General features: G+C 46.7%; 1 protein-coding gene across 1 annotated transcript; it reads right to left on the reverse strand.

Moving 5' to 3' along the window:
- Positions 1–50,241: 50,241 nt before the first annotated feature.
- Positions 50,242–191,591, reverse strand: COG6 (component of oligomeric golgi complex 6). The gene is made up of 19 exons (XM_075334594.1): positions 191,385–191,591; positions 185,704–185,847; positions 184,102–184,173; positions 165,733–165,791; positions 126,313–126,424; positions 123,820–123,902; positions 119,565–119,635; positions 115,261–115,354; positions 99,524–99,652; positions 99,259–99,350; positions 97,884–97,948; positions 93,074–93,165; positions 88,569–88,686; positions 78,882–79,013; positions 76,272–76,439; positions 73,732–73,839; positions 71,472–71,525; positions 63,033–63,112; positions 50,242–50,452 (listed from the first exon to the last, which is right to left on the reverse strand). Exons 1-19 carry the CDS (start codon positions 191,499–191,501, stop codon positions 50,305–50,307), a joined length of 1,938 nt encoding a protein of 645 aa, XP_075190709.1. The 5' UTR covers positions 191,502–191,591; the 3' UTR covers positions 50,242–50,304.
- Positions 191,592–288,358: the final 96,767 nt, after the last annotated feature.

Here is a 288,358-nt window from a genome sequence, read left to right on the forward strand (position 1 = left end):
ACCAATGTGATGGAGCACTGTATGGGTGATGTGTTGGCCCTACTGCAGCAGCTGGCCGCCACGGCGGCGGGGAGCCGACAGAGGGCTGTGCAGCGTGAGATCCGAGCCTTGATGTACCGCCAGCATGTAAACTCAACAGGAGGAGAGATTGGTGGAGTGAGAGTGATGGATGTGGCCCCGTTGCTTGTGCCCCCTAGGAGTGAGATGATGATTTGGTGTAGAGCGGCAGTAGGGCCTCAGGGGCCTGACTACCCTGCCATGATGGAGCCCATACCCTCTGAGCACTGGCCCACGGTAATGGCCGCCCGAGGGGTGGTAGACGTGAAGAAGGGGAGGGTGCCCGTGAGGGTGCTGAACTGTGGGGAGGAAGAGGTTAGGCTTCCCCGGTATGCCACCATTGCCAAGCTACTCACCCTGGATCCCCACACCATCCACGAAGCCAGTCCCTCAGTCTCCCCACCTACTATCAGCACTTCCCCGCCTCAAGGGGAGGTGAATGAGTGGCACCAACAGCTACACGTGGGCACTGATGATACTCCTACACATCACAAGGCAGGGGTATACAGGGTGGTGCGGGAGTATGAACAGGTTTTCAGCAAACATCCACTAGACTTTGGGCAGATCAAGGGGGTCCAACACCATATCCCCACCGGGGAACACCCCCCTATCAAAGAGAGGTACAGGCCTATTCCCCCTGCACATTACCAGTGTGCCAAAGATATGTTGAGGAATATGAAGGAGGCAGGGGTTATTCGGGACAGCTGTAGTCCCTGGGCCGCTCCGTTGGTACTGGTCAAGAAGAAGGATGGTACCATGCGGATGTGTGTGGACTACCGGAAGATTAATCAAATAACCCATAAAGATGCCTACCCACTGCCCCGTATTGAGGAGTCTTTGGCCGCACTGAGAACTGCAAATTACTTCTCTACCCTTGACCTCACCAGTGGGTACTGGCAAGTGGCCGTGGCCCCGGAAGACCGAGAGAAAACCGCCTTCACCACCCTGATGGGGCTCTGTGAATTCAATAGTATGCCGTTCGGGCTGTGCAATGCCCCAGGGACCTTTCAACGGCTGATGGAGTGCTGTCTGGGACACCTAAACTTCGAGACCGTCCTATTGTACTTGGATGATGTGATTGTTTACTCCCAGACGTATGAAGCCCATCTAGAGCACCTGGCCGAGGTGTTCGCGTCCCTTGCCAAATATGGGATGAAGCTGAAGCCCTCTAAGTGTCACCTGCTGAAACCCAGAGTGCAGTACCTGGGGCACGTGGTGAGTGCAGAAGGTGTTGCCCCCGACCCCGAGAAGATCACTGCCATCCAGGGCTGGCCGAGACCAACCACCGTGAGGGAAGTAAGGCAGTTTTTGGGTCTGGTGGGGTACTACCGGCGCTTTATCAAAGGGTACACGAAGATGGCTGCCCCCATGCAAGATCTCCTCGTGGGACAGACCAAAGGTGGTAGACCCATCGGAGCCCCACTGGTGTGGGAAGAAGAGCATGAGGAATCCTTCTGCCAGCTGAAAGCGGCCTTGACCGGGGAAGAGGTCTTAGCGTATCCTGACTATGGCTGTCCATTCATCCTCTACACCGACGCCAGCAATGTGGGGCTAGGGGCAGTCCTGTCCCAGGTCCAGGATGGGAAGGAGAAAGTGATTGCTTATGCTAGCCGGAAGCTTCGGCCAACTGAAAGGAATCCTGAGAACTATAGCTCCTTCAAGCTCGAGCTCCTGGCATTGGTATGGGCTATCACAGAGAGGTTCCGCCACTACTTGGCTGCAGCAAAATTCACCGCTTTCACGGACAACAATCCGTTGACCCACCTTGACACGGCCAAGTTGGGCGCGTTGGAGCAGCGATGGGTGGCCCGGCTAGCCAACTACGACTTCACTATCAAGTACCGTGCTGGTCGTGTCAACATCAATGCTGATGCACTCTCCCGAATGCCCCATTTGTCGGAGGAAGGGTGCGAGGATGACGACCTTGAGGAGATTGAGTTGCCTGCATTTCACCAGCCATCAACTGAGAGGGTTCAGGTACACCAACAACGGGTGGACTTAGACCCACGGCCCAGTCAAGAGTGGCCGGAAGCTCAAAACCAGGCGCCAGCTGTCCGCCTCGTCAAGACCCTGGTGGAACAAGGTGCTGTTGGGATGGACCCTGCCGCCCCAGCTGAAGCCCAGCGTTTGTGGAAAGAACGGAAACGGCTGTACCTACATCAAGGGAAGCTGTACCGTGAGCTGATCAACCCGAAGACTCATGAGAAAATATGCCAGTTGATTATTCCCCAGGCTGATGTAGCCACTGTTTTGCGGGCATACCATGATGGTGCCGGGCACTTCGGGTGAAAAAAGCTGGAGATGCTGTTGAGAGAGCGGTTCTACTGGAGTGGGATGCGGGAATCGGTAGAAGCCTGGTGCCGGGAGTGTGGTCCTTGCACGCTGAGGAGGAAGGACGAGACCAGCCAGAGGGCGCCCCTACACCCGATCATCACACATCAGCCGCTGGAACTGGTTGCCTTAGACCATGTCAAGCTCACCCCCAGCCGAAGTGGGTACGCCTAAGCGTTGACCATCGTAGACCACTACTCAAGATTCATGGTGGTTGTCCCCGTCAAGGACTTGACTGGTCGAACAGCTGCTCGGGCGTTCCAGGCCTATTTCTGCCGACCGCATGGATATCCCGAAAAGGTGCTTACTGACCAAGGCCCGGCTTTTGAAGCAGAGGTGTTCCACGAGTTCTGCCAGTTGTACGGCTGTAAGAAGATCCGGACCACCCCTTACCATGCCCAGACCAACGGCATGTGTGAGAAGATGAATCACTTGGTCCTGGGACTCCTCAAGACGCTACCGTTGGAAGAGCAGAACCTGTGGCCGGAAAAGCTACCCGACTTGGTTGATATGTACAACAATATCCCGTCCAGTTCCACAAAGTGCACCCTGGCATATCTGATGAGGGCTCGCCCCGGCCGCCTGCAGGTGGACCTGGAGATGGGGTTGGAGGCCCCAGAAGCCCTCCCTTCCACAGCTGAATGGGAAACTCGGCAGAGAGCACAATACCGGCAGATTCAAGAATATGTCGAGAAGAACTTGAGTCAGAGTCGGGAGCTGCAGGAGCAGCGCTTTAATCAAAAGGCGTCTGCTGGCCCTTTCCAGCCCGGGGATGTCGTCCTGAAGCGGAAGAGGAAACCCACAAGCTGGATGACCAATGGGAACAGAACCCGTATGTCATACAGCCCACCGGATGGGAAGGTGGGAAGGCCTACCAAATTAGTCGTGACCAAGGAGGCACTCTGGCCACAGTTTCTCGGGACCATTTGAAAAGGTGCCCACCAGCATTGAGGGCGATGGCTGAAGTACCAGTTCCTCCACCAGTGGAGAAGGCAGAAGAGGTGATCCACACTGTGATGGGTGACTTCCCAGCAAACTGGCCTACACAGAACGGCGCGGTGATTCTTCCAGTGATACTGTTCCCACAACCCGTGGATGAAGAAGTGGTGGAAGCGGTCAACCGTGAGCCAGAACCAGTGTCAGTGCCCAGGGATGAACCTGTGCCCAGCTCCCCTATGCCTCCGCCTACCCCACATAATAGCAGGGAGGAGGAACCGGTTGTTCCCTCTACCCCACTGGCCAGTCCTACTGACACCGGACCCCGGAGGTCCACCCGTTCCAACCTAGGTAGACCCCCACTTAGGTACAGGGAGACCGTCCTTTAAAGAGGGGATCAGTAAGTCAGTTATGTGTGTGTTTGTTGAAAAGTTGGAAAAAGTTTGGAAAATGATAAGTAATGAAACCGTGTACCTTACCTGATTCTCTGTGATTGAACTGGCCGGAGCCGGCACCGTTGTCCCCGTGGGGACCCGTTTAAAAATTTAGCATGGGAACTATCCATGGACAAGCCCGTGAACTTGCAGGGCAACCACAAACATTAAGTGGCTTGTAAATAAGTTGGTTTACCGTACCGTTTTCCGCATTGCCGCCTCCGGAGAGGCAGGTTGGAGGGAGGGCCCCCAGCAGAGCAGGCTGGGGCCCAGCCACCACAGGAACCGGTGGCTACCCTCTGGAGGGGAAGGACAGATCCCGCTCGGGTGACTTGTGCTGGACTTGGGTAAAGGGGTGCTGCCTGGGCTTTAGGGGCAGCATCAGGGCCAGGTTGCTTGGGTGGGAGAGAGCGGAAACCGTACCCGTAAAACCGTTTAGTAACGTTTAAGAAATGAACCTCCCGCTGTGGGATGATGCCATAATTTATATATATGTTACCGTTTTCTTTTTATATATTTACAGAAAATAAAACCGGTGTTGGACGGGCAGCCCGCAGACGGTCTGCATTTTGCTAAGGGGGAATGTGACGCCCTGGGCAAGCCAGGGTCACAGGTCATCACACCACCACACCCTACATCCCAGTTAGGAACACCAAGGCTACCAAAATCCTTGTTGCCTTCCTCCAGGGGCTGATGTTCACACCAGGGGGTGGGCCAGGCGGTTGGCTCCGCACACCGAGGAGTACACAGCCCTGGAGGCGGGAGAAACCAGGCAGAACAGTTAGGGAAGTGGAGGAGTAAACAACAAGGGAAGCTAAGTGAAGTGGAAGTGAAGTAGTAGTGGAGCAAAGAAGAAAAGAGTAAAAGTGAGAGTAGAAAGGCCTGAAGTTGGTCCGGCTAAGTGCAGGACAGTGTCAGCAAGGTCAGCAACAGCGGTGATTGTCTGGAGGGGGACTGCTCGGAGGTTGCTGGAAGGACCGCGGACGGGTAGTGGCCCGGCGGTCTGGAGCAGTATACGAAGGACAGTCAGCACCAAGGCAGGGGCCTCTCGGACCCCGGCAAGGCTAGGAGTCGCCATAATTTGCCGAATCCGTCAGTGAAGGGGACGTCTGTCTCCAAACAACTAAGTCCCGATTGAAGACAACCGTCCAACCATTAGGAGGAACACCGCCACCGCCAGGGCACCAGTTCCTCGGGGCCAGCGTCTGCGGGCAAAGCAGGGCTCCTCCGGCCCATATCCAAGCCGGGGAGCGGGTTACCGGTGGGAACCCATCGATACCAAAATAAGAACATTAGGTGCAGGACAAAGGGACATCACCGTTACCTACTGGGAGAGCAAGTGCAGCCGTCCGTGGGAACCGTCTTTCCAGCCGTGTGTTTACCGAGAACTGTGTCACCGTCTCAGGCTGAGTGAGTACCACAGTGCCGGAAGGCACCGCGCTGCCCCCGCGTCCCTGCGCCCACCAGGCCCTGCATCTCCCACCTTCTCCCTGGGCCCCGGGATCACCAACCCCTACCCACGGAGGGGCAACACAACAATTGGCTGCTCCACATCACCACTCCCGGGATCCCCATATCGAGCAGCGGTGGTGCTAACAAGTCACCACAACCGTGGGTGGCGTCACGGACAATAGACTTTATCCCCAAAACACAATCCCCTTTCACTCACAGGCGAGGAGCGCCGCTCGAGACCCCCCGGGATCCGGCCCACCGCTCGAGCCACCACTGAGCAGCAGCAGCCGGACCCGAGCAGTGGGGGTGAGCGCAGTGCCGACACCCTCCTCCCCGCCCGCGACATAACTACGTGACGGAGCCGCTTGTAAGTGAGTGAACACCATAAACACAAAATTCAAACAGATGAATTTTATTTTTAGTTCATTCCACCCCACAAATACTTTTTTCTGCATTTTTAAGTACATACAGTCTATAATAAAATAAATGATTGCATTCAAAACTACAACCAGTCCTGTGGATCTGCTGTTATATATCTGATTTTATTGTACTTTTCATGTAAGTCTTGTGACAAATTCTTTGTACCTTGCACCCCAATAGACTCAGATGTTGCCCAAAATAAATACAGAAGCTCTCACCGTATGCCAGCGATGCCTCCTCGTCTCATCTAAAGTTTTCTGTCCATTTTAATTATATTAAGTAATTACATTTAAATACATTATTTGTCATATTTCACCTACGTCTCTATTATAATGGTTTCCATGACATCAGTTGTTCTGTAGACCCTGCTCTTACATTCCCAATTGCTGTTCATTTCCTTTTAGCGTTTACTAATTTAAAAGTTACTGGAAATACAGTGGGGAATTCTTTCTTGCTGCATTTGTTTCAAAATGCACTTATAAACTTATATACAAATATAGGACCCAAGAACAATAATATACAGTATGTAAAACACACTTTATAAAAATAATGTTGTTATGCACAATGGTCAATGGTGTGGACCCAGCCGACCCTGGAGGGGCATAGAGCTTCCGATGGTGAGGTTCGGCTTGTCTGCCTGTAGACACCAGGTACTATTCCAGGACAGTCCTTGGTACTGCAGCAGATGACCCAGGGATCAGAAATGCAGAGGTGGAGGGCAAGCAAGGCAGAGAAAGAGCTAAGTAACAGGCAAGACAGATACAGGTTCACAGACAGGATGGGTTCAGGATCCCGGACAGGACAGGTACTGGAACACAGACTGGATAACTACTGAAACACAGGTGGGACGGGTACTGTAACACAGGCGGGACGAGTACTGGAACAGAGGCTGGTTGGATACAGGAACACAGGCTGAAGCAACAGACTAACAAGAGGACCTTATTGCTCAGGCAGTTCCCTGAAGGGGAAGGTGCCTTAAATACACTGAGGTGCCCAGCAATAGGCTGGGCAAGAGTTTTGGAGTGATTGCCATCCCTTTAAGAAACAGGGAGCACGTGCACCCTAAGTGTCATACCAGGAAACCTGTGCAGTGTGAGCAGGCCCTTGCACACAGAGCTAAAGCAGCAGGGCGGTCACAGCGGTGAGTATGTCAGCGGGGGAGGCAGGGCAGTACAGTGATGCCAGCGCTGGCGTTACAAATGTAAACTATAACAAGTCTAAGAATATAATGTCCTTCATGCTGCTGCTAAATATTTCTTATAGATAAAAAGGAGAGGAGAAGCTTCTTACATATCTGAGTGCTGTACATAGAAGACATGACAGCAGCCAGTCTCCACCTACTACCTCAGAGACAACTGGGGTAAAAATGAAAATTGCAGGATTCCAGTCATATAATGACTAGAAGTAGCGGTATTCCTCATGTACTCACATATGAAAGCTTATTTTAAAGAGTCATCTGAAACTACAGGTACACTTTAGGTAAAGCCATCAGGCTGTCCTATGATAACCATTTACAGAAGAAAGAGAAATAAAGTATACGTCCAGCTCACCCCATGTACAGCTTCATACAATATATAGAGGTAGAAGTGACATAAGGACAAAAATCCCAGGCTGAAATGAGATAAGAACAAAGTCAACATCAAAGATTATTATCCAGTACTAGATGTCCACAAAAATACTTGTTTAAACTGTGGTATTTTCTTCAGCCACATAAAATAAGATAAATTCCCCATTTTTTTAAACTAGGTCCTCCCGAGAAAAGTAGCAATAGTCAACGCGTTTCGAACTTGCAAAATGTGAAGAGTTCTGAATCATAAGTGGCTTCAGCTATTACAAAGTTTCACAACTGCTCCACAAAAGTAGTCGGCTTTCATTGTGCATGTCACCAGAAAACACTCCAGGTCTCAGAACACCTAGTCCTACTTAATCTGATCAATCTTTGGACTTCTATTTCTCAGCCGGGTTCAGTCCTACAATCTATGATGAGATAACAGAAGTAAAGTAAAGGTCCAGTCACACATAACGAGATCGTGAACGAGATCGCTACTACGTCACAGTTCCCGGATCATTGCTGAGTCGTTGTTGAAATCGTATGTGAGGTGTCACACACACCGACTTTAGGAACGAGCATGCGACCCATATAACGATCTTGTAAATCGTCGGGACCCTGTCACACAACAGCTGTGGTAATGATTCCGATCTCAATTAGGGGCATAGTGAAACGCAGTGAGCCACGTAGGCGTGCATTTGCGTTGCCTTTACCATACCCCTTCCGCTCTGATTGGTGGCCAATACTGTGTTCTGATTGGGCGGCCGGCCGGGCGTCACCTTTTCCACACCCCTCCGCTCCGATTGGTGGCCAATACTGCGTTCTGATTTGGCGGGTGGGCAGGCCTAAAAGGTAACTTTTGTATCGCGTCATCCTTTGTCACTTCTTTTGAGCTTTGCTTTGAGAATAGAACCTGCGACTCCACCCTGATTCATTAGTACTTTGTACCCGGTTGCTTGCTCGCTTGCTTTTCGGATCGAAGCTGCATCTGCACCCGGATTCATCCCTCCTTCGAACGGAACGGAATCACGCCATGACGCATATGGTGCGGCAAGGGTCGTTTTAGCACCAACTGCATGCGCACAAACAATTTGTGTAGTCACAGGCTGTAGTCACAGGTTCTATCCCAAGACTCAAAAGGGAACAAAGCATGAAGCGATACCCAATCAGAACGTAGCACTGTTATCAGCGCTAAATTATCGGTAGAGAGGGGGGCGTGGAAACGGTGACGCAACTACATGCTATTGTTCTCAGTGCCAACCAATCGGTGCAGAGGGGGCGCGTGAAACGGGGACGCAACTATATGACTACGTGCCACACTAAAGTTCTAATCTAGGTCGTTAACGAAATCGTAGGTAGGTGTCAAACATACAGATCCATCCTGCCCAGCAGGACTCCAACGAGCCAAAAAATGGCCCAGGCTGTTCAGCATCGACCAACGATTTCACAGCAGGGGGTGGATCGTTGGTACGTGTCAAACATGACGAGATCGCTAGTAAAGTCGTTGTTGCGTCACAGAAACTGTGACGTAGCAAGTCGATCTCGTTCTCGATCTCGTTATGTGTGAAGTGGCCTTTAGACTAACGTGCTCAGGCAGTGTTCACACAAGCTCCATTAGTTGGTGGTCACAAAGCAGAAACCCTAAGGCGACCTGATAGATTCAATTTTTAGTCAATAAGAGCTGAAGAATTGAATGATATGTTAAAGATTTCATGGCTCCATTGAGAATGGAAACCAACATACCAAACGTGACCACAGACCTTTAGATGAATAATGTAAAAATATATTTCTATATTGAGAGCTGTGAAGCAAACATGTCCAGTTACAATATGATTAAGTTTATCTATATATCGGACAGTTTAACTGTATCCAATGTGACGACCTGGGCCCTGAACGTCTTGGGGCACACGTCTGGCAGCGGGATCAAGACACACACAAGCACTTTGTCACTTAAAGAATCTCGGTGATTTATTCACATCCTCATAAACCACGCAGTGTAATGGGCCACAGCCACTTTCCCGCAGGACAATGTCTCACTGTCTGTTTAAACTGCTGATTGTTCATACAGTTCATTCTCTGGCATCAGCCAGTATAGTCCCCTTTCTGGGGTGTTACCTGCCAGTAGGTTTGCAGGCTGTCAGTCTGCCTCCATCCAGTCCAGGGAGACTCTCACACTGGGATCAACATCCCGGCCCTTGTACACGTTCCAATTCCTCACAGCCTCAGTGGATTCTGCAGCTCCCTGACATTTCAGAGCCCTCACTAGCTCTGTATGCACAGGATCTCCTGCACATGTGCTCCAACCAAGATGGCTCCCACCAGCACACAGAGATCATGTGACAAACGACAGCTCCATTAAATCCCATGAGACACACCTACGTGTGGGAGGTATGTGGATGGTCAGTCCCGCCCATCACTTCTGACCATCCCATGAACCCAGCCCTGAATGTGTACAACAATCCTCATGGAACTACAAGTCCCAGAGAAACATTCCAGGTTCAGATCACAGAGGATTTCCCCCTCTGTGACACATACCGGCCATCTACCACATTGCATCCTTACACCAAGTACAAGGTATTCGTCATAATGGAATCAGGAGAGGAATTCTGTAAACGTTCTTCATTTGTTTCCGTGAAGGTATAATACCCATAATGGATTTGTCATCCTGTCCTGATTCCCAGATATGACAGGAATAGGACTTTGATTAACAAGCCGTACAATGGAAAAAAATGCAATTATGCAAAACAAAGAGGTAACTGTAAAAAGAAGTAAGGAATAATGAAAGCCAGTGCTAGACTTCAGCCATCTATAAGTGGGGCAACCCTTACTTGGTTGGTATTTGTGCTTGATGGCATAGTTATGAGTAGAGATGAATGAACCTTTGGAAGTTTGGTTTGCCAGGTACATTCGAACCTTAAAGAAATTCAATTTTTGACCCCTGACTTGATCCAAGCCGCTATGGAATTCATTAATTGGGCAGTTTATGGCTCCACCCACAGGCAGCCAGCCATAACCAGATCACTACCGGGGGCAGAGTTTTTCAATTTTTTTTGTTTGTGTGTGCACTACATCTGATCACACTGATTTTACCCCGAGTGTGAGCCTTTCAAACACTACAAGTGGCTCGCACAGGTCTGGGCATCACTCGTACCCAAGCACAGCGCTGCTCGCTTCAGTGGTCTGCACTCATAACTCACTCAAACTTTGAATCCAAACTTTGCTTTTCTGGAAGTCGGTTTCCGAACCTGTAATCCGAAAAGCGAACCTCAAGTTAGCTCATCTCTATTTATGAGTAAAAAAGGCAAAGGGTAAGAAGAAGGAAGTTATACTTATTAAATCCTATTTATTTTCTGAAACTATTTGGATACATAATAAGGCATGATTGTATTATCGGGGACCGAAAGGGTCACCACCTGGAGTTAGTGGGTGGGAGTGCAGCCAGTGGGCGTGATCTCCCAAAGTTATTGGGCGGGAGTGAAGCAATGAAGCGTGAGTGATCGTCCACAGTTAGTGGAAGAAATATACAGTCAGGGCCAGAAATATTTGGACAGTGACACAAGTTTTGTTATTTTAGCTGTTTACAAAAACATGTTCAGAAATACAATTATATATATAATATGGGCTGAAAGTGCACACTCCCAGCTGCAATATGAGAGTTTTCACATCCAAATCGGAGAAAGGGTTTAGGAATCATAGCTCTGTAATGCATAGCCTCCTCTTTTTCAAGGGACCAAAAGTAATTGGACAAGGGACTCTAAGGGCTGCAATTAACTCTGAAGGCGTCTCCCTCATTAACCTGTAATCAATGAAGTAGTTAAAAGGTCTGGGGTTGATTACAGGTGTGTGGTTTTGCATTTGGAAGCTCTTGCTGTGACTAGACAACATGCGGTCTAAGGAACTCTCAATTGAGGTGAAGCAGAACATCCTGAGGCTGAAAAAAAAGAAAAAATCCATCAGAGAGATAGCAGACATGCTTGGAGTAGCAAAATCAACAGTCGGGTACATTCTGAGAAAAAAGGAATTGACTGGTGAGCTTGGGAACTCAAAAAGGCCTGGGCGTCCACGGATGACAACAGTGGTGGATGATCGCCGCATACTTTCTTTGGTGAAGAAGAACCCGTTCACAACATCAACTGAAGTCCAGAACACTCTCAGTGAAGTAGGTGTATCTGTCTATAAGTCAACTGTAAAGAGAAGACTCCATGAAAGTAAATACAAAGGGTTCACATCTAGATGCAAACCATTCATCAGTTCCAAAAATAGACAGGCCAGAGTTAAATTTGCTGAAAAACACCTCATGAAGCCAGCTCAGTTCTGGAAAAGTATTCTATGGACAGATGAGACAAAGATCAACCTGTACCAGAATGATGGGAAGAAAAAAGTTTGGAGAAGAAAGGGAACGGCACATGATCCAAGGCACACCACATCCTCTGTAAAACATGGTGGAGGCAACGTGATGGCATGGGCATGCATGGCTTTCAATGGCACTGGGTCACTTGTGTTTATTGATGACATACCAGCAGACAAGAGTAGCCGGATGAATTCTGAAGTGTACCGGGATATACTTTCAGCCCAGATTTAGCCAAATGCCGCAAAGTTGATCGGACGGCGCTTCATAGTACAGATGGACAATGACCCCAAGCATACAGCCAAAGCTACCCAGGAGTTCATGAGTGCAAAAAAGTGGAACATTCTGCAATGGCCAAGTCAATCACCAGATATTAACCCAATTGAGCATGCATTTCACTTGCTCAAATCCAGACTTAAGACGGAAAGACCCACAAACAAGCAAGACCTGAAGGCTGCGGCTGTAAAGGCCTGGCAAAGCATTAAGAAGGAGGAAACCCAGCGTTTGGTGATGTCCATGGGTTCCAGACTTAAGGCAGTGATTGCCTCCAAAGGATTCGCAACAAAATATTGAAAATAAAAATATTTTGTTTGGGTTTGGTTTATTTGTCCAATTACTTTTGACCTCCTAAAATGTGGAGTGTTTGTAAAGAAATGTGTACAATTCCTACAATTTCTATCAGATATTTTTGTTCAAACCTTCAAATTAAACGTTACAATCTGCACTTGAATTCTGTTGTAGAGGTTTCATTTCAAATCCAATGTGGTGGCATGCAGAGCCCAACTCGCGAAAATTGTGTCACTGTCCAAATATTTCTGGACCTAACTGTATATGTTTAAGTCCATGTAGCCTTGGAGTTGTTTATATAAGAGGCAGGAGTCTGGGGGTAAGACCCTCAGGTGGGGAATGTAAGGGGGGGTGAAGCCCCCCTTGCCTAATTAAAGCAGCATACGTGTGGCTTAGTTGGTGGGCGTGGCTTAGTATTTTTCTGTACAGTATATGGAACGGCACAATGTTGTGTCAAAATGATATTCAGTTATGCAGCCCATAACAAGCTTTAATTTTGCAAGGGGGGGGGGTCTTACCCCAAGACGCTTGCTTCTAATATAAAGGGTACAACCCACTGGCTGCACTCCCGCCCACTATCTCCAGGCAGTTATGCCCACTGACTGCTCACCTGCCCACTAACTCTGGGCGGTCATGCCCATTCACTTCTTGCCCCTGATATAACAAGTATGCCCATAATATAGGTTACTAGTTAAAAAGTTCTAAAGCTATTTCAGAATTTAAACTACAAATATTTTTAAAAGCGGATCTTTTGGCCTTTTAAAAATGGCAGCAACCTGCATTTGAGAATTCTTAGCTGGATGTCTGAGAATACATGGTACATTTTATTCTTTGATACCTTATAAAAGCTTATGTCTATCACAACATGCGCAAAAATAGCTCAAGTCTGATGCAATCTACCGTATTTCTGGTATGCCATTATTACAAAGTGTATTTATAGCCATTCCCATTAGTGCGGAATTTCTATCATGCTTTAGAAAGAAATGGGAAGATGGGTAGAGGGAATAATGACCCTCTCCATAAAAGAGCTCACCCACTATATGTGCAAGTAATATGGAGGATTGGAGGCAAGTGAAGCCAAGGAACATAATGCTGAGGGGTGTCAAGTATTCTACAAGAGAGGTGTACTGCAGTGCAAGATCCTCTAAGAGGGGGATTGATCCAATGAAGTAATTCATTACTTTAGCTTTCATCCTGCTTTTATGACGTAGAATTATTACAATGCAATACACCTTTATTATGAATAACAGTTCAAGAATAAGTCCCATCATTCTTATACAGCCATATGCATTTAACCAGCAAGCCATAGGTTAGGCCAGAAGCCAGGCTTTATATGATTACTTGTACAATTCTGCAACGTAAGATGCTTTTAAAAATAGAAGTGTTAATACAAGGAGATTCACCTGAAAGACCGCCCGGATATTCTGTAATAACTCTCACTAGGGCGGCTAACGCAACCCCGAAAAGAATACCGTGCAATGTGCTCCTCAATAAATGGAGGTAGAAGCCCAACAGACATCACAACTTTAGCCTCCATCTGTGGCTTCAGAGAGCATACCCAACATCTCTTCATTCAGTAATTCAAGTCTTCATCTAGATGGTGGTGTACAGTATTGAGAAGTGCATCTTTATGGTGCGGAGATAGTAGGTCACAAGCTTGTTAATTTAGGAAAAAAATATGGTGGTCAAGATGTACCCTTAAAGAGTGTTATTCAGAAGGCGGAATGGGAACTTGAAATGATGGAATAATTGATGTCTTCTCATGGTGGAGACCGTCCAAAAATGTCATAGGATAGAATTGATAACGTGTTATATCATCTGGAGCAGTCGCAGACGAAATCTCTGGCACAGGAGACTGGGAGATCTTAATTAATATGTCAAAGAGCTACAAAAGAAAGGACAAAGTAGGAATATTGGAATCACATGGTTTTTGGATGAGTTATGGTTCCACTGGTTGAGTTATGTTAACACTCAAAACACTGATATAAGAGGCACTGAAAATTCCCTTGCCTTTCAGCCAAAACCACTCCATGATTAAAAAGCTGGGGTGTGGTGCTTGATGTCTTGGTTACATATCCTAGCCCCATTTTCTTTCACACCATTAACACTGATTTGTATCTGGACATTTTTTAACAGTTCACGAATTAACTGTACGATTATGAGATAACAGAAGGCTACTTTTAGCAAGAGGTAGCAACATGTCACAAATTGGCAAGGAGCAGAGCAGAAATGGAGTTGCAGAGTAATTGCAAAGAGGCTTTGGCCACCATGGTTGTTGTATCTCACACCAGCAGACGTCTTCCTTTGGGGTAGGTTCAAGGAAAAGTGTATCAGAGCAAGCCTCGCAACCGAGGAAAAATTGAAGGTAAATATCCAACTTGAAAGTTGCTATCCCCCCTTAAGATATGCTTGTTGATACATTTAGTAACATGGAACACCACAACAAAATGTGTCCAGCAGAAAGCAGTGATCACTTCCAACATTGCATTTAATACATACTGTATGTCAAAGTATGTAGTGTATTTTTTTTTGTTGAATCTCCCTGTAGTTTATCCTTTTCAATTAACAAAATGCAACGTGAATGAACAAAAGAGAAAACTAAAACCAATGACCTCCTTCTACCTTCAAAACAGCATGAATTCTGCTAGGTATTGTTATACACATTTTTTGAAGGAACTCTGTGGAAGGTTATTTCAAACATATTGTAGATAAAACAAAAAATCTTCCATGGATGTCGCTTACACAAATTCTTCTGTCTCTTTATGTGATCCCACACAGAATCATTGATGTTGAAATCAGGGCTTTGTGGGACCATATTATCACTTCCAGGACTCCTTGTTCTTCTTTCATGTCACAGGTCATATACCATGGCAAGACTGAGCACAGTAAAGACTCACAAAGTAGTTGTATGGCATCAGCAAGAATGCACAGAGAAAAAGACAAGTCCTGCACCACTCGTACGTTCCTGTTACCACGTGGGCTCACTCACATGTGGGGAAGTGCAGCTCCAGCTGACCACACAAAGTCAGGTGCAGCGTGCAGGTCAGAACAAAGATAGAAGTTCCAGTAATCCGCAAGTAAGAAGAAAAAAAAGAAAAACTGACCGCAAATCTGCTGCTATGCCGATATTTTTTTATTTAGTCATCAAGGTGCAGAATAAAAGCCGGGCGGGAGGAAACGTGGATGCAGCTCCTCTTTGCGGACGATGGCCGTTTCGCCTGTAATTAGGCTTCTACGGGTCCACTCCACAAGTGGACCCGTAGAAGCCTAATTACAGGCGAATCGGCCATCGTCTGCAATGAGGGGCCATATGGCATCAGCAAGGCCTCTTCCAGTAAAGGATTGAAATGGATAGATAGGAGGAAGAAGTCCGGTTTGGATGCCGCGCTATTTACCACTCCACAAATGTATGATTAATGCTTTTTATTTTCATCACAGGTCTACGCGTTTCAGGAGTATTCAGCTCCCTTCATCAGGACATCAGGCAAAAAGAATATCAAATCTGCTGTAACATGAACATATGGGTACTATCTACCCCTGCATTGACGTTAAAAGAAGACGCCCACAAAGAAAAAAACTTGGCGGGACCATTCAAACTTGAAAATAAACAGTTGACGTCAAACAACTGGTCAACAGAATTATTAGTCAAGCGTTATGAATTAAGTATTTGACAATCAAAATATGTCATAATAAAATTATCTATTGTTGTTAAGAAATTTTCAGAAAAAAAATAAAACAAAAAATGAAATAAAAAATATATATACCGTATTTTTTGAACTATAAGACGCACTTTTCCCCCCCCCCAAATGTAGGGGGAAAGTGGGGGGTGCATCTTATAGTCTGAATGTGGCTGGGGGGAATAAGGGTGCTGCAGTGGAGTGGGTCATCGGGGGCACGAGCAGGCTGTAGCAGCGCCTTCCGTGACCACGTGGGCCCGCTCATTACATATGCACGCCCGTCCTCTCGCCCATCATCCCTCAGCACTGAAGCCAGCGCTGACAGGTGGGCGGTGGATGCGCATATAATTAACAGCCGGCCCGCATGATCACCTCTGGCAACTGCAGCCTGGAGTGATCATGTGCGGCTGTATTCACTGCCCCCTGCGCATCATCATCAGCGCGGGGTGCAGTGAATATTACGGTATACTCACTGGTCACTTCCCTGCAGCATCGCGATCTCCTCCTGTCTGCCGGCCAGCTGATCTGTGTAGACAGCGGTGAGCACAGCGATGACGTCATCGCTGTGCGCGCCGCTAGTCTCCACGCAGGTCAGCTGACAGGAGGAGATTGTGATGCTGCAGGGGGGCGGCTCCACACAGATCAGCGGCGCTGCTGCCGCCACAGATAGGGGGAGGAGCAATGCTGCATGGAGCGAGGAAAGGGGAGTATAAACGCTTGGTTTTTTTGTGTGACACAGGATACATGCCATATAGTAGGATGAGGGTATATAGCAGGATGGGGCTATATAGCAGGATGGATGGGGGTATATAGCTGGAAGGATGGGGGTATATAGCAGGATGGATGGGGGTATATAGCAAGATGGGGGTGTATAGCAGGATGAGGGCATATTCCAGGATGGCAGTATATAGCAGGATGGGGGTATATAGCAGGATGCCAGGATATAGCAGGATAAGGGCATATACCAGGATGGGGTACATATATACAATGATAGGGATCATATACAAGGCAGGAGGATCATTACCAGTCTGGGGTACCTTAGTAGAGAATTTGAGGACATTAACCCCATGACAGTATCAGCAGCAGATCCTTGCCCTATAATAGTGTGTCATGACCACATTTTTTGCTTAAAATTTTATTTTCCTCCTCTAAAACCAGGGTGCGTCTTATGGTCAGGTGCGTCTCATAATCTGAAAAATATGGTATATATACACGTGTGTTTCTGGTAATCTCGAACCCAAAAGGAATTTTTTTTTCGCAAAAGATATACTGACTGAGTGTGAGTAAAACCACTTGATTTGTGCTATATAAAAAAATACAGAAAACCATGATGAAATTGAATTAGTTCTAAAGGATAAATTCAAATTAACCCTTCTGATTATCAACCTGTAGGCTGAGGAGTTTTAAATAGTGGACAACAGTACTTAAAAATTATAGAAAAAAGTCCCAAATATACTGCAAATTGCAGCATTATATCCGCATTACGTGAAGGCAGGAAAAAGATACATAGAGATTGTCGATAAAAAAAAAAGCAGGTGATCACGTTATGCAGGACCGTGAGAGGTGAACAGGAGTTCAGTGAGGTAAACCAAGTTCAAAACGTGGGAAAAACTCGACAGCGCATGCTCCAAGAAACTTCACGGAGCCTGCACTGGGAAAAAATTATGCTGGTTGTTGAAGGATCCAATGGAGGCATGATTAACAAAGTCACACAGTGAAGCAGCACACATGCAGCCCGAGACCGACGGCATACAGGAGATCCACGCTTGTATCTGAGACACACACCAACCTTGACAGCATGGATTATTGACACATTAAATTTACATAACAACTGCAGGAAAAATTAGGAATCCTGATGAATAAAAAGTGTGCCACCCCAGCAGCGGATCACACTGCTCGGATCCGTGGGCAATGTCCGTTCGTGGCTCGAGGGTCTTCAGACCCGGGGGCTTGGGGCCACACTCTAAAGTAAAAGGGGATATTTACAGGGAGATGATAGTTCGTGACGCCACCCGTGGTGTGCGGTAATTGGGAGTACCGCCGCTGCCGTTGTTGGGAGTACCTGGGGTGATGGAATGTGGCAGCAAGGTGTTGTTACCCTCCACGAGTAGGGGTAGGCCCCGGGGCTCTGGGAGATGATACTGGATGCTGTAACAGGAAGATCACTCATATACTCACTCAGCCAATAAGCAGACGCTGACAACCGGGTAAACCAACTTTCTTGGTGCCGCTGTCTCTCAAGGGAAGCTCGTCCGGGTCCCGTCCCCTGCAGTGCTGCCTGGTGATCCGTGACCTGCCTCCTGGCACAAAGTTTAGATTCACTGAAGTGGCCCGGTAGTCTCGAACTTGCCGGGCCCCGCTTCCCACTGTAGCTAAGTGTGGGAGCCTGCTCTCAGGGCTCACGCTTGGGATTTTAGTGGGCTGCGTATGTTGAAGGCCCTATCCCCCTCGTTGCGCTAGTGCCCCGATTCTGGAGCTAGCCTTCGCTCTCTGCAGGTTAATTGCCGGGTTGCTTGAAGCTTCTCCCCGACCTAGGGTCCGTGTACCCCGCTGTGCCTTCAGTCCCGGACCAGTGATAGGACCAGGCTGCCGACCGTTCACTCAATAGGTCAAGGCACCTTGCCTCAATCCCCTACCATCGTTGGTTCAACTCCTCTAGGTCCGGACAATCGCCTGCAACCTAGACAGCTCCTCTCGGGAGCCACCGCTCCCTGCTTCCTCCACCTCACTTCTCTGACACTCCCCTCTCTCCCTTCCTGACTTCTAGGTGAGCGACTCTATTCCGCTCAAGCTGCCCACTGGTGTGTCTGGTGGGTGTGGTGCAGGGATTTGATTTGCTGTTGGAGGCAGCACTGTAAGATGGGGACCCAGAACCATGAGGGATTTGAATATTGCACTAAGGGAAAAAAGCATGCAGTACTCTGTGACAACCTGATAGTCCAGGGGCTTCACAAAAGCATGACATGACATATATAAAAAAAATCAATCTTTAAAACAATTAAATACATTAATGAATATAATCAAAACAAAATATCAATTATCAAAATATCAAATGGACCATCTGATGATAAAAACTGTCTAAAAATTAGGAATTTCTAATTGTAATAAATAATAATAAAATATGTGGATATATAATATAACTCGCTGTAGTACCCAGGCATTGCCCGGGATAGTAACTGTCTCTCTGTCTCTCTCCCAGTCTCTGTCTGTGTGTCGCTGTCTGTCTGTCTCTCTGTCTGTCATTCTTTGTCTGTCTGTGTCTATGTCTCTGTCTGTCTGTTTCTATCTCTATGTCTGTATTTGTATCAGTCTGTCTCCATCTCTGTGTCTGTTTGTCTCTCTCTATCTCTGTGTCTGTCTCTATATGTGTGTGTGTGTGTGTGTCTGTCTCGTTCCCGGGCTGTCTCGTTCCCGGGCTGTCTCTTTCCCGGGCTGTCTCTTTCCAGGGCTGTCTCTTTCCAGGGCTGTCTCTTTCCAGGGCTGTCTCTGTCTCTTTCCACGTCTGTCTCTGTCTGTCTTTTTCTGTCTCTCTTTATCCGTCTCCCCACCAACATCATATTACCTCACATTTCAACATTTCAACTTTTTCATACAGGTCAGAAGATATCACTTTTCAAAGTGTAGCATAGTAAATCAACATTAACTTTAACTTTTTCTTATGCAAGAAAACATTTACTATCACTTTCTTTTCTGCTGCTTCTGGAGATGGCTGTACCAGGGTTACCGATCCCAGCCCCCTAGTTCTGGACACTTATGGGACAGCCCCTTGCAAAATGTCCTGCTTTACCACAAAGGCGACAGATGGGCTGCCCATCGGCAGTATACCGATCAGGAACTTAGAACAATGGGTCCTTGCCGCGTCGTCACCAGGGAAGGTCATCAGCACTGGAAGCCAGTTCCATGGTCACCGGTTGCTGGCTCCCTGGTTCGGTCTGCATTACCTTGATCAGAATAGCCATGACTTTACTCAGTTCCAAAATCTAAAGTTGCAGTTCAAATTAGCTGTACAGTCTATCCTGGAAAACACTTCCCGTTCTTGGCTGGAGACACAGGGTTTCCTGGTAATTTTCCTGGCAGTGGACTCTCTTTCGCGCTTGTTTGGGCTCCACCCACAAAGACACGCCTCCTCTTTTCCCACGCTTTGCATGTAATGGCGACTGTCCTTTTTGCAAATAAACGGTTCAATGCCAAATTAACCAGTTTAACACAGTTCTGTAGGCGCACAGTACCTGGTAGTGGCGGGCACAAATATCCTGTTCGTGACGCTAAATGTAGCACCCCACGGGGCAGTTGTTTTAACCTACTCGTTGCCGGGCCGGGGGTGCAGATCCTCTACATTGTAACAGGGTGGCCTGGCCCGGTTCAGTTACCCCGAGGCGTACAGGAAGGAGGGTTGAACGGTGGGAGGATGGAGGTGGTAGTTGGAGGTTAGGAAAGTCTTTTAGGATCATGACGCCATCTGTGGTACGTGGCCAGGGATGGGGGCCGCCGCTGCAGGATCTCTCACCGGGGCAGATGTTGGGTGCAGCCAAGATGGTGTCGCTCCCCACAGGCGGAGATAGATTACCCCAGGGGAGGATAGTGGAGGATAGTTGAAAACATGACCTTAGATTGTTCCAGGTTGGCATTCAGGTCTTTGTTTGTTTGCCGAGATGTTTTTACACCATTCGCACCAACCTTTAAAGACATCTCTTGCCAATTTTCCTCATTCCCCCCCACGTCCACTGAGGTTCTTGATGAATCCATGCTTGACAAACTTCTTAATAACATTGTGCACTGTTCAAACTGGGATAGCAACGTTTTTGGAGATGGCCTTATATCCTTTGGAAGTCTTAGGTTTGCTGATAATAGCAGTTCTGGCGTCCTCAAACAGCTCCTTTGTATTCAATATCGTGATAAATGAACAGGGCCCTAACTGTGGCTTTTTAAAACTCTGAAGTCATCATTCATTGGCTAATTCATGTCGCGAGTTAAAATGTGTTTCTATACTTATTTAATCTATAGGATGCCAATACCAGTGCCACAGCAAGGTTTAGGTTTTTCTATTTTTCTCCCCTATTGTTTTTTTGTTTAAAATTGTTGTTTATCATTTGCTCTTTTGCATTCAACAGGAGTGACGAGTGATCTATACATATAGATGATTCACTTGATTCATTTTTTTCAGGAGATTTTCCACATTATGTACGGAAACTTCATCGGTGCCAATAATGATGAGCTGGACTGTACATGCGGTCTTTTCTTTAACAACATTATAATTGTAGGATGGTTAAGACAGTAGAGATTAGTGATGGGCGAGTGTGTTTGGCACTGCTCGGTACTTGACCGAGGTGCTCGATCGAGTATCCTCATGCTCATGTCCCATACTCAAGTCACTGCCCCACATGTTGTGTGGCTTTTCTTCAGCCACTAAACATGCGGGGATTTCCTGCCAATCACAGTAATGACAGCTATGCTTGCTACTCGAATTACTGTGACTGGCCGGCCGCATCACATCATTGGGTCTATATAAGACCCGCTGACGCCATGCTTGGCACACTGTACCTGGAAATAGTGTTCTGCTGGAGAAGGGACAGTGTGTTATAGCATCACAATATCTGCTGGTGCAACATTAAACCAACAGTCCTTTTCAAGGCCAATTTTATAATAACACTGCTACTATCTGCATTTAATGTAGGGCAAGCTGATTGAGAAGGGATAGTGAATTAGAGGCATATAGGCAGAGATTGTAGCTTTACAGACTTTGTTGCTGCTATGAAAAAATCTATTCTCTAAGGCCCATGAGAGAAAGTAAAGAGGGCTTTACACGCTACGATATCGTTAATGTTTGGTCGTCGGGGTTACATTGTTAGTGACGCACATCCGGCGTCATTAACGATATCGCAGCATGTGCCACTGACCAGCGACCTTAAGCGACCTCAAAAATGGTGAAAATCGTTCACCATGGAGAGGTCGTCCCAAACTCAAAATTCGGTAAGGGTTGTTTATCCAGGTGGTTCATCGCTCATGCGGCAGCACACATCGCTGTGTGTGACACCGCAGGAGCGAGGAACGTCTCCTTACCTGCCGCCGGCCACAATGAGGAAGGAAGGAGGTGGGCGGGATGTTACGTCCTGCTCATTTCCGCCCTTCCGCTTTGATTGGCCGGCCGCTTAGTGACGTTGCAGTGACGTCGCTGTGATACCGAACGTCCCTCCCCCTTGAAGGAGGGATTGTTCGGCAGTCACAGCGACGTCGCCGACCAGGTAAGTGTGTGTGACGCTGCCTTAGCGATAATGTTCACTATGGCAGCGATCATAAACAATCACATGCGCGACGGGGGCGGGTACTTACACGCTCGCTATCGCTACAAATTGCTAGCGATATCGCTACCGTGTAAAGCCCCCTTAAGTGCGGATTTTGCTGCTGAAAACCCGCAGATTTTCTAGATTTTCCAGATAAATCCGTGGGTTTACGCAAGTACAGACATTCCCCTTGTTATCCCATGGGATTTAGGGAGTGCTGTATCAATGCTGCGGTATTTGGGGCTGCGGAAAATGCTGCGGATTTACCGCAGCTGCACGTAACTGCATGTCCATTTTTCATGCGGAATTATCTGCGGAATTACTGCCTTTCCACTATGGAGATAAAGGGCGGGAAATCCGCAGGAATTTCCCACGAAATCAGCACTGTTTCCGCAGAAATACCGCAGCAATGGATAGCTGCGGATTCCGGGGAGTTGCTGCGTGAACCTGCGGAAATACCTGCAGAAAAGTCCGCAGGTGCGTTCTCCCGTGGGCACATGGCCTAATAATACCACTCTTAGCTGCATTTAGTGTGGGGCAAGCTGCTGGAGAAGGGATAGTGTTACTAGACGCAGGGATTCTAGCCTTACACACCTTGTTGCTGCAACCTAAGGCTATGTCCACACGTTGGTTTTTACCTGCTTTTTTGCTGCTTTTTCAACTGCAGTGTTTAATGCCAAAATGGTTGTGTTCTGCTTTTCAAGCAAAGTCTATGGGAATTTGGGTTTCTTGTCCGCACTATGCAGTTCAAACTGCTGCCTTTTTGTTGCAGAACTTTGGTCAAAAACTCAGCTTTGCAGTGCAAAACCCAAATGGCAAAAACAATTGACATGTCAATTGTTTTTGCCATTTGGGTTTTGCACTGCAAAGCTACGTTTTTGACCAAAGTTCTGCAACAAAAAGGCTGCAGTTTGAACTGCATAGTGCGGACAAGAAACCCAAATTCCCATAGACTTTGCTTGAAAAGCAGAACACAACCATTTTGGCATTAAAGGCTGCAGTTGAAAAAGCAGCAAAAAAGCAGGTAAAAAGCAGGTAAAAAGCAACGTGCGGACATAGCCTAAAACCACAAGTCCTTTTCAGGCCTACATCTACTCTTTTTCCTATTAATACCGCTCTTAGCTGCATTCAGTCTAGGGCCTACTGATAGTGCACCATTTTACTAGTATTCTCCACCTAAGAAAGAACAGATGGAAAGTTCTCCTTGTAATATTGGTCAAGAAGCGTGAACAATCAGGGTTGGCCAAAACGGGTATAACATGAGGGTAATGGGAAAGGCTGTGCTGCATACATGGGGTGCACTTGCGCCGTACCTTTAGTACAGTAGCTCGGTCAAACCTGGGTGGGTTTTCAGAAAGCGCTGGACCACTAGGTTCCTGGTACATGGGCAAGCTTGCCAAAATTTATAGGTGCCAACAGGTTACAGCCAACATCACACACGACCATGCCTGGTTGTAGATTAAAAGGTGAGAGTCACAGTTCTGCCTGGTCAGTTATACCTTTCAATATCTCTGTAGCAGTGTGCTGTTTGTCACCTAAAGAAATTAGTTTCACCATAGCCTGTTACCGCTTCACAGAGATGACAGTTCAGAGATGGAGGGAGGAGAGGGGGTGCAGCAACTGGTGTAGGAGGTGGGAGAAACCCTGATGGAACTAAAGCCTACGATCCTCGTTGTCGGTAGCACGTGTGCCTTCCCAGTGCCCAACTCTGTCCCGACCTCCACAAGGTTCATCCAGTGTGTAGCGTGTTTTGCCACAAGCACTTGTCTATGTGTCAGTAGTTAAGTGGACTTTCCCAGTAACTGCGTCAGTAAGGGCATGGGTGATGTTATTGGACACGTGCTAGTGTAAGGTAGGCATGGCAAACCATGAAAAATAGTGGTGGCAGTGAACAAGTACTGAGGGCCTGCTGCTGGACCTCTAAAAAATTATAAGTGAGGGTCCGGTGCTAGCCCTCTAATGATGAGTGAGGGCCGGCTGCTGGAACTCTTAAATTTCAGTGGAGGCCAGCTGCTGGCCCTCCAAAATTTATGAGTGAGGGTTGGCTGCTGGCCCTCTAATAATTCAGTGAGGACCGGCTTCTGGCCCTCTAAATATTGAGTGAAGGCCAGCTTCTGGACCTCTAAAAATTATGACTGAGGTCCAGCTGCTGAGGCTCTAAAAATTGTGAATGCCGGCTGCTGGCCCTCTAAAAATGTGTGAGTGTTGTTTACTGGGCCTCTAAAAATTAATTGAGGCACGCCTGCTGACCCTCTAAAAATTATGAGCGAGCATCACATGATGACTCTGTGGATATGGTGGAGGTGAAGGAGGAGGAAGTGGACAAGAAAAATAAAATAACATGAGCTGTATACAGTGACAGGTAAAAGGGTAACAATGTTTGAACTGTTGACTTTCGGGCTCCCTATCTCACTACAGCTTTGAGCATTAGACGACCTTCATTTTTTAGACAATCATTATGGCTATCTCATAGATAAATTTGACTTGCAACTATTTAGCAGATGATTAGTTATGCAGATACTTGTCATGTCACTGCATTATTTGCAGGTGGCTACTACCCCTATTACAATTGTTAAAATACAATAAAATTACAAAATAAGTCAGATTTAAAATCAATATTTTTTTGAAACCTCATAAGCCATGATATATAATTCAAACCAGTGCAAATAGATTAATTCAAGAGTCCCATAGAAGAAAGCCGCTGGCTATGAAAAAGTGCACACAGTTTGTATAGTTTGATATAGTTTTTGTAAAGTGCCTGTATGGCTTCTTTTTTTATATAAATTACAGTGAGCTGAAGTATGCAGTCAATGAATTTAATCCTCCCTATGTGATTCCAATCACCCCACACCCGTCGGTGTTTCAGCCGATCGAGGCCTCACCGGGGTGTACCTGGGGTTAAAAGATGGAAATGTTTATAGAGGTACCCACTAGTATCTGTACCTGTATTTCCTATGGTCCGGAGGAGATGAATATAATCTTGGAATGAGATGCTGTGGCTGTTTGCAGAGGCACATAGCAGTACCTGTAGCTCCTTTTGTCAAGAGGAGATAAGCTGCTGTGGTCCACGTGCGTGCTTGTCCGGCATACAGAGATAGATGTCAGCAGTCTGTGTCTCCAGACGCTGCTGCTGGATAGTAGATCCTGGTGTGAAACATCTTCCTCGAATCCTTGAGGAAGGGAGCTGCATCAGCTCCCGAAACAGGCGCCGGATCTAACAGGGCTGTGGAGTCGGAGTCATGGAGTCGGAGTCTGAGCTCATTTTGGTGGAGTCGGAGTCGGTATAAAATGCGTCGACTCCGACTCCTAAAATATATAATAAATTGGGGACAGTAGTGCAATGCAGAATGTGCTGAATATTTTTTCATAGGAATTTGGAAAGTTATGAAATGTCCTATTTTTTTTTTTAAATTCTTTATTTTAAAGACCGACTCGAGAACACACAAAATAACAACTGCGCAACAGAGAGCAGAATAACAGATTTCAAATATTTAACATTGACATGTAGCCCACTCTTCCTCTCCCCTGTACATATCCAGTTACTGCAACTGCTCGAGTCAGGCCCAGTTTAATCCTTTTATGAACCAACCCAACAAGGGTAGAATACAGAACATACATAGGAAGAGAAAGCAAAGCCCAAAAGAATTTAGAACAGGATAAGAGAAAGAGGAAGAAAGGGGAATGCAGGGGAGGGGAGAATAGGAGAAGATAGGGGACAAAGAAGTGAGAGGAAGGGAAAGCGAGAGAAGAGAGGAGAAAGAGAAGAGAAGAATAAAAAAAAAAAAAAAAAAAAAAAAGGGGGGAGGAGGGGGGGGAGAGTGCTCCTCCAGAGCCTCACAGCAGCCGTGGAGCAGCGAGTAATCTGGCGTAATCCGCCGAGTAAGTGAACTCCAACCATGGGAACCAGGTCCTACGAAAACCTTCCTGACTGTCATTGAGAGAGGATGTCAGGTCCTCCATGTGCCTTAGGTCATCAACCCTTGAAACCCACTGTGCCAATGTGGGGGGGGTAGAGGACTTCCAGCCCAGCGGGATGCACGACCTGGCGGCCATTACCAGAAATCTAAGCAAAGAACGCTTGTATCTATGAGCCGGGAGTTCCGAAAGCTGTAAAATAAACAGTTCCGGACCCAGTGTCTCAGCCGTGCCGGTCACCAGTCTAATTACCTCCCTCACTCCTGACCAAAACCGTTGCAAGGAAGGGCAAGACCAAAAGATGTGCACGTAATCACCCTCCCCCGAGCCACACCTCCAGCAAACGGGATCGACTGAGGGGAATATCCTATGAAGTCTGGTCGGGACTCTATACCACCTAGTCAACAGTTTGAAGTTGGCCTCCAACATTCTGGAACTGATCGAAGTTTTATGTGCCATCATTAGGACGTTGTTTCGTTGCGTGTCTGATAGGGTCGTCCCAAGGTCCCTTTCCCACTGCCGCAAATAAACCGGGGTGGGCAAATCTCCCGGGTCTGATAGCAAATTGTATGCCAGGGAAAGTGAGTGCCGCAGGGCCCCCTCTCCCAAGCACAATTTTTCGAATCTTGTGAGAGGCCCAGCATACCGGGCGAAGCAGGGAAGGGAGCTCAAGAAATGCCTCAACTGCATGGCCCTCCATCTCCCCAGGGGGTCCGGAGGCAGGAGACCACATATATCCGAAAGAGATAGCCAGTCACCCTCCTCTCCCATCTGGTAAGCTCTGAATCTGCCCCCCTGTACCCAACTCCGAAAAACTGGGTCCGAGAGGCCAGGACGGAAATCCGGATCTCCTATAATTGGTGACATGGGGGAAGGCAACGGCAGGAGGAGGCGCCGAACCTCTCCCCTCGAACAACATTCCAGAGTAGCGCCAATGGTGGGGTGAGATCTCAGAGAGGCCGGGGAAAAACTCCCGACCCAAGGCATGGCCGGTAGATGCACCTCCGAGAAACTCTGTTCCAGGGCGACCCATGGTTTCATCCTAGAGTGACGACACCAGTCCAGAACCCTAACCATATGTGTGGCCCAGTAATATTTTTTCATATCAGGTATTCCCAGCCCTCCCCTATGCTTAGGTCTGCACAATAGGGAACGGGAAAGTCTCGCCGGCTTATTCGCCCAGATAAATTTAGTATATAGTGAGGCCAATTCCTTGAAAAAAGAGCTCGGGATCTTAATTGGCAGGGCCTGGAAGAGGTAAAGTAGTCGTGGTAATATGTTCATCTTCAATATTGCACACCTCCCAAACCATGTGAAAAGACCCCTCGCCCAGTTTGCGCAGTCTGTTCTAATGGACTGCAGGAGAGGAAGATAGTTCAGCTTATATAATTGGCTGTTGTCCGCTGCCAGCTGGACCCCCAGGTACCTCAGAGAGTGATTAGCCCACTTAAACCCGAACGCCGATTGAAGCGAAATAACATGATCTTGGGGGAGAGATACATTCATAGCCTCCGATTTTGACATGTTAATTCTAAAATTAGAAAGAGAGGAGTATGTTTCCAGCTCTCTCAGTAAATTGGGCAGGGAGACCCGAGGATTGGTGATAAAGAAAAGTAAATCGTCCGCGTACGCCGCGATTTTGTAGGTGGAGCCCGCAACTGTAGGGCCAGAAATGTCAATGTTACCTCTAATTCGGCTAAGCAGGGGTTCCAGGGTCAGGATAAAGATCAGGGGTGAAAGGGGGCATCCCTGCCTTGTGCCGTTAAGAATGGAAAATCTATCTGAAAGGAGACCGTTCACCCTGACCGCGGCAGAGGGGTTGCTATACAGAGAGCATATCCACCTGAGCATCATCCTCCCCAACCCCACCTCCCGCAGAACCTCCTCCATGAATATCCAATTGACTCTGTCGAACGCTTTTTCTGCGTCGGTCGACAAGAGCATCAGGGGCAACCCTTCCGAATTAGCCCTGTGGATTAGATTCAGCGCCTTAGTGGTGTTGTCCCTCGCTTCCCTTCCCTTCATGAACCCAGCCTGGTCAGGGTGGACAATCCCCCCCAGCAATGGAGAGAGTCTCTCTGATAATATTCTGGTGAAGAGCTTCAAGTCTGTGTTGAGGAGGGAGATGGGTCGGTAACTAGAACAAGAGGTAGGGTCTTTACCCTCTTTAGGAATGACTACTATATTAGCGGCCAGGGAGTCTCTCGGCAAGTGGACTTTTTCGGAGAGTGAGATATTGTTAAAGGCCGAGAGAAATGGGGGGAGCAGCATCGAGCCCATCTTTTTGTAGTAAAGCAGGGGGAAGCCATCTGGGCCAGGGGCCTTACCAGTGGGGGAATTTTTAATTGCAGCCCAGTACTCCTCCTCTGAAATGGGCCTTTCCATGGCGTCCGCATCCTCCGGTTTAAGGTGTTTCAAACCGGAGTTTGAAATGTACTTCCGGATACGCTGCCGTAGTTCCGTCCTGGCCCTCTCCGACCGCCCCCCATCTATTGAGTAGAGAGAGGAGTAAAAGTCTTTAAAGGCGGAGGCTATGTCTTTTGGAAGAGTGGCCCACCTGTCGCCAGAAATGTGCACTCTAGGAACATAGCCCCTCGCCCTCTGGATCCGGAGGGCCCTAGCCAGGGTCCTGCCACTTTTATTGCCATGTTCATAGAAATGCCGCCTGCACTTAGCTAGCGCTCCCTTGGCCTTTTGATATAACAGGGACCTGAGTTCCTCCCTCTTCCTAGCCAGATTGACGCCCACGTTCCCTCCCAGAGACCCCTTGTGCACTGCTTCCAACTCCCTTATGGCTGCTAGGAGAGATGTAACCTCAGCCTCCCGTTCCCTTTTCAGACGGGCCCCATGTTTAATGAATAATCCCCTCACAACACATTTGTGAGCTTCCCACACAATGTTGGGGGACATCCCCTCCCCCCCACTACAGTCAAAATATTCCGTCAGGGCCTCCCTTATTTCTTGCATTGTCACCGGCTCATTGAGTAGCGAGGTGTTCAATATCCACTGACCCTGCCTCCCGATGGGACATTCAAGGGACAGAGTGACCGTGATCAGCGCGTGATCAGAGAAAGATATGCACTCAATTGAAGCATCCACCAGAGAGTGTAGGTCCCCATGTTTAATAAAAAAGAGGTCCAACCTAGAATAGCAGTCGTGCGCTGCAGAATAAAATGAAAAGTTTTTGTCTGATGGGTGCAGCAATCGCCAAGTGTCTATCAGTTGGTGGTCATGTAGTCCCCGTCTCATCCGCCGCAGCGTCATGTGTGGCATACCGGACACCCCTTTTGAACTGTCTCTCAATGGTTCCAACACTACATTAAAGTCACCCCCGAGAACCAGAGTGCCCTCCGAGAATTCCTCTATCTTCTCAAGGTACCGCAACAAGGTGGGACATTGGCCCGCATTTGGCAAGTATATTGCCACGAATGTGAATAACTGAGTAGCTATGCGTCCCTTGAGCATCATAAGCCTACCCAGGTCGTCTGTCTGAGAGTCTAACAATTCCCAAGGGAGCGTACTGGACATGAGGATGCTCGTTCCCCTAGATCTAGGATCAGGGGAGGGTGAGTGGTGCACAATGGGGTACCTTCTGTCCGAGAGTCTGTAAGGTTTAGCTTCACAGTAATGTGTCTCTTGTAGGAAGGCCACCTGGATTCGGTTTTTCCAAAGAAGGTTCAGCAGGATAGACCGTTTCTCCGGGCTATGAAGGCCCTTGACATTCAGTGAGCCCACCCGCAGATCGGCCTGCCTCTGTTTCGCCATTCTCTGTCGCGAGACCCTAGAGGAGCAAACCAAAAAAAAGAAGAGGGGAAGGGGGAAGGAGAGAAGAAAAAAAAAAAAAAAAAAGGAGGGAAAGCTGGTAAAAAGAGAGGAGGGGTAGAAAAAGTAGGAAGTAGCTGAGACCCTTTAGCAGGGGGAAGAGAGAAAGGCAAAAAGTTCAGAGAAGAGAACAAGAAAGTGGAAAAGCAGCAGGACTGCCGCTCGCAGAACCAGGGACCAGCCCAGGGACTACTAAGGAAAAGATAGGGACAAGAACTGACATGCGACCAGAGCGCATACCCGCGCCCCTCTTATTAGCACTAAATGACCCCTCTCCCCGACGGAGAGGAAGGGTCAGCCGGTTAACCACCCACACCCCCCACCACCCAGGATGAACTCGGTAAAGAAAAACATCCCCCCCCCACCCCCGAACCTAAACTAGACATTGCCATAGAAATAGAATTTTCAAAAACTTTAGACAATAAACTATGTCCAGAGAAAACTAGCCCAAGGCCAGGACTCCTGCTTAGGAGTCGTAGAGACGAAAGAGAGCCTCCCAGCTCCCCGTTCTTTGACTCCGTCTCCCGTTGAAAGCACCTCCGTCTCACATCTTGGACCACTCCTTCCTCCCAGCAGCATCCGGTACATGCCAAGTCCCTCAAGGGACACCACTTTGAGCAGAGCGGTTGCCTCCCTTCCTCCTCCGCAACCCCGGGGGTGCCTGGGGTTCCCACTCCAACCAGTCCGGAATTGAGCAGTCTGGTATTCCCAGGAAGGCAAAAAGATTAGGAAGCTCTGAGTGCCTCCTCAGCAAAAACACAGAGTCCCCCTTGCGTACTATCAAATGGAAGGGATGGCCCCATCTGTATGAGGCGTTTGCTTCTTTGATGCCAAGCAGGAGAGGATGAAGCAGGCGTCTCATATATAGTGTGCGGCTGGAGACATCAGGAAATAACTTCACCATGGCCCCATCCATCTCCACCGGTCCATATGACCAAGCTCCCTGTAGGATCCTCTCTCTGTCGCCATAATAGTACAAACGACATAGTACATCTCTAGAGGAGGGGACTGATCTAGGGCCCGACCTTGCGACTCTGTGAATTCTGTCAAAGAGGTAGGTAGCCTCCAAGGGGCGATCAGTGACCCGGTTGAAGATGTTTAAAACTTTAGTACGCAGGAGTTCCTGGGGCCAGTCCTCCGGTATACCCTTTAGCCTGATATTATTTCTTCTGCCCCTGTTCTCTTGATCATCCAAGAGCAGGGCAAGGTCTCTGATGCGGGCATTGGATGACTCACAGTCTCTCTCAATCCTCTCCATTCTGCTCTCCAGGGACTCCTGAGCCTGCTCTGTGGCCTCAATTCTGTCCTCCAGTACCACCATTTCCTCCCTCAAGGCAGACAGCGCCATCTGCTGGGAGGATTCAATTCTAGCTACAACGTCCTCCAAATCTTTCTTGCTGGGGAGGGCCAAAATAAGCTCTCTCAGGGCTTGTAAGTCCCCCTGTGGGGGGCCAGCATGCATGTTGTTTAGTGTAGCGTGAGGTTCCGTGTGCCCCGTGAGCGGGGGGGTCCCCTGTGTGCAGAGCATGGCTGGTATCCCCGGGTCTGGTGATCCCCCCAGGGCCCCCTCACTATCCACAGCAGCGTGCTGCGAGGCAGGCTGAGCAGCCTCCCCCCTCCTCCAGTCCTCTGTACCTGGGCCCGCTCCGTCCAGTGCCACCGCCGCCTCTGTCCTCCGATTCTCTGCTCCGCTGATCCCCTGCACTGCTGCACAGGCTGTGGGAGAACGCCGAGCGGCTCCTGGGGAATCTCCAGCTGGAGGACGCCACGCGCCCGCCGGCGCCATCTTGCTCCGGACCGCCTGCGGAGGTTCAGAGCCCGGCGCCGTCAGGAACCTTGTGAGGCTCCCCTGGGGTCTCTGACTCGTCACCGGGGAGGCAGAAGCGGGCGCTACCCCCGGTTTCTTCTTGGGGGCCATCCTGGGTAAGTGGGGGCTGCAGAATATAATAGTATTAGGCTGTGGGCGCAGGAGCTCTGGGATCCAGCGTCCTCACGCTTCCATGTCAGGACACGCCCCCCATGAAATGTCCTATAAATGTCTGTTCTATTCCTGATCTAAGGCTACATTCACACACAGCGTTTTTGCTGCGTTTTTTGAGGATACGTTTGTCAGCTGCAAAAGCAGATCAGCTCTGAATGTCCTATCTTGAAACCCATTGCCTTTGCTGGGATGCCCAGAGTCACTGCATTCCACTGAATTATTTTGCCATCAACGTTCGATATGTTTGTGACAAGAAAGAAATTGTTAGCAAGACACTGGCAGTAAAAGATACTACAGCTCATCACACCAGCCAGTTTTTCCAGGCCTTGGTGGAAAAAGTTCTGCAAGACTACGAACTCAAAAAAGAACAGGTTCTTGCCATTGTAACGGACAATGCTTCAAACAAAAGTACAATTAAACTGATGAATGAGAGTAATGAACAGAGGCTAGAAGAAAATTTCGAATTTAGTATGTGTGAGATGGAGCCACAGCGCTGTTCATGTAACTGAGGAACAAACAGATATTACAACAGAAGAACAGCAAAATGATACTTTAGGATTAGATGATCTTGTTGAAGCTGCTTCAAAACACTTTCATATTCATCACATACGCTACGTTGTGCACACGCTGCAGCTGGAAATAAGAGAGAGTCTGCAAGAGGGACCCCTGTTTCACACATCCGGCTTTTTGCCGGTTTGGCAGATGCGGCGCACCCCAGTACAGTGTATACAGTACAGTGGCAGTGCGACAAATGCCGGTCACATGCTGTCATGTGACCGGAGCATGTGACCCGGAAGTTGCAGCGCTGCCACTGTACTGTATCGTACTGTACTGGCGTGCGCCGCATCCGCCAAACCGGCGAGAAACCGGATGTGCGAAACTGGGCGGACATGCTGGAAATCTAATTGGAAAAGTGAGGAAGTTGGGTATTGCCCCAGAACCCCTAAAAATGATTCCATCTTGAAGAGACGTGCTGGGAAAGGGGCAATTGTTGATCAAGCCACTCGGTGAGGCAGCACTTATTTAATGACTGAGCTTGAACTAAAATTGTTTCTTATAGATATGGTGAACCCTCAAGTAACATTAAATGAAGGTCAATGGACAAAGGTGGCTGAATTGAAGGACTTGCTTAATCACCCATTTACTGTGACTAAAAAATTGCAAGCTGAGGATTTAACTCCTGGCATTTTCATAAGGGAGTGGAAGAACTTGCTATTTTGCCTGTCACAAAGAAGAGGTTTAATCACAGATGGCATTTCTGCTTCAATGCAACGGAGAGAGACACATCTATTGGAAAATAAAATTCTTCTGGCAGCTATTTATGTGGACCCAAGTCATCGTATACTGCTTGATGATCAACAGCTTGTGACGCCCTGGGCAAGCCAGGGGTCACAGGTCATCACACCACCACACCCTACATCCCAGTTAGGAACACCAAAGCTACTAAAATCCTTGTTGCCTTCCTCCAGGGGCTGATGTTCACACCAGGGGGTGGGCCAGGCGGTTGGCTCCGCCCACCGAGGAGTTCACAGCTCTGGAGGCGGGAAAACCAGGCAGTCAGCTCAGGGAAGAGCTAGAGTGAGGAGTAAACAGCTAAGATGAGTTAAGGAAGTGAAAGTAGTGAAGTGAAGGAAGTAAAGTGGAAAAGGAGGAAAATAAGAGTGGTGACAGTAAGAAAGCCTGAAGTGGGTCCAGCTGTGTGCAGGACAGAGTCAGCAAGGTCAGCAACGGCGGTGATTGTCCGGAGGGGTGACCGTTTGGAAGTTCCTGGAAGGACCGCGGACGGGTGGTGGCCCGGCGGTCTGGAGCAGTGTACAAAGGACAGTCAGCACCAGGGCAGGGGCCTCTCGGACCCCGGCAAGGCTAGGAGTCGCCATAATTTGCCAAATCCGTCAGTGAAGGGGACGTCGATCCCCCAACAACCAAGTCCCGATTGAAGGCAACAGCCCAACCATTACAGTAGAGACACCGCCACCGCCAGGGCACCAGTTTCTAAGGGCCAGCGCCTGCGGGCAAAGAGTAGAGCTCCTCCGGTCCAGCTTATAGCCGGGGAGCGGGTTACCGGTGGGAACCCATCGAGACCATCAACAATATCAGGTGCAGGAAAAGGGACATCACCGTCACCTACTGGGGAAAGCAAGTGCAGCCGTCCGTGGGAACAGTCTTTCCAGCCGTGTGTTTTACCGAGAACTGTGTCAACGTCTCAGGCTGAGTGAGTACCACAGTGCCGCAAGGCACAGCGCTGCCCCCGCGTCCCTGCGCCCACCAAGCCCTGCATCTCCCACCTCATCACTGGGCCCCAGGATCACCAACCCCTACCCACGGAGGGGCAACACAACAACTTGCTGCTTCACACGATCACTCCCGGGATCCCTACACCGAGCAGTGGTGGTGCTAACAAATCACCACAACCGTGGGTGGCGTCACGGACAATAGACTTTATCCCAACACACAATCCCCTTTCACTCACGGGCGAGGAGTGCCGCTCGAGAACCCCCGGGATCCGGCCCACCGCTCGAGCCACCACTGAGCAGCAGCAGCCGGACCCGAGCAGAGGGGTGAGCGCAGTGCTGACACCCTCCTCCCCGCCCGCGACAAGCTTACTAAAGGAAAAGAAGCTTTGAGTGAGATAGCAGTTAGGATGAGCGGCTATAGGACTGCCAGGCGCAAGAGGACTTGGGGCTTGACAGTGCTACTGCTGCCATATCTTCATCCTCATCAGATGAGGAGTTTAACTTTGACAAGTATTTGGATGACATGGAGCAGGCAAAGCGTTGCCGCAAGGAAAAAGATTTCACTCCGTCTCCTATAGCAGCAAATTGACCAGACTTCAGCAAAATATTTCACTTGCTCTCAAAGAAATAGAAAAATTCAACTGTTCATCAAAACTGACTGTGCATGAGGCAATTTCCTTTATACCCGGAAATTGTTAGAGATGTTGCCCACGTGGTTACGGCTTTGCCTCCAACCCAAGTTACTGTAGAGAGGTTGTTCTCTAGCCTTAAAAATATTAGGTCAGATTTGAGGTCATCTGTGAAGGAGGATCTGATGGAAGCAATTCTATTTCTTACAACAAATTCATAGACTGCACAAATGTTATTTAGTATGTTTTTGTTGAAAACTGTTTTTTGCCACTTACATAGTGTATTACATAGTGTTATATATAACACTATATAATAAACTATGTAAGTGGCAAAAAACAGTTTTCATCAAAAACATACTAAATAATAACATTTAGTATATTGCTTATATTTAAGTGAAAAATGTATTGTAGTACAATGTGAACATCAGACATTTAATAATTTTTATGATACAATAATCAAGATATTTAGATAGAACATAAAATATATTTATTGGAATACAACTTTAGAACACAAAAAACTGTAATAACCTGACTGACAGGTTTCCAGGCACCGCACCCTCATTCAACAGTCTGGTGAGCTGTTCACATCTTCACGTTCATAATTCACCACCTCAACTTCCACTTCCACTCTATGGCCCTCCTCCTGACTTGTTGACATGAAAACATGACTTGTTGGCAACTGTGTCTCATCATCATCCACCTCTTGAGACTGTAATTGCCATTCCCAACTATTGAATTATTCTGTTCATGGCTGCTCAAATATTTGGGCATCACTTCCTATGATCTCCTTGTGTCCCTCTTGAAAAGTGCAGGGTGAGAGGACAGAATCAATAAATGTGAATATACAGAGCTTCTAACAGTGTGGGATCACTGTCTCCTGGACTCGCCATGGTGGGAGGAAGAAGGATCAGGGTGAGGATTATTTGGTCTAGACCGTTTGCTAGTAAGACTGGACCATATGGAAGACAGGGTGGTGACTAGAATCATCCGCCATCCAACCCACCACCTACCCACACTGTTCTGGCTCCAACAATGGTGTCCCATACCCCCTGCAAAGTGGGACAGGAAGTTAAATCTAGATGATGAATATGTTTGTTGTGCTACTGAGGCAAGCAGTTTTCCCTGGCCCACAGCCACAGCCTCTGCATGCCCCACCATCAGCAAGACTTACGCATTTAAATTGGATATGCAACTAAGAGCAGTATTCATAGGGACTACAATAGAATACATGTTGGCCTGAAAAGTACTATTGGTTTAACGCAGCAGCAAAGACCGTAAGGCTGTAATCCCTGTATTAATATAATACACTATCCCATTTCCAGCAGCTAGCCCCACAATAAATGCAGCTATGAGCAGTATTATTAGAGAATAGAACAGATTTTTTTATTTTCAGCAGCAAGGATTGTAATGCTATAATCCCTGCCTACATGCCTCTAATACACTATGCCTTCTCCAGCAACATTCCCTACAGTAAATGCAGCAAACAGTGGTATTAGTAGAAAATAGAATACATTTTTTTTTTTACGTTGAGCAGCAAGAACTGTAAGGCTAGAATCACTCCGACCCAAATGTTCCTCCTTCCTAATTAGGGCACTATTTTGAGATACTTCCAGTAAAGGTAATTTTGGAGAACTCAAATCTATCCAGACTGGTATGAAATTCATCTGGAATGATAGTCATAGAATTTCTAAACAAATTCTCCCTACTCATAAATTGCAAAGAGGTTTGTCAGTATCTGATATAATTAAGTATTATTGGGCCACGTAAGAGGATTCCATCCTGAGCCTCATTGTGGGCTTATAACAAATGGACAGAGATAGAAAAGTTATGTCTAGTACACACAATTCCCTCTTGTGGTTAACTAAACCCATTAAACTATCAGCGCCCCTTCTTGGCCCTATTCAACACACTAGAGACGTCTGGCATTCCTGCATAAGACGGTTTTGTCCGGCATCCACTATTTCACCAATTATTTCCTTCATTTTCTAACCCTTCATCCCTAATAGTATGGATCCCACAACGGTAAACCCATGGATCTCAGCAGGTTGGTTCAGATATGTTGACTTGGTTAATAGACTCCATGGAGATCCTCTGGTTTGACTCTATTGAATCTAATTTTGCTATCTCCAATCTGAATTTATTTTGGGTTCCAAGAGTGTCTCTCAACCAATGGAGTTTGAAAGATTATGTAGGAGAATCTACTAAAGGATCGATATCTGAGAGATTAAAGGAGAGGGCAGTATTTTTTTTAAATCAGTGAGTACACTGGTGGCTATAATACTTTATGATACTAGAACATTAATATCTTATATCGCTTCTCTTTTTCAATGTACATATGGAGGTTTTTGACGCCCTATTCCAGATAGTCCCTCAGGTCTGGCTACGCAAGAGGGATTACTCGGAGGGTCAACCTGTGGAGAGTTATTTATTTATTATATATATATATATATATATATATATATATATATATATATATATATATTTATATATATTTATATTACAGTATATATTATATATATAGAATAAATAATTCTCCACAGGGTGACCCTCCAAGTAATCCCTCTTGCGTAGCCAGACCTGAGGGACTATCTGGAATAGGGCGTCAAAAACCTCCATATGTACATTGAAAAAGAGAAGCGATATAAGATATTAATGTTCAAGTATCATAAAGTATTATAGCCACCAGTGTACTCACTGATTTAAAAAAAATACTGCCCTCTCCTCGGTTCCCTGCTACTCCGGTCTACGTGGGAGCATTCTGCAGCTCTGCACACCTTGGCGCTGCAGTGAGGTCATCGCGCCCACTGCACTGAGACGTCACAGCTCAGATGCAGAGTGAGAATGCTGAAGGAGGGAACGGACATTGGTCTCTTTCATCACTGGCTTCAACTGTATCGTCAACTTGGATGGCGCTCCTGACTCTCAGGCTCCATAGTAGCCGCGTGGTTTGCCGCCATTGGCGGTACACCACTATGCCTGTTTATGTGCCTTGGTAGAACATATGGCTATCATAGAGGGTAAAAACAGCTGATTGCTAAAGGTTCAGGCTTCCAGACTCACGACCAGTTGATCTCTAGCAGGTTTTATAGGGAACTTGTCACCAGGTTTTTCCCTATAAACTGTGGCCACCACCAGTGAGCCCTTGTATACAGCATTCTAGAATACTGTATATAAGTCCCCAAGCCAATCTGTATACCATAAAAAAGACCTTTTATTACACTCACCTGTGGGGCGGTCCGTTCCGATGGGCATTGCTGATCTGGATCCGGCGCATCATCTCTACTTATGATCGCCGTCCTCTTTCCCTGCTTCATGTGGATGATGCCTCCTACGTTATCCACACAGTGTCCTTTAATGCGCTCCTGCGTAATGTAGTGCACATGCTGGTGTCCTTTGATCTTTCCGTGTGTCTGTGCATTATAATACTTTGCTTTGCTATCAGCAGGGCCGAGAGAAGTGTGCATGTGCAGGAGTGCAATAAAGGACACTGTTTGAATGACATAGTATACTATATGGCAGGCTTGAAATCTCAAGCAGTTTATATATTAAAAGTTATAATTTTAATACTCTGCTTTTAGGCATTATTGACGATCCCTCCTTTTTTTTCCCCCGGAGGAGACAGGTTCCTTTTAAAGGGAATCTGTCACCGGGGTTTTGCTATGTAATCTGAGAGCAGCATTATGTAGGAGCAGGACCCATGATTACAGCACTTACCGGTATGTATTTTGCCATTTCAATGCAACCACCATTGTATCGTAAGATTTTCATTACAAGGCAACTTGGGCACGTGCTGATTAGTCCAGTTACTCACCCAGCACTGATTAGCAGCGCTTTGTCACTGTACAATGTACACAGAAAGCTGTGATGTAGGAGGCGCTGTACACAGCTCAACAATTGAGCTCTGCTACATTTGCAGTAGAGAAAGCCGTGACTCTATTATAACTGCTGTACCCAATATAGTAAGTGATACATTGATGGAATTGAAATCTCTGTTGATACCTCATGGTGCTTTCCAATTACATAGCAAAAACCTGTTGACGCATTTTCTTTTGAGATAGGATGGATAAAGAGTAGATTAACTTTTTTTTACATTTAAATAATTTCGTCCAGGATGGAAAGCTATTAAATGTTACGAATCACAATATCATAGAATATGTCATCACTCATGTAATAAATTGCATGTAAGTAAATGCCAAACCCTCTCCCTGCGCCACCTGGTTTTCCACTGTTAATTTGCCAGCCCTTAAAAGGAATCTGTCACCAGGTTTTTAACATGTAATCTGAGAGTAGCATAATGTAGAGACAGAGATCCTGATTCCAGTAGTGTTTCACTTGCTACGCTGCTTCATGAGTTTTGATAAAAATCACTGTTTTATCACCAAGAGATTATCATTAGAGGACTACCTGGCGTGCTGCAGGTAGTCCAGCATATTCATGAGCTCTATATAACTGCTAGATCTGCAGAAGAAAAAACATTGACTTTATCAAAATGACAGCAAACAGCTCAGTAGGTGACACATCGCTAAAATCAGGATCTCGGTCTCTACATTATGCTGCTCTCAGATGGGGGAGCAACAACTTGATGACAGATTCCCTTTAACTGAATCAATGTTAAAATGTATTTATTTAGAGTACAGATGATGGCAGTGAAATGGGTCAGCTCAGTGCCTGTATTTCACTAACTCTAGGCATAAGCTGCTGCAGTGTTTTTATAACCACAACACTGAGAGGAGATGACAGGGGCTGACGCATGACTGCCATCATCAGTACTCCAAATTAGTTATGATGTCAATGCAGCTAACAGCAGGTAAACAGACTGTGGCAGAGTAGAGATTTAGAAGCCATTTACAGTGCTTTGCGAAAGTATTCGGCCCTCTTGAATTTTTCAACCTTTTCCCACATTTCAGGCTTCAAACATAAAGAGAAAAATTTTAATGTTATGGTGAAGAATCAACAAGTGGAACACAATTGTGAAGTTGAACGAAATTTATTGCTTATTTTAAACTTTTGTTATAAAGAATAAACTGAAAATTGGGGCGTGCAATAATTTTCATCTCCTTTACTTTCAGTGCAGCAAACTCACTCCAGAAGTTCATTGAGGACCTCTGAATGATCCAATGTTGTCCTAAATGACTAATGATGATAAATATAATTCACCTGTGTCTAATCTAGTCTCCGTATAAATGCACCTGCTCTGTGATAGTCTCAGTGTTCTGTTTAAAGCGCAGATAGCATCATGAAGACCAAGGAACACAACAGGCAGGTCCGTGATACTGTTGTAGAGAAGTTTAAAGCCTGATTGGTTACAAAAAGATTTCCACAACTTTAAACATCCTAAGGAGCACTGTGCAAGTGATCATATTGAAATGGAAGGAGTATCATACCACTGCAAATCTACCAAGACCCGGCCGTCCCTCAAACATTTCATCTCAAACAAGGAGAAGACAACAATCAGACATACACTGCACAAATCTGGCCCTTATGGAAAAGTGGCAAGGAGAAAGCCATTTCTCACAGATATCCATAAAAAGTGTCATTCAAAGTTTGCCACAAGCTACCTGTGAGACACACCAAACATGTGGAAGAAGGTGCTCTGGTCAGATGAAACCAAAATCAAACTATTTGGGCACAATAGCAAACAATATGTTTCATGTAAAAGCAACACAGCTCATCACCCTGAACACACCTTCCACACTGTCAAACATGGTGGTGGCAGCATCATGGTTTGGACCTGCTTTTCTTCAGCAGCGACAAGGAAGATGGTAAAATAATGGGAAGATGGATGGAGCCAAATACAGGACCAATCTTGAAGAAAACCTGTTGGAGTCTGCAAAAGACAAGAGACTGGGACGGAGATTTGACTTCCAACAAGACAATGATCCCAAACATAAAGCAAAATCTACAATGGAATGGTTCACATATAAACGTATCCAGGTGTTAGAATGGCCAAGTCACAGTCCAGACCTGAATCCAATGGAGAATCTGTGGAAAGAGCTGAAAACTGCTGTTCACAAACGCTCTCCATCCAACCTCACTCAGCTCCAGCTGTTTACAAAGGAAGAATGGGCAAGAATTTCAGTCTCTCGATGTGCAAAACTGATAGAGACATACCCCAAGAGACTTGCAGCTGTAATTGCAGCAAAGGGGGGCGCTACAAAGTATTAACTTAAAGGGGATGAATAATATTGCACGACCCAATTTTCAGTTTTTTATTTTTTACAAAAGTTTAAAATAAGCAATAAATTTTGTTCAACTTCACAATTGTGTCCCACTTGTTGTTGATTCTTCACCATAAAACTTAATTTTTTAATCTTTATGTTTAAATCCTGAAATGTGGGAAAAGGTTGACAAATTCAAAGGGGCCGAATACTTTCGCAAGGCACTGTACATGCTATTTTATTTACAGGAATAGAGACAAGTCCCCTAATAAAGTGATTTGCAAAGTTTCATAACTTTCCATGTTGCACAAAATTATAAAATTAAAAAATGAAAAGTTCAGTTACTCTATAAATAATGTGTTGCAAACGTTAAGAAGGCCATTCACATGAGATCATCAGCTGATTCTGCCAAAACTAACGTGTTTAGATGACTTTTATAAAATGAGCGCGGCCGCTTTACTCTTGAGAAGTCATTTAGTCATGAATGATAATGAGTTAATCAAATGATGTTCTCTGTTAAGTCACTACTCGTGATGAGAATGAGTAGGCTGAGGAAACAGACACTGCAGATTAATACCCTTTCATGTAGGACGTCTTTATACTCTTAGAAAGGTTTCTGCCATGTGTAATGTCAGTAGTATTCATGATGTACAATGATGACTGTATCACTGCGGAAACAAAATAGACCATTGTGATAAATCACGCTCAACTCTGTTTGGCACACAGGCCCTCCAAGATTAATTTTACCGGTATGCGGATTCTATTATTAGCGTCCTATAAATTCACTATTAATAAACGCCATGGAAATAACACACGACCACATCCATGAATACAGCTAAAAAGAAGCTTCATTCAGCAAATGATCAGAGTTCATTGCCTTCTGTTTTATAACCTTGGAGAAGTAGATTTATTTATAATAGACTTAAGGCTGCTTTACACGCAGCGACATCGCTAGCGAGCGTACCTGCCCCCGTCGGTTGTTCACCACGGGCAAAATCGCTGCCCGTGGCGCACAACATCGCTAGCACCCGTTACACATACTTACCTGCCTAGCGACGTCGCTGTGGCCGGCGAACAGCCTCTTTTCTAAGGGGGCGGTTCGTGCGGCGTCACAGCCACATCACACAGCAGCCATCCAATAGAAGCGGAGGGGCGGAGAGCAGCCGAAAGAAAGTGACGCCCACCTCGTTGCCGGAGGACGCAGGTACAGTGTTGTTCCTCGTTCTTGGGGTGTCACACGTAGCGATGTGTGCTGCCTCAGGAACGACGAACAACCTGCGTCCTGCAACAGCAACGATATTTGGGATTAGAACGACGTGTCAACGATCAACGATTAGGTGAGTAATTTGATCGTTAGCGGTCGTTCATACGTTTCACACACAACGACGTCGCTAACGAGGCCAGATGTGCGGCACGAATTCCGTGACCCCAACGACATCTCGTTAAAGCCCCCTTTAGTGTGAATCAATTTTCAGGACTCAATCCAGTGCCCATGCCGGTAATCGTTTGACTGCTGAACGGGAGCCCTGAGAACAGCTTTCTATGTACTGGCATCAATGTGTCTTCTTGTGATTAGCCGGCCTGGTGTGGCATCGCGTCAGGCTAGCTAATCAATAGGAGAGCAGCGGATACAGTAAAATAGGAGGTGGTTCTAAGGACTGCAGTCTAGTAGCCAGAGAATATAGGCGAGGCAGATAGACCAGATCCTGCGAATAACTTTGAACTCTAATAGTATAGTCAATATAAATCAACAAAAAAGCCCATTGCATGATTATAATTAAGTGTAGTTACAGGCATATGTGCTGACAAAAAAAAAAACAAACAATAACATGCAATCAATTAGGACCTAGGGACAATCGCTAAATCAGAAGATAAGAGGAAAATATGCGATCCGACACCCTCTTCCCTCCATGATGCCACCCCCTAACCAATGCTTTGAGCCGAAATGTGCGTTGGGGCGGACACCATTCCTGCAGGCACCATCCATCTCCTGGACCTTACATAGGTGAGCCCACTGGTCTCTTTGTTGATATCTGCCCCTAATTACAGGGAATTGTAACATTCTTTTCTGATTATTCCTATGGTGGTCCACTCAATGTGGTTTTATACTCTGGTTGGTTGCTGCTTATTGTGGGTATACTACACTATTCTATCATTGTAAACTAGTTGCTCCTTTAGTCCTCATGGTGAAATGTGCACCCCCTATATATTTGTCTGTGCAACACACTTTCACCTGTATCATTTATAATAAAGATTCTCACTGTTTTGCTATATGTGTGTCAGATTACATTTTTTCCTCTTCTCTTTTCTTTAATTAATAGTACAAGGTTCAATTTAAAGTTGTCAAATATGTTACAAATTGGGCCAAATTTTTCAAGCATGACAAATGTCAGACATATTTCTCTTTCTTAAACCACCTCATGGCTGTAGTACATAAAATTATTTTAACTGCACCCCTTAAAAAAGAAAGAAAAAGAAAAAAACGGTCAGTAAACATCCCCCAAAAACATTCCTCCCTTACCTGTTTTTTTCTTTAGAGATTCTGGTTCTCCTTACAGAGACTCAGGTCAGGTGGGACGTTTCAGATTTCATTGTTTGACCTCGTTGTTCATACCAGTCTTGATGACTGAGTAGTCTGAAGTTAAAGGCACTCGATTCATTAAAGAGACGGTTCACTACAAATTTTTCCAAGCCACATCGATATAATGTTGAGAAACAAGGCTTCTCTCCAATACCTTTTTTTTTTTTTCAATAGTGCCCGTGAGTGGCGCTATTGCGGTCCACTCTCCTGAAATGCCAGCCACAGCCCAGTCAGTCAGGAAGACTGGGCCAGCCGCACTGATGTCAGGTCAACTGGAAGTTGACCTGACATCACCAGATCTCAGAGATCACGGAGCCTGGGGGTCATCCCTGGGCTCCGTGACCTCTCAGATCTGGTGAGGTCAGGTCAACTTCCAGTTGACCTGACATCACTGCGGCTGGCCCCAGTCTTCCTGACTGACTGGGCTGTGGGTGGCATTTCACCACTCATCACAGCCCAGCATCTCCCTGCAATCACCTTCACTGCAGAATGCCACAAGCAGAAGCGATGCTGGGCTGTGATGAGTGATGAAATACCCTCCACAGCCCAGTCACTCAAGAAGACTGGGGCCGGCTGCGGTGATGTCATGTCAACTGGAAGTTGACACTATTGGCAACACAAGGTATTTGAGAAAAGGCTCGTCTCTCAACCTTATATTGGATGTGGCTTGGAAAAATAAGTAGTGAATCACCCCTTTAAAGGAGGAATTCACCAAAAATCTTACTCCGGTTAGGTGTAAGGTATGGCACACCTAGAAACAAGAGGAGTAATCCAGCTGAGTATGGCATATGGCATGGAGTATATGAGGATCCACAACAGATTATTCCAGCCTAAGGCAAATAATCCACAAAGGTGCTCAAAGCTCTCCTCTTCCCGACGCGTTTCCTCTTTATCGATTCATCAGGGGAAAATATTTGGAGGCTTATCAAGGGAGCATGGAACTTATTTATCCCTGTGCATGAGCTTCCATGTCACGTTGTATCCGGGGCCGCGCTTCCTATGGAGTCCACAGGAAGCGCGGCCCCTGATACAACGTGACATGGAAGCTCACGCACAGGATTTTTTGCCTTAGGCTGGAATAATCTGTGGTGGATCCTCATATACTCCATGCCATATTTAAGGTAACATCCATATATGCTTCTGCCAGAGAGGATGGGTCAAGATATGATACCCTACTTCTGTCAGATGCTGCACAGCAATTTGACGTAATAATAGTCAGATCTATTGTTCGTAAATCATACGACTCTTTGGGCAAGAGAACCATTAGCCAGGCTCCATAAGAGTAAATAATATCTGACTTTACTAATTCCTGTGAGATTTTGACATACACAAAATACCTCCTAGATACGAAACCCAAACTGCTTTTTATTGTCTATTTTTTTGTGGTTTCGTGATGCACGGGTGAATAACCAGAACTTGAGTCATTTTAATATATATAATTAAAAGTTAATTTTTATTATTACCACTTGCAGCATATCATCATTAAAGAAATACATGAGCAGAGCCTGGAGTTACTTATCTCATGTCTGCAGCACACGTCCCTCCCATTGATCGGCCTATACAAAACCTTAGATGAACCAGTAATTGAGGAATACTGAGGTGCTACACTTTCACTGACAGTTCTCTCTCCAGAGTTCCCCATACAAAGGAACATTCGATTCACATAGTGCTTCTGTTTTATCTTTAAGAGAGACACTGTCAGGCTCAATGGCAGACACAGACAGAAAAGGGTCCCTGTGAAAGAACAATATATGGGCCCTTTGCAGCCCAAGAAATCCTAAAAATGCAAAATTGCACCTGCTTTGGGGGTAGAAATAGGCCCCTTTAGGCCATGGGCCCATTTGTGGCCGCACAGTTTGCACCAATGACATGTCCACCCCTGGTCTGACTCCTCTGGCAAAGTCAAAGTCGCAGTCCAAAATCTGATATGCCGATCCCTACTCTCCTCCAACATCAACTGTCGGTTAGAGAGCCAAGAAGACCCATAAGCTTCAGACTGTCATCTGATCCAAACAATCAGCAGCATTGCACAACATTAATCGAACGAATATGGGAGCCTTAGAGGGGTTGACCATGAACAAAATCCATTTTAATCAATATATCTTGGAATAATAATAAGTTTCACAATTGGATGTGTTAAAAAACAAAAAAAAGTTTCCTGTGCTGAGATAATCTTATAAATGTATCCCTACTATTACAGTTGTGCTCAAAAGTTTACATACCACGGAGGATTTTTGCTTTCTTGGCCTTTTCTTCAGAGAATATGAATGATAACACAAAATCTTTTTTTCCACTTATGGTTAGGGGTTGGGTGAAGCCATTTATTGTCAAACTAGCATGTTTTCTCTTTCTTAATCATAATGACAACCAAAAACATCCAAATGACCCTGACCACAAGTTCACATACCCCAGCTCTTAAGGGTATGTGCGCACGTTGCTTTTTACCTGCTTTTTACCTGCTTTTTTGCTGCTTTTTCTTCTGCGCTGTTTAATGCCAAAATGGATGTGTTCTTCTATTCAAGCAAAGTCTATGGGAATTTGGGTTTCTTGTTCACACTATGTTGTTCAAAATGCTGCCTTTTTGTGGCAGAACTTTGGTCAAAAACTCAGCTTTGCAGTGCAAAACACAAATGGCAAAAACAATTGACATGTTGCTTCTTTGAAAAGCTGAGTTTTTGACCAAAGTTCTGCCACAAAAAGGCAGCATTTTGAACAACATAGTGTGAACAAGAAACCCAAATTCCCATAGACTTTGCTTGAATAGAAGAACACATCCATTTTGGCATTAAACAGCGCAGAAGAAAAAGCAGCAAAAAAGCAGGTAAAAAGCAGGTAAAAAGCAACGTGCTCACATACCCTAATACCGTGTATTGCCCCCTCTAACATCAATGACAGCTTGACAGCTTGAAGTCTTTTGTGGTAGTTGTGGATGAGGCTCCTTATTTTCTCAGATGGTAAAGCTGCCCATTCTTCTCGGCAAAAATCCTCCAGTTCCTGTAAATTCCTGGGCTTTCTTGCATGAACTGTGTCCTTGAGTTCTCCCCAGAGTGGCTCAATGATATTGAGGTCAGGAGACTGAGAGGGCCACTCCAGAACCTGTAGCCAATGACCTTGTGCTTTGGATCGTTATCATGTTGGAACCTCCAAGTACATCCCATGCGCAGCTTCCGTGCTGATGAGTGCCAATTTGCCTCCAGTATTTGCTGATAACGTGCTGCATTCATCTTTCCTTCAACTTCGACCAAGTTTCCTGTGACTTTGTAGCTCACAGATCCCCACATCATTAGCGATCCACCTCCGAGCTTTACAGTAAGAATGTCGCTCCTTTCATCATAAGCCTTGTTGACACCTCTCCAAATAGAACATTTATGGCTGTGGCCAAAAAGTTTGATTTTTGTCTCCTCACCCCAAATTACCTTGTTCCAGAGGTTTGGAGGCTTGACTCTGTGCTGTTTGGTATATCGTAGACAATTCTTTTGCTTTCCCCATGACTCACAATCCAGAAACGTTAGTGCCTGGATGAAAGATGCAAGAGTCTGTCTGGATCCCAGAAACTCACTCAGCTTTTATGCACACGCACTGATTACAATCAAACAGGTCCCATGTGAGGTTGTTACCTTTATTACCATTCAAACCCATTTGTGTCAACGTCTGTGCATGTTATCAGGCCAAAATCACCAGGGTATGTGAACTTTTGATCGGCGTCATTTGGATTTTTTTGGTGGTCATTATGATTTAAAAAGAGAAAACACAGTAGTTTGACATTAAATGGCTTCACCCAACAACTATCCATGAGTGTAAAAAAAAATTGTGTTATCATTCATATTCTCGGAAAAAATGGCAAGAAAGAAAAAAATCTGCCGGGGTATGTAAACGTGTGAGCACAACTGTATGTGTTCCTTCTATGCACTGTGCAATGGCCGTTTCTGACTGTGCACGGAACACCACATCTCCTGGGCCAGGAAGGACTTAATGTATACAGACATTACAGCATCGGATTGGGTAAAACAATTTTGTAAAACAGGTAGGGAAATGCTTTACCTCACAAAAAGAATTCGCTATGATCCCGTGCTGTAATGTCTTTATACTCTTTTGCATCATCTCCTGCCCAGGAGCTGTGGTATGATTAGACCATGTCCCTGTATATAGCAGGGGCAAATATATAAGATTATCACAGCACAGGAACATCTTTTTTAAATACATTCAATTGTAGAAATTATTCTAAGATCTATTGATTAAAATCAACTTTGAAATTAACTTTGTTTATGGCAAAACCCCTTTGACACTCATAAGGATCTACGAGTCCATTTAGTGTATCCTCTGATAATAGTGTGTGAAGACTTGGAATCTTGTTACTTTTATTCTCAATAAAAATGAATAAGTAAACAATGAAGTTATAAGCAATTCCCACTGAATGTTCATTATCCATGAAGGGTCATGTGGGCAGTTCTGGCAGCTTTAACATCCAACAGCCTGGAATAATTCATGGCAGACCACGTCCTGCAGAGTCTAACGCATGCGCAGTGAAGCAAGGTGTACTGGCCCTGGCTTCATTTGCAGACACTTAAGGCCCCGTCACACGCTACGAAATATCTAACGATATATTGCCAGGGTCACAGAATTTGTGACGCACATCCGGCATCGTTTGACATATCGTACCGTGTTACACCTCCGAACGACTGTTAACGAGCAAAAATACTCCCCTTATCGTTGCTCGTTGACACGTCGTTCATTTTCATGTCGGTCCTCCTTCTGTGCGCCGGTTGTTCATCGTTCCCGAGGCAGCACACATCGCTATGTGTGACGCCCTGGGAACGAATAATACAGCTTACCTGCGGCCGCCGGCAATGCGGAAGGAAGGAGGTGGGCGAGGTGTTACGTCCCGCTCATCTCCACCCCTCCGCTTCTATTGGGCGGCCGCTGTGTGATGCCAAACGTCCCTCCCCTTTTCAGGAAGAGGATGTTCGCCGCCCAAAGCAACATCGTTGGGGAGGTAAGTACGTGTGATGGGGGTTAACGACATTGTGCACCACGGGCAACGAATTGCCCATGACGCACAAACGACGGGGGCGGGTGCGATTGCTCGTGCGATCGCACGATAGATCGTACCGTGTGACTCCGCCTTTATGTCTTAGAAGCCACTGGTTCTGGCTCATATCTTGGTAGCACAAACACACATCACATTACCTCCCATGACCCAACCGCTACCGCCATATCCTTGTATTTTCATAGGATATTTTTCTTTAGTATCACATGCTGCCTCATCGATACCATCCTCGCAAATTACAGGCGCTAAGTTAGAAAATTGTGGCTCAGGGAGCAAAAAAAATCCCTAACCAAACATTGATTGTAATAAGGGTTTTGTGCATGAGGCTGCAATACCTTCACGTGGGATCTGGTGCTGTCTCCACACAAGGCCTTATTGTCAAATGGCTGAATATGCATTTTTTTTTATAGTTACTTTTTTTTTTTATAATTTGAGCAGAAAATCTGAATCCAGTCATGTGTCACTTACTGAGCTGATTGCTGTAGTTTTGATAATCTCCTGCTGATAAAACCGTGATTTTATCAATAGAGGAAAAGTAAACCTGCTGCCATACAGTCTTCCATATTCATGAGCTATGTATAATCCTGCCACTACCACCAATTAGACAAAACAATCACTGATCTCGGGTAGACAAGCCAGAGCAAACACTGCCAGCAGCCAGCAAAGGCGCTCAAAACAGTGAAATCCTAGGTGCATTGCCTCCTGGGGGGTATGCAAATCAAAAAAGGTCCGTGGAGCCTCTGTTAGGAGTCTCGACACAGAAAAGGGCCACTTAATATGGTGGTTATGGTGGTCTCCTAAAAAGAGCCACTCCTTGGCTGGGTCCATCCCAGGGGGATATCTGGCTTTTTACTGTGTCGAGACTCCTAAGAGAGGCTCCACAGACCTTTTTTTGATTTGCTACCACCAATTGGCAGCTTTCTGCCTATGCACAGTGTACATAGAAAGATGCCAATCAGTAGTGTGGGTGGGGTTATACAGAGCTCAGCATGCAGAGATTTAGTAGATATACAGCATATAAAACAGAGATTTTAGCAAAACCACAGCAAGCAGCCCAGTATGTGATACCTCACTGGAATCAGGGTCTCTGCCTCTACATTATGCTCCTCTAAGGGGTACTTTGCACGCTGCGACATCGCTAGCCGACTGTAGTGATGTTGAGCGCGATAGTCCCCGCCCCCGTCGCAGATGCGATATCTTGTGATAGCTGCCGTAGTGAACATTATTGCTGCGGAAGCTTCACACGCACTCACCAGCCCTGCAACGTCGCTCTGGCCGGCGACCCACTTCCTTCCTAAGGTGGCAGGTCGTGCGGCGTCACAGCGACGTTACATGGCAGGCGGCCAATAGAAGCGGAGGGGCGGAGATGAGCGGGACGTAAACATCCCGCCCACCTCCTTCCTTCCTCATTACAGGCAGGACGCAGGTAGGAGATGTTCCTTGCTCCTGCGGCTTCATACACAGCGATGTGCACTGCCGCAGGAACGAGGAACAACATCGTACCTGTCGCTGCAGCGAAATTATGGAAATGACCGACACTACACAGATCACCAATTTTCGACGCTTTTGAGATCGTTTATCGGTGCTTCTAGGCTTTACACATTGCGACGTCGTTACCGGGGCCGGATGTGCGTCACTTTCGATTTGACCCCGACGAGATCGCAGTAGCGATGTCGCAACGTGCAAAGTACCCCTAAGATTGGGTACGTGGTGTCAGATACTGATAAGATTGGGTACGTGGTGTCAGATTCTCTTTCTGTGTTAGAGCTGGGTGTCAATTTTACCTGTGTATAGTAACAGTATGACGACAAATAAGACCCAGTACACATACAAGTTTATTAAGAACGTACACTATACAATGAGGTGAGGGAGGGGGTGGTAATATTCAGGAAAGAAGGGTCTGCACTTGCTGTGGAGATCTATGGAGAATGCTTGTGGGCTCCCTGTAAGTGTTGGCAGGATCCATCACAGCGTCGTATACTTCCATGTAGGCTCGGCACACCAGCTCAGTGGACTGTTTAATTATCTGTTCCCTGAGGAAAAGAAAAAAAAAAAAAGAAAAAGTTAAAATGTGCTTTTATATGAAGCCTCAAAGTTGTATTTCTAATCTGTATTTCTAATAATGCACAAAAACATTTGTATCACAAAGAGAAAAGGTGAATCACTGATTATCTGCAATTATTTATGACGCTCCGACATTGCTATGTAGATTATGAATGGCTATTCTCCTATATACATAACCAGCTATGACAATAGTGCCATCTGCAGGTTATAACAGGTACAGCTGAATATATACGAGAGGAGTTGAGCTTTTTCTCTTGATATAATGGTAAAATGCTATGTTTAGACCTCCATTAAATAATTGCACATTAAAGCCAGTTATGTAATAGTGCTGGTAGATGTGATCAATTACACGAAATTGTAAATATATAACCTTCAGCTACAATGGAACATGGCAGGATGGAGACCCTTGGTTTAACATGCGAGACAACATTTATATATTGTAGATGAACCGACTCCTGAAATAAATGTAACGCACACATCACCCAAACAATATAATCAGTGCATAAGTGAACAGAGACCAGGCTACCAACAGATTCCCATAGTCTCAGGTCTATTATTCAATGTAAAACAAGGGGTTAAGTTCTCAACTCAAATACACTGAATAGGCAACTGGGGCCAAACTCCAAGAAAATATCAACAGAAAAAAACACAAAATAGTGGGGGAGCCCAAATAGTAAAGCATAAGTCATGAACGTGTTTTCATGTGTTTTTGCTGGCATCACTGTATTCCCAACGCACGTTTCGCCCTTTATTCATCAAGGGGCGTGTTGGGAAAAGGGGAGATTAAGGTGTGAGGGGACCAATGATATAAATAATTGAACATTATAAAAGGTCTGATGACCAAATTGGCTTATTTTGATTGCCATTGATGCTCTGTGAATTTGGCACATTGGTCATCCTCATCATCTAATAAATAGCAGTGGTCTTCCAGGGCCTAGACAATGGAAAGCAAATGCCACACAAGTATACAGCATAAATAGAGAGTATAAATTAATTCTGTATTTCATACTGTTCTTTAAAGATAATGTAATTAAATTATTGTAGTCAGTTTATTTTTCATTCTATTTAAGCTCACTATTGATTACCTTCAGACTTCATTCCCTATAGTTTAGTATGCTGTGTTGTGCGCATCCATCCCTCCCGCTCCCCCTGGCCTTGCACTCATATGGCACTGCACGGTGCTTGTGCACACACCATCATTTATCCACCTTATTAGGTCACACCATTTCTTCCCGACAAAAAAAAGGGTAAAACGTTCGTTGGGGTAATGACACACGCATAAAAGTGAAAACACATATAAGCACTTCCCTGACTTATACATCCTTTACTTTTTGAATAAAAAATGAAATCATATTGAACTATGGATTCAGTACTCTAATGACCTGCATGTGCCCTGTAGAACATATTGTTATGCCATAGACCGAAATGGGCCCTGTGCAAGAACAATATATGGGTCCTTTGCAGTCCAATAGCTCCTCATAATGCACAATTTCAACTGCTTTGGAAGAGGAAATGGGCTCCTTTACCTCTTGGGCCCCTGTTTCACCAATGATATGTCCGCCCTTGCAGTGGGAAATAGTGGAGTGTTGTACTTCGCTTTCTAAGGCAGTCCCATAGGCAATGGATGGCGTAAAGTAGTGTAAATTACAACAGAAATGTACTCCAAACATTGACCAGAGAAAATTTCTGGCAGTATAACCACTTAAAAGTGTTGTCTGTAACTTAGTAAATTTCATACCATATGTATAAATATTTAATTTAATACCGCATAGTAAACATTTGTCTAATGTACTTAAATTCAAAATTCCCTACCTTTTCCTCAACTTTGTAGTGTTTTGTCTTACTTCTGAAAATTATTCATTAAAGTCTTCCTGCATGAATTGGGAATATCAAATGGATAGTCATCAGGAGGCTGGGGCTGCTGTCACTCCCATTGTTTGCTTTACCACGATGAAACAAAGTGTCATCAAGGGGCAGCGCTGCAGTCACTTACTACAGCTTCTGCCACCACCGTTCCCTGATGACTGAGTTTCAGTAGCAGTGAAGGAGACGTGACCGCAGCTTCTATCACATCCCCATGCTTCTGTCCTTGCAGTCTCATTCACTGAAATGAGACATCATCGGGGTCGGTGATAGAAGCAGTATAAGTGACAGCAGCGAGGCGATATGAACAGGTGAAGTGTGTACAGAGGATGTGGTGCAGCGTGGGGATTGGAGAAGTGTGTACAGAGGATGTGGGGCAGTGTGGGGCCAGGAGAAGTGTGTACAGAGGATGTGTGGCAGTGTGGGGCCAGGAGAAGTGTGTACAGAGGATGTGGGGCAGTGTGGGACCAGGAGAAGCGTGTACAGAGGATGTGGGGCAGTCTGGGGCCAGGAGAAGTGTGTACAGAGGATGTGGGTCAGAGTGGGGACAGGAGAAGTGTGTGCAGAGGATGTGGGGAAGTGTGTGCAGAGGATGTGGGGAAGTGTGGGGACAGGAGAAGTGTGTGCAGAGGATGTGGGGCAGTGTGGGGACAGGAGAAGTGTGTGCAGAGGATGTGGGGCAGTGTGGGCACAGGTAAATTCACTCGAGTCTTTTAGCATGCACTGGAGATTCTCGAATACATCATCCTTAGGTGGCTGGGGTTGCTGTAAGTCTACTGCTTTCATTTCTAATGATGAAATGAAGCGTTTGGGTTCAGTAGCCGTGAATGATAGGTAACCGCAGGTTTGATCAGTCACCAAACTTCTGTCCCCACACTGCCCCACATCCTCTTTACACACGTCTCCTGTCCCCACTCTGCCCCACATCCTCTGTGCACACTTCTCCTGTCCCCACTCTGCTCCACATCCGCTGTACACACTTCTCCTGTCCCCACACTGCCCCACATCCTCTGTACACACTTCTCCTGTCCCCACTCTGCTCCACATCCTCTGTACATACTTCTCCTGTCCCCACTCTGCCCCACATCCTCTGTGCACACTTCTCCTGTCCCCACTCTGCTCCACATCCTCTGTACACACTTCTCCTGTCCCCACACTGCCCCACATCCTCTGTGCACACTTCTCCTGTCCCCACTCTGCTCCACATCCTCTGTACATACTTCTCCTGTCCCCACTCTGCCCCACATCCTCTGTGCACACTTCTCCTGTCCCCACTCTGCTCTACATCCTCTGTACATACTTCTCCTGTCCCCACACTGCCCCACATCCTCTGTGCACACTTCTCCTGTCCCCACTCTGCTCCACATCCTCTGTACATACTTCTCCTGTCCCCACTCTGCTCCACATCCTCTGTACATACTTCTCCTGTCCCCACACTGCCCCACATCCTCTGTGCACACTTCTCCTGTCCCCACTCTGCTCCACATCCTCTGTACATACTTCTCCTGTCCCCACTCTGCTCCACATCCTCTGTACATACTTCTCCTGTCCCCATTCTGCTCCACATCCTCTGAACACACGTCTCCTGTCCCCACTCTGCCCCACATCCTCTGAACACACTTCTCCTGTCCCCACTCTGCCCCACATCCTCTGAACACACTTCTCCTGTCCCCACTCTGCCCCACTTCTCCTGTTTTCCCCTAAGACAGACAAAAAAAAAAGAAAGAAAGTGAAGAGAGTGGGACGGATCAGGAATTTAGGACTGAAGTTGATTAATTATTAAATTAAAAAGACAGAGAATGAAATTCCCTTGGCTTTGGACAAACCATTCAATGAATTAGAAGCATCTTCCTCCAGTGCACACGTCATCCAGACTGGTGTACAGAACATGAGCTTTGATGAATTTGGCCCAAACCCTTCATCTTTCCTGCTAATAAATCCTCACAGCCCTCAGTGACAGGTGACGGCTAAACACCTTATCATTTCAATATACTTATCCTATTAAAGGCCATCACTTGCCTTTTTCTTGCCTGTATGAACAGCTAATGTGATCCAACACGACCGTGCTTTCACTGTTGTATATATCAATATATCATTTTAGGAAGCCCCCGCTGCACTGTACATGTATAATGCTGTCAAATTGCCCCTATTTTGCAGCACTTACAAAGCGGGAGCATTAGTAACTCACAGGTAACTATTTGTATGAAACCCAGAAGCCCATTTTCTTATAAACGTATGACATAAATGCTGGATTTTCCCACTAAGCCCTTGTACTTCCACTGTAAAAATATGTGAGAATAGAGTGGAGGGAGTATCGTACGTAATTTGTATTGAAATACAGAAATACACTCGTCTGGAGCGTTAGGCTTCCTCTAATTTGTCAATGAGAAATGCAATTAGTAGTGATGTGACAAGATGGTGTCCAGATTAAGATGAAATAATGGGGTGGCCAAACCCACAACCTCGTTTTTGAATCTATTAGGCCCTGAACACGTCAATTTATAGTCCTTTACTTAGCACATATGTGGGGAATATCTCGCAATGTATATGGCAAGTGTTACTACAAGGACCCACTGATGCATCGGGAAACAAAAGAGAAGGGAATTCTTCAGGTCTGTGTGAGCAGGAATCATCGGTGACCTTCTTCAGCACCGTGGAATAGCATAGTACACTTCAATACATCATACAAAAGGTATATAAAGCGAGAAAACCATGAAAATTGTCTCGTGCCGTATTGGCTCACACCAGTTTTATATGCCAACAAGTACAGATGGGTGGATAGATTCACAAGACTCCAGTCCAGCTTTATGGGCCTTCACCATTTTCAGAGTGCTAGGCAGCTACTTAAAAGAACACATGGCTGCTGCTTTTTAGCACAAAGTTAGAGGAGCCTGGGTTTTTATACAGCTGTGAATTTTGCATCACCCGACCTTTCCTGATGATGATAGTGAACAAACCTTCCTGATGATGATAGTGAACAAACCACAACCCTAACGGGTTAATTAAGGTCTCTGATACCTTGGTCAAAGTTATCTGAGCGCACAAATCTCCAAGGGCACCCAAACTTTTGCAGCACATCGGCCCATTTTCCTTTTTGAACTTTTTCAAATATAAAAGGTGAATATATATACATATTTTTTTTTCCTAATATACAATGGAAATGTGTCACTTTTAACTTTATGCCTTTTCATTTCATCTTCAACTTGCTTAACTGTTCACAATAACAGTCATTTTGACAGGGGTGCCAAAACCTTTACATGCCACTGTATCTTTTTCCATTCTTTTTTCCCACTATCTCCATCTCTTTTTTATTATATATACTATACATATACACCGTGTGCAGAATTATTAGGCAAATGAGTATTTTGATCACATGATACTTTTTATACATGTCCTACTCCAAGCTGAATAGGCTTGAGAGCCAACTACCAATTAAGTAAATCAGGTGATGTGCATCTCTAATGAGGAGGGGTGTGGTGTAATGACATCAACACACGATATATGGTATGCTTAATTATTAGACAACTTCCTTTCCTTTGGCAAAATGGGTCAGAAGAGATACTTGACGGGCTCTGAAAAGTCCAAAATTGTGAGATGTCTTGCAGGGGGATGCAGTAGTCTTAAAATTGCCAAACTTTTGAAGCGTGATCACCGAACAATCAAGTGTTTCATGGCAAATAACCAACAGGGTCGCAAGAAGCGTGTTGGGCAAAAAAAGGCGCAAAATATCTTCCCATGAATTGAGGAAAATCAAGCGTGGAGCTGCCAAGATGCCATTTGCCACCGGTTTGGCCATATTTCAGAGCTTCAACGTTACTGGAGTATCAAAAAGCACAAGGTGTGCCATACTCAGGGACATGGCTATGGTAAGGAAGGCTGAAAAATGACCACCTTTGAACAAGAAAAATAAGAAAACGTCAAGACTGGGCCAAGAAATATCTTAAGACTGATTTTACAAAGGGTTTATGGACTGATAAAATGAGAGTGACTCTTGATGGGCCAGATGGAAGGGCCAGAGGCTGGATCAGTAAAGGGAAAAGAGCTCCACTCCGACTCAGACACCAGCAAGGTGGAGGTGGGGTACTGCTATGGGCTGGTATCATCAAAGATGAACTTGTGGGACCTTTTCGGGTTGAGGATGGAGTGAAGCGCAACTCCCAGACCTACTGCCAGTTTCTGGAAGACAACTTCTTCAAGCAGTGGTACAGGAAATAGTTGGTATCGTTCAAGAAAAACATGATTTTCATGCAGGACAATGCTCCATCACATGCATCAAACTACTCCACATGGCTGGCCAGTAAAGGTCTAAAAGACGAAAAAATAATGGCATGGCCACTTTGTTCACCTGATCTGAATCTCAGAGAACCTGTGGTCCCTCCTAAAATGTGAGATCTACAGGGAGGGAAAACAGTACACCTCTCAGAACAGTGTCTGGAGGCTGTGGTGGCTGCTGCATGCAATGTTGATTGTAAACAGATCAAGGAACTGACAGAATCTATGGATGGTCGGCTGTTGAGTGTCATCATAAAGAAAGGTGGCTATATTGGTCACTAATTTTTTTTGGGTTTTTCTTTTGCATGTCAGAAATGTTTATTTCTAAATTTTGTGCAGTTATATTGGTTTACCTGGTGAAAATAAACAAGTGAGATGGAAATATATTTGGTTTTTATTAAGTTGCCTAATAATTCTGCACAGTAATAGTTACCTGCACAAACCGATATCCTCCTAAGATAGCCAAATCTAAAAAAAAAAAACAAAAAACACTCCAGCTTCTAAAAATATTAAGCTTTGTTATTTAAGAGTCTTTTGGGTTGATTGAGAAGATACTTGTTGATCAATAATAAAAAAAATCCTCTAAAATACAACTTGCCTAATAATTCTGAACACTGTGTATATACTGCCCTTGAGTATTAAGCATGTCCTGTGCCCCTCAAAAAAACGACAGCTCATTTTCACATTAAATGCTTCTGTACCGTCCGCATTGTTCTGATGAACGATGATGGCAATACAATGGCAACATTGCACCACCAGCATCATGATAGACAAGATGCTTTATTCAATCGTGTCCATGTTTTAAATAGGATGAATAAATTATGACCTGCATTGTGCGTCCATTGGGGAGTCTCCAAGTCACCTGGTAGGGAAATATTAATTTAATGCTCCATTTTCTTTATGGGAAATTCCACTTTTTATTCATATTTTTATCTTCATATATACTGCTTTCAACTGCAAATATTCAGAAGGGTATAGATGCGTAAAAAAAAACACCCTAATGTCAAGCAAAGGATATATGGAATTAGTGTGATATAATCTCAACTTATTGGAAAAGTCGGAACTTTGTCATCTCATTATCTGACTTGGGTGTAGATGGGCATTCATCACAAAAAACCTAATGGAGTAAGGGGGGGGGGGCAGTTTATTACTAACACATGCAGATGACATGTAATCGATGTGTCATGTGCACAATGACTTCGGCTGGATCTCTATTAGTCTCGTGCTTACAGTAAATTAACTATATTTCTGTTCACAGCCTTCAAGTCAAAGTAACCTTTCAGCCTCTTCTGGAAGACTCAACAATGACGCTACAAGAGTGCTAATATTTCATACTACACAACAATAGAAAAAAAAGGGCTGATGTTTCTAAGAATTGCCCAAAAGTGTTTATAGCTAAACCACTTTTACCACCGACACTAATGTTTCAATACAAAACACCAGACGGCAAATATAGACAATGAGTTGGAGGAGGTGATTACATTAGGCGGTATTATGGGGAACGTTCCAAGAACTAAAACTGCATCAAACAACATAACAGCTCAATTACGGAACAATAATGTACAGTACTTCACCTGAGCTACGTTGGGTAAAAAGACAGAATTTTAGCGTTGGCTCAAATGTCTCTTTAGTCGGTTTATGGGTTTAAATGTCTGACGTACAGTAGTTCAGTAAATCATCCCAAACTTTGCAGATGTTAGAGCTTGCTTGTAAGGGAAGCACAGAGAAGTCTGAGAGCGGGGGCGCCTGTTCTGTCATAGTGTGCTCACTGAAAACTGATCTGGTAAATTATCTCAAAGCGCATAGAAGAGCAAAAGGAATCCTATGATCCTGGTCTAACGGCTACTCAAGTAGGCTGTGATCACCTGCCGAGAGACCTGCGTACTTCCTACTACCTGCAGAATTGCCCTGTTTTTTCTGATTAGTAGACTCTGCAACATCTAGCAAGTCACGCTGCAAATTTAATGATGGCTCAGCTTCTAAAAATTAGATTATGTGCTGGAGAAGGTGAAGGCAACAGTTGCAGTGTCTCCTATTTAATGCATATTCAGCTGCCTATATCTCCTAATTAGTGTATATACTTCAGACTCATGGTCTCCTATGATATAGATATATATATATATATACATACATATATATACACATACACACTTCAACCCCAGTGTCTCCTATGTGATGTATATACACCAACCATATGTCTCCTGTGTGATGTATATGCTCCAGCCAGTGTCTCCTATGTGATGTATATGCACCAGCCCCAGTGTCTCCTATGTGATATACTGTATATACACCCTGCTTGAGTTCTATAAATATTACATGAGCAGTAATACATTTTCCATCTTGAGGAGACATACAGTGTATTATGCATCTCTGTTTAAAACAATTTACAACAGTGAACGGTTTTGTTAGGGTTTTTTTTTTTTTTTTTACAAAACCTATCACAAAGATACTGTAGATCCGTAGATCCAACTGCGCTCAAGACCTACGCAAACCTGAAAACACAGTTGCTCGTTTTAATATCTTCCGTACCACCTAACATAACATATCTCACCAAAGAGAAGTAATTTCATCCATCACTTTAATGGTGAGTTAATTAAATGTTTAAAAAAATACAGCAAGTTATTTTTTTTAAATTACTTTTTGCCTGGTATTTACAGTGAAATATTGCGGTGGCAGTGTGCTCCTAGTGTCAGGGACATACATTCCATTAATGGCATAATGAATTCACAGATGTACTGTTCTATATTGAAAGAGAAGATGCTGCGATCTCTCCATGCCCTTGGTAGACGTGCCTTTTTCCAACATGACAATGATCCAAAACACACATCTAAGGCCACTGTTGCATTTCCGAAGAACAAGGTGAAAGTGATTCAGTGGCAAGTATGTCTCCTGAACTGAACCCAAATTTATTAACATGAGCAGACACACTGTCCAGCCAGGTTTTATCTACACACTACAATTGTTCAAATGAATTTCCATTGGTGGCAGATATCAAGGTGGTCGTACCGCACTCCCAAAACACGTGTTAGCAAGGCCTCAGTTATAGACTCTGTTGCTTCATTGATGAGTTGTCACAAGCTGTTCAGATCCTGTGGACATGAGTGCTAAGTATACCAAGTCCTTAATGTTACCCCACAGAAAGAAGTCACAGGGTATAAGATCTGGTGATCGTGGAGGCCAGCCCAACATTAGTGAATCGACCTGAGACAACAATCATTGAAGCAGCGGCATCCATACCAAGGAAATGCTGGCACATGTCTGGACAGAACAGGACTATCCCCTGGACATCTGCCGTGTCACCAAGGGAAGTCACTTTGATCATTTGCAGTGTGCCGATAAAACAAGGTTACATAGTAAGTCTTTTCAAGTTAATAAATCTGTGTTATATTATTGCGGATGAATAGTGAGCCTACAATTTTGTTCCATCCTTTTTGACTCACCCAATATATACATAAATTACAGAGTAATTTATATGTAGCGCCCAAAATACACCAATCTACCATGAGAGCAACTGCACAGAAGCACAGAAGTCGTTTTTGAAACTATATGCGGTGCTATAAGTATTTTTTATATGGAAACATAGTAAAGAAAAAAATGACTGAATGCAAAAATAAAGTGACAAGTGTATTCTAAAATCCATTTAATATATTTATGTTGTCATCATAGCAGTTCTTTAAAGCAGCACTTTTACCCCGCTGCACAAAATTCAAGAGAGAAATTTCCTTTATTCAGACGTGAACCAGCGGCGCACATACAAGCCTGAAAGTCCTATACGATGAGGAATGAAATTACCCAGCTCTAATGCGGAGCACTCTTCCCTCCAGCTCCGCTGTTAAATATGAGCGATTATCCTTTGAACAATGCTTTTAAACCTTATATGTCTTTATTTCCCAGTAGATCGACTGGCAATGCCCATTAAGCCATGCTGAGCCATTCAATCCATTAAGCAGCATGTAACTCTGCTGAGTACATGAGATCCAAAGGTTGTAGCCACAGAGTGGGCTGGATGTTTTACTCGCAGATGAGTCTGGTTTTTAAGAGGCAAGAAGACGAAAAAAAAATGATAATAGTAATAATAATAATTGAGTTAAGGGAAATGTAACCCCTCATTAATGGTCAGAAGTCAACATGTATCTTTAGAGGCATTCTGTCACGTGGTATCTGGCTCAAAATTCAAGTGTCTTCTGATACTGTTCACACAGCAGAGCCAGACACTCCACACGATGCTGCTTTTGAGTTGCACAGACAAGCTCGAGCATCAACCAGCTGAGCTCTTGTTAGTAATCAGCCTTGCATGAGTTAATTTCTGCTAGCCTGTGGATTACTGCTTGAGTCACATGTTAGAGGAGACCTATCACAGTTTCCTCCACTTTTTAAGATGGTGGAGCCTGGTCTCCCATGCAGATGATAGCTTTATGTGACCTCGGTCCTTGTGCTTTCATATCCAGTTGTTGGTGAACTTCTGTGTGTTGTGGAAATACTCTTTCCTGATTATTTCCTCCCTTTCTTTAGTTTCCTCCTGATCACATATTGTCTATACCTCTGTGAGTGATTGCTATGAGTTTGAGTTTTGGTTTTCCCCTGTCGGCTTATTTGGGATTGACCATTCCTGTCCCAGCCCTCTCCTAGATGGAGGGAGGGGGCCACTAGACCATGGTTGTTCAGGGGCTAGGGCAAGCAAGGCGGCCCAAACATTTTTACCTTCGGGATCAGGGTCAGTCAAGGTTCCCCTAGTCTGAGGGCCAGTTCAGGCTCCACTGTTCCTACTGATCCCATCACACAACGTGACACATCCACCTGCACAAATTCCCAGGCAGAGAAAAGTGATCCTGTGTGTCTCGCCACGTAAAGTTAATATTAATTAACCACTTTAAATATCCCCCGATTCTTGTAGCCCTACTAGATAACAATCAGAAGACTTCCTATAGACATAATTAATTATTCCTTATAGAGCTTAACAGAAATCAATTTATACGAGGTCCCACATATTCTCATATTAATAGTGAGAAGCCGTACTGAACCTCAGTTCTCTTGGGCAAATCTAGTGTTCTCACTCGGTGACATGTAAAGCGGTTGTCACACAATTAAATGTCAATTTACAAAATGTATTTTTCCATATTACATTGCCCCCTGGCGCTCTTTCATTTTACTTGTCGACCATCCCCTTGATGCCTCCATTGCCGATAGTCACACATGCCCAGTCCCACCGCCCTTTCGGCAATTGTACGGTATTGTATTGTTTCGGCGATTTCCGGCAATTGTGCGGCCGGCTATTTAGAATCAGTACACTAGAAGTGGCTTCTTCTTATCATTACTGACCACAACATCAAAAGAACCCCTGGGGGCTTCAAAACCTGTCTGTAACAACTCAACGGAGATCTTGGGGAAACTTTTTTACCTGCCTTTTTAGAAAGTTTTAACTTACATGAGACTTAGCGACTCACAGTCACAACTTTTCATATTGGATCTTATACTTTGTGTGTACAATATAAGGCAAAAACAAGAGCAGTCGTATACATCACAGTGAAATAATCATTGTCATAGTGGCTCTATGGGCCCTATTACACTGTAAAGTTGTCCGACCCACTGACTTTCATGGGTCCAGCCGACCGTCCCGAGCATGGGAGCCTTCCAGCTATTCCCCGACTGCATATTTCTGGTGGAGAAATAGGTTATGCAGTTCGGGTTCTAACAACAGATCCTTTTTTATTTTCATGCAAGAAAAGCCCAATAGAGAACACATGAACATTCGCCTAATGATTGGTCACCTTATCTAAGCCAATGTTGGGTATATATATACTTTTGCGAACTCTTCATCCAGGACACCTCAGGGCCAACTTAGAAGAACTGCTAATCGCCAACATCAGACTGAAGATTGGCCATATACAAGCTAATCGGTGGTCATTTTATGGCCAGTTTAAACACAATATAGCAATTGAGAAGGGCGCGTCAGTGGAGAACCCCTTTACATAGACCCTAGCACAGACCCTTCGCTTAGAGTATGCAACACATGTATTCATTACTTTGTCACTCTGTTCATGTTGGCTATACAATTTATCCATCGGGCTTCATCGTCGCCACTTACATGAAAATTATTTGTCTCTTTGGTATTTCACCCTATCCTATAGTCACCAACGATGGACAGCGGTGAAGCTTGCATATCAATGGACAGGCATAAATGTCATCCACCACTTTCTCTTTACCTGTCGGTCTTCTCCATTCTTTATTCAATATTTATACATTTTATAGTATAGATTTATTCAATTTTGGTTTTAAGGTTTTTGGTATTTTTGTTATACGTGTTGTAGATGATTTGTTCCTCAATCCAAACTGGTTGGTAATATTTTTCTTTGAATCTTTTAAATAATAATAATAATAATAATATAGTATAATATAAAGTGAAATGTCACTTACTTTACGGTGGCACTTAGGAAGAAATTCAGCTGTGGCATTTGGAGATTGTCAGGACCCGCCAGATACCGATCAAACTGAACCTAAGGGCAAGAAATACTATAAATGGCAAATCACTTACACTGCAGCATTAACGCAGAATTCTTTGGAAAAATTTATGAAACTTTTCTTGGGCCTCCTTCACACAACCGTGTTTTCAGTATGTGCAACGTCCGCATACCTCAGTGTGTTTACGCGCTCCACACGGCGACATGTTCGTTTTTCTTGGCAGCACTGATGTCACGCAGACCACACACTGATGTGATCCATGTGATATCAGTGTGACGTAGCAGAGAAAAACGTGTCTTTAAAATAAAATGATTTTTTCTACTCACCTGTCTCCAGCGCTGCAGTCACTTGCTTCCGGGTACTCTCATTATGCGCATGCATATTTATTGCACCATGGACCCGGAAGCAGCAGCGCCGGAGACAGCAGCGCCAGGGACAGGTGAGTATATAAGTACATGCTGTCCATGTGCAATCCGGATGTCACATAGATAGCAAACTGACTGCACACGCGCCCCCACACATACACACACACACACACACACACACACACAAGCACTGTGCAAAACGTGTGTTTTGCACTGATATGTGAAAGAGGCTTTAAAGTGTATGATCACTTTCACAAGTAAAGCGATAATGGATCAACATGCTGAAGTTTAAGAATTTTACCAAATCATTCTCACCGCTTTCTGACGATAACCAGCAGTGCGAACCACCCAAAGTCAGCGCTGTGAGCTACAGTGTCCAGCGGCCTTCTCCTGCGGCTGTCTTCAGTATAGGGCACAATCCTCTCAGGATCTTACAGCGCTCGCTCCCACACTGAAAACGACATCTAAGAGTGACAAGCAGGACGCTGCATACTGTAATGTGGCCGGTATCACAGACATCGGGGCGGTCCTACTGCGAGTCATCATCAAAAATCGCTAATAGAGTGATTTAGAAAAACGATTATATTGAGGGCTTCTGCACTGGTCATTTCCTTGTCAAGGCATTTTATTATTTATAAAAAAAAAAAGGAAAAAAAAAAAAAAAAAAAAACACAAATCAAAAAATATATTTGCCAATGGCTGTGGCCTGGGATAAGACTATGTGAAAGGTGCCTACCAGGCTGTGGAGAGATGAGAGACCTGTCTGGTTGCCCCGTCGAAGAACAACACTTAACATAACAATATCATAATGTTTGATGATGAAGGTGTCACTCCATTTCTTGCCATCACATGGAAAGTCCAAAGATTAAGCATGAATACATCTTGCTATGAACTTTGCATAACTTGATATGTAAAAAAGAACTAAGGGGGAGTAGAAGGCTAGTAAATTGTTAGCCATTTCAACCAGATTTTGAGCTATATGACAGTGAACCTGACTCCATCACCAAGAGCAATAGGGTCTTAACCAATAAACAATGGTGAATAGGTGAGGGATATGCTAGCTGCTCACCTTTTCGGGTTCTATAACCTACAACTGAGGAATCAAAAGAATGACAGCTGCTGCAGCACTTCCAAATTCGGGGAAGCTGATGTGTGGAACAAGTGTTTGGAGGATTAGACTTCTGATTTACGCTGCTAGGAATGTATTCACAAACAGAATCCAGAAAACATTATGTAGGAAAGACCATATGATTTAATTTCAATGCTTTTCGAAGTTGGCCTAACTTTTTCAATGGTTTTTGGTTCTCCTGATGAAGAACTTAGTTCAACTTCGAAACGTGTTGAGACAAAATCGCCTTGTCTGTGCTGCATAACATTTTCTGGATAATACATTTGCATTGTCTGTGGTGCATAACATCTTCTGGATGATAAAATCACTTTGCCTGTGCTGCATAACATCTTCTGGATGATAAAATCACCTTGTCTGTGATGCATAATGTCTTTTGGATGATAAAATCACCTTGCCTGTGCTGCATAACATCTTCTGGATGATAAAATCACCTTGTCTGTGATGCATAACATTTTCTGGATGATAAAATCACCTTGTCTGTGATGCATAATGTCTTTTGGATGATAAAAGCGCCATATCTATGCTTCATAACATCTTCTGGATGATAAAATCACCTTGTCTGTGCTGCATAATCTCTTCTAGAAGATAAAATCACCTTGTTTGTGCTGCATAATATTTTCTAGATAATAAAATAGCCTTGTCTGTGCTGCATCACGTCTGGATTTTTTTCCCGTGAATACATTACTAGCAGCGGAGATCACCAAGATGATTCAATCATTAGTTACTTTTCCACCTACTGTACTTTCATGAAATCGCTGTTCACTAGCTGTAGTGGGAGCTGAATGTGGAGCCCTATGGATGAGCGGTGGGCTAGCCCTTCCTTCCTAAATACCATTGACAGTTTTTGCTCTATAATGTGCAGACAATTATCGGCAGAACGGTGTTGGACCAGTAGGAATCAGACTACTGTATGCACAATAGCTGAATGGACTCGAGTGCCCAGGCAGCAAAGCATCAGATTTTATTAAAATAAAAAAGGACCACAAGGATTAAAAGTAAGTCAGCGACTGAATCGAAGGCTTTGTCACTACATTATGCAGATTCCTTTAAGACAAGATTGAATAACCCCAAGAAAATCTAATTCTAGGAAGCGATGACTCATGTAATTCAACGAAACTAGATAAAACTCATGCAACACCTTTCGCCTGCTCCAGGGAGAACCTTTTCCTAGTTTTTCCATTAGAAAACAATGAGTAAGGCTAGGTTCACATTTCCGTTGTTTTGCATCAGTCACATGCGTTGCTTGACGCATGTGACTGATGCGTTGTACAACGGATGACAAAGAACAGACTTCATTGTTGGACTCCGTTGTGTGAAGGGGGCGGAGCGTGTGTGTGGTGTGTGTGTGGTGTGTGTGTGTGTGTGTGTGTGTGTGTGTGTGTGTGTGTGTGTGTGTATATACACATGCGGAGTGCGGGAGGAGGCGAAGCCGAGCGGGGAAGTGTCGGCCTCCCTGCACATAACCAGTCTAAATATCGGGTAACTAATCAAAGCGCATTGCTTAGTAACCCGATGTGTATCCGGGTTACGTGTGCAGGGAACCAGAGAGCATGCGCAGCGAAATCCTACGGATTGCGCTGCTCAAAAAACGTTACAGGCTGCGTTCCTTCCGCCCCGCGGTCAGTCGTTCCACGACTGATCAGTCGGGCGGAGGGTGCAACGCAGCATCATCTGTTACAATCCGCCGCTGATACAAGTCTATGGGAACAACGGAATCCGCTAAACGGATTCCGTTGTTTACCAGAGCAGCGGATTGTAGCTGATACAATTTAACGGAAGTGTGAACCTAGCCTAAGGTGCAGAATGAAGCAATAGCTGATGACAGTTCAGAGTCCCTGCTCAGAAGGACTTTTTTCTCACCTCCCTGTGTTTCTCGCTACAGACGAGGAGGGAGAAATAATTATACAGAAACACACAGCAGACCAGAGGGTTCGTGGTTACCACTACAGAAGCTACACATGGGGCTGGCACCAGCAGCGGCTCCCGCGTCTAGACAGTATTTATGGGCTTCTATGCCAGGGAAAGACAGTCCGCTCCAACCATATCAGCCACGCTGTAGACCAACGGAGCCTAAAAAGTCACAGTATCACATCTGTACACCCCTCACACATTTCCAACCTTTTATTGCTGAGGAGTGAGGGTCAGGGGTGATGCAGTGCATTAATAGCTGGCAGGCACATTACCAGTAGGTGTCTGGTCATACAATGCCACCATTTATATTCTGGAATACTTATATTTAGGCAGGGGACATATTCTATTTTGTAACCACAGCATAATTATAACAGGCCTCCAAATTTACACACACTCCGATCGTAAAGTTACTCAGGAAAGTGCAAAGTTGAAGTAAAGTTCATTAGAACGTCACAAAAACGAGCACAATTAACACATAAAGCCTCCAGTGAATGCCAAACAGGGCCCTATTTTATTAATTATTCTATATTTTGTGTTATTAAATGGTAACTAAACTTTTATATACTTTTTGTATATAGTACCAATGATCAGTGGGGAATGGGACCTAAGAGCTCCATGATGGCTCTAACCAAGGGGCAGAAGGGCTTACCGAGAATCTGTCACCAGGTGTTTGCTGCCTTCTGTAAGAACAGCATGAAGCAGGGGCTGAGACCCTGATGACAGTGCTGGGTCACTTACTGGGCTGCTTACTGTAGTTGTGCTAAACCATTAGTTCATCTGATGCAGCTCTTTTAGTCTTCTCAATGACAAAAAAAAAAGCCAGTTGCACTCTGCAACGCTAAAGCATGAAAACCATGAATGTAAGAATATAGACATGCATTACTGCTGAAGGAAATAAAAAAATGAGATATTTAGCATAGAAAAATGGCCATTCATGGTTTGCATGCTTCAGCTGCAGACTGCAATTGTCTTTTTTTTTTACCATTTTATGTCATGTTCAGTTATGCACCTGTTCACACTACATAGTTAGAAGTGCCGTCAGTCTTTTTATCCAGATTATGGGGTCTTGCCCTCTGTGCACCCCTCTCCCATTAGCCGCAAGTGATTTTGTTCCCTATAGCAGTTTCCTATTTGCCCATACACAAGAGGTGTTTAACCAGGAGAGGTACCCAGTATTATGAGATATGCCTTGACGTGGCTACTGGGCAAATATAGAAATGGCCATTTTTGTATGCTAAATATCTCAATTTTTTTCTTAAATTTCCTTTAGCAGTAATGAATATCTATATTCTTACATTCATGGTTGGCAAGCTTTAGCATTGCAGAGAGCAATTGGTTTTTTTTTTGCCATTTTATGTCATGTTCAGTTATGCACCTGTTCACACTACATGCTTGGAAGTGCCGTCGGTCTTTTTGTCTAGATTATGGGATCATGGCTTCTGACCGTGCACCCCTCCCCCTTTAGTCTCAGGTGATTTTATCTTATTTAGCAGGTTCTAACATGCCCATACAAAGGAGGTTTTTAACTGCAGCGAGAGGCTTCAGTTCAGAGTAGGTAACCAGTATTATGAGATCAGCCTTGACATGGCTACTGGGTAGATATAGAAATGGCCATTTTTTTATGCAAAATATTTCACTTTTTTCTTAGATTTCCTTTAGCCGTAATGCATGTCTATATTCTTACATTCATAGTTTGCATGCTTTAGCACTACTGTTTTTTTTTTTGTCATTTTATGTCATGTTCAGTTATGCACCTATTCACACTGCATGATATGCCGGTTTCCCACATCCTGCTTTTTGCCGGATTTGGCGCACGCCAGTACAGTGTATACAGTAAAATGGCAGTGCCGCAACTTCCGGGTCACATGCTCCGGTCACATGACAGCATGTGACCGGCGCTTGTCGCGCTGCCACTGTACTCTATACACTGTACTGACGTGCGCCGAATCCAGCAAACTGGCGAAAAGCAGGATGTAGGAAACTAGCCTTAGGGAGTGTCATCAGTCTTTTTGTTTAGTCCTCTCAATCATGTAGCACTTATATTAAATTATCTCTATTCATCCCATTAGCCAGTGATTTTATCAAGTCAACAGAAAGTAGCCCAATAAGTGACAAGGTTGTAATCAGGGTTTTCTATTCCCATTTTATTCACTTGGTGTTAGTGCTATTTGGCAGCCATTGATGCTGTGCTGGTGTCCCTTTGAGGTGGTGTGACCTGGAGCTTTGCCTTGCAGCATGGGTGAAATGGAGCATCAGGTTGTTCCCCTTAAACGTACGCGGTTACTTCGGTGGCGATGGCGCATGGTTCCACACCGTTCTGGCTAGGAACCCACAGAGGATCGCTGTGCCGTGGCAGTGGGCTTCATACAGACTGATCAGAATGTTACACTAAGAAAATCATATTCAGTTTTGTACATGTTTGCCTATCGGCATTAGATCAATGTATGATTTTTGGATATGCGGTCCATGTCTTTCTTTACAGCTATTGTGTTTACACTTTGAAAGGCATTGAGAAAAAACAACCTAAATTATACTTCTCCTGGACGTGTGCCGTATCTCCAGCAGCGCAGTAACATTTCCACATTTACAGTGTTCCTGAGTGATCTTTGACATATTCAAAGGACAGGTCATTAATATCAGATTAGTCCTGGTCTGGCTCTTTCATGCTCCGGCCACAGCTGTATGTGCATACATTGAACAATGCTGTAAAGCGCAGAACTAATCAATGGGTAGTTGCCAATGCCAAGTGCTGAAGAACAGCTCCTATTTTTAGAAACATACCCTTTTCTAAGGCTACTTTCACACTTGCGTTCAGCAAAGTCCGTCACTATGGAGAATAGCGCAGTGCGTTAACGCACTGCGCTATTCTCCATAGACTTGTATGGACAACGCACTGTAACGCAAGTGTCTGCGTTGCATCCGCTGGACGACGCAGCGTCGTTATTTTGACGCTGCGTCGGGCGGAAGAAACGCAGCATGTAACGTTTTTTGAGCAGCGCAATCCGTAGGAATTCACTGCGCATGCTCTTTTTTTTTTTTTTTTAATCAAACTTTATTTTGTGTCGCGGTGGCCGAACGTTCAGCTGAGCGCCGGCCGCCGGCAAGTGACAGCGCTCAGCTGAGCGACCGGCAGCCGGCTATTGAGAGCGATCAGCTGATCGTTCACAATAGTCTGCTGCCGGTAAAACTGTAAAGAATAAAATTAAAAAAAAAAAAAAGCTTTCCGCTGTTTTGTACGATCCGTAGCATCCGTTGTGCCACTATATGCAACGCATCCGTTGCATCTGTCACACAACACAATGCTACGGATCCCGTCCAACGCAAGTGTGAAACTAGCCTAAGCGGTCCTGCAGCTTCAGGGAGAGGACAGAAGACATTGATAGGAGCTGCAATTTATAACTTCGTTCCATATATTTACATTTGTCTGCGGACGGAGTTTGTAACAGGTGATCTGTGAGAATATCGGGTGTTGGGCCCCTACCAATCTGATACTGATGACGTTCTATGGATTATCAATATATTATGACCATACAGCCCCTTTAAGGTTTATTTCAGAGGTTAGGAAGTTATACAATCTGCTATAAGGCCCGGGGATTAAAGAAAATTGTACGCCACAAGTCTAGATATACAAATATTCTTTTTAGAGAGGAAGAAGGCTTGAATTCTAGTGCCACTTATTGGTGGTTGCAAGTCAATATCTATCCTTTAACGAGCTTTGCAACATGACTTAGGTTAAAAAAAACACCAAACAGGACACATGTTGTGGAGTGTTTGCCCCTAATCAGTACAAAGCGGGAGGTCTGATTTGGTTGCATGAGACCTCAGACAGGGGTTTTAAGGGGCAACAATTCTCCTTGCAGAGAGTGCCACAGACAAATCAGATCTCCTGCTTTGCAATGATGAGGGGGAAACAACCTGAAACATGTGTCTGCAAAGGGAGTAACTGGTTTAGCTTTTAAGGCTCAAAGGGTCGATATTGCTTTTTAGGATTGCCACCCCAAATAGTTGGCACTAGAGTTCCGGCCCTCTTCCTCTTTGAGAAGGATAGTTGTATAATCCATTTCCTAGAGGAGCATTGTGTGGCCTACAAGTCTCCTAACACTGACATGGCACGCTACACAACGGAAAATGTTACCATGGCTCAACAGGAAAGCAGTAAACAGGGTGGTGAGGAGAGGCAGGCAGCTGAAGGTTTTAACCCAGAGTTTGTAAAACTACATGCTCTGAAAAAGGAGAGACATGGAAACATTGCATTGCCTTAGAAAATCATGGGAACCTTAAGGGCATAGTCAGACGGCCGCATAACACGGACGACGATCACAGCACAATGTCCCAACTGGCTGGCGGCTCTCCTTACTCAAGTGCGAGTGCTGCATAGAAATACATGAAACGTTCATGCTCTGGTCAGGAGAGATGCCGGCCAGTGAGTGCACTGCGATACAATCCTTGGCCGAGTTATACAGTTGTCTGACCCCAGCCTTAAAGGGAATCTAGCACCAGGTTTTTGCTACCTCATCTGAGAGCAGCATAACATAGGGACAGAGACTTTGATTCCAGTGATGTGTCACTTGAGCTGTTTGCCTTCATTTTGATAAAATCATTGTTTTCTCTGCTGCAGATTTAGCAGTTATACAGAGCTCATGAATATGCTGGACTACCTGTCAGAACGCCAAGGAGTCCTCCAATGATAATCTACTGCTGATTAAACAGTGATTTTTTAAAAACTACAAGAAGCAGCTCAGTAAGTGACATCGCTGGAATCAGGGTCTCTGTCTCTACATTATGCCGGTCTCAGATTAGGTGGCAAAATCCTGGTGACAGATTCCCTTTAAAAGCAAAGGTAGGTCCCCTGTGAATATTACTCTTATGGTTATACACTTTGTGGGTGCAGATGCTACATGACAAGCAACATAACATTAAATTGGTCACATTTGCAGCATTAAAAATTCATACTGGGGTAACAAAACATTAACTTGTGCCGTGCCTTACCATTGCCGCCTTCAGTGAGACTGAGTCCATACTGGGCAAGTTTGATAGTGGTCCCTGCAAGAGAATAAAATTTGTTTTAGATGTTAATATAATCGGTTCATGGACATCAATAGTAATCATCAATGAAAAGAGCTAATTTCAATACTGTACAGATCATTAGGAGAAGATGTCGGTCGTCATTAAGGTGTCACCTCACTTTATTGAACTTTCTTTGGCAAGTAGAAGGGATACAAGACTTGCAGTTCAGCACGCTATGAGAGATGATTGAGAACAAAAATTTTGATTTTGTCTTGTTTTTACAAATTCCAACATTTGTCACTGCAGGATTTCTGCAAGACAGATTGTTGCAGGATCGTGGAGATGAAGAGGGCTAACATACAGGGACGGCTAATACAGTCCCTGACAGAAGTTCTGTCGCTTATCCATGTTATGTAAATAAAAGCTTATAACCTGACTTTAAATTCATCCATTGGTTTTATAAATTACTCTTTTGAAAGCTGAGACCCTCCCAAATTTGGTTTATGTTATGAAAATAAAGTTGCTGCAAAGCTGAAATATTGATCATTTAATGAACACAGAAAGGTCAGATTTTGGCAAGACAAAAGTTTTGTCGTCCACAGAAAGTAATGTGAAATTCAAACAAATAATTAACTTCTAATACAAAGATATGTTGGATAACATTGGTGAATGAAGTTGTGGTGCTATTAGAGCCATATATAATATTGTATGTGACTTCCATGAGCTTGAAGGACTGCATCCATGCGGTTCAACAATGATTCATACAATTTATTGATGAAGTCATCAGGAATAGCAAAGAATGCAGTCTTACATGCCTCCCAGAGTTCATCTAAATTCTTTGGTTTTGTCTTCGAAGCTTCCTCTTTCATACTACCCCAAAAATGCTCAATGATGTTCATGTCTGGTGACTGGGCTGGCCAGTCCTTGAGCACCTTGATCTTCTTTACCAGGAGGAACTTTGTTGTAGAGATGGATGGATGAAATGGAGCACCATCCTGCTGCAGAATTTGATCCTTTTTATGATTGGGAATGTAAGAGGTAGCTAATACTTCTTGATATTTTAGGCTATTGATATTGCCTTCCACCTTGCAAATGTTTTGCACACCCCCATACTGAATGTAACTCCAGACCATGATCTTCCCACCACCAAACTTAACTGTTTTCTGGATCCATACGGGCTCCAGTCGGTCTCATGCAGTATTTGCGGCGGCTGTGGTGTAATTCAACTGAAGATTCATCAGAGAAATCCACCTTCTGCCACTTTTCCAGTGTCCATCTGTTTAGCAGGGTGTGTGACTTGGTAAATGCCACACGGTTTATTAATTGCCTTTTGTTTAGTGCTGGCTTCTGGGCACTGATTCGACCATGGAGGCCATTTCGAGACAGAATCCTACAAACTGTTCTAGTTGACACAGGGACTTGAGGTGACCAGGCCTGTTGGAGCTCTGCTGCAGTGGAAGAGGGGCTGGCTTTGGATTTTCTAACCAACATACGTTCCTCCTGAGCAGTTGTCTTGTGTGGTCTGCCGGACCTGGGTTTGTCAAAAACATCTCCAGTCTCTTCAAATCTTTTTTTAATTCTTTGTACTTGACGCTGAGACACATTAAGGGTGCCACCCACCTCTGCAGTGGATCTTGTCTTCAGCCTCTTGATAATCAAGGCTTTGGTCGCAGGGTGGATTTTTGGCATGTTGTCAGAGGTCAAGTTGCAGTTCAAGTGAATGTCTGGGGTGCTGGGTTTCTTTTTATACACACCCACTAATTAACCGATTATTTAGTGAGCACAGGTGAGGAAGTAAACTACGATTGAGTACATTATATGACAAGGCGACAAAACTTTTGTCTTGCCAAAATCTGACCTTTCTGTGCTCATTAAATGATCAATATTTCAGCTTTGCAGCAACTTTATTTTCATAACCTAAACCAAATTTGGGAGGGTTTCAGCTTTTAAAGAGTAATTTATGAAACCAATGGATGAATTTAAAGTCATGTTATAAGCTTTTATTTACATAAAATGGATAAGCGAAAGAACGTCTGTCAGGGACTGTATATTGTTTAGTCTTCCTTTGCACAAAAGTAGGGAAAAAAAAATTAAGAAAAAGTTCATAAAAACAATAACAAATGATAGCTATGTAGGCTAGCTAGGATAGCGCATGGTGATGGTAGAAGTACGTTGTCTTGAAATGAAGCATGATCCAAACAGGAGCACAGGATTTTTAGATGTGTTGGGATCTATTTCTAACCTGCTCTGGTCGGTGCTGCTGCAGACAACTGTATATTTGGCTCAATCCAGCTCTGGTCAATACATAAGAGGCTTGCTCGTTAATTAGAGTGTCCAAATGAGCATCGATCTGTGAAAAGGAAACAAACATCATACATTACAGATAATGAACAAAAAGCAAACAATCCTCAAATTGAAAAGTAGATAAAATCCTGATTTTAAAGTTAACTTCATTGAGATCCTTTTTTGCACATTGGAACCTTTTTCCATTTTGTTTGGGGGGGTAACATAAAATGTAATTATCGTTTTGTAAAACGTTTTTATATATTATAGGCTCTGCTAGTGTTGTTGATCGATGGTCTCCCAGGATCGGCAAAAGCAAAGCTCTGAAGTTCACAGCACTTTAATTTGCTGATCGCACATAGTGGTATACGGGCTCAACAGTAAGTCTATCATAGATATATACATTCACTATCACATAGCAGTGTATGGACGTATAGACTTACTACTGAGGGAAATCCACATCTCATCACTTACTCACATCGGATTATAAACAGTGTGGGGAGCAGGAGGTGACAATACTGTGCATGGACTATTTTGTATTTTCTTTTACAGTTTCTTTAAAGGGGTATTCGCATCTGAATATGGCAACACTTGACGATCACTGGGCTCCTCCAGATATCTAGTTGTGCAGAGATCTGCAGCCAATCTCCCTAAGGCACCGCTCACATCAGCGGTATTTTCCCGGAAAGCTGGATCCGGCTCAAATGCGTTTTAGTTCCATTCATTTACAATGGAAGTGCCGCAAGATGCGGTCATCTTGCCGTGCTTCTATTGTAAATGAATAGAATTGAAACGCATTTGTGCCGGATCTGGCTTTCTGGGAAAATACCGCTGATGTGAGCGGCGCCTTACTTGAGAAGCGCTGTGCTGTTACACAGCGGGTGGTTTGGGCAACACTGAGCAGCAACGGACTGTATGAGGGCCGCAGCATTAAATTAATGAGTATAGGTGGGGGTCCACAGGTCAGATTCCCACCAGTCATGAAGAGATTGCATAGTTTAGCAATATTGCATCAATAATTGGGAATACAGCTTTGAATGGTCAGGTTCATATTATTCCCTATAGGACATTATATACATTTAATAAAAGTAAAACCTGCAGATTTTGGGGCATTGGCCGAAAATCAAATAATGTATGCAGCTCTCACGACTGCTGACCAATGTCAGTGACTAGAACTATTGAGCAAGTTGGATTTTAAAGGGATAATCCATCTGCATTCTAATGCAGAAGTGAAAAAGGGTCAGTGACGTCACATCTACGGATACCTGCTGGCTCGCGTGTGTGGATAGCAGGTGTATTACCCCCGTTTTATTAAGACAGGTGCAAGATATGCACTGCTCTTCAAAGTCAGAACAGTTGTGGGAAGATTGGTTTCTTTAGCTTTAAAGTAAACATGTCTATGGGGAAAGGAGAAGGGACCAGTCCCACTAGGCTAAATTTGGGGGCTGTACATTGAAATAGAGGGTACTGTCTGTCTTCACGGAAAAGGGAATGGCTTAGCTATTGAAATGATCAGCCAGCCCCTTCATCCACACACACATTTTTAATAATGACCCAGGAATTAATCTACTTTCCCAAGCTTTGATGAAACAAGAAAATCTATAATCAATGGAGCGTTACTACTACAAGCGTACTAGTACGTTATGTAGAATTACAACAGGAACACATTTAAAAGGGAATCTGTCAGCAGGTTTTAGCTACCCCATCTGAGAGCAGCATGATGTAGGCAAAGTGATTCTGAATCCAATGATGTATGACTTAGATTACTCGGTGCACCCGTTCTGATACAATCAAATTTTTAGCTGTAGACATCTAGCTGAGCTGAGTGAGCTCTACTCGCCACACCAGGCTCTCAATAGAGATTGTACATTGACAGTGAAGTGTTAATCACAGCAAGGAGTGTACCAGACTGCCATGCCAGTGACTTTGTGGCAAATAAACAACAGATTGGACCTTGCCAAGAGAGGCAGCCCTGAATTTCCACCCATGCAGCATGCTGGCTTCAGCTTACATAGCAAAAATCTGCTGATCCATTCCCTTTAAAAGGGATCTGCCACCAGAATTTAACATACAAACTGCATCCATTATAAAATTATTAAATAGATCTTACATCTGAAGAGACAGTTATGCTTAATTTGAAAAACCATGTCAGAGTGTCTGTATAACCTAGAAACGAAAATGCTAAAGCTAAAGAGTTCATGAGTCGACATGTATTCAGTCTTCGCTCACCTACCTGACTGACAGCTGCAGCTTGTACTGACCAGTTTGAGATCTAAGCAGGAAGGAGGTACACTGAGGAGCCGTCAATCAGGCTAATTGGCAGAGAAGGAGTTAAAATTTCATAAAGGATTACACAGCCATTCTGACAGATGAGGATATGTCTTCCATAAAGATGACTGTATGTGTATGTTTTCACTTTCATAAAGATCTATGTTTCAGTGAAGAAGAGAAGAGAATACAGCTGGAGCTAAAGAAGTGATATCCTGGAGAACAACTTGCCTGGAATTGTAGCATCTCAAGGCGCTTGTCAGTGAACTCAAATAAAGCCAATGTGGTCTTCATCACATACAGACAATTGACCATGTATGTGGCCATGTCAGCTGTGCCTAAATTACTGGCCGACACCGTACACATCTGCAGCAAGGGATCCAGGACACAGGACAAAACCTAACAGAGACCAGAACACAGAGTACAGGACATCAGGTTACGATACTTGGGGAAAAAAATATTATTTAAAACTACATTAGAGCATTTGGTTAATGGTACACAGGAACAGAATGTATAAATCAATACAGGACTTAGTAATATTGGATACATATGTACGGAAACCCATGAAGGATCTTGTATAGATGTATTGCAGAAAATGCTAAGCAAGTGCGTTAGAAGAAATCTACATGAAGCCTTTACATTGTCCATCCAGCAGCAGTAGCGGCCCCATATCTTATAGGATCATATTGAGGAAAGGTGGTTCCCTGCAAATAAAAACACATATCCCCCATCTACAGAACTGAGGGATAATATCTCGCTTGGAGCACTGGTATGGACTCTCCAGCTTATACTTACCAGCACCCTGAGCCAATCTGTACAACCATTACAGATTACTATAAAAAGCTATATCTCTCCTTCCCAGCAAGATGTACTGAAGAAAGAAAATAGGGGACTCAGACACCAGTACTTGGCATCTGTGACATACCCACGAGGATACTCCCCTTACATTTACCACCTATTCTTAACTATCGAAAATTCTTAACTACATTTTCTATATGCAAATGCCTCTTCGGAGACTATTTTTAATGTGTTTACATGTTAGATTGCCCTCAGATATTGGAGTGTGATTCTACACACTTCTTAAAAGGGAATCTGTCACCAGATTTGGGGACTAGAAGCGGTGGCCAAAACCACTGAGCTCTTATATACAGCATTCCAGAATACTGTATATAAGAGCCCAGGTCGCTGTGTATAACATAAAAAACCCCACCTTTATTATACTCAGTCAGGGGCAGTCCAGTCTGATGGATGTCGCTGCTCCCCGGTCCAGCGCCTCCTCTCTGCTGCGATCTCCATCCTCCTTCTACCCAGCCCCTAGTGTGGATGACACGTCTACATCATCCAGAAAGGCCGGCATTGTGCTCCTGTTCAGGCACACTTTGATCTGTTCTGCTCAGGGCAGGTCAAAGTACTGTAAGGTGCAGGCGCGAGAAAAGTTTAAAGATCAGCCGCGCATGCGCACTACAATACTTTGATCTGCCCTGAGCAGGCCAAATCAAAGTGCGCCTGTGCAGGACCTCAATGCCGGCTAGTGTGCATGACCTAGTAGGAAGCGTCATGCACATGGACCTCAGAAGAAAAAAAGACAACGCCGGAGACAGGAGGCACCGAACTGGAAAGCAGCGACACCCATCAGACTAGACCAGACCATCCCTTAAGTAAGTATTATAAAAGTGTTTTTAACGTTCTACACAGTGGCCTTGGCTGTTATATACAGTGTTCTAGAATGCTGTATACAAGAGCTCAGGGGTGCTAGCCGCAGCTTATAGTCGCCAAATCTGGTGACATGGTTCCCTTTAAATGCATCTCTTGTAATTATTGCTTAGCTTTCATTGACATTCATTCTAATATGCATTGTGAGTAATTCAGTAGTTTTCATTTATCAACATTTATCAACTATTTGCGACAAATGCTAAAAATGTATGATTGCTAGAGAACTGATCATTGGTATCTTACAGTCCTCAATACTGGAAATACCAAATCCTCCATGCCAATGGAGCGGTAGTATGCCAGTATACTCTATTCACTGTCTATTGAAGCGAGGTCATACATCTAGACTGTTGCTGTATTCACAGGAGGGACATTTGGACTCCTTTTAAGCATATATTATATTACCCATCCTGTGGATTGATGATAAATATTGCTCATGAGATGACCCCTTTAATGACAGGGCACAGCTACCGTGACCTTGGCGATCCAAGTACAATTACACTCCTCATGATCCCACATACTGCCAAGCATGGGTGCATATTAGAAAGACCCTTTTTTAGGTTTGACCCACTCCCGTTGTATCACATGATGAAGCATACAGTCCATGTGTCTCTGAGCGGTCGCACATGATTCTTTTCAGAGCTGCTAACTATTTTTCCTTTTTCAGTCAAGCAGCGTCCGGCACATTGGTATCCCAATAGTGACAGATGTAGGTCTGGCACATTGGTATCCCGATAGTGACAGATGTAGGTCTGGCACATTGGTATCCTGATAGTGACAGATGTAGGTCTGGCACATTGGTATCCTGATAGTGACAGATGTAGGTCTGGCACATTGGTATCCTGATAGTGACAGATGTAGGTCTGGCACATTGGTATCCTGATAGTGACAGATGTAGGTCTGGCACATTGGTATCCCGATAGTGACAGATGTAGGTCTGGCACATTGGTATCCTGATAGTGACAGATATAGGTCTGGCACATTGGTATCCTGATAGTGACAGATGTAGGTCTGGCACATTGGTATCCTGATAGTGACAGATGTAGGTCTGGCACATTGGTATCATGATAGTGACAGATGTAGGTCTGGCACATTGGTATCCTGATAGTGACAGATGTAAGGCTCACATACCTGCACAAAGTCAGCTTGCCTGGTATCGAGGGGGACAACGGAGGAGTCATGAGAGACGAGAACTTCACGCAGGAGAGTAAGGGTCTGATTTAACGCAGAACTTGGACCAAGATCCACAGGAGGCAGCTCCACCTAAATGACAGGCTCCTGGTTACAAATAAATTCACAAGGACATGACCTTACCAAAGCAATAACCAATTATCACAGTTCCAGTGTCTACATTCCTAGACTTGTAAAATATATGGCATTAAAATCAAAACACAAAGGCACTTACTGTACGAATGGAAATAAATCAATATAAGGGGTGGCCTTTAGAAGAAAACAGTAAGTCCGGCTACTGGTACCTTTGACAAACAGATTTTGCCAAAGTGAAAGCTTAGTCCGCCCAATATCGCAGTATTGCAGTGACAGCCATTCAGATGAAGGTCAGGATCCACCAAAGTGGATATTGCTCTCATCATATAGCTTTCTACTGTGACTCATAAAAAAAAAATCATAAAGATAAACAGGTTTCACAATATGGAAAATGTGTGGCATTACAATAGGAAATGGCATTAAATGTTCAAAATGGAGAGGTGGTCACTCATGCACAGCAATCTCTCCATTCACTTCTGTAGCCGTTACGTGTAAATATTTTTATGGCCCAAAATTTAAGGTTTTTGCAATGAATAGGGAGATGGTAGGAATGTGACTTAACCCCTTCAGCCCCCGGGCATTTTGCGTCTTTCCGAGGAGGGGTGGGGGGGGGGGGGGGGGTTTTCCTCTCTTTCGTCCGAGAGCCGTAACTTTTTTATTTTTCCGTCAATCTTGCCATATGAGGGCTTGCTTTTTGCGAAACGAGTTGTACTTTTAAATGAAACCATAAGTTTTACCATATGGTGTACTGGAAAACAGCAAAAAAATTCCAAGTGCAGAAAAATTGCAAAAAAAAGTGTGATTGCACAATAGTTTTTGGGATATTTCATTCACAGTGTTCACTATATGGTAAAACTGATGTGTTGTTGTGATGCCTTAGGTTGGTGCGAGTTTGTAGACACCAAACATGTATAGGTTTACTTGTATCTAAGGGGTTAAAACAAATTCAGAAGTTTGTCCAATAAAAGTGGCGTACGTTTTGCGCCATTTTCCGAAACCTGTAGCGTTTTGATTTTTGGGATCTATGGCTCAGTGGTGACTTATTTTTTGTGTCTTGAGCTGACGTTTCTAATGGTACCATTTTTGCGCAGATGCTACGTTTTGATCGCCTGTTATTGTGTTTTGCGCAAAACTTGTGGCGACCAAAAAACGTAGTTTTGGCTTTTGGAATTTTTTTGCCGCTACGCCATTTACTGATCAGATTAACTGATTTTATATTTTGATAGATCAGGCGTTTCTGAACGCGGCAATACCAAATGTGTATATTTTTTATTTTTTTTAACCCTTTAATTTTCAATGGGATGAAAGGGGGGTGATTTGAACTTTTAGGTTTTTTTAATTTTTTTAAAACTTTTTTTTTTTATTTTACTAGTCCTCCTAGGGGGCTATAGCGATTAGCAATCTGGTTGCTCTGCCATATCTCCAGATAACAGCTACACAGCGAAGATCTGCAGATATGCTGCTTTACTTTCAATGCCGGTAGTATTCCGGCATTGAGAGTAAATGACTCATGATAGCTACAGACGTGATTACATGACCCTGTGCTACCATGGCAACCAGCGGAAGTCACGTGACTTCCGATGGGGTTCGGGGTAAGTCAGAATAATGGCGACACGCATATACATCTCGCTGCCAGATTTTGGCAGCGAGATGTAAGGGGTTAATAGTCATGGGTGGAAGCAATTCCACCCGCGACTAGCGGACACACATGTCAGCTGTTGAAAACAGCTGATATGTGCGTGGATCGCCGCGGCCTTCCCACGGCAGGGGGCGGGGATTAACCGCACACGATCCATGACGTACCCAGTACGTCATGGGTCGTTAAGGGGTTAAAGTGGACATACACATTAGATGGCCAATCATTCTGCTGACAGCCATCTCATCAGACTCTGCCATACGCACGAGAGTTTGTTTGGCCAAAAAATTCCGATTTCTGACTGCCATTCTCATTGTTCTCGCTAAGACAAACCATGACCAACATGCCAATCGGTGGCTTTCTAATAGAGCATAAAACGCTTTTAGAAAGCCACCGATTGACACGTTGCTGCACCAGTTTTCTAGAATGTACTACTCCACAAATTATAAAGCATGCTTTAAAAATACATCTCATTAGACAGGCTTATGATTTCACTTCACTAATTTAACTCTTACCTGTTACCCCTTCCAATTTTCCTCAGCATCTAGTTCCTCTTAGTCATCTCTCCCTAGATCCTCCATGTACCCAATAGCACAAGCTAACTGTACTCAGACAGATAAAGAAGCTCATGCAGCTTTACAAGACAGCCCCTATTCATTATAATCATGTCGGGCCATACCTGACAAGCATGTTCTACCTATTGTGACCCTCAATTTCCTTACAGATTGCAAGTAGGGTCTTCACTCCTCCTATAGCTGTTGAGCTGTGTGTTATTTTGCAATGTCTTTAAATGTCCTCACTCAATTCTAAAGAGCTGCAAAATGAGTTGGCGATATAAAAATAAAATTATTAAAATTACAGATGGAGCCTACAAAGGAGAAACTGATGAATAATGCAAGAAAAATCAAAATAAGGGCCAAAAATCGTATTATCCACTATGCACCTGAAATACAGGTATGGTTTAAATGTTCTGATCCTTTAATATCTACTTTTGGCCACTCACATCATATACAGTACGGCCAGAAAAATACATTTCAGATCTTTATTTTCCTAACTGGAATATTTCCATGGTATCGGATTTACAACTAGTGGTGAGAGCCCAGCATAAGGTAGTAAGTAAGGTATATACATACTCTAAATACAATTTATAGTGGATCATATTCCAAGATTTTTTTTTTAAGATAATAACATATTATGAACAATCCGTCAAAGGTGCAGAATGAGGAATAATCTGTGAAGCCACATGGGATGTGCGTGTGACGTGCGTGCATCTGCCATAGCAAATTATACACATTTGCTGCATTATTCAACCTTCCAAGTATTATATCTAATCACCAGCTAAACACTGTGGATAACAAGTATGGCGGATACATCGCACTTTATATATTAGGCACTGAATATGAAAATGAATGGAACCAAAACAATAAGAATGCAGTAAAGTGCTATATATTGATGGCCTATTTAGACGGGCAGACAACAATCGCTTGTTGCGTATAGAATTCTTAATACGATCATTTTGTGTACATAGTATATACCGTATTTTTCACTTTATAAGACGCACCCCCAAATTTGGTGCAGGAAAAGAGATTTTTTTTTTTTAATGTTAAATGGGGTCCATCCTATAATGCCAGTGTCCGTCTAACAAATCATATAGGGTATATGTCCCTCATAGCCCCCATCCTAAAATTAGCCCCCCTTAATCTGGATATGGCCCACTTATATTGAATATAGCCCCCTTGTGCTGGGACACTTGTTTACACAAGTAAAGCTTTTTTTATTTTACTATGGGCAGCAGCACGGGGGCCATATCTAACACAGGGGGATCATGTGCGATCAAAGGAGGGCGCAGGCAGATATAATATGCCCCGCTGCCCAAGCCCCTCAGCGTGATGCAGTTTCAGCACCACGCTGCTGGACAGCGGCTGTGCATATTATATGAGCGGGAACAGGAGATCTAACTCTGCCGCCGCAGCTTCACCAGCTCCCAGCATCGCTCCAGAGCGGACCCTGCAGTATATGTGTGTATGTACACCCCCCCTCCCCCGTATATTCGGTTTATAAAACGCACACCCTACTTTCCCCCAAAATTTGGGGGAACAAAAGTACGTCTTATAAAGCGAAAAATTCGATAATCGTTACCGGCAGCACATCACCTGTTTACACAGGGCAGTGTGCTGCCGAGAACAATGAGATTTTTAACGTCAGCATGAATGATCTAATCATCCAACAAACGGGAGTTTTTATTTTTCACCAGGTGATTGCCGGCATTTTGTCACAAACTCATAATTGGAGAACAGTGTTCTAATAAAATATCAATCACAATTATTAAGCCTTATTAAAGGGAACCTGTCAGATGCTGCACCCAGAACCACGAGCAGTTCTGGGACCATATTTCTAATCCCTGCCTAACTGTCCCAAGCTATAGCAGCATACATAGAGATCTTTACAAAAAATACTTCTAAAGATCCTTTGTGATATGCTAATGAGGCCAGGGACTAGTCGCAAGGGCGTTAGTTCCTGCTCTCATTCCGCCCTCTTATCATGTTAGCACGCCAATAGAGGCGTGCTATCGCGTGCTATCATGCTATTCAGTGCCCATTGCCCAGCGTCAATATTGGTGACACGTGTACCTGCGTCCGTTGTCACCACTTCAGAAAGTCGGCGTAGGGTCAGTACACATGATCAGAATGCCCCGCACTTCCGGTCAATCTCTGAGGCTGGGTCGCGTACACCTGGCTTCATAGTGTTCATGACCGGAAGTCATCCAAAGCGGTGACAACGGTCGCAGGTATGCGCATCACCGCTGATAACACTGAAGAATGAGCATTGAATAGTATGATAGCATGCCTCTATTGGCGTGTTAACATGCTAAGAGGACGGAATGAGAGCAGGAACTAACGCCCTTGTGACTAGTCCCTGCGCTCATTAGCATCTCCTAAAAGATCTTTAGAAATATTTTTTCTAAAGATCTCTTTATCCATGCTACTAGATACAGGGACGGTTAGGCAGGGATTAGAAATATGCACCCAGAACTGCTCGTGGTTCTGGGTGCATATTGCACCTGACAGGTTCCCTTTAAAAGGTAAACTTCCGGGTTCAGATTACTTCTGCAGTCTGATGGTATATTTAATCTTTTTCCAACAGAGCTTTAAAACTTTACATTTGCCATTTTATAGTGGGAATTCATATTTCCGCTTCTCGATGCAGACAACAGCGGCAATGCACCGTGTGCTGTAACTGGCTCAATAACCACTAAATAACTGTAATAAATGATTAATTCCTGATCACTTACCGCAGTCTTTATATAGCCAAGCAGAAAGGCAGAGAGGAAAACTAGAGGCTTAACCAAGCACGGGCATCGTGCAGTGCCAAGGTGAAAACATCATCATACTTAAGCTTTAAATTAAGGTAAAAATACCCCTGGACACGGCAAATCCGAGACCGGGAACAGCTTGTTCAAAGCACAATCAATATCAATAATACTCTGGCGACAAGCTCACTTTATACCATGTACGATCTCGACTAAATATACCTCAGTAAGCTGGACCAGACGAAAAGGAAAAATAGGCAATTTATTTGTCTCTCTCTGCAAAGTAGGGTATTAACACTTAACAATCTGCCTCAATTTCTACACATTTTTTTATTATTATTATTTTTAATCATTGCTATCAATGAACCAATTTTTTCTCATTGACACAACTTTATGAGGGCTTGTTATATGAGGAATGAGTCATCATTTGGCAGTGCCACCATATTGGGGTATATACAGTGCTGGCCAAAAGTATTGGCACCCCTGCAATTCTGTCAGCTAATACTCAGTTTTTTCTTGAAAATGATTGCAATCACAAATTATTTGGTATTATTATCTTCATTTATTTTGCTTGCAATGAAAAAACACAAAAGAGAATGAAATAAAAATCAAATCATTGTTCATTTCACAAAAAAAATTCCAAAATTGGGCCAGACAAAAGTATTGGCACCCTTAGCCTAATACTTGGTTGCACAACCTTTAGCCAAAATAACTGCGAACAACCGCTTCCGGTAACCATCAATGAGTTTCTTACAATGCTCTGCTGGAATTTTAGACCATTCTTCTTTGGCAAACTGCTCCAGGTCCCTGAGATTTGAAGGATGCCTTCTCCAAACTGCCATTTTGAGATCTCCAAATCAAAAAGGTCCGTGGAGCCTCTGTTAGGAGTCTCAACACAGAAACCAGCCAGATATCCGTCCGGGAAGGGCCCAGCCAAGGGGTGACTCTTTTTAGGAGACCACCATAACCACCATATTAAGTGGCCCTTTAAGTGGTTATGGTGGTCTCCTAAAAAGAGTCACCCCTTGGCTGGGCCCTTCCCAGAGGGATATCTGGCTGGTTTCTGTGTTGAGACTCCTAACAGAGGCTCCACGGACCTTTTTGATTTGCATATTTCCCAGGGGGCAATGTACCTAGGATTTCACTGTCTTGAGCGCCCTCGCTGGCTGCCGGCAGTGTTTCCTCTGGCTGGTCTCCCCGAGATCAGTGATTGTTTTGTTTTATTTTGAAATCTCTCCACCTGTGTTCTATGGGATTCAGGTCTGGACTCATTGCTGGCCACTTTAGTAGTCTCCACTGCTTTCTATCAAACCATTTTCTAATGCTTTTTGAAGTGTGTTTTGGGTCATTGTCCTGCTGAAAGACCCATGACCTCTGAGGAAGTCCCTTTTCATTGAGACGTCGACGGATAGTACGGGTTGACACTGTTGTACCCTCGGACTGCAGGGCAGCTTGAACTTGTTTGGATATTAGTCAAAGTTCTTTATCCACCACCCGCACAATCTTGCGTTGAAATCTCTCGTCAATTTTTCTTTTCCTTCCACATCTAGGGAGGTTAGCCACAGTGCCATGGGCTTTAAACTTCTTGATGACACTGCGCACCGTAGACACAGGAACTTTCAGGTCTTTGGAGATGGACTTGTAGCCTTGAGATTGCTTATGCTTCCTCACAATTTGGATTCTCAAGTCCTCACACAGTTGTTTGGTCTTCTTTCTTTTCTCCATGCTCAATGTGGTACACACAAGGACACAGGACAGAGGTGGAGTGAACTTTAATTCATGTCAACTGGCTGCAAGTGTGATTTAGTTATTGCTAACACCTGTTAGGTGCCACAGGTAAGTTACAGGTGCTGTTAATTACACAAATTAGAGAAGCATCACATGATTTTTCAAACAGTGCCAATACTTTTGTCCACCCCCATTTTTATGTTTGGTGTGGAATTATATCCAATTTGGCTTTATGACAATTGTTTTTTTTTTCATTGAAGACAAATTAAATGAAGATAATAATACCAAAAAGACCACTCTCTTTCACCCCTTCATTAACCCCTAAATCATCCAGGTCCGACGTAAGCCATATAAGGACCCACGACGAGTCCAGCTCTCCTACATCTGAAGTCACAGCGAGCGACCATAGGAAAATGTGAGTTTCAGACAGATAATGTCTGAGCCGCAGCACTCAGAGGGCTTAGTGTGTGTGTGTGTGTACATTATATATATATATATATATATATATATATATATTTTGTGTGCGTGCGTGTGTTTACAAACATATATAACATTTCATAATACATATTTATGTACCTTATTAAAGAAATTGTAAGTAAATACAGGGTGTCCAAGTGCTTAGGATCTTCATCTGCTATACAAACATATTATACTGTATTATTATTATTATTTATCATTATACATATTCCTTGTTTCCCCAAAAATAAGACCTACCCTGAAAATAAGCCCTAGTGTAATTTTTCAGTATTTTTACAGATGCTCAAAACCTAAGCCCTACTCCAAAAATAAGCTACAGTTCATGAAAAAGTTAATTGAAATAGTGTCCGGGCAGCTATATAAGTAAAAATCAATTGGCAATAGAATGCAGCCGGACAGATAGACCCTTCAATAAAGGAAAGCAGACACCCCCAAAAGAATAGCACTCCATGAGACTCAAAGCAATAAGGGTTCACCAGTGCCAGGTTCTCACAAACCAACTCCTATTGTTTTGAGTGCAATTTTTTGGGGGTGTCTGCTTTTCTTGGTGAAGGGTCTGTCCACCATATAGTACAGAAGAGTATTGTATGTAAGCAGATGAGCAAGAAATATAGCAAACTAGTATATTGACCCCCAGACAACATGAGCACAAAAAGAAAGAGCTATTCCACCGAGTACAGGAAAGGAATCGTGGAGGACACTCAGGGTAAAAATCTTTCTTCAAAGAGAACATGGATAGCCGACTAGTCTGAAAATGGCAAACAGCTTATGATAAGCTGAGTCTACAGGTTACAAGGAAATGCTAAGAAGCCCAAGTGTGGATCAGGTCAGCAACACTTGGTTCCGGAGCTGGAAGACATGATCCGAGAATGGGCTGCTGACAGGAGAGTAAAGGCTTTGCTCATGACTACATCTGAATAAATGTTTATTTTTTATTTTTTTTTGTTTTTTTTTGTTCAAGAATAAATATAGAATTTTTATTCATGGAAAAATCGGACATCTCCTGAAAATAAGCCCTAATGCAGCTTTTGGAAAGAAAAATAATAAGGCCCCGTCTTTTTTTCGGAGAAACACAGCAGATGTGAACTTAGCAGAAAAAAATCTGTCAAATCTGAGTCAAAATCTCAGTTACATTTTGTTTTGTTGTGGATAAAAGGACATTTCGACCCGTGCTTTGGAAATGATGAAGTCTGGGATATTTTGTCATGCTGACAATTAAAATATTTCTCACGCAGTTAGGGGATAATGTTTGGTAAACTGACAACCGCTTTACTGATTAGACAATATGCTGCAGATTTCCCATCCAGACGTTCTTCACTGCTTTGTGTGATCGTATAGTTGCCTAAAGTGTAAAGCAGCTATAGAGAGGGTCACTTAGGGGTACTTCTTACATAGCGAGATCACGGTTTTTGTGACGCAGCAGTGACCTCATTAGCGATCTCGCTGTGTGTGACACTGAGCAGTGATCTGGCCCCTGCTGTGAGATCACTGCTCGATGCACACAGTGCTGGTTCATTTTTTTATTGTTGCTCTCCCGCTGATAAGCACACATCGCTGTGTGTGACAGCAAGAGAGCAACAATCTGAATGTGCAGGGAGCTGGCATCCGGCAGCCTGCGGTAAGATGTAATCAAGGTGGTTAACCGATATTTACCTTAGTTACTAGCGTCCGCCGCTCTCACACTGCCAGTGCCGGCTCCCTGCACACGTAGCCTGATTACACATCAGGTAAATAAGCAAAGGTATGCTTATTAACCCGATGTGTACTGTGGCTACAAGTGCAGGGAGCCAGCACTAAGCGGTGTGCGCTGGTAACCAAGGTAAATATCGGGTAACCAAGCCCGATGTTTACCGTGGTTACCAGTGTCCGCAGCTTCCAGACGCCGGCTCCCTGCAAGTGCAGCATCGCTTGCACGTCGCTGCTGGCTGGGGGCTGGTCACTGGTGAGATCTGCCTGTTTGACAGCTCACCAGCGACCATGTAGCGACGCACCAGCGATCCTGACCAGGTCAGATCGCTGGTGGGATTGCTGGTGCGTCGCTAAAGTGTGACGGTACCCTTACACCAAAACTGGACATGGCCTCCACAGACGAGACGACTCCATAGGATACAACAAGTAATGAGCCCAAATATTGATAGTTGCTGTGCCAGTGAAACAATGATCTGATAGGATTATCGCTGTTGATTGTATTGATACGATCTCCAGTGAAAGGGGGCAGACATTCCCCAAGACTGAAGCACAGGCCATTTGGGGAGATCCTGGGGTAGCCAGGCTGTGTGCAGCCACAAGATACCTCTCTTTTCAATATTAACTTGTATAACTATTATCATAATTGGGAATAGCTGGATAACACACGCTAATGGCTGAGTTACTGATCATCCTTATGGTCTGAGCTACGCACCTTGTCCAGCAGTTTACTCGCATGTAAGGTCAGACTGTTGAAGAAGATCTTTTTACTTAATAAGTGCATTTCTTCTATTGTAGTCAGTAATGCGGATCCACTCGTGCCGATGATCGCACTAAAAGGGAATGACAGAAGGTTAAGCATTTGTCTTATACAATAGTGAATGAAATATCCAGCAGCTCTAATGTTTGCAGCAAATCTGACGAGACTCTAGTCTATCTCATGCAGAAAGTGAATGAATGAATGAATGAGTGTTAGCTTTGAGATAGAACAAATAAGGCTGCTTTCACACTCGCTTTCAGCGCAATTCACTGAATCCGTTCTCATTTAAAGGGAACCTGTCACCATATTTCGTGACTAAGTTGCGGCCCCCACCAGTGGGCTCTTATGTATAGCATTCTAACATGCTGTATATAAGAGCCCAGGCCGCTGTGTAGAACGTAAAAACAACTTTATAATACTCACCTAAGGGGAGTTGGGGTGCAGATGGGTCAAATGGATGTCTCCGTTCTCCGGGTGCGGTGCCTCCTCTTTCGGCCATCTTTGTCCTCCTTCTTCTAAAGCCTGAGTGCATGACGCATCCTACATGATCCACAATAGCCTGCATTGAGGTCTCGCTCATGTGCACTACAATACTTTGATCTTCCCTGCTCAAAGCAGATCAAAGTGCACCTGCGCGGGACCTCAAAGCCGGCCTGTGTGCATGACACAGGACACGTCATGCACCCCGACTTCAGAAGAAGGAAAACAAAGATGGACGAAAGAGTAGGCGCCGGCATGGTCTGTCTCCTACAGCTTATGCTGCCCACACCTTATCCAGCGCTGTACGCATGGCCCTTATGCTATTTATGAGGTTTTATTTTCTGCATTAGAGGACCTGGTCCTTTCCTCGCACACGAATCCTAGAAGCAGTGTGCCAGCTATTCTTTTCTTTGATTTTCTAAGCAAGGAGCAAACGCTTGCAAGCTGTTTGCTATGCAGTTTGCAAAACACTGCTTTGAAGCTGGCCGCATCGCTGGATCTAGCAAATCTCGATGTCCCTGCACTATCCCAAAGTGACAGAGCTGCCTCAGTCTGAAGCATTGGAAAGTGAATCGTCCATACCAGCAGCTGTCAATAATCAGGAGCGCATCACCCCTGGACAAGCAGGAAGTCGGAAGGCAGAGGAGCTGTGCGCTCCAGAAGGTAGATTGGATAAACCTATTAAAGGGGGTCTTCCACTTATGGGATATACAAACTGGGCTATCATTTTAAAGAGAATATGTCAGGAGATTTTTGCTATGTAATCCAAAAACAGCATGCTGTAAGGGTTTAAACCTATAATTCAGGGATGACTGTCTTGTGAAGATCCTGATGTTGTTTAATTCAACTATTTGTTTAAACAGCAGGACGTAGCAGGTATCAGGAGCCCACTGATCATATGTAACTTACAGCCAATCATGCTATGTTTATGAAAGGCTGTTTAATGAGGATGAACTTGATAGAACGCGGTCCTAAACGGGGAATCTTCTCAACCTACTAGCCAGAATATCACCTGCTCTAGCAGACAAAGTGGCCAAATGTTACAAGGTTGCCATTTATTTGGCTACATGACACGTAACATGTCCCCTAGAACTGACATCTGAACCTTCCTAGATTGCTTGTGGGTCTGCATTTAACCCCTTCATGACATCTGCTGTAAATGTACGGTGCTGCAAGTTCTGAGATGGCTGTTGTCTCTTGTCAGCAGACCATTCCTGCATGTCACCCTGCGGGCTGTATCGGCCACTACGTCGACGATTTGCTGTAATTGACTGGTCAATTCTGACCAGGGAATCAGAGTTTTACAATGAAGTTGAGAGATAAAAACAACAATGTGACATTGCTGTGACACACCTCAAGGGTCCCAAATTTCACACCATTTCTGGTGCCATGGCTGCTACGGATGCCCGGTTTGAGGCACAACCGAAATTTTTTTTTTGCGAGGCTTACAGAACTTGGAATACTGATGTAAGAAGTGTGTTGACATCAGTGGAGAGTATGTGCAATAAATGTAAAGTTTCATCATCCTCTCTCATTTCTTTCAGGGTAAAGCAAAAGACTTATCAGCAGCCTCTCGTACACACACTGGTTATAAGAATAAAAATGTCCCATTCGTTAAGAAGACATTAGTCAGCAGAGGAGGCATATGCTTTCCTTGCCTCTGACACAGATCCCACATTCCTCTATTTTTTATCCTCCTCCTCATCGAGTGAAGAAGGACCCCCAGCAAGTCGCCTGAGGACTGAGGCAACCAATTCAGCAATTGATCCCATATGGACGCCCCCCTCCCTCACCCGAAAACTATCAGCTTGTTGTTCCAAATTTCTTGGGCAGCTCAGGAATCCAATCTGACGTTACAGCCTCGCTGAAACTGAGCTTTTTAAATTCTTTTTCAGTGAGGATATAATAAATCTTATGGTGGCCTAGACAAATTTCTATGCCTATAAATTTTCACCCAAAATCCCTCGTCATCAGATGCCAGATAGGCTCCTGTAAATGCAGACGAAATGATGACATTTTGGGGCACTGTGCTGCATACAGGGCAGAGTGAAAAAAACAGAGCTTTGGCCATACTGGAGAACTGATATACCACACAGCGCTCTGGTATTCCGCATGGCCATGACAAGGACACGATTTGAAGCAATGCAAAATGTTTTGCTTAATAATGATAACGCACAGTGTCCTCCCCAAGACTATCCCAACTTTGATCATCTATATAAAATTTGACCAGAGAATTTACTGAAGTGTATAACCCCCCCAAAGGGACACCAGTATAGATCGATCTCTGGGTCATTTCAAACAGCGGCAAAAAATTCCGACAATACGAGGCCAAGACACGGAATTATACTGTAGAAGCTGTCTGAGTATACACCCACAGATTTCGGGTTCATGGGAAGGACACCCGCAGCTTGACCCCCCTGAATGCCCCCCTATCCTGGGAGGGAGTTAGAAAATTGTGTGGAAATCGGTGCACCCACTGCTGGATAAGGGTGGTCACTAGTATAGTGATGGGCGTACCTGGATTGTAAAAGTCCGGATCGTGTGGTTTCAAAGGTGTCCGGGTGCCAGACCCGGGCCGGGTATTCTGGGTGTTTAATCCAGATTCGGCACTCGAGAAATTAAAAAAACAATGAAATAAGAATGAAGCGAGCGCTTTATACTTACCAAGGCTCCGACGCAGCTGTAAACTGCTCCTGCAGCCTCCGTTGGCTGCTCATCATTGCTCATGCATATGCACTGCTTTCCTTGCCCACCAGCCGTCCTGTGTCTGTGATTGGTTGCAATATGGAGATAAGGTATGCACACCAGTGACTATGCAAGGGGAATTTTCATGTCAGTATTCACACAGCAGTTTCTGCTATTACATGTATTCCCCTTGCATAGTCACTGGTGTGCATACCTTATCTCCATATAGTGATGTTTTTTTAGGTTTTTGCACCCAGTTTAGACATAGAATGGAGTTCCAAACGTTATTCCTTATTTGTGATTGGTTGCAGTCAGACGTGCCCCCAGCCTGTGTAACAGCATCTGCTGCATCCAATGATAGGCATTGTCTGTGGGTCAGAATAATGATTCATGTAGCAGGTGGCTCAGGATGAGTAGAGGAGGACAAATCATCGCGGGCGCAGAGATCTGCTCATCCCTCCCCTTCCCCATCTAGGGGTTTTACCCCCAGACACCCGCTTCTATTATAAACAACTCCATGCCCACATGGACTTAGAAAAAGAATGTTTACGCTAAACCGGGCTGCATTTTGAACATGCCCCCATCACATGACAAATTACGTCATACCTGGAAGCAGTCCGTACATTATTGTATCCACTTATTTTTAGTGCATGATCTATAAGCACGCAGCCCCAGAAGTGAATGCGCGACACGGAGCTTCGGTGACTACACTGCGTTCACTCCTATCTCCCTATCCCTTACACCTACATTTTAATAGCAAGATTCTGGTTCCCATAGACATATATGGGTATCGGATTCTGGACCGGAAGCAGATTTTTTTTTTAAAAAAAAAAAAATAAGCAGGGACCCGCCAGTCCCGGTTGTCTGTGAGTCCGACCAGCTCTAGCTATCACCTCTAATTAGATAACTTTTACACCAGCATCCCACTCGTCAAGTCCCTCTCTGCTAGAGATACAATTGCATGCAGCACTGTGCAAAAAAAAAATAAAATAGACAGGTCTCCCTAAGCTGCGAATAGGGCAACTGCTGAGAAAGGGTGTCAACACAGCCGAATGCAGCGACACCATCGAGTATACACGGTATATCTCAAGAAAACAAAAACCCCACAACTCATCCAAAGTGTGAGAAATTAATCTGTACAAATGGTAAAGAAAAATGCAATGAACTTTAGTATATGAACAAAGCCTTAGATATGGACGACCAGGAAAGATAACCAAAATACAGAATATAACACTGCATTGCTGGATTACACGTAATGCAATCTTGTACGTGCGTTTTATCTGTGAGGTACTCGCCTTATCGTGTGATGGTAAAATTTCAGCAGATTAGAGATTTTATACAGCAGGACTGCACCCGGCTCCGCAATGATCACTTGCTCTATACGGACCTAAAATAAACACCAAACAAGCAGAGTGACTTTTACATCTATACATCCAGGAAGCATATAGCAGAACAACCAGCCGCATGTGGAGTCACGTGAGGACCAGTATATGAAAGGCAGCACCATGACACTAAAATGATTATACACGTTACTTGTTACTACCTTCCCAATCTTTAAGGGGAAACGGTCATCAGAAACTGACCCATTAATTAAATCAAGTTTTTATGTAAAATGTATTGTTTTTTGGCAATGTGATTTTTTTTTTTTTTTTTTTTTTTTTTACATATACCAATCTATATTAATTCAAAATAAAAAAAATTGTGCTCTTGAAATTTACACACTGGTCACTGAGAGACTTATAAGCGGGCTTTACACGCTGCGACATCACTAGCATCGGCTAGCGATGTCGAGCGTTAGCACTCGCCCCCGTCGTACGTGCGATAGTGTGTGATCGCTGCCGCAGCGAACAGTATCGCTACGGCAGCGTTACACGCACATACCTGCCCTGCGACGTTGCTCTGGCCGCCGATCCGCCTCCTTTCACAGTGACATCACACGGCAGCCGTCCAATAGTAGAGGAGGGGCGGAGATGAGCGGCCGTAACATGCCGCCCACCTCCTTCCTTCCTCATTGCCGTTAGACGGAGGTAAGGAGATGTTCGTCGCTCCTCCAGTGTCACACACAGCGATGTGTGTTGCCGCAGGAACGAGGAACAACATCGCTAATAAACAGGCAACGATATTTGGTTTTAGGACGACCTCTCCAAAACCAACAATTTTTGCCTGTTTTGCGATCGTTTTAGATCGCTGGTACGTGTCACAGGCTGCGATGTCGCTAAGGACGCAGGATGTGCGTCACTAATGATGTGACCCCGACGATAAATCATTAGCGATATTGCAGAGTGTAAAGCCCCATTTAGACTCTTAATGTTTCAGGAAACAACACATGAACATAACCACAAAGAACAGGCTGTGATCCTATCTTTTGCATCAAATGAGCCTTTGCAGAGTTTATGGCGCAGGGAGGGTGAGGAGGTCAGCTGTGACATCGCCTAATGTGATTGGTGGATCTTGTGTTGTTATCAGCTGTGTGTACAGGTGTTACATGTCATTAGAATCCTGTCTTTTTTGATAATGAGCCTGCTTAAAAGTCTAAGGCTACTTTCACACTTGCGTTGAACGGTATCCGTTGCATTGCGTTGTGTAACGGATGCAACGGATGTGTTGCATATAGTGACACAACGGATGCAACGGATGCTGCAAAACAACGCAATTCGTTTAGATTTTTTTTTTTTTTTTCCCGGTTTTACCAGCGGCAGACTATAGTGAACGATCAGCTGATCGTTCCCTGCAGCCGGCCGCTGGGTGATCAGCTGATTGCTCCCAGTAGCCGGCCGCTGGGTGATCAGCTGATTGCTCCCAGTAGCCGGCCGCTGGGTGATCAGCTGATCGCTCCCGCCCGCCGGGTGATCAGCTGATCGCTCCCGGCTGCCGGGTGATCAGCTGATCGCTCCCTGCAGCCGGCCGCCGGGTGATCAGCTGATCGCTCCCTGCAGCCGGCCGCCGGGTGATCAGCTGATCGCTCCCTGCAGCCGGCCGCCGGGTGATCAGCTGATCGCTCCCTGCAGCCGGCCGCCGGGTGATCAGCTGATCGCTCCCTGCAGCCGGCCGCCGGGTGATCAGCTGATCGCTCCCTGCAGCCGGCCGCCGGGTGATCAGCTGATCGCTCCCTGCAGCCGGCCGCCGGGTGATCAGCTGATCGCTCCCTGCAGCCGGCCGCCGGGTGATCAGCTGATCGCTGTCACTTGCCGGCGCCCGGGCATGCCGGCGGGCGGGCGCTCAGCTGAGCGCTGTGACTTGCCGGCGGCCGGGCATGCTGGTGGCCGGTCATTCAGCTGAGCGCTGTCGCTTGCCGACGGCCGGGCGCTCAGCTGAACGTTCGGCCACCGCGAGCCAAAATAAAGTTTGATTTAAAAAAAAAAAAAAAAAAAAAAAAAAAAAAAAAAAAAAAGAGCATGCGCAGTGAAATCCAGAGGATTCCGCTGCTCAAAATAACGTTACATGCTGCGTTCCTCCCGCTGGGCGGAAGCAACGGAGCGTCGCCCAGCGGAAGCAACGCAGCTCCTTTTGGTACAATCCGTCAACCATACAAGTCTATGGGAAACAGCGGAATCCGTTAACGGATTCCGCTGTTTCCCAAAAGGGCGGATTGTAACGGAAGGAAAATAACGCAAGTGTGAAAGTAGCCTTAGGAAAAAAACACTGGCCAGTGTAAACATTTCAAGATTGCATAAAAACAAAAACAAACCACACTGCCAAAATAAAATACATACAACACAAAAAAAATAATTTAAACAAAAGGCCACTTTTGGATGATCGCTTCTTTTTTTAACCACACCAATCACCAAGATTTTCCTATATAACCTAAAGCCAGTGCTATACTAGCACTATCATGCAGATTCTATACATACCTGTAGTTGTCAGCTAGGATCTATAGGTTTTCAAATGCAAGTAAAGTTTGGAAAATGAGCAGCTTTTTGAGTGCCAGCAGCTGCTGATCAGCTGATAGCTGGGGTGGGTATTCATAGTGATTCCCGCCCCCCCCCCTTGCCTCTTGTTGTTTATGCTAACAGAAAAATAATGTTGCTTTCTGGTATCAGCTATGTTAGCTAAGGCCTCGCCCCTTCTGGTCACATGGGTATGACATCAGCACAGGTCCTTCTAGCCACTTTGATTTAGCCACAACCTTAGTAAAACGCTTCTATAATGGAATTAGCATAAATAACGGGGAGGACGGACAGGCAAATGTTCAAAAGCTACAGACTCCACTGCTGGAATCAACATCACATGAACATTTCCAGCTTATACCACTTCCACACCATAAATGCTCCAGATGGGACAACCCCTTTATTAGTACTTTTGGTCACCGCCGGTCATTTTCATTCCCCGGTAACAGAACGGCCTCTCTTTCGTGCTAAGGAGGCAATCTGGTTTTATATACCCTCTGCAGAACTGTTATGTATTAAGATACGGATACACATTCGAGAAATGCTGCAAATATTGACAAATTTGTCCAAAAGTGTGATGTGTATGGGGGTCCCAGGCAGATGATATTGGGGCAAATCAGGATACAGCATGTCTGACTTTGGACTGCCCACTCTTTTATTCTCTCAGAGATAAGCCGTCTCCAGACAAATATACCGACCGCCCCTGTGTATGGGAGAGTCGGGTGAGATATCTATCGATGGAAGTCTCATACATAAAATCATAGAATGATAGAGTTGGAAGGGACCTCAAGGGCCATCGGATACAACCCCCTGCGAGTGCAGGTTTTCCTTAATCATCGCAGCTATATGTTTATCCAGTTTTCGCTTGAAGATTTCCATTGATGGAGAGATCACCACCTCCTGTGGTTGCCTGTTCCCCTCTCTTACTGCCCTCACTACCTCCCGTGGTAGCCTGTTCCACTCTCTGACTGCCCTCACTACCTCCTGTGGTCACCTGTTCCACGCTCTGACTGCCCTGTCAGAAAGTTTTTCCTAAGGTCTAATCTGAATCTCCTTCCTTTAAGTTTCATCTCATTGCTTCTTGTACTTCCTTGTGCTAATAAGAATAGGGTGGTCCCCTCTGCACTGTGACTACCTTTCAGATATTTGTAGACCGCTATTAAGTCTCCTCTCAGCCTTCTCTTTTTCAAACTAAACTATACGACAGCTAAGTTGTTAAAAAAAAAACAAAAAACGCTCATTTCAAGATTATCTTCCAGTGTAAACAGGCTGCCGATTACCCGACGAATGGGCAAAACGCTCATTCATCGGGTGAATTTATGTTTTGTGTAGTATAACAGTTCATCTTTCTTGGCGGTGCATAATCCTGCGTAAACAAGACCTGTAATGCTGAACACTATGGCAGCCTACGCACACTGAGCAATCCAGTATTGATCACTAAGCGCGCACCGTTTGCTTTGGTCTGCCTGTGTAAACAGGTCATTCAACTGATTGGTAAAAGTTTTCCGGTTGCATCGTGCCGCCAGTAGAACCATGTAAATTGACCTTTACCCTCAAAGTAAATCACTGATGTCCACCAACTTTCCAGTCTGATGACCTTATCGAACAGCTTCCCATATCAGTTTCCTACAGCTATGTGGGTGCTGTAAGCCACACTTTAAAAAGAAGATCCCCACTACTAATATAAATATAGTTGTACATAGAAAATGTCACATGAAGACACAACCTTGAGTACATGATTGTGTTATCATCCTACTCTCTAGGCTGGACAATAGCAATTATGGGAAAAAGGCGATAACAGCAGAATGTGACCTTCCGTCGTCTTCAAGGAACTAGTACAAAAACATTTCACATTGAACCCACATTATTTTAACTCTGCAAAAATGTGCCACAAAAGATACGGGAATGGTTATTTCTTTATAAGGAATTTTGGAATAAACACTTTATGTTCACAGGCCCCCTGTCTTCAGACGTGTCGTGTAAAACCAATGTCTGAGTATAAGGTCTTGTAGTTTTTAAAGGGGTTTCTCCATTTTATAAAGTGATGGCATAACTAAGATTAGGATGAAATCACTTTATGATGTTCCCATTCTTATTTTTCATATGGTGTACACACAGGGAAAGCTTCAGAGACTTATACTGGAAAAATGCTGTGCCGCTATACAAGGGCATGACAATTTAGTTATAGAAGTAAAGTGGATGAATGAGATACACTGACCTTCAGTGGTCTGCAGACTCCTTCCGTGATGTGTCCTACCACCTCCTGGATATTGTCTTCAACTCCTGAAAATGAATACACCAATTTGGTTAAAAGTGGAAAATCCCTTTAAGTAACAGCAAATACCTTGTTTGATTTGAGTACTTCCAGCCATATTTTGACTAGATATGTCAAGCCTTGCTCAATTCACTTGTATTCAGTGAAGACAGGCACGTCTAGTCGGCATATCATTGCATGTATGCATATTGCGTACTTGTGTACCTATGCATGCCTGCTGCCCTTACTGGCAGCAGAGAATTCTGACAGTGGGCACACTGCGAGAATTCACAAGTTTCCAGCCTGGAAACCACCTTTATATCAATCACATAGTTCCATAGTTACTTAGGTTGAAAAAAGACCTAGGTCCATCTAGTTCAACCTTCCTCCACCAGTTCTACATTTGGTCACTAAGGCTGCTTTCACACATCCGGTTTGAGCCGTGCGGCTCAATCCGGCTGTGAAACCTATGCAACGGATGGGGTGAAAACACTGCATCCTTTGCATAAGTCTTTTACATGCGACCCGTCCGGTTTTTGCCGCTTGCGGCATGCTACTGAGCATGTGCAGTGGCAAAAACCGCATGCAGCGGCCGGATGCGTTTTTTGCCGCATCGCGCCGCATCCGGCATCCATAGGGATGCATTGAGAAAAGCGCCGCATCGGCTGGATGCGGCGCGATACGTTTTTTTTTTGCCGCACAAAAAAACGTGCCAGGCAACGTTCCATCCGGCCGCCGCATCGGCTAAATCTGCCGCATGCGGCAAAAACCGGACCGAACGCAAGGCCATGTGGCACAATGCGGCACTAATTAAAGTCTATTCAGGAAAAACGCAACCAGCAGCAAAAAAAAACAGTTGCGTTTTTCCTGCAAAGTGCCGGATTGTGCCGCATAGCAAAAACCGGAGGTGTGAAAGCAGCCTAAGTCATTTATAACCAACAATGTTGTGTGTACTGAGGATATCATCCAGCCCTTTTTTAAAAGCTGTTATAGTATCAGCCATTACTACCTCTTGTGGTAGGGCATTCCACAGTCTGACTGCTCTAACTGTAAAGAACCCTTACCTATTTAGCTGCCGGAATCTCTTTTCTTCCACTCGCAGTGAGTGCCCCTGGTCCTTAGTATTGTCTGCATTTACTGCTGCATAGAACTGACCAGTCAGCTGCCATCATGTAGAAGCACATGGTGTTTTTTTTATAATGTACACCCAGCTCTAACCTGCTTCACCAAGGTTGGAAACACAAAACAAGAAGCACTTCCCCATTCAGACATCCATAGCCTCCGATACACAAGTGTGAAACCTCACAATGACTAATGCATGCGCCACTTCAGGTCTTACCTTGGATATTTACCAGCTTTAACAGAGCCTCCAGATGCTCTTTTTCAGAAGCAGTTGCTTGATGTAGCCAGGCCAGCATATCCCCAACATATCTTATTAATAAACACAATACAGCGATGATTAAAACTGGTAAGTTGGTATCGATCACTATAGATATGTATCCATGATATCACATGGTCTGTTCTGTATATGTGCACCATGTGACAGTAGGAGCTATGTAATAAATCTAATCGCGTGTTAAAACTAGCATATATGTAGACCTCACCTCAGTGGATCATGAGAGTGCATCTCAATGGGACGTGGGGTACCACCTGGCCCTCCTCTAGTAAGTGCATCAATGAAGCCGCGCACTACCGCACTCCTCCTGGCTGTGCCAAATTCATCCAAGGTGTATCTATCAGCAAAAAATATAAATAAAAAATCAATTTTTAATCTAGTAATAAGACTCCACCATCCTTCGAAGACTAACTTATTGCAATGACAGACAACATCTAGCAGAAGCTGAAATAATATGGAAATGGGAAAAAAAGTTGATCCCGCCATCAGTTAGAGCATGGGCTCAGAGTACAAGGTTTGGAGAGCTAGTACATATGCCTGAACACCACCAAATTCATCCATACGGATGGTCTCTGAACTTCTGATTTCATCAAGGATATGCTAGGTAATAAGAAAATAATCACCAATACCAGAGGTGCACAACCCAGGGGCGGACATATCACTGGAGCAGCCACACAAGGGCCCAAGAGGTTAGCGGGCCCAATTCTACCCCAGAGCAGGTGGAATTGAGCATTTTGATGAGCTCTTGGGCTGCAAAGGGCCCTTATATTGTTCTTGCACAGGGGCCCTTTTCTGTCTGTGTCTGCCAGTGGCACAACCTGTGGGCTGGGAGCCACATGCGGCCCACCCATGCCATTTTGTGAGGTTCCCAACCTTCTGTATGCGGTAGTTACAATGCCAGAGGGAAGAAGAGTAGCACTCCTAAGCATACAGTCTTCGCCATACTAATTTATGGGAATTGGCAAATGCAGCCCACACCCTACAAGAACAACACCCATAATATTCACTGGAGAGATACAGGTGTGCAGGGTCTCTCCTCTGTGGAGTACTGATTGGGGCAGAAGAGCCCCCCACTCTCTAGATATGTGGGAGTGCTATGAGTGTAATCGGCATCTCGTAGATAATTATGGCATACACTATTGATATGCCAAAAATTTCTTAAAATATATTACCCCATATGTTTTATTGCAGCCATTGGAAGTGGTTCAATATGACATTGTGGCCCTAGGGCAAGAAAAGTTTGTGAACCCCTGACCTAAACAAGGTCCCCATACACAGACTAATGTTGGCCAAACCTGTTGATATTGACGGGTTCATCCAACAGTCTAATGTGTACACTCCCTGACAAACGTTCTGTCGCTTATCCATGTTATGTACATAAAAGCTTATAACCTGACTTTAAATTCATCCATTGGTTTTATAAATTACTCTTTTGAAAGCTGAAACCCTCCCAAAATTGGTTTAGGTTATGAATATAAAGTTGCTGCAAAGCTGAAATATTGATCATTTAATGAACACAGAAAGGTTAGATTTTGGCAAGACAAAAGTTGTGTCGCCTTGTCATAATGCACCCAATCCTAGTTTACATCCTCACCTGTGCTCAATGAATGATCGGTTAATTAGTGGGTGTGTATAAAAAGAAACCCATCACCCCAGACCTTCACTTGAACTGTAACTTGACCTCTGACAACATGCCAAAAATCCACCCTGCGACCAAAGCCTTAATTATCAAAAGGCTGAAGACCAGATCCACTGCAAAAGGTGGATTTCTCTGATTAATCTTCAGTTGAATTACACCACAGCCACCACAAATACTGCAGGAGAACAGTTACGTTTGGTGGTGAAAAGATCATGGTCTGGAGTTACATTCAGTATGAGAGTGTGCGAAACATTTGCAAGGTGGAAGGCAATATCAATAGCCTAAAATATCAAGAAGTATTAGCTACCTGTTACATTCCCAATCAAAAAAGGGGTCAAATTCTGCAGCAGCATGGTGTTACATCTCATACATTCATTTCTACAACAAAGTTCCTCCTGGTAAGGAAGATCAAGGTGCTCAAGGACTGGCCAGCCCAGTCACCAGACATGAACATCATTGAGCATGTTTGGGGTAGGATGAAAGAGGAAGCTTGGAAGACAAAACCAAAGAATCTAGATGAACTCTGGGAGGCATGTAAGACTGCATTCTTTGCTATTCCTGATGACTTCATCAATAAATTGTATGAATCATTGTTGAACCGCATGGATGCAGTCCTTCAAGCTCATGGAAATCACACAGAATATTAAATATGGCTTTAATAGCACCACAACTTCATTCACCAATGTTATGCAACATATCTTTGTATTAGAAGTTAATTATTTGTTTGAATTTCACATTACTTTCTGTGGGCGACAAAACTTTTGTCTTGCCAAAATCTGGCCTTTCTGTGTTCATGAAATGATCAATATTTCAGCTTTGCAGCAACTTTATTTTCATAACCTACACCAAATTTGGGAGGGTTTCAGCTTTCAAAAGAGTAATTTATGAAACCAATGGATGAATTTAATGTCAGGTTATAAGCTTTTATTTACATAACATGGATAAGCGACAGAACTTCTGTCAGGGAGTGTATGTGCGGGCCCCAGATGAATGATTGACAGGAGGAGATAAGGATCCAGCATTTCCGATTACGGACTGCCAGTCCTTTTGTTCTCGGTGAAATAAGCCGCCAAGAGTCAGATAGCGGTTCTCTCATCATGGGAGAGTTGTGAGTGATAGCTCCAGGATGAATGATCGGCCGAACAGACAGCCGCCTGGCATTTATGGGGCTTAATATGTTCTGAACTTGGGACAACACCTTTAAATAAAAATACATGAGATGAAATAGCAGACGAGTAGATATGTATTTTTACTAGACCATTTTTATGATCGTGACGGCACAAAAGCAGTTTATTGGTCTTTACTTGTCCATTAAAAATGGCCTTGGTAGAGGTAAAAAAAAAAGCTTTTAACAAAATGTCTGCAATTTGTATGAACATAGGAGGTCAGCAGGTATGAAGTTACACCAATTTTAAAAATCCCAGCGTTTATGTACAGTGTTAAATGACAATAAACACAGATATTTTTCAATCGACGAAGGAGGAGTGAGCAGCGGCGACAGTAAATCCATTTGTGCCTTTATCACATAACGAGGACAGGCTGAATGAGTCACGCCATCTCCCTAGTAATTCCACCACTTAGCCGTCCATTGTGCCCAAACCCCACTTTGTGCTTGTTCTCTTGGTATCAGCCTCACAGGTGGCTATTGTCGTGGGGGGGAGTTTTCAGTAAAACTAAACTGATGGCAGCTGGAAATAACTAAGTGCGCTGGAACAAATCACAGATTTCATAATCCATGAATAATTTCAAGATTGATAAAATACATCGAAGCCAATGAAGGGAATTTACCGATCGAAAAAAAGTAGCTTGTAGTGGACACAAAACTGACAATTTTATGATAGCGATTGAATTGGAAAAGAAAATCTCTTAAGTTTTACTATGAAATTATTGCTAAAATGTTTCATTCAGATTCTACTCTGCAATTTAGTAAGTGTCCCTTATTGATCAGGTGAAGCACTTACACGCAGGGGGACTGTCACAGGAAAATCAGGGATCTTTAATATTGAATTGGTCTCAAGATGCAGAGTTTGTATAAAACACTCAGCAGACTAAGTGTATACATCTTAAAGGAGATATATATATATATATGCCTGGAGGTGTGTTTGGGGTCATTGTCTTGTTGAAAAATAAATGATGGTCCAACTAAACGCAAACCGGATGGAATAGCACGCCGCTGCAAGATGCTGTGGTAGGCATGCTGGTTCAGTATGCCTTCAATTTTGAATAAATCCCCAACAGTGTCACCAGCAAAGCACCCCCACACCATCACACCTCCTCCTCCATGCTTCACGGTGGGAACCAGCCATGTAGAGTCCATCCGTTCACCTTTTCTACAAAGACACGGTGGTTGGATCCAAAGATCTCAAATATGGATTCATCAGACCAAAGCACAGATTTCCACGGGTCTAATGTCCATTCCTTGTGTTCTTTAGCCCAAACAAGTCTCTTCTGCTTGTTGCCTGTCCTTAGCAGTGGTTTCCTGCAGCTATTTTACCATGAAGGCCTGCTGCACAAAGTCTCCTCTTAACAGTTGTTCTAGAGATGAGAAGGTGTGTCCAAAAGTATTGGCACCCCTGCAATTCTGTCAGATAATACTCATTTATGTTGATGGCTTTTCCCCAAAAAGCTCTACTTTTGTCTCATCTGACCAGAGAACATTCTTCCAATACGTTTTAGGCTTTCTCAGGTAAGTTTTGGCAAACTCCAGCCTGGCTTTTTTTATGTCTCGGGGGAAGAAGCGGGGTCTTCCTGGGTATCCTACCATACAGTCTCTTTTCATTCAGACGCCGACGGATAGTATGGGTTGACACTGTTGTAGCCTCGGACTGCAGGGCAGGTTGAACTTCTTTGGATGTTAGTCGAGGTTCTTTATCCACCATCCGCACAATCTTGCGTTGAAATCTCTCGTCAATTTTTCTTTTCCCTCCACATCTAGGGAGGTTAGCCACAGTGCCATGGGCTTGAAACTTCTTGATGACACTGCGCACCGTAGACACAGGAACTTTCAGGTCTTTGGAGATGGACTTGTAGCCTTGAGATTGCTCATGCTTCCTCACAATTTGGATTCTCAAGTCCTCAGACAGTTCTTTGGTCTTCTTTCTTTTCTCCATGCTCAATGTGGTACACACAAGGACACGGGACAGAGGTTGAGTCAACTTTAATCCATGTCAACTGGCTGCAAGTGTGATTTAGTTATTGCCAAAACCTGTTAGGTGCCACAGGTAAGTTACAGGTGCTGTTAATTACACAAATTAGAGAAGCATCACATGATTTTTCAAACAGTGCCAATACTTTTGTCCACCCCCTTTTTTATGTTTGGTGTGGAATTATATCCAATTTGGCTTTATGACAATTTTTTTTTTATTATTTTTCATTGAAGACAAATTAAATGAAGATAATAATACCAAAGAATTTGTGATTGTAACAATTTCCAAGAATAAACGGAGTATTATCTGACAGAATTGCAGGGGTGCCAATACTTTTGGCCAGCACTGTGTGAATATATATATATATATATATATATATATATATATATATATATATATATATATATATATATATATATATATATATATATATATATATATATATATATATATATATATATATATATATATATATATATATATATATATATAAAAGAGGCAATTCAGGACTTCTCACTTCCGCATGAAGAGGTGAGTAACACTGCTGAGGAGGAAAAGAGGCAAGCACTTGCCAGGTATCTGCAGGTCTCCAGCTAGTCACCTGTCATAATACCTATCGGCCATGCACAGGTAAGGCCCCTTTCACACATCAGTTTTTTGCCGTCAATCCGTCGAATTTTGAAAAAAGCGGATCCAGCGACTGATGCCACTGGATCAGTTTTTTTTTTTCTCATTGACTTGTATTAGCGACGGATTGCGTCGGACGGCCTCACGTTTCATCCGTCGTTCGACAGATCAGTTGAAAAATCTTTGTCCGTCGGACGAAGACGATGGCCAAAGTAACGTTTTTTGTGTACGTCGAAAATCCGCCGCCATCCGTCGTTTGGTAGAATGGAAGCCTATGGGCGCAGGATCCGTCGTCATCTGTCAATTGACGGAATCCGTTTTTTTTTAACTGAGCATGCTCCAATTATTATTTAGCCCCCAGCTAGTTGGATCCGTCGAAAAACGGATCCATGGTATCAGTTGAGAAAACGGATTGTGACTGATGGCAAAACGCTGATGTGTGAAAGTGGCCTAAACATCAACCCAACTTCGAAAGCCTCTCACCTGCAGTTGTGGAAGTGACAAACACCAAAAAACATATTTTGGCCTTTTTTTCTTTTATTCTTGTTACTATATCTACTATAATCCTAATTCTTGCTCATTTCCCGCTCTGAGTATTCAGCCTATTATTAGATTAACAGATATTCTCTAGATATCAAGTAATAAAAGAACAGAGGATGCACCGTGCACAGCTCATCTCTTCCTCCTCCCTGCATAATCACCTCTGCACAGATAACTGAGTATGCCTAGAAAATGGTCTCATAGAAATCAATAGAAATCAATGAAGACCTCCAGTCTATTGCTTCCTACTACATTTGTGGCAAATTCATTCACATGTCCCATCCCATAGGCCACAACATTGGTCGGAGGCCGCTGGATGGGAGAGAGTCTCTCTCCTGTCGGTGTCAGCAGCTCTTCATTTGATTAGATAGCCTGGCACAAATTCATCATTGTAGTATGATGCAAATGTCGGATAACAGTATTGACCTGCAGATAGATATAGGGTTAATCTGCAGGTTAATATCTCCAAGCAAAAAATACCTTTATTCCTCCCGGCAGCTGCAGACTTTCAGTCACAGAGGCGTGCCAGCACGTTTATAGTTAACCCTCAAAACAATGTTAGCGGCAGCTGTAACCACGCCCCGTCACTCTGAATGACAGCCGCCTCTGCAATACATCAGAGAGAGCCGGCTCTCAGCCAGAGTGCCAGGGCACAGAGTCGCCTCTCAGCCAGAGTGCCAGGGCACAGAGCCGCCTCTCAGCCAGAGTGCCAGGGCACAGAGAGAGCCTCTCAGCCAGAGTGCCAGGTCACAGAGCCGGCTCTCAGCCAGAGTGCCAGGTCACAGAGCCGGCTCTCAGCCAGAGTGCCAGGGCACAGAGCCGGCTCTCAGCCAGAGTGCCAGGGCACAGAGAGAGCCTCTCAGCCAGAGTGCCAGGGCACAGAGTCGCCTCTCAGCCAGAGTGCCAGGGCACAGAGCCGCCTCTCAGCCAGAGTGCCAGGGCACAGAGCCGCCTCTCAGCCAGAGTGCCAGGGCACAGAGAGAGCCTCTCAGCCAGAGTGCCAGGTCACAGAGCCGGCTCTCAGCCAGAGTGCCAGGTCACAGAGCCGGCTCTCAGCCAGAGTGCCAGGTCACAGAGCCGGCTCTCAGCCAGAGTGCCAGGGCACAGAGCCGGCTCTCAGCCAGAGTGCCAGGGCACAGAGCCGCCTCTCAGCCAGAGCGCCAGGGCACAGAGCCGCCTCTCAGCCAGAGCGCCAGGGCACAGAGAGAGCCTCTCAGCCAGAGTGCCAGGGCACAGAGAGAGCCTCTCAGCCAGAGTGCCAGGGCACAGAGAGAGCCTCTCAGCCAGAGTGCCAGGGCACAGAGAGCCTCTCAGCCAGAGTGCCAGGGCACAGAGAGAGCCTCTCAGCCAGAGTGCCAGGGCACAGAGAGAGCCTCTCAGCCAGAGTGCCAGGGCACAGAGAGCCTCTCAGCCAGAGTGCCAGGGCACAGAGAGAGCCTCTCAGCCAGAGTGCCAGGGCACAGAGAGAGCCTCTCAGCCAGAGTGCCAGGGCACAGAGAGAGCCTCTCAGCCAGAGTGCCAGGGCACAGAGCCGGCTCTCAGCCAAAGTGCCAGGGCACAGAGAGAGCCTCTCAGCCAGAGTGCCAGGGCACAGAGAGCCTCTCAGCCAGAGTGGCAGGGCACAGAGAGCCTCTCAGCCAGAGTGCCAGGGCACAGAGCGGGCTCTCAGACAAAGTGCCAGGGCACAGAGCCGCCTCTCAGCCAGAGTGCCAGGGCACAGAGCCGCCTCTCAGCCAGAGTGCCAGGGCACAGAGCCGCCTCTCAGCCAGAGTGCCAGGGCACAGAGCCGCCTCTCAGCCAGAGTGCCAGGGCACAGAGCCGCCTCTCAGCCAGAGTGCCAGGGCACAGAGCCGCCTCTCAGCCAGAGTGCCAGGGCACAGAGCCGCCTCTCAGCCAGAGTGCCAGGGCACAGAGCCGCCTCTCAGCCAGAGTGCCAGGGCACAGAGCCGCCTCTCAGCCAGAGTGCCAGGGCACAGAGCCAGCACTCAGCCAGAGTGCCAGGTAACAGAGCCAGCACTCAGCCAGAGTGCCAGGTAACAGAGCCAGCACTCAGCCAGAATGCCAGGACACAGAGCCGGCACTCAGCCAGAATGCCAGGACACAGAGTCGCCTCTCAGCCAGAGTTCCAGGGCACAGAGAGAGCCTCTCAGCCAGAGTGCCAGGGCACAGAGCCGGCTCTCAGCCAAAGTGCCAGGGCACAGAGCCGCCTCTCAGCCAGAGTGCCAGGGCAGAGAGCCGCCTCTCAGCCAGAGTGCCAGGTAACAGAGCCGGCACTCAGCCAGAATGCCAGGACACAGAGCCGGCACTCAGCCAGAGTGCCAGGACGTGGATTTATGACTACAGACCACATCAAAGTTGAGCTGAACTTTGATGTGGTGATAAATCAGCTTAAGAGAAGCGTTACATATTCTCTAAACCTGTCTTTTTCTGTCAGAATGAACTCACGGCTCGTGCAGCCGCTTACTCAGAGTAACATGTGGACACCCTGGACGTATTTGGTCTATAGGAAGTCCCATAACTAGTTAAAGAGTAAACTGTAGCTTTAATCTTTTTTTCATAAATCAATAGTATACATAAAAATAAGAATCTCTGTAATATATCTGATGAGAGACATCTGATACTTTCTCCACCAGGGCTGATCATTCATAATGAATATGCTCAATTCATGCGTAAAAACTGTTTTCAGTGTATACAGATTTTCCCATTACTAAGATGGGAGATGGCAGTTGGTGCTCAGAGTTCTATGGAGAACTGTAACTGTCATTTCAGGTAAACTTACAGCAGAATGTCTGTAACTGCTTCCAGCTCCTCCCTCTATAGAAATTTAAAAGCATCAACTGCCATCTCCTATCTCAGTAACGGGGAAGTCTGTCTTCACTGAATACAGATTTTACCCATGAATTGAAAGTGAAAGATCAATCAATCCAGGAGGAGAATGAAGTAGATTTCTCTGACATGCGGGTTTTGGTTCCACAGTCGCAGGGTGCCACTATGGTGTTAGACTCTGCTCATTGTGTAGCGTCTTAGAGGCAACCTGAGGTTTCCTAGTTGTTCAGCCTGAGCCGAGCGTTGGCATATTCATTTCTATTGCTCCTCAGCCCTGAAGGCATTAATTCTTGTGGATTTGTGTTTAGCTCCTAGGAGCAGGTTGCTAATTCCTACACACAGTTCAGAGTCAATAGCTTCAGCATAGCTCCAGCGATTCCGGTCTTACCAGTGATCCAGATCATGGTGATCTGTAGTTGCTATTTTGAGTGGTGTTGAGCGTTTACTTGCTACCTTTTTTCTTTATTCCCTTATACATGTATAGTCTCTGCTTCGTGTTTGAGTGCAGTGTGTATGTTTATTCATTCTCCATTGTCCGTTATTTCTGTTGGGTTGTGTTAGTGTTTTGGGCCCGCCCCAAGGGTGAGGAGAGGGGGAGTAAGATCAGGGCTCAGACAGGAGTCAGGGTGACACTGGGGGCCCAGACCTGACTACCATTGAGCCTACCTCTGAGATAAGAGACAGCACAGGGACTCAAGTCTGAGAGGCAGGTTAGTTGCCCTTGTTCAGTCATTTCTTACCCCATGATAATATATTAATAATTTGCTTAGTTTCAGTATTAATATTGTAGTATTAGACTATTACATAAAAAGTGAAATGACTCATTCAGAGTTTCAATGATAAAGTAGCATAAATTCATAATAGAAGTATGGTCATGGGGACATTGATGTAAAGTAGCTGCCGTTTTCCAACTAGTGACCCTCAACTACCAAGAATAAGTTATTAAATGAATGTTTTCTTCACATTTTCATGTGTAGCATAGTATCTTCTCCATTCCTTGTCGTTCCCCTTTAATACGTTGGTGGTGGTGCCAGGTCGAAGCTCAGGGTTATTTACAACAGTGGCTATTCCCATGCCTATTTTTATAAATCAGGTGGTGGTGTATGTGGGGAGGAAATATTTACAACATGTACTGAAAATTAACAAACGTAAGATACTCAAGGCCAGTAAAACATTTCTGTGGCTGCGTAATACCCGGCATGTGACGGTATCAGTGCATTCATTTTAATTACAATCTTCTCAAATATTACCCTTGGGCTGATTTTCCAAGACATAATTATGAATATATGCAGCTGTCGGCTTCGCAATGGATGAGATTTCCAGGAAATGTTGTGAAAGACGGGTAACGACCCCACCACTGGCTCCAGCCATCTAATGCCACCAAAATGCTGGGATAATAAATGAACTCAAAAATGCATGTGAGATATTTTTGCAAATATGAGAAAACGGTTAATTACTCTAAGTCTGAAAAGAAAACAAGCAGAACCGCACGAATTCCCACTTCTGCAGATGTGCTCTAATCTTAGGCTGCAAGGACAGGCGGTTATGTAATACACAAAGGTAGAGTGCTACCGCCATCTAGTGGAGAGGAGCAATACCGCGACCTACTGCAAACCACGAATATGCAGTGCAACTTTATTTTTATATTATTCCCCTTTAAACTTTTAAGGGAACCTGTCAGCAGATTTGGGGCCTATAAGCTGCAGTCACCACCAGTGGGCTCTTATATACAGCATTCTAACATGCTGTATATAACAGCCCAGGCCGCTCTGTAGAATGTAAAAATCACTTTATAATACTTACCTAAACCGGTCGCTGCGTTTGGGCCATATGGGAGTCTCCGTTCTCCGGTGCCGGCGCCTCCTCTTCGGACATCTTCGTCGTCCCTCTGAAGCCTGTTGCATGACGCGTCCTACGTCATACACACTCGCCGGTCCCGCGCAGGCGCACTACAATACTTTGATCTGCTCTGCTCAGGACCTCAATGCCGGCGAGTGTGGATGACGTAGGACGCGTCATGCACCCGGCTTTAGAAGGACAACAAAGATGGCCGAAAAAGGAGGCACCGGAGAACGGAGACACCCATCTGACCCAACTCCAACGCAGTGACCGTTTAGGTGAGTATTATAAAGTGATTTTTACATTCTACAGAGGTCTGTGCTCTTATATACAGTATGTTAGAATGCTATATAGAAGAGCCCACTGGTGGTGGCCGCAGCTTATAGGCCCCAAAACTGGTGACAAATTCCCTTTAAGGGGGTTGTCCAGTCATTTGTTAAAAGTCTGCAGTCACTCTATGCCACTGTAGCCTTCTTAATCATCACAGTGTGCACACTACACACGGTCTGGATACATCCGTACATGCAGTTCGAGAATTCACTTATATAGAGTGAGGCCGCACACGTCTAGTCGGAGTCTGCATATCACATATTGGCGGCCACGTGACCCCCATTTCCAGCTCTGAAACTGATGGATCCTCAGTGCGTGAGATGTGAGGATTCACAAGTGTGCAGTCACACAAAGTGACTGCAGACTTGTCGTTTTAGACCAGACAACTCTTTTAAAGGACCATTTTGTTTTTACGTCTCCTTTATCCAAGAGACATAACCTTTCTCATGTCCCTTTCAATATCGTTGTATTAGGGCTTGCTCTTTCAAGACAAGTTGAAGTTTTCAATGACACCATTCATTAGGCAGTAAAAGTGACCTAGTAACACGACTCTCCCGCTCAGTATGATCAGGTCCATACCAAACTTGTATAGTTTTCGTTTATAATTCTAGATTAAAAACACCTGAACTTTGTTAAGAAACTAAATAAATATTCACCCACATCGCTATTTGCTAAGATTCAACTTTTTTAAATTCGCCATCAGATGCACGATGTGTGAGCTTGTTTGGTGTGAGACGCTTATGTAGCGCCCCTGAAGCCCTCAGGGTGCTACATGGTTCTGCATCCCCACCAGGATGCAGGGCCTACCCCCTTAGGGACCCAGAACCCCAGTGCCGGTAACACTAAAAACCCAGGTCATCCCAGTTTTCCCCAACATTCCCCCATACAATTGTACTTAGCTAGGGAGGGACCAATGAATGGCCGCCTAAAGGTGGAGCCACTCCACTAGTTGACCAGGTGGGAGGGGCAGACGGTGGAGAGTAGTTGGGAAAACAGTAGTGAGAATGAGTGTGACTGCTGAAAGTGTCAGACTGCAGGAGTGTGAAGGTGGAAGCAAAGTGACACCCCGACTCGAGGTAACGGTGACCTGGTACCCAGGAGAAGTGGTCACCGGTGGAGTACTCCAGGAACTACCCACCGACTGGGTACAGGACCCTTGGACAGGAAAGAGCTTCAAGCCGACCTGTTAACACCTGCACAGCAAGGGGACCAACAAGGACCTTGCTGACCCTAAATAATCCGAAGACTCAGTAGCAAAGGGAGAACCGGGGACAGGACCAGAGACTCCAACCCCAAAGGGTTCAAGCTACCGTCAGGTGGACAGAAGTGGACAAACCACAGAACGGGGATCCCCGGTGTTCTACACCACGTGGAATCACTTACCAGAGACAGGTGGAGGGGAAGAAGGTACCAGAAAACCAAACTGGCACTGGGACGAAGGGGACCTGGAGGCGAAACCAGCCAGCATAGGGTCACCAGCTACCATCTCAAGAAAGTGAGTAAACAAGTTGCACTAAATACCTGTGTGGACTACCTTTTTCTGACGCCCACCACACCATACACCTGAAGGGGCAAAACCCTACTTGCGGAGGGTCTACCATACTAGGTGCAATACCATCAGCCCCAGTAGAGACATTCTGCAGCGGCGGCTCCCTACATATAGCCGCAAAACCGCAAGTGGCGTCATGTATAAACTTCATTCACCAATCCCTTGTAAATATCCCCATTACAAAAAGGGCCCAGAGCACGGAACCGGGTAACGGCCACCACCATGATATTCCCGATAGAGACTGCACGGAACAGAGTACCCCATATCCCTGGGTGCTACACTTACATTTTTGTTGATATTATTTTGGGGTACCATAAAGTGTTTTGACTGCTTTATATTGGACTTTTTGGGATGGGTGAAGAGAACAGAACAAAAACATTGGGAGTTTTCTTCTTTTACTGGTTAAATAGTTCAAGATTTTGATAGACTGAACATTTAACAGATGTGCTGCTGTATTATTTTATTATTAATGGAGAAAATAATTTAATTTATATTTGTTTTATTTTGGGGGTTTTTTTTTTACACTTTATTTTTTAGTTCCCTCAAAGGACCTGAGCTTGTACTATATGCTACAATATTCCATTATGACAGTATATTGTGAAATACACAGACACTGTGCGGTGGCACTCTGCAATTAATGATTATGTTAATTCTTCTTAACACAAGATACTAAGTTAACATTTTTGAGCAAAAGTGTATAAACCATTCACCAGCAACAAAGTGACCTCAATGGTTGTATCCTAAAGGGTTTTAGTTACCTCTCTATGTGCCCATCAGTAAATAGCAATAATTCACTGTCTCCTAAAAGCACCAAAATAGCACAAGAGGGGCATTCAGCATGACATCCCATCACCCTGCGTGCATGTTGCGAGAGGGTCATGGAAGCGAAGGAAAGATGCCACACAGACTGTTACTAGATATTGGCAGTAGCATTTCATGATTACTCCCATTACTGCTGTTGGAGGTGGGTGCTGGCTGTATAACACAGCCAGCACATGTCGGGTGTGGAGCAATTATTAAAAGAAATAACATAGGTCCACATTACAAGGATATAACATAAGCAGCCTACGTAATAGTTGGTCACAATAGTTCGGACATACATAGCAATTTTAGTATGGGTAAGCTATGGGTTCCTGACATAGCAGAATTTTTTCTATGCTAAAACAACAAATCTGAATAGAGTTGAGCGGATTTGTAATAATCTGGGTCTGGCGGATCCTAGGCGGGTTGAGAAGGAAGTCCGAGATCCGATCCGGAATCCAGACCAATATATGTCAATGAGGAGCGGATTCCGGAACGAGAGAGGGAGAGAAAGAAAGAAAGAAAGAACGAGAGAGAGGGAGAGAAAGAAAGAAAGAAAGAAAGAGAGAGAGAGAGAGAAAGAAAGAAAGAGAGAGAAAGAGAGAGAGAAAGAAAGAAAGAAAGAGAGAGAGAGAGAGAAAGAGAGAGAGAAAAAGAGAGAGAAAGAGAGGGAAAGAGAGGGAAAGAGAGAGAGAAAAAGAGAGAGAAAGAGAGGGAAAGAGAGAGAAAGAGAGAGAGAAAAAGAGAGAGAAAGAGAGGGAAAGAGAGAGAAAGAGAGAGAGAGAAAGAGAGAGAAACACACGGATCCGGATCGTGCACCTGGAATCCCGCGTCCGGGTCGGACCCGGATCTACCGCCGAAACCACGCGGATCCGGATTTTTCCAGTCCGGGTCCGCTCAACACTGAATCTGAATTCCTAAATGTATATTCCAAATCTTATCAATGGGACTTGCCAACACTTTATGATCATCAGAGCTCCAACCTCTTGGACAATCATAAGGCATGGCAATGCCTGGCAATATGCAATCTCATTATCAGATGGGAATTGAATGGAGTTTTCTCAAACCAGGTATTTATGACATATGAACAAGATATACCATAAATGTCCGACAGATGCAAGTCTCACCCCTTAGATCCTCCCCGATTAGAACTGCAGAGGTCATTAGCACCTAAGGAAATAATCTGAGAATAGTCCAGTTTAGAGCAGGCTCTCTCTTTTAGGCTACTTTCACACATCCGGTTTGAGCCCTGCGGCTCAATCCGGCTGTGAAAACTATGCAACGGATGCGGTGAAAACACCGCATCCTTTGCATAAGTTTTTACATGCGGCCGGTCCGTTTTTTTTCCGGTTGCGGCATGCTACTGAGCATGCGCAGTGGAAAATACCGCATGCGGCGACCGGATGCGGTTTTTTCCGCATCGCGCCGCATCCGGCCTCCATAGGGATGCATTGAAAAATGCGCCGCAGCGGCCGGATGCGGCGCGATGCGGTGTTTTTTGCCGGAGCAAAAAACGTTGCAGGGAACGTTCGATCCGGCCGCCGCATCGGCTACATCTGCCGCATGCGGCAAAAACCGGACCGAACGCAAGCCCCTGCGGCACAATGCGGCACCAATGTAAGTCAATGCAAAAAAAACCGCAATCGGCGTTACAAAAGCCGGTTGCGGTTTTTCTGCAGAACGCCGTATTGTGCCGCAGAGCAAAAATCCGGATGTGTGAAAGTACCCTAAGGGATCATTCATGCGTCCGAGTTTCTCATACAAGTGCTATCTGTGGTTTTCACGGATAACACTCATGTCTGTTGTTAAAGTAAGGAAGGAGTTAAACTTTTCAGGACTGTCAAAACATAGCTTATAAAAAGGTATAAAGGGGTGAGATTCCACTTCTGAAAAAGAATTGTTGAGGGGGTTTGGTTATGCTTGGTGGATGCTGGGAGTGTCTGTAATTACCATGCCGTTATGTATTCTGATATTTGTTACTATTCTAGAAACACCTACATGTAGCCATGATCCATATGTAGTATCTAAAAAAACAGTTGCACTCAAGTAAAGGGAAAAGAAAAAAAAGTGAAGGATGCAAATTGTAAACATTGAAATGTGAATAAGCATTACTGCCCCTTCGGGGATTGGAGATTTTCAGAGAGCTTGAATTTACAAAACTTTCTGGAGTTTTCACCAGTACTGATAGAATCTCTGAAACTTCTGAAGTAGCAAAAACTATTTCAAAACTGTAACAGTCCATGGGGCTATTCACATGCAAGGGATTTTTCAAGGACTGATCAGCGGAAATATGTCTGATTTTCGTCCAAGCATTGGATCAAAACCAGCAATGCAAGTCAATGGCTCCATGACAAAAAAAAAAAAAAAAAAATCAGACAGTGTGAGGAAAAACTCCACATGCCAGAAAATCAGAGGACGCTTGTATCACTCTCTGATAAAAATCTTATCAGAATATGTCTTTTTTTTCTGGAAAAATCGGAAGTGTGAATGAGCCCTTAGTGTTAAAGGGAAAACTGCCTCCCAATAGTGTCCCAGAGAATAGAACACAAACAGCATCTGGTATTTTATGTCTTGCACTATGCTGGAGTTTGTGTGATTCAGCATTTACAGGCTTCTGATACACAAGGGGATAGATCCGATTCACTCACTTGTACAGGACGGGTCTATCTTGCAAAGCATCCATGGCCTGAGATAGAATAGGAGAAATGTCGCATGATTCCTGGGTCAACGTTCTGCATTCATCTGTCCAAAGCAAAGATATAAATGTTAGGAGAGCAGACATTCACCATAAATGTACAAACCAAGAGAAGATCATAATTAATGGGTCTGTGCAGTCTTGCATCAAATTCACTGAGGAAAAAAAACTGCTACAGAAGGAGTCACTATAAAGGATACATAGCACTTACATCCTCAGCCATAGCAGTGATCTGCATCCAGTCTAGTCACCTGACGTGCAGCCAATCAGTGGCATCAGCAGTCGTGTGACTAATGGATGGGACATCATCACTTCTGGACCTTCGAAACATTAGTACCACAGAAGAAGTTTTGAGTGGCAACTAACACATTGCTCGGCTGATTGTAGTGTACAGAGCGGGGACAGCGCTTTTCCACACACTGTGTAGTGGCCGCTCCTGGGTAATGCAGTTCTGATCCCAATGAAATTAATGTATATCATTTATCTATTCATTTAAAAACCTTACTTAAATGTGATATCACATTCCCGTAGCATGAAGAGTCAGCTCAGGAGCTGCGCTCACATCACACCCAAGAGAAGCTGGCTGCAATACCCAGCCGGCATCTTTTTGTAGCGGTAGTGACCAGAGCGTGCTCCGATCACTCCTGTTTAACCATTTAAATAGAGCTGTCAATCACACACATTGGCATTTAAATAGTACATTTGTAGATGGGATGTCATGCTAGCTTAAAGACTGCTGAAAGCAACCATGGCTGCCATCTTTGTCCTCCTGTGAAGCCAATATTGTAGCTCGCCTTCATAGAACAACATTATACAGTTAGGTCCAGAAATATTTGGACAGTGACACAAGTTTTGTTATTTTAGCTGTTTACAAAAACATGTTCAGAAATACAATTATATATATAATATGGGCTGAAAGTGCACACTCCCAGCTGCAATATGAGAGTTTTCACATCCAAATCGGAGAAAGGGTTTAGGAATCATAGCTCTGTAATGCATAGCCTCCTCTTTTTCAAGGGACCAAAAGTAATTGGACAAGGGACTCTAAGGGCTGCAATTAACTCTGAAGGCGTCTCCCTCGTTAACCTGTAATCAATGAAGTAGTTAAAAGGTCTGGGGTTGATTACAGGTGTGTGGTTTTGCATTTGGAAGCTGTTGCTGTGACCAGACAACATGCGGTCTAAGGAACTCTCAATTGAGGTGAAGCAGAACATCCTGAGGCTGAAAAAAAAGAAAAAATCCATCAGAGAGATAGCAGACATGCTTGGAGTAGCAAAATCAACAGTCGGGTACATTCTGAGAAAAAAGGAATTGACTGGTGAGCTTGGGAACTCAAAAAGGCCTGGGCGTCCACGGATGACAACAGTGGCGTATGATCGCCGCATACCTTCTTTGGTGAAGAAGAACCCGTTCACAACATCAACTGAAGTCCAGAACACTCTCAGTGAAGTAGGTGTATCTGTCTCTAAGTCAACAGTAAAGCGAAGACTCCATGAAAATAAATACAAAGGGTTCACAACTAGATGCAAACCATTCATCAATTCCAAAAATAGACAGGCCAGAGTTAAATTTGCTGAAAAACACCTCATGAAGCCAGCTCAGTTCTGGAAAAGTATTCTATGGACAGATGAGACAAAGATCAACCTGTACCAGAATGATGGGAAGAAAAAAAAGTTTGGAGAAGAAAGGGAACGGCACATGATCCAAGGCACACCACATCCTCTGTAAAACATGGTGGAGGCAACGTGATGGCATGGGCATGCATGGCTTTCAATGCGCACTGGGTCACTTGTGTTTATTGCTATGGGGAGATAAGGTATGCACACCAGTGACTATGTAAGGGGAATATATGAAATAGCAGAAACTGCTGTGTGAATACTGACTTGAAAAATCCAATAGCTATATGTAAGAGTGAAAATGTGAAAAATGGAATCTGCATTACTGCCATGAACATATGAAGCAAGAGAAGTTTAGCTACTGAATTGATCAATGCAATAGAGCCCCAACACTACGCCAAAGTATTTCTCTACGTTGGGGTCCCTAGCTTGTGTGTGTCCTCTCATGCAGTTAAAAAACCTACAGTGTATGGGAAGCCGAGACCCAGGCTATTTATGCATATGATATGGTTTGGCAATCGGTGTGGTTGGGGAGGGTTCACAAACGAAAAAATACTAACAAATAGGAATAACGTTTGGAACACCATTCTAAGTCCGAACTGGGTGCAAAAACCTAAAAAAAACATCACTATGGGGAGATAAGGTATGCACACCAGTGACTATGTAAGGGGACTACATGAAATATGCTCATGGCAGTAATGCAGATTCCATTTTTCACATATTCACTCTTGCATATATAGCTATTGGATTTTTCAAGTCAGTATTCACACAGCAGTTTCTGCTATTCCATGTATTCCCCTTACATAGTCACTGGTGTGCATACCTTATCTCCCCATAGTGATGTTTTTTTAGGTTTTTGCACCCAGTTCAGACTTAGAATGGTGTTCCAAACGTTATTCCTTACTTGTGTTTATTGATGACATAACAGCAGACAAGAGTAGCCGGATGAATTCTGAAGTGTACTGGGATATACTTTCAGCCCAGATTCAGCCAAATGCCGCAAAGTTGATCGGACGGCGCTTCATAGTACAGATGGACAATGACCCCAAGCATACAGCCAAAGCTACCCAGGAGTTCATGAGTGCAAAAAAGTGGAACATTCTGCAATGGCCAAGTCAATCACCAGATCTTAACCCAATTGAGCATGCATTTCACTTGCTCAAATCCAGACTTAAGACGGAAAGACCCACAAACAAGCAAGACCTGAAGGCTGCGGCTGTAAAGGCCTGGCAAAGCATTAAGAAGGAGGAAACCCAGCGTTTGGTGATGTCCATGGGTTCCAGACTTAAGGCAGTGATTGCCTCCAAAAGGATTCGCAACAAAATATTGAAAATAAAAAATTTTTTTTTTGGGTTTGGTTTATTTGTCCAATTACTTTTGACCTCCTAAAATGTGTAGCGTTTGTAAACAAATGTGTACAATTCCTACAATTTCTATCAGATATTTTTGTTCAAACCTTCAAATTAAACATTACAATCTGCACTTGAATTCTGTTGTAGAGGTTTCATTTCAAATCCAATGTGGTGGCATGCAGAGCCCAACTCGCGAAAATTGTGTCACTGTCCAAATATTTCTGGACCTAACTGTATGTCTATACACAGCAATTACTTTACTGCAGATATCAGATATTTCCATAAATGTATTTAAAACTCAGCGGCCCATGTTTACCACTAACAAAGTACAACCTGTGACAATTAAACAGTCTCAGAAATATGGAACATATGAAGAATAGCGATGGGTCAGTCGCAATTGATCCAACACAAAGTCGGTTCCATGCTGTGAACGGCGGAAGAAGACGCCGCAGTGAGAGCACTAAATTCTCTTAATGGTTCTCACTGGGCATTCCAGTGTTCGGCAGAAGAAACCTCACCCACCTGAACAAAACTCGGCCTACAATTTAATTGGCCCGTTGCAAGTAGGCGGGGCCTGCCGACACGAGGGTGGGGCCTGCCGACACGAGGGCGGGGCCTGCCGACACGAGGGCGGGGCCTGCCGACACGAGGGCGGGGCCTGCCGACACGAGGGCGGGGCCTGCCGACAGGAGGACTGGGTCTACCGACAGGAGGACAGGGTTTTGGACACATTAACATAATCTTAAATAAGTGTTCACCTGGGGTGAACACATATTTAATAGGGATCCATTTAGAAACCAAAAGATCAGGCTCTTTTTGGTGAGTGGAGCCCAGTCATCTGGATCACCAAAAAGAGCTGGACAAAAGCATTAAAACGGTGACAAGTGTGAAATTTGCAAGCTGTAGCTTGGTCAGGAACGACAAAAACTTGCTGAGGGGGGAAGGGATTAAACAAAGGGTCATTTTCTGATGAGACATTGTCTTTAATTAGATGGAGTATTTGGCATTTTTTGAATTCAAGACCCCAAGTGGACACAACTTACTGCATGTGCATTTTAGGATAAAAATCTGACAGATTTCACCCTTTTCATAATGTGAAACTTAGGGCAAGTCTGAGAAAAAGCCCCATATGAAATAACCCTTTAACAAGGTAACTAGTGCCCTCTCTGCCCGAGCTATACACTTCTTCTGTAAATCAAGCACTGGTGTAGTATACCAGTACAGTATATTGTGCCACATCATGTACTTGAAAATAAAAATAGCTGTGCAAAGGGGAAAAAAGAACTTACTCTGTGCCCAGCGATACAATCGCTCATACGACGTTTCTTGCAGTAACGCCATCTGCTCCATGATTTCCAGCCTGATAAGTCAACAACAGAACAGCATTACCTCTATTATATACAATAAAGCCGCCCATCACACCCAAGGAAAAAGGGAAAATGAAAGAAATCTTTTAACCCTCAATGAGCCCTTATCATTCCGAAGACATAATTACACTCTGCTGGTGGTAAAATGGAGAAATCCTTCTGTGATGATGAAATGGAATGTTTCTTGTTTACCACTGTGTGCAAATGACCGTTATCCACCGTTCAGATTAATCTTATATTAATACCCAACAATAAAACTCATTACACACTTACCACAATTGTAGTGAAGTAAGCAGTCTTACACCGCTTATTTCTGATGTTAAATTCATGAAATGAGAGTTTAATGTTTTGCAATTAAATTTTTGCAATTAAAGCCCACTTAAAGAACATTCATATTTAAGTTTTTTGCGGTTTGTTTTGTTTGTTTGTTTTTTTTTCATAAAGGCTATGTTCATACAGTGCATCTTTTGTAACTACAAAGATGCAGTGTTTTTGGCCCCAAAATAAGCACAAAAAAAACGCACCCGCGGCAAAACGCATAAAAAAAACACATGCATGATAAAGCAGACAGCTGGAGGCCGGTATTCTTAGGCTGGAGAGATCCATGGTTATTTGGCTTCCCCCCAGCCTAAAAATGGCAGCCCCAGAATGTTCGCATCCATTAGATGGAACAATCCCGGAACTTTAACTGGCTCATCCCTATTGCCCTGGTGCGGTGGCAATCGGGGTAATATAAGGGGTTAATGACAGCTCACAGCTGCCACTAAGCCCTAGTTTATGAGACCCCCATCACTAACCTGTAAGTGAAAAAAAATTAACATGCATAAAAACGCAATGCGCTTTAAATATGGTATTAATGTGATATTTTGCCAGGAGATGCAAAATTGCTGCAGCACCAAATTTGCATCCCCTGTCAGAAAACCGCTTTTGTGCGTTTTTTTGCCAAGAGATGCAGATTTGGGGCTGAAATTTATACACCATATACTTGCAACAAATCTGCATCTTCTGGCAATAAATTGTGGTTTTCTGCCAGAAGATATAGGTCTGTGCACTCAGTTCACCTGAGGTAAGGTTCAATAGGTCACCTGAGGTTAGTTTACTGCGGTTAGAGGTGAAGGGCTGTGGGAACCTCTAGATGTGATTGTGAGTGAAGTCACCGCTCACAGCTGCAGCTCAGTCAGTCTCTGAGTGAACCCACAGGGTGTGGTCATGTTCTGTGTCCGTGCGCTGTGAATTCAGTATGTAGCAGAGCTGGAATCATCATGGGACCTCTTGTGTATTGTCAGAACTGGGTGTTTGGGGTTAATAAACTGGAGAAAGTGTGTTTTTTATATTTTACTTCAAATAAAGGATTTTTCGATGGTTGTCTTTATTTCTTTTCACTTACAGATTAGTAATGAGGGGGGGTCTCTTCGATGTCTTCTATTACTAATCAAGGGCTTAGTGGCAGCTGTGAGTTGTCATTAACCTCTTATATTACCCAACTGCCGCCGCACCAGGGCAATCGGAAAGAGCCGGATAAAGTGCCAGGATTGTGACATCTAATAGATGCCACAATTCCAGGTGACTGCAGGCTGTAATTTTTAGGCTGTGGGGGGCCTCAATAACCATGGATCTCCCCAACCTGAGAATACAAGCCCCCAGCTGTCGGCTTTATCATGGCTGGGTATCAAAATTGGGGGGACCGCACGCCTGTTTTTTTTAAAAAATTTAAAATTTTTTAAAAAAAGCAGAATAGGGTCCCTCTTATTTTGATACACAGCCAAGATAAGCACCTAGCTGTGGGCTGCAGCCTGTAGCTGTATTGTTTATCTGTGTGGGGTAGCATAATATGGGAAGACCCTACGCTAATTTTTGTAATTTATTTAAACACCACTATAGATACGCAGACAGAGTGTATCATCCCAAGCAATCAGACACATAGGGTTGGGGTCTGACCGCAACCAGAGACGCCAGGACTGCTGGTGGAAGTCGTAACCATGTATGAGGGATAATGAGCAGCCGCAAAAGTAGTGTTACAGCCACATGGGAGACTTGGTATAACATTCCTGCACTAATCCGCCTAGCCCTTTCTACCACCATTTTAAAGCACAGTGTTCAAGTCCCAATAGAGTTATATGGGGATCGGCATCCGGACAGATAGTCAAGATTAATTCCGGTCCCAAACAGGGATTTAAAAAAAAAAAAAAAAAAATCGGGTCGCCCATCACTATTCTTTACAGTTGGAGCAGTCAGGCTGTGGAATGCCCTGCCACAAAAGGTAGTATAGGCAGACACTATAAGGCTATGTGTGCACGTTGTGTATTTGCATGCAGTTACGCTGCGATCTGCACCGCAGCGTAACTGCATGCGTCCTGCGTCCCCAGCATAATCTATGAAGATTATGCAGGAGACGTGCGCATGTGGCGTATTAGAGCGCATCGCTTTGGCTGCTGCCTGAAGTGCGCGTTCTAAGAAGTGACATGTCACTTCTTTCCTGCGCTCTGCATGCATCCCCCGCTCTGTCTATGGGAGGGGCTGCACTCAGAGCGCATGGAATCGGCTTATTTTTCTTTAATTTCTGCAGCGATTTGAAGTGCACGTGTGCTGCAGGGACAGAACGCTACGTGCGCACATAGCCTGATATAAATAGCACCTTTAAAAAAGGACTGGATAATTTCCTCACAACAAATGGCATTGTGGGTTATAAAAAATGTAGTGACAAAACATGAATAATGGTGGAGAGAGGTTGAACTTCATGGACCAAAGACTTTTTTCAACCTATGTAACTATGTTGCTGCTGCCTGCTAATGACTGGCGAGAAAGAAGTACACCCCCCCTTCCCCACCCCTACCTCTGAAATCTCTCTAGTAATGCCCACTTGTACTTTAAAAAATAATTGTTCAAGAGCCAAATACTTTGATTGCCCATATCTACAAAATGGAGAAACAAGTAATAAAAAATAAAATACTTTATGTTGAACCAGACACACAATGTAATTAATTGATGCTTTAATAAAGTAGAATAAAACATTTGGTGACAGGTGCACTCCTGTTGGCCTATACATAGTGTCCGATCCACAGGTAGCATGAATCAAACACTTCCAGTGTGATTTCAACCATGTATATATGACTCTGCGACTTTTCAGATAAAATCCAGCCGGGGACTACACCGCACGGGTGACTAGTTGGACAGGCGGATGTTTTGCGGCCTCTCCTCACCAGCACCTCCCGCCTAGTGATGGGTCTGTCCCGGCAGGCATGTATAGGGAAAGACAAGTGAGGGGAGAAGCAGTTGGCCCCATAAAGTCGCAGCATTTCAGAGTCAAACAGACATGGCTGAAATTATACAGCCAGTGTGGGATACATGCTGCCCGAGGATGAGAATGCTATGACAGTCTGGAAGGAACTCAAGTCTTCTTTCCAGGTCCTCTCAGTGGATTTATGACCACGGATCACATCAACGAAGGGCGCAATGGTTCAAAATGTTTAATTAAATTCGACAGATACTTCTCCAGCAGAGACACAATTTTGAGAGCTTAGAAAAGGAAACCCTGATCCATTTCATCAAAGCAATTTGCCAAAATTCTGGCTTAAATTGCTTTGAAAAGTGGCAACTTTGTCCACTTTCCCAGCAGTGAGGGTGCACGACGTGGATGCGGCACCACAGCTTGTCTATTTCGTGGTCAGCTATGGTGTTCCTTATGCCAGAAATCTTGTGGACTGCTGTAAGACTACAGGAACTGGTGTAAGATTCCTGGTCTTGGGCACAATGGCGCACGCCACTCGTTGGACGCACTTGATTCATGAAGAAGCGTGCACCTCTTCATGAACCAGGAGAGTCTGACCCTATCAAGTCTATGTATCTATATGAATTCAGCACGGACCACACAGTTCCATCAAAGTCCGCTCCACATCAATAAGGGCACCTAAAACAATCATTATAATGGGCCTGCAGACATCTGAGAATTCTGGAAACCAGAAAGTCTAACATAAGAGAATGAGGGGTAGACCATTGTTCTTCTATAGGCTGTGTTCCCTAACTTACAGTCAAAAGCTGTAAATGTACACATTTTTACTACAGCGCCCACTGCAGGAGAAATGTGGTATTACAAAAAGGCAATTTACTCGGAGAGTAGCCACATGCAAGGAACACCTGACGGGAAAAGGAGGACACCAGCTGTATACCCACCACTTACCCTGCAGTTTGCTGGTTGGTTCGAAGGAGTAGTTTGACATCGTTGTGAATTTGCTTGACTTTTGTCAGTACCTTGAAAAATTCCTTGAAAGCAAGAAAAAAAAAAAAGATGCAGGTTCACAAACCAAAATAGGTGCAATCAGATATTATAAAAGGTACATTGTAACCTGAGAACATATCACTTGTGGCCAGGATAGGGGACTGATATTGGATTAGTAGGTGGATTCAGTGAATGGGGAAACAAGCCAGAAATGTATGCAGCTGCCACATACAGCTACGTAACAGGTAACCGGTCAGTAATATTTCCGCTAGATAAACAGATAATGGAGGCTAGAACAGTGCAAAAACCTATCCAAGCATACCTGTTTCATTGCCACCTGTTCCGGGGACCTGAAAGCACAACAGTTGTGGGGGACCTGAAAGCGCACTGGTGAAGAGGGTGGGCGGGGGGATGGGCGGACAGACCTGAAAGTGCAGCAGGAGGCGGGGGGGGGACGACACCTGAAAGCGCACCGGGGGAAGGGGGGGTAGGGGAGTTGACACCTGAAAGCACACCGGGGAAAGAGGGACCTGAAAGCGCGGGACCTGAAAGCGCACCGTGGGGGAAGGGGGGCTGAAAGCGCACCGGGGGGGGGGGGGACCTCAAAGTGCACGGGAGGACTTGAAAATGCACCAGGGGGCGCACAAGTGCACTTCTAGTCCTCAACTCCTCTTGCCTTATCCCCAGTCAGTGACAACATTCTCTGCTTCTTAATCGACAGTGGAGAATAGAGGTGACTTTACGTAGAAATCTACTTATGTAGACGAGCTTCTGACTCCATTGTCAATCATGACATGGGGACGACTCCAATGGGGAGAAGTAGAGAGGACATGAGCACTGTGAGTGCAGATACTCCCACTGATTGTTTTGGGGCACTAATTTACTTATGAATAATAGACCAATTTAAGAGCAAAAGTGCACTAGATAGCGACGAGACAGGTATCCTTGGATAGGTCTTACACCCCCTTCGCCTGCAGCATCTCTGATTGCCTAGGGTAACTAACAGATTTCCTTTTTAGAAGTATAGAAGCAGCAGAAAAATCCATTAATATTACAACCGCTGAACACCAATAATGCTGTGCTGTTTCAATGTTAATGTGTAAACTTTTATACATAATAGAAAGAATATAGCAACCCTGTATTAGGCTGTGTGCCCACGTGTGCGTATTGCATGCAGTTACGCTGCTTTATGCATGCGTCCTGTGTCCCCAGCACAATCTATGAAGATTGTGCATAATCCATGCCCACGTTGCGTTTTAGAACGCAGTGATTTGCATTATGCCAAATCGCTGCGTTCTAAAAAGCAACATGCCACTTCTTTCGTGCGCTCTGCATGCTGTCTCCATTCTGTCTATAGGGAGAGGCAGCATCCAGAGCGCACGAATTCTGCAGTCACCAAAGTTTCAGAACGGAGCTTTTCAGCTGCGCTGTGAAGCGCACATGCAGTGATATTACGCTGCGGTGCAGAGCGCACACACGTGGGCACATAGCCTTACTTTGTTTTATTTATCTGAACCTTGTCCTGAATTACCCTTACCCTATAGCCCAGAAGTACAATCTTATTTCTGCTCGTTGGTGCTGCAACTAGTCGACAAGTAACAGAACAGTGGATCTGTCACCAGATTTGACAATGCAAGCTGCATATATTATTAAGGTAATTAGATATATTAGGCCTGATGAGGCTGGTATACTAAGGCTGGGGCCACACGGGGCACTACTGCGATGCTCGCATGAGACTCGGCTTGCGCTGGCAGCACAGCAGGAGCCGAGTGTCATATGAGTGTGCCTGCATCTGAGGTCCGATCATGTGAGCGGACCTCAGCTGCGGAGGGCGCGCTGGCATGGAGGAGGGGAGGGGGGGATTTCTCTCCCTTTCTCCTCCATAGTCGGCTATTGCCATTCTCGCACTGCACTGGCAGTACACCGGTGTAATGCGAGTGCAGTGCGATTTTTCTCTCGCCCCATTCACTTGAATGGGTGCGAGAGAAAGAGTCTCGCATTAGTCTCAGCATGCTGCGATTGTTTTCTCAGTCCGATTAGGGCTGAGAAAATAATCGCTCATGTGTGCTGAAACACAGGCTAGAATTGGTCCGAGGGGAATGCGATGTTCTATCGCACTCCACTCGCACCTATTTTCTCGCCGTGTGACTTAGGCCTTACTTGAAACCCCATGTCAGAATGGATGTATAATTGATGTTATGTCATGTGAATGCTGCAGCCAATCAGCAGTCACTGATCAGCTACCTTTCGGTATTCCATCAGAGTAGATGTCTGCATTGATGGTATTGTGAAGGCTACAGCCAATCAGTGACTGTTGATTGGCTGGAAACATGCGCGCCTCCGTGTCTCAGTGTGTTGCAGGTCGTAAAGAGACACCATAGGAGAATGTGTCGTGTCACCCAAGGCTTGCTAGTATCACTAGGATTTCAGCGTTGCCCAAACTTTACTCTTTACCTCTGTTAAGGGTCCTTCATGAGTTCCTCGAAGGATATTTATTTCATCAGACGTGAGCTGAAACTTTTCTAAGAAAGCGTCTGCGACCTGGGCTCGAATTTCTAATCGTTGACTGCAAAAATATAAAATTAATTAAATTAATTTAAAAAAAAAAATGAAAACACAATACACAAACACAGTATATGTTATTATACACACAAGTTTTATATCAATAATATTGGATAAAATCTGCAGATTGTTATTGCCGCTGCCATAACATCCAGCAATTATGTAAAATATGAACTGTCCAAGATGCAGAATACATCCAAGATCTAATACAGATGAATCTGTAAGGCCTCATTCACACATCTGTACTTTTGTATCGGTGTTTGTTTGCCAAAGACAGGAAAGGAACTTACAGAGAAAAACTATAATTGTAAGATTGACCCCTGCTCTGAGTTTTGGAGACGCTCCTGGTATTGGCAAATACTGATGTGTGAATGAGGCCTAAGGGCAAAGGTGTACATGGGGAGGGGAATAATGGAAAAATGCTAATTGGAGTTTGCTATAAGCCTCCTAACATACCTGAACAAATAGAGGGTGAAATGCTGGAACAAATTGAAAAGGCAGCTAATAATAATAAGCGGGTTCTTATTATGGGGGATTTCAACTATCCAGACATTCAGTGGGATATAGAATCTTCTGGTTCTGCTAAATGCTGTAAGTTCTTATCTACCATTCAAGACCATTTCCTCTCTCAGATGGTAGGTGAACCGACCAGGGGAGATAATTTGCTAGATCTGGTCCTGTCAAATAGACCGGATACAATTTCAGATCTACAGGTCCGGGAGCACTTGGGCACCAGCGATCATAATATGGTAAGCTTCAACATACGGTAATATTCAATAGAACATTTCAAAGGGGGAATGCTAAAACCTGGAATTTTAGGAAAGCTGATTTCAACAAATTAAGGGAAGAGCTTAAATGTGTAGATTGGGACAAAGTCATGGTAACTGGGGATACTGAACATAAATGGGGTAAGTTTAAGGATATACTACTAGAGTCCTGTAAAAAACGTATACCCTCTGGTAATAAAATGTCCAGGAATAAAAAGAAACCACTATGGATAAATAAGACTGTACAAAGTATAATAAAACAAAAACAAAGGGCATTTAAAATCTTAAAGGCTGAGAATACAGAAATAGCATTTCAGGAGTCTAAAGATATCAATAGGAAATGTAAAAAAGAAATCAAACAAGCAAAATTAGCTACTGAAACAAAAATCGCCAAGGACATTAAAATAAATCCCAAAATCTTTTATAAATACATTAATGCCAAAAGGAAAACAAAGGATAGTATTGGCCCCTTAAAATATAATAACAAGTTAGTTATAGAGGACAAACAAAAGACTGAGATATTAAATAGGCACTTCTCATCTATATTCACCAAGGAACTGACTGTACCAGGGATCATTCAACAAGTGAAAAATCAAAGTCCACCACCCGATATAATTAATTTAACACAAGATGAAGTACGCCTACGTCTGAGTAAATTAAACATTGACAAATCCCCAGGGCCAGATGGCATTCATCCACGAATATTGAGGGAATTGACCTCTGATATCGACAGACCGCTGTATCTCATCTTTTTAGACTCACTTGTAACAGGGTTGGTGCCTCAGGATTGGAGGATTGCTGATGTGGTACCGATATTTAAGAAAGGTAAGAGGGTAGATCCAGGCAACTACCGTCCAGTAAGCCTGACATCAGTAGTATGCAAAGTTTTTGAGGGCATTTTAAAGGATGACATGCAAAAATATATTGCAGAAAATAATATGATAACTGACAAACAGCATGGATTCATGAAAGATAAGTCGTGTCTAACCAACCTGTTGGGGTTCTATGAGGGGGTAAGTTCAAACCTGGATTTTGGTAATGCAGCTGATGTGATTTATTTGGACTTTGCAAAGGCATTTGATACTGTACCACATAATAGCCTTATACTAAAGCTCCAGAAGCAAGGACTAGGGGACACAATATGCAACTGGGTAAGGAATTGGCTAAAAGATAGGAAACAAAGAGTAGTCATAAATGGTACATTCTCTAAATGGGCTATAGTCAGCAGTGGGGTGCCGCAGGGATCTGTGCTTGGACCGATTCTTTTTACTCTCTTTATTAATGACCTTGTGGATGGGATTGATAGTACAGTGTCAGTCTTTGCCGATGACACCAAACTATGTAGGATATTAAAAACTGACCTGGATAGTACAATATTACAAAAAGATCTGGATAAGATGTCAGAATGGGCAGATACTGAGCAAATGGATTTAATGTTGATAAATGTAAAGTAATGCACCTAGGACGGAGTAATCCTATAGCTGCGTATACATTAAATGGAAGTAAACTCGGGACAACAGAACAGGAGAAAGACTTGGGTATTCTCATTACAAATAAGCTGAGCAGCAGCACTCAATGTCAAGCAGCAGCTGCTAAAGCAAACAAAATTTTAGGGTGTATAAAAAGAGAGATTAGATCCCGTGATCCCAACGTATTGTTACCCCTCTATAAATCACTTGTAAGGCCACATCTGGAATACGGGATCCAGTTTTGGGCTCCACATTTTAAAAAGGACATTCAGAAGTTAGAGTCAGTTCAAAGGCGGGCAACTAGACTATTACAAGGAATGGAGGCCTCACATATGATGACAGGTTGAAAAAGTTAGATATGTTTAGCTTAGAAAAAAGACGTCTCAGAGGAGATCTCATTTATATGTATAAATACATGTGTGGTCAATATAAAGGACTGGCACATGACTTATTTCTTCCAAAGACAGTACTAAGGACCAGGGGGCACTCACTGCGAGTGGAAGAAAAGCGATTCCGACACCTAAATAGGAAAGGGTTCTTTACAGTTAGAGCAGTCAGACTGTGGAATGCCCTACCACAAGAGGTAGTAATGGCAGATACTATAACAGCTTTTAAAAAAGGGCTGGATGATTTCCTCAGTACACACAACATTGTTGGTTATAAATGACTTAGTGACTAAATATAGAACTGGTGGAGGAAGGTTGAACTAGATGGACCTAGGTCTTTTTTCAACCTAAGTAACTATGTAACTATGTAACTATGTAGGAATAATGATGAACGCTGCAGTTCCGACCAGAAATTATCCCTTAGAATCCTGTTTAAAGGGAACAAATCACCAGGATTTTCGCATATAAGCTAAAACCAGTGCTATACTGGCACTACCAGGCTGATTCTATACATACCTGTAGTGGTAGCTCAGATGTTTAGGTTTTGAAATCCAAGAAAGTGAAGTTTGTAAAATGAGCAGCTTCTTGAGTGACAGTTGCACTGGAGCAGATCATATATTCATAGTCATCTCCTCCCCCCATTAGAATTAGCATAAGTATTAGGCTGGGGCCACACGGGGATTACTGCGATCCTCGCATGACACTCGGCTCACGCTGGCAGTACAGCAGAGCCGAGTGTCATGTTAGTGTCCCAAGCGACTGAGGTCCGACCATGCGAGCAGACCTCAGCTGCGGGGGCTGGAGCGGCACTGAGGAGGGGAGGGAGGGATTTATCTCCCTCTCTCCTCCGTAGACGGCTATTGCCATTCTCGCCCTGCACTTGCAGGACACCGGTGTACTGTGAGTGCAGTGCGATTTTTCTCTCGCCCCATTGACCTGAATGGGTGCAAGAGAAACAATGATCGCATTACAGTAACAGCATGCTGCGATTGTTTTCTCGGTCCGATTAGGGCTGAGAAAATAATTGCTCATGTGCGCTGACACACAGGCTAATATTGGTCTGAGATGAATGCGATTTTTTAATCGCACTCCACTCGCACCATTTTTCTCGCTGTGTGGCTTAAGCCCGCTTTACACGCTGCAATGTATCTTACAATGTGTCGGCGGGGTCACGTCGTAAGTGATGCACATCCGGCATTGTAAGGTACATTGTAGTGTGTGACAGGTACGTGCCATTGCGATTGAACGTTAAAACATTCATCGCATACACGTCGTTCATTCCTCATGAATTGAACGTCAGATTGTTCATCGTACCCGGGGTAGCACACATTGCTCCATGTGACACCCCGGGAACGATGAACAGATCTTACCTGCGTCCTGCGGCTCCCGCCGGCAATGCGGAAGGAAGGAGGTGGGCGGGATATTTACGTCTCCCTCATCTCTGCCCCTCCGCTTCTATTGGCCGGCTGCCGCGTGACGTCGATGTGACGCCGAACGTCCCTCCCATTCCAGGAAGTGGATGTTCGCCGCCCACATCAAGGTCGCATGGAAGGGTAAGTACGTGTGACGGGGGTTAATCGTTTGTAAGGCACGTGCAACAAATTGAACGTGCCACACATTTGATGGGGGCGGTTACGATGGCATACAATATCGTATACGAAATTGCAACGTGTAAAGCAGGCTTTAGGCCTAATACAAACGATTCACTTTGTCTAGCAGGACCTGTGGTGAGGTCATACCCATGTGACCTGGTATCCAGCTTTGGTGGCTGAAGCCTTGCCCCTTCTGGTCACATGGGTATGACCTCACCACAGGTCCTGCTAGACAAAGTGAATCGTTTGTATAATACTTATGCTAATTCTAACAGGGGGAGGGGATAACTATGAATATATTATCTGATCCTCAGCTGCTGTCACTCAAGAAGCTGCTCATTTTACAAACTTCACTTTCTTGGTTTTCAAAACCTAAACATCCGAGCTGACCACTACAGGTATGTAGACTCAGCCTGGCTTTAGCTTATATGCGAAAATCCTGGTGATTGGTTCACTTTAATAAAGTGTCACTAGGTGGCAGTAGAACATTACCTAAATCAATGAGAAAGTTTTGCTCCTGGACAGCATCAGACTTATAAGTGAATACTGTATATAGCGGAAGAGAACAGGATTTCATTTACACACTATAACATATTCACTCGACCAGTAAAAGAAAGTACATTCGACAAAGACGTCTAATTGTTATAAAACAATTCAAAAATGAAAATAAACCCTTCCCCAATCATATGATTTTCTTTCTTTTTTATGCTTTTGCTTTTTTCCTCCCTTTCTTCCAAGAGCCATAACTTTTTATTTTTATGTGAACACAGCCACATGTGATCTTGGATGTTGCAGGACAAGTTGGGCTTTTGAATGGCACCATCCATTTTATCATGTGCCGTACTGGGAAGCGGAAAATCCAAGTGCAACAAAACTGAGAAATAAAAGCGCAATTCCACTTACACTTATTGATATTTGAGCTAGATACGATGTTTTAATCATCTGTTATGGCTCATTTTTTGCTGCAGCGGATGACAAAACACAATTCTGCTATTTACAATCTTTATCTTATTACAGTGTTCATCTATGGACTTCATTTTATATTTTGATAGATCAGCATTTTACAGATGTGGAGATACCACCTATGTATTTTTCAGATTTCTTTATTTTTAATGGGGGAAGAGAGGGTGATTTCAACTTAAGGTTTTTTTACTAGTTTTGTTTCCATATTTTTAAAAACCATTTTAACTTTTCACTGCATTTTTGTTGTTTCCTAAGGAGACATGAACCAGTGATTGTCTAATGGCATGTACTATACACAGCAGTATCATATTATTGCTGTGTACAGCAAAAATCACTGTCTCCTATGAATGTCATGGGCTGCTGTTCATAGGAGCACAGTCATGGCACACAGGGGTCTTTTGTACAACCCAGGTATTATTATTATTTATTGATAGAGCACCATTGATTCCATGGTGCTGTATTTGAGAAGGGGTTACATACAGAATACATATATAAGTTACAGTAGACAGACTAGTACAGAGGGAAGAGGACCCTGCCCTTGCGGGCTTATATTCTGTAGGATTTTGGGAAGGAGACAATCGGTGGGGTGTTGATTGGGCAGCGGCTCCGCACAGTGGTGAGGCGGCTCCGCGCGGTGGTGAAGCAGTAGCTCTGGTGGTGGTGAAGCAGTGAGGTCATTTGAGATTATAGGCATTCCGGAACAGATGAGTTTTCAAGTTCCGTTTGAAGCTTGCAAGTGTGGCAGATAGTCTGACGTGTTGCGGCAGCAGATTCCAGAGGACAGGGGATGTTCGGGAGAAGTCTTGGAGGCGGTTGCATAAGGAGCGAATGAGAGAGGAGGAGAGAAGGAGATCTTGGGAGGACCGGAGATTACGTGTTGGAGTGTAGCGGGAGATTAGTTTGGAGATATACGGAGGAGACAGATTATGGACGGCTTTGTAGGTCAGTGTTAGTAGTTTGAATTGGAAACGGGGAGGATTGGGAGCCAATGGAGGGATTTGCAGAGAGGAGAAGCGGGGTGGAATTGAGGAGAGCGGTGGATCAGTCGGGCAGCAGAATTTTAGGATGGACTGGAGAGGTGCAAAATGGTTAGCATGGAGGCCACAGAGGAGGATGTTGCAGTAATCCAGGTGGGAGATTATGAGGGCATGCACTAGCATTTTTTTAGATTGCGAATTGAGGAAAGGACGTATTCTGGAAATGTTTTAGAGTTGAAACCATCCACACCACAGAATCGCAACGCGGGGTCTTCGATGGGAGTTTACAACAGTGCACCCGCAGGGCCCTGCACTGTAAATGCCACTGTCCCAGACTGACCGCAGCATTTAACAGGTTGGTAGTCGGGGAAGACGCTACTCCACACACAGCAATAAGAGGCAGGTGATAACTGGGTAACACAGCTGTCATCTGCCGGTAAAGAGGCAGGCTTAGCTCCTGAGCCCGCATCAAAGAAAGTGAGTAGACACATGACACAACATTACTTCATACATTAGTAAAGGGTTAAACAGTATCTACACTTTTTCATAAATCCATAGCACAGGAGAAAGAAACTTTGCAATATTTCTTAGATAAATGTGTTTCTTTCTCATTTATCAGTCACTATATGCTTCTTGCACTGATCAGTGAGTCTCAAAAACTGCTCAGATCTGTCAACAATACAAAATGCGTACAATCTATATATATAATTGCCTTATTCTGTCTGTCTGTCTGTCTGTCTGTCATGCTCCAAAATTGTGTCCTTACGGTGACACAAAGCTGATTGGCCGCTGGGCTCGCCATGGCCCCGCCCCCCCCACACGGATTGGCCTCTCGCCCCGGCTCTCTGCAGGCCCCACCCCCCTCACGCAATGCACGCTCGCTCTGGCCCAACTGACACGGAGCTCCGACTCCCAGGTGAGTACACACACACACATCAGATCACACTCACTCTCACACACACCTCACACATCACATCCACACACTCACAACATCCTGGGATATCGCTTGCTTCTACACCGGCTCCGTCATGATCCCAGCAGCGCCAGACATAACCTTGCGATGCTGGGATCTTGACGGAGCCCGTGAACGCTGGTAACCATTATACACATCGGGTAACTAAGGTCCCTTGGTTACCCGATGTGTATCATAGTTACCAGCGTACACCGGCTCCCGGTACGCATGTGCAGGGAGCCCGCATTATACTCCTCTCCCCCCAGGACTACTCCTCCTATTACAGTCCTCCTATTATACTCCTCTCTGAGTATAATAGGAGAACTATTATAGCATGGGGGATGTAGCACGATGGGGGGTGCGTAGCATGGGGGATGTAGCACGATGGGGAGTGCGCAGCATGGGGGATGTAGCACGATGGGGAGTGCGCAGCATGGCGGATGGAGCACGATGGCGGGTGCGCAGCATGGGGGATGTAGCACGATGGGGAATGCGCAGCATGGGGGATGTAGCACGATGGGGGATGTAGCACGATGGGGGATGTAGCACGATGGGGGGTGCGCAGCATGGGGGATGTAGCACGATGGGGAGTGCGCAGCATGGGGGATGTAGCACGATGGGGAGTGCGCAGCATGGGGGAAGTAGCACGATGGGGAGTGCGCAGCATGGCGGATGGAGCACGATGGGGGGTGCGCAGCATGGGGGATGTAGCACGATGGGGAGTGCGCAGCATGGGGGATGTAGCACGATGGGGAGTGCGCAGCATGGGGGATGTAGCACGATGGGGGGTGCGCAGCATGGGGGATGGAGCACGATGGGGAATGCGCAGCATAGGGGATGGGGCACGATGAGGGGTGCGCAGCATGGGGGATGCAGTACGATGGGAGGTGCACACCTCCCCCCAACACACACACACACACACACACAGGGAACCACAAACACCGCCATACACAGACACCCACACACACAGACAACACCCAACACACAAACACCGCGGCATACATAAATATACGCACATACCGCACAACACACACATTGCACAAAACATACCTCCCCCCAAAACACACCACACCCACACAAACCGCGCAACACACACACACACAACGCGACAGACACACAGCGCTCCACAAACACCGCAACACACATACAACACCGCTCTCACCCCCCGCCACACCCAGACAACACCCAGAACATGTACAGCGCCCTACACAAACACTTGGTAACTACACACAACAACATCTATATCATATATATATATATATATATATATATATATATATATATATATATATATATATATATATATATATATATATATTGTGAGACTGTGACCGGGGTTATCTATGACGGCCGGTATGTCTCGCCCCGGTTGTGCTCACTCCATGATAGAAAGTAAATCCACTCTAGGGTTAATGCTGTTTCCCTACAGGCTGAAGGAAGGGTTAAATAGAATCAGGAACAAGGGCAGGTGTGCCGGGTGTGGGGGAGTGAACACAACTCCCTGAGCTCTCTGCTGGAGAGGCACATGTATATTGTTGTGGACTTTTGTTTGGACATTAAAACCGTGTGCTGTGAACCTTAATGCCTGGATCCCGTGTCTTCTGCTGCGCAGCCGACCGTGCTACCTCACATATGGTGGAGAATCGGCGGGCATGACAGCCGGTGAGGTGTAGCATCCATCCCTGGTGACCCAGCAGCACATGTCCTGGATTCGAGCGGCTATACTACAGCCCAAACCCGGTGACGCCATGGAGGACATACTAAGGCAGCAGCAACAGACCAATGCACAGCTACAAGAGGCTAATGCACAGCAGCAACAGACCAATGCACACCTGCTCCGGGCGTTGGAACGTCAGCAGCAATCCTTGCAAGCGCAGGAAAAAAGGCACCAAGAACAGATGGTTCTCCTGGCCAAGTCGATCCGTGCCGGACCAGCAGCAACAACCCCGGGACCGGGTGACGACGGCAGCGTCCGGAAAGCGGTGAGACAAGCGTTGCAAAAGATGACCCCGGGGGATGATGTGGAAGCGTTCCTGGCGGTGTTTGAGCGGGTGGCCGAGAGGGAAAAGCTGCCGACCCCCCCAGTGGGCTGAGGTATTGTCGCCCTATCTGACGGGGGAACCCCAAAAAGCGTACCTGGACCTCTGTACCGAGGACGCCATTGACTATGTGACCCTAAAAGCCGAAATACTGGCTCGGCTGGGGGTGAATACCTATGTACGGGCTCAGCGGGTAAATCAGTGGTTCTATGAGGAAGCCAAACCCGTACGCTCCCAGGCCTATGACTTGTTGCATCTTGTAAAAAAGTGGTTGCAGCCTGACACTCTGAGCCCGGCGCAAATGGTGGAAAGGGTAGTAGTGGATCGTTTTGTGCGCACTTTACCCGTCACCGTTCAACGGTGGGTAGGACAGGGTGACCCGAGTACCCTCGACCAATTAGTGTCCCTGGTAGAGCGGCATGTGGCTACGCAGGACTTGATACGGGACACTGAGACTTTGCTTACCGCCCGTCGGTCCGGCCCCTCCAAGCCTAGGGCCAAGGACCCCCCGCTGACAACGGTGCAGGAGTCCCCTACCGTCCCATATGAGGCCGCGGCCGCCATTCCTGAGGTCCGGAAGGTTCTGTACCCTAAACGACAACCCGTCAAGGGGGTTTCCGTCCCCATTAGATGTTGGCGATGCCAGCGGGTGGGGCATATGGAAGCCCAGTGTCCACTCACCACGGAGCCCATGGATTGTGGGGTTACCCGGCGGGGTTCAATGTATGCTCAGGTGGTGTGTACCGCTGACCTGGTCTCCCCAGAGATGGAGCCCCACTTGTGCCAAATACAGGTGAATGGATGTCCGGTTACAGGATTGTTGGATTCCGGAAGCTTAGTGACCCTTGTGCGATCCACCTTGAGGGCTAAAGTAAAGGCCACAGGACGTACCGTGGGGGTGGTTTGCATACATGGGGACCGCCGAGACTATCCCACAGGGATTGTCACCATCACAGCACCTTGCGGTCAGGTGCAACATGAGGTGGGACTTCTTAACACTCTTCCCTATGACGTGATCCTAGGAAGGGATCTGCCCTATTTTTGGACTTTATGGAAGGGACCCCCTAAGTCTCCTCAGATATTGGTCAGTCCGGGACCTGAGCCCTACAATCCTGAATCCGGGACACCTGCCGTAGGGGTCCCCATGATAGGGACAGAATGTGAACCCGATAGGTCGCCCCTAGAGGTATTGGCAGGAGAGGCTGAGACGGTCGAACCCATCCCGGAGTTGGAGGCGTCCCCGGATACGTTTGGGACTGCCCAACTCCAGGACCCTACATTAATACATGCCCGGAGTCGGGTGACAGTAATTGACGGGGTGGCACAGCTGCCCGGTGCCCAGGTAAGGTACCCCCATTTCGCTCTTAAGCAGGATTTACTCTACCGGGTAGATGAAATACGGGGCGTGGGGGTAGAGCAGTTGGTGGTGCCCCAGCCGCATCGTCGGTGGGTCCTCGACTTGGCTCATAAACACCTGATGAGTGGCCACCTAGGGGTCAAGAAAACGCAGGAGCGAATATTGCAAAGGTTCTATTGGCCCGGGGTTTTTGGGGAGGTAAAACGGTTCTGCGAAACCTGCCCGGAGTGTCAGCTTACCGCACCCCTGACCCATTTTCGCAGTCCGTTGGTACCGTTACCCATTATAGAAGTCCCTTTTGAACGGATAGGGATGGATCTGGTGGGGCCCCTCGTAAAGTCCGCTCGAGGGCACCAACACATCCTAGTGATCGTTGACTATGCCACCCGGTATCCCGAGGCGATACCTCTCAGACATACTGCAGCAAAGCTTATAGCTCGGGAGTTGTTTGCTGTGTTCTGCCGGGTGGGGTTGCCCAAGGAGATCCTTACGGATCAGGGGACCCCATTCATGTCTAAAGTGACCAAAGAGCTATGCCGGCTACTCCAGATCAAGCAGTTGCGTACGTCTGTGTATCATCCTCAAACGGACGGTTTAGTCGAGCGTTTCAATAAAACCCTGAAAACCATGCTCAAAAGGGTCATTGCAAAAGACGGGAAAGACTGGGATATGATGCTTCCCTATTTGATGTTTGCCATCCGTGAGGTGCCACAGGCATCCACGGGGTTTTCGCCTTTTGAATTGTTATACGGGCGACATCCCCGGGGATTGTTGGACCTGGCAAAGGAAACATGGGAGCAAGAGCCCACCCCCCATAAAAGTGTGATTGAACACATTTTGGGTATGCAGAACCGCATAAGCGCGGTCATGCCAATTGTGAAGGAGCATTTACAGGAGGCTCAGGCCGCGCAAAGCGGCCGCTACAATAGACAAGCCACCGTGCGGACCTTTAAACCCGGGGATCGGGTGTTGGTATTAATCCCCACGGCGGAGAGTAAATTCCTGGCTCAGTGGAAAGGTCCCTACGAGATAAAGGAAAGAGTCGGGGTGGTTAACTATAAAGTATTGCAGCCCGGTAGGCGGAAACCTGAACAAATATACCATGTCAACCTATTAAAACCTTGGCAGGAACGGGAAAGCCTGATGGCTGTTTTTTCCCCATCTCCCTCCTCTTCGGGTCGTTCACCTCCGGCTCCAGCGACCTCCGGAGAGGACGAACCGGAAGTAAGGATTGGAGAAGCCCTCACCAAGACTCAGAGGCGAGAGGCCAGACGGTTGGTTCAGCAGAACCCCGATGTCTTATCCGAGCTGCCCGGTAGGACCAGTCTGATACGACATGATATTGTCACCGAGCCCCACTTGAAGGTACGCCTGAAGTCATACCGGGTACCGGAGGCTCGACGACAAGCCATATCGGAGGAAGTAAAGACAATGTTACGCCTGGGGGTCATCGAAAAATCCCGGAGTGAATGGGCTAGTCCGATTGTCCTAATACCAAAACCCGATGGCTCCTTAAGGTTCTGCAATGACTTTAGGAGATTGAACGAAATATCCAAGTTCGATCTCTACCCCATGCCCAGGGTGGATGAGCTGATTGATAGGCTGGGACAGGCGCGGTATTTTACCACGCTCGACCTGACCAAGGGGTACTGGCAGGTGCCACTGACGGAGTCCGCCAAGGAGAAAACCGCTTTTGTTACGCCGGAGGGTCTCTTCCACTATGTTGTCTTGCCTTTTGGGTTACATGGCGCTCCGGCCACGTTCCAGAGGTTGATGGACTTAGTGCTGGAACCCCACCAGGCGTATGCATCAGCGTACCTTGATGACATTATTTACAGCTCTGATTGGCAGACCCACTTGGAACAGGTACAAGCGGTGGTGGACGCGCTTCGAACAGCCGGATTGACAGCCAATCCCAAGAAATGTGCGTTGGGACTCACGGAAGCCCGCTACTTGGGCTACGTGATAGGCCAAGGAGTGATTAAGCCCCAAATTAACAAGGTTGAGGCGATCCAGAAGTGGCCTAGACCCCTGACCACGAAGCAGGTTAGGGCCTTCCTGGGTATCGTGGGGTACTACAGGAGGTTTGTAAAGGATTTTGCGGGACTATCAGCCCCCTTGACGGACCTTCTCAAAGGCAAGAAGTCCGTCATGGTGCGCTGGACTCCGCAGGCCGAGGACTCCTTCCGGGCCCTGAAGGGGGTCCTGTGCGGACAGCCCATTCTCGTACACCCTGATTTCCGGAAGGAGTTCATAGTACAGACTGACGCCTCAGAGGTCGGCCTGGGGGCAGTGCTGTCTCAGGTGGTTCAGGGGGAGGAACACCCCGTCACCTTCTTAAGTAGGAAGCTCACCCCTCCCGAGCGGAATTATAGCGTAGTGGAGAAGGAGTGCCTGGCGATCAAGTGGGCCTTGGAGTCCCTACGCTATTACCTGCTGGGACGGCAGTTTCGCTTGGTGACGGATCACTCTCCACTGGTCTGGATGAGGTCCGCCAAGGAACGGAATGCCCGGGTTACCCGGTGGTTCCTTTCTCTGCAGAACTTCCGGTTTACGGTTGAACATAGGGCCGGTAGGTTGCAGGGCAACGCCGATGCCTTGTCCCGCGGCCCGTGTTTGATGGCGGGAGTTCAACCCCGCACGCTTGAACTGAGGGGGGGGGTATGTGAGACTGTGACCGGGGTTATCTATGACGGCCGGTATGTCTCGCCCCGGTTGTGCTCACTCCATGATAGAAAGTAAATCCACTCTAGGGTTAATGCTGTTTCCCTACAGGCTGAAGGAAGGGTTAAATAGAATCAGGAACAAGGGCAGGTGTGCCGGGTGTGGGGGAGTGAACACAACTCCCTGAGCTCTCTGCTGGAGAGGCACATGTATATTGTTGTGGACTTTTGTTTGGACATTAAAACCGTGTGCTGTGAACCTTAATGCCTGGATCCCGTGTCTTCTGCTGCGCAGCCGACCGTGCTACCTCACAATATATTATATATATATATATATATTATATATATATATATATATCTATAACAAAAATCATACATGAACTACACAATACGTAAATTCTAGAATACCCGATGCGTAGAATCGGGCCACCTTCTAGTGTAAAATAAATATCTTAGACCTGATGAAGCTGATGTACTGGTGTGTAAATCCAAGTCAGAACAGCTGTGTAATCTGTTTTAAGGTTTTCCTAGCTGGACTCATAAAATACTAATTTTATTTTTAAGTTTTTTTATACAACTATTCTAATGTGGCTTTTAAAAGGGGTGATGCATGCTGCACAAACAGTGAGCAGCATGAACAACTGCAGACGTTCTATTATTCTCCGAAACGCCAGTGCATTTCAGAAAAAAATATATTTTGAAGATCTAGATTGTGACCATAGGCTGAAGACCAGACCCGCTGCAAGTGGGTGAAACATCCTTGCATTTATATTGCGCGAGACCTGTCAATCACCTGAGCAGCACTGAAGAGGTGGCCCATAGGCAGCGCAGGACTTGACTCGGGTGTCGACCTGAAGTGGAAATTCATAGGCTAGCAAGAGTTAATCCCCGATAGTCTGCTTCTTAGTCTCCTTTGATCACATGTTGTGGGGAAGCCAATCACATCTGCTCCCCTCCTATAAATGCTGGCTACATTGTTCCACCTATGCCAGCTATAGCTTATCTTAGCTAGTCTGGTGAGGGGTTGTGATCTAGACTATATGGTGGTTGTTATACTTGTTGCCGAGTGCGGTTGTGGAATTAACCTTTGCTGCCTTTTTGTTGTTACCTTCCTGCTCTTGCTTTACTCCTGAGACTCTAATGGTTTATTCCTGTGTGTGCAGGGTGTCAGAGTTTTGATTTTCCATTGTCTGTCTTTATCTGTTTTCAATCACACTCCTGCCCCATTCTTCCCTGGTGCGAGGGGGAGGTATCAGAATAGAACTGGTCAGGAGCATAGCCAGGAACGAGAGTCAGACATCTCCACCATCAGGAGTAACCCTTAGATTAGGAATAACCTAGGGTCCACTAGCATGGGGGACAGCATGGGAGCCCCTGTCCCCCCGCTATCCTAACAGTCACCTCACACTTAGCTGGCGGATACTTTGAAGACACAAAGAACCAGCCAGGGACAGTGCCAGACTAGTCTGGTCTCCAGACGAATCATTAGGCCCTGTGCGCACTTGCCGGTTTTTGTCGCGGATTTCCTGCGGTTTTGCTGCATGTTTCGCTGCAGAAAATGTTCATAATATCTCTGCAGTGATTCACCAGAAAAACCTTTGGGAAAAAAAAATGCTGTGCGCACTATGCGGAATTTGACAGCTGCATGTTTTGCTGCGGGATTCCCGCAGCAAAAACGATTGCATGTCACTTCTTTTCCGCAGGTAGCTGCGGGATTTCACTCCATTGCCTGCAATGTAATCGTGAAATCCCACAGGGAATAATGCAGGTAGAAAATTCTGTGCGATTCATTGCGTTTTCCTGCGTTATTCCCTCCGGTATTTCGCGGTTTATCTGCGGTAATGTACATTGCTGCCTGCGGTTTCCAGGGAAGTGATGTCAAGACAGGAAGAGGAAGCAAAGCAGAGTATTCACACACATAACAGACATACAATACACACATATCGCATTCACACACAAACATATAGAATACACATAGAAATCAAACGGAAATATAGAAAGAAAAAAAAAACACGTGGGCTCCGCCGTATTTATACCGTCCAGCCGAGGTAAGCACACAGCGACGGCCCAGTATTCTCAGGCTGGGGAGGACGAGGGCCAGGGTTAATGCCCCTCCCCCATCCCGCAGCCGAGAATATCAGCCCGCAGCTGCCCCGGGACTGTCGCATCCATTATGCGGCAGTACCGGAGTGTCCACAGCTCTTCCTGTTGCCGTGATGCGGTTGCAGACAGGGTAATAAGGAGTTAATGGCGGCGGATCGCCGCCACTGAGTCCAGGCTTGATCATGGCAGGGTCTATGGGACAGCTGACATGATCAACCCGTAAGTAAAGTGAAAAAACACACACCCCGAAAAATCCTTTATTTTAAATAAAACACAAATAAGCCTCCTCGTTCACCCTTTTATTAACCCCCCCCCCCCCCCCGAAACACACAGCTCCGGCGTAATCCACGTCCTGCGATGCTAGCATCCAGCTGCGACTGACACTGACACACTGCTGAATGCAGCCTCGCAGCAAGACAGCAGAGAGGTAACCACAGGGCATTTCCCACGGCCGGTAATATGAAGTCACATTACTGCTCGGGAGAAATGCAGCGATCTGTCCTCTATCTATTCCTCTATTTTTCTATTTGTCTATTTATCTATCTATCTACTATCTACCTCAGAAGGAAATGATTTTTTTTTTATTTTTTTTCTTCAATGTGCTTTATTGCATTGAATGCAATAAAACACATGTACCAACCCGCACACGGCAAATCCGCGGCAATACCACGAACAATACCGCGGGTGCGGTAATCTTTCAGACCCTGCGGAATTTTCTTAAGAAAATTCCGTTTTCCAGTGCGCACAGGGCCTAAAAGTATACTTTCTCTGAAACACCGGAGCATTTCAGTGAATATACCTGGCTGTAATCGTGCAGCCAGGCTTTGATTCACAATACAAGGTATGTACATTTATTAAATAGATGCGAGACCTGATGAGATTGACATACTTACTTTTAAATGGAATGGGTCAGGCGATTTATGAGCAGGATAAATCGCCTGACCCATTCCATTTAAAAGTAAGTATATCAATCTCATCAGGTCTCGCATCTATTTAATAAATGTACATACCTTGTATTGTGACCTAAAATACTAATGTAAATAAAATAAGAATAAAGCCCAAGTAATGCGTTCCTTCTCCTTCCAGTGGAGCGCAGAGATGCCTAGTCACCGGCTTATAATTCTGCGTAAAGAAATGAGATGGAACAAAAGTTTCATTGAAAACTTAAGACGTGTCCCAAGAAGACAAAAGGTAACAGATCATGGGAATGTTCCATGGCCCAGTCCTGCTTTCTGATCCCAGGAGGGTCCTAATGAAGCCCCCTTCCCTGCCTCTCCTGTTTCCATGGTAACCAGATTCCGCTGTTAGAGCTCTCATGCTGTTCAGAAAGCGACGGTCCATTTTCAGTTGCTGGGAGTACAACAGGGGCCTGTTCTGTGACAATACAATGCCGCCCCGAGTGACTTTCATTCATGCGCCGCTGCACGCCTGTTTCGCCTCTTACAATTATGTCATAACCCTGTAAATAATCAGAATAGAAAAGATCGGGAGAACTAAACTAAACAAGATCATTAATAAAAGCTGGTGTAAGCGCGCTAATAATCTCACCATGTAAAGATACATTTCCCGCCAGTGGGGCCTGTAGTACACAAGCCTTTTACTTTACTTGGTAGAAGCCCCTGTCTGCGGGGGTCCGCTGCATGGTAAACTGATCAGAAACAAGATGGTGCGCCCACACTATGGAAATGGGACGTTATATTATATTAACTACATTAAAATCAGCCACAGGGGAAACTACACGCCCCATCCAGGGGCAGAAGCTGTACAGCTCCAAAGCCTGCGAGAAGAGGACTGCTTGTGTATTGGAGCAGAAGAGACGCCGAGCGCTCGCTCTGTAATATATACTAATGTTCTGAACCCGGAAACCCATACAATATATAGAAAATAAATAGATCTCCTTCTATATAGACGGATAAGCCATCAATTATCTGATCAGTGCATATCAGACTCTTGAACTATGTGCACACGGTGTGTTTTAGATTCTGGCACAGCCGCCGAGTGTTCCCAGATGAAACTGCTTAAGGAAAACACCTACTGTCGTTTGCCATAGGTGAAACTGCTTCAGAAAAACGCCTACTGTCGTTTGCCATAGGCAAAACGGCTATAGAAAATCGCCTACGGTCGTTTGCCATAGGCAAAACTGATTCAACCACCTAATGACGTTTGCAATAGGCTAAACTGTTTCAGGAAAATGCCTACTGACGTTTGCCATAGGTGAAACTGCTTCAGAAAAACGCCTACTGTCGTTTGCTATAGGCGAAACTGCTTCAGGAAAATGCCTACTGTCGTTTTCCATAGGTGAAACTGCTTCCAATGACCGCCTCCTGTCATTTGCCATAGGCAAAACTACTTCAGGAAAATGCCTACTGTCGTTTGCTATAGGCGAAACTGCTTCAGAAAATCGCTTACTGTCGTTTGCCATAGGCAAAACTGCTTGAGCAAAACACCTACTGTCGTTTGTCATAGATAAAAACTGCTTGAGGAAACCACTTACTGTCATTTGCCACAGGCAAAACTACGTCAGAAAAATGCCTACTAGAATTTGCCATAGGTGAAACGGATTCAGAAAACCACCTACTGTCATTTGCCATAAGCAAAAGTGCTTAAGAAAATTGCCTACTGTCGTATGCTATAGGTCAAAACTGCTTGAGGAAACAGTCTACTGTCGTTTGCCATAAGCATCTTTGCTGTCATTCCAGCCATGTCTTCTATACTATACTATGAAGTAAAAAGAATAAGTGTGTCACTTCTTTCATCCACGTCAGTGATTTCGAACTCTGAAGCTGTTAAAAAAAGTGATTAAGACAGAAGAGGTGCACAGAAATGTCAATTTGCCATTGCTGTGCATTATGTTGAATTCAGAGAGCACTTTGGCTGAGTTTTAGGAAGTAAAATCCACCTATAAAAGACAGTGTGCACAGAGCCATAGGCTGCATTTACACTGGCCGATAATTCATCAGACACTAAGGCTACTTTCACACATCCGGTTTTTGCTGAGCGACACAATACGAGCTTTGCAGAAAAAACGCAACTGTTTTTGTTTTGCCGCCGCTTGCGTTTTTTCTGCATAGACTTGCATTAGCGCCATATTGTGCCGCATGGCCTTGCGTTGCGTCTGGGTTTTGCCGGATGCGGTATATTTAGCCCATGCGGCGGCCAGATAGAAGGTTGCCTGGCACGTTTTTTTGTGCGGCGAAAAAAAACGCATCGCGCTGGATCCGGCGTCCTGCGGCAAAAACAGCATCCGGGAGCCGGATGCGTTTTTTTTTGCACTGCGCATGCTCAGTATCAAGCCGCATCTGTCAAAAAACGGACAGGTCGCATGGAAAAACTTATGCAACAGATCCGTTTTTTCCGCCACATCCGTTGCATGGGTTTTTGAGCCGGATTGAGCCGCACTGCAAAAAACGGATGTGTGAAAGCAGCCTAACAATCCATTGTTCATATTGTGTAATGTGAATGGGAGGAGGAATTGAATGAGGTATCCAAAATCGCTTGTTCATGGTGTATAAAATAGTTTACATGAGCAAAAAAAAATTCTCTGACAATTTTCAAAAATTGTGAAATGTAAAATTGTTCACTCGTTCAACCTGACCAGGAAAAAAGAAAAAAATGGAAGTCCTGAACAGGGTTGCTCGTGTTGTAAAGCAATACATAGTTCAGTAGTGATTGTTGAACATTTTTTGTGCTTCACTAACTTGACTGAATTTTCTTTATACAGAATCAACGGAGATGTATATACAATACTTTATCAACAGCATGCTCAGTATCACAACGGATCAGTCAAAAAATGGAAGGAACTGATGGAAAAAAACTGATGCAACTGATCGTTTTTTTCGCCGGATCCGTCGCATCAGTTTTTTTGCCGGATCATGCCTGATGCCAAAAAACTGATGTGTGAAAGCAGCCTCACTGAGCACCGTCACCACTTTACAGAGTCAGACCCCGCTGATGTGATATACATAGCCTATCCTAAAAAATGGGCCGTTAATATTCTGAACCTGGAAAATCCCTTTAAGAAATATTAGTCTAGTAGTAGCAGAAGCAAGTGTAAGATGTCTTAGTGCTCAAAAAATGTATGCACATGATCCAACACTTTGGTAAACCGTATTTAAGGCCTCATTCACATGTCAGTATTTTTGCATCAGTGTTTGTTTTCCAAAGACAGGAGCAGAACTTAGGCTACTCTCACACTTGCGTTCAGCGGAGTCTGTCACTATGGAGAATAGCGCAGTCCGTTAACGCACTGCTCTATTCTCCATAGACTTGTATGGACGACGCACTGTAACGCAAGTGTCAGCGTTGCATCCGCTCGACGACGCAGCGTCGTTATTTTGACGCTGCGTCGGGCGGAAGGAACGCAGCATGTTACTTTTTTTGAGCAGCGCAATCCGTAGGATTTCACTGCACATGCTCTTTTTTTTTTTTTAAATCACAAACTTTATTTTGTCTCTCGGTGGCCGAACGTTCAGCTGATCAGCTGAGCGCCCGGCAGCCGGCATGTGAGAGCGCTCAGCTGAGCGCCCGGCAGCCGGCATGTGAGAGCGCTCAGCTGAGCGCCCGGCAGCCGGCATGTGAGAGCGCTCAGCTGAGCGCCCGGCAGCCGGCATGTGAGAGCGCTCAGCTGAGCGCCCGGCAGCCGGCATGTGAGAGCGCTCAGCTGAGCGCCCGGCAGCCGGCATGTGAGAGTGCTCAGCTGAGCGCCCGGCAGCCGGCATGTGAGAGCGCTTAGCTGAGCGCCCGGCAGCCGGCTTTTGAGAGCATTCAGCTGAGTGCCTGGTTGATCAGCTGATCGTTCACAATAGTCTGCTGCCGGTAAAACTGTAAAGAAGAGAAAAAAAAAAGCTTTCCGTTTCGTACGATCCGCTGCATCCGTTGTGCCATTATATGCAACACATCCGTTGCATCCGTCACACAAAGGATGCTGTTCAACACAAGTGTGAAACTAGCCTTAGGCTTTGTGCGCACAGAGCCTTAGGCTACTTTCACACATCCGGTTTGAGCCGTGCGGCTCAATCCGGCTGTGAAACCTATGCAACGGATGCGGCGAAAACACCGCATCCTTTGCATAAGTTGTTACATTCGGCCGGTCCGTTTTTTTCCGGTTGCGGCACGCTACTGAGCATGCGCAGTGGAAGAAACCGCATGCGGCGGCCGGATGCATTTTTTTCCGCATCGCGCCGCATCCGGCGTCCATAGGCATGCATTGAAAAATGCGCCGCAACGGTCGGATGCGGCGCGATGCGGTTTTTTTTGCCGGAGCAAAAAACGTTGCAGGCAATGTTCCATCCGGCCGCGGCATCGGCTAAATCTGCCGCATGCGGCAAAAACCGGACCGAACGCAAGCCCATGTGGCACAATATGGCACTAATGTAAGTCTATGCAAAAAAAAAAAAACCGCAATCGGCGGCAAAAAAAATGGTTGCGCTTTTTCTGCAGAACGCCGTATTGTGCCGCAGAGCAAAAACTGGATGTGTGAAAGTAGCCTTAGGCTACTTTCACACATCAGTTTTTTGCCATCAGGTTCAATCCGGAAAAAAACGGGTAAAACGGATCCGGTACCGCATCCGTTTTTTCCCCATAGACTTGCATTGGTACCGGATTGTACCGGATGGCTTTGCGTTGCATCCATTTTTATCCGGATGCGGCAAAATTAGTTAAAGCGGCGACCGGAGGCAACGTAGCTTGCAACGTTTTTTTGTCCGGCAAAAAAAACGCATCGCCTATGGAAGCCTATGGACGCCGGATCCGGCGTAATGCTGTAAAAAACGGATGCGGCCGCCGGATCCGTTTTTCTAAACTGAGCATGCTCCAATGTAATTAACAAAACGGATCCAGCCAAAAAACGGACGAAAAGGATGCAAAAACGGATGCAAACCGTATCCACCGGATCCGTTTTTTAACGGATCCGGCATAACGGATCCGTTAAAAAACAGATCCGGTGGATACGGTTTTCACTTTTTTTTCAGGATCCGTTGGATCAGGAAAAAAAAGGACTGTGCCTGAATACAGAAAACTGATGTGTGAAAGTAGCCTAACAGAGAAAAACTGTAATTGAGAGACGGACCCCTGTTCTGTGTTTTGGAGACACAATTCTCTAATTTGGTAATAAATACTGATGTGTGAATGAGGCCTAACACTGTGCACAGATAAGAAACGCACAGGATACTGTGGACCATGCTCCTAAGTGTTCATACATCTGCACTGAAGGGTTTTACAGCTGAAGGAATAAAAGCTACAGATGTTTTACTGAAGATTCATTTCTAGGCAGTGTTTGTCTCCTACAAATCAGGAGGCTCTTTTGCACTTAAATAAATGAATATTGATCATAAGAAGAATGACGGCATCGTCCACCATATTGATCGAGCTGAGACACATGATAAATACCACCCAACATAAACGCATTTGTAATGTGCATCGTTCTATCAGCAGAAACTCCGACCATCAAACCAAACTCAAATGTGAACACAGCCTTAAAAATGCTATTCCCATGTCCAAGATCAATATCTCCACTTACAAATGTAGTATACGGTACTTCTCCTAATATAGCCAAGTCTCTTACCTCATGTGCAGGGCATTGCAGCTTAGGTATCCATGATTTCGACCACCAGCAACCAATTGTCACTATACGAGTGGACATGACCATAAATACCTAAGCTATAATACCCTGCACATGAGGTAAGAGACATAACTAATCAGAAAAACTATACTACATTTCTAATTGGAGATATTGGCTATTATTATTAATATACCTATTACATAATGGGATAGGATCTTGGGAGATGGGAATACCCCTTAAATGTGAATAAAATAAATGTAATGTTGGCATTATTAAAAAATAGACACACTCTTCTCCTTGTGTGTATGATTTTCATTTCAGTCTCTTAGTCTATGTGCCCAAGGGACAATGTACCCGTGGACTTTGCCGCAGGCTTCCCGCAGCTGCTGTCCGGAATCCGCAGCTATTCATTGCTGCGAGATTCAAGCATTGTTGTTGCGGTAAACCTGCGGGACAAGTGCGGGGATACCTGCAGACGTCCCGTCCTCTATCTCCATAGTGGAGAGGCGGGAATTCTGCAGATATTGCCGCATGAATAATGGACATGCAGTTACGTGCGGCTGCGGGAAATCGCCAGCATATAGCACAGCCGCACGTACCGCAGTATTGATACAGCACTCCACAAATCCCATAGGATAACATGGGGAGCGTCTGTACTTACGCAAACCTGCGGATTTATCTGTAAAATCCGGCAAAATCCGTGGGTACGTTTTCCCGTGGGCACATAGCCTGAGGCTGTGTGCCCACGATCAGTGTTTGCAGCGTTTTGGAAGCAGCATGCTTCAGCGGTGTCCAAAATGCTGCGTTGTACAGTACAAGCACAGTGGATGGATTTCTAGAAATCTCATACCCACTGTGCTTGATTTTTCTGCAACAAACACTGACCTGCGGTGCGGTTTCCCGAGCTACAGAATGTCAATTGTTTGCTACAGATTCACAAACGTTCTGCGCAGGGAGAACAGAAGAGAGACCGCAACTGCCCGAGCCCAGATTGTGAGCACGAGCAGCTGCAGCCTTCTGTGGTCTCCTGCGGAGGAGACTTGTGGCCCCGCAGGTCAGGATCCGCCGCTTCCAGGACACAGCGGGTCCTGTTCGTCGGGACGAACCCCAAGAGTGCATTCAGACATCCGCATACATCAGTCTGGGATGGGACCGTAATACATGGACAGACCAGCGGGGGCTCCCAACCTGAGCATGACTACATCATATACTTCTATGAAGTTGGGTTGGGAGACCCGCTGGCCGGTCCATGTATTGAGGTCCGATCTCGCACCGATTTATACAGACACCTGACTGCACCCCAATACTCTACTAAGGCTGCTTTCACACATCCGGTTTTTGCCGTGCGGCACAATACGGCGCTTTGCAGAAAAAAAACGCAACCTTTTTTTTTTGCCGCCGGTTGCGTTTTTTCCGCATAGACTTGCATTAGCGCCGTATTGTGCCGCATGGCCTTGCGTTGCGTCCGTTTTTTGCCGGATGCGGTATATTTAGATGGAACGTTGCCTGGCATGTTTTTTTGTGCGGCGAAAAACCCGCATCCTGCCGGATTCAGCGCGTTGCGACGCGATTTACAATGCAAACCTATGGACGTCGGATGCGGCGTCCTGTGGCAAAAACCGCATCCGGCTGCCGGATGTGTTTTTTGCACTGTGCATGCTCAGTATCAAGCCGCATCCGTCAAAAAAAACGGACGGGCCGCATGGAAAAACTTATGCAACGGATCCGTTTTTTCTGCCGCATCCGTTGCATAGGTTTTTGAGCCGGATTGAGCCGCACTGCAAAAACCGGATGTGTGAAAGCAGCCTAACAGGGCAATTAGTCCCAACAAGTATCTGATAATGGGAAATTCAATTTTGTTACTAAAGAACATTACCAATTGGCTGTGAAGGTGTGAATGGAGAGGAGGGTGAACATGGACCCCATCACTCCAATCATTTTCTATAGGGGTGTCGGAGATAACAACGCCCTTGACTATCCCGGCAGTCCCCTAGGTAATGGAGTGATGGTGTGCATGGTCTCCATTCAGACGGGGCTCTGCAGAACCTTCTAGGGCGCAGCGAGACCCACACAATCCCCTGTAGTACAGATAGGTGATAAAAGATACTTGTAGCAAGATAGATTAACCACAAGAACGTAATTCACATTTCATTTATTTTGCACATGAAAGGGATGTGTACAATCAATATTTTATTGCGACAGTGACATCGCTGAATACACAGAACCGCTGAAAGCTCTAAAACTTGCGTTACCGTGTTCTCACCTTTTACTTTCTATTAAGTCTCAAGCAATCAAATAAACTAAACATTAGACAGGAAAAAGCAATTTTCCCATAAGTTTTCCTCACATTGATGTCAACTAAAAAAAAAAATCCTTGTAGAAAAAAAAAAAAGGAATTCACTTTTTTTCTACAAGCAAGTAACATTATTCTAGCAAGAGTAAGGACAATGGATGATCGACTAATAACGGGGGGGGGGATGAGCGGATCATAAGCTTATTGGTCCAGAATTTATGAAAAAGGACATTTTGGGACCTTAAATTTGTTTTTCGGGCTAAAGGTATGTGCACATGCTGAGTTTTTGGTGCAGAAAATTTCTGTAATCTCAATTAATAAGTGGCTCTTAGGGTACCGTCACACTTTAGCGACGCTCCAGCGATCCCACCAGGGAGCTGACCTGGTCAGGATCGCTGGTGCGTCGCTACATGGTCGCTGGTGAGCTGTCAATCAGGCAGATCTCACCAGCAACCAGTGAGCAGCCCCCAGCCAGCAGCTACGCGTGGAAGCGATGCTGCGCTTAGTAACTAAGGTAAATATCGGGTAACCAAGCGCTTGCTTACCCAATATTTACCTTGGTTACTAGCACTGGCTCCCTGCACTCCTAGCTAGAGTACAAATCGGGTTAATAAGCAAACTGCTTTGCTTATTTACCCGATGTGTACTCCGGGTACGTGTGCAGGGAGCAGGGAGCCGGCACTGGCAGCCTAAGAACGGTGGATGCTAGTAACCAAGGTAAATAACGGGTAACCAAGCAAAGGGCTTCGCTTGGTTACCAGATATTTACCTTGGTTACAGCTTACCGCAGGCTGTCAGACGCCGGGTTCCTGCTCCCTGCACATTCAGATCGTTGCTCTCTCACTGTCACACACAGCGATGTGTGCTTCACAGCGGGAGAGCAACGTCAAAAAAATGAACCAGCAATAGGTGTAACGAGCAGCGATCTCACAGCAGGGGCCAGGTCGCTGCTCAGTGTCACACACAGCGAGATCGCTAATGAGGTCACTGCTGCGTCACAAAAAACGTGACTCAGCAGCGATCTCGCTATGTGAGAAGTACCCCTTAGAATGGGGGGGGGGACTGAAGTGCATAGAAAAACAAAAAAAAAAATTAGCCAATCTTTATGGAAATAGGACAAAAAATACAGATATGTTTTCTGATGTTAATACAGTTTGAAAAAAAAATGTGCAATATTAATGAGCAGCCGGGCTTTTTGTAATTAGTACGGTGCGTAGTGTTTTGATTTGTCCCGTTTTATTGCCACTTTTAGAATCAGTGATCATTTTATTAAATAGCTGCACTCTACTAGTATGGGCATTTTTTTTTTTATTTAAAAACAATAAAAAAAACTTCTGTGAAAGAATCAAATATGTTATATACCACACTTTTTTCATTTTTTTTTACATTAAATAATAATAATAATAATAATAATAAATAATTGTATTCATTTATATAGCGCTATTAATTTCACAGCGCTTTACATACATTGGCAACACTGTCCCCATTGGGGCTCACAATCTAGAGTCCCTATCTGTATGTCTTTGGAGTGGATCAGGTATATACGGATCAAGAAGATACAAAGTTGTATTTATTTTTTACATTTTTTCCTTGATTTGGTGGTTTATTTTGTCACTTTTATAACTCATCTGGGTCTTATCTGGTAATCTAAATAGTATATAGAGCTAGTGAATTAGGAAAGTCCTTGCCAAACCAAATCTGGCCGTAATACAGAAGGCAAATAACAGAATACACGGTGTGTCTTTCAGTATTACTGACAGGCAAACTGCCTGCGATCTATAAAATTACTGATTACCTGAAGGTTTTTGGTTTTTTTGTTGTTTTTTTTTTTGTTTGTTTTTTTTTAAATTGTGCCATTGATTATACATCCCTCCAAACTTAAGCTTTTCCTACTCAGAAGAAAAAAAACATTCCCTGTAGGGAAAACTACTAAATATTCATCATACAGCAAAATTACAATTTTTCAAAATTAGCTGCTAATTAGCAAAATCGTAGAAAAAAAAATGTGAGCAAGTGGCAAGAAATCTGATGTCAGGAAAAGCTTCAGAATAAAAGCTTTTCTTTTTAGTTAAGGTGCAATAAAAAAATAATGACTAAATACAAATATTTAAATAAAAAAAAAAAATGTGTTAAAGGAAATGGGGAAAAAAAATACATAAAAATAGAGGTTAAAAAAATATGTTAAAAAATGACAACTTTATCTATTATCTATCAAATGAGAAATTACAAATAATAATAATTATAATATTTATTCATTTATATAGCGCTATTAATTCCACAGCGCTTTACATACATTGGCAACACTGTACCCAGTGGGGCTCACAATCTAGAGTCCCTATCTGTATGTCTTTGGAGTGTGGGAGGAAACCGGAGAACCCGGAGGAAACCTACGCAGACACGGGGAGAACATACAAACTCCCTGCAGATGTTGTCCTTGGTGGGAATTGAACCCAGGACCCCAGCTCTGCAAGACTGCAGTGCTAACCACTGAGCCACCACAAGACTGCAGTGCTAACCACTGAGCCACCACAAGACTTCAGTGCTAACCACTGAGCCACCATGCCGCCCAGATTCCCTTTCACACATATAAAAATGTTATTAAAATCCCTCCAATGTGCCGGCCACTTTTTATTATTTGCTGTCCACTAACTGTTCGGCGTAATTCATCTCTGGCTCCAGAGAAGTGCAGATGGATCGTAGGAGGTGGGAGCAGGTATTTATGGCCGTGCTCCTTTTCTCCTGCCTTTCATACTGCATTCAGGTATAACAGCAAGACAAGCTATTGGTTACTGGCAGGAGCAGTGCATATTGGGAAGTGGGAGAAAGGAAGTTCCAGCGCTTGTAGTGCTGGCAGAATGCTAATGGACCGCCCATTAAAAAAGAAAAGGAGAAAAAAAAAATACAAATGATGATGAGAGCATAAGAATGAACACAGTTACTAGACTGGAGAGGCGATCAATTAAATCAGCCCTCAAGTTGGCGGACTCAAGCTGTTCTCGTAGTAAATGGATGTAATACTAGTTCCCTTTCGGCACTAACAGTAGTGTTAGCTTAGGTGACCACGCTTACTGGTGGCTAAGTTATGTTTGCCAGGAACTGAACTCGCAAAGACCAGCTTCTGACACCGGCGGCCACGTCTCTGATTATAGCCATCCTCCATAGATCACTAAGTAACATCATGTTAACTCATCTGCACCATAATATACATATTTGTAGGATTACGTATAACTAGGAATTAACACATAGAAATTACTAGGGAATCTGTCACCAGGTTTTTGCTCCCCCATCTGAGAGCAGCATAATGTAGGGACAGAGGCCCTGATTCCAGCAATGTGTCACTTACTGAGCTGTTTGCTGTTGTTTTGATAAATTGAATGTTTTCTCTGCTGCAGATCTAGCAGTTATACAGAGCTCATGAATATGCTGGACTACCTGACAGCACAACAAGTAGTCCTGTAATGATAATCTCCTGCTGATTAAACAGTGATTTTATCAAAACTGCACTAAGCAACCCCATAAGTGACTTCACTGGAATCAGGGTCTCTGTCTCTACATTATGATGCTCTCAGATTAGGTGGCAAAAATCTGGTGACAGATTCCCTTTAAGAGTCCAATAGGTGGTTCAGTATTTAGTGATGGAAAGCATTATGCATGATTGTGCAGAGAGAATGCTGTTAAACACTAAGGGGTACTTTACACGTTGCGACATCGCTAGCCGATGCTAGTGATGTCCAGCGTGATAGCATCCGCCCCGTTGCACATGCAATATGTGGTGATTGCTGCCGTAGCGAACATTATCGCTACGGCAGCATCACACGCACATACCTGGTCGGCGACGTCGCTGTAACCCCCGAACAATCCCTCCTTCAAGGGGGAGGTGCATTCGGCGCCACAGTGATGTCACCGCGACATCACTAATCGGCCAGCCAATAGAAGCGGAGGGGCGGAGATGAGCGGGACGTAACATCCCGCACACCTTCTCCCTTCCGCATTGCCGTCGGGACGCAGGTAAGGAGATGTTTGTTGCTCCTGCCGGTTTACACACAGCGATGTGTGGAGCTGCAGGAACGACAAACAACATCGTACCTGCGGTCGCACTAACATTATGAAAATGAACGACGTTTCACAGATCACCGATATTGTACTCTTCTGTGCTCGTTCATTGTTCCACCTAGGATTTACACGTTGCGATGTCGCTACCGCCGCCGGATGTGTGTCACGAACGACGTGACCCCCGACGATATAGTGGTAGTGATGTCGCAATGTGTAAAGTACCCTTAAGGGGTACTTTACACATTGCAACATCGCTAGCATTGGCTAGCGATGTCGAGCGCGATAGCTCCCGCTCCCGTCGCACATGCGATATCTTGTGATTGCTGCCGTAGCAAACATTATCGCTACGGCAGCATCACACGCACTTACCTGCTCACCGACGTCGCTGTGACCGCTGAACAATCCGTCCTTCAAGGGGGAGGTGCGTTCAGCGTCACCGCGATGTCACTAAGCGGCCGGCCAATAGAAGCGGAGGGGCGGAGATGAGCGGGATGTAACATCCCGCCCACCTTCTCCCTTCCGCATTGCCGGTGGACGTAGGTAAGGAGAGGTTTGTCGCTCCTGCGGCTTCACACACAGCGACGTGTGCTGCTGCAGGAACGACAAACAACAACGTACCAGCAGCTGAAGTGACATTATGGAAATGAACGACGTGTCACAGATCAGCGATTTTTGACTGTTTTGCGCTCATTCATCGTCGCTCCTAGGATTTACACGTTGCGATGTCGCTACCGGCGCTGGATGTGCGTCACAACAACCGTGACCCCGACGATATTTCGGTAGCGATGTCGCAACGTGTAAAGTACCCCTAAGTTGCGCCACCCCCATGAGTCCGAAGCATAGAAAGAGCAGGGATGTCGAAGACATACAATTTATACTGAATCATTTATTACAAAACTATAAATCAATCGGCTCCGTCACGCTGTTGACAGTTTTCAAAACTCAATCACACTCAATGAAGAGAGTAAAGCATGTGCGGCCTCCTCTCCGTTCCTGGCAGCGCAAGACGGGATCCTGCTGTAAAGATGGGTGATCGGCCCGGAGGGGGTAGGAGGTAATAATGTAACCTTCACAGTAAATCCTGTTCCCATATCTTCAAAGAGGACCAGTCATCAGGTCAACATTCTCCAGTTTCTGTTTCTCTTCTACTACCATTGCTCCCCTATGTACAGTGCTGTGCAAATTAATTGGGGCAAAGCATTTTTTAAGTAAAATCGTAAGTTGGTTACCAGTTTTAACTGCTTTGAAAAGGGAAATGTGGAAGAAAAAAAGGAAAAAGACACCAAGAACTGATAAAACACTTATCAAAAATAGTAAAATGAATGCAAGAAAAACAAGTAAAGACTCCAAAGAGACTTGTTCACTGCAGGTATTGATATTAGCGATTCCACTGTACGGCGCAGGCTTCTGGAAGTCGGTCGGAGGGCAACAAAGCCAGGAAAGAAACAACTTCTAACATCTCCAATGAAGCCAAAACGACTCGCATGGACACAAAAATATAAATCTTGGATAATTAGCCAGTTGAAAAAGGTAATTTTCAGTGATAAAACCCATCTTTTTGCTTAAGGGTAGAGAGCACATGTTAGAAGAAGCAAAAATGAACCATTGCGAGCTGATCATATTCAACAAACTGTAAAACACCCTCAAAAACAGATGTATTGGGGCTTTTTTACAGCTGATGGTGCAGGGAGCTTATTTCCTGTTGATGATATCATGAATTCATCCAAATACATACAAGTAAAATATATCTTTGTACCGTGTTAGCCAGTAGAGATAAAAAAAATTGTTGTCCAAATACATAGACGTTTTAAAATGTTTTATTGCGCCATTCATGCATAAATTTGAAGGGACATTCCAATAAGATTTGGCTCCAGGCCACAATTCCAAGTGTGCGAAGAAATTCCTGGAAGAAAATGAAGTAAAAGTGCTGGACTGGCAATTCACCAGACTTACATCCTATAGAAAATCTGTGGAGCATTGTGAAGAGACGTCTTGGCTAGAGTTGAGCGGGATGCCAATAATCCGGGGCCGGCGGATCATTAACAGACTTAAAAATAAGTCCGATCCACTCCGGAATCCGGTTCCCATATAAGTAAATGGGGACCGGAATCCGGAGGTTAAAAACGTTTGTGGAGGGGCTAGAAGCGAGCGCGGCATACTCACCGAGGCGCTGTCATGGCGGCACACTCCTTCCAGGTCACGCTGTTACCTTCTGGAGCCGACAATTCAATATTCATGGTTTTCCCCACCCACCGGCTCGTGTTGGTTGCAGCTGGGCACGGCCCCATCCTGAGTGGCAGCGTGTTAGCTAACTGCAACCACAGGCGCAAGGACGGCTGGTGGGCGGGGAAAGCAGTGCACTGTCGGTCAGTTCAGTTCACGGTGGTAAACACTCGGCAGCACAGGTATAGCGCACGGCCATCGCGCTGTATCTGTGCTGTGTATACAGTGACCAGAGTCACACGTGCGAGGCTTTGCCAGGTGCTGCCATGGCAGACTCGCCTGAGCTCCTCGCATGTGTGATTCCGGTCAAAGTAAAAAAAAAAAAACCCGACATGCGGTCCCCACTAATCTTCATCCCCAGCCAAGATAACGCCTTCCGGGGGCTGGTATATCCTCAGCCCGCAGCCGTCCGGTACTGCCGCATCTGTTAGATGCGACCATACCGGTGTGCGCTACTGGTTCTTCCCGATGGCGTGATGCAGTGCCGGTCGGGGTAATAGCAGGGGTTAATAGCGGCACATAGCTGCTGCTAAACCCTAGCTTTGTGTGATGGCACAGGTGTCTATCAGATACTTGCATCACACAAACCTGTAAGTGACAGTAAATAAACACAGACACAGAGAACAATCCTTTATTTGGAATAAAATACAAAATACCACCTGCTTCACCTCTTTATTAAGCCCAAAACCATGCAGCTCCGACAATCCATAGAACGTCCCACGCCGCTTCAGCTCTGCTACATCTGAATATCACAGACAGCGGCACGACCGACCGCTCTCTGTGAGCTCCAGAGAATGAATGAGCTGCGCATTGAGCGGTGACGTCACTCAGGTCATTTTTGGTCACAGCTGGAAGTTCCCACGGTCCTTCATCTGTGATCGCAGGTAACCTGACCTCAGGTGGAGGTCACTGAGTTCACAGACCTGCATCTTCTAGCAGAAAAAGCGCTGTTTTTTTGGCCAAGAGATGCAGATTTTGTGCTGAAATTTTTATACCATATTCCTGCATCCAATCTACATACACCTCCTGGCAAAAAAACGCGGTGTTTTGACGCAATTTTTATGCCGCGGTTTCTTGCCGCAGTTATTTTCCCGCGATTTGTGCCGCGGTTTCTTGCCAGGAGGTGCACATTTGGTGCTGACATCGCTTGCACCAGCTTTCCACCTGTGGCAGAATTTTTTTTATTTTTTTTATTTTTGGGGGCCAAGGGATGCAAATTTCGTGCGGGTCTGACATCACCCGACACAGCCTGCTGCTCTCTGAACATGAGCGTGCATGTACCTAAAAACACATGCACGCTCCTGTCAGAAGTTTGTAGCTGTTCTGCGATGTCAGACTCGCGGGAGTTCCTCACAAGTGTGACTGCGGCGTAGAAAAAAAATGTTTTGTTTTTTTTTTTTTAAATAAAAAAAAAAAAAAAAAAAAACGACGTGCGGTCCCCCCTAATTTTCATCCCCAGCCATGATAACGCCGGCTGAGGGCAGGTATATCCTCAGCCCCCAGCCACCCGGTATTGCCGCATCTATTAGATGTGGCCATATCGGTGTGCGATACCGGCTCTTCCCGCTGGCGTGATGCGGTGCCAGTTGAGGTAATAAGCAGGGGTTAATAGCGGCGCACGGCTGCTGCTAAACCCTAGCTTTGTGTGATGGCACAGGCGTCTATCAGATACCTGTATCACACAAACCTGTGACAGTAAAACACAGACACCGAGAAAAATGCTTTATTTGGAATAAAATACAAACATACCCTCTTTCACCACTTTATTAAGCCCCCAACACCCTGCAGCTCCGACGTAATCCACAGGAGAAGTCCCACGGCGACACATCCAGCTTCCATCCATGAGGAAGAATTGAAAAATTTATGCAACAACTTGGTTGAATCAATGACAAAACACATTGAAAATCTCATATCTGCTAAAGGAGGACATATTTCTTACTAAAATTGGTATGTAACAGTGCATTATAACATTTTATTAATAAATATTGAAAAATATGTGTTTTTTTGCTTTGTCCCAATTAATTTGCACAGCCTGTATCTGGGTTTTTTTTTCCCCTTTTTCAGGAAGGAACTACCAGGTTTTTCCCTTATGAGCTGCAGTCAGCACCAGCGAGCCCTTATACACTGGAGATCAGAATTAGAGAACATCGGATGGTCAGTTGCTATTTCTGAAATAATGTCTACATTGATCAAGATTTGAAGGTTTTTTTTGTAAGGGGTACACCATGCCACTAGGACAGTGTGTTACAAAAGTTTAATCATCATAAAACCTTTATTTTGCCCAAAAACGTGATGATCATAATTAGAGAACAGCAATGACTAGCACAGAGAAAGATAACATTTTCTGAAGGTAACGGCAGTCACCAATCAGTAGGACGTGAACAGGTCTTTGCCGTGAATGACTTCAGCACATCTGCGGCCACAGGACATCACTAGTCTCTCACACTGCTCTGGTGTGATTTTGGTCCACTCTTCTTCCAGTCTCTCCCACAGTTCTTTGACGATTGTGGATTTCTTGGCCACAACTTTGTCACCAAGGATTTTCCTGAGGTTTTCTATTGGGTTTAGATCAGGATTCTGGGCTGGACATTTCATTGTTTCAATGTTTCTGTTTCAAGGAACTGCTTTACCCATTTTGCTGTGTGACAAGCATTGTCCTGCATGATAATTGCTGTCTTCAGCACTCCTTCTGCCAAGTAAGGAACTATGTATTGTTGAAGACGGTTCTGATTACACAGTTACATTCACTACTTTTTCATTTATCTCATTTACATTTTTATTATGTGAGTTACGCTAAATTCAATTTATGAAATACACTTAAAATACTGCGAGTTTCCTTGTGTTAGGATATAATCACATAGGACGAGACAATGACCGCAACATTTAGGATATTGTGTGTTGCTCTTTAATTATGGATTTCCATTGTAGAGGATAAGGAGCCCTGCCCGCTGTACTGACATCTCAAGACCGGAACCTGTAGTTTACCGAGGGTACACCGCGCACCTATTTAAATGATCTACTCAAATAATAAAATAAAGATTGGATATAAATTAAGCTTAATAGGACGTCGTGATCGATTGTTCCTTTCCTAAAGAGACGTAAATGACAAGCAGCACTGCCACCATTACAGAGACCAATGTGACGACACCCCCCCCCCCCCCACCTCCATACTACGTACATCCACCAGCGTTTTATTACACAAAGAATATAACCTCAGCATTATGGACGGTCAGGCAGGAAAGGTTTGCTTCACACAATCTACGATGTAGTTAAGATGGCCACTAAAAGAAAAGCTTCATCCCAGCACAGTGCAGCCAGGAGCCGCTTATTAAATCTCAATTATGGATATGCTGTCATGTGCCGGGATGAATAAGCCGCACGGTGTACGGGCACATTGTAGAGGAGATTTACACACACTACAATGTCCTGTGCTGCATGGAATAGAAACAAATGAAGAAAGAATAAAAAAAAAAAAAAGGAGTGGACTCGAGTACAGGGATGAGTGGCAGCGAAGAGGGCCCACATACAGGGACGAGCAACATGGAAGAGGGCCCCACATACAGGGACAAGTGACAGAGAAGAGGGCCCCACATACAGGGACGAGCAACATGGAAGAGGGCCCACATACAGGGACGAGCAACATGGAAGAGGGCCCCACATACAGGGACGAGCAACATGGAAGAGGGCCCCACATACAGGGACGAGCAACATGGAAGAGGGCCCCACATACAGGGACGAGCAACATGGAAGAGGGCCCACATACAGGGACGAGCAACATGGAAGAGGGCCCCACATACGGGGACAAGTGACAGAGAAGAGGGCCCCACATACAGGGACGAGCAACATGGAAGAGGGCCCCACATACGGGGACAAGTGACAGAAGAGGGCCCCACATACAGGGACGAGCAACATGGAAGAGGGCCCCACATACAGGGACAAGTGACAGAGAAGAGGGCCCCACATACAGGGACGAGCAACATGGAAGAGGGCCCCACATACGGGGACAAGTGACAGAGAAGAGGGCCCCACACACAGGGACGAGCAACATGGAAGAGGGCCCCACATACAGGGACAAGTGACAGAGAAGAGGGCCCCACATACAGGGACGAGCAACATGGAAGAGGGCCCCACATACAGGGACAAGTGACAGAGAAAAGGGCCCCACATACAGGGACGAGCAACAAGGAAGAGGGCCCCACATACAGGGACGAGCAACATGGAAGAGGGCCCCACATACGGGGACAAGTGACAGAGAAGAGGGCCCCACATACAGGGACGAGCAACATGGAAGAGGGCCCCACATACAGGGACAAGTGACAGAGAAGAGGGCCCCACATACAGGGACGAGCAACATGGAAGAGGGCCCACATACAGGGACAAGTGACAGAGAAGAGGGCCCCACATACAGGGACGAGCAACATGGAAGAGGGCCCCACATACAGGGACAAGTGACAGAGAAGAGGGCCCCACATACAGGGACGAGCACCATTGAAGAGGGCCCCACATACGGGGACAAATGACAGAGAAGAGGGCCCCACATACAGGGACAAGTGACAGAGAAGAGGGCCCCACATACAGGGACGAGCACCATTGAAGAGGGCCCCACATACAGGGACGAGCAACATGGAAGAGGGCCCCACATACGGGGACAAGTGACAGAGAAGAGGGCCCCACACACAGGGACGAGCAACATGGAAGAGGGCCCCACATACAGGGACAAGTGACAGAGAAAAGGGCCCCACATACAGGGACGAGCAACAAGGAAGAGGGCCCCACATACAGGGACGAGCAACATGGAAGAGGGCCCCACATACAGGGACAAGTGACAGAGAAGAGGGCCCCACATACAGGGACGAGCACCATTGAAGAGGGCCCCACATACGGGGACAAATGACAGAGAAGAGGGCCCCACATACAGGGACGAGCAACATGGAAGAGGGCCCCACATACAGGGACAAGTGACAGAGAAGAGGGCCCCACATACAGGGACGAGCAACATGGAAGAGGGCCCCACATACAGGGACAAGTGACAGAGAAGAGGGCCCCACATACAGGGACGAGCAACATGGAAGAGGGCCCCACATACAGGGACAAGTGACAGAGAAGAGGGCCCCACATACAGGGACGAGCAACATGGAAGAGGGCCCACATACAGGGACAAGTGACAGAGAAGAGGGCCCCACATACAGGGACGAGCAACATGGAAGAGGGCCCACATACAGGGACAAGTGACAGAAGAGGGCCCCACATACAGGGACGAGCAACATGGAAGAGGGCCCCACATACAGGGACAAGTGACAGAGAAGAGGGCCCCACATACAGGGACGAGCACCATTGAAGAGGGCCCCACATACGGGGACAAATGACAGAGAAGAGGGCCCCACATACAGAGACGAGCAACATGGAAGAGGGCCCCACATACAGGGACAAGTGACAGAGAAGAGAGCCCCACATACAGGGACGAGCAACATGGAAGAGGGCCCCACATACAGGGACAAGTGACAGAGAAGAGAGCCCCACATACAGGGACGAGCAACATGGAAGAGGGCCCCACATACGGGGACAAGTGACAGAGAAGAGGGCCCCACATACAGGGACGAGCAACATGGAAGAGGGCCCCACATACGGGGACAAGTGACAGAGAAGAGGGCCCCACATACAGGGACGAGCAACATGGAAGAGGGCCCCACATACGGGGACAAGTGACAGAGAAGAGGGCCCCACATACAGGGACGAGCAACATGGAAGAGGGCCCCACATACAGGGACAAATGACAGAGAAGAGGGCCCCACATACAGGGACGAGCAACATGGAAGAGGGCCCCACATACGGGGACAAGTGAAAGAGAAGAGGGCCCCACATACAGGGACGAGCAACATGGAAGAGGGCCCACATACAGGGACGAGCAACATGGAAGAGGGCCCCACATACGGGGACAAGTGACAGAGAAGAAAGCCCCACATACAGGGACGAGCAACATGGAAGAGGGCCCCACATACGGGGAAAAGTGACAGAGAAGAGGGCCCCACATACAGGGACGAGCAACAGCGAAGAGGGCCCCAAATACGGGGACGAGCAACAGCGAAGAGGCCCTACATACGAGGACGAGAAACAGTGAAAAGGCCCCACATACGGGGACAAGCAACAGCGAAGAGGCCCTACATACGAGGACGAGCAACAGCGAAGAGGGCCCCAAATACGGGGACAAGCAACAGCGAAGAGACCCTACATACGAGGACGAGCAACAGCGAACAGGCCCCACATCCAGAGACTAGCGACAGCGAAAAGGGCCCCAAATACGGGGACGAGCAATAGCGAAGAGGCTCCACATACGGGGACGAGCGACAGCGAAGAGGCCCTACATACGGGGACGAGCGACAGCGAAGAGGCCCCACATACGGGGACGAGCGACAGCGAAGAGGCCCCACATACGGGGACGAGCGACAGCGAAGAGGCCCTACATACGGGGACGAGCAACAGCGAAGAGGCCCTACATACGGGGACGAGCAACAGCGAAGAGGCCCTACATACGGGGACGAGCAACAGCGAAGAGGCCCTACATACGGGGACGAGCGACAGCGAAGAGGGCCCCACATACAGAGACGAGCAACATGGAAGAGGGCCCCACATACAGGGACAAGTGACAGAGAAGAGAGCCCCACATACAGGGACGAGCAACATGGAAGAGGGCCCCACATACAGGGACAAGTGACAGAGAAGAGAGCCCCACATACAGGGACGAGCAACATGGAAGAGGGCCCCACATACGGGGACAAGTGACAGAGAAGAGGGCCCCACATACAGGGACGAGCAACATGGAAGAGGGCCCCACATACGGGGACAAGTGACAGAGAAGAGGGCCCCACATACAGGGACGAGCAACATGGAAGAGGGCCCCACATACGGGGACAAGTGACAGAGAAGAGGGCCCCACATACAGGGACGAGCAACATGGAAGAGGGCCCCACATACAGGGACAAATGACAGAGAAGAGGGCCCCACATACAGGGACGAGCAACATGGAAGAGGGCCCCACATACGGGGACAAGTGAAAGAGAAGAGGGCCCCACATACAGGGACGAGCAACATGGAAGAGGGCCCACATACAGGGACGAGCAACATGGAAGAGGGCCCCACATACGGGGACAAGTGACAGAGAAGAAAGCCCCACATACAGGGACGAGCAACATGGAAGAGGGCCCCACATACGGGGAAAAGTGACAGAGAAGAGGGCCCCACATACAGGGACGAGCAACAGCGAAGAGGGCCCCAAATACGGGGACGAGCAACAGCGAAGAGGCCCTACATACGAGGACGAGAAACCGTGAAAAGGCCCCACATACGGGGACAAGCAACAGCGAAGAGGCCCTACATACGAGGACGAGCAACAGCGAAGAGGGCCCCAAATACGGGGACAAGCAACAGCGAAGAGACCCTACATACGAGGACGAGCAACAGCGAACAGGCCCCACATCCAGAGACTAGCGACAGCGAAAAGGGCCCCAAATACGGGGACGAGCAATAGCGAAGAGGCTCCACATACGGGGACGAGCGACAGCGAAGAGGCCCTACATACGGGGACGAGCGACAGCGAAGAGGCCCCACATACGGGGACGAGCGACAGCGAAGAGGCCCCACATACGGGGACGAGCGACAGCGAAGAGGCCCTACATACGGGGACGAGCAACAGCGAAGAGGCCCTACATACGGGGACGAGCAACAGCGAAGAGGCCCTACATACGGGGACGAGCAACAGCGAAGAGGCCCTACATACGGGGACGAGCGACAGCGAAGAGGGCCCCACATACAGGGACAAGCAGCAGGGAAGAGGGCCCCACATACGGGGATGAGCAGCAGCAAAGAGGGCCCCAAATACGGGGACGAACAACAGTGACGAGGGCCCCACATATGGGGACAAGCGACAGCGAAGGAGCAACACATACTGGGACAAGCAACAGCGAAGAGGGCCCCACATACGGGGACAAGAAACAGCGAAGAGGGCCCCACATACGGGGACAAGCAACAGCGAAGAGGGGCCCACATACAGGGACAAGCAACAACGAAGCGGGCCCCAAATATGGGAACGAACAACAGCGAAGAGAGCCCCACATATGGGGATGAGCAACAGCGAAGAGGGCCCCACATGCGGGGACAATCAACAGCGAAGCGGGCCCCAAATATGGGAACGAACAACAGCAAAGAGGCCCCACAATCAGGGACGAGCGACAGCGAAGAGAGCCCCACATACGGGGATGAGCAACAGTGAAGAGGGCCCCACATACGGGGACAAGCAGCAGCAAAGAAGGCCCCGCGTAGGGGGACGAGTAGCGGAGAAGGCGGCACAATGTACAGGGACAAGCCGTGGTGAGAACCCCGCATACAGGAATGAGAGAAAGCTTCTTGTGTACAGGACTGTATAGCGCTGAAGACACCACACATAAAAATAACCAGCAAGGAGGACATTATACAGGACATCACACAAAAGCTTGTAAAGTATAAAAGAGCTCAGAGGTAATAATCAGCTGTCTGCATATTTATACCTTCGGATTTAGTGCTATGGCTGTACACACGTCTGTCTCCCAACAAAATAAGATTGTTTGTACAGATCGGATGTGCCAGTCATAAGAATTCTAAGAAGAAAGCAATATGCAAATGAGGATGCAGGAGCATTGGAGGCGTGTCAATGCACTTGGAATAAAAAGTCACAGTGCATGGCCACGCCCCAGTGCACTGCAGATTAGAATTATGACTTTTACGTTACAATTCTCATGACCAGCACATCACATCAATACAAAACAGGTATTGTTACCGTGGACAAGATAGAGGAACTATTGTACGAGGTGACACATGATTGCAGGCACTAGTGACCGGTGCTGCACACTACACAGACCACGGGCAGTCCTGAGTGACACTTACTTTTCTGCTTGGAGTTTCGTCGTCTTCACAATCAGATCCTGAGTTTGTTCTTTCGCTGCCTGAAAAAAAAAAAAAAAGAAAAAAGTGAAAAATGTGAACAATAAGTGCTGAAATAACCAATATACACGTATATGGAGGGGGACGTTTCCAGAGGAATCCAACAAATGTGAGACATGAAGACCACCAGAGACCCCCCCACTACCTGAAGTGGCTGCTTACAGAGAACAGTAGAGAACAGTGACCCTCAGGAAATACAGATATAAGGGGATTGCCGGTAACATTGATACATTTATATTGGGTATACGACATTTACAGTCACATCAGCAGGGGCCATATTACTGTGCAATAATACATAATTCAGCTACAAACAATGAATTTCCCCCATTATTATTATTGGATCATCTGTAATAGTCAGCACTACGGGATCTGAATGAATCAGTCTGCTATAGAGGACATAATGAGGTGTCATAGATAATCAGGACAACGAGGCCGCTAATGCTGAGCACACGGGCTCCGCACAGCAGGGGAAACCTCATCTGCTTTATATGACACAGTCCTGGTGAGCCAGAGGATGGGCTTGACATAAAGGAGTGAATCTGTCCACATTACCATCATGTCTTCTGGTCACAAGAGAGCCGTGACCACGAAGATGGCTTTGCCTTTAAAGGTAAAGTGTTGCGCTTTTTTATTTCTGTAAAATCAAATCCTATGTTTATTTAGTTTTTCTGTAATTCTAGTGTTACTGAAGCACTGGGGGCTGCCATCTTGGATTTGCTGTGTGTAACGACAGTTACTCGCCTCCTCTATGGCAGTGCCTCGGGCATTGGGTCTGATAGACGGACTCTGACCCCTATACTTAACATGGAGAGCTCCCTGCTGTGAGCTGGACACGTCCCCCTGGGCTGTCCAGATCACAGCAGAGGGAGGAGATCAGCGCCATCTTTGTGAAACTCACAGCGTATGCTGCACTTTCCCCGTCACCCGTTCGGCATGTGTGAGTATCGGCGCTGGGCCGCCGATACTCTCCTCCACTGCCGCTACCCTCCCCTACCCCTCCTTTCCCCCGCCACCGCTACCCTCTCCCCGCTGCCACTACCCCCCACTCTCCCTGCCGCTACCCTCCCCCACCTCAGCTACCCTCCCCCACCTCCGCTACCCCCCACTCTCCCCGCCGCTATCCTCCCCCACCTCCGCTACCCCCCACTCTTCCAGCCGCTATCCTCCCCCACATCCGCTACCCTCCCCCCTATTCTCCCTGCTGCTACCCTCCCCGGCCAGTCAGAAAGTGCAACCCTCCTAAACCATCTATATGGGCATGCAGGTCATAGGGAGCTGAATAAATGATACCTTGTGTTATTCCATAGAAATCCAAGTTTTTCTTAATCTGTAAATGAGCTGTTAAGATCTATTGGCCGGACATAGATCTCTATGAGACTCTACCTTCAGAGATAATTCTAAATTAAAGGGAAAGTTAGCTCTGGAGGCAAAGTTCTTAGGGATATCAGTGTCCAGCCCATAGATTTACAGCACACGGTCTAATAAATGACACATGGCTGGAATCTGGGTCTGTGCCCCTACATTATGCTGCTCTCAGATTACATAGCAAAGACCCATTACCAGATTCCTATTATACATAGGCACTGCGGCTCTACTCAATGTCTGTGGGACTGACAAGGACAGCCGTCCACCCCTGCAGGCAAACTTATCCCTGCCACGAAAGAGAAGCTGGAACCAGTTGCTCATGACCTCTGCAGTCATCACCTCTAGAACTGCAAAAACATTGAGGCCTCCTTATAAATCAGAAAGCATTTACAGAATTCACTTACATCAAATATCTAAAGGCAAAGAGATGTGGGGTGGTGGACAGGATAGTGATCTGCAGCAATGGGCAGAAACGCAGACGAGTACTGTATGGTGCAGATAGAAAGGCATGAAATGGACGGGCGACCGGGCACCTGGAGAGAGGTATCGGAATCTGGAGATCCTGCCTAGGGTCACATCACAGTATATTTAATTTAAAAAAAAAAAAAAAAGTCTGGGATGGGGAGTAATTAACCATCCACGCTATGCCTGAAAACTGGCACCCAAAATGGCAAAATGAGTTACAAGTGATATTTATGCAATATTTTGTGACTTTTTGCTCTTTCGCATCAGCCTGGGAGCAAATAAAAAAAAAAAAAAAAAAAAAAAAAGATGGTGTTTGCAATGAAAATGTTCATGAAGCTACTGTAAAAATTACTATAGAGCGGAATCTTGGATTACAAGCAAAATTCGTTCTGGGAATATCGCTCATCTCTAAGCAAACTTTCCCACAAGAAATAATTGAAAAGCAGACGATTCGTTCCACAACCCAAAAATATTTACTGTATTAATATAAAGTAATTAGATAGATATTAGAATACTGTACAGTATACAGTACAGCCAGAGAGCCTTGTATATACACCCCATTCCTGCCCCACGTATCACAGAGGGAGGGATGTACCGTACTGTAGAGAGGTGGGGAGGGAGGTACAGTACTGTAGAGGGGCGGGGAGGGAGGCACAGTACTGTAGAGGGGTGGGGAGGGAGGCACAGTACTGTAGAGGGGCGGGGAGGGAAGTACAGTACTGTAGAGGGGCGGGGAGGGAGGCACAGTACTGTAGAGGGGCGGGGAGGGAAGTACAGTACTGTAGAGGGGCGGGGAGGGAGGCACATTACTGTAGAGGGGTGGGGAGAGGCACATTACTGTAGAGGGGTGGGGAGAGAGGTACAGTACTGTAGAGGGGTGGGGAGGGAGGCACAGTACTGCATAGGGGTGGAAAGAGAGGTACAGTACTGTCGAGGGGTGGGGAAAGAGGTACAGTAAAGTAAAGGGGTGGGGAAAAAGGCACAATACTATAGAGGGGAGTGGAGCAAGGTGCAGTATTGTAGAGGGGTGGGGAGCACGTGATTCTTGGATTGTGAAATCTTGCTCATTTAGGCTGCTTTCACACATCCGGCTTGAGCTCTGCGGCTCAATCCGGCTGTGCAAGCTATGCAACGGATGCGGTGAAAACACCGCATCCTTTGCATAATTTTTTCCTTTGCGGCCAGTCCAGTTTTTGCCGCTTGCGGCATGCTACTGAGCATGCGCAGTGGCAAAAACCGCATGCGGCGGCCGGATGCGGTTATTCCCGCATCGCGCCGCATCCGGCCGCCATAGGCATGCATTGAAAAATGCGCCGCATCGGCCGAATGCGGCGCGATGCGGTTTTTTTTTGCCGCACGAAAAAACGTGCCAGGCAACGTTCCATCCGGCCGCCGCATCGGCTAAATCTGCCGCATGCGGCAAAAACCGGACGGAACGCAAGGCCATGCGGCACAATGCGGCACTAATTAAAGTCTATGCAGGAAAATCGCAACCGGCAGCAAAAAAAAAACGGTTGCGATTTTCCTGCAAAGTGCCGGATTGTGCCGCAGAAGAAAAACCGGAGGTGTGAAAGCAGCCTTACCAAGTTACAAGTTTTAAAAAATGTTTGCTTGTCTTGCAAAACGATCTCAAACCACGTTACTCTTAATCCAAAGTTTCACTGTAATGTAAACTAGCCAATCTAAAATGTAAATCTAACGTAAAAAATGTGCATAATATACGAGAAAAAGCTGGAGCACAATGTAGCTGGCGTAGATTTCATTTTCTGGCACAGAAGAGATCGAACGTGCTGAATAAATACATTTGGCGCATTGTACTCCAGCTGGCTATAGGTTCTGCCGTACAAAACTCCAGTCTTGATATATTGTCTCCTTTATCGCTCGGTGTCCGGGTCATTCGCTAATTCCGTTCAGTGAGATGAAAAACGACCATTGAAGGTAAAAGGTTTACAACCAGGTGACATCTCATACCTGTAACAAACACCCCAGAAATTGCTGAAAACACAAGATGGATTTCCTGCGCATAGATGCACTCACCATATGTTTCCATTACATCTGCTGCTGCCCATTAGCTTAGATGTTAATCTCACCTGCTCCGAAATTCCAATCATAAGCAATGTTACCAGAGAAAGACGCTCCCCGGGGACTTGTAAGACGCAGCGCACAGCTGGAGCTCACTGATCATCAATGGCCTCACTTACTGGAGCGTCTGGCCTGCACGCGGCACCACAGGGTCACACATTACTCAGTTCCCTTGTAACACATACCAGAAGCACGCCACTTCTCTATGGGATTTTCTAGGCAAATAAAGCTTAATCACTGCATAATTGGGTAATACAACTTTGTGCTTAAGAACCTCCCCATATCAAGAACTCTGCTTGCTGTCAAAGCATGTCCAACTGAGAAAAGGTGACATTTTCATTGAGAGTAACAGATTCCTCGCTTTACGTGTGGACCACATAGCGACAAGTGCAGTGATGTAGTTGCGCAGGCGCGAGATTATGGGCGGGTACGAGGATGACGCTGGTGAGGTCAGACACAGCGACGCCCATAATCTCGCGCCTGCGCAATTACATAACGGGCGCGCGCCCGGGAAGGAACAACCACGGACAGCGGTTTCGGGGTATTTGTCCCTCAGCCATCCTTACCTATGTAGTCTTCTACTAGGCATTGCTCCCACTAGCCAGTTTCCTACTCCAAACTGATGAGGGGCAAATACCCCGAAACAGCTGTCTGTGGATGGATACCATGTTTGGCATAGGTGGTCTCCTTAACTGGAGACTGTCCTTCCCGTGGTTGTTCCTTCCCGGTGAAAGACCTGGCTAGTTTCCTGCCAGCGTTGAGAAACATGTGATGGTGTCTCCGCGGCATTCTTGTTTTGCATATTTTCCCAGGGGGCCTTGTTCTAGTGTCACTGCGTTGAGAAACACGTGATGGTGTCTTCACGGTGTTGGATGTTGATCTCCCCGAGGTCAACCATCCTTACATATAAAGTTAAGGAAGGACGTCTAAAATTTCATGATAAGTGGTCCCCCATAGTTATGGCCGTAATGGCCCTATGGATTCGACCCCCTTGAATGTGGCAGGCTGCCCCTTACCCCAGATCTTCTTACTATCTACAGCTATGCCTCTTTAATATCTGTGCTATCCTCCAGTCTTAGGCTTTTCTCAATTTTAATTGAAAAAGTATTCAAAGTTGAGGCAGTAGGAAGGAAATCTCTGATCTGTTTTCACAAATCCAGGAACAGATGGGATCCCCTTCATTGAACACTGCAAATTAATGAAAAATCTTGCATCCCCCGTCGCCCGAAGATTTAAAGAAGAGGTAGTTTATTCCTTTAGCTGTTAATAAAGGATACTTTAGCAGAGCTAAGCGAGCTTGTCAGTGTACGGAGAGCAGGGGAACACAATGCTAAATGAGATTCCAGAGAATTATGGATTAATTGCCTGTGAAATTAAGAGCACTTGAAGAACTTGCCAAAACAGGGAGCATGGAGCAGCCACCGTATGTTTTCCTTCTAGTCCCGCTAGGCTCGTCTACAAATGTGACATTCCGAGAGCTCGTGTTCTATAGAAGAATAGAATAGTACATTGGCGCGTGAATGGCGTCTCATACCGCATCATATGAGTCCGGCACATCACCACACACAATATGACCGCTCAGAGGCTGCCAAGTCCACCACAAAAAGGAGCTGTTGTCTGGACGTCTCCACGAGCCACTCCTAATCCCAGAGTTTTGTTTTATTTTCAGGACAAAACCAGATCGCTATCCTTGGCCCGATGCCTTGACAGCAAAAATAATTACCAAGTAATAAATTCAGAGCATGTGATGACAATATGGATATCAGCCTGTTCTGCCGCACGATGATAAATTCACGTCCTCCTAATTAGCTCAAAGCCCTCCAAAGTTTCTACTAGACATTAATCTAGGAAATCACTAGGTAAACGCTATGTGAGCTACTTAAAAGGGATCGAGACTGCACAACTTTACTACTGAGACTAAAGGCCCAGTCACACACAACGACTTACCAGCGATCCCAAAAACGATGCGACCTGATAGGGACCGCTGGTAAGTCGCTGGGAGGTCGCTGGTGAGATGTCACACAGTCAGGCCTTACCAAAGATGCAGGAACGATAGAGGTCGCAGTAGCGACCTGTATAATGATCTCAGCAGTCACTGTGACCCTGTCACACAGTGTCAAACACAGGGATGTGTCCTGCCCAGCAGGACATCGCCTTTGAAGAAAATGGCCTGGACCATTCGGCAACGACTAGAGATCTCACAGCAGGGGCCTGATGGCTGGTAAGTGTCACACATAACGAGATCGCTAATGGGATCGCTACTGCATCACACAAACCGTGACTCAACTGTGATCTCGTTATGTGTGACGGTACCTTTACAGAACAGCTAAATAGGTCCTATTACAACAAGAAAAATGATACCCGTTCTGTAGTAATCCGATGTGGCAGTGCTGAGAAAGCAAGCTGTGAAGTCACATATAACTTTGCCAGGAAGTGTACTTGGGGGCGTGTCACTGCACGACAAGGATCGACACGCCCCCAGCGGATTCCAAGCTAATTTGCATATGAATTCAAAGCTCAGTTTCTCAGCTCTGGCACATCGGATTACCACAAAAAAGGCATCATATTTATTGCTGCACTTCGACCTATACAGCCATATGATTAGTTTGCTGATGACTCAAAGCTAGGAGGAATAGCTAATACTAGAAAAAAGAGAGAGGATTCAACAAGATCTAAACAAGCTGAAACAATGGGCAGCAACTAATAGAATGGTTTATAACAGGGAGAAATGCAAAGTCATACATCTTGGTAAGAATAATGAAAAGAGCATATACAGCATGGGAGGAATAGAGCTATCCAACAGCATGTGTGAGAAAGACTTAGGTATACTAATAGATCACAGACTGAACATGAGTCAACTGTGTGACGCAGCAGCAAAAAAGGCAAACACCATTCTAGGATGTATTAACAGAAGCATACAGTCTAGATCACGTGAAGTCATTATCCTCCTTTACTCAGACCTCATCTGGAATATTGTATACAGTTCTGGGAACCACATTTTAAAAAAAGACATCAACAAACTGGAGCAAGTTCAGAGAAGAGGGACCAGAATGGTGACTGGTCTGCAAACCATGTCCTGTGAGGAACGGTTACAGGATTTAGGATTGTTTAGCTTGCAAAAGAGAAGACTGAGAGGAGACTTAATAGCGGTCTACAAATATCTTAAAGGCTGTCACACTGTAGAGGGATCAGTTTTATTCTCATTTTCAAAAGGACGGGATAAAACTGATGGGGAAGAGACACAGATTAGATATTAGAAAAAACTTTTTGACAGTGAGGGTGATCAATGAGTGGAGCCGGCTGCCACAAGAGGTGGTGAGTTCTATTTTAATGGAAGTCTTTAAAAAGAGGTTGGACGGACATCTGTCTGGGATGATTTAGTGAATCCTGCTTTGAGCAGGGGGTTGGACCAGATGACCCAGGAGGTCCATTCCAACTCTAATATTCTATGATTCTAGTTTCACTAATAAAATGAGCCTGACAGATTCCCTTTAAAAGTTGCACATTCTATTTAATTCTCACACACAATGACAACCAGTGAAAGGAACAGCTTCACTGAAGACGGCATTTGTATAGGTAAGCTCCCTTCCTCTACATCTTTGTCTCATATTCTCCAGCAATATGAAAACTTGCAACACATCGCTCCCTCCTCTTTGCTCCAGTACAGAGCGCTGCTCTGAGGGACCAGGAACATCCATAAGACACAAAATAAAAAGTCCATTTATTTGAATAGCGGCTTTGTATCCTCCATTTCTCCTGCAGCAGCTGAGCTCATAGACACAACATTCTCCAGCCGATTGCCCCAAATGAAAAAAGGACACATTAGCGATGATCATCTGATGGTCACACTGGTTTTATTTTTAAAAAGACTTGTCATCGAGAGGCAACCCCTTTAACCCCTTCATGACATGGCAATTTTCCTTTTTTTTTTTCTCGTTTTTTTCTCCCCTTCTTCCAAGAGCCATATGTTTTATTTTTTTCGATCCATATAACCGTATGAGGGCCTGCTTTTCTGCAGGAGAAGTTGTACTTTTGAATGACACCATTCACTTTATGATATATAAAAAAAAAAAAAATCCAAAATGCGTTGAAATTGCAAAAAAAAAAAAAAAAAAAAAAAAAAAAAAAAAATTGGTATTTTTATTATCATGTTCACTATAAAAAGGTAGAACGAATCTGGCAATATGATTCTCAAAATCAGTACAATTACAGCGATACCAAACATGCATAGTTTGTTTTTGTTTGTTTTTTTACTATTTAAGTGTTAAAGGAAACAAATTGAAAATTTGCACAAAAAAAAAAAAAAATATACATATATATATTTTTTTTGCGTGTGTCGCTATGTTCTGAGACCTGTAACGTTCTCACTTTTCCGGATCCGGGGCTGTGTTTGGGCTCATTTTGCGTCCTGAAATGACGTTTTTAGAGATACCATTTTGGGGTAGCTAGTATGTTTTGAACGTCTTTTATTACAATGTTACAGCATGCAAAAACGTCTGATGTTTCGATTCTTTTCCCTGTTATGACGTTTACCTATTGGTTAATTTAATTTTATATTTTAATAGATAGGACTTTGATAAACGTAGCAATATTAAATGTGTATTTTTTTTTTAACCGATTTATTTTTAATGGGGCAAAAGGGGGTGATTTGAACACTTTGGGTTTTTTTTAAAACCATTTTTACTGTAATTGTTACTTCCCTTAAAGGGCTTGAACCTGTGATTATCAGAACTCTTGTCCTATACATAGCAATGCATCAGCACTGAAGAAAAAAGAGAATATGAAGATGTAAAATATACTAAGCTAATGTCAGTAAAGAAACACAGAAAGCTCACAACTAACCAGAAATCTATAGGTTAAAGAAAACGGTAGTAAAATAATTATTACAGTAATTTTTCTTTAAATAATATCTAAATTAAAATATACTAGCGGACATTAATAAAAAAAAAAAAATAAATACTGAACTGTTACTAATTGATGCTAACGAGTACCGTTTTTTTCGGACCATAAGATGCACTTTTTTTCCCCCAAATGTTGGGGGAAAGTGGGGGGTGCGTCTTATAGTCTGAATGTAGGGCTGCGGGGAATGAGGGTGCTGCGGTGGAGCGGGTCATCGGGGCACGAGCAGGCTGTAGCAGCGCCTGCCATCACCACGTGGGCCCGCTCATTCCATTTGCTCGCCCATCCTCCCGCTCATCATCTCTCAGCGCTGAAGCCGGCGCTACAAGTGGGCGGGGAAGCGCGCATAGTAAACAGCCAGCGCACATGATCACCCCTGGCAACTACAGCCTGGAGTAATCATGTGTGGCTGTATTCAATGCCCCCCCCCCCGCACATTATCATCAGCGCGGGGTGCAGTGAATCAATGTACTCACCATTCCCCTGCAGCACCGCGATGTCCTCCTGTCTGCTGGCCGCACTGTGTGGGAACTAGCGGTGCTCACAGCGATGACGTCATCGCTGTGCGCACGTGTCCACACAGTCGCACCGGAAGACAGGAGGACATCGCGATGCTGCAGGGATCATGGCCGGCTCAACACCGCGCTGCCGGCAGACAGGAGGAGGAGCGACGCTGCGTGGAGCGAGGAAAACGTAAATTTATTTTTGTTTGTGTGCCACAGGATACAGGACATAGAAGGATGATGGTGGTATATGAGCAGGATGATGGGGGTATATGAGCAAAATGATGGGGGTATATGAGCAGGATGATGGGGGTATATGAGCAGGATGATGGGGGTATATGAGCAGGATGATGGGGGTATATGAGCAGGATGATGGGGGTATATGAGCAGGATGATGGGGGTATATGAGCAGGATGATGGGGGTATATGAGCAGGATGATGGGGGTATATGAGCAGGATGATGGGGGTATATGAGCAGGATGATGGGGGTATATGAGCAGGATGATGGGGGTATATGAGCAGGATGATGGGGGTATATGAGCAGGATGATGGGGGTATATGAGCAGGATGATGGGGGTATATGAGCAGGATGATGGGGGTATATGAGCAGGATGATGGGGGTATATGAGCAGGATGATGGGGGTATATGAGCAGGATGATGGGGGTATATGAGCAGGATGATGGGGGTATATGAGCAGGATGATGGGGGTATATGAGCAGGATGATGGCGTATATAGCAAGATGATGGCGTATATAGCAGGGTGGGAGCACATACCAGGATGGCAGTATATAGCAAGATGGGGCTATACCAGGATGAGGGACATATATATACACAAGGCAGGAGGATCATTACCAGAATGGGGTACCTTAGTAGAGAATTTGGGAACATTACCCCCATAATAGTGTCAGCAGCAGATCCTCGCCCCATAACAGTGTGTCATGACCACATTTTTTGCTTAAAATTTTATTTTCCTATTTTCCTTCTCTAAAACCAGTGTGCGTCTTATAGTCCGAAAAATACAGTAGATTATATAGATTATAAGAATAAAAAACTGCAGTAAAACAATTACTACAGTAAATTCCACTAATTTCAAATCTAGTTTACCATGTGAAATACACAAATCCCTAAAAAATTAATCTTTAATAATGATTATTAAAATTGCCCAGGTAAAAAAAAATGCAAACACAACTATAAAAAAGGGTAAACAACGGTGGGTGAGGGGTAGCTAAATATGATCAATATCAGTGGGCAGAGGACCAGAGATCGTCACAAACGCAACAATAGGGTATCTATATATATATAATTGCCTTATTCTGTTTGTCTGTCTGTCTTGCTCCAAATTGACGTCATTACAGTAACAACCGTCGCATTGCCCGCTAGGCTCGGCCCGGCCACGCCCCAGCACGCATTGCCCACTCAGCCACTCCCCCGCACACTTTGCCCGCTCGGCCACGCCCTGCGCACACATTGGGCACTTATTAGACACCTCTCTCCAGGACTACTCCACCTATTATCCTCCTCTCCCCCCAGGACTACTCCTCCTATTATACTCCTCTCCCCCCAGGACTACTCCTCCTACTATACTCCTCCCCCCCAGGACTACTCCTCCTACTATACTCCTCTCCCCCCAGGACTACTCCTCCTACTATACTCCTCTCCTCCCAGGACTACTCCTCCTACTATACTCCTCTCACCCCAGGACTACTACTCCTCCTATTATACTCCTCTCTCCCCAGGACTACTCCTCCTCCTATTATACTCCTCTCTCCCCAGGACTACTCCTCCAACACACACACACACACACACACACACTGCACAAAACATACCTCCCCCAAAACACACACACGCACCCCACACACACCCACCCACCCACACAGCAACACACAGCGCTCTCCAAACAACGCAACACACAACGCAACACAGCTCTCACACCCAGACAACACCCAGAACATTTACAGCGCCCTACACAACACTTGGCAACTACACACAACATATATTATATTTTATATATATTATATATATATATATATATATATATATATATATATATATATATATATATATATATATTATATATATATATATATATATATATATATATATATAACAAAAATCATACATTAACTACACAATAAATTCTAGAATACCCGATGCATTAGAATCGGGCCACCTTCTAGTAGATAATAATGATCCTAGTAAATCTCTATGTCTGACCCCTGCCTATCAACGGAGGGTGTGACACCCTAATTTAGCTGGGCACCCCCGTTCCTCGTCACCTAACCTTCACTCACCCTACCATGCGCAAATAATTATGCGCCAACAATTGAAATATTATTAGTGTATATTCATGATTGAAGGGTGAGTGAGGGTTAACCGACGAGGAACGGGGCGCCCAGCTTAGTTAGGGTGTCATACCCTCCGTTGATAGGCAGGGGTCAGACCTAGAGATTTACTAGGGTCATTATCATCTATAGCCCTTTGTGGCGTTTGTGACCATCTTCTGGTCCTCTGCCCACTCATATTGATCATATTTAGCTACCCCTCACCCACCATTGTTTACCCTTTTTTATCGTTGTGTTTGCGGGTTTTTTCACCTGGGCGATTTTAATCATCATCATTAAAGATTAATTTTATAGGGATGTGTGTGTTTTACATGGTAAACTTTTTTTGCGACTATCCAAATACTATTTGATTTGTTCGCTCCTAATTTCAAATCTAAATAAAATACACCGGCCGATGTGAGTATATCAGTGATAGATCTACTACAGATTCTGCTGTCCCTATATCTAACCCCATCAGCTATTTTTTTTTTATTTTTTTTGCAAAAAAAAAAAAAATTCTAATGCAATTTTTAGCTCAGACTGTGATCATTTGTGTGCAGTAGTGATCTGAGAACTGCGGCCGCAGGAATAAGGTGGTGGTGCGTATAAAGTGACCAAAAATGTCACAGTGCGAGAAAGAAAACCTGCAATAAAAATTGAGAGCAGATACCGATCCATGATGTGCATCACTCACAACGCACACACAGAAATGGCACAAATAAAACAAAACAATGCAACAAAGAAGGGAATTTTGTTACTTACCGTAAATTCCTTTTCTTCTAGCTCTTATTGGGAGACCCAGACGATTGGGTGTATAGCACTGCCTCCGGAGGCCACACAAAGCAATTACACTAAAAAGTGTAAGGCCCCTCCCCTTCTGGCTATACACCCCCAGTGGGATCACTGGCTCACCAGTTTTAGTGCAAAAGCAAGAAGGAGGAAAGCCAATAACTGGTTTAAACAATTCACTCCGAGTAACATCGGAGAACTGAAAACCGTTCAACATGAACAACATGTGTACCCGCAAACAAACCAACAATCCCGAAGGACAACAGGGCGGGTGCTGGGTCTCCCAATAAGAGCTAGAAGAAAAGGAATTTACGGTAAGTAACAAAATTCCCTTCTTCTTCGGCGCTCTATTGGGAGACCCAGACGATTGGGACGTCCAAAAGCTGTCCCTGGGTGGGTAAAGAAATACCTCATGTTAGAGCTGCAAGACAGCCCTCCCCTACGGGGAGGCAACTGCCGCCTGCAGGACTCTTCTACCTAGGCTGGCGTCCGCCGAAGCATAGGTATGCACCTGATAATGTTTGGTGAAAGTGTGCAGACTCGACCAGGTAGCTGCCTGGCACACCTGTTGAGCCGTAGCCTGGTGTCGCAATGCCCAGGACGCACCCACGGCTCTGGTAGAATGGGCCTTCAGCCCTGATGGAACCTGAAGCCCCGCAGAACGGTAGGCTTCAAGAATTGGTTCTTTGATCCATCGAGCCAGGGTGGCCTTAGAAGCCTGCGACCCTTTGCGCTGACCAGCGACAAGGACAAAGAGTGCATCCGAACGGCGCAGGGGCGCTGTGCGGGAAATGTAGATTCTGAGTGCTCTCACCAGATCTAACAAATGTAAATCCTTCTCATACCGATGAACTGCATGAGGACAAAACGAAGGCAAAAAAATATCCTGATTAAGATGAAAAGAGGATACCACCTTCGGGAGAAACTCCTGAATGGGGCGCAGCACTACCTTGTCCTGGTGGAAGACCAGGAAGGGAGCCTTGGAAGACAACGCTGCTAGCTCAGACACTCTCCGAAGAGATGTGATCGCTACCAGAAAAGCCACTTTCTGTGAAAGTCTAGAAAGTGAAACCTCCTTCAGAGGCTCGAAGGCTCCAGAACAGGACGGAAGGAACCGTCCTTTTTTGGAACCACAAAGAGATTGGAGTAAAATCCTCGCCCCCTTTCCAGAGGGGGGACAGGGATCACGACTCCTTCTGCTCTTAGAGAGTCCACCGCCTGCAGCAGGGCATCTGCTCGGTTGGGGTGTGGGGAGGTTCTGAAGAACCGAAGTGGAGGCCGAGAACTGAACTCGATTCTGTACCCGCGAGACAAAATGTCTGTTACCCACCGGTCTTTGACCTGTGACAGCCAAATGTCGCAAAAGCGGGAGAGCCTGCCACCGACCGAGGATGCGGAGGGCGGAGGCCGAAAGTCATGAGGTAGCCGCCTTGGAAGCGGTTCCTCCATTTGCTTTCCTGGGGCGTGAGTGAGCCCGCCAGGAATCTGAGCTCCCTTGTCCTTTCTGAGTCCCTTTGGACGAGGAGAATTGGGGCTTGCCCGAGCCTCGAAAGGGCCGAAACCTCGACTGCCACTTTTTCTGTTGAGGTTTACTTGCTCTGGGCTGTGGCAAGGAAGAGTCCTTGCCCTTGGACTGTTTTATGATTTCAGCCAATGGCTCACCAAACAGTCTGTCTCTAGATAATGGCAAGCTGGTTAAACATTTTTTGGAACCAGCATCTGCTTTCCAGTCCTTTAACCATAAGGCTCTGCGCAAAACCACAGAATTGGCGGCCGCCATAGAGGTACGGCTCGTAGATTCTAGGACAGCATTGATAGCATAGGTCGCAAACGCAGACATTTGCGAAGTTAGGGACGCCACCTGCGGTACTGCTGGATGCATAATAGCATCCACCTGTGCCAGACCAGCTGAAATAGCTTGGAGTGCCCACACGGCCGCGAATGCTGGAGCAAACGACGCGCCGATAGCTTCATAGACAGATTTCAACCAAAGGTCCATCTGTCTGTCGTTGGCATCTTTAAGTGAAGCGCCATCCTCTACTGCGACTATGGATCTAGCCGCAAGCTTGGAAATTGGTGGATCCACCTTTGGGCACTGGGTCCAGCGTTTGGCTACTTCAGAGGGAAAAGGATAACGGGTATCCTTAGAACGTTTAGAGAAACGCTTGTCTGGATGAGCGTCGTGCTTCTGGATTGATTCTCTGAAGTCAGAGTGGTCCAAAAAAGCACTTAATTTACGCTTGGGATACAGGAAATGGAACTTCTCCTGCTGTGCAGCTGCCTCCTCTGCAGAAGGGGCTGGGGGAGAAATATCCAACAGTCTATTAATGGCCGATATAAGGTCATTAACCATGGCGTCACCATCAGGGGCATCCAGATTGAGAGGGGCCTCAGGATTAGAATCCTGATCCCCGTCCTCAGTCTCATCACAGAGAGATTCTTCTCGCTGAGACCCTGAGCAGTGTGATGACGTGGAGGGTCTTTCCCAGCGAGCTCGCTTAGGCTGCCTGGGACTGTCATCTGAGTCAGAGACTTCAGCTTGTGATGCCTGAGACCCCCTTGAAGTACGGATTAGTTCCAACTGAGGGGGACCAGAGAGCATAGCCACAGCAGTGTCCATGGTCTGAGGAACTGGCCTGGCCTGCAAGGTCTCCAGGATTTTTGTCATGGCCTCAGACATCTTATCAGCAAACACTGCAAAGTCTGTCCCCGTCACCGGGGCAGGGTTCACAGGCGTCGCTGCCTGGGCTACCACCACAATAGGCTCTGGCTGACGAAGTGCCACTGGGACTGAACATTGCACACAATGTGAATCATTGGAGCCTGCCGGTAGATCAGCCCCACATGCAGTACAAACAGTGCACACAGCCCGTGCCTTGGCAGCCTTGCGTTTTGCGGATGACATGTTGCTGCCTCCTCAGAGCAGTACAGGGTGTCCAGCCAAGAAGCGACCTACAGTGCAACTATATATATATATATGGTACCAAGAAAAAAGTACACTAATATGTCACTGAGGCACTAGAGGGGCCAGCACTACTGTGCAGCTTACCGCCCGCTTAGGAGCGGTGTGTGGTCGCCAGAAATCCCTCTAGTCTGGGTCTCCCAGAGCCTGCTGGCTCTCCCCAGCCAGATCGCATGTGTAATGGCTGCCGGCGTCCTTGTGGAGAGGGGGGGCGGGCCCTGGGCGTACACCGACGAAGAGCGGGAAGTCTGCTTCCCCTTGTGCCTAGTGAGAGGGCTGGAGCATGTAAATAAAGCTCCAGCCCTCGGCGCTGTGATTGAGCAGCGTCTCTCCCCTACCCTGATTGACAGGGTGGGGGCGGGAACGAAGCGGCGCTAGGCCGCAGAAGCCGGGGGCTAAAGTTAGAAGCGCCGCCGCCGTAAAAGCGCGGTCGGCACAAAGCCCCCGGCGCACCATAAGTCGCAGCTGCGCCGCCGCTCCAGGAGCGGTCGGCGCAGTAGTTCCCAATACACAACGTCACCCAGCAAAGCTGCAGTGACCTAACCCCCAGCGTACATCGCCACTGTCCCCGGCGCACTACAACGCTCAGCAGGCCCTGAGAGTGTCCGTGCCTGCCGGGGACACAGAGTACCTGAAAGTTGCAGGGCCTTGTCCCTGAACGGCACTCCCGCTCCCAATCCAGCAGGTTCTATGGGTCTGTGGATGGAGCCCGGCCCCAGGGCTTGGGGGCCGGCAAGATCCCACTTCCACAGAGCCCTAAGGGGATGTGGAAGGAAAACAGCATGTGGGCTCCAGCCTCCGTACCAGCAATAGGTACCTCAACCTTACAAGCACCAACCGCGGGTGAGAAGGGAGCATGCTGGGGGCCCTATATGGGCCCTCTTTTCTTCCATCCGATAGAGCCAGCAGCTACTGCTGACTACAAACAGTGGAGCTATGCGTGGATGTCTGACCTCCTTCGCACAAAGCAGAAAACTGGTGAGCCAGTGATCCCACTGGGGGTGTATAGCCAGAAGGGGAGGGGCCTTACACTTTTTAGTGTAATTGCTTTGTGTGGCCTCCGGAGGCAGTGCTATACACCCAATCGTCTGGGTCTCCCAATAGAGCGCCGAAGAAAATGCGCTCAAATGGCAGGTGAGGAAGAAAGGTGGCCAGGGAGAGGGGAATATAAAGAGACTCTGTCACTAGGTTTTTGCCACCTAATCGGAGAGCAGCATGATGAAGGAAAAGAGACCCTGATTCCAGAGATGTGTTACTTACTGGGCTGCATAGTGTAGCTTTTATAAAACCACTGTGTAACTAGCAGGAGATTAGCATTAGCGGACCACTTGGCTTGCAGCCAGGTAGTCCAGCAGCTGCATGAGCTCATTACAATCCTGCTTTACATTCAAATAATGCTAGACCTGCAGCAGAGAATACTTATTTTATCAAAATGACAGGAAACAGCTCAGTAAGTGACATCACTGGAATCAGGATCTCTGCCTCTACATTATGCTGCTCTCAGGTGAGGTAGAAAAAACCTGCTGACAGATTCCCATTAAAGAGATTGTGCACTACTTTTACATTCATGGCCTATCCTAAGGGGTACTTTGCACACTACGACATCGCAGGTGCGATGTCGGTGGGGTCAAATCGAAAGTGACGCACATCCGGCGTCGCTGTCGACATCGCAGTATGTGAAACGTTTTTACTACGATTAACGAGCGCAAAAGCGTCGTAATCGTATCATCGGTGTAGCGTCTGTCATTTCCATAATTACGGAAGGACCGATGTTACGATGTTGTTCCTCGTTCCTGCGGCAGCACACATCGCTGTGTGTGAAGCTGCAGGAGCGAGGAACATCTCCTTACCTGCGTCCCGGCTGCAATGAGGAAGGAAGGAGGTGGGCGGGATGTTTACGTCCCGCTCATCTCCGCCCCTCCGCTTCTATTGGCCGCCTGCCGTGTGACGCCGCACGACCCGCCCCCTTAGGAAGGAGGAGGTTCGCCGGCCAGAGCGACGTCGCACGGCAGGCGAGTGCATGTGAAGCTGCCGTAGCGATAATTTTCGCTACGGCAAGATATCGCAGCTGCGACGGGGGCGGGGACTATCGCGCTCGGCATCACTACCATTGGCTTGCAATGTCGTAGTGTGCAAAGTAACCTTTAGGATAGGTCACCAATGTCTAATTGGCCAGGATCTGACACCCGACATCCCCACCAGTGAGTTGCTCTCGGTCCCAGCAGCGGCAGCAGCCTGTGGCTGGAAATGCTCAGTTGCGGAGCTGCTTCGTCTTCTGATAGTGGCCATGACTGGGTACTGCACATCCGTCATCTATTGATTTGCATGGGAGGTGAATGTGCAGTACCAGGCCATGGCCGCTATCAGTTAACGGGGCAGCTACAGAACTGAGCATTTCCAGCCACAGGCTGCTGCCGCCTCCGGGACCAGGAACAGCTGATCGGCGGTGGTGCCAGGTGTCATACCTCAGCCGATCAGCTATTGATGACCTATCCTAAGGATAGGCCATCAATGTAAAAGTAGTGGACAATCCCTTTAAGGCTTCAGGAGGGGAAGATACTGTGGTGATCACAAGGAAAAGTGAATCACACAGAGGAGCAGCAGGAGACCTCGCATCAGCAAAACAGGAGACACTAGAGGAAGAATTCAACCGCACTTTGTCATGGCCGCGGGATGCCGTATTTGCGATGTTAAAGTCTTGTACTCGGACCCTTCCGCACCAGCAAATAAAATTGGCAGCCGCCTGCGGCTGAAGAAAATAATTAATAAAAAAAATATATAGTAAATTATATTTTGTGTTAAAAATAAATGTTTATAAAATTAATTGAAAAAATGTGATACATTGATTTTAAGTCTTTGTGAAAATTGAAAGGCATGTACATAGAGACCATAGAGGCCTGCTACAGTCACACACGGGGGAGATACCTTTAGACGGCTGGTCATGTCCTCGCAGCAGTTGCTCATCGCCTGAACATCTTCATTTATACTTTCAAGCTCCTTTAAGAAAAAAAAAATGATTGATCATTAGTTAAAAAACACAATCTTACATTCTCCTGGCGAAGAAGTTTTGGTGTTTGGTTTTTTTTACATTGGAGTTTATGTAAAATGGCGGATTGATATTTATCTTCCATTTGAAACTGATCCCGTAACCAAAAAGTGGATCCTTTACAAATGCAAGAAAAAGGGAAGATAAGTAGCAATCCATTAATGGATCCATTTTCCATAGAAACCAATGTAAGGTCGCTTTCACAATGCAATCCTCTCCCTCTTCAGTGGTTCCATCGGGTCTTCCACCCAAACTTCCCGCAAAAGGGGATTCGGACGTACAACGGGGCCACTGATATAATAGTGGAGTCGTGCACCATTTGCGGGGTATAAACTTGATGGCGGCGGACACCCAGAAGCAATCTACTACGTCTGAGTGTCTGCCTCCAATAAGCGCATACTCCCGAAAATTGTGCACAACAGAGCACACGACTATAATAGTGCAGACTCTGTCAGACTATGATAAAACCTGCCATATTTCAAAGCTGTTTAGCTTAACACTTATATGGTCCTAACAGGTGAGCCCTAATAAATATTAATCCCTGAGGACCAGATTATCCTATGCCTTTTGATTCACAGTAAGTAAAGCAACGTGAAAGGAAAAAATTAAAATGTTATTTTTCTCACAAAAATATTGCTTTAGCTCCACATTTTCCTTTTTTCAGGGGCAACAGGAGAAAATGGACAGTACAATTTGTTATGCAATTTCTGCTAGTATGCAGATACCCAAATGTGGGGGATAACTACTGTTTGGGCGCACAGCAGGGCTTGGAAGGGAAGGAGCGCTATTTGACTTCTGGTGAGTCATTTTGTCTGGAATAGATTGCAGATACCATGTGACTAGAGTTGAGCGAGTACCTAACGATTTGTACTTGCTATCCTCATAACAAACACTGTCTAATACTCGTGTATTCGTTCCGAATAGCGTGTGCAATGCAAGTCAATGGGGAAAAACTCGCAATGTAATGAATAAACCGAATGCCGTACTTTTCGGAACGAATACATGCGTATTAGACAGTATTTGTTATGAGGATAGTGAGTACAAATAGTTAGGTACTCGCTCTACTCTACATGTGACATTTGAAGATCCTTCTCACATCTAGGTAGAACGTGGCCCCCCCATTTCTAGATCATCACACTTACTTTATCAGTAGCTGCACACCTTTATATATATATATATATATATATATATATATATATATATATATATATATATATATATATATATATATATATATATATATATATATATATATATATATATATATATATATATATATATATATATATATACACCTTATGGAAAAGATATGGACCACTATCCTGCTGTAAACGATAAAACACTTAACTTTTTTTTTTTTTTATATACATACATACATATATATATATATATATATATATATATATATATATATATATATATACACACACACACACATATACACACACACACACACATATTACATAAATGACACCACCAACCTCTTTAACATTCTTAAATATAGCCACGAATTCTTCATTTATGGACAAGCTCCTCCGCTCTATATCACCTCGCAAGTTTCTTCGGCTTCGCAAACTGTTTTCATTAAAGAAAGACGAGAGAGCTTTCAGGGCTTCCAGCATTTCCTAAAAAGAAGAGTCATATGAAAAGTGTATTAAAAAACTTAAAAGGGGATTTTATAACTTTTCATCCTTCCATCACTCCATCATTCGGATGGGCCATCAATTCTAGATGGGCAGGGGTCTAATCCCCAGCATCACTGGGTTTGTTGAGTCCTTCCCCGACAGCAGATATAAGGGGATTCAAGAAGCGTTTGCAGGGAGATATTTCCCTTAGGACATTCTGCCAACATCTTGTTGCCGCCTCCACTACATATATTAAGGTTCAGCCATGTTGGGTCTGCTTATGATGAGGATGGGAGTGATTGATATTGGGATAAACGAATGGTAGCCCAACGTTGTATGGTCAGCATTATTGACTGCACAAAGGATACTGTCATGTCAAAGAATGCTACTAACCTGCAGTCATTGGGTTAATCTGCAGGTTGTGTTCAAAAACTGGACTGAAAGCCCAGCTACCGGGACGAAATACACTTTATTCCTACATCAGTTTTGGGCTTTCAGTCAGGGGCGCAGCTTTAGTCATTGCTCTGTGCATAGTGAGCAACGGCTGTAACCACACACCAGCACTGACTGACAGCCGGATCATCACTGATGCAATACAAAGCCGGCTGTCAGTGCCAGTGGCTACAGCTGTCGCTCACTATGTACTGAGCAATGACTGTAGCTGTGCCGCCAACTGAAAGCCGGAGGCTACTGGGAAGAATAAAGTTAATTTCCTCCCAGTAGCCGGGTCTTCAATGCAGTGGATGGGCAATTTTAGAATGCCATTAACCTTCAGCTTAACTCCATAATAGCCTTTTTGACATAACAGGTTCACTTTAAGCAGCAATTTATCTGATGCACTTGTCTGAGGGGGATGAACCCTTCTACATCAAAAGATGCTAACTATACACAGGCTTGATCTTCCATGGTTATTATTTTGACATTTGTAGAAATGTATAATACTGTAAATAGCAGTCTACTCATAAAAGGGGCATCGCACTAAAGAAAATATACCATGTGGTGCACGGTTTATTTAAAGAGGTGGTTCACTACTCTGCAATAGTGACCACATCCCTATAAGGCCTCTTTTACACGTCCGTGAAAATCACGCATGTTTTTCATGGACGTGTCAAAGGTGCGTATTGCCCTCGGTGAGCCGTGTTTATGGCACATGTGTGTTCTCCGTGTGCTATCCGTGATAACACACAGAGGGCGAGAACTTTCTACTCACCTGTCCCTGGCGTTGCTCTCTGTGGAGCTGATCTTCGGTCCTGCCGACTCCCCGCTGCTGCTGCTTCCGGCCGCAGTGAAGTGAATATGCAATGAGCAAAATGAGCAAAGGTCGGCAGCAAGTGACAGCAGCGGCAGAGACAGGAGGGCTGGAGAAGGTGAGTAAAGTTTTGGGTTTTTTTTCTGGCAGATACATGTGTTTTCTCCGGCGCGTGTCACATGGAACACATCCATGTGGTCCGTTTGTGTTACGTGTGACCAGTTTGCGTTCCGTGTGACACCCGTGATGCCGGAGAAAACGTGGACATGTCTACGCGTGGGGCACACGGTCCATGGCAGAATACGCACGAGAACGCAGGCCCATTCATTTTAATGGGTCTACGTGTGCACATGTCTCCGGTACGTAAGAAAACTGACCATACACGTACCGGAGACACGGATGTGTGAAAGAGGCCTAAAACTGATAGGGGAGGCTTTTTTTCAAATACCTTGTTCAGCCAATTCTGCCTGTGAGCGGCACTATTTCAGTCCGCTCATTCCCATGAAGTGACCCACGGGCTCCGTGACCTCTGAGGTCCGGTGATGTCATGTCAACTTCCAGATGGGAAGATTTTTCACCGCTCGTCAACGCCCAGCGTTGCTCCTGCTTGCGGCGCTCTGCAACGAAGGAGGGAGCGCACAACATGCTGTGCTGTGATGAGCGATGAAACGCTGCGCACAGCCCAGTCACTCAATGAGACTGGGGCCGCCTCGGTGATATTGGGTCAACTGGAAGTTGACCTGATATCCCCGGATCTCAGATGTCACGAAGCCTGGGGGTTACTTCATGGGGATGAACGGACCACAATAGCGCCACTCACAGGCAGAATTGTCTGAACAAGGTATTTAGAAAAAGCCTTCCCTATCAGTTTTATAGGGATGTGGCCACTATTGCAGAGTAATGAACCACCCTTTTAACAAGGGATATTATTTGCAATGTGAGCTTCTGCATGTGTATACAGTTATAGGCTGTGTACACACATTGCATTTTCTTAGCTTTTTTTGAGTGCAGATTTGTCACAAAACCTGAAGGGAATCCTAATGCCAGTGAAGTGAATGAGAATCCAGAAGTGTTGTGCACACGTTGCTTATTTGTAACTGGCAGAAAATAATCTTTTTTCACCCATTGATTTAAATGTCAGTCAAAAACACTATAAAAATTATTTTGCTTGTGTATGGAAATAGTTTGGGAATGGAGTGAAAATGTTGCTGCCAGATTCCCTTCAAGAAATATTTTCAGGGAAGATTTCTGTAGATTCTCAGTCTGATCATTCTGTTACGTGCCTGTCGCATGTTTTTACCATGGATTTTACTGCAAGGCCTCGTTCACACTGCGTTGTGATCTCCACTCCAGTTGTCCCGTTGTGGCTTCCATCCATCCATCCATCCAAAATCCCCTGAAATATTGTTTTTGGGCAAATGCGCCAACAGGGCCATTGACTATAATAAAGCAGATGGAGTCACCGTGTGCTCTGGCGCATCTGGGTGTCCACCTCCAGTAAGCGCATACGCCTGAAAATGGTGCACGACAGAGCACATGGTGACTCCATCTGCTTCATTATAGTCAATGACCCTGTCGGTGTATGCGTCTGAAAGCAGTTTTGCGGAGGGGGTTCAGACAGAAGCCCCGATGGGAGCACTGAACGGAGGTCAGAGTGCAATATGAAAGGGCCCCAAGGCCGGGGTCACACTAGCGCTTAGCATCAGATGCGAGATGCTAACGACACTCGGCTCAGACTCTGCAGCGAGCGTGCGCCAAGTGTCACTCTGTGCTCAGATTCCCTCACGTGAGATTTTCAGCACAAATGAGAAGAGATTAATTCCTCCATCTCCTCCATTGCCTATCTTTGCGTATATCGGACCGTACTGATGTCATCCGGAGTGCAATCCGATGTTTCACTCATACCCATAGACTTGTATAGGTGCGAGTGAGCTAATATACACTGCCAGGCGCAGGATGCTGTGATTACCGGCTCCTGCCGAACCAGCATGAGAAAAATAAAAAAATTGCAGATCTGCTCTGCCCGATTGATTAGAATTACCATTGTTGCGAGTGCATTGAGAGTTTTTTTCCACTTTGCACTCGTCCGTTTTAAACGCTAATGTGAGCGAGGCCGAAGTCAGATTAACAATTGTTTCCATTCATCTGAGTAAGGTGAGATCTGCCATAACCAATACACACAAATTGTATATTTCACCTTTTGCCAAACTGATTTTGAAGCAAAATTATTTCTGCAACGAGTCAATAAGGTTTCTATGACTCTCATTCCCAATAACACTACTGTTATTAACTACATTATAACACTACTGTTAACACTACATCGTATTGGGTCCATGTGAGGAAGCACAGCAGCCATTCTCCATACGGACGTAAAATACACTCATCTGAGCCTAAAGGGGGCTTTACACGCTACGATATCGTTAATGTTTTGTCGTCGGGGTCACATTGTTAGTGACGCACATCCAGCATCATTAACGATATCGCAGCGTGTGACACTTACCAGCGACCTTAAACGACCTCAAAAATGGTGAAAATCGTTCACCATGGAGAGGTCGTCCCAAACTCAAAAATCGGTAATGGTTGTTTATCCAGGTGGTTCATCGCTCATGCGGCAGCACACATCGCTATGTGTGACACCGCATGAGCGAGGAACGTCTCCTTACCTGCCGCCGGCCGCAATGAGGAAGGAAGGAGGTGGGCGGGATGTTACGTCCTGCTCATCTCCGCCCCTCCACTTTGATTGGCCGGCCGCTTAGTGACGTTGCGGTGATGTCGCTGTGATTCCGAACGTCCCTCCCCCTTGAAGGAGGGATTGTTCAGCAGTCACAGCGACGACGCCGACCAGGTAAGTATGTGTGACGCTGCCGTAGCGATAATGTTCGCTACGGCAGCGATCACAAACAATCGCATGCGCGACGGGGGTGGGTACTTACATGCTCGCTATCGCTACAAATTGCTAGCGATATCGCTACCGTGTAAAGCCCCCTTTAGACAACGTGCACCAGATTTACTATTATTTCTGCAGCATATTACAATTATTTATTTAAAGCCCCATTGATTCCAGGGATTCGCACATTGACAAGAGTTTACACACAATATATCACAAAAGTGAGTACACCCTTCACATTTGCGTAAATATTTTATTATATTTTCCATGGGACAACACTGAAGGTATGACACTGTGATACAATGTACAGTAGTCCGTGTGCAGCTTGTATAAGGCCATGCAAACACTGCGTTTTTATAGCGTTTTTAGATGCTTTTTTTAGAGCAGTTTTGTCATTAAAGTCAAAGAGAATCCTGACGTTTCGTGCACATGTTGCTTTTTTTTCCTTTGCAGATTTGGTGCTGAAATAAGTCTGCCGTACGTCAATCCCTTCAATATATTTACTGCGTTTCTCAACCCCAGAAAGCATGGAAAAACGATTAAAAAAACGCACGCTTTTTTTTCACCAAGAGATGCGCATTTGGTACGGAAATATCTGCAACCAAATACTCAATGAGTGCATATAGCCAACAAGGTAAATTTGAGGTGCCCTCTATATAACTTAACACGTAGCCATTATTGTATAAACTGCTGGCAAAAGTGAGTACACCCCTAAGTGAACGTGGCCAAATTGTGCCAATATTTTGTGACGTCATGAATTTGGTGGATGTTAGGGACCTTGTGCTCTTCCACCTTCTGTTTGAGGAGGCCCCACAGATGCTCAATAAGGTTTAGGTCTGAAGACATGGTTGACAGGAGTGGGCATGATGGATGGGGAGGGGTGCACGGAGGACAGGAAGTTGCGCACGGAGGATGAGGAGGAGGAACAAAAGACTCTGTGGAAAGGAAGATGGGGAGCGGGCACAAATGACAGGGGAGAGCGGAGGACAGGGGGGATGGGGGGAGCGGACACGGCGGGCACGGAAGACGGCAAGCGGGCACGGAGGATGGGGGGGGAGCGGGCACGGAGGATGGCAAGCGGGCACGGAGGATGGGGGAAGCGGGCACAGAGGACGGCGGGCACTGAGAACAGGGGGGAGCGGGCACACGGGACGGGGAGCGGGCACACGGGACGGGGAGCGGGCACACGGGACGGGGAGCGGGCACACGGGACGGGGAGCGGCCATAGAGGACAGGGAGGGGGGCATAGCTCGTTTTTTCTTTGCTGAAGGCCTCTGCCCACAGGTATCAGAGGTCCCACTACACCTGGGGAACGACAAGTCCCAGCAGGTACTGCTCACACACAGCAGATATGGGGGCTCCAGCTGTCACATGTAAACACTGCAGTTCACCTCCTCTCACCTTGTCATTATCCAGTCGGGTCTCCAGGATTTTGTTGAGTTTCCTAGACAAGGGGTTGGAGCTCTGAGAGGCCGCGGCCAGTGAGGCGGAGCCGCCATTCATCTCCACCTCAGCCATGGTCTTTCTATGCGGCAAACTGATGCTAGCTTGTGGGGAAGACGTGGAACGCACCTGGAACGCAAATCTAACACGGATTTCCGGGTTGTGCGACACGTCATCAAGCGGAGCGTCAGACAGGGAGTGCACTGCGCATGCTCAGCGCTCACAGGTCTGCACTGTAGTGTGGAGGCGTCTGTCCTCTATGAGGCTGGGTGTGTGGTCATAGAAATGTGGATAATGTGCTCAACAGGCCAAACATTACTGCTCACTCTAAATAAAATGACATTTATTGAAAAACTTGAACTGAGCCTAGTATTTCATTAAAAATAACCCTTTTATTAAAATTTTCAATTATAAAATAAAAAGTCCTTTCTATATAGTTTTGTTACGGTTGCCATGGTTACAATCAGGACAGAAAAGTATAGTTTCTTTGTTTCTTTGGTGACTTTTGGGGACACTTGTCTGGAAGGTCTTCTATGAAGTCAGCAACGCCATTTCTCCTGGTCACCAGACCCCTTTTTCAAGCGCCACACACACACTGACTTTATATGTGGACAGTGGGGCGCCATATCCCGGGGGTTATGGACAGGAGGCCTCCCAGAAGTATTGGCTTCCGTTACGGCTGCAGTGTGCGTCCGGAGATTTGCCAGGTTTTCCAGATGTGTGGGGGGGGTGGAGGCCGCACATTTGTATGTATACCTCAAAGCCATCCTAAGGTTGGGGTATGTCCAGAGAAGCAGGACACACAGGCAAATGGCATGCTTGTCTAGAGGCCTCATAATGTTTTGGGGGCTGTGGGGCATTATTCTGTGTGTGGGAGTATCATACTGTGTGGGGGTCAGTGGGGCATTATTCTGTGTGTGGGAGTATCATACTGTGTGGGGGTCAGTGGGGCATTATTGTGTGTGTTGGAGTATCATACTGTGTGGGGGTCAGTGGGGCATTATTGTGTGTGTTGGAGTATCATACTGTGTGGGGGTCAGTGGGGCATTATTGTGTGTGTGGGAGCCATCATACAGTGTGGGGGTCAGTGGGGCATTATTCTGTGTGTTGGAGTATCATACTGTGTGGGGGTCAGTGGGGCATTATTGTGTGTGTTGGAGTATCATACTATGAGCAGGGCTGTGGGGCATTATTCTGTGTGTGGGAGCCATCATACAGTGTGGGGGTCAGTGGGGCATTATTCTGTGTGTTGGAGTATCATACTGTGTGGGGGTCAGTGGGGCATTATTGTGTGTGTTGGAGTATCATACTAAGTGCAGGGCCGTGGGGCATTATTCTGTGTGTGGGAGCCATCATACTATGTGGAGGTCTGTGGGGCATTATTGTGACGCCCTGGCCAGGCCAGGTAGTCACAGATAGGGCCCTGCACTAGACCGTTCCCTAACAGGTGACAGCAGCCAAAAACATAAAACCCTAGTCACCCCCCTCAGAGCTTGATGGACACACCAGGGGGCGGAACCAGGAGGTTGGAAGAAGCCCACCTAGGAGTCTCAGACAGCCTGAGGCGGGAAAGTAGAGACAACAGTCTAGCGTTCAAGTTGGAGAGGTGTGTGGGCTGGAGCTGTGTGCAGCTCCAGCAGAGGAGAAAACACAAATTAAACAGGTGCCAGAGTAGGAGCCCTGGTACCTCAGGCTAGGAGGCAGACGGAGGCCTCTGTCTGCAGGAGCCAGGAAGGTGGCTTGGTGGAACCGAGGTGGATCGGGACAGGGTAGTGGCCCACCGGTACCGACCCGGGGAACCGACTCGGAAACCGGAGCACAAAGGGGGGTACTCAAACTGAAGCTAGGTCCAGAAGCTACTGTGAGCTAGCTAATTAACTGATTGCAGCCAGGACTAGAGGTCCTGTCCCACCCAAAGTCCCGACTGAAGGCAACAGCGCAACGAGGGGGATAGAAAGCCACCGCCACGACTCAGAGATCCCACGGGCCAGCGTCACTCTGCGGGCAAAGGGCTCCTCAGGCAACCAAAAGCCGGGAGCGGACTCCTGAAGTTGGAAGCACAGGTAGTCCACCATAACAAACAGGTGCAGGAGAAACACAGAGACCACTAACCGGGTGGGGGACCTGACTTCAGCCTGCTGCGGGCACCGACCACCATCACCTTGGTTTACCAGAGACTCGTGTGTTTACGAATAGTGAGTACATCAGTGCCCTCTGGCCGCCCATCTCCCTGCACTGCCAAACACCCCCAACGGGTCCCGGGGCCAGCATCCCTGCCCACGGAGGGGTTAACAACTTGCTGCGCAACATCTCCCCCGGGTGCCCTGTAACTGCAGCGGTGGTGTCCACCTTTACCACATCCCGTGGGTGGCGTCACAAACTTAACACGGCTCCGGCCGTACACCTATGTTCCCAAACCGCAAACCCCTTTTTGATTGACGTGACCGCAGGACCCCCGGGTCCGGAGACCCTCGAGCCACCCACTGAAGGTCCGGATCCGAGCGGCTAAGCTGCCGAGCACGGGGCGGTACATTATACTGTGTGTGGGAGCCAGCATACTGTGTGGGGGGGGGGCTGTGCGGCATTATTCTGTGTGTGGAAGCCATCATACTATGTGGAGGGCTGTGGGGCATTATTCTGTGTGTGGGAGTATCATACTGTGTGGGGGGCTGTATGGCATTATTCTGTGTGTGGGAGCCATCATACTACAGAAAAATGTGTGCCGCCCCCGTGCCAGCAGCCGGTGCTGCTCGGATCCGGATCTACGGTATGGCTCGAGGGGTTCTCCAGACCCGGGGGTCGTGCGGACACTTCGAATAAAAGGAGGACGTAATTGTACGGGATTTGTTGTAAACTGTCTGTGACGCCACCCACGGTGTGTGGTGAGATGTAGCACCACTGCTGCGGTTATGGGATACCCGGGGGAGATGTGTTGGCAGCTGGATGTTAACCCCTCCGTGAGTAGGGATGGATGCCCCGGGGCCCAGTGTTGTGCAGGGTTGCAGGGATCAGCACACTTACAGTTCGGTTGTCCTGGTGCTGGACGAAGCTGCGCTAATGTGTGGAGTCAGTAAACACACAGTTCTTTTGGTAAACCAAGGTGATGGTGGCCGGCCTCCGCAGACGGGTGTATCAGGTCCCACACCCGGGCTAGTAGTCAATGCCTTTCTCCTCTGCACTTCGTGTTGCTCTAAGATAGACTTCCCGGTGTGTAACACTGGGAGTCCGCTCCCGGTCCTTTGGGTGGGAGCCGTGCCCGTCAGACGCTGACCCGTGGGATCTACTGGGCCCTGGTGGATGCCCTATCCCTCTCTGTGGGTGGTTGTTTACTTTTCGGGACTTAGGTTGGGACAGGACCTAAAATCCTACCCTCAATTGGTTAATTAGCTAGGCCGTTGGTGCCGGTCCTGGCTTCAGGGTCCAAGTACCCCCTCTGTGCACGGTTTACGGGTCGGTTCTCCTGTGTCGGTACCGGCGGGCTACAACCCCGTCCTGGTCCACCTCGGATCTCCGGCAGCTGTCTTCCCGTCTCCTGCTAGCACTGCCTACTGTCTGCCACCTAGCCACTGCACCAGGGCTCCAACCCCGGCGTAGCTGTCAACTTCAGACTTCACACTTCAACTCTCAACTCAACTACTGCTCAACTGACTGTTTTCCCGCCCGGGGCTCTCCAGACCCCTAGGTGGGTGTTCTCCATCTGCCTGGTCCCGCCCACTGGTGTGTCTGTCCTTCCCTGAGGGGGTTACTAGGGTTTCAGGTCGGCTGTTTTAACCCTGTGTGGGAGAGGTGTTGTGCGGGGGCCTATCTGTGTGACTACCTGGTTTTTGCCAGGGCGTCACACATGCATGAGATAAAGCTCTGAATGTAAATATAATAAATACTATATTACAGAAGGAGAGGTAAGATTTTTATTTAGCATAAGATAGACCTGGGACCTGGGACCTGACTCCATCCATAGACTATATCCAATAGTCGTCCCTGTGTTATTCTGGGTGCGTATAATGACATCAAACAGACATTTTAACTGTAAAATCAAGTCACCGAATTGTACAGCTAATGCCCATATTTATAGTCGCGCCACATTTTGTTTGTAATGGAAAAACAGAAGAGCTTTTCACTCCATAATACAGCGTGGATTTCCATCATCGAACTGCCACTATTACGATACAGAAAGCCGGCGGTATCACCGTAGAGCTCACTCTTTCTCTGGTTACTTAAAATAATTGGTAATGTAATGAGGGGGCCATTTATACTCGCACAGAATATGATATGCACAATTACCAATACATCTCATTACTGGGAACATTTGCACAGAATACAGTAAATGTCCTACAATTGCACATAACAGGCTGTTTAGTGTGTCTTATTAATATGGGAAAATGGCTGTTGTGCTAGTGATTGACGTTACAAGCCCGTTGTCAGCAGTGTGATTGCTCCAATCTCTCTGTGACGAAGCTTCCACTCCAATTTTATCCTCTGAGGACGGGAATCTGACATCAGTCCACATGAATTTCTACATTTTAAATGATTTTATTTAAAGGGAACCTGTCAGCCGATACGTGCTGCCCAAACAGTGTGCAGCATGTATTAGGCACTGGCTGTAGTTTTCCAGCCAGGTTTGACTCTGAAAAGCTATAGCTGCCGGGGAACGAGCCGCGCTGTACATTTAGAGTGGCGCAGGGAGGTAGTTGTGGACGAGGGATTGACTCCGGACGCCCTGGCGCTCCACATAAAAGGAGTGATCCTGGCTGGGTGTGTGAACTTGTGTCGTGTGGGCCGTGAAACCATGTAGGCGGCATACTGCTCGACCAGATAACAACTCGTACTCATAAGAAGACCAACAGCTTGTTCAAACAACACTTTACTCAATGATTCATTCTCGGTAGCAATGTTACACTCCAGATAGCGGGCTCATATCCTCCTGCACGTTACAGTTTTGCACAGCATTATCAGATACAGTTCAAGTTCCTACTGAGTTGCTTCAGATCTTACTGGTCCTGTGAGTCCCAGCGCAGTCCCAGTCCAGTATTACAGCATACACCGTGACGGTCACCTTCCTTTCCTGTAGTCCCACATCCAGCCCCCTTTAGGGTCACATTATGTCCAGAGTAAAGTTTAGCACCCTCGTATGTCTATAAGGAAACCACTCAGGTTTTAAACTACATTTACATGCCATTTAGGATTAACCCGATACCTTGACGGTTAAGAGTACTGGCCACTAGAGTCCTGTCCTCTGGCTCCTATTGTCTGGGACCACATCGTTCGAGGATCAGTCTCTTGTTTCAACTCTGTTCACACTCTGCTTCTCCATCAGCACTTTCACGCTATCTCACCTTCTGTCTCCTCTCCTTCTCCTTTTTTGCCACAAACCACTATATTCGTATAGCAACTCACAAGGGATAATGATAACACACTAACAACTGCAACTGACTCTGCCAATTCCTGTACAGACTAAATGTCACGTTGTACAAAGGGCTGGTAAGACGTAGTGCAGCGTATTCCCCACTAGGTGGCAGCAGAGTAGTGAAGAAGTGTCAAAGTAAAAATGTAACACTGTAAGGCCCCCTTCACACGTCCGTGATACACGTGCGTGTTTGGTCCGTTTCCGTATATACCGGAGACACGGCCAAACGTGCACCAATGTTAATCTATGATTGTGGTCACACGTGCGTTATTTCATTATGTCCGTGTGTGCGTGTCCGTGATCCGTATGTGTTTGTGTTTTGCATGGATGCATGTCCGTTATCTGCACGGAGCACGCACACGTGGACACAATGAAAGTCTATGGGTATGTGCACACACGTTAGTAAACACGTATGCATCTACCTATAGTCCGTGTCCGTTTGGTGTTTTTATTTCTAGTGATGTCGGCTATTCTTTCTATTTCTGTGTATGTCGGTCAATCTCCCTGAGTCCGTCGGTCGGTCTCTCTGTCTCTCTGTCAGTCTCTCTGTCTGTCTGTCCCTCTCTCAGAGTCTGTCGGTCAGTTTCCCCCCCTCTCTCATACTTACCGTTCCCCGATCACCGGCCCGGCTCTGCACGGCTTTCACACTGCTGCGGCGGCTTTTACTATTTTGAAAAAGCCGGCCGCTCATTAAACAATCTCCTATTCCCTGCTTTCCCCGCCCACCGGCACCTATGATTGGTTACAGTGAGACACGCCCCCACACTGAGTGACAGGTGCCTCACTGCACCCAATCACAGCAGCCGGTGGGCGTGTCTATACTGTGCAGTAAAATAAATAAATAAATAATAAAAAAAAAACGGCGTGCGGTCCCCCCCAATTTTAATGCCAGCCAGATAAAGCCATACGGCTGAAGGCTGGTATTCTCAGGATGGGGAGCTCCACGTTATGGGGAGCCCCCCACCCTAACAATATCAGTCAGCAGCCGCCCAGAATTGCCGCATACATTATATGCGACAGTTCTGGGACTGTACCCGGCTCTTCCCGATTTGCCCTGGTGCGTTGGCAAATCGGGGTAATAAGGAGTTATTGGCAGCCCATAGCTGCCAATAAGTCCTAGATTAATCATGTCAGGCGTCTATGAGACACCCTCCATGATTAATCTGTAAATTACAGTAAATAAACACACACACCCGAAAAAATCCTTTATTAGAAATAAAAAACACACACATATACCCTGGTTCACCACTTTAATCAGCCCCAAAAAGCCCTCCATGTCCGGCGGAATCCAGGATGTTCCAGCGTCGCATCCAGCGCTGCTGCATGGAGGTGACCGGAGCTGCAGCAGACACAGCCGCTCCTGTCACCTCCACGCAGCTAATGAAGACAGCCGCGCGATCAGCTGAGCTGTCACTGAGGTTACCCGCTGTTACTGGATCCAGTGACAGCGGGTAACCTCAGTGACAGCTCAGCTGATCGCGCTACTCACCTCATTTGCTGCGTGGAAGTGACCGGAGCGGCTGTGTCTTCTGCAGCTCCGGTCACCTCCATGCAGCAGCGCTGGATGCGACGCTGGAGCATCCTGGATTCCGGCGGACATGGAGGGCTTTTTGGGGCTGATTAAAGTGGTGAACCAGGGTATATGTGTGTGTTTTTTATTTCTAATAAAGGATTTTTTTCTGGTGTGTGTGTTTATTTACTGTAATTTACAGATTAATCATGGAAGGTGTCTCATAGACGCCTGACATGATTAATCTATGACTTATTGGCAGCTATGGGCTGCCAATAACTCCTTATTACCCCGATTTGCCAACGCACCACTGCAAATCGGGAAGAGCCGGGTACAGTCCCAGAACTGTCGCATATAATGTATGCGGCAATTCTGGGCGGCTGCTGACTGATATTGTTAGGGTGGGGGGCTCCCCATAACGTGGAGCTCCCCATCCTGAGAATACCAGCCTTCAGCCGTATGGCTTTATCTGGCTGGCATTAAAATTGGGGGGGACCGCACGACGTTTTTTTTAATTATTTATTTATTTATTTTACTGCACAGTATAGACACGCCCACCGGCTGCTGTGATTGGGTGCAGTGAGGCACCTGTCACTCAGTGTGGGGGCGTGTCTCACTGCAACCAATCATAGGCGCCGGTGGGCGGGGAAAGCAGGGAATAGGAGATTGTTTAATGAGCGGCCGGCTTTTTCAAAATAGTAAAAGCCGCCGCAGCAGTGTGAATGCCGTGCAGCGCCGCGCCGGGGATCGAGGAACGGTGAGTATGAGAGAGGGGGGGAAACTTCAGTCACTCGGGGGATTAGCGGTCACCGGTGAATCCTTCACAGGTGACCGCTAATCAGTACTCGACACAGACAGAGCCGCGGTATGAGGATAAAGTCGGATGAAGTTCACCCAAGTTCATTCTCATCGCGCAACTCTGTCTGCTGTCAGCCGACATTTATAAACGACATTGTGCATCACACACACGGACATTCCACACGGACATTCCACGTACACATACACGTTAATTCAACACGCACACACGGACGTTCTACACACAAACACGGCTAGCATACGCAATTCACACAGGTGCCACACGGACCATAAAAACGGACACAAAAACGGGACACGGACCCGAAAAACGGCCCGTAACACACGTGCGTGTTTTTCACGGACGTGTGAAGGGGGCCTAACAGAAAGGAGACTGAAGTACAGCAGAGTAACTTCAGCAGACAGTTCAAAGGTAAACCAGCAGGGGACAATAGAGTAGTCAAGCAGTCAGGATCTAGCCAAGAAAGTCAAGTCACTGCAAAGGGAGGATCAAAATCAGGTCAGAAAACAGAACTGAAGTCGGATGCCGGGAGATCAAGTATTCAGAGGGAAACACAAAGGGCACAGGGAACAGAAGACAAGACCGGAGGTTGAGGAGACACAAATGTAGCACTCACGGGACAAGGGGTCAAATATACTCATCACCGGGCCGGTGATGTCTGGTCTGGCAGGTCATGGGTGGCCCTGCCCGGCTCCGTGGCCCAGAGGTGTACAATAAAAGGGAGGATGATGTAATAGTACTTTGTCCCGTGATGGCACCTGTGGTACGCGGTCAGGGATTAGCCACCGCTGCAGGTGATGTACTCCGGGGCTGGTGGTGTAGCAGCAAGGATGGTTCTGCTCCCCACAGGTGGAGCAGGCCCCTGGGAGGATGATGAGGATTGTAATGGTGGCCGTTGGCGTCGAAGCACAGAGCAACGGCAATGGCAATAACAGGCTGAGTCAGCTGCTGCCGTTCCAGGTCTTTTTATTCACAGGTCAAGTGCTTCCTCAGGGTACCGGTCTCTGCCGTGATGGGCCCCAGCTGATCCCGGATAAGTTGGAGATAGCCACTGGTATTTGGAAATGTCCTTTCCTAAGGGTTGCCCCTGTGGAAGTCAGGAACCCGGGCTAAGCTTCTCGCTTCAAGCCATAGGCCCCATGAAGAAGAAAGAAGGAAGAAGGTGGTGTCGTGTTGCCAGAACTGTAGTCCCGACTTGACTGAAGATTGTGTAGAGGTTGCTCCTACTTCTACCCCAAGTGGTGCCTACCCTCCAAGTGGTTGTCCTAGTGACCGGGAAAGTCCCATACCTTGGGATGGCCACCCCCCCCCCCAGCCTACCCTAGTCTAGTCCCCAGTGAGAAGGTACCTAAGCTGTATGTAAGGTGAAATGTGGAAAAAATGGTGATCAGCTACCTCCTTACCCGAGATGAATATTGCACCTTAAGTAAGGTACAGTACACTTTGGTGACAGAAGCCTCAGGTGCGCCACATAAACACGGGAAGGAGGATGAATCAGGATGGGTAAACAACTGACAGGAGCGGGAAGTCAGGGATTGGAACAGACGGATGAACGGGGGAGGGTACAGGTCATGGTATGGTAAAAAGGAGTCAGATCAAACAGGAAATCTCACCAGTCACAGGCTGCAGAGCAAAACTATAACCAGCACAGGAATGCAGGTGCAGAGACCAAATATAGTGTCTCCTGAAACCAGAAATTGAAGGTGATGTGAGTTAACCCCTGACATGACCAGGCTGGGTCTAGGAAAATCTGGAGCAGGGAATACCGGTCCTGGATCATGATACTAGAGTCCTGCAGTCCATAGTGATTCCTGAGGAAGTTGGAATTGCCCTAATCACAGACTAAACGATGACTACTCTACATGATCGTCTGTCGAGCACTTCATGTTCCTCCTAAGGAACCAAAAGGCATAGCAGAGTGCAAATTACCTATAGAAAGGAAGGTGTGCTGAGGTAGAAAGTGATCCCAGAGTGAGTAAGACAAACAACAATTACAAAATACCAGAGAAGGTGAATTTTGCTAAAGAATATACTGCCTACTTACTAATGGCAAAGATAGGTGCAGAGTGGAGAACATAAAGAGCAGAGAGAGGTATCTTCTCTGGTCTGCTACTGACTGGCATAAACTAACAGCAATATGGCTGGACTTCAAAATTAGAATGTCACCACTAGGATATACCAGCAAAAGGAAGATATTTAAAGCCGCACCTGAAAGGTGATTGGGCAGACAAATGAGTTCATGAATACACCTGTTACCATAATAGAACTAAAGCAAAGAAAACAGAAACTAAACACATTAAGAAAAAGTTTATCTCTTGTGGTCCAGTGGACAGAGAAGCCGACCACAGACTCAAGGGTTCGAATTCAAATGTGTTGTGAATATCAGTTAGGCTTTTGCTGCAGTGAGGCTCCCTCTTGTGGCCAAGAATGGTTTGGACAGAGACGAGGTGTGCTGGAACAATGGGCATTTCCATTGCTAACTCTCTGCCTATTGAAACCCTGACCTCCAGGCAGGCTGAGCCGATTATCATTGTCCTGTAGCTCTCCAGCCTTTCCATCTTGCTTCTGACCACATCTACCCCAGATAAGTGCTTGGTTCTTTCTTATGTTATTTTTGTTGTTTTGTTCTTATCTGGGTTGTCAATTATTGTGGTTGTTTTCAGTTTATTTGCATGCAGGAATCTTCCTTCTCTGTTGCTTTGCTGGGAACCTCCCTGCAGCTATGTTTGGAGTTTTGCTCCTATAAGTCCATGTGTTTGTTGCTTCTTGAATTTGTAATTGTTCCTGTTTTCTGTTCATTGGTTTGACAAGAGCGCCTGATATAGGACGAAGAGCAGATCGTGCAATCTGAGGACCTTTTTGTGCTATTAGGTATTTGGGTTTTTGTAGGGTTTTTCTCTGGCCACCATCAGCCCTTTTCCTATCCTTTCCTATTTAGTCAGTGGGGCCTCACCTTTGCTAATCCTATCATCCATCTGTGTATTGTATTTTCCTATATCACCGTGTTCTTTGAATGTGGGGGGCTTGCTTTACCTTTTGCGGTCTATTTCTGAGGCAGACAGATATTCATCCTTCCTTCCTTTAGGATAGGTAGTTCTCCGGCTGGGTTCGCGGTGCATAGGATGTTAGTTCACCCCTCAGCTACTTCTAGTGTTGATGGTTAATAAGGGGATGGCGGCCAGATTAGTTGCCAATGCTCTTGTCACCTTTTGCCAATGATGTATTGTGATCTTCCATGGTTCCGGATCATAACACAAATGCATGACAACACCAGTGTTTGCAACCTTCACGACCAACTGACTATATGTCCGTGACGTTCGTTCATTGAGCCTTCACTAAAACTGACTCTTCCAGAATGAACCATCTCTTACCCTATCAAATAAGGGCTAGTTCAAACAATTAACTATGTCTGTCCAAACATTGTAATACATTATATTACCAGCACTTAACCCTATCTTATCCCACAGTCTAGCAACCATACATAACATTATACAGGTACATATCACACTCTACATCATAATAAATTACAATTCACATGGCACAATACATTCCACACATTATTGTCATGATTCGCCTCCCTATCCACATGGCTAGGGGGCGGAGCCATCTCTCAGGCCTCACTTCCGGCCCCTGGATGCCTTAAAAGCTGACACTTCCAGTGAACCAGTGCCGGCTATAAGCTTAGCTCTGCTTTGCCTGTGATTGCTGGTCCTGTGAGTGATATCCTGATCTGTCTGTTCCTGTGCCCCCCGTGCCCTTGTCTGTGTTCTGTCCCCTGGTCATCCCTCCTGTCCTGTGTCCCCCCTCCTATTCCCCACTCGGTTGCTTCCTCGGTACTGACCTTAGCCTTTGACTTTGACTTCGCTTCTGCTTGCTCCTCCGGTCTTGCTTCTGCCCGTACGGTGTCTGACCCAGCCTGTCTGACTATTCCTCACAAACCCTGCAGTTCTGCCTCTCAGCTGTGCTGATTAGGCAGTGCATGAGAACGCTGTGCATTTCCTTCCTGGTTCTCATAGCTCTGTGTAGTGTCGTCTGCTGCAGAGCTCTGGCTCCCCCTGGTGGCAGCATTACAATTATCGTCACAGAAGATATAACATATTATATACAGAAAATGCTAAACATTGCTCACATTACACTATGCAACAGTACAATGATGCAATTGGTGTCTTTAGTGGTAGGAACACAACTGCAACAGTCCACCACTCTAAAGGCTGCTTTACACGGTACGACCGATTGTGCAATTTCACAATCGATCGTACCCGCCCCCGTCCTTTTTGCGTCACAGGCAAATCGCTGCCCGTGTCGCACAAAGTCGGTAACCCCCCGTCATACGTACTTACCTCTCGTGCGACCATGCTGTGGGCGGCGAACGTCCACTTCCTGGAGTGGGAGGGACGTTCGGCGTCACAGCGACGTCACACAGCCGCCGGCCAATGGAAGCGGAGGGGCGGAGATGAGCGGGACGTAAACATCCCGCCCACCTCCTTCCTTCACATAGCCGGCGGCGGCCGTGTGACGCAGGTGAGCTGCTGTTCATCGTTCCCTGGGTGTCACACGGAGCGGCGTGTGCTACCCCGGGAACGATGAACAATTAGATTAAAGGATATGAAACCTAACGAGCAGTACATGACTCACGATTTGTGAGCGATACTGCGTCGCTAGGAGGTGTCACACAGGCCGGCATCGCAAGCGATGCCGGATGTGCGTCACAAAAACCGTGACCCCGACAATCTATCGCACGATAGATCTTCTGGTGTAAAGCAGCCTTTACTGACACAATGTGACTGCAGGATAGCGAGGGACAGGGGGCTCCTATGCTCTTCATCACGCTAGGGGACCAAAGGCTATCACTAACCTTAGGGATATACTGCAATCTCTCAAGAACAAACAGTATGATAATAAGGAGAAAAGCAAGAGCAGGAAAGTAGCAATAAACAGACAAGAAGGGCTAACACCACAGCCACTCACAGCAATCACCAGTAAGTCTGGATCACAACACCTCACCAGACCATTATAAGTAAGCTATAGCTGGCATTAATGAAATAGTTCAGCCAGCATATATAGGAGGGACGCAAACATGACTGACTCCCCAACAGCTTGGGATCAAAGAGACTAACAAGCAGTCTAGCAGACATGAACTCTTGCTAGCCTGCCTAAATCTATGGGTCGATGCCTGGGTCTCCCCGTACTGATCCCAGACCTGTGAGAAGTTAGCAGGCAGAATGCCAGAATATGTAATTTCCACACATCCTGGCACCGCTATGTCAGTTGGCGATGCCTGCAAACATCTCCTTGTGACACATATACACTAGTCAGATAAGCAGGTCCCCGGTGGCTTCTCCACTCCTGCTGCCCTGAATTGAAAGGTTTCTGCCTATATGCGCTCGTAGGCAGAGACCTGTCAGTCACTGTCAATGGTCAGGGAGAAACCGCTGTGGACCCACCTGTCGACTAGTCTCCAGTGCAGCTCAGTCCATGGCACCTATTAAAAGTATATTTTTCTCTGTAACGTCACAGCGTCAAACACACCTGGCTGGGATGGGATATTGTGATGCCTTGCCAAAATCAGGTTGTCACAGGAGACTGCATCCATCTTCCAGGTGCAGGACTCTCTCCTCCTTGTCCTTCCAACACAACCACACACAGGTACATACACCAGCCACAAAGCCTAGTCACCCCAATAACAATAGGAACACACCAGTGGACGGAGCCAGGCAGATGGTGACGGCCACCTGGGGGTTCTGAGGTGTCAGGGGAGGGAACAAGTCAGATAAGCTTGGACAGAGGAAGTGAGAGGAGTGAAGTGGTAGTCGGGGGTTGTAGCTCCCGGACTACCGGACTACATGAGCTGACTAGGTGGCAGACGGCAGAGCAGGGTTACAGGCGACGGAGATCCGGTTGCGGGAGACCTTAAGTGGACAGAGGCAGGGTTGTAGCCCGCCGGTGCCGACAGCGGGAATCCAGTCCGGAGGCCATGCACAGTCGGGGTGCCTGGACCCTAGGGGAGGACAGCTTCAAGCCCCCTCAATTAGCCAGCAGGGGACAAGATTCCACGTCTTGTCTCACCAGTGAGCCCAGATAGAGCGAGACGGAAGCCCAACGCGGGGGATAGGGCGTCTGCAAGTGCCTGCAAAGATCCCAAGGGTCAGATCTCGTGGGCAACAGCTCCCACAGCAAAGACACCGGGAGCGAACATCTCCCGTTTTATGCGGACTAGTCAATACACAAGACAAAAACACAGAAGTGCAGGAGGAAGGGCCCCTGTCCTGTGAACCGGTGTGCGGGACCCGAGCATACCCCTTCTGAGGCTACCGGTATTCGGCACTTGGTTTACTACTTGGACTTTGTGTGGTTTATTCAATAACAGTGAGTACACCAATGTCATCCGGTCCAGCCTGCAGACGGTGCCTCAGCTCTGCACACCACCTACACCTGGGCCCTGGGACAACACCTCCCCTACCCATGAAGGGGATACCATCCTGCTGCCCTGCTCCATCAGACCCGGGTGCCCCCACACCAAGGCAGCGGCGGTGTCACCAAACTATCACCACAACCCACGGGTGGCATCACTGACAAACTCTCCCCTGTAAATACCCCCTTTATTTAGTTGTGGGCGACGGGCTGCCGCACAAGCCCCGGATCCGGCTGCCACTCGAGCCACAGCCACAATCCCGGATCCGAGTGCCTCGAGTAGCCCCCCTGCCGTGGTCTGTGCCCCCGCCAGCAACAATATCACAGCCAGGGACTGATATGTTGTCCCCTATTTAGGCAGCATGTATCAGCTGATAGATTCCTTTTAACCCTTTATTGAAGCAGGATAGAGCTATTTTTTTTTTATTTTCATTGTCATCTTCCAACAGCCATATTTTTTTTTTTACTCTGCCATTGGCATAGCCGTATAAGTATTTTTTTTCTTGCAGAACAAATTGTTCTAGATTTTTAAAATGTTAATCATGAGTTCTTAATGGGTCTTAGCGGTCATATATACACAGCCTTGGTCGTTCTAGGCAAGGATCTCAGTGTACATGCTGTGTGCACTGAACCTGACTGCTCTTGTGGATACAGACAGCTTCTGTCCCCTGCGCTCCTCTGATCCTGCAGAGGTAAAGCTGCCTTTACTAGCAGCATCGGGGAGCGCATACAGTGCCTTTCAAAAGATAAAAATTTTATGTTATGGTGAAGAATCAACAACAAGTGGGACACAATTGTGAAGTTGAACGAAATTTGTTGCTTAATTTAAACTTTTATAAAAAATAAAAAAATAAAAATTGGGGCGTGCAATATTATTCGTCCCCGGTAAGTTAATACTTTGTAGCGCCACCTTTTGCTGTGATTACAGCTGCAGTCGATTGGGGTATGTGTCTATAGCTGGGTTTACACACTGCAACATCGCAAAGGACATCGCTGTAACGTCACCGGTTTTGTGACGTTATAGCGACCTCCCCAAGTCTCTGTTGAGTCTCTGGTGAGCTGTCAAACAGGCAGATCTGGCCAACGACGCAACAGCGATCCGGACCTGCAGAGCGACCTAGCTGGTTGTTGGGGACGTTGTAAAGCAGCTTTTTGAAAGGGAAGTCGCTGTAAAGTCCCCTTTACACACTGAAACTTTCTAGCGATCATGCTGCACAGCGGGAAACAAAAGACCTAAGAATGGTCCTGAACGATTTGTAGCGATCACAACTTCACAGCAGGGGCCAGGTCGCTGATGTGTTTCACACACTGCAATGTCGCTGGGGAGGTCGCTATAACGTCACAAAACCGGTGACGTTACAGCGATGTCGTTTGCGATGTTGCAGTGTGTAAAGCCACCTTATCAGTTTTGCACATCGATAGACTGAAATTCTTGCCAATTCTTCCTTTGCCAATAGCTGGAGCTGAGTGAGGTTGGATGGAGAGCGTTTGTGAACAGCAGTTTTCAGCTCTTTCCACAGATTCTCGATTAGATTCAGATCTGGACCTTGACTTGGCCATTCAAACACCTGGATACGTTTATTTGTGAACCATTCCATTGTAGATTTTGCTTTATGTTTGGGATCATTATCTTGTTGGAAGACAAAGCTCCGTCCCAGTCTCAGGTCTTTTGCAGACTCCAACAGGTTTTCTTCAAGAATGGTCCTGTATTTGGCTCCGTCCATCTTCCCATCAATTTTAACCATCTTCCCTGTCCCTGCTGAAGAAAAGCAGGCCAAAACCATGATGCTGCCACCACCATATTTGACAGTGGGGATGGTGTGTTCAGGGTGATGAGTTTTGTTGCTTTTACACCAAACATATTGTTTGGCATTGTGCCCAAAAAGATCGATTTTGATTTCATCTGACCAGAGCACCTTCTTCCACATGTTTGGTGTGTCTTCCAGTTGGCTTGTGGCAAAGTTTAAACAACACTTTTTATGGATATCTTTGAGAAATGACTTTCTTCTTGCCACTCTTCCATAAAGGCCAGTTTTGTGCAGTGTACGACTGATTATTGACCTATGGACATGTCGTGGGCGGGGAGGACGCCGCCGCCGCTGCACGCTCGCCAACGCTCGGGTCCGGCGCTGCTGCGGCTACTGCTGCTCGGTGGCTCGAGCGGTGGGCCGGATCCGGGGACTCGAGCAGCGCTCCTCGCCCGTGAGTGAAAAGGGTGGTTGGTTTGGGGGATTTAGTCTGTGACGCCACCCACGGGTTGTGGTGAAGATGGGCACCACCGCTGCTGGTCACGGGGATCACGGGAGCGATGGTAGGGAGCAGCTGGGATGTTGTTTTCCCCCTCCGTGGGTAGGGGTTGGTGGTCCCAGGGCCCGGTGGTGTGACGGGGAGGCAGGGTTGGTGAGGTGCAGGTTGCAGGACAGCGCGGCACGGTGCCGGATGGCACAGGTGTACTCACTCAGTAAGAGATGCACAAAGTCCTCGGTAAACCAAACGGCTGGATGGACGGGTCCCGCAGCCGGCTGCAGTGTTTCTCCCCGGACAGGTGATGGCGGCTATCTTTCCCTACACCTTGATGTACTTGATTGACTACTATGGATCCCCAACAGTAGTCCGCTCCCCAGTGGATGGATGCCGGAGGAGCCCATTTGCCCGCAGGTGCTGGCCCTTGGGTCTCTAGCCTTAAGCAGTAGCTGTATACCCTCACGGTGTGGGCGGTTGCCTTCTATCGGGTCTTTGGTTATTAGGAAACCCCTGGGGTTCCGGTCACATTTGGATTTGACTATTGTCGGCGGCTCCAAGCCTGGTCGGTGTCCGATGGTCCTGCCTGTGTGTGCTGGCTTCACTTCGCTCCCCGGTCGGTACCGGCGGGCCAACGCCCGACCCCGGTCCTACGGTTCCGCGTTGCTTCACCACTCCTGCAGACGGCCACCACCGTCTGCCAACCTTGCTGTCCATGCCTGGGCCACAAACCCAGACACTCCAGTGTTTACTCCTCTCCCTTCCACCTCCTGGACTAAACTGTTCTTTTTCCCGCCTCCAGGCCTCTGAACTCCTCGGTGGGTGGGGCCAACCGCTTGGCTCCGCCCCACCTGGTGTGGACATCAGACACTGGAGGGAGGCAACAAGGGTTTTGTGTTTGGCTGGTGTCACTGTCTAATGGGGGTGGGGGTGTTTGTGTGTTATCTGTGACGACCTGGCTAGTCCAGGGCGCCACAGACAGACTCTCACACCTCAGCTGTAGATCTCTGCAGTTCATCCAGAGTGATCATGGGCCTCTTGGCTGCATCTCTGATCAGTCTTCTCCTTGTTTGAGATGAAAGTTTGGATGGACGGACGGGTCTTGGTAGACTTACAGTGGTATGATACTCCTTCCATTTCAATATAATCGCTCAGTCCCCACTCATACAGTGTCATGGCCCTCACAGCAACCCACACAGTATGATCCTCCCACAACACACACAGTGTTATGGCCCTCACAGCAACCCACACAATATAATCCTTCCATAGTTCCTACATAAAGTGTGATGGCCTTCACAGCACAGTATGATCCTCTCACAGCTCCCACACATACAGTGTTATGGCCCTCACTGCAATCCACACAGTATGATCCTCCCTAGAGTATGTTGACCTCCACAGCACCCCACGCAGTATGATGGACAACAATCCTAAAGGCCGCTTTACACACGGCGATTTATCATGCAATCGCATGTGCGATCGCACCCGCCCCCATCGTTTGTGCAACACGGGCAATTTGTTGGCCATGTGGCACAAAGTCGGTAACCCCCGTCACACGTACTTACCTCCCGAACGACCTCGCTGTGGGCGGTGAACATCCTCCTCCTGAAGGGGGAGGGACGTTCGGCGTCATAGCGACGTCACACAGCGGCCGCCCAATAGAAGCGGAGGGGCAGAGATGAGCAGGACATAAAATCCCGCCCACCTCCTTCCTTCTGCATTGCCGGTGGGACGAAGGTAAGCTGCAGTTCATCGTTCCCGGGGTGTCACACGGAGCGATGTGTGCTGCTTCGGGAACAATTAACAAGTGGCGCGCAGAAGGACGTTCGATTTTTTGAAAATGAGCAACGTGTCAATGAGCAACGATAAGGTGAGTATTTTTGCTCGTTCACAGTCGCTCGTAGCCGTCACACGCTACGATATGTCAAAGTATGCCGGATGTGCGTTACTAGCGACGAGACACCGGCGACATATCGTTTGATACATCGTAGCGTGTAACGGGCCCTTTACACAGTATAATGTCACCCAAAACCACCAAGTACTGATTGATTAATTAAAAAAAAAAATCTGTTCAGTTAAACCCATTCCCTTTGGTGCATTGCTGTGTTCTGTGCAGTCTGTAGCCTGATACTGTATTGCATGTCTTCAATACCTTTTCCCTGTATCATTTCTATTTATTACACATGACTAAATTGATGGACATCTGGGGTTTGATTTATATTATTTGCCTATGTGGATTGGATGGGCTGTTACTGACATCTAGTGAGAAATTCACATCAATAGCACCTTTAGAAATATTTTTACTCAGAAAATCAGTGACGTGTTCAATACTTATTTCAGCCACTGTATATCGGATGATGTATATACACAGATCATTGCTGGTATCCACTGTCAGATTAATGCTATTCTTACAAGATTATTTTACTACAGACCTACACTTAATCAGGAATTAAGAAACTACAAGAACCATAATCTTTACTCAACAAAGGAAGAACGATTCCAGAATGTTGAAATTTCATTTGAAAACATCACAAAATATAAAACAAGCTCCTAATATTTAATGAAGCGCAGGTTTATCTGGATAATTGTTTGATATTCTTAGTGCAGCCACATGTTTCTCAAATTTTGAAGAGCTATCTAAATGGAAACGCTGATTGCTCTGTTTGGTGTTATCAGTGCATTAGTACATCTGCTTAATATATTCAGCGTACATTAAACATAGTCATCTCAAAATTGCTGCATTTTCATTAAATCTATGAAACTAGATGGATAGAGAGATAGGAAAAGCGATAAGGGAGGCAGCACTGTAATAAGGCTATGTGCGCACTAGGCGGATTTTTCCGCGTATTTGCTGCATGTTTTGCTACAGAAAATGTTCATAACCTTTCTGCAGTGATTCACCAGCAAAACCTATGGGGAAAAAAAAGTGCTGTGCGCACTATGCGGATCTGGACAGCTACAGATTTTGCTGCGGGATTCCCGCAGCAAAAATAATTGCATGTCACTTCTTTTCCGCACGTCGCTGCAGCATTTCACTATATTGACTGTAATGTAATCATGAAATAGCGCAGGGAATAACGGAGATAGCAAATTCTGTGCGTTTCATTGCGTTTTCCTGCGTTATTCCCTGCAGAATTTCGCGTTTTTCGGGACAAAATGTTCATCACTGCCTGCGTTTTGCAGGGAAATGATGTCATTAGGACAGGAAGAGGAAGCGGAGAAGAGAGTAAACACACACATATCACACACAGACATATAGAATACACATACAAATCAAACGTACATATAAAAATAAAAAAAAAATAAAAAAACAGGCTCCACCGTATTTTTACCGTCCAGCCGAGGTAAACACACAGTGGCGTCCCTGTATTCTCAGGCTGGGGAGGGCGAGAGTCAGGGTTAATGCCCCCCCCCTCTCGCAGCCGAGAATATCAGCGCACAGCTGCCCCGGGACTGTCGCATCCATTATGCGACATTCCCGGAGTGTCCCCGGCTCTTCTAGATTGCCGTGATGCGGTGGCAATCAAGGTAATAATGAGTTAATGGCAGCGCATCGCTGCCACTAAGTCCTGGCTTAATCATGGCAGCGTCTATGAGACAGCGTCCATGATTAACCGGTAAGTAAAGGGAATAAACACATGCACCGAAAAATCCTTTATTTTAAATAAAACACAAAAAAGCCCCCTCTTTCACCACTTTATTACCCCCCCAAACACACAGCTCCGGCGTAGTTCACCGAGGTCCCACGACGCTTGCATCAAGCCGCGTCTGACACATACTCAATGCAGCATCGTAACGAGACTGCAGAGGTAATTACAGGTCATTTCTCACGGTCGGTAATGTGAACACATTACCGCTCGCGAGAACTGCAGTGTGTCCTTACAGGGACTCTATCTATTGATTGATCTGTCCTCTATCTATCTATCTGTCTATCTATCTATCTATCCTTCTATCTATGCATTATCTATCTATCAATCTATCTATTCATCAATCCATTCATCTATCCATCTTTCTATCTATCTATCAATCTATCCATTATCTATCCATTTATCTATCCATCTATTTATCTATCTATCTATCTATATCAGAAGGAAATGATTTTATTTTTTCAATGTGCTTTATTGCATTGAATGCATTAAAACACATGTACCAACCTGCAGAAAAAACGCACCAAAACCTCAACAAAACCACAACAAAATCGCAACAAAACACATGCGGATTTCGGTGCGGTTTTTTTTGCACTTTTTTTCCGCGGGTGCGGAAATCTTTAAGACCATGCGGAATTTTCTTACGAAAACTCCATTTTCTAGTGCGCACAAGGCCCAAAAAGATAGCAAAAATCAACCCTTCTGCTTGGACCGAAACGTTGTCAGTTACACTATGGGTGGGTCTTTAAAGGTTTGATTTTTGCTATCATTAGAGTGCTGTCTACCTTATCTTTTTCCTATTTAGGAGGCAATTGAAAGACTGCCTGGTAGGCCTTGCACCCATTTTTGCACCCTGATTTTTTTTGTGCTGCTCTTTGTGATGCCAAACACCCAGGTGTAATGTAACACTACACCAAGTGTCAACAGACACACTAGTGGAGGATATCTGCAGAGGGTGTACACTAGATGTCGCTAGACGCACTAGTGAGGGATAGTCGAACAAGCCAGGAGTCAGAAGCCAGGAGATAATGTCAGTGATGGATGGAGAAAAACAAGCCAAAGTCTACGTGAGAGCCGAGGGTCTGTAAACTAGAAAATAACGTCAAGAACCAGGAAGAAAGTGAAGCCGGAGTCAGGGGACGAGCCGAGGTCGGTAAGCCAAGAGGACAAGTCAGGTACAAGGGAGCGAAAGGAGCCGGGGTCAGGAAAACTAGCCAAAGTTCAATATAACGTGAGGCTTGCACTCTGTTCACACTTTAAGTATAGTTCTGCTTTCTTTTTGTAGAAGTATCCTTCTCTCTTGTACTGGAAAAGGGGAGTAGACAAAGTGGTAGCCACGTGTTAGAATTTCCGTTTTAGCCTCAGCCAGAATAGAAGGAGTCTTCTTTAACACCCGACAATGCACATTCCCCCATAACATCACAGTTTTCAGCCAATGATAGGGGGAAATTAATTTTGGCAGGACGCCCTTATATAAGCAGACTTCACTTCCCTTCTGCCCTCTTTGCTCTTGGCTCTGGGACCAACATGAAGGATGAACAACATGGCTGAGTATCAACCATATAGGGTTAGTGTTAGTGTTGGGTGGGCTGTAATGGCATGAGTGTTTAGCAATGTGGGTGGTATATTATTTGGTAATTGTGGGTTTAATAGTAAAGGTACTATTTACTGGTGTTTTCCTGTATTGTAATTGTGTATAATTTACTATATGCTTTTCATATTGATTTGTATATGTATTTGTAATAGGGTGACTAGTGCCCTACCGCCTCCTTCATTATGGTGACTAATGGAACTGCATTGAATTTGTATGTGTAAACTGAATTGTATTGAAATGTGTTAATGTATGGTAATCTCTCCTGTGTAATACAGACGCTGCCACCAGGTGTCATAGGTTCCCTGGTCCCTTAGTGAGAAGGGATGGATAGGGAGTGACAGGGCTGCGAGGGTTAAGTGAGAGGGTGGCTCATCAACATGGGAAGAGATATAGAGAAAGGCAGCTTCCTGTCTCATTTAGATAGGCAGACGTTGCTGTAGTGTGCAGAACAAGAAAGGAAGGCCCAGAAGGGTCAGAAGAGCGGAGTGGAGTGAACAGGGTGGAGGTGGTTGAAGCAGGACAGAAAGGAAAAGAAGAAGAAAGCAGCAAAGATATTTCAAGGGGACTCATCTGCAGTGGAGTGTAAGGCGGGCTTTGCACGTTGCGACATCGCAAGCTGATGCTGCGATGTCGCACGCGATAGTCCCCGCCCCCGTCGCAGGTACGATATCGTGTGATAGCTGGCGTAGCGAAAATTATCGCTACGCCAGCTTCACACGCACTCACCTGCCCTGCGACCGTCGCTGTGGCCGGCGACCCGCTTCCTTACCTAAGGGGGCGGGTCGTGCGGTGTCATAGCGACGTCACATGGCAGGCGGCCAATAACGGCGGAGGGACGGAGATAGGCAGGATGTAAACATCCCGCCCACCTCCTTCCTTCCGCATATCCTACGGAAGCCGCAGTGAGGCCGGTAGGAGATGTTCCTCGCTCCTGCGGCTTCACACACAGCGATGTGTGCTGCCGCAGAAGCGAGGAACAACATCGGACCGTCGCGTCAGCGTAATTATGGATTACGCCGATGCTGCACCGATGATACGATTACGACGATTTTGCGCTCGTTAATCGTATCATCTAGGATTTACACACTACGATGTCGCATGCGATGCCGGATGTGCGTCACTTTCAATTTGACCCCACCGACATCGCACCTGCGATGTCGTAGTGTGCAAAGCCCACCTAAGTCCAGTGTGTCATGGAGATGTAAAAGGAGTTGGGGCACCCTGACCTTAGGCTGGCATCTGCCAGTACCTGCGGGAAAGCAGTTGCGGCGGGAGGGCAAGTGGGTTTATCCATCTGTGAGCAACCACCATGCTGGGGCAGTGGGTCTGAAGCAGGAGGATAAGTCGCCCTATTACGGCCGTCCCTGTGCAGCCGAGCCCGTAAGAGAAGTTGATGTGCTTGAGAGATGATGATGACGTCTCTGTCCTAAGCAAATGGAAAGCAAATGTAAAGCATCTGTTCAGTAAAATCGTTCAAGTTTTACCTGGTAGTTGTCAGCTTACTGATCTCATGGGGCACAAGGTCCATGGAAGTAAACGGGAGCCAGTGGAGCCGGCTGAAGAAATGGAAGCACGGCAGTCAGCAGGTACCACCTCTACAACACATAACACCCACTCCACTCTGCCCTCCATGTCTGTACTGTGGCGGGGTGGGTTGAGGACCACCATGACCCTCACCCACGACTGCCCCTCTCTGGCACTTTACATATTGACATGTGCTAATATTATATTGTAAATTAAGGATAGGCTTGTTAGCAAATAAACGTCTTATATTTTACTATAACAAAGTGTTATGAGTCTGCGCATGTATGGAATATACTAGATAGATAGGGCAAAGAAGGAGTAAAGTAATAACAGAGGAAATATACCCTTGGGAATAGATCCTTGTATGGGAGGAATACATCCTTTGTGTAGTAAAGAGGGAATAAGTATAAGTTATTGTATTCCTGACTTATTTCCCCTTTTACACTTTTCTAGATAGATAGATAGGTAGATTAAAAAATGAAAAAGTCAGTATTCTTTAAATCCACATACTGAGGGCTTTTTTCAGCCCAAATGTGGCGTTTGAGTCCAGACAGCTAGGACTTTTTTCAAAGTTCCCACTACTGCGTACATTTTCAGAATACTGTTTTCTTTATTTTTTCATTGCATGCTCAGATTACTGACCAACAGTCTTAGGGGTACTTTGCACACTACGATATTGTAGGTACGATGTCGGTGGGTTAAAATCGAAAGTGAAGCACATCCGGCGTCGCTGTCGACATCGTAGTGTGTAAAGCATTTTTGATACAATTAACGAGCACAAAAGCGACATAATCGTATGATCGGTGTAGCATCGGACATTCCCATGATTTGGGAAAGACCGAAGTTACAATGTTGTTCCTCGTTCCTGCGGCAGCACACATCGCTGTGTGTGAAGCCGCAGGAGCGAGGAACATCTCCTACCTGCGTCCTGGCTGGTTATGCGGAAGGAAGGAGGTGGGCGGGATGTTTACGTCCCACTCATCTCCGCCCCTCCGCTTCTATTGGCCGCCTGCCGTGTGACGTCGCTATGACGCCACATGACCCGCCCCCTTAGGAAGGAGGCGGTTCGCCGGCCAGAGCAACGTCGCAGGGCAGGTGAGTGCATGTGAAGCTGCCGTAGCGATAATCTTCGCTACGGCAGCTATCACCATGATATCGCAGCTGCGACGGGGATGGGGACTATCGCGCTCGACATCGCAGCATCGGCTTGCGATGTCGTAGTGTGCAAAGGGCCCCTAAGTCTTGCATCTGGAGGAGGATGCTGGCCCTGGGCCTTGCATGTGCCACTCTCCTTCGCCATCAAGACTCTGTGTGTGGGGTGCTTACTTGCTGCTTCTGGCTGGTGTCCATCACCCCTGCTTCCAGTCATCGACGTAGGTGAGTAGTCAAACACGCAACACCAGATTTGTTTACTTTTATGCTTCACACCGTTATGACAGACATGGTCTTCCTTCAACTCTCTGTGGAGTACTACTCTTCGTGCTGTGCTCCACTATCTTGGAACTCATCCTCAATACTCTGAGGTGGTGCCTCCTCCGCCTAATACCGCACACCTTTATCCGCTTCTGGGTCCTGTTGGCTTCTCTAGCCAGATGGCTCTCTAAGCTCGCCAGGGTCAACTGTAGGCTCTGGACCAACAGAGTTTACCTTGAAGATCCCTTACTGGCCCTAGTGTGATGCCCTGGACTAGCCAGGTAGTCACAGTTAGAGCCCCGCACAACACCTGTCCCCTAAAAAGGTGTCAGCAGCCAAACTTTAAACCCTAGTCACCTCTCTCAGTGCTTGATAAACACACCAGGGGCGAAGCCAGGCGGTTGGCCACGCCCACAGAGGAGTTCAGAGGGCCGGAGGCAGGAAAAACACAGTCAGTTGTGAGTTGCAGATCGGAGAGTCTGTAGTGAGTGGTCAGTAGTGGAAGCAGGCCTGTGCTCAGGTCTGCAGCAGTCTGACAGGTGCCAGGGTTTGAGCCCTGGTACCTTGGCTAGGAGGCAAACGGTGGTCGTAGCCTGCAGGAGCCGGGAAGATGGCTCGGTGGAACCGTGGTGGACCGGGACAGGGTAGTAGCCCGACGGTGGTCCAGAATCCACTGGACTGAGTTAATTAACTGATTACGGTCTGGACTATAGGTCCTTTCCTACCCAAGTCCCAACTGAAGACAACAGCCCACTGAGGGGGATAGAAAGCCACCGCACAGGAAGAGAGATCCCACGGGCCAACGTCTGTGGGCAAAAGGGCTCTCCCGACATCTACCAAGCCGGGGAGCGGACTCCTGACGCTGAAGCGCAGGCAGCCCAAGTACACAACATTGTGCAGGAAAAAGGCCAAGACCACCGAACCGGGTAGGGGACCAGACGCAGCCGGCTGCGGGCACCGACCACCATCAACTTGGTTTACCAGAGACTTGTGTGTGTCAATAACCGTGAGTACAACAGTGCCATCCGGCCGCGCACCGCCAAGCTATCCCCAACGGGTCCCGGGGCTATCACCCCTACCCACGGAGGGGTTAACATATTGCTGCACTACCATCTCCCCCGGGGTGCCCATTAATCGCAGTGGTGGTGTCCAACTTCACCACATCCTGTGGGTGGTGTCACGAACTCAAACACGGCTCTGGCCGTGCACCTACCTACCCCCATCCAAAAGCGCCAGCACCCCTTTCAGAGTGAAGTGACCCCGGGTCTGGAGGCGCTCGAGCCACCCACCAACGAGCCCGGATCCGAGCGGCTCGGCTGCAGCCGAGCGCAGGGCGGTACACATCGACTCTTCTGGCGTCATGAACAGGATACTTACCTATTCACTTACCTAGTGAAGTGCGCCTTGAAGTGAAGTCAGCGGTGATCCGTTGCGAAATTCTCAGAATCCGCCATCTTGCCGCCATCTTTAGGCGCGAAGATTCCCGCCAGAGTCTTCTTCCACGCAGAAAGGGTGCGAAAAACTGAAGCCCCGCCCCCCGGGAACGCGGCCGTGCACAAAAGCGAGAGGTCGAAAAGCGAAACTAATCGGCCGAAGAAGGGAGTGCCGCGAAAAGACCAAGGGGGGTGCGGGTGAAGATTCAGGGACATGTGACTGAGCTGATACAGGGCAGGGACTCTAGGACCCTGCCACACTTCTGGTTCCTGGACCCCGCGAAAGCGCCATGGCCGACCCGTCCCGCAAGCCCGCAGCACCGGAGCCCGCGCTTGGAACAGCAGCATGGGAGGAAGCCTGGACGACGCTGATGTGTCGCCATCTGCAAGCCCAGGTGCGCTTCCTGATGGAGCAGTGGGTGGCTGAGATGGAGGAAATAGCTGCGGCCGTGTGGGTACGTGAAGTGGAGGCAATTTTGGAGGAGCGGGTAAGCGACCCATGCACCTGTGTCCCCGAGGCACCGGCCGATGCGGCTGAGGGATCCGGTCTGCCCCTGCCCTCTATGTTGCCTCCCTCACCGCCCGTACCAGTTGCCACTGCTCCCCCGCTCGGTCCTCTGCCCCCGACATCGGCAGCGGAGCCCGTCCAATCCGCCCGCGAGGACCCGCCAGTGGAAGCAGCCCGCGGACGGCCAGTCATCCGGCCAGCGCCAATACCGCTTCCGTGGAGGACCCATCTCCGGCGGATGCCCGCTCCCGGTGTGGACCCGCCAGTCCCGGAAGTGACCACGCCCCAAGAGATCCAGGCCCCGGCAGTCCGCCCAGCCAAGATGGAGGTGGCGGTTGTCCGAAAGCCAGCCCAGCAGGTAAAGCTGGCTGTTCACAAGCTACAAGCCTCGCCTAAGGCGTCGCGGGTTTGCCGCTGTGAGGCAGCAGCGCAGGCCACAACACAGCGGAGTTCCCCAGAGCGGAGTGTGCCGGTCGTAGTCGGCACGGGGGGACTCCGGCTGGGCCCGACCCCCACGCAGAGAGAACCGGAGCAGGAGGACGCTCTGTATTGGGAGCAGCAGCAGCGCCAGCTGGGCTGGGAGATTGCGGCCCAGGAGAAGCAGAAGGCAGAGGTGCTGGCCCGGACCATCAGGGAGAAAGAAAATCTCCACAGCGCCACCTATCGGGTACGGGGCCCGACCTATGAAGGCCAAGTCCGGCAGTTTGACCCCCGCCGTGGATGGGGGTTCATCTTTGAGCCCGGCCTGGACACGGAAGTGTTTGTGTCCCACAGGGACGTGTACCCGCACTTGCCCGTTGGTCACCCCGAGCGGGACCTGGAGCCCGGAGAGCTGGTGAGCTACACCCGGCATTGCAGGGAGAGGGGATGGTTCGCCCTCAACGTGAAAAGGAGGGTGAGCCGCAGTGCCCGTTGCCACACCCAGTCCCCTCCCTCGCCATACAGTCCTGAGGAGGATGGAGAAGAATGTTAAAATGGTAGCGGTTCCTGGCTACCATACTGCCCGTCCCCGTTGGGACTTTGTTGATTCCCGCTGTTTGACCCCCGTTACTGCCCGTTTAAATGTACATGGCTGAGAACTCGCAAGCCACCCAAAAACTTTTGGGCTTGTAAATAATCCCGGACCACCCTTTCAAGTCCTACAGTCCCCGGGGAGGCTGTTTGGAGGAAGGGCCTGCGGCAGAGGAGGCCGGGGTCCCATCACCATTGAAACCGGTGACTACCCTCCGGGTCAGGGGTCCCCTGGACGTGGGGCCGCTGAGAGGCTGCCGGGTAAGGAACTTATTACCCGGCCCGTATGGGCAATACCCAGACCTGAACCCGATTCCTGGACTGGGGAAAAGGGGTGCTGACCTGGTTCTTAGAGGCAGCATCAGGGCTAGGTTTGCTTGGGTGGGCAAATGAAAGGACCCGGTCCTGTCTCGTTCCTGTTTAATAAAAATGTCTTTTATGTGTTTGCAACGTTAAAGTATAGTGCCTCCCGGCTTGGAATGAACCAAAAGTGATCATACTTGTAAATATGTTAGTATATTTGTTAATTGTTTTTATCTTTTTTAGTTACAAAATAAACGGTGGTGGTTGGACAGCCCGCAGACGGTCTGTAGTTAACCAAGGGGGAGTGTGACGCCCTGGACTAGCCAGGTAGTCACAATTAGTGCCCCGCACAACACCTGTCCCCTAAAAAGGTGTCATCAGCCAAACTTTAAACCCTATTCACTTCTCTCAGTGCTTGATGGACACACCAGGGGGCGGAGCCAGGCAGTTGGTCACACCCACCGAGGAGTTCAGAGGGCCTGAGGCAGGAAAAACAAAGTCAGTTGTGAGTTGCAGATCGGAGAGTGTGTAGTGAGTGGTCAGTAGTGTAAGCAGGCCTGTGCCCAGGTCTGCAGAAGTCTGACAGGTGCCAGGGTTTGAGCCCTGGTACCTTGGCTAGGAGGCAAACGGTGGCCTTAGCCTGCAGGAGCTGGGAAGATGGCTCGGTGGAACCGGGATAGGGTAGTGGCCTGTTGTGAATGTTAGTTATGTCTTGGCTGCTGGGAGACTCCCTCTGGGGGCCAGGAAGGGTTTGGACAGAGACCAGGTGGGTTGTGCAGTGGGTGTTTCCTTTCCTAATTCTCTGCTTATTTAAGTCCTGGTCTGATTGCAGGCTGTTGCCGGATGTCAGTTGTACTTTGTATTTTCAGCCTGCTTAATCCTGCTCTACACCACATCTTCCCCAGATAAGTGCTTGCTCTTTTCTTATTGTCTGGTTCTTTTGTTTATCTGGGTTTGTCATTTGTTGTGGTTGGTTTCAGTTTGTTTCCTTCCAGGGATTTTCCCCCTCAGGGGATTGTTGAGGAACTCCCTGCAGTTCTGTGTGGAGTTTAGCTCCTTTGGGTCCATGTGTTTATGGCTTGTTGAATTTGTTATAATTCTTGTTTTCTGTTCATTGGTATGACAAGGGCACCTGGTATAGGACGGAGTTCAGATCAAGCGATCTGAGGGCCTTTTTGTACTATCAGGAAGTTGGTATTTTGTAGGGTTTTTCTCTGGCTACCATCAGTTCCTTTCCTGTACTTTCCTATTTTAGTCAGCGGGGGCCTCACCTTTTGCTAATCTTGTCATCTACCTGTGTATTGTGTTTTTCCTATATTACCGCAGTCTTTGAATGTGGGGGGCTTGCTATTCTTGTCTATTTTCTGAGGCAGAGAGTTATTCATCTTTCCTACCTTTAGGATAGCTTGTTCTCCGGCTGGGTTCGCGGTGCACAGGATGTTAGTTCACCCCTCGGCTACTTCTAGTTGTGTTGGTTAGTAAGGGGATGGCGGCCAGATTAGTTGCCAATGCTCTTGTCACCTTTTTTGCCAATGATTTGTGGTGGTCTTCCATGGTTCCGGATCATAACAGTGGCCCGTCGGTACCGACCCGGGGAACCGACTCGGAAACCGGAGCACAAAGGGGGGTACTCAGACCCTGAAACGAGGTCCAGAATCCACTGGACTGAGTTAATTAACTGATTGTGGTCTGGACTATAGGTCCTTTCCCACCCAAATACCGACTGAAGACAACAGCCCACTGAGGGGGATAGAAAGCCACCGCACAGGCAGAGAGATCCCACAGGCAAGCGTTTGCGGGCAAAAGGGCTCTCCCGACAGCTACCAAGCCGGGGGGCTGACTCCTGACGCTGAAGCGCAGGCAGCCCAAGTACACAACACGGTGCAGGAGAAAGGCCAAGACCACCGAACCGGGTGGGGGACCAGACGCAGCCGGCTGCGGGCACCAACCACCATCAACTTGGTTTACCAGAGACTTGTGTGTCAATAACCGTGAGTACAACAGTGCCATCCGGCCACGCACCGCCCTGTACCGCCCAGCTATCCTCAACGGGTCCCGGGGCCATCACCCCTACCCTCGGAGGGGTTAACATCTTGCTGCACTACCATCTTCCCTGGGGTGCCCAGTAATCGCAGCGGTAGTGTCCAACTTCACCACAACCCGTGGGTGGCGTCACGAAGTCAAACACGGCTCCGGCCATGCACCTACCTACCTCCATCCAAAAGCGCCAGCACCCCTTTAAGAGCGAAGTGACACCGGGTCCGGAGGCGCTCGAGCCACCCACCAATGCTCCCCGTGTGCCGTGTTTGTGGCACATGCGTGTTTTCCATGTGTTATACGTAATAACACACGGAGAACGGAAAGTCCCGCCTTACCTGATTCTTCCGGAGCTGTCTGTGGTGCTGAATGACAGTGTCCAGCACAGGCCATGGCCCGCTGATGCTGCTTCCGGCCCCCAGTGAAGAAGATGTGTTGTTCAAATTCACTGGTGGTCTGATGCAGGTGAAAGCCGCGGCAGAGGCTGCAGGGCTGGTGGAGGTGAGTATGTGTTTTTTTTATTTTTACAATGACACGTGTGTTTCTCCGGCGCGTGTCACGTGGGACCGCATCCACACTACATCCGTGTGGCACATGTGCGGGCCACATGACACCCGTGCTGCTGGAGAAAAACAGACATGCCTCCGTATGGAGCACACGGGCTCATGTCTGCTCCACACGGAGGCACGGGCCAATGGCTGAACACATGCGTGCACATAAACCCATTGATTTTAATGGGTATACGTGTGCCCGTGTCTCCGGTACATGCGGGAACGGACCTAGCACGTACCGGAGGCACATGCGTCTGAAGGGGGCCTATAACACACCCAAACCACTGATTGTCAGCTTTATGTGTATACTATGCATTGAGAGAAAGCTGTTAATCAGTTGTGATGGCGACAGACAGTCCAAACTTGCTCTATTTTTACATTAAAAAAAGGATGCAGTTGTGAAGCCCCACAGGTGTTGTGTCGGTGCATTACCTTCAAGGACTCCACGTGGGATGGTCTGGTCACAGGTAGGGAACCTTCTCTTTAGGATTTTCGTGATGCCACTCTCAGTATTGCAGTCAGGGGACCGCCACTGCAGGTTAAGGGACGCCTGGGGTTGTTGGTAGGTGCAGTTAGATGGTGTGGCCCCCCGAGAGCAGGGCTGGCCCCAGGGCCCGTTTTGAGTGGGTGGAACCACAAGGCGCAGAATGACTCAAACACAGTCCAGGCAGTAACCCGGGCGTAGCTGGGATGAACCAGGCTGGAACCAGGTATCCTTCCGGCTGGCTGATGAGGGTGACTACCAACTCGCCTTCCTAGCCCTGTGTGTTTTGGGGTGACCCCTACTTGAAGCCCTGCTGGGGTCGCCCAGGGAAGTTGCTGATGCCTCTCTCCCCTTCCTTTGGCCCGTTTGCTTGTAGCCTGGACCAGGTCACTCCGGCTGCTTGCCTCCTGTGAGCTATGGGCCCTCTCTTCACTACAAGCTCCGGACTCTGTGTGTGGTGGTGAGGGCGTGAAGTACCCCCACCTGCAGGTTGAGCAGGACAACTGAATGCTCCCCTACTCTGAGGCGGGCTCTGCACGCTGCGACATCGCAAGCCGATGCTGCGATGCCGAGCGCGATAGTCCCTGCCCCCGTCGCAGCTGCGATATCCTTGTGATAGCTGCCGTAGCGAACATTATCGCTACGGCAGCTTCACATGGACTCACCTGTCCTGGGACGTCGCTCTGGCCGGCGACCCGCCTCCTTATTAAGGGGGCGTGTCGTACGGCATCACTGCGACGTCACACGGCAGGCGGCCAATAGGAGCGGAGGGGCGGAGATGAGCGGGATGTAAACATCCCGCCCACCTTCTTCCTTACGCATATCCTACGGGAGCCGCGGTGACGCCGGTAGGAGATGTTCCTCGCTCCTGCGGCTTCACACACAGCGATGTGTGCTGCTGCTGGAGTGAGGAACAACAGCGGACCATCGCGTCAGCGTAATTATGGATTACGCCGACGCTACACCGATGATACAATTACGACGCTTTTGCGCTCGTTAATCGTATCATCTAGGCTTTACACACTACGATGTCGCCTGCGATGCCGGGTGTGCGTCACTTTCAATTTGACCTCACCGACATCGCACCTGCGATGTCGTAGTGTGCAAAGTACCCCTGAGAGCCTGCACTCGTACGGGCCTGGTACCTCCCTGGCAGTCCCCTTACTCTGCCACCTCTTTGCTCTCTCTAGCCTTGGGTAGATTTCGGGTAGCACTACCAGGTGACCGATCTCCCCCGTTGGTAGTCACTGCGCGGACGCTGTCAGTGTTGTGTCAGCCTCCAGGGTCTGCTCCACACGTCTGCTCTCCCTGAGCTGCAATCCAGACTGGCTCACTAGTGTGTCCTGCACGTCTGCTCTCTCTGAGCTCCACTCCAGACTACTCACTCCTCTCTACTTCCTCTCCCCACTGTGTCTGCCTACGCCACCTAGCAACCAGGCTCTCTACCACACCCCTTGAGTGGATTTGGAGGCTACGCCCCCTCCTGGATTCCCCAGGGGTCCCTATCAAATGTAGATGTGTGAGATCTGATTACTATGCGCCTGTGTAGTCACACCTCGGTCAGCCTTCTGCATTACCTGTATTGTACTACCCCCAGCATGGGTGCAGTACTCAGTGGTGCCTGACCAGGTCAGGGGCGCCACACATTTCTCTATGGGATAGGATACCTGATCCCTGCTTACCTGCCTGCTTACCTGACTAATGAGCCTACCTAATGTGGCATTTTTCATCCTTAAAAAGAATCTGGATTTTGCTATGTAATCTAAAGATAACATGCTGTAGGGGTTAACACAGAGAATTAGCGATGCCTTTCTTATCAAAGTCTGTTTACTTGCAATGATTGCTTTAGACCCAGGACATTATCAATCATTACTGGACTAAATTGCCTCATGCATTGCAGTTCTACATGCCCCCTGCTGTGATTAGTAGCTCACTGTCTATAAACATTGTATACGGTGAGCCTGGTTTGGGTGTGGGGTAGCATTCTGAGCTCTGCTGAATTGCTAAATCTAAAAATTCTGATTGTGTAAGAACCGCTATACCCAATAATCTAAGTAACACATTGTTGGATTCAGGGTCTCTTTGCATACATCATGCTGCTCTCAGATTAGATAGCACAAACGTGTTGACAGATTTCCATTAAGGTGTCACCTCATGTGCTTTGTCTCTATAGATCTTCTGTTTTTCTTTTCTTCCTTTCTCGATGGGTTTGATTGCCTATTAAACAATGTTTTTATTTTGTCTTATTCTTTTTGATAATAGTTTAACCGGTCTAGTCTAGGCATAATTGATTATCTAGTAAAGTTGAGCTAAAAGATTATCAGGGCCTATAGCAACATTGGTAGCTTCTTACTTGCCGGCATCGCTGGTGCTTATTCTGATTAGCAGTTCTGGTACGATGTCATGCATTTGTCACTTCTCAATAATGATGTTGTGTAGGGGCCTCCTACTCAGAAGAGACACTAGAGATGCGACCAGGTAGGAGGAGAGTCGACACTAAGGGCGGCTTTGCACACTACGACATCGCAGGTGCGATGTCGGTGGGGTCAAATTGAAAGTGACGCACATCCGGTATCGCATGCGACATCGTAGTGTGTAAAGGCTCGATGATACGATTAACGAGCGCAAAATCGTCGTAATCGTTTCATCGGTGCAGCGTCGGCGTAATCCATAATTACGCTGACGCGACGGTCCGATGTTGTTCCTCGCTCCTGCGGCAGCACACATCGCTGTGTGTGAAGTCGCAGGAGCGAGGAACATCTCCTACCGGCGTCACCGCGGCTTCCGTAGGATATGCGGAAGGCAGGAGGTGGGCAGGATGTTTACATCCTGCTCATCTCCGCCCCACCGCCGCTATTGGCCGCCTGCCGTGTGACGTCGCTATGACGCCGCACGACCCGCCCCCTTATGAAGGAGGCGGGTCGCTGGCCACAGCGACGGTCGCAGGGTAGGTGAGTGCGTGTGAAGCTGGCGTAGCGATAATTTTCGCTACGCCAGCTATCACACGATATCGTACCTGCGACGGGGGCGGGGACTATCGCGTGCGACATCGCAGCATCGGCTTGCGATGTCGCAATGTGCAAAGTTCGCCTAATTCTGCAGTCACGCACAACCATAAAACTTTTCCTGAACTCTACTGTGGAGACACGGGGGTCAGTGGGTGCTCTCGTCTGCTGGCTCAGCCACCTTTAGAAAGACAGCATGGCCCAGGGCTAATCCCAACTGAACGTACGAACTCCGTACCTGTGGGCAGAACACTACACAGACAACACAGGGTGCAGGAACCACAATAATTAGACTTTATTGGATCCCTAACAGTCAAAGGCATATAACACAAAACCATGCAAACCACAGGATGTAACAGGCAACAGAGTCTCACCCTTCCACTTGCTCACCAGGGAGTTGACTATTCATGCCTTTAGAGCTTCTAGGGCCACATACCCCAAACCAGCAGCACCCTGCTTTTGACAGGCACCCACCGAGAATAGGATAGTGACAAGCGTTGGAAGCTTCACAAGGACAGCAAAGTCCATAGCCAGATAACTGAACCGTCCCAACCTGGATTTAGTCAAGCAGAATCCAAGGACCCTTGTCAGTGCTCCTGCACAATGTAATAAAGTTTCAGATTCCCTAGCTGGGGCTGAAGTGCCTAGGCTGGGTAATGGGCTTCCAACTGGGATTGAAACCCCTAGATTGCAGCCATGTAGCAAAAGAACAACCTGGCAACTCTAAAGGCCGCTTTACACGCTGCGACATCGCTCAAGCGATCTCGTTGGGGTCATGGAATTTGTGCCACACATCCGGTCGCTTTAGCAATGCCGTTGCGCATGACACCTATGAGCGATTTTGCATCGTCGCAAAAACGTGCAAAATCGGTCCATTCTTGAATATCGTTGTGGCTGCAGTAACGATGTAGTTCGTCGTTCCTGCGGCAGCACACATCGCTCCGTGTGACACTGTAGGAACGAGGAACCTCACCTTACCTGCATCACGCCCGCAATGCGGAAGGAAGGAGGTGGGCGGGATGTTCGTACCGCTCATCTCCGCCCCTCCGCTTCTATTGGGCGGCGGTTCAGTGATGCTGCTGTGACGTCGCTGTGACGCTAAACTAACCGCCCCCTTAGAAAGGAGGCGGTTCGCCGGTCACAGCGACGTCGCTAGGCAGGTAAGTAGTGTGACGGGTCTGTGCGATGTTGTGAGCCACGGGCAGCGATTTGACTGTGTCGCACAACCAATGGGGGCGGGTACCCACACTAGCGATATCAGTCACGATATTGCAGCGTGTAAAGTGGCCTTAACAGTCCCTTTTTATATCTCCCAAGCACTCATTCCAGGTAATGTGGTCTCTCCGGATTTGTGGAATAAGGCTATGCTCTGATTGGGTGGCATTTCGATTCGCATAGGTAATTCTCATCTGAGTTAAGGCCCCGTCACACTAAGCAACATCGCTAGCAACATCGCTGGTAACGAACAACTTTTGTGACGTTGCTAGCGATGTTGCTGTGTGTGACATCCAGCAACAACCTGGCCCCTGCTGTGAGGTCGTTGGTTGTTGCTGAATGTCCTGGGCCATTTTTTAGTTGTTACTGTCCTGCTGTGAAGCACAGATCGCTGTGTGTGACAGCAAGACAGCAACAACTAATGTGCAGGCAGCAGGAGCCGGCTTCTGCTGAGGCTGGTAACTAATGTAAACATCGGGTAACCAAGAAGCCCTGTCCTTGGTTACCCGATATTTACCTTTGATACCAGCCTCCTCCACTCTCACTGTCAGTGCCAGCTCCTGCTCAGTGCACATGTAGCTGCAGCACACATCAGGTAATTAACCCGATGTGTGCTGTAACTAGGAGAGCAAGGAGCCAGCACTAAGCAGTGTGCGCTGCTCCCTGCTCTGTGCACATTTAGCTGCAGCACACATCAGGCAATTAACCCGATGTGTGCTGTAACTAGGAGAGCAAGGAGCCAGCGCTAAGCATTGTGCGCTGCTCCCTGCTCTGTGCACATTTAGCTGCAGCACACATCGGGTTAATTAACCTGATGTATGCTGTAACTAGGAGACTGGGGGCTGGTCACTGGTTGCTGGTGAGCTCACCAGCAACTCGTGTAGCCACGCTCCAGCGATCCCTGCCAGGTCAGGTTGCTGGTGGGATCGCTGGAGCGTCGCAGTGTGACAGCTCACCAGCAACCTCCTAGCAACTTACCAGCGATCCCTATCGTTGTTGGGATCGCTGGTAAGTTGCTTAGTGTGACTGGACCTTTACGTAGACAGAGAGGCTGGGGAGAGTTACATTAATTTAGCAACCCACATTCTCAGACAATGGGAGTCCTGGGGAAAACAATTACTCAACAAACACTAGTTAACATACCACAGGGATTCATGTCTGACCAATTAAGAACATTAACTGCTAAAAAGCATTTTACAGTGCTGCGTCTTCAAATCTACTATCTAGCGATTGCTTTGCTGGATGACATTAACCCATGTGGCTTTACATGTCATGTGATTTGCCAAACTTTTTTGGGGCATCTCAGTGTTATCTTGTTTTGTAAATTTCCATAAAAAATGACTTCAAAAGATATATCTCAACAACCAGGAACCATTTTTTTTAAATGCATAGGATAAAAAATATTTTCATGGTGCAAACAACCCCTTTTGTGTTATATAGCAGCAACGCAAAGAATAAAATAGTTCCGTTGACGTTTCTTCCAATCATTAACAGCTGTATTTCAGTCCCTCTTTTTGATGGGATTGTCTGATGTGCCTTTCCTTGTATATAAAGTGCTTGCAGGGAACAACTCTGTTTCTCTGACATACAACATAATAATGAATGACACATAAATCCCATACTCATCTCTTTGAATGTGATGTTCTGCTGCAAAGGAGTTCAATAAGATGCATACAATGAGCAGATATTTTAAATGAAAACACAATATGCATTCAGTGCCGCCTATTATTACTGAAATATTCTGATATGTTTTATTTTTTTCTAAAGTCGGCTTCCTTAAAGGGGTATTCCAATCTTTGCAAGGGATGACATAACACTAGCATATGAAAAGAGTGATCACTGATGGTCTGAGCTTTGGAACCCCATCAATACTGAGAATGAAGGAATAGTAGCTTTCATGGGTGTGTCACTGGTGACAGACTGTCATGAGGTTTCTGGCCATAGAAGGTCACAGCGTTTGCTGCGCTGAATGCTTCGTGGCTTTCCATTGTTATTGCTGTCAGTACTCATTGGTATATTTAGTTTCTTGCTGGATTCATGTCTTCCCCTTTCGGACCCAGCAGGGGCTCATCTTCCACCCAGCTGCTGATCATCAATATTCTTGGTGCTTAAATACCCCTTCCTTCCTTGGACTGGTGCTGCTGATATTTTCAGTTCATTCAAGCCTTGGATGCAAGCAGGTGGCTTATACTCCTCTGTGGTATTGTTCCTGAAAAGTTATATAGATAGGATAACTATAGGGGTTTGCTTTATAGCATATCTCTACTCTCCAGAAATTACAAAAATCAGTACTTATTATTATAACACAATGTATCTGTCACGGGTGACAGACAGTCATGTGATTTCTGTCCATAGAAGGTCACAGCGTTTGGCTGCGCAAAATGATCCCTGATTTTTTATTTTTCCTGCTGCCAGTATTCATAGGTATAGGTAGTTTCCTGCTGGATTTCCATCTTTCCCGCTTTTGGACCCAGCAGGAGCTTGCCTTTCACCCAGCTGCTGACAATCAATATTCTCTTGGTGCTTAAATACCCCTTCCTTCCTTGGACTGGTGCTGGTGATATTAATCAGTTCATTCTAGCTGTGGTTGCAAGCAGGTGGCTTGCTATCATCTGTAGAAATCATTTCTGAAAAGTTTATTGAACTTCTACCTGAGTCATTTGTGGATACGTAGGTCATGCATTTACCCCCTGTGTGTCTTCCTTGTGTCATCTATAGTTATAGTGGGATTGACAAAGAGCTCATCCCATTCATTCCCTATTTAGGGTTCAGCACTAGGGAAACCTAGGGTCAGGTAACTGGCTCGGCGCATAGGTGCGGAACCTATCTAGGGTGGTGAGGGACCCCATGGACCAGCAGTAGGTTTGATCAGGGGTCACCATCTTCCCTTTCCATAGGGTTATCCTTCCATTTTGCCATTTGCTTGGTACTTTCCTGTGCCTAGCGTGACAGTAGCACCACAAAACCTGACTTATTGGTTGTTAAGATTTAATAGGTCAGAGATCTGTTTGTTCACATTTTTAGTGTTCAGAGTTAAAAAAAAACGAGAGCTAAAGTGATAAAAAACCTAAAAATAAACTCTAAAAGTAAACAGAAAATGTACCTGCCGCCACAATTCATCAGTCTGTAGCATTTTCTGCTAGATCATGAAACAGTCAGTCCTATAGAACCCTGCAGAGAACAAAGGGGTTAAAGGGGTTGTCCAGGCTTTGAGCGTAAGTCTGCAGTTCCTCTATGTGACTAAAGACTTGTGAGTCCTCTCAGCATACAGTGTGTGCACTGAAAGGATGCTCCGGTGGCAGGTTAGCACGTAACCAAAAGTATTCGATTTGCATGATTCCGGACACATTCTGACCACGTGGTCTGCTTCACTCAATACACTTCTACTGAGTGAGGCTAGTTGGCACATGACCACGTGTATGCAAGTCGCCTGCTGCTGGGAACAGAGACTCCTGGCAGGGCGCAGTTTGAGGAATTGCAAATCTGCAGTCACACAGAGTAAAGGCCCAGTCACACTAAACAATTTACCAGCGATCCCAACAACGATACAACCTGATAGGGATCGCTGGTAAATTGCTAGGAGGTCGCTGGTGAGATGTCACACTAAGCGACGCTCCAGCGATCCCACCAGCAACCTGACCTGGCAGGGATTGCTGGAGCGTTGCTACACGTGGAAGCATGCTGCGCTTGGTAACTAAGGTAAATATCGGGTAACCAACCCGATATTTACCTTGGTTACCAGCGCACACCGCTTAACGCTGGCTCCCTGCACACCTAGCCACAGTACACATCGGGTTAATTACCCGATGTGTACTCTGCTACGTGTGCAGGCAGCAGGGAGCTGGCTTCTGCCGACGCTGGTAACCACGGTAAACATCGGGTAACCATGAAGCCCTTCCCTTGGTTACCCAATATTTACCTTCGTTACCAGCGTCCGCCGCTGTCACACTGCCAATGCCAGCTCCTGTTCCCTTCACTCCTAGCCACAGTACACATCGGGTTAATTACCTGATGTGTAGTCCGGCTATGTGTGCAGGGAGCAGGAAGCCGGCACTGACAGCTGAGAGTGGCGGACGCTGGTAACGAAGGTAAATATCGGGTAACCAAGGTAAGGGCTTCTTGGTTACCCGATATTTACATTGGTTACGAGCGTCCGCAGAAGCCGGCTCCTGCTGCCTGCACATTAGTTGTTGCTGTCTCGCTGTCACACACAGCGATCTGTGCTTCACAGCGGGAGAGCAACAACTAAAAAATGGCCCAGGACATTCAGCAACAACCAACGACCTCACAGCAGGGGCCAGGTTGTTGATGGATGTCACACACAGCAACATCGCTAGTAAGGTGTGCCTCAGCAGCGATGTTGCTAGCGATGTTGCTTAGTGTGACGGTACCTTTACTGCAGACTTGCGCCCCAAGCCTGGACAACCCTTTAAACTCCTATTGATCTATCTGTTTGTTTGAAGATCACATAAGAAGGCAGTGCTTATTTAAGGAGGAAGAAGTTAACAATCAAAGGGGGTTCTACCGCAGCCAGTTGTCCTACAGCCACCCACAGGGCCGTGAGGAGGAGGGAAAATTGCTGAGCTCTTGAGACACAGACAGAAGATTTATATCTATGCAGATTTCTCAGTTTTAAATGTTTTAAGAGACAGAATAGGATCAACTCAAAACAGGATATAAAGTAATGAATTGCTGGGATTTTGTTCTGTACTTTGTGTACTTTCTATTTTAATTTTCTAATATATTCAGTATATTTACAGCACCTTGACAATATATTCATACTTTTCCACATATATTCACATTAGAGCTACAAATTCAAATGTATTTTTTGGGGATTATACCAGCACAATGTAGCAAGTATTTGTGAAGCGTAATGGAAAAGATACATGGTTTTCTACATATTTTAAAAATACAAATATGAAAATTGTGACGTGCAGTTGTATTCAGCTCCCTGTAGTCTGTTACCGCTAAATAAAATTCTGTGTGACCAATTGCCTATGGCAGTTCTGTGAAGTCCTCAGAGGTTTGTTTAAGAACAAGTAAGCTAAATAATAATAATTACAGATCAAACAGCATCACAAAAATCAAGGAACACAGCAGACAAGTCAGTAATAAAGTTGTAGAGAAGTGTAAAGCAGGGTTAGGTTATAAAAAAAAATAGTCCAAACTCTGAACATCTCAACCCATCATCTAAAAATGGAAGGAGTATGGTACAACTGCAAACCTACCAACACATGGCCATCCACCTAAACTGACATCCCAAGCAAGGAGAACACTAATTAGAGAAGCATTCAAGAGGTCCATGGTCACTATGGAGGAGCTTCAGAGACCACAGCTCATGTGGGAGAATCTGTCCACAGGACAACTATACGTTATATACTCCACAAATCTGACATTTATGGAAGAGTGGCAATGTGGCGCCCCTGACCTGGTCAGGCACCACTGAGTACTGCACCCATGCTGGGTCAGTACTTACAGGTAATTCTAAAGGCTGAAATAGTGTTCGTACGCACAGACACATAGCAACCAGGTCTCCCACACCTTAGAGGGGACCCTTGGGCAGACTCAGAGGGGGCTTTCCTCCACATCTCATCTAGTTGTGTAGGGGAGGGGCTGGAAGCTGGGGTTGCAACGGTTGTAAGGAAAGTAGGAGGAGCTAGCCAGTCTGGTAACGGAATGCGCAAAAAGAGGGTTGCTGAAGAAGAGACGCGTGCTGACACGCTAGTCAGACCCTGCACGTGTAGTAGCCATTAGCGGGGGAGAACGGTTACCAGCAAGTCGGTCAGAAAGACGCTGAGGAAGTCAGCTGGTTGAGTATGGAGATTCCTGGTGACTAGGCATGCACAGGGAACAGGTCCCTAGGGTAGACGTCCATTTATTGATCTGCTAAACCTGCCAGTGAGGGGAACCTTAAGTCCCACACCAACCAACTAGAGTCCAAGCCTCAGCAGCAATGAGGGGGCCCATAAGGAGGATCAAGCCTTGAGCCATCTCCCTTTGTCCATGCTGCCGGCAAACGGTCCAAAAAGGGGAGAAAAGGCAGTAGCGACTTCCCTGGATGAATCCCACAGTACTTCAAGTCAGGGGTGTTAAAGCCGGGCTCTTGTTCCTCTCAGGTAGATGATGGATCGGCCGGTTGTGAGAGTACGCTTAAAACACCAAGACAGACACAAGTCTATAGTGAATCAAATATAACTCTGCTCCTTTATTGAATCTGAAGGTTTCTTATACCTTTCAAGCTGTTTACGCAATATGAGACATGTGATATGATTATACAACTTTAGATTATACCAAATATAGTCATTTCCAGGCTTCAAGCATGATATCACCACATAAGGAAAGGATTAATATTTCAAGGCCAAAGAGATATGTAATCAAAAGCGTTCTAGAGATGTAATCAATCAAACCTTGTTATCCGAAACAAGAAGTGCTAGGAAGGGGAGTTAACGGTTACCCTTAGACCAGCCTAAAGGATACCTGGTTCCTCCTGGTTTATCTTAGCATCGCCGGGTACCTCACAAAACATCTGAAAGTGAGTAAACAACAGTTGAAAGACATCTTGGACTGAGACTGAGCTATTCTGAGACCTGTTGTTCTACACACCTGAGCCCCTGGGGCCAGCCTCACTCACGGGAGGCCACACCATCTGACTGCAGACTCTATCAGCCCCAGACACTCGTTAAACCTGCAGTGGCGGTCACCCATAACCCTGACCGCAAACTGTGAGTGGCATCACGACTCCCATGTAAATAATCCTGACATACCTGTGGCCAGAGAGACCAACAAGTGGAGACCCTGTGGCGTCCCTGAAGGTGGAGTGAAGTCCCCGGGGAGACTGCTACAGGTGGGTGATACAGCAAGAAGAAAGCTACTTTTCAAAACAAGACATAAGAAGTCCTGGCTGCACCTATGATATAGGTGACTGTGAGCTTTAGGCAGTTAAAATAGCCTTTGAGTAATGGAGACATTGGTTGGATGGGACTAGACAGAAGGTAGCAGTCCTGATGGATTATAAAAACCTGCTGTATGTTGACGCTGCAAAGTTGTTAGAAAGTTCACATCGGCCCTTTTTTTTTGTCCGATTTGATTTTACTGTGACTTATCTTCCCGGATCTAAGAATGTTAAGGCGGATGCTTTGTCTCTTTGTCCCAGAGATGAGGGATGAAAATCCTGTCAAGATTCTTAGTGAAGGGGTAATGGTCGGTACTCTGGGGATAGAAATTAGTATAGTGCGGTGGGGGGCTTTATGTAACATCCTCTTTACGCACAGATCATCTGAATGAAGTGCATGATTCTGCTTTGGCTGGGCATCCAGGTTTTTCTGCCACTTAAAGATCTCTTTCCAGGTCCTTTTGGTGGCAGAATGCTCACAAGGATGTTGATGAATTTGTCTGTAAATGCAGAGTTTGTACCAATGCTAAGGCCTCTCCCCAGGACCCAGTGGGTTATTTCTTGACTAATGAGGTTCTGTCACAGACTGTGACTCACTTGCCCATGGACTTCATCACTGATTTGCAGATTTCTGGCGGTAATACTGAGGTGTGTGTGGTGGAGGACTGTTTTAGCAAGATTGTTCATTTGGTTCCACTTCAAAAGTTTCCCATGGCTAAAGGCTACTTTACACACTGCGATATCGGTCCCGATATCGCTAGTGTGGGTACCCGCCCCATCTGTTGCGCGACACGGGCAAATCGCTGCCCGTGCCGCACAACATCGCCCAGACCCGTTACACATACTTACCTGCCCAGCGACGTCGCTGTGACCGGCAAACCGCCTCCTTTCTAAGGGGGCGGTCCGTGCGGCGTCACAGCGACGTCACTGAGCGGCTGCCCAATAGCAGCAGAGGGGCGGAGATGAGCGGGACGTAACATCCCGCCCACCTCCTTCCTTCCTCATAGCGGACGGGAGGCAGGTAAGGAGAGCTTCCTCGTTCCTGCGGCGTCACACATAGCGATGTGTGCTGCCGCAGGAGCGACGAACTACATCGTTACTGCTGCAGTAACGATAATCGAGAATGGACCCCCATGTCACCGATGAGCGATTTTGCACATTTTTGCAACGATGCAAAATCGCTCATCGGTGTCACACGCAGCAACATCGTTAATGCGGCCGGATGTGCGTCACAAATTCCGTGACCCCAACGACTCCGCATTAGCGATGTCGCAGCGTGTAAAGCCCCCTTAAGAGTTTAGCTACATTGTTCATCGCTTATATTGTTAAATTACATGGCTTCCCAAGAAGCCATTATTTCCAATAGAGGGGTTCAGTTTTTTACTACCTTTTGGTGTCGTTTTTGTTTCAGATTGGGCATTAAATTGTCATTTTCTTCAGGTTATCATCCCGAGCCTAATGGTCAAACAGAGAGGATGAACCAAGACGTAGAAAAGCATTTGAGATGTTTTGTTTCAATCAATCAGGAGGAGGATTGGGTGAAATTTCTGCCTCTTGCTGCATTTGCTCTTAATAACCGTACCTCTACGACTAATGAAACCTCACTTTTTTTTTTTTCTTGCAGTGGGGGTTTTCATCCAGTTTTAGGGAATTTTTTGATATTTGCAGTCCTACATGCCAGAGGAGGAGAAAATTTCTTCCCAATTGATTAAAGTCTGGAGGTAAAAAAGGGTCTTTTGGTAACTAGTGACCGGCCCGAGAAAAATGCAAATCACAGACACAGGAAGGCTCTTGTCTTTAGGGTGGGAGTATTTGTGTGATTGTTCTAAACAAAAATTACATCTTAAAGTGGCATCTAAGCAAATTTGTAGGTTCTTATATGATTATTAAAATCTTGAATCCCATAACGGTTAAACTTCAACTCTCTGTGACTTGGAAGATCAAGAACTCCTTTCAGTCCTACCTTCTTAAAGGGAACCAATCATCAGGATTTTGGTGTATAAGCTGCAGCCAGTGCAGTACTGGCACTATCATGCACAGTGTGTACATACCATTGGGGGGCAGCTCGGGTGTTTAGGCAGTGAAATTCATCTTTATAAAGTTTGAAATTTCGTGCTCTTTTTGATTGACGTGTGCACCTCTCTGTTAATGTCCGGGCGGGTTATGCAGGAGTTCCCCGCCCCCCCACCAGCCTGTTCCTCCCTCTCTCCTGATGTCCGGGCGGGTTATGCACGTGTTCCCCGCCCCCCCGCGCCGCCTGTTCCTCCCTCCCTCCCTCTGGCTGTATGTAAATATCTAATCTTCAGAAACATGGCGCCGGAGTGGGCCTCTGCGCACAGCGCTTATCTCCGGCGCCATGTTTCTGAAGCCCGCATCACACAGCTTGGTGTTAGAGGGCGGCGCATGCGCCCTCGCTCCTTCAGATCCTGTTGTGACCGCAGGAGCGAGCGCGATCACAACAGGACTGCAGAACAGCTGATCGGAGGACGCGATTACCTGCTGCTCCTGTATCGTGCCGCCCCAGGACACCGGGCCAACACACCAGCCGGTGTGACATCGCTGTGGCGCCGCCCTCTCAGACACCAAGTTGTGTAATGCGGGGGCTTCAGAAACATGGCGCCGGAGATAAGTGCTATGCGCAGAGGCCCACTCCGGCGCCATGTTTCTGAAGATTAGATATTTACATACAGCCAGAGGGAGGGAGGGAGGAACAGGCGGCGCGGGGGGGCGGGGAACACGTGCATAACCCGCCCGGACATCAGGAGAGAGGGAGGAACAGGCTGGTGGGGGGGAGGGGAACTCCTGCATAACCCGCCCAGACATTAACAGAGAGGTGCACACGTCAATCAAAAAGTGCACGAAATTTCAAACTTTATAAAGTTGTATTTCACTGCCTAATCACCCGAGCTGCCCCCTGATGGTATGTACACACTGTGCATGATAGTGCCAGTACTGCACTGGCTGCAGCTTATACACGAAAATCCTGATGATTGGTTCCCTTTAAGAGGTATGAGGGGACACCTGGTCCTAGAGACAAAATTGAGGTGAACTTGGAAAAGGATTGGGAGTATAAGGTGGAGCAAGTTCTGGGTTCCAGGCATGTCAGGCGCCATTTACAGTATCTTTCAAGTGGAAAGGTTATGTTCCTGAAGATAACACCTGGATTAATTAGTAGGATCTTCATGTGGATCATCTGGTGAGAGAGTTCTGACAGCAACATCAGAGGATGAGGGTTTCTGAGGGTCCGGTGGTCCTTCATAGAAGAGAGAGCACTGAAATGCGTTGGGTTCAGAACTTGATCCGGTGACCTTTTACTGTCTGATCCATTTCCTTCCCTGCTGAGCCACAGCCTGGCTGGTCTCTGTTGAAATGCTGATGGATGTTTTATATTTGCTTTTTCTTCTTTGGTTTGTGGTTGCCAGGTTTTTCCACTTGCTTACCTTTGTTTCTGTCCTATCACATCGTGGGTGGGGCTATTTATACTCTCCTTGTTCCAGCCATTTCTGCTGGCTATATTTCCACGTGAATTACTGCTAAGAAGTTCCAGCCCTGTATCAAGGGACTTTGCCTGTTAGGCAGAGACCAGTGTTTTGTTTACTCTTTTCTCTTATTAGCCTTCCCAACACCTTACTTCTATCCTCTGTTAGGATGGTGGGAGGTTTCCCTTGTTTCTTTTTGTCACTCTCCTTTTTTTCCTCTTGTGCACATGTTCAATGTTTCCTCACCTCAGGTCTCCATCTATCTCTACATGCTTGCCCTATCTTTACTTGTAGTGCATAGCAATCCCTCCTGGTTCCTCAGGAAGTATGTGAATGAACTCGACGGCCATGGGATGTGCAGTGTCCATTAGGGTGTTATGCAGCTACGGATACTAGAGTGTACGGGAACCAGGAAGGTGCAGGTACAGCTGCAGTTTGATAGGCTTTATTTCCCCTTGACCCAGGTTGGAATACGTATATTCATAACATAGCCCTACTGACCAGGAAAAGATGTCGTACAGTCCTAGTACCCAGATAAAGCTGTGGTACAGTGCTACTACCCAGGGACGGCTCTCATATAGCCCTTCTACCCAAGGACAGCTCTCATACAGGCCTACAACCCAGAGACAGCTCTCATATAGCCCTTGTACACAGAGACAGCTCTCATACAGCCCTACTATCCAGGAACAGATTTCATATAGCCCATGGCCAATTTGTGCATTGCAGTGCATGCTCATACCATGTTGCATGGGAATGGGAATCTGCATGATCCCTTATAATTACATGCAGCCCTTTGAAGGCAACCATAATGCTGACGTGGACCTTGATGAAAAGGAGTTTGGGCTAAAGGGACTTTTTGGGTCCCGTGGGCTCCGGGCCCTAGTTTGATTGCTAGCCCTGCACCTATTACAGTTACGCACTTGTCTCTATTCCTATCTCATGCAGCTGTCAGATTACATAGCGATATCCTGAAAGATTCCCTTTAAGCTGTATTAATATATTAATCAATAACAGAATTTTGGACCTAATAAGAAATAAAAAAATAATTACAACGGTAGATATTTATGTGCAATCCTCTCTACTACTATTAAATAGCAATAGGTTTCTTTTTCTTATCCTGTTTATAGAGCATTTGGTGCTTTTCTTATTGACTTGAACTCTTTGTTTTCTAATTTTAAATCTTTAGAAATTCAAAGGGCAATTTAACGACATATATTCATCCACCGTCCCTGATCTTTCATTCTCCGATATGTTCATTGAACCATTCCTTTTGTTGGTGCACATGTTGACGACAAGCCATGTCAGAGGTAGACAACCTCAATATGTGTTCCATCAATTCCTAACGTTTTTATGCTTCAAAAAAAAGTGTCTTGTGGTTTATTAAAATTCATCTCTGTGTGACTATCATTCTCCAGATCACATAAGCGAATGAGATCCTAATCATGTTATTCATTCCCCTGCATAGTTATTAACCTCCTCCATCATTTTGCCTCTTCAGATAACTTCCTTTCAAACCAATGAGTTGTCAGACGGAAAGAAAAAGGATTTATCAGTAATAATATGCTTGAATTATTTAAACAGAGTTTTCTTTTATTACTATTCAATAGTGATTTATTACCAGAAAACCTATGATGGCAAAATAAAAAAAAATGGATATATTAGCATAAATAGAATCCAATTGAAAAACAAAAACAATCAAATAGTAATTATTTTAACGAAAATGTCAAAGAAATGTCATTGTATTTTATGGAACATGTAAATACAGATTTATGTTGCCATTTTTAATTTTAAAAAATAAACAAGATATTAAAGTCCTCAAACTAGACAACCCAAATACAGTAAATACAGACCCCAAAGTAAATACAGACTTCAGAGGTACCATCTAAATAAATACAAATGCCATCTATATAAATATAGACCCCAGAAACCACCCCCTCACCCACCCCATAAATGCAGACCTTCAAAATAGACACACATCTCAGAGTCCCAAAGTAAAGACCTCAGACTAGACCTCGTAAAAATAGACTAAGGGGCACTTTGCACACTACGACATCGCAGGTGCGATGTCGGAGGGGTCATGTCGAAAGGGACGCACTTCCGGCGTCGCACTCAACATCGTAGTGTGTAAATCATAGATGATACGATTAACGAGCGCAAAATCGTCGTAATCGTATCATCGGTGTAGTGTCTGGGAATTCAATAATTACGCGACTGCGACAGGTACGATGTTGTTCCTCGTTCCTGCGGCAGCACACATCGCTGTGTGTGAAGTTGCAGGAGCGAGGAACATCTCCTACCTGCGTCCTGCGGCTTACGCCGGCTATGCGGAAGGACAGAGGTGGGATGTTTACGTCCCGCTCATCTCCGCCCCTCCGCTTCTATTGGCCGCCTGCCGTGTGACGTCGCTATGACGCCACACGACCCGCCCCCTTAATAAGGAGGCGGGTCGCCGGCCAGATCGACGTCGCAAGGCAGGTGAGTCCATGTGAAGCTGCCATAGCAATAATGTTTGCTACGGCTGCTATCACAAGATTTCGCTGCTGCGACGGGGGCGGGGACTATCGTGCTCGGGATCGCAAGCATCGGCTTGCAATGTCGTAGTGTGCAAAGTGCCCCTTAGACTGGAACCTCATACCGCCTAAATAAATCCAATCTGCAGGCCAGACATATATACATTTAGACGACAGACCAAACAGCTTAAAGTCCGCTTTACACGCTACGATTTATCTACCGATATGTCGTCGGGGTCACGGTTTACTTGACGCACTTCCGTCATTGTTAGCGACGTCGTTGCGTGTGACACCTACGTGCGACTCCGAACAATCGCAAATAGGGGGAAAATCGTTGATCGTTGACACGTCGTTCCGGTTCAATATATTGTTCATCGTTTGGAACGCAGCAGACATATTGGTACGTTTGACACCCGGCCAACGACGAACAACATCCACACGACCGCCTTGGTCAAATAATATATCGCTGAACGATGTAGCGTCGTTTGTAAGATGTGTACGTGTGACCGCTACATAACGACCTATGAGCGATCTCGGCAAATCATAACAACAATCTGGACATGTCACATCGCTAACGAGATCGCTAGCGATATCGTTGTGTGTAAAGCAGCCTTAAGACAGACCTTAGATCAGAGCCCCTAAAAATTACAGCCCACCCACATAAATAAAAGCCCCAGAACCCCTAACAAGAACCCCCTAAAATATACTACTACTACCACCCTTTAAATAAATACATACCCAGACAGAACCTCCTAAAACAGACCTCTGACTAGAACCCCTAAAAAGATACAGGCTCTTAAATAAATACAAACCCCAGACCAGACCACATAAATAAATTCAGACCTTAGACCAGAACCCCTGAAAAGGTACAGTCTAACTACACAAAGACCCCAGAACCCTTAAAACACACGTTGAAGGGGACCAGTCACCAGATTTGTCCCCTCTAAGCTGCGTCCACCACCAGTGAGCCCTTATGTACAGAATTATAGAATACAGTATATACGAGCCCACGCTGCTCTGTAGACTGTAAAAAACACCTTTATTATACTCACCTAGGGTGCGGTCCAGTCCAATGAACGTCACTGCTCTCGGTTCCGGCTCCTCCTCTATCTTGCACAACTAACATCTTCCTTCCCAGCCCTGTCTGCATGATGCGTCCTGCGTCAATCACACAGAGGTTGTCATTGGGCTCCTGCGCATGTGCACTTTGATCTGCCCGGCTGAGCGCAGAGCAAAGTACTGTAATGCGCAGGCACAAGGAAAGTTCAAACATAGCCTGCACATGTGTGCCGCCCCCTTGCCAGCAGCCGGGCTGCTCGAATCCGGATCCGCAGCGTGGCTCGAGGGATTCTACCGAACTCGGGGGTCGCGCGGACACTTCAAATAAAAGAGGACGTCTTTGTACGGGATGTGCCGTAAACTGTCTGTGACGCCACCCACGGTGTGTGGTGAGGTGTGGCACCACCGCTGCTGTTGTGGGGCACCCGGGGGGGCAATGGGATGGCAGCTGTATGTTGACCCCTCCGTGGGTAGGGATGGAAGTCCCGGGACCCAGTGTCTCTATGCCGAGGATGGTGACTGCAGGGGCCGGCGTGCCTGGTCAGACCGGAGGATGTTAGTTTACTCATGATTAAATGAATCACACAAGTCCAATGGTAAACCAAGGTGCTGGTGGCCGGCCGCCGCGGACGGGTGTATCTGGTCCCACACCCGGGCTGATGGTCTGTGTCACTTTCCTCTGCACTCTGTGTTTTTGTGTTGTGGACTTCCCGGAACAGAGGTGGTAAAGCAGGCGATACTGTCCCGTCTGGGAGCTGGATCGGCCGATGTTCCCCGGCCATATTGGGAACAGGCTCCGGGCAGGTCCGCAAGGCCGGGAGGGTCTGTGTTCCTCTCTCCCGACGCGGCACTGTATGGGTGGCTCGACTCTCATGGGCCCACACTACTGCCACCATTCTCTGGACCTCCTCTTTCCTTTTTTCAGCACTTGTTGCAGCGACTGAGCTCGCACCCGGACACAGAACCTCGCTAGTTCTCGCTCCAGCCAGGCAGCGGTTCCCAGTGGTAAGCGATCCGATTCTTGCTCCTCTGCGGGAACCACCACTCCGCCTCTGCCACTTCTAAGCATCACTGCGCCAGCGAGAGGCACTGCTCCACCATTAGCATTGGAACAACAAAGGAAAAAATCTGTACAAAGACTTTATAGTTTGAAAACAGATATAAATTTTATTAAATAGAAAATACAAAAGACAAAGGTTATTTTGATTAAAACTTGTAGAGACAGGTGATGATAACCACCAAAAGGTACCCACATACCAACCTGGCACATGTTACATATTTGAAGCAGTCAGAGAGCCAAAAAAGGCCAAAATGATGGATAGTCAAAAAATGATCAATCAGCATAGATGCAAACAAACTGCTGCAGAAACCCTGTGCTAAAGTTGTAATATAATTCCATCAAAAATTCTTGCAAATGCAAGTATAACTAATGGCGCAGGGCATCAACCCACACTGTGCTGACCAACTACGATGTATCCACCGCGTCATGCAAGATAAATATGTATGTGACGTTTAGTCAGCCTATGGGAACCCTAAGACTGAACACCGTAGCTATCAGATACAACAGTGGAGGTACCACTCAAAAGGCAGAGTCGTACGTGCAAAACACAGAGGCAGCCATGTGATCAATCAGTATAATTGCAAAAAATCCACTGACTGCTGAAGATATCCTGTGCCAACATTGTAGTATAATCCCATCAGAAAAATATGCAAATACGAGTATGGCTAATGGCACAGGGGCCCCCGGAAGAAGGATTACGAAACCTATAGGTCGGGGTTCCTTACCCTCATACCATACCTCAGGTACGATATTGCATTGTGTTTTGATACCCTGTGCCATTAGCCATACTCGTATTTGCATTTGCAAGAATTTTTGATGGAATTATATTACAACTTTAGCACAGGGTTTCTGCAGCAGTTTGTTTGCATCTATGCTGATTGATCATTTTTTGACTATCCATCATTTTGGCCTTTTTTGGCTCTCTGACTGCTTCAAATATGTAACATGTGCCAGGTTGGTATGTGGGTACCTTTTGGTGGTTATCATCACCTGTCTCTACAAGTTTTAATCAAAATAACCTTTGTCTTTTGTATTTTCTATTTAATAAAATTTATATCTGTTTTCAAACTATAAAGTCTTTGTACAGATTTTTTCCTTTGTTGTTCCATCCGCATTCTGTATATGGCTTTCTCCATATGCTAATTATGGCACGAGATTTCTCGGGTATATTGGTATTGTTTGTTTGTTTACCATTAGCATTGGGCACGGACATCTTTCCGCCTCTCCCCCTTGGTTTTTCGGGAGCAGTCTCTAGACGCGGCTCTCTAGTTTTGTTTTCGGCCTCATGGTGTTACTTCCTTCCGGCCGTGTTCCCAGGGGGCGGGGCTTCAACTTTGCGCCCTTTCTTGGGGAAGAAGTCTCTGGGTTGTCGTTTTTCGCGCCCAAAAATGGCGGTAAAAATGGCGGCTTTCCATAATTTTGCAGTGGAGCACCGCTGACAGTCCAGGGCAAGGCGCACTTCCTCCAGGTAGGTGGATGGGTTACAATCCTGTTCGTGACGCCAGGTTTTGAGGTGTGCTGCCCCCGTGTCAGAAGTCGGGCTGCTCAGATCCGGATCCGCAGCGTGGCTCGAGGGATTCTACCAGACCCGGGGGTCGCGCGGACACTTCAAATAAAAGAGGACATATTTGTACGGGATGTGCCGTAAACTGTCTGCACCCGGGGGCGATGGGATGGCAGCTGGATGTTGACCCCTCCGTGGGTAGGGATGGAAGCCCCGGGGCCCAGTGTCTCTATGCCACGGGATGGTGACTGCAGGGGCCGGCGCGCCCGGTCAGACCATAGTATGTTAGTTTACTCACGATTAAATGAATCACACAAGTCCAATGGTAAACCAAGGTGCTGGTGACCGGCCGCCGCGGTCGGGTGTATCTGGTCCCACACCCGGGCTGATGGTCTGTGTCACTTTCCTCTAAACTCTGTGTTTTTTTGTTGTGGACTTCCCGGTGTGAAACACGGGAGTCCTCTCCCGGTCCTTTGGTTGGGAGTCGTGCCCACTGACGCTGGCCCGTGGGATCTACCAAGCCCTGGCGGATGCCCTATCCCCCTTGGTGGGCTGTTGTCTGCCCTTGGGACTTTGGTTGGGACAGGACCTATAATCCTGCCCTCAATTGGTTAATTAGCTAGGCCGTTTGTTCCGGTCCTGGCTTCAGGGTCCAAGTACCCCCTCAGTGCACGGTTTCCGGGTCGGTTCTCTGGTGTCGGTACCGGCGGGCTCCAACCCTGTCTCTGTCCACCTCGGATCTCGGGCAACCATCTTCCCGTCTCCTGTCAGACACAGACCACCGTCTGCCACCTAGCCAGCACGCCGAGGCTCCAACCCCGACGCCTTTCCTTTCTGTCTCAGCCTTAACTCCTCTCTACTTGAACTCCAACTTAGACTACTACTTTTGCCGCCCCGGGTTCTCCATACCCCCTAGGTGGGCGTTCTCCATCCGCCTGGTCCCGCCCACTAGTGTGCCTTTCCTACCCTGGGGGGGTGACTAGGGTTTCAGGTCGGCTGTATGTAACCCTGTATGAGATGGTGTTATGCGGGGGCCTATCTGTGTGACTACCTAGTTTTGCCAGGGCGTCACACATGCGCACTATAATATTTTGATCTGCCCTCAGCAGTGTACATAGAAGTGCGCGTGTGTGTCACCCTGGGCAAGCCAGGGGACACAGGTCACACACCACCACACCCTACATCCCAGGTAGAAACATCTAAGCTAACCAAAAATCCTTGTTGCCTTCCTCCAGAGACTGATGATTCACACCAGGGGGTGGGCCAGGCGGTTGGCTCCGCCCACCGAGGAGATCACAGCTCTGGAGGCGGGAGAAACCAGGCAGATGAGGAGAGATAGAGTTTGGAGGAGGAAGTGGAAGGAGTGGAGGAGTAGCCCAGGCAGGGCTTGAGCAAACAACTAAGTGAAAGTGAAGGAAGGAAAAGTAGTAAAGGAGGAAAGCAAGAGTGGTGACAGAACAGAAGGAGTGTGCAAAAGCCTGAAGAGTCCAGCTGAGTGCAGGGCAGGTCAGCAAGGTCAGCAACGGCGGTGACTGTCTGAAGGGGGACCGTTTGGAAGTTCCTGGAAGGACCCCGTAGGCTGTGTGCCCGGTGGTCTGGAGCAGTGTTCCGAAGGACAGTCAGCACCAGGGCAGGGGCCTCTCGGACCCCGGCAAGGCTTGGAGTCGCCATAATTTGCCGAATCCGCCAGTGAAGGGGACGTAGATCCCCCAACAACCAAGACCCGATTGAAGGCAACAGCCCAGCCAGTGTAAGAGAGACACCGCCACCGCCAAGGCACCAGTTTCTTAGGGCCAGCGCCTGCGGGCAAAGAGTAGAGCTCCTCCGGCCCAGCTTGAAGCCGGGGAGCGGGTTACCGGTGGGGACCCATCGCAACCAACAAGTACACCAAGGTGCTAGGAAAAGGGACATCACCGTCACCTACCGGGAGAGCAAGTGCAGCCGTCCGTGGGACCGTCTTACCAGCCGTTTGGTTTACCGTAAAAACTGTGTCAACGTCTCAGGCTGAGTGAGTACCACAGTGCCGCAAGGCACAGCGCTGCCCCCGCGTCCCTGCGCCCACCAGGCCCTGCACCCCCCAAGCCATCACCGGGCCCCGGGATCACCAACCCCTACCCACGGAGGGGCAACACAACACCTGGCTGCTCCGCATCACCATCCCCGGGATCCCCGTATTGAGCAGCGGTGGTGAAATCACCACAACCGTGGGTGACGTCACAGACTATAAACAATCCCCACACCCAACAAACCCCTTTCACTCACGGGCGAGGAGTGCCGCTCGAGAAACCCCCGGGATCCGGCCTACAGCTCGAGCCACCATTGAGCAGCGGCCGCCGGACCCGAGCAGAAGGGGTGAGCGTAGTGTGCTGACACCCTCCTCCCCGCCCGCGACAACTTGGCGTCACGAACAGGATCTTACCGCTCTGCCGTTTGGTAGAGGTGCGCCTTGTTACCGCCGGAGATATCCGGCAGAAAAATTTCAGAAGCCGCCATCTTTGGCGCGAAAAGTTCCCGCTCGAGCGTCTTCTCGAGTAGTAGAGGCGCGAAGGCCAAAACCCCGCCCCGAGAGAGGAGGGGCCGGAAAGAGCTAAGGGGGACGCGATGGCGGCTGGACGCATGTAGCTGCAGCTATAAAAGCAGGGACGCCAGGACTCTGCAGACATACCGTTCCTGGAAAGAAAAAGAAGCCATCATGTGGATGCCGTCCCGCGACACCGTAGCCCCCGCGCCTGGATCTGCGGCGTGGGTGGAAATCCGAACTGCGCAGCTCTACCAAAGGCTGCAGGTGAAGATGCAGCTCCTCATGGAGGAGTGGGAGGCCGACATGGCGGACGTTGTAGCCACCGTGCGGAGACGCGAGGAGGAGGCGGAGAAAGGGAGGGTGAGTGACCCACGTCCCGATGCCCTTGAAGGGCCGGTCATCGCGGCTGTGGGGCCCGGTCCAAGCCCTCTCCCCCCGTCGCCTCCCTCGCCACCCGTCCCGGAGGCCGTGACCCCGCCACTAGGCCTGCTACCACCGCAACCGGTAGCAGTACCCAGCGTCCCCGCCCAGGCGGGCCAACCTGTAGTCGGAGCCCGTAGTAAACCGGAGGTGTTGCCGTGGAAGATCCCGAAGGTTGAACCGGAGGCATCCCTTGAGAAGTTCCCCGAGCCGGAGCCGATAGCCCGTTCCGAGCCGAAGGCCCAGCAGCGGAAAGCCCCTATGCCCATCCCCCACACATCGGCTGAGGTAGCGCCGGGTTGCTGCTGCAAGGCAGCGCCCAAGGCCAAGACACCGCGGGACATGCCGCCCAGATTCCTGACAGTGGGCAATGTCCAGGATGTCCCGCGGGGCCCGACCCGTGTGCCGGTGCTGGCGGCAGCGCCGTATTGGGATAGGGAGCCGGTACCGCTGGGCCTGGAGATCACCGAGAGGGAGCGGATGAAGGCCGAGCTGGTAGCCAGAGCTATCCGGGAGAAAGAGAACCTCCGACAAGCAACCGCCCGTGTCCGGGGACCGTTGTACGAGGGGCAGGTGAGGCGGTTTGATGTCCGCCGGGGCTACGGGTTCATCTACGAACCGGGCCTGGAGGCCAAAGTGTTCATAGCCCGGCGGGATGTGAATACCCACCTGCCTGAGGAACATCCCGGCCGCAATCTGATGCCGGGCGACCTCGTACAATACACCCGGTACTTCGGGGAGCGGGGGTGGTTTGCGCTGGACGCCAAACTCAGGAGGGGCCCGGAGGCCCGAGCGAGCGCAGACCTCCCTTCCTTGGCAGCGGCACCAGAGCTTGAGCAACCGGAGTAGGGCAGCGGATGCCCGCAGCACCGTCCCCGTTGGGACCAACAGCTTGTTTGTTTGTTAAAAGAGAATGATAAGTGAAATTACTGAAGAAGTTACCTGATTTGCTTGTGATTGAACCAGCTGGAGCCGGCACCGTTGTCCCCGTGGGGACCATTTAAAAAGTTATTTTGCATGGGGACTATCCATGGACAAGCCCGTGAACTTGCAGGGCACCCACAAACGTTAAGTGGCTTGTAAATATGTTGTTTGCCGTTACCGTTTCCGCAATGCCGCCTCCGGAGAGGCAGGTTGGAGGGAGGGCCCTCAGCAGAGCAGGCTGGGGCCCAGCCACCAAAGGAACCGGTGGCTACCCTCTGGAGGGAAGGACAGATCCCGCTCGGGTACCGTGTGCTGGACTGTGGGTCAAGGGGTTCTGCCTGGGTTTTAGGGGCAGCATCAGGGCCAGGTTGCTTGGGTGGGAGAGAGCGGAAACCGTAACCGTAAACCGTTATGCAACGTTAAAGAAATGTGCCTCCCGTTTTGGGAAGAGTTATTAAAAATGTAAATATGTTATATTATTATTATGTTATCTTTTACAGAAAAATAAATCCGGTGTTGGACGGCAGCCCGCGGACGGTCTGCATTTTGCTAAGGGGGAATGTGTCGCCCTGGGCAAGCCAGGGGACACAGGTCACACACCACCACACCCTACATCCCAGGTAGAAACATCTAAGCTAACCAAAAATCCTTGTTGCCTTCCTCCAGAGACTGATGATTCACACCAGGGGGTGGGCCAGGCGGTTGGCTCCGCCCACCGAGGAGATCACAGCTCTGGAGGCGGGAGAAACCAGGCAGATGAGGAGAGATAGAGTTTGGAGGAGGAAGTGGAAGGAGTGGAGGAGTAGCCCAGGCAGGGCTTGAGCAAACAACTAAGTGAAAGTGAAGGAAGGAAAAGTAGTAAAGGAGGAAAGCAAGAGTGGTGACAGAACATAAGGAGTGTGCAAAAGCCTGAAGAGTCCAGCTGAGTGCAGGGCAGGTCAGCAAGGTCAGCAACGGCGGTGACTGTCTGAAGGGGGACCGTTTGGAAGTTCCTGGAAGGACCCTGTAGGCTGTGTGCCCGGTGGTCTGGAGCAGTGTTCCGAAGGACAGTCAGCACCAGGGCAGGGGCCTCTCGGACCCCGGCAAGGCTTGGAGTTGCCATAATTTGCCGAATCCGCCAGTGAAGGGGACGTAGATCCCCCAACAACCAAGACCCGATTGAAGGCAACAGCCCAGCCAGTGTAAGAGAGACACCGCCACCGCCAAGGCACCAGTTTCTTAGGGCCAGCGCCTGCGGGCAAAGAGTAGAGCTCCTCCGGCCCAGCTTGAAGCCGGGGAGCGGATTACCGGTGGGGACCCATCGCAACCAACAAGTACACCAAGGTGCTAGGAAAAGGGACATCACCGTCACCTACCGGGAGAGCAAGTGCAGCCGTCCGTGGGACCATCTTACCAGCCGTTTGGTTTACCGTAAAAACTGTGTCAACGTCTCAGGCTGAGTGAGTACCACAGTGCCGCAAGGCACAGCGCTGCCCCCGCGTCCCTGCGCCCACCAGGCCCTGCACCCCCCAAGCCATCACCGGGCCCCGGGATCACCAACCCCTACCCACGGAGGGACAACACAACACCTGGCTGCTCCGCATCACCATCCCCGGGATCCCCGTATTGAGCAGCGGTGGTGAAATCACCACAACCGTGGGTGACGTCACGGACTATAAACAATCCCCACACCCAACAAACCCCTTTCACTCACGGGCGAGGAGTGCCGCTCGAGAAACCCCCGGGATCCGGCCTACAGCTCGAGCCACCATTGAGCAGCGGCCGCCGGACCCGAGCAGAAGGGGTGAGCGTAGTGTGCTGACACCCTCCTCCCCGCCCGCGACACGTGCGCAGGAGCACAATGGAGGATTCTGTGTGGATGACGTAGGACGCGTAATCCACACAAGGCTAGAGAGGGGGATGGTGACTGCACAAGATGGAGGAGGCACCGAACCCTAGAGCAGCAATGCCCATCAGACTGGACCACCCCCTAGGTGAGTATACTAAAAGTGGTTTTTTTACGTTATACAGAGTGGCCTGGACTCTTATATATATTATTTTAGAATCCTGTATATATGAGCTTACTGTTGGTGGCCGCAGCTGATAAGGGAAAAACCTGGTGACAGGTTCCCTTTAAGCCAGAACCAGGAACAAAATATACGTGCCCTAAAATATACATTCTCTTCCCTTAAAAAATGACCCAGACTGAACCCATAAAACAGACCCTAGATCAGAACCCTGAAAAAGATACACACTGCCTAAAAGTATACAGATTGTCTATATAAATACAGACATCAATCATTACTCCCCTCTAAAAAATACAGATGTCAAATCAGAGGTGACAAATAATTACAGACCAGACCCCAAATACATATACAGAGCCCAGACAAGACCCCTAAAATTATAGAGCTAGTTGTTATTAATAAATTGACAACTAGGTGTTACCATTCCCCCTACCAAAGAGGTGTTGTCCTACACTGATTGGACAGGGTGTAAGAGTAGGGACACGCCCCTAATTGGTACTGCCCAGTTGTCAATTTACTCCTGAATTTCTAATAGGAAGAACAGAGCATCGGCTCAATGTAGAGTTTTAGGAAAAGCTATTCTAGAATTGTTATTTCTTGTGTTACTTGTTGGCTTTCATGATAAAAAGGATGAAACACAAAAGTGATCTCCCGTCTTACGGCAAATCATAGTCTTTTTCGGGAATTATTACCTTTTTGTTTGCCAGGAAGTAAATCTCGTAGATTTTTAACTAAATAACAGTGTGTGGCGCGATATACCGGGAGATTGAGAAGGCTTTGGAGGATGCAGAGCCAGGCGGGGATTCACTATTTATCCCTCATCCGCATTGTGCTGAGGTTTAGATTTCCCCCGAATATTAGTCTTCCAGCGCGTTTATTTGTTCTCTGCAATCTCTACTGTACCCGACATGCCCCTAATTACACAATTACTTGTTACACTAAATGTCATTGCCTATGGGGCTTCTTAAAGCACATGATGTATTGCAGGTAAGCAGCAGCGTGGAGGAGAACATTTACTGCGTGCACACGGATGACTAACCCCTCAATATGTGTTCTCCTCATGATCAAGGTATTCTGACTCGAAATCCGCTCGATGTGACCATAATGTATGATGCGGCACGTGTGTCCTACTGGTTTTATCTCTAAATTAATGGACTCAAAACAGGTCACATAACAGCAAGGGCCCCAGAAGCATAGGGACGAGAAGAAGACAACACATAAAATAAATCAACAACAATCCTGGAGAACCTTTCTCTATTTAGTCATCACCTCTAGACTTTATAAAGGGAATTTATCACCAGGTTTTGCTGCCTCATCTGAGAGCAGCATGATATAAGGGCAGAGACCCTGATTCCTGCGATGTATCACTTAGGCCTTGTGCCCATGTTGCTTTTTTCATGCTTTTTTCCTTGCTTCTTTTAATCAATAAAAGCAAGGGAAAAGCATCCCAGCAACGTCTATGAGAATCCTTACTTGCTGTGCTGTCACGCTCCCCGGGTCCTCGGATCCCCTCCCCGGGTCCCCTGCTCCGATCCCCGGGTCCTCAGCTCCGCTCCCCGGCTCACCTGCCACGCTCCCCGCTCTCCAGCCTCCGGTGCCCGCACTTCCCAGGCCCCCTGGTCTCCGCTTCCGGCGCCCGACGGCTTCCCAGTTCCTGGCCGGCTCCCCTGCGTCCTCCCTTCAGCTTCCTGCCCTGGCTTCTGGCACCCGGGCCGCGCGCATGCGCATTAGGGCGCGCGCGCGGTCACTGAACCTTTCTTAAAGGGCCAGTGTCAATTAACAGGAAATGATGCACTCAGGTACAGGGTATATAGGGGGTTAATGTCCAAGGGAGCGGGGCCTGTTCTTCGTGTTTTCCCAAGCTAGGAGTCAGGTCTCCTTGTGTTCTATGAGATACTTACCTCTCTGTCTTCTAGAGCCGATCCTGCATCGCCATCCGGTCCTGCGGTACCTCGAACCCTGAACGCTGCCCATCTGCCATCCTGACAGTCCGTACCATCTCGGATCCCTGCGGTGACCCGTCATCTCGCTCCAACGGTTCCGGACCCTGCCTGACACCATCACGGCTTCCGAACCTGAGCTCCGTCACCCGGACCACCATCCGTGACCTCGTGGTCCCAGGGACTTCTCCATTTGCTCTCAGTGCACGGACTGTCCTGCTACCTACAGTGCTCCGGCTACCGGACTCCTTTCCCTCATCCGGGAGTTCGGCCCAGTGGATCCACCTCCAGGGTCTACCCGTCCATCTGGCCCTAACAGTAAGAACAGGCCATGGATCCCGCCGAAGCACTAGCGGCCTTGCATGAGGAACTCCAACGCCAGCGTGAAGTCCAGACCCGCATGCTGAACTTTATGACTTCCGTGGACACCCGCCTGACCACGCTACAAGCGGCAGTCACGTCTTCGACATCCCGAGCCTCCACTAGTCAAGCCACGACCCCCGCTCCCGTGGCCGCCTCTTCGGATGCTTCCAGACTGCGTTTGGCCTCACCACCCCGGTACGCCGGAGATCCCAAGACCTGCAGGGGGTTTATAAACCAATGCTCCCTCCATTTCACGCAGCTGCCACATCTGTTTGCCTTCGACCAAGCCAAGGTCGCCTTCATCATGTCTCACCTAGAGGGCGAGGCACTGGCGTGGATGAACCCTTTGTGGGAGAAGGAGGAACCTATGACCAAGAACCTCCAGGAGTTCCTGCAGGCCTTTCGCAGCACTTTTGACGAACCCGGACGCGCCTCCGCGTCTGCGTCATCACTTCTCCGGTTACGTCAGGGAACACTGACGGTGGGTCAATACGCCATCCGTTTCCGCACCTTGGCTTCAGAACTCGGGTGGAATAACGAGGCCCTAACCGCCGCCTTCTGGGAAGGACTATCGGGTCGAATCAAAGATGAGCTGGCTGGACGTGATGTACCGTCCACTCTGGACGCCCTGATTACCCTAGCGACTCGAGTGGACATACGCTTTCAGGAGCGGTCCAAAGAGCTGTCCCGTGAGAGACGTCCGGTAAGGCATTCCTCTCCTCCACCGAAGCCCACCGTACTCCAGTCAACGGCCTCTGGTGTCTCCGTCCATGAGCCCATGCAGATCGACCGTGTGCGACAGTCGGAACAACGTCGAGCAGAGCGGCTCGCCAAGGGTCTCTGCTTTTACTGCGGAGAGGGCACACACCTGCTACGCGCCTGTCCAGCGAGGCCGGGAAACTCCAAAGCCTAGGGTTGGTAGGAGAGGCCACCCTAGGTGCTGGGACTCTCTCAGACCCAGTTACATGGACTGTGTAAGTGACAACGGGAGAGACGCGGTTTACGGCTGAGGCGTACCTCGATTCTGGGGCAGCAGGCAATTTCATCCAGCAGGCCACGGTGGACAAGTACCAGGTGCCTGTTACTCCACTCGACAAGCCCCTAGTGATTGCCTCTGTGGATGGGAGACCCCTCTCTGACACCATCTCCTGGATCACCAAGCCGCTTGAACTGCGTATCGGTGCTCTGCACACCGAGAACATCGCTCTCTACGTCCTCCCACATATGTCACATCAAATCCTGCTGGGACTTCCCTGGTTGCGGACACACGAGCCTTCAGTCAGCTGGGGCACTGGCGATATCACTCGATGGGGGTCTTCTTGCCATGAGAGATGTCTGAAGACCATACAACCCATCCGGCGACCTCCGGTTCCCGAGTCCCTACCGGGACTGCCCTCAGCCTATTGGTCCTTCGTGGACGTCTTTGATAAGAAGGAGTCCGAAGTACTTCCGCCACATCGTCCTTACGATTGTGCCATTGACCTGCTCCCGGGAACTACACCACCTCGAGGACGGATATATCCACTATCTCCAGCCGAAACAAGGGCCATGTCTACGTACATCACAGAGAGCCTGGCTAAGGGATTCATCCGGAGATCCTCCTCTCCTGCTGGAGCAGGCTTCTTCTTCGTAAAGAAGAAAGAGGGTGACCTACGCCCATGTATAGACTACCGGGGATTGAACCTAATCACCGTGAAAAACAAGTACCCCCTGCCGCTCATCCCCGAATTGTTTGATCGGCTCAGAGGAGCTCGTGTGTTCACCAAGTTGGATCTTCGGGGTGCCTACAACCTGGTCCGTATCCGCTCAGGGGATGAATGGAAGACCGCGTTCAACACTCGCGATGGGCACTATGAATACTGCGTGATGCCCTTCGGCCTGTGCAACGCACCAGCAGTCTTCCAAGAATTAGTGAACGATGTGTTTCGGGACCTTCTCTACGTCTGTGTGGTGGTATATCTGGATGACATCCTTGTCTTCTCTCCGGACCTCCAGACCCACCGAGAGAACGTGCAACTGGTTCTACAGCGACTGAGAGAGAATCGTCTGTACGCCAAGTACGAGAAGTGCGTCTTCGAACAGTCTTCTCTCCCCTTCCTGGGGTACCTCATCACCGATACCGGACTGCAGATGGATCCCAAGAAGGTCTCCTCCATTCTCAACTGGCCTCCTCCTTCTGGACTGAAGGCAATCCAACGTTTTCTGGGATTCGCTAACTATTACCGCCAGTTCATTCCTCACTTCTCGGCTCTGACTGCTCCTCTCTCCGCCTTGACCAAGAAGGGGGCTAATCCAAAGGACTGGTCACCTGCGGCCGACGCCGCGTTTGGCGCTCTAAAGCGAGCCTTTGCCTCCTCTCCTGTACTCCACCGTCCAGAGTTAAACCGCCAGTTCACCTTGGAGGTGGATGCCTCCTCCTTGGGAGCCGGAGCAGTGCTCATGCAGAAGTCCTCCTCCGGGAAGATGGTGACGTGCGGTTTCTTCTCCAAGAGCTTCTCCGCGCCTGAACGCAATTACACCATCGGTGACCGAGAGCTATTAGCGGTCAAACTGGCTCTGGAGGAATGGCGCTATCTTCTGGAAGGAGCAGTGTACCCTGTCATTGTTTACACGGACCACAAAAACCTGGAATACCTGCGGACTGCTCAGCGACTGAACCCACGACAAGCCAGGTGGTCCTTGTTCTTTGCCCGGTTCGACTTCCAGCTTCATTTCCGACCCGCGAACAAGAATGTACGCGCTGATGCCTTGTCTAGGTCTTTCGTGCCCCTGGAACAGGAGGAAGAGACATCTCAACCCATCATCTGTCCAAGTAAGATTATTCCGGTGGCTCCTGTCACCCTGGCCCAGATACCACCTGGGAAGACTTATGTCTCTGAGGCTGACAGGCAAAAAGTGTTACACTGGGGCCATGCCTCGAAAACAGCCGGTCATGCAGGTCAGAAGAAAACATGGAGCGCTATTGTACGTCATTACTGGTGGCCATCCCTGCGCACGGACGTCGCCTCTTTTGTCTCTGCCTGCTCCTCCTGTGCCAGGAACAAGACACCCAAACACCTGCCATACGGCCGTCTTCTGCCTCTGCCCATACCCTCAGTTCCCTGGCAACACATAGCGATGGACTTTATTACGGACTTGCCATTATCCTCCGGACACACAGTCATATGGGTCGTGGTGGATCGGTTCTCTAAAATGGCCCATTTCGTTCCTATGGCTGGACTGCCCTCTGCTCAGGAACTCGCGGACGCCTATATACAGCACATCTTCCGCTTGCATGGCTTTCCATCACACATAGTGTCTGACAGAGGAACTCAGTTCACCTCCCGCTTCTGGAGGGCTCTCTGCAAACATCTGGGAGTGACTCTGGACTTCTCCTCAGCCTACCATCCTCAGTCGAATGGCCAAGTGGAACGGATCAATCAGATATTGACCTCTTTCTTGCGTCACTACGTGAACGCCCATCATGACGATTGGTCCACGCTTCTTCCTTGGGCTGAATTCTCCCATAATCACCACGTCAGTGAGTCCTCCTCCAGTTCTCCCTTCCATGTCGTCTACGGACTTCAGCCGTCTGTCCCATTGCCTGTATCCTCTTCCTCGGACATCCCTGCTGCTGATGCAGTACTCCGTGACTTTACATCCATTTGGGACTCTGTTAAGGTCTCCCTTGCATGTGCCTCCCTGCGGATGAAGAGACATGCGGACAAGAGACGTCTGGATCCTCCGTGTTTCTCTCCGGGAGATCTCGTCTGGCTTGCTTCCAAATACATCCGACTGAAGATACCATCCTACAAGCTGGGACCTCGCTACATCGGGCCGTTTAAAGTCCTCGGCAAGATCAATGAGGTCTCCTACAAACTACAGCTCCCGGCCACGATGAGGATACCCAACTCCTTCCATGTGTCTCTGCTCAAGCCGGTTGTCCTTGGTCCCTTCTCCGCTGCCGCCAGTCCGGCCCCTCCTCCTATTGCTGAGGACGACATCTATGCGGTAAGAGATATCGTGGCCATGAAGACCGTACGTGGTCGACAGTTCTTCCTGGTGGACTGGGAAGGGTATGGTCCTGAGGATAGATCCTGGGAGCCCAGGGAGAACGTGGGCACTCCTCTGATCCGTGCCTTCCTGTCCCGGTTGCGGGGAGGGGGGCGTGGGGGGGGGTACTGTCACGCTCCCCGGGTCCTCGGATCCCCTCCCCGGGTCCCCTGCTCCGATCCCCGGGTCCTCAGCTCCGCTCCCCGGCTCACCTGCCACGCTCCCCGCTCTCCAGCCTCCGGTGCCCGCACTTCCCAGGCCCCCTGGTCTCCGCTCCCGGCGCCCGACGGCTTCCCAGTTCCTGGCCGGCTCCCCTGCGTCCTCCCTTCAGCTTCCTGCCCTGGCTTCTGGCACCCGGGCCGCGCGCATGCGCATTAGGGCGCGCGCGCGGTCACTGAACCTTTCTTAAAGGGCCAGTGTCAATTAACAGGAAATGATGCACTCAGGTACAGGGTATATAGGGGGTTAATGTCCAAGGGAGCGGGGCCTGTTCTTCGTGTTTTCCCAAGCTAGGAGTCAGGTCTCCTTGTGTTCTATGAGATACTTACCTCTCTGTCTTCTAGAGCCGATCCTGCATCGCCATCCGGTCCTGCGGTACCTCGAACCCCGAACGCTGCCCATCTGCCATCCTGACAGTCCGTACCATCTCGGATCCCTGCGGTGACCCGTCATCTCGCTCCAACGGTTCCGGACCCTGCCTGACACCATCACGGCTTCCGAACCTGAGCTCCGTCAGCAGCACCACCATCCGTGACCTCGTGGTCCCAGGGACTTCTCCATTTGCTCTCAGTGCACGGACTGTCCTGCTACCTACAGTGCTCCGGCTACCGGACTCCTTTCCCTCATCCGGGAGTTCGGCCCAGTGGATCCACCTCCAGGGTCTACCCGTCCATCTGGCCCTAACATGTGCACATGTTGCTTCTTTTTTCCTTGCATATTTTGTTGCTGAAAAAAAGAAGCAACATGTAAATTGTTTCTGCGTTTATTTTCTGCGTTTCTATTATCCCCCTCAATGCTTTCTCATTACAGGAGATTATATCGCAGCACTTCGCCATGCATACAGCATGGTGTGTGAGGCTTTACGTAGCTCAGTAACCCGGGGTCATCATGGCAATGACCCAGGGTTACCATGGCAGTTATCGGGTCCCTGTGATCGCATTACAGGGACCCAATCGCCAGGGAGAGGTAAGCGATTCCTCTCCCTGCCTCCTGAATGCTGCGATCGCACTGATCACAGCATTTAGGGGGTTAAACTGCTGGAACTGGCGTGGGCACTGACAGTTAGAGCCGGGTTCCAGCTGTAATATGAGCCAGACACCCAGCGGCGATCATGGGGGGTACAGTGTCGACATGACTAAAAAAAAAGCACAAAAAGCAGCATGGAAAAAATGTATATAAAAAACGTGCAAATGCAATAAAAAATAATCCTTTTTTTTCTCCTGTGTTTTTGCTGCTAAAACATGCTTTTTTATGTGCAGAAAATAAGCATATGAAAAAGCAACGTGGGTGCATAGCCTTACTAAGCTGCTTGCTGTCATTTTGATAAAATCACAGTTTTATCTGCTGCAAAACTAACAATTCTGTGAATACTGAGCTCTGTATAGCCCTGCCCACACCACTAATTGGCAGCTTTCTGTATACACTGGGCATAGGCTTGCCAATCAGAGATTGGGGCGGAGTTATACAGATGATATCAATGTGGAGGACTACCTGGCAGCAGGCTTAGTAGTCCTCTGGTGATAATCTTTTGCTAACAAAACAACTATTTTATCAAAGCTAAAGCAGGCAGCCCAGTAAGTGACACATCGCTGAATTCAGGATTTCCGTCTCAACATTATGCTGCTCTCAGATTAGGTGGCAAAAACCTGGTGAAAGATTCCATTACAACTGCATGTTTTATTAAATAGATCTCGAGGACCTGATGAGATTGTTGTACTTATTTTGAAAACTTATGCCAACATATTTTTTTTTAATCCTGATTAGAAATGAACAATACTTTTAAAATTCAAATTCTCGTGATTTGGGGAATTTTTGTAAAATAATTTATTCATGGTGAATATATTAGTGGTGAATCTCAAGTAGCCCAATTACATTGGAATGAAGAAGAATATTGTGTTGTCCCTCAATATGACAATCAGGGGCGGACATATCACTGGTGCAGCCATACAATGGCCCAAGAGGTTTTGACCTCCAGAGTAGGTAGCATTTTGATGAGCCCTTGGGCTGCAGTGACCCCCTATATTGTTCTTGCACAGGGGCCCTGTTCTGTTTGTGTCCACCAGTGTGAGAATTCCATACTATATATTCTTCAACACTAGTGCTTTTTTTGCTCCTATGTGGAATGATATTCCTACACTTGGTCTACCCCCATCATTTCTATTGGCTGTGATAGCCCCCCATGCTTGGCTGAACTATTTGGTTGCACTTTCACCATTAGCCCACTTTTTTGACTCTTCAGCAGCGTTAAATGGATCTCACAAGTACAAATACATTTCAGAAAATTCGACTCTAATTCGATTTGCCCAAATCGATGCTATCATGTCTAAGGAGCTAAAGAGAGTCTAAAGGCCGCTTTACACGCAACGACATCGCTAACGAGATGTCGTTGGGGGTCACGGAATTCATGACGCAGATCCGGCCTCGTTAGCGAAGTCGCTGCGTGTGAAACGCAGGAACGACCGTTAACGATCAAAATTACTTACCTAATCGTTGATCGTTGACGCGTCGTTCCTTTCCCGATTATCGTTGCTGTTGCAGGACGCAGGTTATTCGTCGTTCCAGCGGCAGCACACATCGCTACGTGTGACATCGCAGGTATGAGGAAAATCTCCTTACCTGCGGCCGCCCGTAATGAGAAAGGAAAGAGGTGGGCGGGATGTTTGGGCCGCTCATCTCCGCCCCTCCGCTTCTATTGGGCGGCCGCTTAGTGATGCCGCTGTGACGCCGTACGAACCGCCCCCTTAGAAAGGAGGCGGTTTGCCGGCCACAGCGACGTTGCTAGGCAGGTAAGTATGTGTGACAGGGACTAACGATATTGTGCGCCACGGGCAGCGATTTGCCCATGACGCACAAATGACGGGGGCAAGTGCGATCGGCAGCGACATCGCTAGCGATGTTGCTGTGTGTAAAGTGGCCTTTAAGCGGGCTTTACACGCTACGATTTCGCTACAGCGATCTCGTTGGGGTCACGGATTTTGTGACGCACATCCGGCCGCTGTAGCGATGTCGTCTCCTAGGAGCGATTTTGGATAGTTGCAAAAACGTCCAAAATCGCTCCTCATTGACATGGGGGTCCGCTGCCAGTTATCGCTGCTGTCGCTGGGGCGAAGTTGATCCTCGTCCCTGCAGCAGCACACATCGCTACATGTGATGCCGCAGGAACGAGGATCATCTCCTTACCTGCCTCCGGCTACAATGCGGAAGGAAGGAGATGGGCGGGATGTTACGTCCCGCTCATCTCCGCCCCTCCGCTTACATTGGGTGGCCGCTTAGTGACGTCACTGTGACGCCGAACGGACCGCCCCCTTAGAAAGGAGGCGGTTCGCCGGTCACAGCGACGTCGAAGGACAGGTATGTGTGACAGGGGTGCGCGATTTTGTGCGCGACAGGCAGCGATATGCCCGTTGCGCACAAACGATGGGGGCGGGTGTAATTCTAGTGATATCGGGCCGGATATTGCAGCATGTAAAGCCACCCTTAGTGTATTCAGTCTCCACAGACCCGGCCAGACTGCAGCTTGTCCTGAGCAGTGTGAGATCTCAGCAGCAGGGAGGACACTGAGGAGCTATCAATCTGGCTATGTGGGAAGAGATTTACTTTACCCTTTCAAATTGACGTTGTGACCTGTGTGTATATGTTTCAAGTTATTAAAGGGAATGTGTCACCAGTGGCAGATACCATGATTTCTATGCCACTTGCTGGTCTCCATATTCTCACTTTGATACAATTAATGTTTTCTCTGCTGCAGATCAAGCAATGTTCAGAATGCTGAGCCTTGTATAACCCCGTCCCACCTCTTATTGGCAGCTTTCTATCACGCAATTAAAGTGGCGGGCGCGTTCAGACCTACTGATGTCTGACGCACAACAAAAAACACCCCAGAACAACACCACAAAGGGAAACACCAGGAACACGATAAAGCCGGGGCCACACAGGGCACTAGTGCGATGCTCTCATGACACTCGGCTCGCGCTGGCAGCATAGCAGGAGCCTAGTGTCATGCTAGTTTCCCTGCGACTGCGGTCCGACCGTGTGAGCGGACCTCAGCTGCGGGGGGCGGACCGGCTCTCAGGAAGGGCGGGCCAGTGCTGCGGAGGGGCGGGCCGGCACTGAGGAGGGGAGGGATGGATTTCTCTCCCTCTCGCCTCCATAGCCGGCTATTGCGATTCTCACGCTGCACGCACGGTACACCGGAGTACCGCGAGTGCAGTGCGATTTTTCTCTCACCCCATTCACTTGAATGGGTGCGAGAGAAATGAATCTCGCATTACAATCGCAGCATGCTGCGATTGTTTTCTCGGTCCGATTAGGGCTGAGAAAATAATCGCTCATGTGCGCTGACACACAGGCTAGAAATGGTCCGAGTGGAATGCGATGTTTGATTGCACTCCACTCGCACCGATTTTCTTGCCGTGTGGCTTAGGTCTAACAATAACAATGGTGGGCCGTGGCGCTAGTGAGATGGTAGATGGACACCTCCTGTCTTTACCTGGCGCTGTATCCTGCATTTCTAGTCAGACCCTATACAGGCTCAGCAAGAATACCTGACGCCCTAAAAAATCCCTACTATGGTCCTAGCTAATGAGTGAGGTGGTAAGGCTCCCTAGGTCCAACTTCAGGATGAATCCTCAGCAGCTCCTTCCTCAAGGGGGCTAGAATGCAAATGGATTTATATAATCAGCAAGGTTTGCTGGGAAACCTAGCTATTTAAACACAAGGGCGTGTGGTTACAGAGGTGCAGCAGCTGACCTTAACTGCAGGAGAGCTACCTGCAAAAAAACTGACATTTAACTAATTCAGAGCCAAAATAAATTAAACCACATTTAAACCACATATAGAGATGAGAGGTTCCAGTCCAAAAGCTGTCACTAGTCTCCAAACATAGGGAGACGACTGTGACACTTTCTGTGTACACTCTACATTGACAAAAAGCTGCTAATCAGTGGGGGGGTGGGATTACACAGAGCAGTTCTGTCCTGTAGTGATAATCTCCTGCTGATGAAACACTGGATTTTATTGAAACAGCAACACACAGCTTAATAAATGGCACCACTAGAATCAGTCTCTCAGCAGCTATGTAGCTCCCCTGTAGCTATCAGGGAGCTACAAGGTACTGCATCCCCACCAGGATGCAGGGCCTACCCCCTAGGGAGCCAGAAGACCAGTGTCGGTAACAACAAAACACTCCAGATAATCCCTGTTTCTCCCCAATTCCCCCATAGACTGGTACCAGGCTAGGGTTGGACCAATGGATGGCTGCTTAGAGGTGGAGCCAATCCAGTCCACTAGATGACCAGGTGGGAGGGGCAGACAGTCAGTCAGTGAGTCAGTGACAGAGAAAGGGGAAGGACTGCCAAGAGTGTAACAGTGACCTGAGGGCCCAGGCGGTTGGTTGCCGATGGAGTTTGGTGGCGTATTCCCGGAAACACGCACCAACGGGTTACAGAATCCTAGGTCATGCAAACGCTCCAGGCAGACCTGATAAAATCTGCACAGTGAGGGGACCATCAAGGACCTCACTGACCTTGAAGTTCGGGACACAGTAGCAACGGGAGAACCGGGGAACAGGACTAGAGACTCCGACCCCACAGGGTTCACGCTACCGTCATATGGACTACAGTTAAGAGGCTATCAGGAGGGGACCCCCAGCCGCTCCAAGCCACGGGGACCCACCAACCAAAGACAGGTGCAGGGGAAAGAAGCCACCAGGTAACTAAACCAGCACTGGGACTAATGGGACCTGCGGTTGAGACCAGCTGGCCTCGGGTGACCAGTTTCCAGCTTACTGTGAGTAAAGGAACCAGTTACACTGCAACCCCTTGTGTGGCCTACCTTCTTTCAACACTCATCTACATCACCTATTCTCTGGGACCTGGCCCTGCTTGCGGAGGGCCTAACATCCAGGCTGCCACTAACACGAGCCCAGTAGCAAGAACTGTGCAGTGGCTGCTCCATCCACATAGCCGCAAACCGCAAGTGGTGTCATGTATAAACATTTATTCAAACTCCCATGTAAATATACCCATTTTAAAAAAAAGCACCCAGGGCACGGAACCGGGCAACGGCCACCAAGTGACATTTCCCAGTTATACACCGCCCGGGACCAAGTACCCCATAACCCTGGGCGACACACCTACATCATGCTGCTCTCAGATTACATAGTAAAAACCAGCTGACAGATTCCCTTTACTTTATACTGCTACCATTTACCTATATTATCACTTATTGTATTTATACAAGGTTGCATTATTCTTATTATGTCTTTTTCTTATATATTGCTACTGGAACCTAAAAAGCACCAAATGCCATCTCCTATCTCAGTAATGGGAAAGTCTGTATTCAATGAAAACACATTTTACCAGAGAACTGAAATATTTTGAGAGCAAAAGATCAGTCCAGGAGGAGACTGTCATGATCAGATTGCAGGATAGCAAGGTACAGGGGCCACTATACTATCCTGAACGCTAGGGGACCATAGGCTATCCATAACCTTGGGGTTACCCCTAATCACTGGCGGACACAGATGGAAAAGGGCCCCTGTGCAACAATAGTACACAGGCCCCTTTGCATTCCAATTGCACAATCCCACTTATATTTGAGGTGGAAATGGGCCCCTTTACCTCTTGGGCCCTTGTGTGCCTGCACAAGCTGCACCAATTATATATCTGCCCCTGCCCCTAATGGTGGAGATGCCTGAGTCCCGCGCCTGGCTATTCTCCTGACCAGAACTAATCTGCACCCCCACCTAAAGAAGGAAAGTGCAGAATTGTGATGGCAACACTGATAAAGACAGACAGGGAAAATTAAAACTTAGACACACTGCAAACTCACAGAAACAAACAGTAAGAGACTAGGGAGAAAAGCAAGAGAAGTAAGGCAGCAACAAAAGGACAACAAGGGTTGACACAATAACTGCTCACAGCAATAATGCACAAGAACCATTAGTAAGTCTGGATCATACCATCTCTCAAGACCAGTACAGACTAGCTATAGCTGGCATTAATGGATTAGTCCAGCCAGCATATATAGGAGGGGAGCAAATATGACTGGCTCCCCCACAGCATGTAATCAAAGAAGAATAGCAAGCAGCCCAGCAGTGATTAACTCTCGCTAACCTGCCTATGAACTACACATCTGTAGGTCAATGCCTGAGTCTCCCTGTGCTGATTAGAGACATCAGAGAAGTTAGCAAGCAGAGTGCTAGAATCTATAGTCTCCACAGATCCTGACGCCACCATGACAGCTGGCAATGCTCGAAAAAGCCTCCTTGTGACAGAAAATGTGGCTGATTTCTCCGATAAAAGTATTTACAAAGTTGCCTTTTTCACATGTACTATTTATTGATTTCTGGGGAAAAAAATAAACCAATGACATTGGTCACACTTTAGATATTGCTAATCCAACAGAGAGCGCTTACAGACTGCAGGACACATAATGGAGCAAGTCTTTAAGAGGTGTCATGATTGTTAAGCCATATTCCGGAAGGAAGTCAGCTCCTAAAATTTCTATTTTGTAGATTTCTTGAAAAATAAGATTTTTTTCTAGGCTTTTTTGGGGGGAGGCGGGGTGGAAAGGTTTTTTTTCGAAGAAATATGTTACAGGATTACTATATATTTCAGATTTATCTTATTTTGCGGTCACATGTAAATGAGAGACGTCCAATTTTAATAACTGTTTGTTTTTGTTATTTACATGAATGAATTCAATAAAAATAATCTATTCTGCTATAGATCATAAAAGCAAGAATAAGAAAAATGATGTTTAAATGTTTAATTTTGTCTCCTGATTTACAGACATAATAATTTGTCCATTTTAATGACCCAGCTGCAGCACCTTTGTAGTAATTATAGACAGGGGCTCAATAGGGCAGGCACCCGAACACTATAGCTAAGGAGTAATGAGATGGGGGTCAGATCTGCTGAAAAATGTCTACTGTAATTGCAGGAATAATGACAGCAATGCAGGAAGGACTCGCTGCCATCAGATTTAATGTGGCTTTGTGGTTTTCTTTTCTTCGCTTATGTACAAGTCACATTTTCCAAGGACATTTTCACCTTGCATCTTAGATCACTTTTTACACATATAAAGAAGTGGTCACTAGTAATACATCCTCGTGTTTTCTTGGTATCAGAGAAAATGTAGGATTTTGTTGGTGTCAACATAAGAAACAGTAAAAGTCCCCTTTCCCCTTCCAGTTCAGATTAAACCAATGTTCTACTTTCTGCAGTCATCTTTACTTTCTACAATCCTGCTTTGATGATGTCACCATTATTCTTTTGATGGCTGCAGCCAATAATTGGCTTCAGCAGTTATATTTGCACCCACGGTATGTGACACATGACTTAGGATCAAATGCAAACCAAATTGCCAAGCCGGGTTGAGGGTATGCCTGGCATACGGCACAAGAGGTGAGATAGGCAAAGGAAGGCCCTGACGATAGGGTGAAGGGGATCATCATCTGACTCACCTGTGGCTGCTCCCTGGGCTCCACAACGTCTCTAGATGGGTTCCTCACCCTGTGTGCGATCACGTGATTAGGCCCTGGCTGACCCTGGGCTAGTCCTGACTAGTGAGCAAGCCAGCAAGACACTAGTCTTACTACTAATATAAAGACAACATGAGAAAGACAGATTCAACAAAACATAGGGATAGCACTGCACTTCTGGCTGGATGGTGCACATGTAGGTTCCAAACCCCATATGTTGTATCAATTGATACTTGGCACTCAATAGCTGATTTTGTTCATTTTGTTTTATCCAGAAATTAAACAGGCACAAACATTTTGGTCAGGCGACCTTCATCACTATCACTATAAAGACATGTTTTGTTATTACTGGCCTCAGGATGATCGATGATTGCTGTGTGAAGACATCCACCGCTGGTGTAATGGGCGCTCATTACACCACTCTGCACACAGCACTCCATCATCCTGATGCCAGTGATAATTGTATGCACACTGATGAAGGTCGCCTGACCGAAACATTTGTACCTGTTTAATTTCTGGATAAAATAAATTGAACAAAATCACCTATTGAGTGCTAACATTCAACAAAAGAACTCCAAGTCTTCTCCACCGCATCCACTGGAAAGATGACCACTGCTTTCTCCAGAGACAGCTCCTTCACAGGTCAGCATAACATGAACTATAGCTGGCATAGGAGAGAGTAACGAGTGGGTTTATATAGGGGAAGGGAGTGGCAGCAGCTAAGAGTTACAACTAAGGCTACTTTCACATATCCGTTTTTTGCTTAGCGGCACAATACGGCGCTTTGCAGAAAACATGCAACCTTTATTTTTTGCCGCCGGTTGCGTTTTTTTCCACATAGACTTGCATTAGCGCCGTATTGTGCCGCATGGCCTTGCGTTGCGTCCGTTTTTTGCCGGATGCGGCACATTTAGCCCATGCGACGGCCGGATGGAACGTTGCTTGGCACGTTTTTTTTGTGCGGCGAAAAAACCGTATTGCGACGGATGCGGCATGATGCGGCGCAATTTACAATGCAAACCTATGGACGCCGGATGCGGTTTTGAACTGCGCATGCTTAGTATCAAGCCGCATCCGTCAAAAAACGGATGGGCCGCATGGAAAAACTTATGCAACGGATCCGGTTTTTTCGCCGCATCCAATGCATAGGTTTTTGAGCCTGATGCAAAAAAACTGATGTGTGAAAGCAGCCTAAATGTCAATCACAGCAGGATAGAAAAGAAACCTTAACCCCTTCAGCACCGAATGGAATTAAATAAGCTCCAACTCAGGATAAACAACGAGCGGGCTTTAAGGAGGATCTGCGATCAACTAAATGCTGTGACCTTCTGATCCCGGATCCCCCCAATGTCTCATCATTTGTGACACAGATACTATATTTGCAGACACGTGTTTCGGGGTATTTTCCCCTCATCAGTGCAAAGTCCTCTTCCTCTCTGAAGAGGCAAATTGCATTTTTACTAACACAGTTTCACTTGTGGTGCAGGGCTTACATATTACTGATCCATTTTGTTTATTTCTTGTATTTATGTCCCCATATGATAGAAATATAAATGTGAATTAGTCAATGTAAAATGTTCATTTGTAGTCTACTTTACAAAGTATGAACTGGGAATTTGGCTGATATAGGGTATAAACTAAATGGAAAAAAGCGGTGACTGAAGGTGTCTGTTGGGATTTTGTTGTGTAGTGTGCACATGTTTTGCATCGAAGTTTCCGTTCGGCCCCCGGTGGTCAGGCTGATGGAGTTTGTGAACCATATTTGCATCCTCCATAGGGATGAACAATGTATTTGTTCCACGCTCCGGCAAGGCTTCAGCCACTTAATGTTCATAACATGAAATCAGTAAAGTCACAGGCAATATGACAGCAATTATGGCCAATCATGTGATAATTAATGTCAAAATGTCTTTATCTATAATAAAATGAGGAAAAAAAACGAAGCTTGATTTTAACTATCTTGTAATTCCCATTGTCGGGAAGCGCCAGTGGTCTTTTTATAAGTAGCTTAATTAAGCTGCATCCTGAGCCTATATTAAGATTCATAGAGTTAAAATATGAAAGGGTGGGGGAGGGGATGAGGGATTACTGGACTGTCTAAGGAAAATAGCTGCTCGTGTGGAACGCGGTCAATAGTTTAGAAAATATTATGTGCATTTTAATACAAATCATTTTAATACAACCCAACCTTTAATTTTCTTTATAAATAGGCATGCTATGCTGCTCAGGTGGTTTATTTATAATGTAATGTACAGAGCACTATAATACATGGATCCAAACAATGACACAAGTCTCTAATCTCACTGCAACAAATAGTCCAACCCAGCCCATTTTCCATACATCAGCATAGTAAACTACACTGTTAAATATTGTCAAAATGATTTTTAGATGTTAATGGGGTTGTCCATTACTGGGTAATTTTGATCGGAGGCTTGTATCAAAATCGATCATCAGCGCCGAAATCAGGGCATTACAACCATGTACTGGTGTATGGGGCCCGGTGAAGAGGGGGCCCGGCCTGGCCCAGGGTAATTACTTAGCTTTATTAAGCCTCGTGCCGACTGGGCCCCCCTCTTCACCAGGCCCCAGTCACAGCCGCAGCAGAGGGGGCGGCTGTGTCGCTTTGGCTAATACCCATGGCTAATGTGCATGTGAAGGGGCGGAGCATGCTAATTAGCCATGTGCTGGATTGGATGCAGGGTCAGTGCAGCAGAGCAGGGCGTCGGCGTGTTATCCTGTGCAGCAGCGTGATGAGGTCATCATTCTGCGACCTCATCACACTCCTGCAACGGTAATGCAAGTGTATGGGTCAGTGAAAAAAAATCAGACTGCACTCGGATGTAATCCAAGTGTGGTCCAATTTTCACAGACTGGAAGAAGGGAAAAAGGTGGAGAAACTTATTTTTTTCTTCATGTACAAGAAAGATTGATAATACTCGGACCAAAGTCTAATAAAAAAAAATGATCTGTTTTTCTCGTACATGTAAAAATCAGATGTCTGAATGAGGCCTTACTGTGATATGAAGGGGATTCCCAGGTCACTTCTTCTGCGTTAGGGCTCCTTTATTATTTATTAAAATCTTCATGTAAAAAAATGGATGCCAGAGGGATGTACAAAATGAAAATAAGAAAGAGTAGGACCTAGCATCACCTATTAGAACAGGTGCTCTGGGAAAAAAATCGTAGAGAAGAAAATATGAACCCCGGCACACTGTATGGTTTCCCACGAGAAAAACGGACACAAGTTCAGTAATCTTGATCTATTTTTTCTTTTTATTGTGAAGAAAATTCGCATAGTAGAAAGTCCACCTCAAGACAACGTTTCGGCATCAAGCCTTCATCTGGTCGGACAATCTGACTTTAATACATTTTACATGTGAAAAAACGTACGGAGAAAAAAAATTTGTGAGAATCATAAAGGACATACAGAGTATGAGAAACAACAATAGTACATACGACCTGATTTAGACATATGTGAACACAAGATATAGAGACCAATGTCACACTAAATAAAGTAATTCTGAATAAAGTAGCTTTGAATATCTATTGACGAGGGATTAGAAAAACGTCTGTGAAAAGTATTGTGCTATATGGAGTCTAGGATTAGGGGGATAAGATGCTCACCCATCTACGTCCGCATCCAGTGAGACGAGGATGGTAAAGAATTAGTAAAGGGTGTTTGCCTAAGAGGGAAGAGAAGAACGAGAAAAAGAGAAAAAACATAGTAAAGGATTATGTCTTGGTGTGATCTATGGATTGACATGGGGGAGGGAAAGAAGGGAAAAAGAGAGAGAGGACGGTGGAAGGGGAAAGCCAAGCCTACCTGCCAAAGACCAGGGTCTAATGCACGTAACCCGTTGCGTAGGTAATATGTTGTATAGGGTAATCCTATGGATGAGATGAATTGGATCAGTGAAGCCAATAAAACAGCAGCATATGTAAAGGCCGGGAATTCTATCTGGACACATAGGTATACCTGCGGATAGGGTTGTGACCTAAAGACCTAGTCACTGGTATGAGTATCCAATGGTCAGATATGTCAGAATTTGAATGTATTAGGTTCTAGAAGAAAATATACAAATTGAGAGAATATGGTAACAGGTTACTACATATCATTTGGAGAGGAATAAGGTGTAAGGGAACATTTGTAACATAAAAAGGTCATACCAGGTGAAGTACTCTATTGATTTGAACACAGGTAGTGTCATACAATAGTGTTTCGGGTATTATCCCTCTAAGGGAGATGAAAAATTATGGTTAGGGTGACCATATATACGAAAAGGTATGTGTCCGTGAGAACAGTGATGACATGGTATATGAAAGCACTGGCGATAGTGGACAAACATGATGACGTACCTGCGAGTCAATTGATAGCTGTAAACGTAGTAACGGGTATAGGAACCCAATGGTAAAGTGTGTCAGACATCAAAGTTATAGATTCTAAAAAAGGGGGAATGTATAAGGGTTAAACGAGATGTGCTGTCTGGAAAAAACCGGCACGTTGGGGCACACATACCATTAAGTGACATCACCCGGTGTAGCCGTCAGTTAATGCCAGCACAGATAATGTGGTAATGCTTCCGGTATTATCACTATGCGGGAGACAAAGGGTATAATTAGGGTGGGAGAATCGGGCCATTGGAACGTATACCAAGTAGGGGGATCTACCTTGATACGAAATAAACTATATTCGGGGATTAGACGTATTCTTGGTAGTGCCAAGGGTCCGGCCCAGTCTGTAACCCAAGATAGAAAATAGTGAATAGGTATCCTGTCACATAGGGGATTAATAGTGAGATATTACCGTTATATGTGGAAGGCTGGATCGAGTTCAGGATCTGGGTGTAGGAGCCTCGAATGTGGAAAAGGTATCTGGGCAGGGTGACCTGGCCAGGTAAGAAGAAATGGAAGGCAGGAGAGAGGAAAAGAAGACTATGAGCAAGCATGAATAAGATCATGAGATGGGGATGCCGAAGTGTATGGGCGAGCCACTTACCCTCCTTGTGTAGATGATCGTGCGTTCTGTGCGTCCTGTGCTGGTGGCGGCGCAGCCTCCGTGTTTAAATGGATGGTGCAATCAGGGGCGTAACTTCCGGTGATGACTGGGCGGAAGTGATGCGTGTCGGCGTGAACCGCACGCCGCGCATGCGCAGACAGCACGGCTGCTTGTAGTGCCCTGGATCATGGGAGCGGTACGTCATATCCGGTATTTGGAATGCAAGGAAGTGCTGGTGGTGGAACGCAAACAGCGCATGCTTATTGGATTCGGTATACTCTGGTGGAAAAAGGTGCTAGAAGGAGTGCTGTGCCGCTCCAATATAATAGGAAGCCATCGTCGGTATATCGGGTGAGGTAGGGCACTGGTGGAAAATAGTAGAGGTGCCTATGAACGGGACGGATAGTTCTGTAAACAAAAATGGAAGGAGAATTAGAAATTTATCCAAAGCACAATAACACATACCAAAAGAAAGGTTAATCGGATAAATAAGATATAGGTACTATAATCTCTAAAAAAGGGGAGAGATCCAAGTACTATATGTATACTAAGCACAAAAGCAAGTCATAGTGAAATGATAAGACAATTAATGAAAAGAACATTACAGAGGTCACACTTAGAGACCTGATTCGTATTTTCGATTGAGCCCATGGGGTTCCATAGTGCCCAAAATGTGTATCCATCTAGCTTCTAGTTCAAGGAGGCGCTTGATTCTATTGCCCCCTCTACGGTTCACACAGACCTGATCAATCACTTGATACCTAAGTTGGGAAACATTATGTGCCACTGTCAAAAAGTGATGAGGAATGGGTAATAATGTACGTCCGCAGCGAATATCGGATTTATGTTTGTTTATGCGGTCTCGGACATGTTGGGTAGTCTCACCAACATATCCGAGACCGCACGGACACTTGATGTAATAGATAACGTATGAACTGTCACACGTATAAAAATTCTTGATGTGAAAGATTCTACCGGTTCTAGGATGCGTGAATGTGTTACCTCTGGTAACGTTGGAACATTGCGCGCAACTCAGACACGGAAAGGTCCCGAACTGAGGATTACCAATAAACCGTTGCCGGGGAGAGGTGGTGGCGGAACCTATGTCTGCCCGAATGAGCTTATTTTTCAGATTTGGAGATTTCTTATAACAGATTAGTGGTGGGTTATGAAATTCCTGGATGTGGGGATAGGACATTCCCAAAAGCGGCCAGTGTCTGAGAATAATGTTCTTGAGTAAGGGAGAAAAAGGATGGTAGGTGTTAATAAAATAAATACGATTCTTGGTGTCATGTGCTTTCACTGAGGATGTTATGGTCTTCTCGGCTATTTCCTGGGGATACCCCCTCTGGATAAATTTCCCACTCATTTCTTGGTGCCTGCTGGCTCTGGTCTCATTGTCACTAACCAATCTATCCACTCTCGTGTGCTGTGAAATGGGTAGGGACCGCTTGGTATGTCTTGGATGATTACTGGTGTAGTGAAGAAGACTATTACGGTCTGTGGGCTTGATGTAGATGTCGGTGGACAGTAGGCCTGTGATGTCTTTAATGACTAGACAATCCAAGAAATTGATCCTGTCAGGATCATGGTGTATGGAGAATGATAAACCTGGTAGGAAGCTGTTGATGTCCATATGGAAGGTGAGTAAGGACTCAAGATCACCATTCCAAACCATAAATATATCATCTATGTAGCGACGCCATAGGAGCGCGTGCTGAATAATGAGTGGGTGATTATGTACAAATTTTTCCTCAAAACGCGTCATGAATATGTTAGCGTAGGGGGGTGCAACATTTGAGCCCATTGCAGTCCCCCTACGCTGAACATAGAATTGATCCTGGAACAGAAAGTAATTCTGTTCCAAGATGATAGTAAGCATGTCTATGCAGAAAGATCTGTTGTCGGCTGGTAAAGTGGTATACTGTTCTAGAAACCAGTCCACTGCTGAGAGTCCTATGTCATGATCTATACTAGTGTATAAACTATTGACGTCCATTGTTACCAAAAGGGATGATGGTGGTATCCGGTTTAAGTCTGTTAGGATTTCAAGAAAATGGGAGGTGTCTTTGATGTATGATTGGGTAAGTGGAATGAAAGGGGATAGAATTCTCTCAATAGTTTTGGCTACTGGTGAGAAGACGGAATCCGTAGAAGCTACGATAGGTCTGCCAGGTGGGTGAGTGAGATGTTTGTGAATTTTAGGGAGAGTATAAAAGACAGGAATGACGGGGTGTGAATTATGAAGGTAGTCTCTAAGTTTCTGATCAATGGTACCTAAATCAAAGTGACGTTTGGCGACAGAGGTAATCAATGAGGCAATTCTGGGAGTGGGGTCGCTACCAATGGGTTCGTACGTCAACCGATCTGACAACTGTCCCTGTATTTCGGAAATGTAATATGTCCGATCAAGGATGACGATGGCGCCACCCTTGTCGGCCGGTTTTATGATAATAGATGGATTGTTTTGAAGGGAGTTGAGTGCCCTGGATTCCTCTACTGTGAGGTTATGTTTAAGATGGAAATCTCCTGTGGAAATCTTTTTATTGAGTGCACTAACATCATTGGATACTAAAGAGACGTTTGTGAGGTTATGTTTAAGACGTTTGTCTCTTTAGTATCCAATGATGTTAGTGCACTCAATAAAAAGATTTCCACAGGAGATTTCCATCTTAAACATAACCTCACAGTAGAGGAATCCAGGGCACTCAACTCCCTTCAAAACAATCCATCTATTATCATAAAACCGGCCGACAAGGGTGGCGCCATCGTCATCCTTGATCGGACATATTACATTTCCGAAATACAGGGACAGTTGTCAGATCGGTTGACGTACGAACCCATTGGTAGCGACCCCACTCCCAGAATTGCCTCATTGATTACCTCTGTCGCCAAACGTCACTTTGATTTAGGTACCATTGATCAGAAACTTAGAGACTACCTTCATAATTCACACCCCGTCATTCCTGTCTTTTATACTCTCCCTAAAATTCACAAACATCTCACTCACCCACCTGGCAGACCTATCGTAGCTTCTACGGATTCCGTCTTCTCACCAGTAGCCAAAACTATTGAGAGAATTCTATCCCCTTTCATTCCACTTACCCAATCATACATCAAAGACACCTCCCATTTTCTTGAAATCCTAACAGACTTAAACCGGATACCACCATCATCCCTTTTGGTAACAATGGACGTCAATAGTTTATACACTAGTATAGATCATGACATAGGACTCTCAGCAGTGGACTGGTTTCTAGAACAGTATACCACTTTACCAGCTGACAACAGATCTTTCTGCATAGACATGCTTACTATCATCTTGGAACAGAATTACTTTCTGTTCCAGGATCAATTCTATGTTCAGCGTAGGGGGACTGCAATGGGCTCAAATGTTGCACCCCCCTACGCTAACATATTCATGACGCGTTTTGAGGAAAAATTTGTACATAATCACCCACTCATTATTCAGCACGCGCTCCTATGGCGTCGCTACATAGATGATATATTTATGGTTTGGAATGGTGATCTTGAGTCCTTACTCACCTTCCATATGGACATCAACAGCTTCCTACCAGGTCTATCATTCTCCATACACCATGATCCTGACAGGATCAATTTCTTGGATTGTCTAGTCATTAAAGACATCACAGGCCTACTGTCCACCGACATCTACATCAAGCCCACAGACCGTAATAGTCTTCTTCACTACACCAGTAATCATCCAAGACATACCAAGCGGTCCCTACCCATTTCACAGCACACGAGAGTGGATAGATTGGTTAGTGACAATGAGACCAGAGCCAGCAGGCACCAAGAAATGAGTGGGAAATTTATCCAGAGGGGGTATCCCCAGGAAATAGCCGAGAAGACCATAACATCCTCAGTGAAAGCACATGACACCAAGAATCGTATTTATTTTATTAACACCTACCATCCTTTTTCTCCCTTACTCAAGAACATTATTCTCAGACACTGGCCGCTTTTGGGAATGTCCTATCCCCACATCCAGGAATTTCATAACCCACCACTAATCTGTTATAAGAAATCTCCAAATCTGAAAAATAAGCTCATTCGGGCAGACATAGGTTCCGCCACCACCTCTCCCCGGCAACGGTTTATTGGTAATCCTCAGTTCGGGACCTTTCCGTGTCTGAGTTGCGCGCAATGTTCCAACGTTACCAGAGGTAACACATTCACGCATCCTAGAACCGGTAGAATCTTTCACATCAAGAATTTTTATACGTGTGACAGTTCATACGTTATCTATTACATCAAGTGTCCGTGCGGTCTCGGATATGTTGGTGAGACTACCCAACATGTCCGAGACCGCATAAACAAACATAAATCCGATATTCGCTGCGGACGTACATTATTACCCATTCCTCATCACTTTTTGACAGTGGCACATAATGTTTCCCAACTTAGGTATCAAGTGATTGATCAGGTCTGTGTGAACCGTAGAGGGGGCAATAGAATCAAGCGCCTCCTTGAACTAGAAGCTAGATGGATACACATTTTGGGCACTATGGAACCCCATGGGCTCAATCGAAAATACGAATCAGGTCTCTAAGTGTGACCTCTGTAATGTTCTTTTCATTAATTGTCTTATCATTTCACTATGACTTGCTTTTGTGCTTAGTATACATATAGTACTTGGATCTCTCCCCTTTTTTAGAGATTATAGTACCTATATCTTATTTATCCGATTAACCTTTCTTTTGGTATGTGTTATTGTGCTTTGGATAAATTTCTAATTCTCCTTCCATTTTTGTTTACAGAACTATCCGTCCCGTTCATAGGCACCTCTACTATTTTCCACCAGTGCCCTACCTCACCCGATATACCGACGATGGCTTCCTATTATATTGGAGCGGCACAGCACTCCTTCTAGCACCTTTTTCCACCAGAGTATACCGAATCCAATAAGCATGCGCTGTTTGCGTTCCACCACCAGCACTTCCTTGCATTCCAAATACCGGATATGACGTACCGCTCCCATGATCCAGGGCACTACAAGCAGCCGTGCTGTCTGCGCATGCGCGGCGTGCGGTTCACGCCGACACGCATCACTTCCGCCCAGTCATCACCGGAAGTTACGCCCCTGATTGCACCATCCATTTAAACACGGAGGCTGCGCCGCCACCAGCACAGGACGCACAGAACGCACGATCATCTACACAAGGAGGGTAAGTGGCTCGCCCATACACTTCGGCATCCCCATCTCATGATCTTATTCATGCTTGCTCATAGTCTTCTTTTCCTCTCTCCTGCCTTCCATTTCTTCTTACCTGGCCAGGTCACCCTGCCCAGATACCTTTTCCACATTCGAGGCTCCTACACCCAGATCCTGAACTCGATCCAGCCTTCCACATATAACGGTAATATCTCACTATTAATCCCCTATGTGACAGGATACCTATTCACTATTTTCTATCTTGGGTTACAGACTGGGCCGGACCCTTGGCACTACCAAGAATACGTCTAATCCCCGAATATAGTTTATTTCGTATCAAGGTAGATCCCCCTACTTGGTATACGTTCCAATGGCCCGATTCTCCCACCCTAATTATACCCTTTGTCTCCCGCATAGTGATAATACCGGAAGCATTACCACATTATCTGTGCTGGCATTAACTGACGGCTACACCGGGTGATGTCACTTAATGGTATGTGTGCCCCAACGTGCCGGTTTTTTCCAGACAGCACATCTCGTTTAACCCTTATACATTCCCCCTTTTTTAGAATCTATAACTTTGATGTCTGACACACTTTACCATTGGGTTCCTATACCCGTTACTACGTTTACAGCTATCAATTGACTCGCAGGTACGTCATCATGTTTGTCCACTATCGCCAGTGCTTTCATATACCATGTCATCACTGTTCTCACGGACACATACCTTTTCGTATATATGGTCACCCTAACCATAATTTTTCATCTCCCTTAGAGGGATAATACCCGAAACACTATTGTATGACACTACCTGTGTTCAAATCAATAGAGTACTTCACCTGGTATGACCTTTTTATGTTACAAATGTTCCCTTACACCTTATTCCTCTCCAAATGATATGTAGTAACCTGTTACCATATTCTCTCAATTTGTATATTTTCTTCTAGAACCTAATACATTCAAATTCTGACATATCTGACCATTGGATACTCATACCAGTGACTAGGTCTTTAGGTCACAACCCTATCCGCAGGTATACCTATGTGTCCAGATAGAATTCCCGGCCTTTACATATGCTGCTGTTTTATTGGCTTCACTGATCCAATTCATCTCATCCATAGGATTACCCTATACAACATATTACCTACGCAACGGGTTACGTGCATTAGACCCTGGTCTTTGGCAGGTAGGCTTGGCTTTCCCCTTCCACCGTCCTCTCTCTCTTTTTCCCTTCTTTCCCTCCCCCATGTCAATCCATAGATCACACCAAGACATAATCCTTTACTATGTTTTTTCTCTTTTTCTCGTTCTTCTCTTCCCTCTTAGGCAAACACCCTTTACTAATTCTTTACCATCCTCGTCTCACTGGATGCGGACGTAGATGGGTGAGCATCTTATCCCCCTAATCCTAGACTCCATATAGCACAATACTTTTCACAGACGTTTTTCTAATCCCTCGTCAATAGATATTCAAAGCTACTTTATTCAGAATTACTTTATTTAGTGTGACATTGGTCTCTATATCTTGTGTTCACATATGTCTAAATCAGGTCGTATGTACTATTGTTGTTTCTCATACTCTGTATGTCCTTTATGATTCTCACAAAATTTTTTTCTCCGTACGTTTTTTCACATGTAAAATGTATTAAAGTCAGATTGTCCGACCAGATGAAGGCTTGATGCCGAAACGTTGTCTTGAGGTGGACTTTCTACTATGCGAATTTTCTTCACAATAAAAAGAAAAAATAGATCAAGATTACTGAACTTGTGTCCGTTTTTCTCGTGGGAAACCATACAGTGTGCCGGATGTACAAAATGGACATACAGGTGGCATAAGATCATAGAAATTGGACACATGAAGGTCATTCAGATGACTATACGGATGAAAAATCATCAGATTTTCCTGAACAAAAATGGATGATTTTTCTTCCGAAAAGATTAGAATTCAAAAAGAACAATAGACTGAAGCAAAATTGTGCAAACCCGGGTCAGGGCTGGAATAGTGCTTCTAACGTGAGAAAAAAAGAGTCTTGGCCAGAGCAAGCTGGAAACAAATTATTATGATTGTTTATTATTATAGCGCCATTTATTCCATGGCGCTTTACATATGAAAAGGGGTAAACATAATAGAGACAAGTACAATAATCATGAACAATACAAGGCACAGACAGGTACAGGAGGAAAGAGGACCCTGCCCACAAGGGATCACAGTCTACAAGGGAGGGGACAGTAGCTGAGAGTAGAGTTGGTCATGCAGCGGTATACTAGACTGAGGGGGAAGGGTGAGATTACAGTAGGTGAGGGTTGAACTGATCATGCGGTGGTACAGTGGACTGAGGGTTACTGCAGGTTGTAGGCTTGTGAAAAGAAGTAGGTCTTCAGATTCCTTCTGAAGGTTTCCAAGGCAGGCAAAAGTTTGATGTGTTGGGGCTGACAGTTCCAGAGTATGGGAGATACACAAGAGAAATCTTGTATGCGGTTGTGGGAAGAGGAGATAAGAGAGGAGTAGAGTAGGAGATCTTGGGTGGATCGGAGGTTACATGTAGATATGTACCAGAAAACTAAGTCACAGGTGTCTGTAGGAGACAGGTTGCGGATGGCTTTGTTGGTCATGGTTAGGATTTTGAATTGGAGTCTTCGGGCAATAGGAAGCCAGTGAAGGGATTGGCAGAGTGGAGAGGCCGGGGAACAGATGACATAGTAAGGAAATAGCCAAGTTAGAGTCAAGTGCATTCACAAAAAAACTGTTTCTAACTCAGAGAACGAAAATAACCTTGTCTCTCAGGCAGAAATGTTATGTCTGAGTAGAAGCAGGTTAACAAATGGCAGCATGGCTGAGCAAATATCATTGACTGAATGCTGGAACTTTAAGAGGCCGATATAGAGAGATGAATGCGTCAAGGTGTGTGTGGCATCATCCCATTAAACATTTGATCCATGGAGAGTATGTTACATTTTGTTTCATATGTGCCTTGTCTTCCAAACTGTGAAGTACTATAGCTGGTGAGAAGTGGAATTTTCCATTATAATTATGTATGACATAGTGTTACCAAGTTTTGTAAGATTTATTTTTGGCATTGTAGCTTTTCTTGAGGGTAGTCATGGCACTGTCACTCTTTTCTGATATAGGCAGATCTCTTTGCTGTTGTGTAGATCTGGACAATTCTCTTCGGACTCATTTCGATGATCACTACTCTTCAGTTCCCGTCCCATAGACACCTTTACTCGGTTCTGTAGACTTGTGAGTCCTCTCACACAGCAGAAGATGTTATAGTAATCTGCTTGTTTGTTAATATAATGTTCTTTTTGCTATTCTCCCAAGAACGACTGACAAGTAGTTGGCGATATTCCCCGATTGCTTTATTCAATAGTGGCTGAAAAAAAGAAATCCGTTAACACTACAGAAGAGCGGAGTCTTTAATCTAAAAATAAACAGATGTAATTAAAAGGTTTATCTACAGAAAACAAGTCCTGTTCCAAAAATAAGCCATAGTCTTGGCAGAAATGCAAAGTTTATAAGTGTAGTGGAATTCCTGTTTTCCCTGATTATGTGCCTGTATGCCAGAGCAGATGGCTGACCGTGCCAAAAATTATTCACCGATTTACCGCATTCCCCACCTAGAGCTCCTTAGACGTGATACCCTTGCAATGTTCTGTCGGGCTCTTTAACTATCACACAATATAACACTAGTACTGGGAAACAAATCTTCTTTATGAAGTCTTAGATAGAGTATATTTTTTTTTGCAATGTTTTCTCGCTCAAATTTTTCCATAGCAAACTTGTTAGATGATTATAAATTATGCAGCAAAACTACAAGAAAAATGTCTTATGCAAATTGAAGGTATAAAGAAATGTTTCTTATGCAAAGATCCCATTCTGGTACCTATAAAAAAACACCACTTTGTTCGAAATAAGTAGTAATTTATAGGTAAGCACCACTAATTTAGGAGGTTCTGGTTCACCTTGAGACTTATAGGACAGGCATTGCTCACTGGGAAAAAGTATGCAAATTAATACTCCTCGAGAGGAAGGAAAGTTGTTTCTTTAGTGCTACCTATTGAAGGAAGCTACTCTATTAGTCACTGTCTGAGTCTTTAAAGGAAATCTTTCAGCAGGTTTTTGTTATGTAATCTAAAGGCATGCTGTAGGGGTTAAAACACAGATTTCAGGCTGCATGATGTTGCTTACTTGCAATAATTGTTTTAGGGCCACAAGATTATCATTGCTTGGATTACATCAGCTACAGCAGCGTGTGAGCCTAATGCCTGCTTTACACGAGACGACCGATTGTGAGATTTCACAATCAATCGTACCCGCCCCGTCGTTTGTGTGTCATGGGCAAATCGCTGCCCGTGGCACACAAAGTCGTGAAACCCCCATCGCACGTACTTACCTGCTGAGTGACCTCGCTGTGGGTGGCGAACATCCTCTTCCTAAAGGGGGAAGGATGTTCGGCGGCACAGAGACGTCAAACAGCCACCGGCCAATAGAAGCGGAGGTGCGGAGATGAGCGGGACGTAAACATCCTGCCCACCTCCTTCCTTCCGCATAGCCGCCGGGAGCCGCGGGACGCAGGTAAGCTGTGTTCATCGTTCCCGGGGTGTCACACGGAGCAATGTGTGCTACCCCGGGTACGATGAACAACCGGCGCCATTTTAATTAAACAATTTTTTAAAACTGAGCGACGAGTACACGACTCACAATTTGTTAGCGATACTGCGTCGCTCGGAGGTGTCACACGAGATGACGTCGTGAACGATGCCGGATGTGCGTCACGAAAACCGTGACCCCCGACGATGCATCGCACGATAGCTCGTCTCATGTAAAGCACACTTTAGTCCGACCACGTCCTTTTCTGTGATAAGCAACTCACTTGCTATAGACATTGGAAATTGAGAGCCAGGTTAGTTTTCTGAACTCTGCTTCATACTACATCTAAGGCCTCTTTCACACATTCGTGTTTCAGGTATGTGTGACATCTGTTTTTTTCACGGATGCAACATCTGCCCATGTTATTCTATGGTCTAACTCACACGTCTGTGTTTTCACATGGATCGTGTGGCCCGCACGAATATATGGAGACATGTGTGTTATTTCTCCGGCAGCACTGAAGTCACATGGCCCACACACTGATGTGATCCATGTGACATCAGTGTGACACATACCAGATAAAACATGTGTCTTTCAAATAAAAAGATTTTCTATACTCACCTGTCTCCAACACTGCTGTTACTTGCTTCCGGGCCCGCTCATTATGTTCATTGCATATTCACTGCACTCACTGCGGATCCGGAATTAACAGCAGCAGCGGAGACAGCATAGCTGGGGACAGGTGAGTATCCAGCAGTGTGTGCGGTTACGGCAGTGACATCACAGTTTCATCGGAGTATCCAATGAACTCGAATGACCTCCTGACATCACTGCTGAGCGACCCACACTACTGCGGGTGTCATGGCAGTGACTTCACGGGTTCATCAGAGTTCCTTCAGAAATCCGATAAAATTGTGACGTCACTGCCGTGGCTGCTTACACACTGCTGAGGGTGTCTCTGCGGTGACCTGAGCTTACCTTATGAGGTCATCTCAGGTCACCCCAGGGAAGCATACAGGCTGTGTGTGCCTGCAGGGGCTGCTCTTACAATCAATGAGGAACGTTCGGTTCTCCATTGAATGTGTCTGCGAGTATGTGATCGACTTAGACCCCGCCCCCCAATTGGATTACGGGGGACCAGGATCAGGGCTTTAACATGGAAATAAATTAGAAAGACAGGTGTCTCTTGTCTTTATTTAATAATTTTCTCTTTTTATGTCTCTTTAGGTTCGCTTTTGGGGAACTTCGTGTGACCTTACAATAGATTACGCAAACCTTTTATATTTTTTTAAAATAAATAAATTGTGAAAGAGTGATGAAGTCGGGGTTTTATGTTCAAATACATTTTTTTATTCTACTTTCAACTACTGCTTTAGTAATAGGGGTGTCTGCTAGACGCCCACCCATTCTTAATACCAGGGCTTGATGCCAGCTGGCAATTCACAGCTGGCATCAATCCCACAAATATTACCCCACTTGTCCCCACACAAGGGCAACAGGAAAAGCCAGTTCCAGAGCCAGAATTGACTCGTCTAATGGATGCACCACTTCTGGGGAGGCTGCGGACTGCTATTGTTAGGCTGGAAAGGGCCAACTAACCATGGCCCTTCTCAACCTAATAATATCAGTTCCAGTTGTCTGCTGTACCTTGGCTGGTTTTAGAAAAATGGAGGGGACCCCACATCATTTTTTTTTTTTTAAATCAAATAATTTAAAAAATAAGTGTGGCATCACCTCTATTTTTCATAACCAGCCAAGGTACAGTAGAGAGCTGAAGGTTGCAGCTCGCAGTTGCTCCTGTTCCGGTGCTGGATAAGAAAATTGGGGGGGACCCAATGTATTTTTTTTTTTTAAATAAAAATTCTGCAAAACAGCTGGCCAAGCTATCTCTCTAACAAGCTATTTTATCTGTTCTTTCTTTCGTTTTTATATCTACTTTCTTATTTTCTTTCTTTATATCTCTCTATTTTATCTGTTCTATCTATGCATCTATCTAACTATAATAATCTGGCTTTGCACATTTTTTTACACATTAAAAAAACCATTTATTGTCCTGGATAGCCCCTTTAAGACATAAAGACCCACAAACAAGCAGCAACTGAAATCAGCTGCAGTAAAGGCTGGTAAAGCATCACGAAGGAGGAAACCAGTCTGTGGTGATGTCCATGGCTTCCAGACTTCAGGCAGACATTGCCTACACAGGATTCTCTGCAAAGTATTCAAAATGAACATTATTTATACTAAAGTAAGTTTGTTCAATTACTTCTATGTCCCTGAAATGAGGAGGCTTTGTAGAAAATGGTTGCAATTCCTAAATATTCCACAGGATATCGGTCGCGCTAGGTACGAGGAATTACCAAGTGAACAGCGCAAAGGAAGGGAAGGAAAACCCTGTGTCTAGGGAAAGGGAAGATGGTGACCTCTGACCAAACCTACTGCTGGTCCCTGGGGTCCTTCACCACCCTAGATAGGTTCTGCACCTATGCGCCGAGCCGGATACCTGACCCTAGATATCCCTATTGCTGGGCCCTAAATAGGGAACAAATGGGATGAGCTCTTCGTCAACCCCACTAAACACTATAGACAACACAAGGAGGACACACAGGGGGGAAAATGCATGAACTACAGTACTTATCTATAGATGACATGGGTACAAGTTCAGAAAACCTTTCAGCAACAATACTACAGAGGAGTACAACCTGCCTGTTTTCAATCAAGGCTTGAATAAACTGAAAATATCACCAGCACCAGTCCAAGGAGCAAGGGATATTTAAAAACCAAGATAATGCTGATGATCAGCAGCTGGGTGGAAGGCGAGCCCCTCCTCGGTCTCAAAGGGGGAGAGATAAATCCAGCAGGAAAGCTACCTATACCAATGAGTACTGACAGCAGGAACAATGGAAAGCCAGAGAGCATTCTGGGCAGTCTAAAGCTGTGACCTTGTGTGTGTCACCCATGACAATATAATTTTTCAACCCCTTTAAATAAACCTGAAAGTCTACACTTCAATTACATCTCAGTTGTTTCATTTTAAATTAATAATCTGACTGCCTCAGCTCTACTACATCTGAATGAGACAGTAAGATGTAGCAGAGCAGAGACTGTGAGAGGTGCTTCATTAGGTTTTTTTTCTGCAAAATCTGACTCGCTCAGATGTAGTAAAGCAGAGATGGTCAGATGTAGCAGAGCAGAGATGGTCAGATGTAGCAGAGCAGAGATGGTCAGATGTAGCAGAGCAGAGATGGTCAGATGTAGCAGAGCAGAGACAGTCAGATGTAAGAGAGAGAAAGAGAGATACAGAGAGAACTAACCTGGGAATCCTCAGCTCTGTAAGAGTCCAGCTGAACGAGGAGTCCCTGCCCTCAGCTGTAGAAATCCCCTTCTTCAGTGCTGGGGCTCCAACCTTTGAAAGAAGCTGCTGAATGGGAACCCAAGCTCTGCAGCACCCCATGATACTCAGCATTGCTTGTTACTCGATCACCCTAATGCTCAATCAAGTATGGGCCGAGCACATTCATTCATCACTAACAACTATATGTTTCCAAACTATTTATGGTATATGTTGTCTTTCTCTATAGGTTTAACAAAATACAAAATTATTTAAGGTCTACGATAAAGGCCATTAATAAAAAAATATATTGGAATATAAACGCCAGAATTGTCATTTTTTTTGTCGCTGCAAAACCCCCAAATTGAGATAAAAAGTTATGAAAAGATCATATGTAAAAGTAATAATAAAATCAAGGCATTAAAAAAAATCAGCTCACCAAGCAAAGAAAAAACTCACAAAAAAGCAATCCTGACACAGCCCCATTGCCTGTAAAATAAAAACAAAATAGGTTTTAAGGAATGGCAACACAAACCGTTTTACATAATGAACACGTAAAAAAAAAAAAAAAAGACAACATGGCGGAATTGTGGGGTTTTCTTCACTATTTCACTGAGCTTTGAATTATTTTCCCGTACATTGAATGGAAAAATGAATAGTTGTCACGGTCGTCTCCCTGCTGTTTTGAAACTAGTGACAGCCTTAGGACTGGAGCCTCCCATTTCCATCTTGACTCCTCATTTAAATAAAGTTTCCTTTCCTTTGGCGTCTCATGAGTTAATTTCAGGTTTTGTTGCCAGCAGCTCTGAACAGGGCAGATCAGCTGTAGCTGCTTTGGGCCCATGCCCATTTTGGTTAAATACTAGAGCTTCCCAGCACCCTGGCAGTGTTGTTTAAATGATGAGGGGGAATATTTACAGGGGGATGAGTCGTGACGCCACCTGTGGTATTCGGCAATGTATGGCCGACGCTGCTGGATGGGACTGCTGGGGGAGATGGTGACGCAGCATGATGGTACAGCTCCCCACAGGCGGAGCAGGGCCCCAGGGCAACTGTTACAGTCTATGATGAAGGAATGTTGGTGTGGCGCGGGGCTGGTGGCGCAGACAATGAATCTAGGACACAGCGGGATGCAGTCATTAGCTCTTTTACTCAAAGTTGGAAGTTCCAGGTTATCACGGTGGGCCGGTCAAATACTGCACTTGGAATGCTGAGTCCTGCCGTAACGGTGTCCAGCCAATCCCCAGGTAATTCGGAGGCACATAACCAGTGTTCCTTTTTGTGTTCCTTTCCTGGTCATCTTCTTGCGCTGGCTTCACCCTCCTGCCCTGTGTCTCACACACAGTGCCCTGGGAGGCTCCTCTGCCTTGTCCCCTAGCCCTCTGTGGTCACCTTTTCAGCGGATTCGTATGTGGCTGCAGCTTTGGCACATGAAGATACCTCAGCCTCTGGTTTGCTAGCTGAGCCTGGTCATTCTCCACTAGTCTGGGGGCCGGTTTCCCCTTGTGGCCTAGTCCCTCCACACCGGTGCGTCGGGTGTGGATGCGAGCCCCACCGGTGGATCTCTCACTGCCCGTGACTCTGGGGCCCCTTTTTCCTCTCTTTCTGATCTCCCTTCCTGTACTGGGACGAGCTCCACCGGCTCCAGTCCTCAGAACCTCTCTCTTCCGTGGCGTACTTCGCTCTTTTCTTTCTTGTTCTACCTAGTTCCACCCATTACCTAAGCCCCACCTCAGACTGGCTCCGGGGCTGTGCTCTCCCTTAGGAGCAATCTTGCCCTAACCCTGGCCTGAAGTGGTGTGTCTATGCTATGAGCACATAAACAACATCCTGTACCCCCATCCTTACCAGAGAATGGGTTACCACACCTCTGGCTGAGGTGCAGTACCTCTGTGGCAACTGGACCCTCAGAGGCACCACACCCGCTACTTTAGAGTCCGTCTGTTACGGTGAAGTTTGGTGTTTTGTATCCTTCTGTTTATACCCCCAATCTGATTTCCTTTCCCTCCATATTTATTAGTGTAGTGGCGAGTCTAGTGTACTCATTGGCTTACTCACTAGGCAGGGTGAGTTCAGAAACAGCAGAAGGTCCAAGCTATCCTGCTCGCTGACAGTTTGAAAGAACGGGACGCTAGGGAGCTCAGGAGTCAACTTGAGGTGAATGCAGGAGGTGCCCCTTCACCCCTCTCTCTAGCGGCAGGGACCTCCACTGTATCGTGATCCCAGTGTTTCCCCTTTTTTTTGAGTTTTTTGTAGTGAGTCAGACGCCCGTTGGCCTGATCACATGTCACGTGTTACATACGGACATCTCCTACTCCGTGCGTGACAATAGTGTCATTCAAAACCATAACTTGTTCTGCTAAAAAAACAAACCCTAAGGAGGAAAAAAAGAACAGCTTAACAGATAACAAAAAATGGACAGCACTCGGATGACGCACAGATGGTATGGCCAAGTTGCTACTGACTGTGGCATCCTAGGGTATGAGCACACGATGTCTTTCTGTAACCTGCTAAAATGAATGAACATATTGTATCTCCTGCAATGCAAAAACGACCGCCTGCACATATGCTCAGGTTTTTAAAGCATCTTTTAACCTCGTTTCCAATTACATCTGCCGTTAAAAGAAGTGATCTGACCATTTTTCTGGCGGATTTTGTTTTGAAGGAGCTCACTAGTTTATTCAGAAGAAGTTTAAAAAATAGTTGGCAGCCGAAAACATTGCAAAAAACAACCAGAAAGACACCAAAAAGTATGCTTCAGAACAAAGATACTAGGAAGTCCTGAAGTGTCTTCTTCTAGAAAAACTTATTATTTGCAAGTATCCTTAAAGGAAATGACGTACGTTTTGGTGCAAATCTTCACTTGTTCACAACATGCAAAGATTTTATTTCAGGTCAGGTAAAAATGCAAATCATTCCTACTGCTTCCTTTACGGAGACTGGCTTGTTGTTATGCGGGTGTCACACGATACGATCTATGGTGCGATCGCACGAGCGATCGTACCCGCCCCCGTCGTTTGTGCGTCACGGTCAATTAGTTTCCCTTGGCGCACAAAGTCGTTAAACCCCCGTCACACGTACTTACCTGCTGAGCAACGTCGCTGTGGGCGGTGAACATCCACTTCCTGAAGGGGGAGGGACGTTCGGCATCACAGCAACGTCACACAGCGGCCGGCCAATAGAAGTGGAGGGGCAGAGATGAGCGGGACGTAAACATCCCGCCCACCTCCTTCCTTCAGCATTGCCGGAGGGACGCAGGTAAGCTGTGTTCATCATTCCCGGGGTGTCACACGGAGCGACGTGTGCTGCCCCGGGAACGATGAACAACAGGGCGTGCAATTTTTAAACAATGAGCGACGTGTCAGCGATGAACGAGAAGGTGAGTATTTCTGCTCATTCATAACTGTCACACGCTACGATATATCAAGCGATGCCGGATGTGCGTCACTTACGACGTGACCCCGCCGACATATCACAAGATATATCGTCTCGTGTGACGCCCGCATTAAAGGGAACTTGTAATTAGGTTTTTCCTTTATGAGCTACAGCCCCCACCAGTGGGCTCTTACAGACACCATTCCAGAATACTGTATATAAGAGCCCAGGCCGCTCTGTAGAAAATAAAATGCAACTTTATAATTCTCACCTAGGAGGTGGTCCGGTCCGATGGGTGTCATTGCACTTCATCCAGCACCTCATCAATCTTGTGCAATCGCCATCTTTCTGCCCAGCCCCGTGTATATGATGCATCCTACATCATTCACACAGAGGCCTCCATTGCGCTCCTGCGCAGGTGCATGTTGATCTGCTTGGCTGAGGGCAGATCAAAGTACAGTAGTGCGCATGTGCAAGTGGTCTTTGACCTTTTATCGCGCCTGCACATTACAGTATTTTGCTCTGCCATCAGATGGGCTGATCAAAGTGCACCTGCACAGGAGCACAATGGTGGCCTTTGTGTGAATGACGCAGGACTCATCATACCTACGGGGCTGGGCAGGAGTACGGTGATCACATAAGTTGGAGGAGGCGCCGGACCGAGAGCAGCGACACCCATCGGACCAAACCACCCCCTAAGTGAGTAAAGGTGTTTTTTACGTTATACAGAGCGGCCTGGGCTCTTATATACAGTATTCTGGAATGCTATATATAAGAGCTCACTGGTGGTGGCCGCAGCTTATAGGGGAAAAACCTAGTGACAGGTTCCATTTACTGTAAGTTATTCCTGTATGCATGGATTTTGGGTTCTTTCTGACTTAGAAATGTAGCTATATCTAGAGGTAAAAAGAAAAATATAAACCCCAGCCCCCAAGTGCGCTGGTCTCCAGCCTCTATAATATGAAATAGATTAGAGAGAGTCAATCTATTCTTGCTTAACAGGGAATGAAAAGGTTAAGAAATAGAGTAACTTAAATAGCTTAGTAATACACAGGGGAAGGATAAAGTGTGAGTCGAATATTGATCATCAAAACATTGTGTCATCTACCGGCTCTCAGGAAAGAATTCTTACCTATTGAAATATAATTGCACTCAGGCTTCCACTTCCTACCCGAATCAATACAAATAGAAATAAAGTAATAAGCGGACGGCATTCAGTCTGCAGAGCTGCTCACTAAACAAGGCATATAACATGGTGTATGAAATGGGAACAGAGCACACAGTAATGGTGTGAACGCTGACTTACAGTAAATATCACTTCTCTAGTAATAAAAATTACAAGAAATAATAAAGACTTAATACAACAATTGTAGACATCTCTGCAAATGTACAAAGCCCACAAGTTTTTGTGATATTGCTCTGTATCACGTAAAACTAGTACTGGGAGAAACCAAGGGAAAAATTGTGAAAACATACCCTGCTGTAACTAAAAAAAAGCATAGCGCATATAAACATAGGGTACTTAGTAAACACTGTTTCTGATAAAAAAAAAAAAGCATAAAGCTATCCCACCAACGCCAAGTTTTTTTGTATTCAGTACAAATAGGGTGTGGCCCTCCCTCTTAGTGAGCTGGGCATTTCATTCTGTGCCTCCCATGGCTGTGTGTCCTGTTGGGACCCGGTCACTCTCAGCCCTTAGCCACATTGAGGCCTATTTTAGACCCATGGTAAGGTTTTAATATTAGAGAGTGTAGGTACTATCCCAACTGGGTACACCTTGGCGTTGGTGGGATAGCTTTATGCTTTTTTTGATCAAAAACAGTGTTTACTAAGTTCCCTATGTTTATATGCACTATGCTTTTATTTAGTTACAGCAGGGTATGTTTTCACAATTTTTTCCTTGGTTTCTCTTTGTCTCATGGCCAGTGTGAACATGAGCTCACAAGCTCCATGTATACCATCTCATACTCCGGCTCACTTTTTTGTTTTTCAAGTACTGGATTGACCTGGCAGGAGCCTGTAACGCCTGCCTGGATCCACAGACTCAGACGGGCTGTAATGGACAGGATCGAGGGAAACCACTCACCAGGCAGGACCCCCAGAACCCTGAAACCCTTTAACCCCTATACAGGGATTTGGAATTACACAGGGCCCTGGAAATCACTACCTGTGGAAGGCTGCAGTCTGAGAGAGTAGTCATCAGGCAGGGTCAAATCAGGAATTGCGGAACAGGGACAGAATCGGCAGGCAAGGACGTAATCAGAAAACGTAGCAGAGGTCAAATCCAGATCGGGCAGCGAGGTACAAAAACAGCAGGCAGGAGGGCAGTCAGGAAACAAGGAGAGATCAGCACACGAAATCACAGGACAAAACAGGAGCCAGAATTCTCAGAACTATCTCTGGCAGAGGTTAGCAGAAAGGAGGGGTATTAAAAAGGGTGTGGTGTCTTCCCATAGGCTGTAGCTGAATGATGGTACTTCAGCTGGGAGACACCCGCCACCTACAGTCAGCCCGTGGTACTGCAGATCCCCAGGAAACCCAGACCAGTGGATGAGCAGAGCTGGCATCGACTCCTCTCCCACCACCAGCACTATCCACAGCACGAACACGGTGTCGCCTGGCGATCGGAGTAGAAGTCGATGGAGCGGACTCCGGTGGTGACGTAACAGAGCCTGGCAAGGAATATTGTCATTAACCCTACAACAACTGCCAAAGGAAAAGAAAACCCATTTAAATAGCAGAGTCTCACGGGAAAGTGAGACTCAGACCTAAAAAACTGTCACTAAATACTTATAAAAAGAAACAACCGTGACAGTATGTACAGATACACACACACACACACACACACATATACATTTACGCTTGTGCATCTATATTTATATAATTACATAGACAAAGGTATTCGGGCACCTATGTTAGCAGCTTTTAGGACATTACATTCAAAATCAGTAAA

This window comes from Anomaloglossus baeobatrachus, chromosome 2 (genome assembly GCF_048569485.1).
Source record: "Anomaloglossus baeobatrachus isolate aAnoBae1 chromosome 2, aAnoBae1.hap1, whole genome shotgun sequence".
NCBI lineage: Eukaryota > Metazoa > Chordata > Amphibia > Anura > Aromobatidae > Anomaloglossus > Anomaloglossus baeobatrachus.

What these genes read in the sequence shown, in the direction of transcription:
- COG6 (XM_075334594.1), bottom strand. Translation starts at nt 191,501, where the DNA reads ATGGCTGAGGTGGAGATGAATGGCGGCTCCGCCTCACTGGCCGCGGCC. An exon ending in AAAGCTGGTAAATATCCAAG is followed by an intron (nt 97,949 to 99,258) that starts GTAAGACCTGAA and finishes ATTCATTTTCAG; the next exon opens with GAGTTGAAGACAATATCCAG. An exon ending in TCTCACTGAAGGCGGCAATG is followed by an intron (nt 63,113 to 71,471) that starts GTAAGGCACGGC and finishes TCTTGCCCTTAG; the next exon opens with GTTCAGTTTGATCGGTATCT.